The sequence below is a fragment of the Diceros bicornis genome, chromosome 7 (genome assembly GCF_020826845.1).
Source record: "Diceros bicornis minor isolate mBicDic1 chromosome 7, mDicBic1.mat.cur, whole genome shotgun sequence".
NCBI lineage: Eukaryota > Metazoa > Chordata > Mammalia > Perissodactyla > Rhinocerotidae > Diceros > Diceros bicornis.
Window position 1 is genome coordinate 2,113,997 of NC_080746.1, and position 288,358 is coordinate 2,402,354.

The 288,358-nt window shown below is 43.0% G+C and overlaps 5 protein-coding genes across 12 annotated transcripts; 2 read left to right on the plus strand and 3 right to left on the minus strand.

Moving 5' to 3' along the window:
* Positions 1 to 28,935: 28,935 nt before the first annotated feature.
* ACAD8 (acyl-CoA dehydrogenase family member 8) lies at positions 28,936 to 45,698 on the minus strand. Its single transcript, XM_058544772.1, has 11 exons — positions 45,371 to 45,698; positions 39,545 to 39,645; positions 38,932 to 39,101; positions 38,199 to 38,308; positions 37,693 to 37,769; positions 37,162 to 37,299; positions 33,169 to 33,304; positions 32,976 to 33,073; positions 32,456 to 32,608; positions 31,685 to 31,787; positions 28,936 to 29,771 (listed from the first exon to the last, which is right to left on the minus strand). The coding sequence occupies exons 1-11, from the start codon at positions 45,681 to 45,683 to the stop codon at positions 29,719 to 29,721; spliced, it is 1,452 nt and encodes a 483-aa protein (XP_058400755.1). The 5' UTR covers positions 45,684 to 45,698; the 3' UTR covers positions 28,936 to 29,718.
* Positions 45,671 to 51,586, plus strand: THYN1 (thymocyte nuclear protein 1). Of its 3 annotated transcripts, none has more exons than XM_058544779.1 (8): positions 45,671 to 45,733; positions 46,029 to 46,104; positions 48,001 to 48,179; positions 49,463 to 49,531; positions 49,892 to 49,984; positions 50,556 to 50,651; positions 50,902 to 51,052; positions 51,383 to 51,586. In XM_058544779.1, exons 2-8 carry the CDS (start codon positions 46,062 to 46,064, stop codon positions 51,427 to 51,429), a joined length of 678 nt encoding a protein of 225 aa, XP_058400762.1. In that variant the 5' UTR covers positions 45,671 to 45,733; positions 46,029 to 46,061; the 3' UTR covers positions 51,430 to 51,586. The 3 variants fall into 3 exon arrangements, with proteins under 3 accessions (XP_058400762.1, XP_058400763.1, XP_058400761.1); XM_058544778.1 differs by lacking the exon at positions 45,671 to 45,733 and adding an exon at positions 45,748 to 45,838; XM_058544780.1 differs by lacking the exons at positions 45,671 to 45,733; positions 50,556 to 50,651 and adding an exon at positions 45,747 to 45,838.
* Positions 51,587 to 52,015: 429 nt separating this feature from the next.
* Positions 52,016 to 74,257, minus strand: VPS26B (VPS26 retromer complex component B). Its single transcript, XM_058544777.1, has 6 exons — positions 73,858 to 74,257; positions 64,558 to 64,714; positions 59,489 to 59,653; positions 56,907 to 57,082; positions 54,830 to 54,972; positions 52,016 to 54,409 (listed from the first exon to the last, which is right to left on the minus strand). The coding sequence occupies exons 1-6, from the start codon at positions 74,078 to 74,080 to the stop codon at positions 54,263 to 54,265; spliced, it is 1,011 nt and encodes a 336-aa protein (XP_058400760.1). The 5' UTR covers positions 74,081 to 74,257; the 3' UTR covers positions 52,016 to 54,262.
* An 852-nt stretch (positions 74,258 to 75,109) lies between these two features.
* NCAPD3 (non-SMC condensin II complex subunit D3) lies at positions 75,110 to 142,704 on the plus strand. 3 transcript variants are annotated; one of them, XM_058544769.1, is made up of 35 exons: positions 75,110 to 75,231; positions 77,566 to 77,720; positions 83,154 to 83,316; positions 89,281 to 89,465; positions 90,129 to 90,296; positions 90,404 to 90,465; positions 90,658 to 90,745; positions 92,494 to 92,627; positions 94,056 to 94,128; positions 94,911 to 95,036; positions 95,169 to 95,421; positions 95,875 to 95,931; positions 96,183 to 96,272; positions 106,576 to 106,649; positions 107,456 to 107,590; positions 108,405 to 108,625; positions 115,029 to 115,220; positions 115,559 to 115,656; positions 115,754 to 115,869; positions 119,590 to 119,697; positions 122,112 to 122,226; positions 122,324 to 122,428; positions 123,586 to 123,824; positions 124,750 to 124,829; positions 130,056 to 130,193; positions 130,436 to 130,569; positions 130,821 to 131,020; positions 133,319 to 133,429; positions 135,361 to 135,543; positions 136,240 to 136,397; positions 136,617 to 136,756; positions 137,680 to 137,757; positions 141,771 to 141,845; positions 141,925 to 141,985; positions 142,077 to 142,704. In XM_058544769.1, the coding sequence occupies exons 1-35, from the start codon at positions 75,168 to 75,170 to the stop codon at positions 142,183 to 142,185; spliced, it is 4,488 nt and encodes a 1,495-aa protein (XP_058400752.1). In that variant the 5' UTR covers positions 75,110 to 75,167; the 3' UTR covers positions 142,186 to 142,704. The 3 variants fall into 3 exon arrangements, with proteins under 3 accessions (XP_058400752.1, XP_058400751.1, XP_058400754.1); XM_058544768.1 differs by having other exon boundaries at positions 75,111 to 75,231; positions 122,321 to 122,428; XM_058544771.1 differs by lacking the exons at positions 75,110 to 75,231; positions 77,566 to 77,720; positions 89,281 to 89,465 and having other exon boundaries at positions 83,158 to 83,316; positions 122,321 to 122,428.
* Positions 142,705 to 143,673: 969 nt separating this feature from the next.
* JAM3 (junctional adhesion molecule 3) lies at positions 143,674 to 219,214 on the minus strand. Of its 4 annotated transcripts, XM_058544773.1 has the most exons (10): positions 219,113 to 219,214; positions 218,289 to 218,372; positions 155,241 to 155,306; positions 154,620 to 154,733; positions 151,044 to 151,196; positions 150,347 to 150,549; positions 149,267 to 149,366; positions 146,854 to 146,983; positions 146,705 to 146,759; positions 143,674 to 146,349 (listed from the first exon to the last, which is right to left on the minus strand). In XM_058544773.1, the coding sequence occupies exons 1-10, from the start codon at positions 219,186 to 219,188 to the stop codon at positions 146,314 to 146,316; spliced, it is 1,017 nt and encodes a 338-aa protein (XP_058400756.1). In that variant the 5' UTR covers positions 219,189 to 219,214; the 3' UTR covers positions 143,674 to 146,313. The 4 variants fall into 4 exon arrangements, with proteins under 4 accessions (XP_058400756.1, XP_058400757.1, XP_058400758.1 ...); XM_058544774.1 differs by lacking the exon at positions 218,289 to 218,372; XM_058544775.1 differs by lacking the exons at positions 218,289 to 218,372; positions 219,113 to 219,214 and adding an exon at positions 214,638 to 214,677.
* Between the last annotated feature and the right edge of the window lie 69,144 nt (positions 219,215 to 288,358).

Here is a 288,358-nt window from a genome sequence, read left to right on the forward strand (position 1 = left end):
CAGGGATAAAAGGCAAGTGGGGTTGGCCCTGCTGTGGAGCACATGGAAGTGCTGAGGAGAGGGGGTCAGGGTCTGGGGCTCCTGCCTGACTCCTTCTGATGGTGACATCAGTCCTCCAGAGGGGTGTCTTTCTCCTAGCACACAGGCACTGTGTGACACTTGCCAACGGCAGCCTGAGTGTACAGCAGCATGTTGAATCTGAAAGGGGCTCATAAACCCACGAAGGAATGGTCTGATCTGAAAGAGTGGACAGAAAGATGGGAGTTGAAAGACACCAAGAGACAGAGACCAGGGGCCGGCCCGGTGGTGCAAGTGGTTAAGTGCGCGCGCTCGGCGGCGGCGGCCTGGGGTTCGCAGGTTCCGATCCTGGGCGCGCACCAACGCACCACTTGGTAAGCCACACTGCGGCGGCATCCCATATAAAGCAGAGGAAGATGGGCACGGATGTTAGCTCAGGCCCACTCTTTCTCAAAGAAAAAAAAGGGGAGGATTGGCATTGGATGTTAGCTCAGGCCTAGTCCTCCTCACAAAAAAAAAAAAAGAGAGAGAGACAGAGACCAGCCAGAAGGATTTCACTGTCCCTTAATTCCCTGTATTCCAGGTACGACCTGCACTTCTCCTCCCTCTGCCTAAAACCTGGGATTATTCAATTGTCTACATGGCCTAGCACCTCAGAGCTAGTTTAACATGTCAAACAATGTCACCCTTCAGCTGATCCTCTGTTAGCGCAACTGTGCAATCATTTGGAGGGAAGTGAGGAAAATGGAGAAACTTGCTTATTTCTTCGGGGCAGAAATTGTGGGCCAAATACAGTCACAATTCTTATATCACATTTCAGGCACTGTAGAACAAGTTTTTGCCTTTTAAAAAACACGCATAAAGCGGGCAAGCATGATTTCAAACAGGTGAGTTTTAAGCAGGGGCTTTACACTTGAAACATGCTAGTCCCTGTGCAGGTATGTAGCTCAGCTTCTGCTTAAGAATCCTAGTCACCATCTGTCCGTTCACTCTGCTCCCAATGAGAGGGAAAAGCTGTTACATAGTGTCAGGGTCTCAGGTCCTACAGCGAGCAGAATGGCCCCCAAGATGTGTACACCCTAGTCCCTGGAACCTGTGGATATGTTACATCATGTGGCAGTGGGGACTGTGCAGATGTGATTAAAGTTATGGACTTTACCAAGGGGAGATAATCCTGGGTTTCATGTAAGCCCAGTCTAATTCAATGGGTCTCTAAAAGTGGAGGCTTTCTCCAGGTGAAAGCAGAAGAGCTTTGGCAGAAGGTGAGTTGGGGAGATTTGAAGTGTGAGAGCAGGACAGACCAATGCTGCTTTGAAGACAGAGAGACAATGTGATCAGGAACGCAGGGGGCCTTAAGGAGCTGAGAGAGACTCCCAGCTGACAGCCAGCAAGGAAACGGGGACTTCAGTGCTACCCGAAAGGAACTGATGCCTGCCAACAACCTGAATGAAGGTAGAAGGGGCTCTTCCCCAGACCCTCCAGATAAGAGCCAGGCCCGTCAGCACCTTGATTTCTGCCTTGGGAGACCCTGTGCAGAGAACCAACTGAGCCCACCTGCCTGGATGTCTGACCCACACATGCTGCCAGATAATAAATGAGGGTTCTTTTAAGCCACTAAGTTTGTGATAATTCGTTACAGTAGCAATAGAACAATCATAAAATTTCCATGTAAGGAATTCTCTTAGCAAGCTCCCGGAACCACCATATTTGCTGAAGTAGGTTTATAGATAGCTTTTATTATTTTAAGAAATTTCTTCTATTCCTAACTTGCTAATTTTTATGGAATATTCTGGATCCATTGTGGTAATCATGTGGCTTCTCTTCTCTAGTCAGTGTTATGGGCTGAATTGTGTCCCCCCAAAATTCATATGCAGAAGCCCTAACCCTCAGTACCTCAGAATGTGAGTCTGGAAATAGGGCCTTTAATACGTGGTTAAGTTCAAATGGGGTTGTTAGGGTGGGCCCTCATGCAATCTAACTAGTGTCCTTATACAAAGACACCTGATAATAGGCTCCAGGGCTGCACACACACAGAGAAAAGGCCATGTGAGGGCACAGCAAGCCAAGGAGAGAGGACACCAATGCTGCGGACGCATGGATCGTGGACTTCCAGCCTCCAGAACTGTGAGAAGTAAAGTTCTGTTGTTTAAGGCACCCAGCCTGTGGTATTGCGTTATGGCAGCACTAGCAGGCTAATACAGTTAGTTAAGTGTTATAAATTGAATTAGATTTCTAAATTTGAACTACCCTTGTAAATTTGAACAAATGGACTACTTTGTCGTTATGTCTGTTTTTATTCACTGCCATATTCAACTTGATAATATTTTATAGAGGATTTTTGCCCCTATGTTTGTTAAATAAAATTGGCTTACAATTTTATTTTCCTTTGCTGAGTTTATTTTGTTTTGATGTCAAGGTTATAAAATGTCAAGTCACATAACATGAGTGGGGTACTCTCCCTTTTCATTATAATAGTTTATATAAGACAGTAATGTATTTCTTAAATGTTAACTACTACTAAGGCCTAAAATCTGGTGATCTTTCTGGAGGGCACCTTTATATTCTTTCATGTTATTTTATTTAATTTTCTCCTTATTCTTGGATCAATTTTATGTTTTGTTGAAATTTTTTCATTTTATTTAATTTTTATTTGTGAGTTTTATCTTTAATTTTAATAATTTTTACCTACTTCATTGGTCCTTTCAACCAAAAATTAAAATTTATATCTTAATCATCCCTTTGTTTCTTTCATAATGATTTTCTACTTTTATATTTATTATTTCTTTTCCTCAATTTCTTTGAATTTACAGTGCTTTTCTTATGCTAACTTGTTAATTTGAACACAACTTATTTCCAATCTTTTTTATTTTCTAATATATGCAATTACAGTTTTACATATCTTTCTTTTTTGTACTCCACTGGGCAGGGCAGTCACAGGGCCAGCCCACATCCAGGGGATGGGAGGGACATCCAAGGATCCGTGGCCATTTATGACCCATTGCATAGGTGAAGTACAGGACAGTGGGAAGTGGCAAGGCCAGGACACAGACCAGATCTGACCAATGATCGTTCCCTTTCTGCCATTCATTACCCTCAGGCCCTCAGGAACGCGTCTGTGTCCACGATGGAAGGGTGTCCTCCAAGATGACTTCTAAGTGTGTATTTTCAACCCCAGCCTCACTTCTTTTTTTTTTTAATTGAGACATAATTGACATATTACGTTATATTAGTTTCAGGTGTACAACATAGGATTCAATGTTTGTATACATTGTGAAATGATCACCACAATAAGTCTAGTTAACATTTGTCACGTACATAGGTACAAAATTTTTTTTCTTGTGATGAGAACTTTTAAGAGCTACTCTCTTCGCAACTTTCAAATATGCAGTATAGTATTATTAATTATAGTCACCATGCTGTACATTACATCCCCAAGACTTATTTATTTTATAACTGGAAGTTTGTATCTTTTGACCCCTTTCACACACTTTGTTCACCCCCTCCCCCCACCCCTGGTAATCATCAATCTGTTCAGTGTAGCTATAAGGTCTTTTTTTTTTTTTTTAAGATTCCATGTGTCAGTGAGATGATACAGTATTTGTCTTTCTCTGTCTGACTTACTTCACTTAGCATAATGCCCTCAAGGGCCATCCATGTTTTCGCAAATGGCACAATCTCCTGTTTTATGACTGAATACTATTCATTGTGGTCACATCTTCTTTATCCCTGCATCCATCGATGGACACTTGGGTTTTCCTGCATGTCTTGGCTATTGTAGATAATGCTGAATAAACATGTGGGTGCATTTATCTTTTCGAGTTAGTGTTTTTGTTTTCCTTGGATGAATACCCAGAGTGGCATTGCTGGATCATATGGTAGTTTTATTTTTAATTTTTTGAGGAATCTACATACTGTTTTCTATAGTGACTGCACTAATTTACATTCTGCCCAACAGTGCACAAGTGTTCCCTCTTCTCCACAGCCTTGCCAACATTTGTTGTTTCTTGTTTTGATAATAGCCATTCTAACAGGTGTGAGGTGATGTCTCATTGTAGTTTTGATTTGCATTTCCCTGATGATTAGTGATGTTGAACACCTTTTTATGTACCTATTGGCCATCTGTTTGTCTTCTTTGGAAAAATGTCTATTCAGATCCTCTGCCGTTTAAATCAATGTGTTTTTTTTTTTTTGCTATTGACTTATATGAGTTCTTTATATATTTGAATTTTAACCCCTTATCAGATTTATGATTTGCAAATATTTTCTCCCATTCCATAGTTTGTCTTTCCATTTTGTTGATGGTTTTCTTTGCCATGCAGAGGCTTTTTTTGATATAGTTCTACTTGTTTATATTTGCTTTTGTTGCCTTTGCTTTTGATGTCAAATCCAAAAGATCATCGCTGATGTCAAGGAGCTTATTGTCTATATTTTCTTCTAGGAGTTCTAGCGTTTCAGGTCTTATGTTCATCTTCAAACCATTTTGAGTTAATTTTTGTGTATGGTGTAAGATAGTGGTCCAGTTTCATTCTTTTGCATGTGGCTGTCCAGTTTTCCCAACAACATTTATTGAAGAGATTGTCCTTTCCTATTGTATATTCTTGGCTCCTTTGTCATAGAATAATTGACCACATGTGTGTGGGTTTATTTCTGGGCTCTCTATTCTATTCCATTGATCTGTGTGTCTGTTTTTATGCCAATACCATACTGTTTTGATTACTATAGCTTTGTAATATCGTTTGAAATCTGGAATTGTGATGTCTCCAGCTTTGTTCTTCTTTCTCAAGATTGCTTTGGCTATTTGGGGTCTTTTGCGGTTCCGTACAAATTTTAGGATTGTTTTTCTATTTCTGTGAAAAACACCATTGGAATTTTGGTGGGGGTTGCATTGAATCTGTAGATTGCTTTGGGTAGTATGGACATTTTAACAATATTAATTCTTCCAGTCCATGAGCATGGAACATCTTTCAATTTATTTGTGTCTTCTTTAATTTCTTTCATCAATGTCTCATAGTTTTCAGTGTACAGGTCTTTCACCTCCTCAGTTAAATTTATTCTTAGGTATTTTATTCTTTTTTGATTCAATTATCAAAGCTTTACATTTCTAGTTGCCTTTTTAGCTCATCATACAAATGTTGATATGTGATACTGCCATTCAGTTCTAAATGTTTTTCAAAATCTATTATGATTTTTCCTTGATGCATGAATTATTGATAAGTATGTGCATGTGTCTGTGTGTGTTTTCTCCAAATTGCTAATGCTATTGCACTATGAGCAGAGAGTCAAGAAATGAGGTTTATATGATGTTGACTTCTGAAATTTGTTAAATCCTCTCCCAAAGCTTACTGTTATGTGATCAATTTTTTTTTGTAGAAGTGGAATTATTGGTGAAAGGTATAAGCATGTTTAGACAACTGTTAACATATTGCCATGATGCTTTAGAAAGCTTCACACCCTCCAGCAGAGAATGATAACACTAGATTAAAGAAAATTGTCTGTCTGATATATTGCAATCTAGAATATCTTGGAATGAATAGAATTTTATTTGAATCTTAGTGAGACTGAACAAGATTTCATAAATTCGTTGAGTATTTGTGTCTCATATTTTGTTAATTCCCTGATTGTGACTATTACTAATTTTCCATTGGGTTTTAGTCTTTTATTGATTGATAAATATTCTACATAAGATTTTTAAGAAATAAACTTTTGGGGCCGGCCCAGTGGTGTAGTGGTTAAGTTCACATGCTCTGCTTTGGTGGCCCAGGATTCACAGGTTCAGATCCCAGGTGTGGACGTACACACAGCTCATAAAGCCATGTTGTAACAACATCTCATATACAAAGTAGAGGAAGATAGGCACAGATGTTAGCTCAGGGATAACTTTCCTCAGAAAAAGAGGAAGACTGGCAACAGATGTTAGCTCACGGCTGATCTTCCTCACCAAAAAAAATAAAATAAGTAAACTTTTGTCAAACGTGATCAATTTTTGTAAATATTTCAAAAGTATTTGCATTCTCTATTTGATGGATAATGGGTTCTATATATGTCCACCATGTCTAGCTTGTATAATTGTGTTGTTCGAATCTTCTATACTCTTCTATACTCTTAGTTTATTGTACTGGATCTATCAGTTTATGGGGGAAACATATTAAAAATCCCCACTATTATTGTGGATGTCAATTTCTACTTAAAATTTTGTTGATATTTGCTTTATATTTGAATCCATATTACTTTCCTAGTGAATTATTTTTTTATCATTTCATAGTAACTCCTTCTATCCCTGTTAATGTTTTTTAAGTTGAACTTTATATTCTGAGATAATTGTAGAGTCACATGCAGTTCTAAGAAATAATAGAGAGAGATTCATGGACCCTTTACGCATTTCCTCCAGTGGTAACATCTTGCAAAACTATAGTGCAACATCATGACCAAGATATTGACATCAAGACAGTCAAGATACAGAGCATTTCCATCACCAAAGGGATCCCCCATTGCACTTTTATAGCCACATTCACGCTCCTTCCTACCTTCCCTTAACCTCTGGCAACCACTAGTCTGTTCCCCATTTCTACAATTTTGTCGTTTCGAGACAGTTATATAAATGGAATCATACTATATGTAACCTTTTGGAGTTGGCTTTTCTCACTCAGCATAGTCCAGTTGTGGACTATTATGAGAAGATACTTGTGTACAGGTATTTGTGTGAACATAAGTCTTCATTTCTCTGGGATAAATGCGCAGGAGTGCAATTGCTGGGTCGTAGGGTAAGTCCATTTTCAGTTTTAAAAGAAACTGCCAAACTGTTTTCCATTGAAAATCCCACCAGCAATGTATGAGTAATCCAGTGTCTCCATACCTCATCAGCATTTGGTGTTGTCTCTACTTTTAGCACCATTTTGATAAGTGTGTAGTGATATGTCATTGTGGTTTTAATTTGCCTTTCCTAATAACTATGATGTTGAACATCTTGTCACGTGCATGTTTACAATGTGTATAGCTTCTTTTGTGAAGTGTCTCTTCTTGTCTTTTATCCATTTCTAATTGAATTTTTCTTATTTTGAGTTTGAGAGTTCATTATATATTCTAGATACTAAATTTTCGCTGGAAATGTTGTTTGCAAATACTTTCTCCTAATCTGTAGTCTATTATTGCATCAGCTTAACAGGGTCTTTCGCAGAGCAAAAGCTTGTCATTTTGACAAAGCCCAATTTATCAACTTTCATGGATCATGCTTTTGGTGTTAAGTCTAAGAACTCTTCGCCTAGCCCTAGGTCCTGAAGATTTTCTTCTATGTTTTTTTCTAAAAGCTTTATAGTTTTATGTTTTATGTTTAAGTCAGTGATCCATTTTGAGTCTGGATCCCTGCCCAAAGCCTAACCCAAGCTTTACATTGTCCCTGTTGTCCCAGGGCAGAAACTCAACTCAAACTGGATATTCTAGGGTTTGCATTTTGCAACATCTCTCTCCTAGTATTTATTTTTATATTATATTAATAATTAGTATTATAAGTACTAATTATTATATTAGAATTTACATTAGTATTACTAATTCTATTTTATTACTGAATATTATTTTGTATTAGCATTGTGACTACATTGTGAGATGAAAATATATTATTTCAAAGTCCAGAATATAGACAAATATTTACCAATTCTGACTTATCTGGTATCTCAATTGTCACACAGGAGAAGATTCAAGATTTCCAAAAATAAAATACTGTTCAAGAAATGACACCACAGAACACTATGAGGCTCAGTTATAAATAATACATATATTAATGTAAACACTGAACATTGATTTAACCAAAAATCATGATATAACTGTACTGGGAGGATAGGTAGAGAGAAAGACTAAGTGGCTGGATAGAAGAAATAAATTCTAATTTTTTCATATCAAAAAATAAATAGATCTAAAATTAAAAATCATAAATAGGAATTTAAGCATGTTATTTTGAAATCTGGAGATAATTACTAGAAGAAATAGAGGAAAGATTTGAAAATGACTCTTTCTGTAGGAGAGTGGCAAGAGATGGGAAAGAGGGTTACAGCTTTTCATTAAAAGTCTTACAAAACTATTTGACTTTTATAATTATTTACGTATGTAGCTTTGATAACATAAAAATTATTTTTTTAAAAAAGGAAACAAGTTGCCAAAGGCAGTTCTAAACCATGCCGTACAGTCTTCTGTCTTCGGAACATTGATATTAAGAACAATGGCTACTCAAGTTTTTTCTAAGGGAAATGGACTGGGAAATAAAAGTGGCCACCAGACCGAAGAAGACTGCGTGCTCCCATGCTTCAGTGAACCCGCCTGGAGGCACGTGTGTGCAGAAGGAAACTGCAGCTATCTTGTGGTGAGCTTTGGACATCAGACTTACTAGTTAGAGCCCACATGCCCAGGAAAGAATGGAATCTGATAACTAGAGCCCTCCACACACATGGGGTTGATGTCAAGTTTAGACGTGGTACCAAGGGTCCCACCAAAGAATTGGTGGCATTGGACAAGAACTGGCTAGGGGTGGACCTGATTTGTCCATAGATAAGCTACAGACCCTTAAGACAGCTTGCATCCACTTTTACGGGGCAAAGGACTCAGTCATCTCTGAGGTTGACATGCTGATACTTGAGACAGAATTTCTATTCCAAGGTGGAGAACGGGGTTCTGAGAGCTGTGGGCCCAGGGGCTGGGGTTGGGGGTTGTTCTGTTTTGGAAGTTAGCTCCCCTCAGAAAGGGCAAGAGCCCTGGATAGGCTGGAGAGGGTGAGGGAGAATGGGGGATGTCTCGGCTCTGGAGCCCGTGGCCCTCTCCCCTGCAAGCTCCCAGCAGAGCTCTCCTACCAAAGCAGCTCTGCATGAACTCAGGGCAGCCACTCTCACGGGGGCAGCACGTGGCACCCAGGACCTATTCCTGAGTGATGGCAAGTGAGGTGACAGAGTCTTCCATGGTGGGAACCAGATTTTAAGCACTTTTATGTCCCTACCCCAGCTTCTCTCCCCACGCCCTGACAAGTGCATACGTGTCCTTCGCACAGCACTCATTCAACAAATCAACAAACATTCGTTTCAACTGAAAATACAAGCCTTAGTCTCGCAGAACTCCACTTTGTATGTGACAGAAAACACTCTATTCGCAAACAACTTCCCCCATCCCGGGAAACGCATGCTTTTAATGAAGGAATTGTTAGGTCAGGAGGGTTCTACAGAAAAATCCTTGTCTTTTAATCAAAACTTCAAATTGAGTTCTATTAATTTCCCAAGTTACTAAATTTGCCAAATTCTTAAAAATAAAGAAATGGCCTTGGGCCGGCCCAGTGGCGTAGCGGTGAAGTGCGCGTGCTCTACTTCGGTGGCCCAGGGTTCGTGTGTTGGGATCCCAGGCACGGGCAGACACGCCACTTGTCAAGCCATGCTGTGGCGGAGTCCCATATAAAGTAGAGGAAGATGGGCACGGATGTTAGCTCAGGGCTAATCTTCCTCACAAAAATAAAATAGATAGATAGATAGATAGATAGATAGATAGATAGATAGATAGATAGATAGATAGATAAGGAAGAGGCCTGTTTTAAGAGTTCACATTTGTTAGGGGAAAATTTTTTAAGTTGTTTCCAGGAATTAGTCAAATCTAATGGAAAAATTAACACAAACGTCAAAGATTAATGTTTTAAAATGTTAAAATAAAAACCAACTTCTGGGACCAGATTCCTGGTCTAGATTAGTGCCCTGGATAGATTTTATTCAATGATATAGTGGTTACTATCTGAAAAGACTCAACAACTCAGGGGAAAAAAAAAAAATCTCAGATAAGAAAAGGAATTGTGAAAGCATTCATCACCTTAGAAATCCTTCAGTACCTTCCTTACTCCACGCTTTTTTTTTTTTTAAGACAATTTTTTCGGAGCAGTTTTAGGTTCACAGCAAAATTGAGAGGAAAGTAGAGATTTCCTATACACCACTGCCCTCTTCCACTGTCAACATCCCACCAGAGTGGGACATTTGTCACAGTTGATGAACCTACACTGACACATCATAACCACCCAAGGTCCCCAGGTGACCTTAGGGTCACCCTGTGTTGTACATTCTATTGGTTTAGACAAATGTATAATGACAGGTATCCACCATTACAGTATCATACAGAGTAGTTTCATTGCCGTAAAATCCCTCTGTGATCCACTTACTCATCCATCCCTCCCCCCAGCCCCTGGCAACCACTCATCTTTTTACTGTCTGCATAATTTTACCTTTTCCAGAATGTCATAGAGTTGGAAACATACTGCATGCAGCCTTTTCAGATTGGCGTCTTTCATGTAGTAACATGTATTTGTTTCTTCCATGTGTTTTCATGGCTTGCTAGCTCATTTCCATCTCATGCTTTCTCAAAGAAATATATATTAACCTATTCAATATGCAAACAAAATCTCATCCTCTTACTATCTGGACTATTCACTGTCTAATTCCAATTTAGGAACAAAATTTCATAAATATTTATTTTAGCTTAATATTCAGCAGAGTGTTACAAAGTAAGTTGGCAAGTACGAGAAATGTCATGCATCTATAGCTACAGCTCGGTAAAAGAAGAAAGAAGGAAGGGAGAAATAAAGAAAGAATGAGAGGGAGGCAGGGAGGAAAGCCAGAGGGCATTTTCTTGGTTTCAGCTTTCTCTTGTTGTCTAAAACACAAAATAGGAGAATCAAGTTCCCTTGAAGAAGTGAAATACCAAAATATAGGGAGATTAAGACTACTTTTATTCTTCGTTACCTTGATTCCTGCCTTCCTTCAGTCTATTCTCCACAAAACAGCGAGAACGATCTTAAAACATTGATTAAATCACCTCATTCTTTCCCCTGTATAAACCCCTCTGATGGTTTCTCAGAGCACTGAGAATAAAAATCCAAACGACTTATCTCCCCCAAAAGGCCCATAGCCCTGTCTCTGCAGGACTACCAAGAGCTGATTTGGGCCTAGGTTAAAAACAAAAAATTCTGGATGATTTATTTGATAGTCACCATAGTTAAGCTTGAGCTGCTTTCTGGATGACCAGACTCCAATAATCCATATAGACGGTGCCCCCTCACTCTCAGCCCCTGCCTATCTCTCCTGTGACTCTCCTCTAAGTACAGTCATGTGCCACATGACGTTTCGGTCAACAATGGACCGCATATACGACAGTGGTCCCATAAGATTATAATGGAGCTGAAAAATTCCTATTGCCTAGTGACATCACAGCCATTGTAATGTAGTGCAATGCATTACTCACATGTTTGTGGTGATGCTGTGCAAACAAACCTACTGTTCTGCCAGTCATATAAAAGTATAGCACATACAATTATGTACAGTACACAATACTTGATAATAAACGACTGTGTTATTCGTTTATGTATTTACTATATTATACTTTTCATCATTATTTTAGAGTAAAAAGTTATAGTAAGCTAAGGTTAATTTATTGTTGAAGAAAGAAAAACTTTTTTATAAATTTAGTGTAGCCTAAGTGTGCAGTGTTGATAAAGTCTACAGCAGTGTCCAGTGATGTCCTAGCCTTCACATTCACTCATCACTCATTCACTGACTCACCCAGAGCAACTTCCCATCCTGCAGGCTCCATTCCTGGTAAGTGCCCTGTACAGGTGTACCATTTTTTTTATCTTTTATACTGTATTTTTACTGTAACTTTTCAATGTTTAGATACACAAATACCATTGTGTTACAATTGCCTACAGTATCCAGTACAGTAAGATGCTGTGCAGGTTTGTAGCCTAAGAGCAATAGGCTATACCATACAGCCTAGGTGTGTAGTAGGCTATTCTATCTAGGTTTGTGTAAGTACACTCTAGGATGTTCGCACAATGATGAAAATGTCTAACGACATATTTTTCAGAATGTCTCCCTGTCATTAAGCGACACATGACTGTACCTCCCTCCAGCCATTCAAATCTGTTTTTGCTTGCTCACACACTTTAGTCTCTTTTATGATTTGGAGGTGCTACATATGCTACCTCCCAGATCTGGAATGTTCTCCCTCCCACCCTTCAAATGGCTAGCTCCTAGGGCCTCATCCCTACATTATTCTATTCCTAAACTAGCTCCCTCCCTGCCCCTCATTTTCTCTTTCCCAGTCCTTTGTTGTTTCTTTCATAGTACTTAAAATTTAAGTGATTTCCTTTGTCTATTTATTTTTTTCACATCTGTCCCTGACAACAAGGGCAGTATCCAGTCAGCTAGTACATCACCTGGTACGTTATAGGCTGTCAATAAATATTTGTTGAGTGAACACATAATTTAGGAAGCCACTTAATGAAAGTAGAGTCCTCCTGAATCAAGAAAAACAACATCAGTGATGAAGAGGAAGAAAGCACTTAAGAATGTCGGGAAAAGAAAGCACAGTTTGGGGATCAGTAAGTGGCCAGGGACTGTCTTTGATGACTTGAAAAAAGCAGTCATTTAGAAAAATAAACTTTCATCTTTGTGAAAAGATTCATCTTCCCTTAGTCTAGAGAAGCAGACATGCTTCCACAGGGCTGTGATGGAAAGTGCCTCAAGCCCTTCCACCAACTTCTGATACCGATGCTTTGCCCTGGAGGGTATCATGCATGCTAATGTCACTCATGAAAGGAGATAGTAATAAAAAGTTATCAGATTGTAAAGGACTGCATGCTTAGATGCTTCAGAAGACAGCCCTATGTACATATTGGTGACCCGTAGTTTTAGGAACTGAGGATCTAGAGACTAGAATTGACATAGTTGGATCCTCCGTGCATACAAATCATGATGATCACAACATCTGTAACTCAGATGAGGTTGAGTTTTAGTTTATGATAAGAGAATTGTCCAGGGAAACCCAAATCAAAGTGTTTATAGCTAAGAAAAAACTGATGGCAAGATAGATAGAATTCTTTCCTTTTTGCCCACAGATACCCCGTAAACACTATAAAAAGAGAAGCCTGTGGTTTTGTCCTGTCACAATGACTCTATTAATGATGTTTCCTGGTCAACAGCAGAGAATCTGTGGTGAAGCTCAAACATGATTCTAGCTTGGGACAGGTAGTTTGAGTCTAGAGAAGGACCAGAAACCCAGGTCAAGTTGAAGAAAAGGAGTGAACACAACTTCAGCTATGAAACACAACTTTCAGCTATGAAAATACTAAATATTTAGAAGTTCAATGACACACTAAAACACTACGGTGCCCCAAACCTCCCCAAATACTGCCGCCACTATCCTTACTGAAGAGGTGGCAGGTCCTCAGACAGCCAACACAAGATAGCTGGTATGGTGCTTGCCAAACAATCAAAGATGTCCCACAAATGCATAAGAGTGAGTAAGATCAATTACAGATGATTCTTGGGAAAAATAATTCTGGAACATAGCTCTTTCTCACAGGAAAAGATATGCTGGATTTTCCTCTCAAGGGGGAACCTGTAAGTCCAACCAGAGTGCCCTTTGAGTGAGCAACCACCTGGCATTGGATCCCAAGAGTTCTTCTGAGTAACAGATGGTCATGTGACACAGCGGGAAGAAGCAGAGAGTGGGGAAATTTTAGAGCATCAGATAAGTGCATCTGGACTTAAGCTTCCATTCCAAGGATATTGGTGGGTCAGATGAGAGAGATGAAGTCAAATGGGCATAAACTGGCAAGACACTGGAAGAGAATTTAGTGGGAGCAACAGATGGAGCAAAGGGCAGTGACTAAGGTCATTTCTACAAACAGAACCAGCCTTGAACGTCCTGGGGAGTCTGGCTGACAGGGTTGGGGTTAGCTGTCTTAACATTTTCTTTGGCCACCCTTAACTCCAACAATTCTAACTTAATTCCACAAAGTCTGAAAAAAAGAAAATTTCAACAGAGAAAATTCTTCTATTTTATTTACAATAACAGTAATCAAGCAATCCATCCAAAGTTCAGAACAATGATGATACTAGAGAAAGAATATGACACAGTATTAAGGGAGAATTAGCAAAACTTAGAAAACTAATTAAATTAAATAAAACTAAATTGATAGATTTCTACAAATAGTTAATTACTATCTAATTACAGGATTTGGTCAAGGCTCTCTAATGTACCAATGTAAATGAAACTCTGCAAGCAGTTCTCTTTGAAAATTAACTGGGTGGTTTAAAGAAAGAAAAAAAAGTCTTTAAAACAAGAAAGTCACAAGAATACACAAGTATTTAGTAAATCTGTTAATGATGTAAGTAATGTATTAAATGGTCATTAGAACTGTCAAAGTAATAAAGGGTAGCCAAGAAAAAATAAACAAAAAGGAAAGCCTACTGAACCTGGTGTCAGAAGTCCTAATTTCTAATACTGATTTCTCAGTCTGCTAATTGGATGACTTGAGGTAAGTCCCTTAATTTCTTTGGGAATTTTTTTTTCCTTGTAATTAAGCTTAGTTATGTCAGTCTATTCTATTTTTGATTGCCTACTATATGCCATGAACTTTTTAGGACAATGGGAAAGCACCAATGCATAAAACATAGCTGCATTCTATGAGTATGATAAGTTAAAACACTGCATTACATTGTGATATATACAGTGATGGAAATATATCCAAAACGAAAAGTCTGTTGTCATTTGCTATGGACTGAATGTTTGTGTCCCCCTAAAACTCATATGTTAAAACCCTAATCCCCAGTGTGATGATATTTAGAAGTGGAACGTTTGGGAGATAATTAGGTCATGAGAGTGGAGCCCTAACTAATGAGATTAGTGCCGTTATAAAAAGAGCCATGAAAGAGACAATCTCTCTCCTCCATGTGAGGATACAGCAAGAAGGCGGCCACCTGCAAAACAGGAAGTGGGTCCTCACCAGATCCTGAATTGACAGCACCTTGATCTTGGACTACCCAGCCTCCAGAACTGTGAGAAATAAATGTTTGTTTTTAAACCACCCAGTCTATGGTATTTGTTATAGCAGGCCAAGCAGACTAAAATAGTCATTCATACAATAGACGTTTTATGAACTCCTTCAGCCCATAGCATTGCACTAGTCTGATCTCTTGCCAACACTGCAACAAATGCTGGTTTTGAATATAGTAAGTCTTCAGCACTTTCCTGGTTGTAGCATCATATTAAATATACTGTCCAAGGAGATTAGTTAGAAGATGGCAGCATAGGAGGATCCTGAGCTCGCCTCCCCCCATGAACATAACAAACCTACAACTATGTGTGAAATAATTTCCTCTGAGAGAGATCTAGAAACTGGATGAAAACAACCTCCACAACAAGGAAAAATACAGAGAAAGGTGGAAGAGGCAGAAATACACACCCTAGGAAAAGAACCACACCCTAGCAGAGGTACTTCATGGGAGCATCTCAAAGGTATGGAGCTTTTCCCAGAGGAGTGGGAGACTCAACCTACACATTAGGCACTCCAGCCCTTAGCTCCAGCACAAGAGAGATGAGACCCCAAAATACCTGGATTGAAAACCAATGGGGAATATGCCCAGGAAAACTATAGAACTTCAGGAAAAGGAAAGCATGCTCTTAAAGGGACCACGCACAGACTCACTCAACCTGGAAACCAGAACAAAAACACCAGATAGAAAAGTGCATAGTCCACTGGTAAAAGAGACTCACTTACTAAGCTTGAAGCTCACCCTGGAGGGGAAAGTGGTGGCTGGGGCCCCTCCCACAGGGACTGAGACACTGGCGGCAGCTATTTTTGTGACCTAGTTCAGCCATGCTAACATAGATGCTGGCAGGTGCCATTTTGGAATCCTTCCTCTAGCCCGTTAGTGCAGGAGCCTGCCTTACCCACTAGATCACCTGAGGCAATCTGGCACAGCCAAGTAGCACAGGCAGCCCACAGGGACCTGCCCCACCTACCAGTGAGCCCACAGCAGACTTGCACCACTGGGCTGCACACCCAGCCACACTGGGGCACCTGCCCCACCCACCAGCACACCCCAGGCAGTTGTGCACCACCTCATTGCATAGCCAGCCTACACCAGAGGCCTGCCCTGCCCAAGAGTGAGCTAGGCTAGGCCACACACTCAGCCACAACGGGGTCCTGCCCCACCAACCAGCATGCTGAGGCAGTCATGCACTGCCAGGATTCACAGCCAGCCCTCACTAGATGCCTTCCCAGCCAAGAGTGAAACACCAACAGCTGTGCTGCCAGGTCGTACACCCAGCTGCACCAGGGGCCTGCCTCACCCACCAGAGAGCCAGCAACAGTCCCAGGCCACACAGCCAGCCACAACGGGGGCCTGCCCTGCCCACCAGTGTGCCCGAGGAAGTTGAGCGCTGCTGGGCCAGGCAGCCAGCACCATCAAGGGCCTGCAGCAGTTGCACACCCCTGGGCCTCATAACCAGCCACACCAGGGAGCCTGACCCGCTCACCAGGGAACCCACAGTAGTTGTGTGCCACCAGGCCTCACAGCAGGCTGCGCCAAGGGCCTGCCCTGCCCATTAGTGCACCTACAGCAGCTGCACATGGACAGACCTCGCAACCAGTCAGCCCAGGGGCCTGCCCTGCCTACCCGCACACCTGCAGCAATAGCGGCCCCGCCACAATAAAAGGGCACATGCAGCCCAAACAGGAGACACCTCTGAATCATTTGGCATGGGTGATGAGAAGGGAGCATGCTGCTGGGCCCCATAAGACATCTCCTACATAAGGCCGCATTTCCAAGATCTGGAGATGTAGCTGATTTACCTAATACATAGAAATAAGCACAGAGAGGTAGACAAAGTGAGGATACAAGGGAATATGTCCCAAATAAAAGAACAGGACAAATCCTCAGAAAAAGAACTAAATGAAACAGAGATAAATAATCAATCTGATAAAGAGTACAAAGTAATGGTCATAAGGATGCTCACTGAACTTGGGAGAAGAATAGATGAACACAGTGAGAACTTCAACAAAGAATTAGAAAATATAAAGAACCAATCAGAGCTGAAGAATACAATAATGGAAATAAAAAGTTCACTAAAGGGAATCAACAGCACAGTAGATGACGCAGAACAGATCAGCAATCTGGATGACAGAGTAGAGGAAATCACCCAAGTGGAACAGAAAAATGAAAAAAAGAATTAAAAAGAATGAGGACAGTTTAAGGGACCTCTGGGACAACATCAAGCATACTAACATCCATATTATAGGCATCCCAGAAGGAGGAGAGAGACAAAGGAGCAAATAACTTATTTGAAGAAATAATAGCTGAAAACTTCCCTAACCTGGGGAAGAAAAGAGATATCCAGGTACAGGACGCACAGAGAGTACCAAACAAGATGAATCCAAAGAGGCCCATACCAAGACACATTATAATTAAAATGTCAAGAATTAAAGATAAAGAGAGAATCTAAAAGCTGCAAGAGAAAAGCAACAAGTTACATGTAAGGGAAACCCAATAAGGCTATCAGCTGACTTTTCAGCGGAAAACTTACAAGCAAGAAAAGACTGGCATGATATATTCAAAGTGCTGAAAGGAAAAAACCTACAACCAAGAATACTCTATCTGGCAAGGTTATCATTCAGAATGGCAGGAGAGATAAAGAGTTTCCCAGACAAGCAAAAACTAAAAGAGTTCATCATCACTAAGCCGGTCTTACAATAAATGTTAAAGGGACTTCTTTAAGTGGAAAAGAAAAGGCCATGAATAGAAATAAGAAAATTATCAAAGAAAAAATATCACTGGTAAAGGCAAATATATAGTAAAGATAGTGGATCAACCACCTATAAAGCTAATATGAAGGTCAAAAGACAAAAGTACTAAAATCATCTATACCTACAATAAGAGCTTAAGGGATACACAAAATTAAAAGAGGTAAAATATGATGTCAAAAACATAAAATGTGGGAGGGAGAATGAAAATGTAGGGCTTTTAGTATGAGGTCAAACTTAAGAGACCATCAACTTAATACAGATTGCTATATACATAGGTTGTCATATATGAACCTCAGAGCAACCACAAACAAAAACCTTAGAATAAAAACACAAAAAATAAAGAGAAAGGAACCCAAACATAACACTAAAGAAAGTCATCAAATCACAAAGGAAGAGAGAAAGAGAAGAAGAAAGGAACAGAGAAGAACTACAAAAACATCTAGGAAAAAAGTAACAAAGGAGAAGAAGAAAGGAACAGAGAAGAACTACAAAAACATCTAGAAAAAAAGTAACAAAGAGGCAATAAGTACATACCTATCAATAATTACTTTAAGTGTAAATGGACTAAATGCTCCAATCAAAAAACAGCTGGACGGATAAAAAAAATAAGACCCATATATATGCTGCACACAAGAGACACACTTCAGATCTAAAGACACACACAGACTGAAAGTGAAGGGATGGAAAAAGATACTCCATGCAAATGGAAATAAAAAGAAAGCTGGAGTAGCGATACTTATATCAGACAAAATAGACTTTAAAACAAAAACTGTAGCAAGAGACAAGAGGGCATTACATAATGATAAAGGGAACAATCCAACAAGAGGATATAACATTTGTAAATATCTATGCGCCAAACATAGGAGCATCCAAATACATAAAGCAAATATTGACAGACATAAAAGGAGAAACAGTAATATAATAATAGTAGGGGAATTTAACCCACACTTACATCAATGGAGAGATCATCCAGATAGAAGATCAATAAAGAAATACTGGCCTTAAATGACAATTTGACCAGATGGACTTAATAGATATATACAGAACATTCCATCCCAAAACAGCAGAATACACATTCTTTTGGAATGCACATGGAACATTCTCTAGGATAGATCAAATGTTAGGTGACAAAACAAGTCTCAATAAATTTAAGATTGAAAAAATATCAAGCATCGTTTCTGACCACAATGGTATGAAACTAGAAATCAACTACAAGAAGAAAACTGGAAAAGTCACAAATATGTCAAGATTAAACAAAATGTTAAGGAACAACTATTGGGTCAAAGAAGAAATAAAAAAATACCTGGAGACAAATGAAAATGAAAATATGACATACTAAAATGAATGGGATATAGCAAAAGCAGTACTAAGGAGAAGTTGATAGCAATACAGGCCTACCTCAAAAAACAAGAAAAAAATCTCAAATAAACAATCTAACATTACACCTAAAGGAACTAGAAGAAGGAGAACAAACGAAGCCCAAAAGCAGTAAAAATCAGAGCCGAGATAAATAAAATAGGGCCTAAAAGACAATAGAAAAGATCAATGAAACTAAGCGTTGGTTCTTTGAAGAAATAAAAATTGACAACTTTGAAAAATAAAAATTGACAAACCTTTAGCTAGACTCACTAAGAAAAAAAGAGAGAAGGTGCAAATAAATAAAATCAGAAATGAAAGAGGAGCAATTACAACAAACACCACAGAAATACCAAGGATTATAAGAGAATACTATGAAAAGCTATTAGCCAACAAATTGGATAGAAGAAATGGATAAATTCTTAGGATCATACAACTGTCCAAAACTGAATCAAGAAGAAATAGAGAATCTGAATAGACTAATCACTAACAAAAAGATTGAAAGAGTTATCAAAAATATCCCCCAAAACAAAAGTCCAGGACCAGATGGCTTCTCTGGTGAATTCTACCAAACATTCAAAGATTTAGTACCTATCCTCAAACTCTTCCAAAAATTGAAGAGGAGGGGAAATTTCCTAACTCATTATATGAGGCCAACATTACCCTGATAATGAAAGCAGACAAGCACAACACACAAAAAAGATTACAGGCCAATATTGCTGATGAACATAGATGTAACAATCTTCAACAAAATATTAGCAAATTAAATACAACAATACATTAAAAGGATCATATACCACAATCAAGTGGGATTTATCCCAGGGATGCAAGGATGGTTCAACATCTGCAAATCAATCAACATGATACATCACATTAATAAAATGAAGAATAAAAATCACATGATCATCTCAATAGATGCAGAGAAATCATTTGACAAGATTTAGCATCCATTTCTGATAAAAACTCTGAATAAAATGGGTATAGAAGGAAAATACCTCAACATAATAAAGGCCATATATGACAAACCCACAGCTAGCATTATACTGAATGGTGAAAAACTGAAAGCTACCCCTCCAAGAACAGGAACAAGACAAGGACTCCCACTTTTGCCACTCTTATTCAACATAGTATTGGAAGTCCTAGCCAGAGCAATCAGGCAAGAAAAAGGAATAAAAGGGATCCAAGTTAGAAAGGAAAAAGTGAAATTGTCACTATTTGCAGATGACATGACTCTATAAATAGAAAACCCTGAAGAATCCACCAGAAAACTATTAGAAATAATAAACAAATATGTAAAGTTGCAGAGTACAAAATCAACATACAAAAATCAGCTGCATTTCTATACACTAACAACAAACTACCAGAAAGATAAACCAAGAAAACAATCCCATTACAATTGCAACAAAAAGAATAAAATATCTAGGAATAAATTTAACCAAGGAGGTGAAAAACCTGTACACTGAAAACTATAAAACATTGTTGAAAGAAATTGAAGAAGACACAAAGAAATGGAAAGATATTCTGTGTTCATGGATTGGAAGAATTAACATAGTTAAAATAGCCACATTACCTAAAGCAATCTACAGAGTCAATGCAATCTCTATCAAAGTCCCAATGACATTTTTCATGGAAATAGAACAAAGAATCCTAAAATTTATATGGAACAACAAAAGACCTCAAATAGCCAAAGCAATCCTGAGAAAAGAGAACAAAGCTGGAGGCATCACACTTTCTTGATTTCAAATAATACTACAAAGCTATAATAATCAAAACAGCATGGTACTGGCAGAAAAACAGACACAGATCAATGGAACAGAATTGAGAGCACAGAAATAAGCCCACATATTTACGGACAGCTAATTTTCAACAAAGGAACCAAGTACATACAGTGGAAAAAGGAAAGTCTCTTCAATAAATGGTGTTGGGAAAACTGGACAGCCGCATGCAAAAGAATGAAAGTAGACAATTATCTTACACAATACACAAAAATTAACTCATAATGGAAGACCTGAAGGCATAAAACTCCTAGAAGAAAACATAGGCAGTAGGCTCTTTGACACTGGTCTTGGCAGTGTGTTTTTGAATGTCTCCTCAAGGCAAGGGAAACAAAAGAAAAAATAAACAAATGAAACTACATCAATGTTTTGAGAGGTTTGGGGGATTCGATCAGAGATGTAAAAGAAACTTTCCACTCTAAACAAATGGACTATCCATGTTGTGGTGATGGGTTGTAATTAGTATTTTGGTGGTGAACATGATGTAATCTATGCAGAAATAGAAGTACAATGACGTACACCTGAAATTTTTACAATGTCATAAACCAATGTTACTTCAATAAACAAAAAATTAAAGATAAATAAATAAATAAATAAAACTGTTGAAAGTTAAAAAAAAAAACAAATGGACTGAAGGTATATTTTATTATATAGAGGCGAGTAACGGCGATAGTCTGCAAACAGATCCGAATAGGTCAAATAATAAGAGGGAAAAACACCAGCTGGATCGGAAAGGGAAACACCAGATCAACAGAGATAGCAGCAGATTCGAATAGGTCATATAATAAGAGGGAAAAACATCTGATCGATTGGAAAGGGAAACACCAAATCGACTGAAGGGAAATGACACAAATCAACTGGAAAGACAAACACCAGGTTGACCAAAAAGAGAACACATCAGATCGGTTACTCACAACATCCATGCCCCACTGCCGGGGAGAGTCCCTTCAATTGTCACAGCTGGGCGGGAATCAGATCATCAGAGGTCCTGGGCAGGGCATCCCCTCCACAGGTGAGACTCTCACCAGGCCTCAATTTCTAGCAGTTTATATAGCATCAGTAGTTTCCAGAGTAAACAGTTACAGAGCTTGCAGAGCAAGCATTCAGTGTTCCCACGCACAAATGGTTATCAGTGATGTACGTGCACTGAGCCTCTTGGCTATCATCCCAGCTCGGCAGTTGTGTATGTGTATCATTTTCCCTGGTTCTCATCCCAGCCTGGCACAGATGGCCAGTCTGCCCTGAGCTACGATGCCCAAGGAGCCTTGAAATGTTTGCAACTATCTCCGTGGGAGAAGGAACCGTTCCCAGGGAGAAGGACCCGTTCCCAGGGAAAAGGCCAGTTCCCACCACACAGAAAGCAGCTTTATATTTCTTTGTGTGCTGGTGGCTGTAGGTCAATGGAACGGCCAAACATGGCTGCACTCATGTCAAGACAATCAAACAAAAAAGCTTCTGCACAGCAAAGGAAACTATGAACAAAATGAAAAGACAACCCACCAACAGGGAGAAAATATTTGCAAATCATGTTTCTGACAAGGGGTTAATATCCAAAAGATACAAAGAACTCATACAACTTAACAACAAAAAAACAAACTTGATCAAAAAATGGGCAGAGGAACTGAACATTTTTCTGAAGCAGATATACAGATGGCCAACAGACACATGAAAAGATGTTCAACATCAATAATTATTGGGGAAATGCAAATCAAAACTACAATGAGATGTTACCTCACACCCATCAGAATGGCTATAATTAAAAAGACAAGAAATAACAAGTGTTGGAGAGAATGTGGAGAAAAGGGAGCCCTCGTACACTGCTGTTGGGAATGTAAATTGGTGCAGCCACTATAAAAAACAGTATGGGGATTCCTCAAAAAACTAAAAATAGAACTACCATATTATCCAGCTATTCCACTTCTGGATATATATCCAAAGAACACAAAAATACTAATTTGAAAAGACATATGCACCCCTACGTTCATTGCAGCATTATTCACAATAGCCAAGACTTGGAAACGACCTAAGTGCCTATCAATAAATGAATGGATAAAGAAGATGTGGCATATATATACAATGGGATACTATTCAGCCATACGAAAAGACAAAATCGTGCCATTTGCAACAACATGGAAAGAACTTGAGGTTATTATGTTAAGCGAAATAAGCCAGACAGAGAAAGACAAACATCATATGATTTCACCCATATGTGGAAGATAAACAACAAACAAACACATAGATACAGAGATTAGATCTGTGGTTACTAGAGGGAAGGGGGTTGGAGGGAGGGCTAAAGGGGCACAAGTGTATGGTGACAGATGGCAACCAGACTTTTGGTGGTGAACACAATGTAGTCTATACAGAAGTTGAAATATAGTGATGTACACCTGAAATTTATATAATGTTATAAACCAATGTAACTTCAATTTTAAAAAATAAGAAATAAATACACTGTTCAAAAAAATATCTAAGGGTTTATAGATACAGAAAATTCTTTTATTCATGAATAAGCCAGGTTGGTAAAGCATCAATGAACTGGGGAAACAGTGGCAAGTCTGTGAAGGAGGGCAAAGAGACCAGTTTTGAATCCTAGAAGACTGTAAACACACTCTGGAGCAATGACAACTGATTGGAAGTTCTGGTGGAAGTAACAGCATGTGGCCCTGGCAAAAAGCAGTGGCGTCTGACTCACTGCGTGCTTGAACAAATCTTGGCCCGGATCTTCCCTGAGGGCCACATCCATGTGTCCACCTGCTTATTCTACAGTTAATATGGATGTTTCACAGCGAGCATCGTCTCAGCCTGTTGAAGATTTAGTTTGCTATTCCTATCCTTAAACCCATTCTTCTTCTATTGTTTTCTCATTTCCTCAGTTTCCCCATTTCTCCAAACCCAGGAATCATCCCTAGTCCCATCCTCAATATCACCCCACATCTAATTTGTGACCAAGTCTTTTCAATTCTCTTTCTTAATGGATGCTTGCACTTACTCCCCACTTCCACTGCCACAGTGCAGGCCTCCATCATCTCTCTCCTGGCTGACTGCAACAATCAAACTGGTGTCCAACTTCATTCAATACACTCCCTGTACCTCTACTAGACAAGCCTTCTGAAAAGCAAATCTTTTAAGGTCCTGTCCATCTTTAAATCCATAAGTGCTCTTCATTACCACAGAATAAAATCCATCTCCTTGGCATACAAGAAAGACCCTTTACAGATTAATATTGCTTATGGGGTAGGGAGGGAGGACAATAACCTTCTCAGAGCTTTGGGCCTCTAAGGGTCTTTATCTCCCCTTGAGGAATGCTATGGAGCAGCAGGGGTGTCCTGAACTCTGCTCTCGGGGGCCTGAATTTCAGGCACAAACCCCCTGGCTTGAAAATTAAAGCACAGCCCAAACCACCTGGCCCACCGCTGCCCACCACTTATGTTCTCAGCTAAGCAAGCTCAATAAACTGCAGTGCAGAGAGTGGAGGCCATATGGGGGCTGCCACCTACAGCCAGGGTCGGGGAAGCCCAAGTTGGCAAAAGATAGGCTAGGTCTAGGAAGCAGTCTCACCAGCCAGTTGACTCTAAGGATTTTTGTATTTTGAAGTAATTACTGATTCACAGGAAATTGTAAAGAAAATGTACGTGGAGGTCCCGTGCACTCCTCACCCCTCCTCCCTCAACGTGAGAATCTTGCATAGTGTACAGTATCAGTAGCATGAAGTTGCCATTGGTGCAATCCACGGGGCTTATTCAGATTTCACCAGTTATATATGCACTCATTTGCTTGTGTCTGTGTGTACAGTTCTACGCAACTGTATCACATTTGTGGCTTCATGTGGCCACCACCACAATCCCGATGCAGAACTGTTCCCTCACCACAATCTCCTAATGCTACCCCTTTATAGACACTCTTCCCCTTCCCCAACATAATCCCTGGCAACCACTAACATTTTTTCATCTCTATAATGGCACTATTTCAAGAATACTGTGTAAATGGGATCACACAGTACACAACCTTCTGAGTTTGCCTTTTCACTCACAGTACTTCTTGGAGGCCCAGCCCAGTTCTTGTGTGTCTAGTCAGTTGACTTTCCATGACGTGTCCTGCCTGATCCTGCATGGGATTTGCCAGCAGCTACCATTAGTTTCACCAGTGGTGATGATGGCTTTTTCCCAGTCTTTCTCTATTTGTTCAATAAACATGGAGTTCCTACTATATGCCAGAAAGCACCAAGGATAAAGAGATGAATCAGATCTATTTCTGACTCTGACAACCTTAAAGTCTGGTGGAAGACTCTTACGCCCATTAAGCCCACAGACTGATTTATAGACAAAATGGAAAACAATGATACTTCCATATTTTCTGTGGAAAGGCCAGAATTGTGTGTGCGGCTCAGGGCCTTAATCCAGGTGAAGGTTGGGGAAGGTAACCAGTGGACTGTCTTGGAGTATTTTTTATATAGATCTTTACAAAAATTTGAGAAAACTGTAATGCCCATATTAAAGTTGGACCAGGGGAGAACCGAACCCTGAGTAGAATTGCACTGGAAATAAATCACAGGCCCCACTTTTCCAAAGCACAATGGCTCGAGATACCCTTGCTGCTCTGTTGGCATGAAGAGAACCGGCAACCCCTCATTCTGCTCTGTGAGGATTAAAAATGCCTCACCAGCGCTAGGATTCCTTTCTGTTTGTGGTGATGGGAGGTGAGCATTCCAATATTCCCACCAGATCCAGAATGTCCTGGGCTATGGATCAAGAGACTGGGTGAAAAGAGACAAGTAGCCAGGAGAAAAAAGTAAAAGGAACTGGGTGCACAAATAGCTTATCCCTGTTTGCAAAGAAATGAGACAGAGAAATCTGATTCAGCCTGGAGCGGGTGGAAGCAGCTTTTAGGGCCCTGCTAGTAGGGACGAATTTTGCTCCATTCTAAGCAATGAAAGAACAGTCTGTCTCTCCTGGTTCATTCTTTCCCTTTTCATCTACTACTTGCCACAGGTCACCAAGTGTCTGGGATCCAATTTTCAGTTGGAAAGACTTGTCAGTTGGGTCTCCCACTCTATTCCCTGGCCTTTTGGGTCCCCGTTCTTTTCCTTCCAGTGGGTTACTCTTTGAGAACTGCTGAAGTGGGGATGCAGGAACCCCTGCTGCTCTGGTCTGTTTATCATACCACTGCGGCATCAACCTTCCCGTCCACACTGACAGGGAGAGCATTCATTCACATGGTGTTTGGCTGATCATAATTTCCAGGAATAACAGGCCTTTCTAGTGCCAAAAAGAAAACAAATTTTGGGTAAGAAGAATGCATATGGAAATGTTCAGATAAAGCAAAGAGGATGGACAATGGGAAATTTACTGTGAAGCTAATGAAACTCAAGCTCTGGGCCCCTCCTAAGATCCTGGGAGAAACCTTAGCAATGTGTTTATGTGCTTCTATGTTTTTGTAAAGTTGGCAAAAGGGAAACACAATCCTGCCATTTACCTAGAAGAGAGGCAGATCAGAAACATTTGATATTCAGCACTAATTGACTACTAGTCATGATCTTAAATATTTTAAAGGTTCTCGGAAAAGATGTGTCTTAAAAGTTCAGGCTGCCACCCGTGTAAGTTTGAGCAAGGCACTTAATCTCTCTACAGTTCACTATGTGCATCTATAAAATGAGGTTAATAATACTAATTATTTGAGGGTGCTTAATGTACTCTGTTCTGAGCCCTTTATATGGAATCTTGCACCTGATTCACCAACTATCCTATGAGATAGGAACCTTTATTATCTCCAATTTACACATGAGGAAACAGGCAAAGAGTCTAAGTGATTTTGCTTACAGTCACAGTTAGTGGCAAAGCTGGCAGTCAAATCTGGATACAAGAGTCTGAATCCAGAGCCCAGTCTCAGTCTAACAGCAGGATTGATAGTTGTTGTTTTCACCAGGGTTGTTACTCAGTTCAACCCAAATCAATTTAACAACTATCTCTTGAGTGCCCAGTCATGCAAGGAATGAATAGGCACTTTGTGAAAATCCTTTGTGAAAATCAAGAGAGAGATATGAGATAATTTACAGGACAGTGCTTTGGAGAAGTCCTAGTGTTTTTAAAATAAAAGTATAACCAGAGAAGCCCTAAAACAAATAAGTAAATAAGGTATTTGTAATGTATCAAATCTATAAAGGATGAAGAGAGAATTTTAAAATAGATGACCTAAACATTCTTCTGTTTAAATATATATCTAATTAGAGCAATGAGATTTCCCCCTCCGCTGTAATAGTATTATAATGGGAGGTAGTTTAAAGAGATATTGAAGAGTTCAGCCAATTTGGAAATCCCATTTTGGCTGACGTCATCATGTTATGATCACCAGACTGCTCACTGCTTGTGCCCCAGAGCACTCTGTGTACATCTTTGTTCTCGCTACCACATACTGCAATCAAAATTTCCTAGTTCCTAGCCTGCTCAGCCTATAAGGTCCATCTAAATTGTATCTGATTATCTGTATACATCCTGCACCTAATATAGCACCAGGAACAGAGGTTTCCCTTAAGTCATGTCTATTCTGCTTCTTTTGGTTTCATTTATGGGACAGCCAAATGAACACTGACAGAGATCAGCTTCAAGTTCACTATGTTCTTGCTGCAGGGGTCAAATCCCTTGCCAGGCTGCTGGGAAACTGAACTCGCTGAATAGTAACGGAGGGTGATAGTGTGAAATGCCTTTTTAATAACTAGCATCTCATCAACCTCTTCTCTTACGAGGGGCACTAATAGTAAGACATCAACTTAACACTTCAGGTCAGAACAGGAGCCTCTCATAACTGGAATGCCAGACAGCAGCCCAATTCCTGGGAGGCCTTGCATGTTCCACGGCGGACATTGTAAGCATAGGTCTGTTTGCTCACGTCTACTCTTTCCTTTGATCTTCCAAGTTCAGCCTCAAATTGCCTCATGCCTCGACTGCTCCAAGAACCTACTGACTGGGCATGCCTTACCTTCTATCTTTCCTCACTCATATTCATCCTGCATACGCATTCCGAAATGTTCTTATGAATGGATTAATCTCATCACCTTCTTCATTAAATACCTTCAATGGCTCTCCATTGCTTATTAAATAAAACCCAAACCTTGGCTTTCATAAGTCTCCATCCAGATTCAACTTACATTTTCTTTCTGTCCCATGCCAACCCCAAAGCACAATTAAACAAAAGTGTAAACAGCTCCCACATAAATTCTGCACTTTTCCCGATCCTGGTTTTCTCTCTGAAACTTTCTTGGTTCTCTTTAAATATTATACATTTTCATAAAAGCCTAATTTGAATTCCTACCTTCTCCACGAATCTCTTCCTACTTTATCACTTTTGCCAGATCACTCTCATCTAAAGACCTATCATTACCTTGCACGATAGCAATAAATTAGGCCTTTGAAGGCAGAAACATAAACTTTGCAGTACACTCACACCCTGTCCCTCTGCAGTGCCCAGCACAGCACATCCAGTATGCATTCAAAAAAGAAAATATTTGTTGTAGCTAAAGATGCCTATTTTGGTCTTTCTAAATACTGGCTTGTAATTAACAAAATATCTTGGGGCCCGCCCCGTGGCTTAGCGGTTAAGTGCGCGCGCTCCGCTACTGGCGGCCCAGGTTCGGATCCTGGGCGCGCACCAACGCACCGCTTGTTCGGCCATGCTGAGGCCGTGTCCCCACAAACAGCAACTAGAAGGATGTGCAACTAAGACATACAACTACCCACTGGGGCTTTGGGGAAAAAAAAAGGAGGAGGATTGGCAATAGATGTTAGCTCAGAGCCAGTCTTCCTCAGCAAAAAGAGGAGGATTAGCATGGATGTTAGCTCAGGGCTGATCTTCCTCACAGGAAAATATATATATATATATCTCGGATATATTTTTCTACAGAGAAGAGGGGATGGAGTAATGTAATGATTATTTATTACAGGGTTTTCCAAAAAGTCTCCATCTTTGAATACTACTTTAAATCTATTTTTATAAATCATAAACAATGCTTAGTTTGCAAAGCTATTAGTAATTTAAGGGGCCTGTTTTTTAAAAGCCAATTTAATCAAGGAGAGATCTTTGAATATTATTCCAAAATCTAGTTATATGTTTAATTAAATATAGTAAAATTTAAAAAAATAGTGGTAAAGGCTTAGTTAGAAAGATAAAATAAAAACCAACTTTAGTAGAACTGGAGACAGTACAGAGAGAGGCAGATTTTATTTATCAATGTAGTGATTAAAAACATTCAAAAAAGAAAACAAAAACTCAGAAAAAAATACACTAAAAGTACTTATCAGGAAGGGTTATAGGAACTTTCAATAGCATTCCTAGATCACATGCTTGTAAAAAAGAAAATAACAACAAATATTCAAAGCTCCAAACAGTCTCAGCTTCTGATCTTCAGGCAGTCCAGAAGTGCAGACACACTCTAAATCACAGCTTAGGGGACGAGTTTCCCAAACACTCATTTTATCACGATTTACATCTAGAGGATTGTGACCCACAGAAACCTTCTGCATCTCTGGCTGAGGTTCAGAGGACAGAAAAAGACAAGAGGACATTTTCTCTCCAATTCTCCTTCCCCACACACCTTTGCTTTATAATAAGGAAAAACCCTCAATGCAAGTGCCCAGATCCCTGGAAGAGAAATGTGGTGAACCAGCAAAATGCTGGTAACAAATCAAGACAATGTGGATCCAAGAAAGGATTCTGGTTTGGTAGTGAATCTTCTTTGGTCACCTTTCTGCATTAGGAAAACAGGGTAGCACATCTTCTTGTGACATTCCCAACAAGGGCATCTCCTCTAGTTCTGCTGAGGACTCTGTTGGCAGCACACAGAGGGAACAAGTCACCTGGAAGAGGTCGGCCCTTCAATCTAATCTGTGACTCATCTGTAACTGAATAGTCCACAGGGAACCACTCAATACTGACTGGAGGTGCACATTAAACATCATCCCAGACCATCAAGTGTGGGTGCTACTCCTGAAGCAGGCTTCGAGAGATCAGCATCCTCATCACTTCATTGCTACCTGCAAGGGGGAGAAAGAATGAAGGGTTTAGTAGCAGCAAAGTCTGAGAGCTCGGTAAAGCTCTGACCAGGGTCCTCCATGCCTCGTCCAGGGCAGTCATGGATGTAAACTACCCCTGTTGCTTTTAGCCCTGCAAGGGACGGGATTATCACAGACTTCTCTCCAAGATACAGAAAAATGTCAGGAAGCGAGGAATAAATGCTCTTTTAAAAAAACCTCTCCTGATGGTAAAAATGCTTATATTAGGTAAAAAAGAAATAAAAAGGCAAAACATAAAACAGTATATATATTATACTTCTATTTTAAAAAGTAACTAAAAAACTACAGAAAAAGTCCAAAAGAAGATATTTTGAACTTAAATATAACAGAAGTCCAAAATATTAATTCTGGATATAGAAACATGAGTGTTTTTTTTTTTTAACTTTTCTTATATTTTATAAGTTTCAACAATAAATATACCAATTTCTTTGGTAATCAGAAATCTGAATTCTTTTAAAACAAAAACATTTTCCCTGAAAGGAGGGGTCAAGTGCTTGCTTCATTTTTACAGTGGCCTTTATGCAATAAGAAATATGTACGCCCGTGAGGAACGAGTAATCACACATCTCAAATAGAGCCAAATCTAAAATTTCAGATTTATCCAATAACAAAGTCCATGAGGAAACAAAGTGATAAAGACCAGTGCCCAAATTTTTCTGTAAGTGGATGACAGTGTGGCCTGAAATACACGTATCTGGCTTTTCCCATTTATTCTAACAAGGTTAACAGACAGAGTGAGAATGCAGGTGAAGCTTCCTGCACTCATAAAGGCTGGGTGAGGAAGTAATTGCAGGAGTAATAGAAGGAACAAGACTTGGGGAATTTAACTGGAGCCCAGTAATGGTGCTCATAAACACCCTTTAGGGCGTTTCTGCTGGTGTGCAGCAGAAAGCAGCCTCTAACCTTTAGAAGCCTGTGATCTGGACATAACACCAGAGCAATGGGCCTCAGAGTGTGGTTCTCAGACACGTAGCAGCAGCTTCACTTGAAAACTTGTCAGAGATGCAAATTCTCAGGCCTACCTGAGACCCGCTGAGTCAGAAACACTGGGGTAGGCCCAGTGATCTGTTTTCACAAGTCCTTCAGGTGATTCTGATACTACTCAGGTTTGAGAAGGATGCTCCCAGGTTTCTCCCACGCCCCGTGAGAGCACCCCCCATTACCTCACGGAAAGTCACTTAGACAAGCCCTGCCCCATCTGCTTTTCCTCCAGTGTAACAACTCCGGCTGCCTACACTGACCGGGACAAGAGCCGTGTATTTGAAGACTTATGCACTGGCATGGAGAGGAGAAGGCCTTGCTCTGAGCCTGACTCCAACAGCTTGCACATTTCCCAGCCTGAACGTCTGTGATTACCAAGAAGATATCCACATATTGATGATTTATTTTACTGAAAAATCCATTAGCAATACTGATAGAGATATCTTTTAGACTGTCTGGTTGATAATCAATTTACAGAGGCTGCTGGTGATCAAACGGGATCACACTTGCCCTGTAAATTACTGTACACAAGTTCTGGGATCCCTGAGGACCAAGTACTTTAAAAGAGCAAAGAAGGGTTTGTAGCTTTCAAAACGTTTTCTCATATATTATCTCAGTTTGAGCCTTCTCTAAAATTTACAAAGAAAAAGAGCAGAAACAGTGATTCTGTGACCTACCCACGGTGACAAAGCACAGCCTCCTGACTCCCAGGCTAGTGCTCTTTGTATGGCACCAAGAGGCACTTCCAGAGCAGGCTCAGGAGGAAGGAGGAAGCAGAAAGACAGACAGGGCCTGGTTGAACCCTGAGAACCAGTCAGCACGGAGACAGGCTGGGGAAAGTGGTGATCCTGTACCGTTCTGAAAGGAAGAGAATAACCTCTGGCAACTTCTACCTTCTAGGATTTGATGGACCCTGGAGTCCCGCACATACTGCTGAACAGCATAGTCCTTTAAGTAGCCATAGCCTCCATGCATCTGTAAAGCCTGGTTGCAGATCTGCAGGGAGACAGGGATTAGACATCCTCGATTTCAGGAAGACTGTGCAACAAAGAGACTGGCTTCTCTTTCCACTCCAGCCCCTCAAGTGGCAGCCTGCTGTAAACTAAAGCAAGGAAGAACAACCTACAGATAACCAGCCAAGCCCAAAGAGGGCTCCATAGTCTGTGTGGTCAGAGACAACAAGGGAGGTTCACCTCCTGACCCTGTCAGTTCCCACCAGACAGGCAACTCAGAGACCTCTGTCTTTCTTGCTATTATCTGTAAGGGAGAAGCTGCCTAGCCTTGTTGGGATTATATGAAGCTAAGGTGCCATCTGGTGGCAATGCAGTCTCCATGTGGAAATGGCTTTCCCTCTGACATTTGAAACACCGCAGAGTGCTACATTTGAGCAAGCAGCACTGGGCTGCTCTGAACCTTCTTTCAAAGGCAGCGTCTCATCTAGAGCACAGCCAAACAACAGTGAGAGATAAAGCATGCACAGCAGGGGGTGGGGAAAGGGCCATTGCCGACGGCTCCCGTGCAGGCGTCTCAGCAGTTACATTATGTCCTTAAGCCCCAAGGCAGTACCTGCAGCATCCAAGGAGTTGACTTAGGGCTGTCAACATCCCTGGACCTGGCAGCTGCTCCCTGTCCACCCAGGAGAACCAGAGGGCATCATCACTTACAGCAAAGCATTCGTCCGTAGCAAAGAGCTTGGCCATGGAGCACAGGGCCACTGCATCTTCCCTCTCCTCCTGCAGAGCCACTGCTGCACTGCGGATCATCAGGCGGGAGGCCACCAGCCTTGTTGCCATATCAGCCAGCTTGAATTGCAGGTACTGTCGCAACAGGGGAGAAGAGAGCCAGACAAGACAGACGGGCTTAGAGCAGCACCTGACCTGGGCCTCTACAAGACAGCTCTAATGAGGCTCCTTTTCTAAGTGACCCCAAGCTTCAAAGGCTCCTGCCTCTCCTACAGAGAAAATGTACTGCCTTATTAAGTTCCAAGCCCACATCACTTGCCCTGCACTTCCATATTATTACCTCCTTAAAAAGATTATTGATAGAACTAGAGCACAAGCCCTGGCTGGGATGGAGGCAGAAGTTCACATGGCACATCATGGCCTCCTTATCCTAGAGAATGTGGGCCACAGAGCAGGTCTCGTGCACAGTGGAAAGCAAATGCAGAGACACCAGGGCAGTTACCTGTTTACTGGCCAGAGGTTCTCCAAACTGCTTCCGAATGTTGAGGTGGTCTCGGGTGAGGAGGACTGAAGCATGAGCAGCCCCTAGAGAGCAGGACGCTGGAGAGGGAGAGTGCCAACACTCATCTGAGCCAGAAGGACAGTGCTGCCTACCCCAGCCCGCGACCTCCCTACCCATCCTTCTGTGTTCTCACCAACATTGATCCTCCCTCCGTTCAGTCCTTTCACAGCAATGAGGAAGCCCTGCCCCTCGTCCCCAATTCTGTTGGCCACGGGGACAGCACAGTCTTCAAAGATCACGGCTCGGGTTGGCTGTGAGTTCCACCCCACCTGGCAAAAATCAGGGACTATACGGCTGCCTGACAACTGACCACTCAGGTCAGCGTTCTCTGTTGACAAAAGCCTATGAAGTACAGCTTCCATTATCCTGGGACTTAGAGCCTTGAGAACTTAAAATGAGCTTAAATTAAAAGTTCAGACTTAAATACCTATCAACTCCCACAAATTTTTCCTCAGCCAAACATTTTTCAATATATTAAAAGCATCTACTTGTTAATGTCTACTCTACCAGACTAACCTATCCACAAACATTCCTCACAATTTCTTTTAGAATTGGGGCAGGACTATCCTCATTTTTAGTGCATCTATGAGTATATTCTTTTTAAAAAACATAGACAACATAAGGATTATTTGGATTATTTGTCCTTATATATAAAGACAACATAAAGATTATTATTAACAATAACCACTCTTCTCCTTTTAGAAGCTTAGTGTTCTCTAAGACGTTATCATTCATGAATAACATTCACTGTGCTGGCAACATCAAGTCAAGCATTTAGGTGCAGAGAGATCCAGTGATGTGCTGGTACCAGCTCACAAGAGCCAATTATGCACATCTTTTCTTAAGTGGTTTGAAATCAGCCACAGTGGGAGTATTTATCCTACAGAAATTGCCAAACACTACCTATGCGAGTTTTTGGTTTTTGTTTTTCCCAGAGAGCTGATTTAGCAGGACATCCTTGAATATGTCAGTCAGAAGCCCAGAGAAAATTCTGAATGCCTAAGATGTAGTCGGTGTCACGCAACTAACTAGCTGTATTCTGCATCTTTGGACAAATCACGTGGCTTCTTTGTGGGCTCAGTTTTCCCTTATATAAGGGAGTTGGACTAGAAAGCCAGCAGAGCCACTTTCTTCAAATAAAATCTTATTCAGATGTTTCATGTATAAATAGATTAAGGCCCTCACTACTTGATCCCCTTCATCTCTTCTTCCAGGTACGCCAAGGCTTCAAAGAACTTTAAGGCTTGGTGAGGCAGATTTTGAAAACCACAAGACTATATAAAATCTCCCAGTTCCCTTATAGCTCTGAAGACACTACGCCTTCACATCACCATCAGTTCCTTATATAAGAACATTAAATAGCTCCCTTTTGTTGGTAAGATAAATTTTATTCCTTAGCCTTTTATTCAAGGTCTTCTAAAATTTGGCCCAATCCTTCATTCCCAGCCTTCTCTTGTATCAGTCACCTCTAAGTATTCTCAACTCCAGTGAAACTGGTCTGCACACTGCAGCTGGGTTTGTTAAACCCATACTTTTGCTTATTCTGCTCCCTCCCATGGGAATACTCCTATCCCCAACCTCCATCAAATTCTAGCTTAAATGAAACCTCCTAAGGCCTTCCTGGTCACTTGAGCCAACTCTGGTCTTGTTCTCTTCTAAGTTCCCATAGTCTCTACCACAAGTCTGAAATCTTCCGAGAGATACTGGCCTGTATGGTGGTTACCTGTGACCTTGTCTCCCCAACAAGAACATAAACACCTGAAACCAAGAATGGACCACAAAGTTCTGACCTTAACAATATCTAATTATAAAAAACCAAATACAAATAGCTGCTACCTCTTACCTTCTAACTCCTTACTGTGAAAACATATACCTTCTTCCCCTACGCAGAGAATTCCTTTCCTAATCCTATCAGAGCCCCTGGGGAGCCGCAGCCAGTGAGAATAGGTGATCCCTCTCCCTTTCTGAAGGCCCTGCACCCCTGGACCTTCTATCAGTCTTATCTTCTGTTCCACATAATACCTTCACATTCCCTTCCAAGAGTCATCACTTCTACCCTTCCCTTGAAAAAACTCATTCTTCCATACAAAATCTTTTAACAATTAAATCCAAGCTGAAGAAAACACTCATTACTCTCCCATAAAGTCAATGCACAACTGGTGGTTTCAAGCTCTCAGCTATATAATGTGTTAAATATGCCAAGTCAAAGCACATGCTTGTTGGATAAATCACCATGTAGCAGGGAGAGAGAAAGGCCAGCTGCTCATGTTATCAGAACAGCCATATCAACCATAGGGGTCAGTTGGTGACTCCTCACCCCGGCCTACAAGGCCCTGCCTACCTCTCCCTACCTTCATCTCACACCATTCCCTTCTTTGCTCACCAACCTTGGGCCATACTCAACTTTTTTTGGTTCCTCAAATAGGCTAATCTTACTCCCATCTCAGGCCCTTGTATCTACTGTTATCTCTGCACAGAATGCTTCTCACAGTTGGCTCCTTCCAATACTTCAGATCTCATCTCATATGTCACGACCTCAGAGGTCCATCCCTGTCTAAACAAGCTCTCCTCAGTCAGTGTCCCATCACCCTGCTTTATTTCCTTCCCAGCACTGAGCAATAATGGAAGGTACCTTGTTTACACATATGTCTGTTGTCTGTTCCTGCTTACTAAAATGTCACTTTCACAAGGGCAGAGCATGTCTGTCCTGTTCACCACTCTACCCCTACTCCTCAGAAAAGTGCCTCCACACAGTGGGCACTTGCTAGCTGTGGAATGAATAAAGAGCTTTCTTTCCAAATTTCCCTTACATTAAGAAATATATAAAGCAGAATAATAAAAAAGAAAACAAATAAACAAAAAAAGAAATGAAAGGAAATATATATGCTTAAAAGCGAAAGAAGAGAAACAGAAAATGAAGTGAAAAAAAGATACACTTTTTTGTTTACGGAACTTATTTGCAATTTTTCCCCAAGCACTAAACTTGATAGCTTTGGTATTCTGTCAACAGATACCACAAATATTAAGGTGGATATTACGTGTGTTGAAACAATCATGACTATCTTTATAAGCACAAATACCTGAATCAGTATAACTTGATCCTGTAAAATTATGTGTCAGACTACATAAGTCAGTCTGTGTCTTATAACTCAAAACAGACATTCCTAGGATAAGAAATCCTATAGCTACACATCTTATATATCACATACATAGCTTATATATATTACACAGATAAGACAGCATATGTCTTTTAATCTCAAACAAGGCTAGGAGGAACTTTTGTATCCCACCCAAGGAGCTAGCATAGGCTTTGCACACAGTAGTTATCTAGTATACACCTGCTATGCTCTAAAGGAGAAGGGCACTAAAACTCGTAACTTCTTGGCAGTTATAAAGGATTAGGAAGCGTCATGAAGGGAAATATGGAAACCCTAGGAGCTATGAGAGGAGAAGCATATTCAGGGGTCATTTTGTTACCCGACTTCTCCCCAGAAGATCTGAATGTAACAGTCCATATGAAGGTTGATGCCTGTCCCAGTCATGTGGCCTCACAAATCTGCACGTGTCTGACCCTCATCACTAGCTGTAGTCACGTAAGCAGAGTTCTACTGTCCGTGGCCTGGCTATGGCATTTCTTAATCCTAGACATGTCTTCTCAAGGCACCTCTGGAAACACTCTCCCTCTTACTTTACTGAAAAACCCACAATCATCTCCAACAAGTTTTACTTTATTTTTATTTAAAGAAGAAAAGTGGTCCATATACTTTTCATTCCTGAGACTTCTAGTCAACACCAGATCTTCTATTCTTCCTGGGATAACAGACTGCACCAATACAAGAAGCCAGATAAGAAATACGGGCCAAAAGTGAAGGCAGAAAAGATGACAGAGAAATCTCTCACACTCAAACAACAGGGAGCTCATGGAACTTATTGGCAAACTGCCACTTTTGCCACTGGCCTAGTGTTTCTTTAACAATGGCCTATTCTATTCTATACGTTCCTGTCAAAATCCTAATAGAGAAACTGCCTCTACAGTAAGTTAGCAAGCATACGAACCTCTTTCCTGAAACAGCAGAGGCTGGTCTGGCAGATGGCCAGAATTGCTTCCTAGCCAACAGCCACTCACCTTTTTTTCCTTCTTGCCAAAGCTGAGGCCAGGGGTCCCCTTCTCAACAACTATGCACGAGATGCCTTTGGGGCCTGGCTGTCCTGTTCGGCACATGACTACATAGATGTCTGACTCACCAGCACCACTGATGAAGGCCTGTGGGGTTGAGAGGGGTGCACAGGGATCAGGGAGCATATGAGTCTCCACGCCTAACATTTGGCAAGACAACTGGGTCCTCCCAACAATAGGACACTCAGAGGTCTAATGGGACAGAGAAACTAAGGAGGGGTAAAAAGAACCTGCACTGACTGGGGAACCAGGGATCTAGCTCATGACACTGTGAAAAGGATAGACAAAAGTGAACGAATTGATCTGGAATCAGACGAGAAGAGAAACAGTGAAGGTGAACAAAGGGAAGTGGGTCAGAGGTTCCCTTCCCAACATGCACAAATCTGATGGGACATTAACTCGCAGACAACAAGGATCCAGGTGACGTCCACAGGACTGGGAACAATCTCTAAGTTGTTTTGGGAGGAGAACATGCTGTACCTTGGAGCCATTGAGGATGTAATGATCTCCTTGTCGTTTAGCTGAGGTCAAAAGGGAGGCAGCATCACTCCCACTTCCTAAGGCAGGGGTCAGAGAGGACGTGGAGAGTGAGGGAGAAAGTCAGTGAAGTTCAGGGAGCCCCAGGTGCCTTCTCCTAGTAAACCGTCCCTTATAACAAACAGCTCAGAGTTTGATACTTCAAAATCCAGACAGTCAAAGGAACTCTCTGTACTTGGTGAAAACTGCATACAGCGATGCCACCATTTTCCATCTCTTATCACACTAGCTTGTGGGAAGCCTCCTACAAGGAAGTCCGATCTGCAGCCTGGACTCTGCCTCTGGAAGCCTCTTAGTCTTGTGACATCAGGTCGTGGGAATCTGCTACTCTGTGACCAAACTTCTTGGTAAACATGTTTATATGTGCCAATGGGCTAAGAAGGAGTACTCAATGATTTCACTTGACTAACATCTCTTGCTACATCTCGCCTGCAGTATGGCAAACCCACCTGGCTCAGTGAGGCAGTAGGAAGCAAACTTCTCCATGGTACAGAGTGGTGGGCAAAATTTGTGCCTCTGTTCTTCATTTCCAAAGGTATCAATCATCCAGGCACACATGCTGACAGGTACACCAAGAAGAAAAGACAATGACAGAGATAAAGATGGAAAAGAAAAAGAAATTTGAGGGGGACGGGATGGGGAAAGAGAACAAAGGCAGCAAAGTAGAGTGAAGCAGAAGAGAGAGCAGGAGGGGAAAAGTCAGACGTGAGAAGATTCAACTTTAAAGGAAAGGCCTGGATTAAAACATATCCCTGGAACATGTACTATCCAGAGATAACAAGGGCCGAGATATTTCTCACTTGGGTGTTCATGTTATTTCTAGTTAGATTAACTGAGCTCCCTAAAAATCAAAAAATTACATGTACATTCCCAAACTCTTGGCAGTTTCATCTTTGGGTTGAGGAAAAGGGGAACAGGGCCCTGACCACTCTACTGGAGAAGTCTGTTTCGTACCAGCTCAGTCTAGGATTTGGGAGCAGGCTGGTGGATCTGATTCTCTAAGCAATGTACAAGATGACGGATTCAAGTCCGACGAGCAGCAGCAGACCCAGTGTGAGCTTTTAACAGTCTAGATCTTCAAGGGCAATCAACCCGAAAAGGTAAACCTTTTCCCTATTTATCTGAAATTTTCCAGTCAACCCATGTGAGCACTTCCTTGTGTTTTCAGACTTGGACACTCACTTGTGAATGCTTATATAGGCTGTGGTGCTGGTGCAGCCAGTAGCCAAGGCTTCAAAGATGACAGAGGCATCGAGCCGTGACAGTCCAGACCCACCTACGTCTGTTCGTATGTAGACACCCCCAAAGCCTAGCTGGGCTGCCTTCCGCATCATGTCCACTGGGAACAGCTCCTATGTACAAAAGGGAGCAGGGTTACCAGTAAGTGAGTCACAGATGAACTTTTCTTTAGAGGGCACATGAGGGATTAAGATGTTTGCATTTGGGAGAATTAGGAATTTTCTTAACTTAAAATGCCTATTTGTCATCTATCCAGTAGTATCAGCTAAAATGCATTCTATAGGGACTGGTTTTTCTGGCATTAAAGTTTCTTTTTATTATCACTAGAACTACCTTGGTTTTAGGAGTGTCCAAATCTTTGTGCAATTAAAAAAAAATGGTATCTACAAGAGGAGGAGGATAGACTCTAGGAAAGGAACTGCGTCATCATCAGTAATCTCGTTTGCAGTAGGAGTTGTTAAGTGGAGAGTAAGCACTCAGGATTATAAGGAGATGAAGATAAGGCTCACTGCAGGAGGCATTCGTTGGAACATCTAGCCACAAGGAAAACTCCTACCTTCTGGTCCCACTCTGCCATATTTGGAGCCATCTCCCGGGTGGCAAAGTCAAAGGCCACTTTCTGAAATTCTTTCTGCTCTTCATTTAGTCCCATGGAAGCTATGGGCAAGATTCATATATTCAGTTGCAGGACAGAAGTCAGGGAGAGTACCCCCAACAGCAAGCAGCACAAAGCCAGGACCTACTATAGCATTTCCCATACACAGTACACCTTTAACACCCAGAGAATGGCATCATTCATCATTAATCAGTTTCTCTGATATATCGTTACCTTTTTCCTTCCTCCTTTACTCCCAAGTGGATTTGCTGATGTCATTTACCTCCTATTTACTTATTCTTTCCATACTCTTCTTTATCTCTTCCTCTTTGTAAATCCACATTAAAAGAATAATAGACACACATTGACCCTCAAATTATGGTAAACATTTTTTCCCTTTAGGATGTCCTAACTTTTTTGTATTGGTATCCTGGAAAAACCTCTCCTATCTATGTATATCTGTCTACAGCTATCTATCAGCATCACCATATTCATTTTAAAAGATCAATTGAGGGGGCTGGCCCAGTGGCCTAGTGGTTAAGTTCAGCATGCTCCACTTCGGTGGCCCAGGTTCGGTTCCTGGGCATGGACCTACACCACTTGTTGGTGGCCATGCTGTGGCAGTGACCTACATACAAGACAGAGGAAGACTGCACAGATGTTAGCTCAGGGTGAATCTTCTTCATGCAAAAAAAAAAAAAGAGGAAGACTGGCAACAGATCTTCACTCAGAGCGAATCTTCCTCAGCAAACAACAACAAAAAAAACACAAGATCAATTGAGAAAGGAAGATATGTATACTTTGGCTTACTTTCCAAGTTAAGGAAAAGATCCTATAATAAGGCTGTGCATTTCCCAAGTCTCAGACATTCACTGATTAACACTGATGATGGAACAGAGTCTTAATTGTGAAAACACAATTAATGTCTTACTAAAACTGTTTTCACCCAATAACTCTGAATTCTTAGAACATTTTCTATCCTAACTATCAGCACTGTGACTTTGAGTAACTCCCTCAACTTCTAGGTCTAAGATACTTAAACTCTAAGGACAACGAATTGACTGATTTATACCAACAGGCAGGCAGTGTAGCTGCATTGGGAGAAGTTTCTCTAGAACCTTAAACATCTTGTACAAGACTATACTATAACAGTACTTTATTAGAGATGATACTCTTTAGGAGAAAGCAAGCTGCATCTACCAACATAAAACAGAGTGACTATTCAATTCACACTATCATTACTTTACAAATTTTCTTTAAATAGCTAGTTCCCCTAATGACATGAACACTATTTGTTTTTTACATATTTTTTCAAAAACTGCATAGAAATAGGACTGAATTGGAAAGAAGAGCTGTAAGTCAACTAGCTAGCCAAGTAAAAAAAAAAAATTTGTCATGTTTTGCAAGGTGATACAGACTTCCAGCTAGAGGCAGGCCAGAAGCTAAAAGTAAAGAACCTAGGCAAAGCTCCTGTGAAAAAGAACCACCTTTTGGGGCCAGTACAGAGAATTTAGAAAAGAGAGGACCACAAATCCTGGGAGCCAGCACACCACAGTAGGATCAGCAACCTGCACGTGGTGAATCAGACTTAAATTGTCCACATTTATTTCTCTTTTGTTGTCCCTTAATAACGCCATTTTAAAAGGACCACCTGCCTCAGGTGTGCTAAGAAAAAGTAAAGGAGTGTATGCCTCTACCTGGAGGCACAGGGAAGCCCTGAGGTACGGAGGGGATGTAAAAATGTAAGGGGGAAGGAGGAAGAGTGGGGCTCTCCAGTACCTTCTAAGGTTCATACTTCAGTGCTAAAAATCGGTCATTATGGGGTGATGCTAAAGAGCACTAAAGGGAGATTATGGAGCCACACTCAACAATAACTTATTTCAGTGCCTAATAGCAATGCACAGTCCTACCGACAGAGAACAAGTACAGGTGTCCGAGTCTGTTTCTCTGGGCTAGACCAGGGCATCAGTAACAGCCGGCCGTGTGAGCCAGGAGAAAGCATTCTCTCTGTATCAGGACTCGCATTAAAATGGGAAACTCAGAAATGAATAGTGGTGAAGATTCAAGATTAGGCTACCTTGAGAAGCCCAGAGCAGAAACCTATACTGGATGTTACTCTCAGAAGTACGGTTAGGGATAAGCAGTTCATGGTTCCCCAACTGGGAGTTAGGTGATTTATTTGCACAATCTTGCCTAAATGCTCCTGTACATCAGGGGTCAAAGATCATTCAGAAACAAATATTTATTGAATGTCTACTATGGAGCAGTGCTGGAATTACAAGGGTGAATATTCAGGTCCATTTACACAGAGGAGGACATAACTGGTAATAATAGAAAGATCTTACTGCATAAACAGAAATGCTACAGAACCTCAGTCCCAACAAGAGCTCCATAAATATTTACAATTAGCATTATTTGACAGAGTAAAGGGCTACTTTCTAAAACAAACAGTTCAAGGAACAAAAGGTTTAAAAAATAGATTTGAATTGCATCCTAAGTAAATAACAGGGAATAACTGAATGCAAATTATGTGTATAATGGAATACAACATAATTACACATATTTTAAAGATAGATAACAAATAGTCAATTTTAGAAAAGGAAATACAGGGGGGAGGGAGGAGGGTGAAAGGGATAATTCGGTACATGTGTGTGGTGATGAGTTGTAATTAGTATTTTGGTGGTGAACATGATGTAATCTATGCAAAAATAGAAGTATAATGATGTACACCTGAAATTTTTACAATGTTATAAACCAATGTTACTGCAATAAACAAAAAATTAAAAAAAAAAAAGAAAAGGAAATGCTAACAAAAGGACAGCGTGGCTTGGAGGAAAAAAGTGGAAAATGCAAGTTAAAAAGTAAATCATACACAAGGAAGTACAGTGACCAAGTCAAAATACCTAAGTTCCCAGAAAATATACACTATAAAAACCAAACCAAACCAAACCCGGGCCTCAGGAAGTTTGCTGGAGTTACTGGCAGAGTTCAAAAAGCCAACCCACACACACCAAACAGTAAAGCTAAATAGAAAAAGGGCCCAAATTAAATAAGGAAAGGCTTCACCGTAAAGCAACTCAACTGTAAGCAGGAGGCCAAAACAAATTCTAAATACTGTAAGACTCAGAATGAATCCTAAGTAGAAACCCAACTGGAATACCCACAGTTCCACTGGAGACTCGGAACTCCAGCCAAGGAGTTCCTTGACTGGAACTCCAGGAAGGTCAAGGAACGCTTGGGGAGCTGCAGCAAATCACAGCGGAGAGCCCTGGACAAGGAATCCAGTGACTGTGCTCTGGTTCTGAAACTGTGACCTGCACAAGTTTCAGTAAGTCAGGTCCCTCTCTAACCCTCTGTTTATTATGTCACTGTAAAATGAGGGGGCTGCACTAGGCACCAAGGAGATGTCCTCATCTGTAAAACTAGGAAAGTGTATACACTAAACACATGTAATATATAATAAATAAAATATAGTAAAACTCATAATTCAGTTGAAAGTTATCTGTCACATTAAAATATGCAATGAAACAAAAGAAATATTGTTGATTACTTCCATTAACTTGATATTCTAATATATATGACATTAAAAGGAGAATTTTCTTTCATTTTACAAATTAAAAGATAATAATTTCTTGGGGCCAGCCCGGTGGCATAGTGGTTAAGTTCGCACGCTCCACTTCAGTGGCCCAGGGTTTGCGGGTTCGGATCCCAGGCGTGGACCTATGCACTGCTCATCAAGCCATGCTGTGGCAGGTGTCCCACATATAAAGTAGAGGAAGATGGGCATGGATGTTAGCCCGGGGCCAATCTTCCTCAGCAAAAAGAGGAGGATTAGCAACAGATGTTAGCTCAGGGCTAATCTTCCTCACCAAAAAAAAGATGATAATTTCTTTTAAAAAGGTGAAAAAGCACCTCATTGGCTGAAGTTACACCACTAGCTGCTGGAAATACTCATATTTAACTTATTTGTTGCCAGAACAACTCCTTATCTACTTTGGTATCCATAAAGGAAGGGTGACCTTGCTGAGCAAATTCTAAGCGCTGGAACCGGGCAGCACCTTCTGAAGGGGTTTTAGGACACTGAGAAGTATTCTATACTTTGGTGTACTTTCTAAATCTCGGTGGCAATCTAAGCTATTTATAGATTATTCTGCTATAAAGTGTCATTTAAAGTAAACAAAAAAATTATTTCAGAAGAAAAAAATGGTTAGGTACTTGACAAAGTCAAAGAGTGGCTGGGTACTCCCTAGTCAGCCTAGCTCCCCACACTCCCTGTTACGCACATTTAAATCATGTGCCAGGTGCCTGACAAGAGTCAGGTCTGTAAACTCGGGTAGAGTTTCCTGTTTGCAATAACAGTTATTTTTTCTGCAAGAATTTCAACAGTAATAATGTTTTACAACTACAGGTGTTAAGTTATAAAATTTATATGTGAGCAGATCCTGTACTACCGGGAGCTCTTGTTCACCCATCGCTAGCAGCACCAGGTATTTACATTCTTACTACCTTTATGACCTATTGTTACGACTTAAAAAAAACACAAGCCATGCATGCCTGCATCTCTCTCAGTATCCACTCCTATCTGATAGCAGCGATAACAACAACATGTATCTTGGTTGTATGAATGTAAAAAACCTTTAGTTACTGTATTCGGAAGTAAACTTATGAAACGTGTGTGGACAGATTTTCAGGAGCCCCCCTCCCTGGTCTAACAGGTGAATCTAACAAGCAAACTGCATGGCTTTAAGTCAGTACAATAAAATCCCTGCTGTCCTGTGAAACAGCTGTGCAGGCCATCTTCAGCCTGGGTCAAAATGACCTTGCGACCCCTCGTCTCACAACTGAAGATGCCAGAGGGACAGATCCACACCAGGAAAAGCTAAAGGGTACCTTGCTCTCACATTTCCCAGCTGCATTTCTTAGAGACTGAGGGAACAAGTAATCACCCTGGATCTTGCGTCCCTCCACACATCACGTCAGCATCTCGGAACTTGTTTAACGTATAACCTAGAAATTCTTGTTTATGTGACCCTCCATGTAGAACTAGAGACAGGCCCAGATGTGCTCTATCCCTTTTTTTTGAAATCTGGGTCTGAGTTTTCTTCTTTCCCTCTTCCCTCCACATGTGCTGTTTTGCGCAAGAGACATAAGCTGCACTTAAACTCCCACACCTGGGAGCAGCTCCATCAGAGCGCTCTGTTGGTTTTCCCGGGGTTCGAATTCCTCACGCTGATTACTGAACAAACTCCTTCAGTAAGATCACCTAGACTCTTTGTTTCAGTCCACAGGTGATATCAAGAGGCTGATAATATAAACTACGTTTAAGGAAGATTTGAACAATTAACGAATATCATCAGCAACAAGTTAAGCTATATAACTGCGAAGTATTTTCACATCTCAACTTATCTTCAAAGGGTCCTGTGAGGCAGGAAAACACCGTTTTACACTAGAAACTCCAAGTTCTGCTGGAAGGGTGCGGTGGACAGAAGGGGGGACACGGCTTAAGAACTGGAGAGGCCTCAGGCACACGTTTCAGAAGCCTGGCTTCCCATCCACGCCGCGTAGCAGACGAGGTCCAGGGGCGCAACAGACGGAATGAGACCACACAGTGAGGGCAGCGGGGAAGCCAGTCAGATGGACAGCATGGGGTAACCGCCCAGGGGCAACGCGCCGGCGAGGGAGCCAACCGGGAAGGGGGAGGCGGGCCGGGGGTGACGGCGCGCTGCGGCGCGGAGACTTCGGCCCCGCCCGGGTCCTGAACGCCTGCACCCCCGCGGCGAGCCTTACGATCGATGCAGGACACCACGTTCCGGTGGCCGCTCTCGGCGGGGACCCCGAGACCACCGCGCAGCCCGCAAAGCCGCGCTCCGAGACGCCGACAGCCACTTCGCCACATAGCGGTCGCTCCTGCTCCAGCCCGGACTGGAGAGCACGTGACCTCGATTGCGCTCACACTAGCCGGGCGACACCCAAGACGCCTCCCTCCCAGACCCCGCCCCGCACTGCACCCTGGGAGAGGCGGCGCTCTGGAGCCAAGCGCGCCTGCGCAAGGACTACAACTCCCAGAGAGCCCCGCGCGCCCGGCACGAGACAGGCGCATCTGGACGCCGCTGCGGGGACGCAGTGGTCGGCCTTCCGGCGCCTTAGGAGGTGGGTTGGGGTGGTGTCTGCGGAGCGGTGGGGCCTGTGCAGACAGAAGATGGTGAATGAATGAGAGCAGGGTCAAGGAAAGAACAGAGGAGAGCTCGGGGGCAGGTTAGGCGAGATGGAAATGGGGGCAGAGATAACGGGAAGGATTTGAGGGTCCCAAGCCCAGTTGTTTCTGTTCTCTGAAGACCCTGTGGGCTGAGACCCTCTAAGCGTTCTCTCATCGTCCACGTCTTGCTCTGCGCGGGGGTCTCGGGCAGATACAGAATTGCCTCTTGTATCTCTCTGTTGATTCCAGAATCCTCCGCTCTTCAGCCCCTGCAGGGAGACCATGCCGAGACCTCAGAAGAGGCTGCCCGGGGCTGCTGGGCCAGGTGAGCTGCACCCGGGCTGCGAAAGGCAGCCCCGGAAAGAACGTTTCTCTGGAGTCTGGAATACTGTTCACTTTCTGCTCCCTGCTTGTGGGGAGACTCCTTTATGGATTAGTCTTCCTTACGTTATCTCTGATCGCCCTCTATCTTTTACTCTTCCCACCAAACTTATTGCGAGAGCCTCTTCTTGTCTGTTCATTCAAGCAATGGCTATTTGATAAGCACAAAAAACATTTACGATACACGGTGGCATGTACTAAGATCAAGACAGTCTTCTGCTCGGTATCAGCAGGGGCTTGGTTCCACGACTGTGTATACCAAAATCCCGGGTGCTCAAGTCCCTTATATAAAATGGCGTAGTATTTGCCTATAGCCTATGATATGCACATCCTTCCGTGTACTGAAATCATCTCTAGATTACTTATAATACCTAATACAATGTAATGGTATGTAAATTGTTGTTTTACCATATCATTTAGGGAATAATGACAAGAAAAACGGTCTGTACATGTTCAGTACAGATGCAACCATCATAGGTCTTTCCATCTGTAGGTTGGTTGAATCCGTGGATATGGAGAACCAATGGTATAGTAGTTTCTGCTTTCAGGGGAAATGCCAACAGACATTAAGTGAGAGCCCAGGAAACTGAATTGCTAGAGGTGTGAGAGCAGGGAGGAATCACAGGGAGTGTATTGAGTAGGAAGCGGAATTTGAGCCCAGCCTTAAAGAATGGGAAAGCTTTCCAGAGGCAAAGAAAATGAGATAGCATTTTTATATTCACAAGGATGAACAGCATTCTAAGTGGATGAAGAGCAGGAACAAAGCAATTAAAGGCAGAGAAAGTACTTCTTTTGAGAATGGCAAGGGTTCCAGATTAACTACAACATAGTGTGTTATTTAACACACACGGTCTTTGCAGCATGCCTGTTAACTCCAAAGGGACCACAAAGAAACTGGGCTAGGAAGGTTCAGAGTGTTAGACATCCATAAATGATATTTAATGATGACTGATTTAGGAGCTTGGACTTAATTCAGAGGCTGTGTAGTATAGTCATTAAGTGTAGATTCAGACAGACCAGAGTGACAAGGGCCTGATTTTACCATTTACTGGATATGTAATCTGGGACACATTTTCCAGGCAAACAGAACATCTCATAGATTATACAGATTAACTTAGTTAGGGTTAGGGTCACGCATAGAGCTTAGAGTCCATCATATAGTAAGAATTTAACAACTGTTAGCTATTGAGGGTCTACTGTGTTCCAGGCATATTTTCTCTAATTCTCTTAGGATAAAATCCACTCTTTACCATGTCTACAAAGTCCCAAATGAGCTGCTGTTTCCAACTTCTCTTGGCACCTTCAAGGAGCAGAAAGGAGGCAGGCCATAAAGCACAGTGAGCAAGAAGGAAAGAAGTATGAGATGTTAACAATGGCTAATATTTACTGAGCGTTTATTATAATGCCAGGCATTGTCTAAGCCCCTTGTTTGTATTATTTTATTTAATCTTCAAAACAAATCCATGGAGTAGGTGCTGAGTTTCCTCACAGGAGAGACTAGCCTCAGGAAAGACACAGGAGAGTGAGGGAAAGAAAACATTTATTGACATTAAATATATGTCACATACTCTGCTAGGACCTTTAATCCTCACCCACAGCCACGTAAGGTATTCTTATCCCACTGAATGGATAATCCAGAAGATATCCTGTAAGGTAGGCATTCTCGTCCCATTTTTATAGATAAGAAACTGAAGTTTAGCAGTTAAGCTGCTACTGCTAGTAACTGACAAATCCAGGATTTGAATCCAGGTCTGACTCCAAAGCATATGCTTTGCCCACAATGGAACATTTTCTCTCAGCAAGTATGACAGGTCTCTTCTTTTTGCTTCTCCTATTGCAGATGAGGGGCCAGCAGGAAAACATACCAAAACTAAGAACCCAGGTGAGGCATCAGCTAAAGTGAAGAACTCCAGCCCTCAGAAGACTTCAGCCTTTAAAAATTGTGAGAAGAATCTAAGCAGCTACTGGCTGATGAAGTCAGAGCCAGAAAGCCGACTAGAGAAAGGTGTAGATGTGAAGGTGAGACTATGTACCTGTCTCCAATCCCTTCAAGCGGTTTTTTTTTTTTTAAAGATTTTATTTATTTATTTTTTCCCTCCAAAGCCCTAGTAGATTGTTGTATGTCATAGCTGCACATCCTTCTAGTTGCTGCATGTGGGACGCGGCCTCAGCATGGCCGGAGAAGCGGTGCGTCCGTGCACACCCGGGATCCAAACCCGGGCCGCCAGCAGCGGAGCCCGCGCACTTAACCGCCAAGCCACGGGGCCGGCCCCCCTTCAAGCGGTTTTTTTAAATAAGAAGTGAATATTGTTCACCACAGGGTTCCATCACCAAGTAATCATTGAAAGGTAGGGAAAAGGTAATAAGGAATAAAATCAGCAGGATTTATTACTATCAATGATCTCTTTTGTGAATCCTCTAACTAGGGCAGAGGTTGGCAAACTTTTTCTGTAAAGGGCCAGATAGTAAACATTTGGGGCTTGCGGGTCTTACAGTTGCTGTTGTAACTCTGTTGTTGCAGGAGAGTGGCCATAGACAATATGTAAAATGGTATGGCTGAATTCCAATAAAAATCAGGCATGGGATTAGATTTGGCCTGAAGGTCGTAGTTTGCCAACCTCTGATCTAGGCAACATTTCAATCTTAGGTTGCATTTCTCTTGCCACCTGTCATGCTCCTAGGTATCTCCCTGCCAACAGTTGGTATATATTCAGGGAATGAATATAAGTAAATTTTAATATAGCTTAGAGGAAGTATTATTAGAAATATGTAATAATACTTTTTTTGGTGAAGAAGATTGGCCCTGTGCTAACATCTGTTGCCAATCTTCCTCTTTTTTGCTAAGGGAAGATTGGCTCTGAGCTAACATCTGTGCCCATCTTCCTCCATTTTGCATGTGGGACGCCGCCACAGCATGGCTTGATGAGCGGTGCACCAGTCCGTGCCTGGGATTCGAAACTGCAACCCCGGGCCGCTGAAGCAGAGTGTGTGAACCTAAGCACTATACCACTGGGCTGACCCAGAAATATGTAATATTAAGTGAAATACAGACAACCAGCAGGTTACACTATCACCTGAATTATCCATTCACTTAATCCTCTTAATTAGCAAGGATAACAAGGTAATACAAGGCTTACTTACATTCGCCCAATCTAAGTGGCTTTGTGGAGCTACTTCTCTGTAAACTATATACTTCCACTATAGCCGGTAGCACCCTTAGGGTAGGGAAGGAACTGTCTGCTTCCATATATTCTTACCAATTGGCCCAGGCTTGTTTAATGACTTTATTTCCTGTTGCCTAGTTCAGCATTGAGGATCTCAAAGCAGAGCCCAAGCAGACAGCATGCTGGGATGGTGTTCGCAACTACCAGGTAAGAGGGTAAGAGCAGGACCCCGAGACCCAGGGTGGATAAGTGCCTGCCTCCTTCTCATGACTTATTTGGTAGCAAAACCTCTTGGCCAAGGTTGCTTTATCCCAGAACCCAAACCTGAAAATGTATTCAAAAACACCTTACTCTGCCTGCCTGCAGTGTGCAAACAGCCAGTGTCCTAGCCAGTATCCTGATACGAGTTGGGGTATCTTGGCAAAGGCAAGAATGGAACTGAATTGAATTGGAGGAAGTTACAAGAAAGAAAAACTCATCTAATAAAAGCAGACTTGATTTCTGCTAATAGCTAGTGTTTTCCAGCCGGTGGGGAGGATAGTTCTTGTTTCTTCTCCCCTGGGACAGGCCCGGAACTTCCTTAGAGCCATGAAGCTGGAGGAAGAAGCCTTCTTCTACCATAGCAACTGCAAAGAGCCAGGCATTGCAGGACTTATGAAGGTGAGTTGTTCAGGCTTTGGTCTGAATCACTCTCCCTGCAGGAAAACTTACTCATGTAGATATAAATGGACACAGCTTAAATAGGTAACAAAAAAGCAGTACCCTCCTCCCCATCCCTGCTGTCACAGGAATATGGAAAAAACTGCCCTGGCCCCTTCCTGTGAGACAAGGACTATAACAAGGCAGGCCTCATTTCAGGTCTCACTGGCACAGACTTCCCTCCACTTCTACACCTTGGTCTTTCACTCAAAAACAGGCCTGATGGTAGCTCTTCCAAGCCAGGAGTTATCAGGATATAATTATTAACTGCAGCTGGAAAAACAGTGGTACCAATAATAACCTTTAATATTTGATTTTAGAACATACGTTTAAGATTTTTATCAAAAGAGGGTTGATTTCCTATGCTTGCCTTAGACTGTGTATTATTTCCAGATATCTGAGCCCTCACTGGCTCTACAGCAAGTATGGGTAAGAAAGTATAGGGTCAGAAATGAAAGCTGGACATGGATTAAAGATTGGCCATGGAGCTGACTGTACAGGCAAATGACTGGAGACTTGGTTTTGGTTTCAGATTGTGAAGGAGGCTTACCCAGACCACACACAGTTTGAGAAAAACAATCCCCATTATGATCCATCCAGCAAAGAAGACAACCCCAAATGGTCCATGGTAAAGACTACTATTTTTCCTATTTCATGAGAGAGAAAGAGTGGACAAAGAGGGACAGAGAAGGTCTGGAGTGTCTTTAGGTCAAGGTACAGAGCCTAGCCCTTACTCAGATGAGGTTACCCTGACTTGGGACATAATAACAGGACACTGGCAGCCCTGCCCATAGGAACCTCCTGCAAGTAGCTAGAACACACAGTGGACAGAGTCTAGCTGGACTTGTCTTTCTGTCCTCTACACTCTTGTCATGTAGGTGGACGTACAATTTGTTCGGATGATGAAGCGTTTCATTTCCCTGGCTGAGCTCAAAACCCATCACCAAGCTCACAAAGCCACTGGTGGCCCCTTAAAAAATATGGCTCTCTTCACTCGCCAGAGACTCTCAATTCAGCCTGTGACCCAAGGTAAGAGCAGTTCCTTTCCTTCATTACCCACACACCAGAATGACCCATGAATTCACAGGTACTAGCTGATTAAGCTTAGGCACAGTATTTAGCCTCTGTGAGTCTGTCTCCTCACCTGTAACATCCATGAGGGAGAAAATATGTTCTGAGTTACCCATCACTATGTACCTGGTACCCAACAATGCTTGGCACGTAGTAAAACACTCTGTAAATAGTTTTTGAATGGATGACTACCTACACCGGTAACATGTGAAACACCTAGCATAACTTCCCTGTTCAAGAGGAGACACAAGACCTAATTCTTCCCTTTCTTTTTCCCCTTTTTGGTAGAGGAGTTTGATTTTATTTTGAGCCTGGAGGAAGAAGAACCAAGTTAACTGAGACACTGTTGCTGGAATGAGCAAGACACTACTCCAAAGTAGTCGAGCTTTTATAAGACAACAGAAGGTGTGAAGAGCTTGCTTATTATGTGCACCTGGGGTTGTGTACATAGGTGGTTTCTGTGTACTTTTTTCAATAAACATTAATATCAAAGTTGGAAAACTTTTCTTTTAAAACAGCATTGGATGTAATAGAATACTCTACTGGCTCCTCTTGTGCCTTGTCAGGATGCAGGGCTGCTTCTACCATCTGCCTTTACTGTAGCAAATACCAGGGTGCAGGACTCAGTCTGTTAACACCCCCTGAAATGAACTTTTGTCTCTTGGTACCAGCCTTCCTCAGCTGGGCCCCACAGCGGTTTGAACCATCAGCAGTTTCAAGACAAGTTGCCAGGTAGCGGTGAAATCAGAGTTCCTTTCTCAGCCACGTGCTTGTCCAAAAGAGGTGTTAATAAAGTGCTCAGCATTGTTCCCCAGGAGCCACAGACACAGAGAGGGCAGGTGCTGTGTTGGATTGGGGGGGGGGGGTCTGTTTTCCCCTGTGTGTGAGGTGGGACACTAAGAGAGAAGAGACCACAGAACCTGGTGGACCATGGGCACAATGCCTCCAAGCCACCGGGGCTTCCTTTAATCAGAGAGACAACTGAACAAGTGTTCTTTTTTTAAAATACAGCCATTGAAAAGACGACACATTAAGAAACATGTAAACACTGCAGCTGCTTAATCACAAGTTGCACTGCTTGGTTTAGTACCTATGCACTCCCAGGTATGGGGACCTTGAAAGGAGGGGCCAGGAGCCTCCCCTTACTTCCCCAGTTGGACAGAGAAGTACAGAATGGGGCAGAGTAAGAGAAAACAGAAGACCTGGCTTGTGCACAGCTCCTGAGAGAATAAAAGCAAATTCTATCTTCTAGTTCTCCCAGAAGAAAGGTTTAAGATATTAGGAAAGTTGGAAAATGAATTTGTGTTGTCAGTTCAAGGGGCAGAGGAATTGGCAGATGCTTTCTAGTTAGAACACCGGCTATCATGGGAGGCATACCAGAGCCTAGTCTCATGCTCCCAAGGCAGGGAACACAGCCTTGCTTCCCCATAAACGTAAGCCCCAACCGTGACAATCCAGGGGCAGCTGGATGGGCGATGCTGTCCCCATGGGATTGTCTGTCGCACTGGAACTCAGGGTCCAGCATGAGGGAAACCATCTTATCTTCCTTGTTTCTTGAGGGGATCTTGAGGTCCCCCAGTCGACCTCAAGTGTCATCCCAAATGCCTTTCCCTCCAGTCTCAATTCTGATCCATGAGCCCTGCTCAGTCAAAGGCCCACGACTGCACTGATTTCTGAGGAAAAGGGGAGTTCCCATTTTCCACATTAACTGAAAGATGACACAGGAACCAACCCCTCTGCTTTCCAAATTACAGTCAGACTGGCAAATACTGTACTTATTGGCCAGTGGGGTCTGCTTGGTCTTTCTAGAAGGGAAGGGAGGCCAATTGGAGAGTAATTCCTGATCATTTCCAACTGAGGCAGAAAAGGATGTGAACACCTTTCCTACAATAGGCCCAAGCACAGCACAACAGAGGGAAGCTCCCCTCTCCTCTAGCGTAGTAAGAATATCCATGAGAGTTTTTGTATATGTTTTTAAACAAAAATACCAACAATCCTAAACTCAATGGTGAAGATGAAGACATAATTTGGCAAGCACAATTATTCTGAAGTTGTGCAGCAAAGTCTTCTGCTGAGGCCCTCATCTCCCTCCTTTAACTCGCAGGTAGGGAGTGAAGAGGCTTGAGCAATAGGAAGAACAGAACTTCCAAGTGTTTGAGACCAAGCCCCAATTCCCAGAAATTCAGTGGAAAGCAAGGAGTGATGAGGGTCCACTCTTAGGGAAGCAAAGCAATCAAGGCCCCCTCCCGGGATCTCTTCTTAAAGGAAACAGATGCCCTTGTTTAGGATGCTGGGCACTCAGAGCAATACCCTAAACCACCCAGCCCTCAGGCTGGCAAGGAGTCCCGTGGTGAAGGCAGACAGCTACCAGGCACAGTTACCATCCTTCTTCCTTAGTGGGCTTGGCCCGGCCTGTGTTCAGCTCTGCTGCCATCCATGCGTGACACTGACCCCCAGTGTCTCTGTGCCCAAATTTCTCACGGGTGAGGGCAAAGTCAGCCAAAGGCCCTTGTACAGGCTTCTGTTCCAGGACATTACTGACCAGAATCCGTAAAAGAGGGAGAAGGGCAATGCCTGAGTCCCACCAGTGACAGAAAGGCCAGAATGGAGGTGGCTTGTGGAAACTTCAAAGCACCACATCCAAGACTCCCAAAGAGGTGGCTTCCTGGTCTTGAGTCTCCCCCTGCCACTTAGGATGGGCCAGGCCCAACTCCTTGGCCACTACCTCAGGGACACTAGAGGGGAGGACAAGACATGACTACCCAGGGCCCCGCTGGCAGCTCGGAATCCTGGGACATGCTCAGATCCTCTATCAGGAAGCTCAGAGAGCCAGGAGCCAAGAATGCCTGCTCTCTGCTCTCCTATAAGACGCGAGGCAGCCCCACGTGGAAGGCCTCAACACAAGGCTCTTTTTCCCAGAGAGACTAGATTCCAGGATGCTGACTCTCCCCATCCTCACATCAGCTGCAGAATCCCAAGGATACTTGCGTCCCAACCCAAGCCCCTTAGGTTCTTCGGAAAAAAGAATTTAAGTCAAAAACAATTTGTTTTCAGGTTGCAAGTAACGGGTCAGCTGAGCATCACAACATCCTCCCCCTCCCGCCAGCCGCTGGTGTCTGGTAGACGGGGTGCTGGGGTGGAAGCCCAGCCGCTGCCTGCCCTGGGGGCCTACTGCCTACTGTTGTTGTCAGACAGCTGGCCGGGGGTCCGCACCTCACCCAGGGAGGCCGTGCCCTCGAAGCGCTGTGAGGCGATGGCTGCCTGGTGGGACATGCTCTTCCGCACGATGTCACCCTTCCGCCACAACACCACTTCCTGCAGAATTGGGACAGGGAGGCATGGGGTGGGTTTCCCGAGGCGCCAACCTTCTCCTCTGAGAGAATCTCAGGCAAAAGCCTCCTCTGTTTACCTCTCACCAAAGACAGCAGCTGTCCTACCCATCCCAGGGCTCCTTTTGATCACGTGGGCGGGAAGGGCAGCGTGGTTGCAGGGGTTGGGCTGGAGAAAGCAGACTCGCGGTATCAAGTGGGAACCTCACTCTTGCTGTGGGACTCTGGGCAATCCAGTGTTTCCACCCCTTGGTAAACCAGCAAGTGGCACAGAGACTAATAAGTTCTCTCCCCGGTATCGTTCTGCCCACCCTGTCAGAAATGGAGCCTGATCTTCACAGAGATGATGCTGTTCCTGTACTGTCTCTAGGGCAGCCAGGGTCTAGAGGAGGTGCCCGGGCCTCACCTGCTGTTTGAAGTAGCGCCGCTCCTCCTCGTCGATCAGCACCAGGTTGAGGTAATAGCGCACGGAGAACTTCTTATTGATGTCTCGCATGGTGGGCGTGAGCTCATAGCCCGCCAGGAAGAGCCGGATAGGGATGGACTCTCCTGTAGGGGCCAGGCAGGAATTAGAGTGAGGGGCAAAGTGACCCACTCTACCTTACACCAAGTCACTCTGACCACAGCGGGGGACAGATGCCACCTGAGCGTGACACGGAACACTCAAGCAAATGCTTCTGCCTTTTGGGAAGTTGCATTCTGCTGCCAAGTGATTTGCTGAAGTAAAAATCATGACTCTGCAATTCCATTCCAGGTCTGGTTGCATCATCCGAATGTCCTCTCACCATCCCAATCCAGAGACCAGGGAATATGAACAGCACAGGGACGTTACTGTGTCACATGGTGTTTTTTTTTTTTTTTTTTTTTGGTGAGGAAGATTCGCCCTGAGCTAACATCTGTTGCCAATCTTCCTCTTTTTGCTCAGGGAGATTGGCGCTGAGCTAACATCTGTGCCAGTTTTCCTCTGTTTTTGTATGTGGGATGCCGCCACAGCGTGGCCTGATGAGCAGTGTGTAGGTCTGCACCCAGGATCCAAACCTGTGAACCCCGAGCCGCCAAAGCGGAGTGTGCGAACCTAACCACTATGCCACTGGACCGGCCCCAGTTATGCATCTTTGGATGACATGTAATATGTCTAGTTGTTGGGTTTTCAAGAGCCAATTGTCAAAACCCAGCTAACTATCCTGTCACCCAGCTATTTTGATGTCATCTCCCTCCATCCTAACTGGTGTTTGCCTCCCAAAATACATCTCCACTCCAAGACGGACTGCAGGGTGGCAGAGTGGCCCGGAAAACAGAAAATCCTCATTCTAGTCCCAGTTCTCCATTAACCAGTTGTCTGACTTACAAGTCTGTTGCCTCCTCTGGACCTTAATTTTCTCATGTGGAAAATTATGGGATCAGACTATGTAATATTTTAGATCCCTTCCAACTGTAACATCATGCCTTTCCTAGTATAAGTGGAACAAAATTAGGGCAGTAATTCTACTGAGAAAGGCCAAACCTATAGTGTAGTCTCAAGCTAAATATAAATGAACTTTCAGGTATTTGCTGTTTTGGATCTTTTCTCAGTGCCCAATTTCATTTGTACAGGAACACTGGCTCTCCTTGCACAGTTGGTGAAAAAATGGAACATACAGAGTCAGGAGAGCTCAGTCCAATCCCCCCAAGGACCTGACATGGTGACATCCAAGAAGCTGCTGTCAGGGTCCCCAGTGTTTCAGGCTGCTAAATCTCTGACACTCCTCCTTCCACATGGAACAGACTATAGGAATAAACTGAATAAAACCTTGGCATCACCAAGCACTTCTAAATGAAAACACACATTCTTTATCATCAGTTGCTGCAGAGCCAATGAAGAACATAAATGATTGCTACTTCCAAATAATCACATAGATTCCCCAAATAACAAAGCTTTCAACTCTATCCATCTCAGATGTAGTGTTAGCTGGGTGGGGGTGGGAGAGGACCGCTTCCATCTGGGTCGGGTTCCAGTGCTGTCTGTAGCACCTGGTAATGATGCTCGAGTATCTATACTTGTAAATGAATTCAGAGAATGAATTAATTACCAGAGCTAGAACTAAGTAACACAAATGACTATTCCGCATTAATTTCTTGTTCCCTAGAAGCAAAGAATGTCAGAATGTCAATGGGAAAAATTAACAAAATGTTTAAACCATATCTGCTAAATCAGTACTTTTCACTTTGTTTTTTAACAGGTGTAACTCGGGAGACACCGTCTCTAGTGCAAGCTCAGTGTATAAGGCAATCCGGGGGGAGCTCTCCTGGCTGAAGGTGGGGTAAGAGCCTGCAGTTCCACAGACTCCACCCTCCATTTGCTCCCTTTTGGGACACACGGTGTACAACTGGAGACTGAGAAATTATGGGTTAATAGGAAATCTTATGTTAACAGCATATTCCCTCGAGCCCCTCCAAAATTTTGTGCACGGCCTGGGAGGAAAGGTGTGGCGGCTGCGGCTCACCTCTCACGGGTGCTCCATCCATGATCTCATACTTGGCTATCGTGTCATTCTCATGGTACACGTTGGGGCCTGTGCCCGTCGTTTCCCGCTTGATGATGTCTATCTCCATATGCTTGATTTTGATTCTTACCAGCAGGAAGTATATCTTCCCTACAATGACATCTTTCAAGTGGTATCTGGGGAAGAGAAAGTAAAGAAAATAAAAAGTGTGTACAGCAGCTAACCCTTTGCACATTTACAGGCCTTTGTGGATCCAGGAGCAGGCACACTGCCATGCATGTTGGCTAAAGATGGAGTTGCAGTGCACACACACCCACATTCCACCCACATTGCCACTGTAGAATGAACTCCCCAATATGTTCTTTACTTGAATCAAAGTAACTTCTGTCCCTTCCATTCTTCCACATACAACTCAAAGGACATTTTTCCTGCATGTTACATCAGCCAATCACGCTTGCTTGTCTGATCTCTCTCCTCAGTACTTTCACTTCTTTTATACCTTTCGTATTTGTGTACGTGTATCTTTTAGATATCCTAATGTGTGAGAGGCCAGTCTCACAAATGCAGGAACCAGGTCTCGCTCTTCTCTGAGCTCCACAAAATGTCTTTTGGGAACTGGGCCTCCATGGCCCACAGCAAACAGTTTGTCGGCTGTGGCCGTGACAGGCCAGGGAGAAGCAGTGGAGCAAGATGCACGCCTCATGCTCCATCAGCACCTTCTCTCTAGGCTCTGCTCACACGGCTTGTGCTGTGTGCGCTGTTATGAATTCGGCCATGTTGCCTAACGCCTTCTGACCCTTCAGGCTTTCCTCTGGGTCAGTCAGTAGTACTGGTGGTCTGTATGTGCACAGCCGTGTAGGAGGTATGGCAGGCAGAGAGCACAATCTTCAAACCTGAAGCTCAGAATCATGGCACATGAGTGTTGGCAGGGACTTTAGAATTTAACCTCTTTATATTACAGGTGAAGAAAAGGAAGTTTGAAGAAGATCCACAGTTTAACCAGGATCTGAGTAGGGGCAGACACAGGATGTAAACCTAGGTTGCTATTCCTAGGCTTGTATTCCCCCACTGTCTCATACCACCTTTCTGCTCACAGTCAAACTGGGAAGACTACAGACTCTAAGCAGATAACCTAAGAACACTTAGAAAGGCCACTCACAGCATTTTAGAATGAATGCTTAGAGGTCATAGATTCTAGGAGTTTTCAAACTTTTATAAATTGAACATTCCTTTATTCTCAATGAAATCTTACGCAGAAGCATTAATATGTAAGAAACATAAAAGAGCCGCTCTTGTGGAGGGCCTAGAGCCCCAGCCCAGCTCCTCTTTCACTTAATCCTTTCTTGCGTGTATGTTTGAAACCCACTAACCTAATCCAAGCCCCTCATTTTTCAGATCAGAAACCCGAGGTACAGAAATTTTAGTACCTGCCAGTCTGAGCCCAATCCCTTTGTGGCAGAATAGGACCTGATTCCAAGTGCTGGGCTCTTTCTGCTACGTCACACAGGTGGATCATCCTCTCCCACAGGGCAGGGCCAGAGCCCTGGGACTGTGAGGAGAAAGGCAACAAGCCTTGTCCCTGCAAGGCCCAGAGCAACCTGCCTCCCAGCTTGCTCCACCCTGTGCCATAAGTGGCGCGTTCCGGGTCACACCTGGTTCCAGGCCAGGGGGTAGGGGATAAAAAATACATCCTTCCCTCACCCCTGTTCTAGGAAGGATGTATGATTCCAGTTGAACACAATCCTGTTCTCAGCCCCTTCACAGCAGAGCCATCTGGCTGAGCCCCACCCCCTGGGCCTCTGGTGACAGCAGGTCTGAGGGGAGGGTCTCTCCACAGTGAGAACCCTCGTTACAGACTCTGTGGTTTTTTTAGCTCTCTGTGAACACAATACACTTTTACTTTTGCATATTTGATTTTCAAACTTTTCAGGAATGTGTTATATTGAAAAGAAAGGTGCTTGTGGTACGTGTTTGAACTGTCAGTAAGTTTTGTGATTTACAGACACTTAAATATTTTGATGTTCTAACAGTAAACACAGTTTAAAACATACATCGCTTCCCAACTTGTCAGTTAAAATAAAATTATTTAAAGACCTTTATAAAAAGGCATCTGGTACTCTTTGCTACAATTCATTTTAGTTCAGGGAGGAGGCAGCAAACTACAGCCGGTGTTTGGCTTCCTCACTTTATTTCTAAAGACATATCGTACGTAGCATACAAATAATAATGGAATGGTATTCTGAGATTCTTTTCATCAGTAGAAGGAAACAGCTGTACCTAGAATCCAAAACAAATAACCTTAAAGTTATTTAACCTTGATTTTGAAAGACAGCCTAGGATGTTTAACTTAAATTTACCGTCTTAATTTAATATAGTTTAGTTTAAGTAAAATGACGTTTTATTTCCGGGTCAGTCTCCCTTTAGCCAGCCCAGCACATATACTCACTGTACTGTTTCTGTGCTCTCCCCCAGCATGGCACCACGAACCGGCTGAGGCAAGAGGCTCCCTCACTTTGCGTTCCGACCATGCCGTCTTAAACTCCCTAAAGAGTTCTTGCACAGCTGTGGGCCCAGGCACTTACTTGGATTTATTGTACTCAAACTCAATGTGCAGACAGTCCTCGATCCCAACTTCCATCTTGATGGAGGAGTTCAGCTCTGGGTATGTGCTGAGTGTGTGAACCACAATGTCCATCTCTTTGACAACGTCATTGAGGCGGCGACTGATGGTGGCTCGAAGGAAATACCTATGGGAGATGGACACGTCGTGAAGGGACACTCCTTGTCTCCAGATGCTACCTCAGTTTACGCGCCGAATCGACCCACTGGAGAAAACCCCTTACAGTGGTTAACCTTTGGGGCTTTGTATTCCTTTGAGAATTTACCTCTGTAGACCCTCCTCCCAGAAAAAATGGACATATGCACTTATACACAAAATATTGCAATTATAATTCCAGGGAGTTCAAAGACACTTCCCTCCAACGCCTTTCTGAGAACACTACTCTAAGTAAAAGTGATTTCTTGCTCTGTACTCCAATAGTCTTTCATGGCCCTCACCACTATCTACCATGTATTTGTGAACAGGTTTTACTTCTTCAACTAAGTCCTAGCTCTTTGGGCACAGGGACCTGTCTTATACTCATATTTGCATGCCGCTTATTTAACAATATTCAATCCAGAAGCATTTTTCAAGTCCCTCACAGTTAAGAGAGGAAGAGGGGATGGAAAAGTTAAGTCAGCTGTTCATTCAGCAAATGTTTATTGCTAGGCACAGGATGATTAAGACATAGTCTCATGGGAAGCTCACAGTCCACTGAGGGGATGGGGAAACAGAAAAATTAGAACACATGGAAAGTGCTCATTCAGATACAGGAATCAAGTGCTATGGGGAGAGAGAGAAGGGCATTCAGCAAGAGCAAACCTTGTCAGTAAAGCAGCAGAGGTAGTAGAGGACTGCTGTGAACCCAGAAAGCCTCTGCTGAACCTAGGATCCTTGGGGAGGGGCTCCTGTGGTAGGTAGGGGGCAAGTTAGAAAGAAGGCAGAGACACAGCCCCTGGAGGGCTTAGCATGCCAAGCCTGACCTCTATGGCCAGCCACTTAAGCGTGGCCTTCCCAAGCACCCTTGTCCCCTGACTTAACGCTATGCTAATACCCAAGGAGGGAAGAAACACTCCTTTAATTACATTTTCCTCTAAATAAAACTCAGATAATGCCCATTGCCTGTCAAGCAATCCTGGAGAAAGCTGCTAACCAGATCAGCTACACGTTTAGGCTACTCTCCTCTGTGTAGCTCAAACTGCTTCTTGGCAATCTTTTTAATTCATCTCAGTAACTTCCCTCACATTCCCGAAGACATTTGTTCCTGACCTGTTTCTAACTGTTCAGGCTCTCAAGCCCTCCCTCCCCGTTTCTGTGGAAGACATTGCTTTTACTCTACAGAGACGAAGGCCTTCCAAGTCAAGACTGATGGCTCTCTCCCTTCTCTGCTCTGCTCGGGCCTACCTAGGGCCTAGGTATGTGTCTGTATCTTTGCCCATCCTTCCCTCCTTCAACAGCACCTCTCTCTCTCAAAACCTTTTCTCCTCCATCTGGCAGAACGACTCTCAATCTGGACGCACATTAGAATCACCTGCCAGGGAGGAGCTTTAAAAGTCCTGATGCCTGGGCACACCTCACATGTAATTGCTCCTGAGAGGGGCACAGGCATCAACATTTTTTAAAGCCTCCCAAGCGATTCTCATATGGGAGCCTTGGTAGAGAACTACTTACTGTCTAGCATCTTGATCCTTCCACTTTTCCAATTTTCTTAACAAATTCAATCTCTCTCCAGCTAAAGGTTTCTTCCTTTGAGTTTATAAAAAGTCCCCAACTCATCAAATCCCAAAACACTCTCCAGGCCTTACCCTCTTGACTTTTCTTCAGAGACAGCTGTCACTGAGGGGTCCTCTTCTAACTTCCCCCGTCACTACTCCTCACCCTTGCTTCTGTCTCCACCACCCAGTAGAAACTGCCCTCCTGAAGGTAACGCATGGCCTCCCACTCGCCAAATCCAGTGGACTTTTTTTGGCATCAGTTCTCCATTAAAGTGTAAAACACTTCCTCCCCCTTGGAACTCTTGCTGGTTCCACAGGAGGGCATTACCTGCTTCACTCTGCCTTCCTCCTCCTCCTATCCCCAATACTCCAACAGGTCCTGGGCTCCTCTCTCCCTGAGTTCTCCTCCTTCAACAACCTACCAGTTATTACCTCTGAGCAGCTGATTCCCAACAATGCCCTTCTCCGTCCTGAGTGCCGGGCTTGCATTTCCAACTGTCTAGCGAGCTTTACACCTCTCTGTTCTGCCAGTGCTTCAAACTTTAAAATTGGATGAATCATCTTATCTACAAATCATCTCTTCCTCCTGAGAGCCCTCTGTCTGCATCTCCACTCACTGGTAAATTCTGTTGATGTCTATTACATTCCTCGTTTTCTGCCTGTCCCCATTGTGTCCACTAAAGTAAAACTCTTGGCACCTCATACGAGCCTTCTGACAGTTCTGTCTCCACACTACCTATCCATCAAATACTACATATTGATTTTAAGTTAACCTTCCAAAAGAACCACTCCCCTGCCTAAAAAGAAAAGAGTACAAAACAATCTTTTCATGTTTTCCCTCTGCCTAATAAGATACAAGCTCTTAATCTGGAATTTACATCTTCTATAAACTACCCTTAACTAATTTCCTCTTCTTTACCTCCTCTCTTTCTCAATATGAATCCTAAAGTCTTCATCTCATTTGGACAGCAACACTTTTCTTTCATTTTTCTTTTCTCATTGTGGTAAAATATAGAAGGAGTTCAGAGTATGCCACCCCGGCATAAAGATTATATTGAGCTGAAAGCAACTGAGAAGAAGTAGACACAAGAAAAACTCTCTGCCCTCCTCCTCTCTCCTAGGAAGGGTAGGACCTTCTTAATCCCCACAGACTGCACCAGAGAAATATACCTTGCTAAAACAACCCTCATCTTCCACTGTTTCTCCCATGTATTTTCCTTCCCCTAATCTGTTGCCCCTAGAAGCTCAAAGTCCCTTTCCTTTTTCTTGGCACTTCTCTGTAAAGTTACCGTCCTCTGTCAAGATGCTCACATGAGCCTAAGTTCTAACCACCCCTTTGAGTTACCGATCACTGAGTTCCACGTGCATGCACAGTGCACATGTGAATAAACTTGTTTTTCTCTTGCTAATCTGTCTTTTGTCAGTCTAATTTGCAGGGTCCCAGCCAATGAACCTCAGATGGGTAGAGGAAAAAGTTTTTTTCCTCCCCTACAATATATATATAACATAAAATTTACCATTTTAATCATTTTTAAGTGTACAGTTCAGTGGCATTAAGTACATTCACATTGTTGTGTAACCATCACCATCCTTCATCTCCAGAACCTTTTCAGCTTTCCCAACTGAAACTCTGTCCCCGTTGAACACTAACTCTCCATCCCCGCTCCCCGCAGCCTCTGGTAACCACCATGCTAATTTCTCTCTCTATGGTTTTGACTACTCCCAGTGCCTCATATAAGAGGAGCCACACAGTATTTGTCTCTTTATGACTGGCTTTATTGCGCTTAGCATTATATTTTCAAGACTCATCAATGTTGTAGTATATGACAGGATTTCCTTCCTTTTCAAGGCTGAAGAACACTCCACTGCATGTACAGACCACATTTTTTTAATCCAGTCATCTGCTGATGGACACTCAGGTTGCGTCCACCTTTTAGCTACTGTGAATATGCTGCTAAGCATGTGGGTGCACACACCCTTCTTGCACTTCTTTTGGGTGCATATCCAGAAGTGGAATTGCCAGATCTTATGGTAATTCTATTTTCAATATTTTGAGGAATTGCCATACTGTTTTCAACACCTTTCTTTCTGACAAAAACATTTAAGAGAAATCCACCACAAAAATAAAATTAAATAACAATAAATCCCACAGCCAAGCTTCGGTGACGACTAGATAATCCTCACTGTTGCTGCCTTCTCTGAGTGCAGGTATGAAACGCTGTCCTTAGTGGGGGTTGTGTGAGTGTTCAGACCTCTCTCCAAAGACTGAAAAAGAAGAGCCTACAATCACTCCTCTGATGGAAGAGGGGAGACCAGGAAGAAGCGAGGGGAGGAAAGGTCTTGCTGTAGTCTGCACCACCCTACACCCAGGTCTTCAGGTGACGAAGACGAGCTGACCTTATGAGACAGCATCAAGACCTGGACCCCGGAGTCCAGAGTGAGGGAGGAAGTCTGCTTTATCCCAGTGACATCACGTCATCTCGCGTTACACCCAAGAGTCTGTAGCTGCTCTGGATTGTTTTTTACCCCAGCGGCCTTGGAATCAGTTCCTATCCTCAGTTTCTAAGACTGGAATAATAAACACAATCCCATGTACTTAAATCATGTTTATTAATTTTTTAACAACTTGTCACGCTGTGTCACGTTTTATTCTCTCATCACCCCAAAAGATGGAGAAGACAGATCTAGAATTAGAATCCAAATCTATTACCCACTTTTCAGGTGAGAAAGTTGAGCGACAGAGCGCAGGATCACACTGCTGTTGTGTGGCAGAGCTGGACTGAGGATCAGTATGTCCTGACGCCCAGCCAGTGGTGTGCTGGAGGTGGCTTCTTGAATTTTCAGAAATTTTATGAACTGGTTGTTAAACACAGCAATTATTTGTAACTAAATTATACAAACTTACAATTAAATGAATTATATTAAAAACAAAGGTAATACATACTAAAAACTCATTGCTTCCTAATTATTTTGCTAAATTTTACGCTTCTCTCTGCCCTTGGGGGAATTTACACCTCCTGTCTCTGTATGTTGGTAATGCTACACATAGGTGGCCACTGTACATCTCTTTCCAACTCTGCATTCAAGGATGTCAGGCTGGTAGCTTGAAATGGGCCACGGTGGAATATTTACACTACAGAAATTGACAAATGCTACAAACCAGGAGTTTTTCCTCCCAGAGAGCCTGTTGTCAAACATTTACCAGCACACCACTGCTCTCAGCACTCTTCCTTTTCAAGACCCATAAAAAGATCCTCAGAAATGTGGACAGCTTCAGGTCCTCATCCACACGGGGGAGCTTCTGGGGCAACATGATTAAACAGCAGGCACAACTTACCGTAGCTTCACGTTCTGCCCCGTGTAGGACTCATACGGCTTCTCCACGTGGGTGAATTCAAAGTCGAAGGCCTGTGACTGAGTAATTTCTCCGGGCCGAGCCAGGTCCTTCACCAGGGACACAAACTCATGGTGGTTCCCACGGTCATAGTAGAGCTCTGGGGAGAAAGCATCAGCCTCCTCTACCAGACCCCGAGCCACACGGGGCCTAGCAAGGGGAGCTAGGCTGCAGACACCCTGCTTCTGAAAGACCTCCCTCCAAGACAGACTTCGTCCAGCCTTGTTTCTGACTCCCCTCTTCTCCTACCCCGCTCGTTCCCTGCACTCCCCATAGACTGGTCTGTCTCCCTCCCCCTTTCCAAACACTCTCCTGTTTTATATAGCGAAATCCTGTGGCACAGTCAGAACCCAATGTAATCCTGCTCCAGGATCTCAGGGCAGTACCTTAGCAAGGGGCACATCAGGGGAACCGCGATCAAAAACACCATACTTCTCTAAACACATTTTTAAAAATATTTCTAACTTCTGAAAGCATATTCACAGTTATTTAATCATATCTTCCTTATAATAATCTTGTGAGATGGCTAGGATGGGCCTTATCACTCACTCAACAGATAGGGAAACTGAGGGATAGCATGCTTAAATGACTGGCGTAGAGCCACAGGGTTGGTCGCAGAGCTGAGCTGAGGGCAGGTCTCCTGCTGGACTGTGTCTATTTCTACGACCTGGTAAAACGGGGGTATGAACATAACCCACTTCATAAGGTTTTGTGAGGAAGAGAGGAGGTAATGCAGGGAAAGGACTTACAATAGCACCAGGCAGATAGCAAATGCTCAAAACATTAGCTGTTAGCTGCTACTCTCCCTCAAAAAAGCATCCATGTGGCCATTCCGACATAGAGGTTTAATGTCATTCCAAACTTCAGTGAGCATCAGAATCACCTGGAGGGTTTGTTAAAGCACAGATTGCTGGGCCCCATCCCAGTGTTTTTGATTTAGGGGGTCCAGGGCGGGGCCCAAGAATTTACATTTCTAACAAGCTCCCAGGGCATGCTGGTCCTGCTTCAAAGTCCACACTTTGAGGAGCACTGCTCTAAATTCATCCTCCTCTGGCAATAGTTCTAGTATTTCTTTATTATAAGTTGGTGCCACCATCTGTCCTATATTACTTTATGTCTGTTTGTGCTGTGCTATTTAAGTGTTAACTTCTGCTACATGCGTGGTCTTTAGAGAAGGCCTACAGGCCCAGCTTCCTGGCACCCCTAGTACCTGGCTATGTGGCAGGGACGCTTTATACTGACTGGGGCTATCCATGGCCACATCGGTTAAGGTACCCTGCCTTGGGCATTTCTGGGCTCCAGGCCTACGCTAGGCTGCACCCCGCAGTAAGGCAGACCAACTGGGAAAACGGAGCAGGCAGAGTGTACTAGTCGCTTCTGCTGTTGGCTGCTTGGGGACAAAGAGACAGGTCCACAGAAAGGAGTGTCTGGGACAACCGCCCACTAGGCCTGGTCCCGCATCGCCAGAGGACAGTAGGCTGATCTCTCTCAGGGATAACGTGAGTGTCAGGGGCAGTGGGGCAGAGCTGTACCTGCTCTGGGTCCACCCAGACAGCATAAGGTCTGAGCCCAATAAGGACCCAAGCCTTCTTGGGCCCAAGAAACCAGACCTCTTGCCTCCCCAGAGCCAACGCAGTGTCCAGCACTGCCCTGGGGAAGACCCATGCCCAAAAGGAGAAAATGGGGTCAGGCTGTGCTTTCAGTCTGGGTGCAAAATCAACCCCTTACTGCCCTAGAGCTGGCCCTGACAAACCTATTTCACAGGGAACATTCTTCCCCCAGACAGAGAGGCATTCTAAAGCCAAGTGGGCCCTGTCTTAAGATTTATCCAGCTGTGACAGTGGCAGTAGTGTGGTTAATCCAAACTAGTGCCGCCACCTCTGTACGAATGTACTCTGTATTTTGTGATTACAGCTTGTTGCTGATTTCCTATGTAGTTACACTTTGATCCACCTTATATTACAAACGGTCCACCTTCTCCTCAGCAGTGATTCCAATGGAATCAGCAGTGGGCAGCATTCTGGATAGCCAGTGATAATCCACAAAGCCACCAAATGGGGCACGACAGTTGCAAACTATGCAGGGAAATGATCGGGTAAGTTTTAAAACTGCTGGTTTTAAAATCCAATAACTGTGCCCCCCAATAAAAGTAAAGTAGTACAGTGACTGGGTAGGAACAGAGCCGCTCGCCAGCCTGTGCCTAGGGCTCCTCACTTAATCTTGCTGGTCCACTGCTGCATGAGCCCTTGTTGATGGTCCTGGCTCCTACGTGGGAAGTGATCCCTTAACGGGGGAACCTGGTGCCTCAGTTCCCAAGCACTGGATTCTGGCCATAGTTTCAGGAGACAAAAGCAGGCAGAGCAAGGCCCCAGTGTCCATTAACTTTAAGTGGGAAATCCCAGAGTCAAGAGAAAGACGGGAAGAGAAGTATGGAAAAATACACAAATATGATCACACAACCCAAAGGCAACATGAGAAACAAAACAGAGAAGGATCCGAGAGCGCTCTGAGAGCAGGCAGGCCAGCATCCGAGGATCCTAACCACGGTCCACCTGACCCAGGAGGGGAAGCTGGCTGCGGCCGGGACCTCCAGCAGGAGAGGTCCTCCCCTGTATAGCCTCACGTTCTCCTTAACGCTTTTCCTGCTGGACACATGTTAATATCAGCTCCTACATCAGATGTCATGGACAAGTAGCCAGCGTGTAGTCTGAGTGGGGCTGGACTGGGCTTTCCAATTTATAACTTACAAGTCATTTGTAATGCTTTTGCAAACACTGTTGGGCAAAGGGGCAGAAACAGTAGCCATACTTTGTTATTTGCCAGAAAGTGTGGTTTCCTCTCACATAAATTAAAACAGAAAATCCAAAGCTATTCTAGCAAGAGGTTTGGGCCCTAAAGAGACTGTAAACTGCCTCTACTCTATCCCAAAGACGCACACACAAGTCATCTCTAGTTCTCCCCAACCTCCAAAGCCCTCAGGGACCAGCCATTTCAAGCTAGAAGCAGGAACTGACCGACTGTTTTGTTAAGGTAACTTCCCTGTCTTGAGCCTCCTTCTCAGTCCACAGGAGGAAATGACTTTTGTAGTCAGATGTTTTCATGGTGAAACTTGCCACCCACGGTTGAGGAGTGAATTTGCCACTTTGGAATAAAACTGAGCCAGCCTGGCACCACAGGGTCATGCTGTGAAAGACGCCCTGCGATTTCCTGCTGGGCCAGGACCATGTTTGGTTCAGGCTTCATGCTGGTCTTGGAAGAAACTAAGTCAGTAAGAGCAAAAAGACCTCCAAAGAGCCGTCTCCTCATCTGGATTTTCCCATCCATTGTCTGCTGACTGGCAACCCAGCCAAGACTCGTGCTCACCACCTGCATGCGATCTCCTGGACCCTGAGAAGCCTGCTGAAGCAGTAACACCTCTGGGCTGCGGCACCCAGCAAGACGCAGCTCTGCCCCAAGCCCTGCAACAACTTATTAATCGGCCAGAATTAATCCATTTAATCTCAATGTGACTCTTACTAAGCATTTCATGGGTTAATGAATTAAAATACAGAAAGCCTGTGGAGTTTTTAGAAGTACAAACTTGATTGGTGCTGATAGATACATTCGGTGGCATTACTTTTAAAAACTTAAAAAATCCAGATATTATCTATTTGCCTTCAGAGGGCAGGGGTATTCATGTCTGCCTTCCTCTGTAAGTTTGACCTTCTAATTACCCTTGGTTTATTTAACCCCATTAGTTTCCAAGGTGGCCCAGCTCTGCCTTACATCCTCTGTTAGTGTTCCCCAAGTTATTCCAGCTGAAAAATGGTCTCTCCTTCTGCTGTTACAGAACTCCCCTCAATCTTCTCCTTCTTCTATTATAGAACTTCCCTTAATGCTCCTTACATACCACATTGCATTATTCTAAAAATGTGGGACATTAGCTGCTAGAGTGACATGGGAGATGCCCTCAACACACATTTGTTGGCACTGTTAGAACACAGACTAAGCCATAGGAAAAAGTACACTAGGTGCAGGAAGAGTCCCAACGTGGCTCAAAAATATTCAAGGATAACAGAAAAACAGATACAACACAGGTGAAGTAAGACATTATACTCTCAGGGGGCAAATTTAAACTGCAACATCTGAGCGTCAGTGCAGACCTGAATGGACCACAGGTCCGACAACTCTCATTTTCTTATATACAGGCAGAAATCAGCCTTAGCTTGGCATAAGAAAGTGTGATGAAAGAAAGATGCAAGAGCAAGTGAACTGGCACCAGCTTTACCGCTCGCTTCCTCACCCACGTTTCCCAGTGAAGACGCTGCACAAGCGAGTTCATGCTGGTCGGTGAGTCATCACGGTTCTCAGTGGCCTGGAGTAAGGCTGCACCTAGCTCGTCAATGCCTCTGCCCAAGCACGAGCAGGAAGCCCGGGCTCTTAGCAAGGCAAACCTGTACTCTCCCTCTCTTTCATTAAAATAACTCTGGTTTATCTAGGAGGAGATGAGGGAAAAATGCCAGAGAATAGCTTCTGTAAATTCCTAGAGCTGACCAGAGTATCCAGTTAGCAAATAGTCACTGAGGTCCTACTTGGTGCTAGCCACTGAGAAGAGAGATCAGCCACCAGACTGACAATGGATGGAGGCAGGCCCTGGCTTTCAGGAGCTCAAAACTTCATGAGGGAGACAGACAAATTAAAAAAAAAAAAAAAAAAAAAGTCACAAGCTTGTCATATCCTGCTTGAAAAGAGATACTAATGAGGCCTCTAGAAGAACAGGGGAAGAAGTGCTCAAGTCAGCCTGGGGAGGTCAGGGAAGGCTTTCTGCTGGAGGTCATGTCTGCTTGGTTTTAAGAATGAGTGAGAGCTTGCGTGGAAGGTCACGCCCTTCAGAAAGATGTTCACATGCAAAGGGAAGATGCCAAGATACTAGAAGGAACGTGATACCTTGAGGAAACTACAAGTGGTAAAAGCAAAGGGTTAGGGAGAGACGAGGGTGGAGAGAAACGCAGGGCCAGCTCAGAAAAGAGCTGGATTCACCTTTCCCTTTAATCAATAGGGAGTCGATGAGAAGAATTTTAAGAAGGGCACTAACAATGTTAGATCTGCCTTTTAGAAAGTTCACTCTCACAGAAGATGAACTGAAAGAAGAGGAAAATAAAGGCAGGACGACCAGTTAGGAGGCTGCTGCAAACAGAAATAATAAGGGCAGTAGCATTGAGAATGGAGAGGAGGCACAGACTTAAGTTATATTATAGAATTGTTGAAGAGGACCAAAATGTAGAAGTCAATTGTACGTGTGGGAGGAGGAATGAAGGGTCTCAGAGGACTCCCAAATTTCTGATGCTGAATGGCCCTCAGCCTCAGAATGGAGGAAATAGGAGGTGCAGCAGGCTGGAGCTGGAGCAAAAAAAGAAAGGGATTTGAGATGCATCTTTGAGGGACCTGTGGGGTATCCAGGTGGAGACATCTAGCAGGCAGCTGGAAACACAGACGTGGAACTCAGAAGACAGTTCAGGTCAAGATAATGAAACAGTTTGGGAGTCACGAGAATATAAGAAGACACTGACATTATGGGTACAGATGAGATTGCCAGAGCAAGTTAGAGTGAGAAGGGACAGGGGACAAAAGTTACCCCTCTTCCTGCCTACCTCCAAAACCAAGATCAAGATAGGAGCTTTTCTGAGCAGGCTCTGGGTCAGTATGAGGAATAGCGGTCCAAAGAAGTCCAGTGCAACAGATAACCAAACAACTGTCTGTGCAAGGACTCCGTAAGAGTCCCTTCCACAAAGGTTTCACTTGGGCTAGCATGCCTTCCAGGAGAAGGCAAAAGGAAGGCAATGTGGGGAGGCAGACAAGTAGACCAAAGGGAAAGCTAACCGGGTGCAAACATTTCCCATGGAGAGTCTGCACAGGAATCAGCAGTGACTGCAAGGTGACATGTTTTAAAGATCTAGCCCCTGGAAACTTCTTGATGGATCAAGCATAACAGGGAAAGAGAAAATGACAATGATCATCTTAACTCCCTTTTACTGAGTACCTACTACGTGTGCCAAGCCCTGCACTTCATGTATGTTATCTCTAGTCTTCACAAGACGCTAGCAAAGACTGTATTGTCATAGACTGAGCTTGATCTAATTTAAGTAACCCAGTCTGCTTGACCCTCAATCACATACCAGGCTGTCCCTCTAATGAATACACAGGTGGGACAAATACACTTTCATCAGGAAGAATAAGAAATTAATCACAAGGATAAAAAGGTTAATTACATAAACCACTTCATTTTCAAGCTGTGGAACTCTTCCCAGGCAGAACGGAATGAAAAACAAAAAACCTAATCCAAGAGACTATGGTTTACAAGAAGAAAAGTTTTGAGTTAAAACGGAAATCAGGGCCGGCCCCATGGCTTAGCGGTTAAGTACACATGCTCCACTACTGGCGGCCCGGGGTTCGGATCCAGACGCGCACCAACGCACCGCTTCTCCGCCCATGTCGAGGCCGCGTCCCACATACAGCAACTAGAAGGATGTGCAGCCATGACATACAACTATCTATTGGAGCTTTGGGGAAAAAAAAAGGAGGAGGATTGGCAATAGATGTTAGCTCAGAGCCGGTCTTCCTCAGCAAAAAGAGCAGGATTAGCACGGATGTTAGCTCAGGGCTGATCTCCCTCACAAAAAAAAAAAAACAGAAATCAATGAGGAAGGTGGACAGAGCACAAATGATATTAACTTTCTCACCCCCAATTCAGCAAGATCCATACTGTATGTCACCCAGACAGCCAAACCTCAGAACCTGACCGAAGTTCCACCCACTTCATACATAGTCAAAGAACGCGATGAAGGGGAAAACCACACGACCACAACTTCAACAAAGTTCCTCACTAGCCTCGCTCTGGTGCCCTGAGGTCAGTTCACAGACTGTCTTAGGTATATGACACAAATACATCATACTCTGCACAAAGCATGATCCCTTGACATCTCAACATTCTCACAAGGTGATTTTGTTATCCTTGCCTTACAGGTGAGAAAGCTGAGGCTCAGAGAGGGGCTCAGCCTCCCCAAAGTCACAGGGTCAACTCAGCCCACAGTACTCAGGGGCCCAGGAAGAGTTATTAACGGAAGCAATAAAAGGTTCTGAGAAAACTCAGCAGGTATGCTGTCCTGGGATTCAAGGGGTTGGACAAGAAACCAGGCAGGGCAGGTACAGAAAGCAGCCTCCTCAATTCCCTTTCATTTAGACTATAGGGAGGCCTGAACGCCATTGCCCCTGAACAGCTCATTTCACATTGCTAGGGCAGGGGACATTCTGGTTGTCTTTCACATACTTATGAGGTATCACCACCTGGAGTGATGGTATAGACGCAAACTAAACGCGCCTGTCTACAATCATATTACAAAGCCAAAGAATCCCTGCAATCACTTTGAAACTACTACTTGAAAATACTAATTCTAAGTAGGAAAGGCCTTTTCAACTATCTCATCTATTATGTTTAGCATAAAATGCTTTGGAGTCATCCAATCTACCCAGTGGTTCTTCACTAGGGGTGATTTACCCTCCATAGGACATAAGGCAATATCTCAAGATATTTTTGTGGTCACAACTTGGGAGTGCTCCTGGTATTTGGCGGATAGAGGCTGGGTACACTGCTAAACATCCTACGACAACAAAGAATTATCAGGCCCAAAATGTCAACAGCACTGCCGCTGAGAAACTGTATCTCAGCTAGAAGCAGGGGAGCAGAAGGGATGGAGTTCATTCATTAGCCTCCTTTCTGGTACATAAAAAGCCACTCATATTCTGAATTTAAACTAACAACAAAGAGGTTCCTATAGGATCTGCCAGTCTTTAACCTGATTTCATTGTCTTCAATACCAGAGGCAAATACTTCATGGTGAGCACTGGACTGCAGAGACAGGCTACACAGACTCCTTTTTCCAGGTCCCTCCTACCTGTGCCAGTGTTTTCTGCCTCTGTAAAAGGGGGAGGACAGATTCTTGGCTAACTCTCAGGATATGAGAGAAGGTGAAATGAGCTTTCCCAGGAAGTCCCTAAAAACAGGGTTATAACACGCAGTGTGTGGTTTAGGGTACAAATTCTCTGCCAGAGGTTTTTTCAGCCCACACGAGTATTTATTGTGAATCTACTCCTGGCCTAATGACAAAAACAATTTATTTCAGAAATACCTGAGCGTTTTAATTAATACACAGCTCCAAATAGTCTTAGAATTGGAGACAACCCCGACTTGACTGGTAGTTCCCCAAATCTTCTGTATTTACTGCTTTTAACTATCTAGGTCTAATTATTAATAACCATGTTTAAAAACCATTAGACCCCTGAGAAATTTTGATCACTTAATTTTGGTCTTAGGAGCACTTCTTTGTCTTTAAGGAGAAAATGAGTCAACTGAAAATTAGCATTTAATAAAGAAGTCTTAAAAATACTGGCTAGGGGCCGGCCTGGTGGCGCAAGCGGTTAAGTGCGCGCGCTCCGCTGAGGCGGCCCGGGGTTCGCTGGTTCGGATCCCGGGCGCGCACAGAAGTACTGCTTGGTAAGCCATGCTGTGGCGGCGTCCCATATAAAGTGGAGGAAGATGTTAGCTCAGGGCCGTCTTCCTCAGCAAAAAAAAAAAAGAGGAGGATTGGCGGATGTTAGCTCAGGGCTGATCTCCTCACAAAAAAAAAAAAAAAAAAAAAAAAAAAAAATACTGGCTAGGTAGACAACAAGCCTGAGGCTGAAGACTGCAGACTGCTTTCTCAACACATGTACAAGGACAGACAGTGCAGAGCTAAGGTGAGATATGAGACAATGGTGAGCTATCCCTCCCACATCACATCTAAAAGAAAAAGAGGCGGATGGGAGTGCAGCGAAGCGCGGCACCGAGGACCAGCTTAACTTGGGCCTGACAGCTGGATGTCCAGGCGACGGTAAAAGCAGTATTAGAAGAACAGTCTCCCCTAACAAACCTACCTGCAAGCTATGGCAGGACCATCTCACTCCGAAATCCTGAAGGCAGGAAGCAAAGCTGGGCGGCATGCTGAAGGGAAACAAGGGTCCCGGGGCAAGGTGCCCAGCACGACGCGCGCCGCAGGGCCGCTCCTCGTGCTCCCGTGCCCTCGGCGCCCCCTCCCCTCGCGGTCACGGTCCCTCGGGCAGGGAAGACGGCCACGCAGTGGACGCGGGTCCGGCCGGCCTCACCGCGCCCCCCGCGATCGGCGCCCTGGCGCGGCGCACGGCTGCGGAGGGAGGCCCGGGCCCACTCACCGATCTGCCCGATGAACTCGATCTTGATGCCCTGGTGCTCCAGCCGCTTGTTGGGGTTCTTGAGTGCAAGGCTCACCTTCCCGGAGACCGTCTCCCCGTCGTAGAAGAGGAAATACTTCTCCTTCTTCCCGTCCTCCGTCTTGTGCTCGGCCCGCTTCCTACTCTCCGCATCGCTGAGCAAGATTTCCACCTCCACGCTCTGCCCGAAGCCGAAGAAGCTCATCTCACCGCCGGGCCGGCCGGGCCGGTCTCGGGAGGACCGCTCCTCTCTCCGGGGCGGGGACCCTTCGGGAACGCCAGAGGGCTGGACGCGAGAGCCCGCCGCGCTGCAGGTGGGGGCGCCACGACCCCCGCGGCACCGGGAGGGAGCGGGCCGGCGGCGGCGCCCGCAGCCCCAGGCGAGCTCGAGCGGCCTGCGGCGGGCGGGGCGAGGGCGGGCGGTGCAATTCCGGGGCAGCGCAGAGGCCGGGCGCGCGTGGCCGAGGCCGCCCACCGTGGGGCGCGGCGAGGAGCAGCGGAGCGAGCCACCCGGCCTCGCCCTCCGCGGTGCAGCTCACCCAGGTGCTCGCGGCTGCGGGCGGGGCCGGACGCGGTGCGGTCGCCGCGCGCATGCGCACACCTCTGCCTCGGTCCCTTTTGCCGCCGGGCCGCCGGCAGGTGTGCTCACTGCGCATGTGCAGTGAAGGAAGGGCGGCTTGTCTTTCCCACAGTTGACATGGCAGTCACGGCCTCTTTCCGGAATTCAGGTCAGATGTCCCATAAAATGGAAAGAACTGCAAATGTTCTTTCTGAATGGTTTTATTTTTTCCTTTTCCTTTATTGTTTTAGTTCGATAAATGTTAGGCTACCATCCACATTGCGATGTGTGCAGCGTTCGATTGCTGTCTGACGAGGTAGTCCTTTGACACGCAGAAAATGTCGCTTGACAGGGGGCAGAGGTGACAATTACTACAGGAAGTGTACTGTCTCAAATTCTCTTTAAAGTGTCTTCCCATTTAATAAAAATAAGGCAAGACAGAAAAATAAAGCGCTATTACGCTTTAACTTAGTTCTTGACCCCAACTTGAAAGGCAAAGCTCAAAAACTACTCGGCGGAACCTAGACTCAGTCTACAGCCCTAGGCCCGCCCCGCTGGTGCGCATGCGGCAGATGGCCCTGCTGATTGGTTGATAGCTCGTAAAGGCTGGGCGCGATGATTGGTCGGTAGGAAATTCCGCATGTCGTGATTGGTCCGCAGGAACGTCGCGGGGCGCGCGCGGGAGCGAGCTTTGAAAGTTGACCACAGCGGAGGGGAGCGGTGCTCTGCGGTCATGGTGGCGCTGCCGGCTCTCGGGAGCGGACTGCAGCCGTGGTGCCCGCTGGATCTCAGCCCAGGTGAGGAGATGAGGCTGCGAGACTCGTGGAGGCAAGGGCCATGGTGCTTTGGGCCTGCGATGCCCTCACCCCGGGCCTGGCGTCGGGTGGGGGTGGGGCGCTCGGCTCTCAAGCCCTCAGCAAGGAAGGGGTCTCCAGGCCTGTGCACCCCCGGACGTTGGCGAGCCGTCTCTCGAAGAGGGGCCCAGCCAGTAAAGGGACGTTAGGAAAAGAGCCGTGTGGTCCGATCTCTTTAGTTCTTCTGCACCTGTTTTCTCGGCCTTCCCCTTGTTCTGCCAGTCTGCACGGACAACCTCGTCTACTCCTGTGGTTTTAAATAGCTAGTCTATTCTTCAGCCAGACTTATTTCTTGAACTTCGTGTTCATTGGTTCAGCGGGATGTCTCACAGGCACCTCAAACGTCACGTGAATGAAATTAGGGTTCCCAAAGCCAGCGAATGGCACCAGCCAGTCCACAAGCCTGAGTCATGGCATTCCTCCTGCATCTTCCCTGCTCACCACCACCGGTTGTTCTCCCCTCAGAGAGGTTATCCCTTCCCCTCTCTCAGGTCCTCTCTGCCCCGTTTCCTGAGGCTGCTGTCCAGGCTCAAGCCCTCGTTGTAGCCAACCTAGGCAGTTGGGGGGGTATGCCAGCTGCTTTCTGATGCTAGCTCTTCTAGCCCATCACCCACACCTCTACCTCGATCACGTTTGAAAACACAAATGTAACCCTGTCAGGTCTTTACACCTTTAATGTTTCCCCTTCGTTTCCTAAATAAATGACAAATCTTTGGCATGCCATTTAAGAGCCTGCATCATTCACAGCAGTCTTCTTTTCCAAGAGCTTAACCTTTGGAGTCAGAGCTACTGGGATTGGTCTCTTGGCTCTGCTGCTTAGCATATCCATATATCACTGGACAGATTGCTTCACCTTGCTAAGCCTTAGTTTCCTTGTATGTCAAATGAGGATTATAATATCTACCTCACAAGGGTTTTGCGAAGCTCAACTTAGTACCTGGCACATAGTAACTGCTGAATAAATACTAATAATGACTCTCACCCCTTGCACTCAAACTCAGTGCTGTACCTATTTTGTTCATTTCTAAACAAGTTATACTTTTTTTCCCTTTGTGCTTTGTTATGCAGTTCTCCCTGTCTAGGATGCAGTTGTCTGCATTTCGTTCCCTGGTAAACTCCCACGTTTAGGCCAATTGAAGAAGAATCATCCTTCCCACTTCTGTCATTCTTCCCACCTCTGTCCCTGCCCCTCCCCCATAATATTTTCAATTATTCTCTCTAGTGTTTTACATATCTATTACAGTTGTCCATCAGTATCCTCAGGGAATTGGTTCCAGGACCAACCTTGGATGACAAAATCTGCGGACGCTCAAGTCCCTTATACAAAATGGCATAGTATTTGCACATAACCTACACACATTCTCCTGTGTACTTTAAATCATCTCTAGATTACTTATAATACCTAATACAATGTAAGTAGTTGTTATATTGTATTACTTAGGGAACAATGACAAGAAAAATTCTGTACGTGTTCAGTACAGACACAAACATGGTAGGCCTTTCCATCCCTTGTTGGTTTAATCTGAGGATGCAGATACCCAGGGCCTACTGTACTGTTTTAACAGTCATCCATTGTAAAGATAATAGTAGCTACCATTTATTGAATTTATTGATTTCCTGACACCAGAAGTTTTCCTTTTTCTTTGAGGCTTGGTAGTTGTGATCCAGAAATGAGATCAGAAATACTGGTGTGCATTTAAAAATATGCATATAAAATAAATGGGAGAATGTATGAGACAAAAAAGGCAGGAAAAGATGCAAGAACATTTTTAGGTAGATGATTGTATTTGTTAGGAGAATGATTAGAAAAGAGTGAATGAATAATTAAAGGATGTTAAACAGTCAGTTGCCTCAGATGTTCCTTTGTGCTATACACTTTATTTGGGTTTATTAACTTAGTTAAAAGATTGTCACAAAGGGCCATCTGAGGCAGTCTTTTATTAACCTCTTTCCTCTCCAGATTGAATGTATGGGAAAGCCTGATCATTAAGTGTTTTGAAGTATCATTCCCCAAAACTGTTATATCTAAAAGGTGTTTTCCTTCTTGATATTTTTAGAAGATGACCATGCTAATAGCCAGCTGTCAATTATGATTTTAAAAAAAAGATTTTCTTAATCTTTTCTGCTTTCCTTTAATTATGCTACACCTGTATTGTACAGTTAAATGTGAGTTGTGACTAATAAACTTTTGTCTTCTTCGGTGTACCTAGATTCTAAATATTATTGGTGTTTTACTTGTTCTAGAAAATTATTGATTTAATTGCATTTTCCCACTAGAATGGGTGGATACAGTGTGGGAACTGGACTTCACAGAGACTGAACCTTTGGATCCCAGCATAGAAGCAGAGATCATAGAGACTGGATTGAATGCATTCACAAAACTCTATGAAAGTCTTTCCCCCTTTGCTACTGAAGAACATGGATCTACAGAGGTAAAAAAAAGAAAAAAACCAAGCTTGCCATCCTCTAGGTGTTAGAAGTAGATGAAAGTCATTATTATAATCTAAAGCTTAGGCTTTTTATTTTCTTATTGAGATAACATTAGTTTTTAACATTGTGGAAGTTTCAGGTACACAACTTTACACTTCAATGTCTGTGTACACTACAACATGATCACCACCAAAAGTCTAGTTTCCATCCATCACCATATCATTGACCCCTTCACTCATTTCACCCTCCCCACAGTCCCTCCCCTGTATCCACCAGTCTGTTCTCTGTATCTATGAGTTTGCTTTTGTTTTGTTTGTTCATTTGTTTTGTTTTTTTAATATTCCACATATGAGTGTGCAGTTCATAAGGAGTACGATAAGAGGAGCATAAAGAATGTGGTTCATTTGTTGGAATATCCTAATAGCTTTCCTCCAAAAGTTTCAGGGTATTAATCTGTGATTTTTTTCACCTCATGACCACTTTTTATAATAGCGTAGTAAGGAAAAAGAATAAAAGCCAAAACAAGGAAGAAAACCAGATGAACCAAATAATGAAAGAAGGCCAAGGACAATGCAATAACAATTCAGGCATGCCTTAACTTTAAGAAAATCTGAGTATTAAACTGAGAAGTGATTAGTTAAAGTACAAATAGAACAGAGTTCCTTTGAATATTGCGTCCTACCTAGTATATTTATTAATATTTAGATCATTAACTATTAACTGCTGTTCAAAAAACTGAAAGGCTATGGGCCAGCCCAGTGGTGCAAGCGGTTAAGTGCACGTGCTCCGCTGCAGCAGCCCAGGGTTCACCGGTTCGGATCCCAGGCACACACCAATGCACCACTTGTCAGGCCATGCTGTGGTGGCATCCCATATAAAGTGGAGGAAGATGGGCATGGATGTTAGCCCACGACCAGTCTTCCTCAGCAAAAAGAGAAGGATTGGCAGATGTTAGCTCAGGGCCAATCTTCCTCACAAAAAAAAAAAAAACTTAAGGGCTAGAAAGCAGAATAAAAAATGCTTAGATATTAACATCTCTGAAAAATTTAAATTAACAAAAATATTTCAGTTACAAGTTTCACATAGCTGATCAAAAATTAAATCACCTAGTTAAACATTCATTATGCATAATGCCAAGTACTGCATTAAGTACCTTAGAAGATGAAGTGATGATTAAGATACAGAGCCTCTCCCTACATCAAGGACGTTCCCAGTGAGGGAGGGTGGAGAATTAAGCACTGGCTCTTAGAGCTCCCACTCACATTTCACTGGCCAAAGCAAGCCCAGTGACCACATCCAACTGCAGGGTGCCACCATGAGTCTGGAGGGAGAGCTGGAAATATTTGCCATCCAAACTGCTCTAAGGGAGGAATCTGGAAGAGGTGACGTCAGCATCATGGCGGAGTGAGCTTTCCTGTGAATTCTTCCCCCACAAGATACAACAAAAGTAACAGCCACAGACCAACAACGGAATCCCAGACAGTGAAAAGCTAGAGCGGAGGGATCCACACTGCCGCACATCTGAGAGCGGAACGTGCTGGGCCCCCGGAGGAAGTGGGGAGAGGTAAGGAGAACTCCGCTCCCTCCCCATCAGATCAGCGATCCGGTCCGCGCGGCTCCCAGAGAGGGGGGAGGGGCGGCCCTCGGCGGGAAACTGTAGCTCTTTGGGCTCTCTCAGCCAGTGGGAAACTCCCGCACAGAGGGCTCAGAGGAGCCACAGGGCTACCATCAACATCTGAGCAACCCAGAGAGCGGATAAAGAGGGGCAAACGAGAAGCCTCCCACGTCAGGGACCCAAAGGGCAAAAGAGAGAGCTCCCCCCTCCCCGCAACCCGGAGTCTGCAGCTCGACCAGATCTAGCGGTCCGAGGCAGACCTGAATAAACTGGACTGGACCCGTGGATCGCAGTGGGGAAAAAAAACAAAACAAAACAAAACAAAACTGCGGATCGCAGCAGAAAAACTGGGGCAGAGCGCAGGGGGCTTAGACTACACAGCCCTTTACCACCAGACAGTGGCGGCAGGTGGAAATTGCAACCAGAGACTTCCAGGATGAGGAAAATCAAAACCAACACAGGAACCACAATGCAAAAATATATGAAATCACCAGACCAGAAACAAAATGACAAGCACCCAGAAATCAACCCCGAAGACACAGAAATCCATAAACTAAATGACAGAGATTTCAAAATAGCTATCATAAAAACACTCAACGAAATACGAGACAACACAGACAAACAATTCAATGAGATTAGGAGTTTCTTCACAAAAGAGATTGAAATCATAAAGAAAAACCTATCAGTGCTGATGGAGATGAAGAACACAATGGAGGAGATAAAGGAGAATCTGGAATCTTTAAAGAACAGAGCTGACAATATGGAGGAAAGAATTAGTACTTTAGAGGATAGGAATACAGATATACTCCAGATGGAAGAAGAGAGAGAACTAAGACTAAAAAGAAATGAAGAAAGACTCCGAGAAATATCGGACTCTATTAGAAAATGGAACATAAGAATTATAGGTATTCCTGAGGGAGAGGAGAGGGAAAGAGGAACAGAGAGCCTATTCAAGGAAATAATAGCTGAAAATTTCCCAAATCTGGGGAAGGAGCAGGAAATACCAGTAAGCGAAGCCAACAGGACGCCTATATATATTAACAGACAAAGGCCTTCACCACGACACCTAGTGGTAAGGCTAGCCAGGGTCAACGACAAAGAAACAATATTAAGGGCAGCTAGACAAAAACAAAAAATAACGTACAAAGGAACTCCCATCAGGCTCTCAGCGGATTTCTCAGCAGAAACTTTTCAGGCTAGAAGAGACTGGAATGATATATTCAAAATACTAAAAGACAAAAACTTTCAGCCAAGAATACTCTATCCAGCAAAAATATCCTTCAAATATGATGGAGAAATAGTAACTCTCCCAGATAAACAAAAGCTAAGGGAGTTCATGGCCACGAGACCGCCACTACAAGAAATACTCAAGAAGGCCCTCAGGCCTTAAAACAAGAAGAGAAAGGGAACACAAAGCTTGGAGTAAGGAGAAAAGTAGGTAAACAAAATCAGAGAAATAGTAGATCTTTACCGGAATAGGTTAGCAACCACTTAAATACTAAACTCAAAGATCAAAGGAAGAAATTCACCAAAAATAAATTTAACCTCATCACTGTAAACACACAGCCACAACACAAGATAGAATAAGGTATAACAAGAGCAACTTAGAAGGGGAAGAGGAAAGTGACTGAATTGACTTAGTATAAGGAAATAGGAGGCTATCAGATAATGGACTATCTCATACAGAAGATTTTCCGCCCAAACCTCAAGGTAACCACTAAACAAATAATCAAATTAAAACCACATATGATAAACAAAGAGAAAACTAGAAGAATCATAAGACAGAACAAACTGCTCTAAGGGAAGTTAGATACCATCTAATAGGGGTGTGAAAAAGGGAGCATGGTAAGATTGGGAAGGTTCCAGAAAGAAAGTAGCTGGAGACAAGTCTTCACAAATGGATAGAATGTTGACTAGCAGAAATTAAGGTCCTAGGGCATTCCTTGGGAAGGAACAGCACCATGGGACTACACAGAGAATGTTAGAGAGAGTTGTGAGTAGTGTAGTGCAGGTGGCATACAGGATTTTAAGAATGTGTGGTAGAATACAGGACAGCCAGACTGAGAATAGAGCATGGGTAGCTTTAATGGGGTTCTTTTGTCCTAACCACTAGCTCTAGGAGGAAGAGGTTCTGGTGAGCAAGAGACTAAGTAACATGAATAGATCTGTTTTAGGACAAATGTTCTTGACCATAGATGGACTGAAGTAGGAAGAAATTATACACAGGAGATCCCTTGGGAAATTATTTTGCTCATCTAGGTTTTATGAGTTGTGGCGTGGTCTGGAGTTATGGTTGTGGGAATTGGGAAGGAGGACTAAAAACCAGGGACATTTTTTGAGGTAGAATTAATAGGGCTTTGTGAACTTAGCGAGCCTTTATCAAATCTGTAAGATATGGTGTAAAGTGCTATATTGACCGCTGTTGAATAGGAGGTGAGAGAGGAAAGTGTCGAAGATCACCCGGATTTCAAAGCTAGGGGATGAGGATATTGTGAACCGAGGTGGGGAATAAGGAGAAAGAGCAAGGTCAAGTGGAAAATTATGAGTTCAGTTTTAGGCTTATGAAGATACTGTCAGAAGATCCTCAGGGAGCTGTAATCGGCACTTAGAAATGGGGATCGGAAGTCCAGGAGAGAAGTTCGGATTCAGCAACATAGACAGGAGAGCCCTCCAAGTCCAGGCGGTGGCTGGAGTGCAGCGATGAGATCAGGGAGGAGCGAAGACCACAGGACAGAGCTGAGAAAGCTGGCTGAAGGCGACCTGAGGAGGAGCAGCTGCAGTGTGGGGAGCACTGACCAGAGGCTAGGAAGTGGCCCAGGTGTCACATGAGGCAGAGGAGATGGGCAGGCGGAGTCCTGAGACAGGCAGTTGGAGCAGAGGTGGTTGAATTGCCCTTGGTGACCTCCAGGGCCACAGTTACAGGTGAGTGGAGTGGAGTCGAAGTGGCACTAGGAATGAGCATGTAACTGCTGTCAAGGTAGGAGATGGTTTCTTCCAGAAGTTTCTTGGTAAAGAAAAGGAGAATGCTGAAAGGATTTTAAGTGATCCTTTCAGTAAGGTGACACGTGCTGAGTGTGGCTAAGCCAAGGCATTACCTCTCACTTTCCCTGTCTTCAGGGAAGCAGAAAGTACAAGGTCTGATGTCTTGAAATTGTGTGGGCCTGTTTTTGAAGGTACTCCAAGGTAAACCATATTTAGTTCCTGCTGTGTTTGTTTATAGAAATAATCTATTTCCTCTTCATGTGTTTAATGGGAGAAAGTATGGAACAGTGATAAAATTAGTAAAATTGTGGTTTATATTCTAGGGTTTATTTCCTTTCTTGTCTAGGCTACTTCTGAAATCTATTGAGGGAGAGACTTGCAGGTATTTCCTTTCCTGCTCCCATTGCCCATAGAACGTTTAAATTTAAATAAATTGCTCAGATTTCCTCACTTAGTAATTAGAGTGATAAATGAATCTGGGTACATTTAACATAGATGGCAAGATAATTCGTCTGAGTAATCACAATATAGCGTGTCCCAAAAGTCTTAGTGTAGTTTTTAGCTCTAATAATTTCAGAAATATATATGCTTCAAACTTACCCAATAACTTTTTTTGAAAGTTTATTTAAATTTCTTGTATACTTATTTATATTTGTAATTGTGAATAATATTTAATTTTTTGTCTCAGTCCCTTTGACGATGGCAAACGTTTATAATTAGGAGCCAAGCTGATCTATTTCTTGTTTTTGTAAGGCACTAAGTACTTACAAAAATCAAAGAATAGGAGATTTTTCATTTTTCTAATTAATGGCTTTTACGACTTACCCCCTCCCCCCAGAGCATTTGGACCTTCTTCGTTGAGAACAATATTTCTCACAGTGCACTGGTGGCATTGTTCTATCACTTTGTTCAAACAGTCCATAAGAAAACCGTCAGTGTGCAGCATCGAGAATATGGCCTTCATGCCGCTGGGCTTTATTTTCTGCTGCTGGAAGTACCAGGTATGTATATTTGATATGATCGGACAGGTCTTTTGTCGTTTGTAGTTTTTCTCTGTTTTGAACTCTTATACTTTGTTTCCTCACTTATAAAATGGGGGCAGTGGTAGCCCATCTCCTCAAGTTGTTCTGAGGATGAAATGAGGGTAATTTCATGAAGCTTGTGGCATGTTGTAGGTGTTGAAGAAATGTCTTTCCCATGTTTCTTTAAATCTGTTTGTTTTCTGATATTATGCTGTGTCTAACCTAATGCAAATAATCTGGGAGGGGTAAGGCTGGAGGGGGAATGCTTCCAAGCTACAGGAGCTCTCCCTCACCCCCACCTAGCATAAAATTCTGATATTGCTCACTCTTCTCCTGACTCCCTGTCCAGAGTGAGAACTGCTATGGGGAGTCATTGTGTTATCTGTCTGCTGTGTGGGTGTGGAAAAGTGGGTAAAACCATTCTAATAAAGAAAGCATTCGAATAGCTAGTGATACTTGGTGGAGGAAAGGAGTCCATTTATGAGCACTATTCCACTTTGTTGTCAGAGCACTTAGGTGGCTGTTCCTCCTCTGAGCAGTGAAGGAGTCCCTTCTCCTCCCTCCCTTAAACCCAAGGCAAGATAGGATGGAACATGGAGGGAGACACAGCTGGAGAACCCAAAGTTCACAGGATTAGTCAGCTTTGCTGCTTGTCATTGTCTATATAAATGCGTTTGTGATAAATGGTAGGATTTATTCCATATGATTTGGGAATTGGTAGAAAGATAGATAAAGCCTTGAACATTGATTTGTATTATTGTTAATGCTCCCATAATAACATTTTTTTTTTTTTGTGAGGAAGATCAGCCCTGAGCTAACATCCATGCCAGTCCTCCTCTTTTTGCTGAGGAAGACCGGCCCTGAGCTAACATCTATTGCTAATCCTCCTCCTTTTTCTTCCCCTTTTCTCCCCAAAGCCCCAGTAGACAGTTGTACATCATGGTTGCACATCCCTCTAGTTGCTGTATGTGGGACGCCGCCTCAGCATGGCTGGACAAGCGGTGCGTCGGTGCACGCCCGGGATCTGAACCCAGGCTGCCAGTAGCAGAGCGCGCGCACTTAACCGCTAAGCCACAGGGCCGGCCCCCCCATAATGACTTTTGAAATAAGTTCCTAAAGAACTTAGTTGCTAAGCAGTATTTTAGTTATAACTGGGATCTCTCACAGAAAAGTGGTGGTTTTAGAAACGCAGTTTTACTCTTCTCTTTACTTGCTCAATGCGATTCCTCTGATTAAGGTTGAGATTCAGGCCAGGGGGAAGAAGTGGCTGTTATTAACGTATGGCCACTTGAGGGAAGAGGTGGCTGTTATTAACTGTATGGCCACTTGCAGCTTTCAAGCAAGTCATATCTCCCTACTGATATCCTTCAGTTCTGAAATGTTTCTGGGTTATGGTTGGGATGCTGTTGATACTTAATATTCAGTCATAGTATGTTCTTTTTCAAGATTGTTTTGGTTATTGTGGGTCCTTTGTGTTTCCATATGAATTTTAGGATTTGCATGTCAATTTCTGCAAAAAAAAAAGGCTGCTGGGATTTTGACAGGGATTACATTGAATCTGTAGATCAATTTGGGGAGTACTGCCATCTTAACAACATTGTCTTCCAATCCATGAACACAGGTTGTCTTTCCATTTACTTAGGTCTTCTTTAATTTGTTTCAATGCTATTTTGTAGTTTTCAGTGTGCAACTGTTACACTTCCTTGGTTAAATTTATTCTAAGTGTTTTATTCTTTTCTATGCTATTGCAGGTAGCTGTTGTTTTCTTTATTTCATTTTTGGATTGTTTACTGGGAGTGTATAGAACTACAATTGATTTTTGAATATTGATCTTGTACCCTGCAGCCTTGCTGAACTCATTTATTGGTTCTAGTAGGATTTTCTGTATATAAGATCATGTCATCTGTGAATAGACATAATTTTACTTCTTCCTTTCCAGTCTGCGTGCCTTTTATTTCTTTTTCTTGCCTAATTGCCCTGTTTAGGACCTCTAGTACAGTGCTGACTAGAAGTGGGGAGGTGGCATCTTGTCTTGTTCCTGATCTCAGGAGCAAAGCTGTCCGTCTTTCACCCTTAAGTGTGATGTTCACTGTGAGTGTTTTGAGGATGGCCTTTATCAAGTTATTATACCTAGTTTGTAGAATGTTTTGTTATGAAGGGTTACTGGATTTTTTGATTTGCTTTTCTGCATCTATGAGGTGATCAGGTGGGTTTTGTTCTATTTTCTAATAATACAGTATATGACATTGATTTTCATATGTTAAACAGTTTTGCATGACCCTGGTGATAGTGTATAATCCTTTTTATATGTTGCCAGAGTTAATATTTTATTGAAGATTTTAGAGTCTATATTCGTAAGGGATATTATTTTTTTGAGAAGTCTTTGTCTGGTTTGGGTTTCAGGGGGATACCAGTCTCATAGAATGAGTTGGGTAATAGTTTCACCTCTTCTATATTTTGGAAGTTTGTGAAGAACTGGCTGTTTTTCTTCCTTAAATTTTTGGTAGAATTCACTAGTGAAGCCATCTGGGCTTGGAGTTTTCTTTGAAAGAAGTTCTTTGTAGAATCTGTAGTGATTTGTAGACTCTTTCATGCCTGATATTGATAATTTATATATATTTCTTCTTCATCAGTCTAGATAGAGGTTTATTAACTGTGTTGATCATTTCAAAGAGCCTATTTTGATGTTACTGATTATACTTTGTCCATTTCTCATTTCAGTGATTCGGTCTTATCTCTGTTATTGCCTTCCTTCTTACTTTGGTTTAATTTGTTCTCATTCTGATTTCTTAAGGTAGATGCTTAGATCTTTGTTCTCACATACTTTTATTTGTTTCTAATATAAATAATGTTACCAATTTCCCTCTATGGACTGCTTTATCTGCATTCCATAAATTTTGATGATTTGTTTTCATTATCATTCAGGCCAAAGCAATTTTCTAATTTTTCTTGTGATTTCTTCTTATACCTCTGAGTTATTTAAGAGTGTATTTAATTTCCAAATATTTGAGGACTTTCCTGAAATCTTATTGTAATTGATTTCTATTTTAATTATGCTGAGATCGGAGCACATACTTTGTATGTTTATTATACTTTTAAATTACTGAGTTTTTGTTTTTGTTTAAATGGCCCAGCTTAGGGTCTGACTTGGTAAATCTTCTATTTGCACTTTAACAAACTGTGTATTCCGCCTTTGATGGATCTAGCATTCCATAAATATCAGTTAGGTCAAGGTGGTTGCTGGGGTTGTTCAAGTCTCTTATGTGATATTCTGTTTATTTGTTCTGTCAGTTACTGAGAGGGGAGTGTTGAAATCTCCCAAGTATAATTGTCAGTTTATCTACTTCTCCTTTCAGTTCTATCCATCTTAACTTGAGGTATTTTGAAAGTCTGCTAGATACAAACATACTTATGATTGCATGTCTTCCTGATTAAGTGACCCTTTTGGTATTACATTATGTCCCTCTGTGTTGTTGTGATTGTGTTCCTGGTCCTGAAATCTGCTTTAATATTAAGATAGTCATTCTAGTAATCTTATGATTTGTCCTTGGTTGGCATATCCTTTCCCATGCTTTTATTTTTAACTTCTCTGTGTGTTTATATGTAAAGGGTGTGTTGTAGACTTCCTGTCATTGGATCATGCTTTTCATTCGGTCTTCTTTGCCCTTTTATTAGAATGTTTAGATAGTTTAGATAATTACACTTAATATAATTACCAATATGATTGGGTTCCTGCCATCTGGCTATTTATTTTCTGTTTGTCCCATCTGTTTTTTTGTACCATTTTTCCCTCTTCCTCCCTTTTTTTGGATTGAGCGTTTTTTTAGTATCCTGTGTTAGCGCCTTTTTTGGCTTATTAACTATACTTCTTCACGTGTGTGTGTGTGTGTGTTTTAAGTGCTTGCTTTGGGTATACAACAAGTATACCCAGATAGGCTTTCAACAGTCTATCTTCAGATAATATTCTACTAATTTATAGATAGGATAAGAGCCTTAAAACAATATGCTTTCCTTTTTCCCCTCCGCTTTGTGTTATTGTAGTTATACATTTTATTTCTACATGTCATAAACCATACAATTCATTCTTAACATTTTTCTTTGAATTATCTTCTAAAGAATTTTTTGAAAAACAAAAAGAATGTCTTTTATATTTATAATATTTCATCTCATATAATGCTCCTTTCAGCCTAAAGAACTTTCTTTGACTTTTCTTGTGGTACAGGTCTATTGCCCATCAACTCTCTTGGATTTTGATTGTATGAAAATGTCTTCATGTTTTTGCTGAATAAAGAATTCTAGGTTGGCAGATTTTTTTCTTTCAATGCTCTTAAGGTGTTATTTCATTGTCTTCTGGCTTACATCATTTCTCATGAGAAGTCTGCATGATTCTTATTGTTGTTCCTCTATATGTTTTGTGTCTTTTTTTTTTCCTGGCAACTTTGAAGATGTTCTTTATTACTTTGTTTCAGCAGTTTCATTAAATTGTCTATCTTTGGTGTGATTTTCTTTGTGTTTATCATGGTTTGGTTTATTGAGCTTCTTGGGTCTGTGGATGTATAGTTTTTAACAACTTTGGAGATTTTTCAGTCAGTATTTCTTTAAATATTTCCTTCCCTCCTTTTTCTGTGACTCCAGTTACTCATATGTTAGACTACTTGATATTTTCTCACAGGTCACTGAGTCTTTATTAATTTTTTTGTTTCTGTGCTTCTGCTATTTCCTCGAGTTCATTTACCTTTGTTTCTGTAATGTCTAATCCACTGTTAATTAAGCTCATCCAGTGAATTTTTCTTTTTCAGATCAAGAAGTTCCATTTGATTCTTTAAAAATATTTTTCATCTCTGTCTTTGTTGCTATTGTTTTAATTCTTGAGCTTATTTGTAATACCTGCTTTAAGGGTCTTGTCTGCTAGTTCCATTATCCATCATTTCTTGGACTTTTTCTATTGACTGGTTGTTCTTCTCATCTTGGAGCATGTTTCCCTGCTTCTTAGCATGCCCAGTACTTTTTTACTGGGTGCTGGACATTTTTATGTCGAGTGACTTGATTTTGTTCTTTTTCTTTAAATAGTGTTCCAGTACGTTTTGATAGGCAGCTACTGGTAGGTTAACTTGACCCCTTAGGCTTGTTTTAAAGCTTTGTTAGGGCAGGTGTCAAGTAGCTTTTACAGAGCTAGTTTAGCCTGCTGTGAAGGCGTGTTTCTGTCTGAGGTCTCGACTGAATGTTCCGGGTGTTTAAAAGGTCTCTCCATGCTTGCTGACCAAACTCAAATTTGTCTCAGCCCTGTGTGAGCTCTGACAATTATTCATCTTCTAGATCCTTGGAAAGTGTTCCTCGCCCTCCTTCTTGGAGTTTTACCCCATGCGTGCACAGCTGTTGTTTAGCCCTCTGCAGATTCTGGAGCTCTTTTTCTGTGTAGCTTCCTCTCTCTAGTACTCTGCTCCATAAATTCCAGCCACCTCTGCCTTCCTGACCTGATTTCTGTATCCTCATCTTAGTAAGACCATCATCATGTGCTTGGGTTCACCATTTTTCTGCTGTTGCCCAGGAATTGCCTCAAAACACAAAACTGGGGCAATTTTAGAGTTTACCTCATTTGTTTCCCTTTTTTCAGGGATTGCTTTTCTATGCTGGCTGTTGTTCCATGTCTTAAAATGGTTATTTTATAAATTTTTGTCCAGTTTTATAGTTGTTTAGGACAGGAGGACAAGTGTAAGACCAGTTACTCCCTCATGGCCAGATACGGAAATGTTATTTATTTCTGATCAGCACTGTTGTTCATCTCCTAAGGCTGAAGTTGAATGGTACTTTTTTGCTAAAGGATCATTGTTATTCAAAGTTAACAAAATGCCTGTTTTTGCTTTTTAATTTTTCATCTCTTGTTAGAGACATATTTCAAGACAATCAAATCTAACCTGCTTACTCTTTATTCTTTATGAATAGGCAGTGTAGCCAATCAAATATTCCACCCAGTGATGTTTGACAAATGTGTACAGATTCTAAAGAAGAGCTGGCCTCAGGAACCTAACTTTAATCGGAAAAGAAAGAAAGAACAGCCTAAGAACTCTCAGGCTAATCCGAGAGGGAATAGAAAAAGAGGAAAACCACCCAGGAAAGAGGATATTGAGGTAGGAAGTAAGTGGAATAATAAAACATCTGTACCAACATATGATTTTGACTTAAGAATTAACTTTGTATTAAAATATGGTTTTAGGCATCATGATTGTAACAAAAAGGTCCTAAAGTCTCATCAGCTATCCAATCTGACTTTCAGTTGCCTCTTGGGCTCCATATACTACTGAAAGTACTGCGTTGTCATCTTTCCAACCTCCCCGTCACCTCTCCCCAGCCTGGTTCCCAGGTGTGGTTGACAACATGCTAACAGGTGTATTTGCCACATTATCATGTTGTCATGAGAGTGGGTGGTTGACATATCCTGAAAACTCACGTCCATAAGAGCATAATGGAATAACATTAATTCCAAATTCTTATGTGATGAGGTAGGATGGTAGAGGTTCTTAATTCTTAATGTGAAAACTAAGAAACACAAGAATTCTCATTGACACAAAAATATAGAGCTAGAAACTGTTGTAACAGTCATTTAGTCCAGTAATTTACCCTTGTGGCTGAGGAGACCTGGAGCAGTCACAGGACCTGGTCAGAGTCATGTCACCTCAGCACCTGAGCAACCACCTGGAGTGTCGCTGGACCTGGTTTGAGTAAATTGAAAACCATGGGACAAAGTGTTAGGCATTATTACACAGTCACCTATACATTTCTTCATAATCTAGATGGATGAAATTGTGGAAGAACAGGAAGATGAAGAGAATATTTGTTTTTCTGCCCGGGACCTTTGTCAAATTCGAAATGCCATCTTTCACCTTTTGAAGAATTTTTTAAGGCTTCTGCCCAAGTTTTCGCTAAAAGAAAAGCCACAGTGTGTACAAAATTGTATAGAGGTAAGTGAAAATTCCAAGAACCTTGGGGCAACCTCAAAGAGCATAGATGATGGCTAATACTTAATGAGTAGGGAAAATCAGGCCTTTTCTTGGTATCTGTTTTCCAGGTCTTTGTTGCATTAACTAATTTTGAACCAGTTCTTCATGAATTTCATGTTACACAAGCCAGGTGAGCCATTAAATCTTCTAATGCTAAAATCTAAATATAGTATAATAAATTTTGCTCCAGCAGAAGTATAAATGCCATTTTATCCTAATTGGCACACAGGTAGAATTTATTCATTTAAATAGGGCTTATAGGGTTAGGGACTATTCCAAGTAAACTTATATCCATTAACTAACTTTTGCCTTTTTTCTTTAGAAACCTTGACCAAGCAAAATACATACCAGAACTGGCCTATCATGGATTGTATTTGCTGTGCTCCCCAATTCATGGAGAAGGAAATACGGTAAAGGAGACAAAGATCTAATTTAGTTACTAGTTGAATAGAAAATGTGCAAATCATATAATGGAAAAACATTAGAAACATTTGATGTAATGCCATTTTAATTTACTAGGTCATTTTCATGACCTTATATCATTTGTGTAATAAGAAGCATCACCATTTGTATTTGTTGCCCACTCTTGGTAACCAAACTTATAACCAAATACTAGGTGGCCACAGCAAATTATTAGGTTTCAAACATATCCAGTGTGAATTAGGTAGGAAGAACAGATAAGCTACTGAACAGAGTGTTATTTTATAGAAATATTCCCCAAATTGTTCTAAAAAGAAGAATAGACAGTGATAGAATTTTCAAGTTTCCCTTGGCAAGTCATGTGTGCTTCAGTATTTCTATTAGTGTTTGTATTATTTTAGTCAATAATTCTACAGAGATATTACTGGTTCTCATTCCTGGTTAGCGTTCATATGTAGATTTTGCCTCTCAAGTTTTCTTAACAGCATCACTTTTCTAAACACTGGAGTTAGAGTTACTCAAGCATTACAGTGTTACTAAACTTAGATGTCATTAATAAAGCAAGATTTTCCAAAAAATGTGATCAACCATGGTCATGTGGCTTTTGGTGGCTATGATATACTTCATTTCCAGGGGCAGTACCATGGTGGGTAAGAACAAGGTTTGGGGTACTTGGGGTTCTGCACATCTGGGCTCAAATTCTGGCCACCAGTTACTAGCTATGTATCCTTGTGTGAGTGACTCAGCCTTTCGAAAGCCTCAGCTTTCTCATCTGGACAAAAAGGATAAAAGGCAAATCTTCTCATGGATTTGTCAGCAGTGTTAAATGAAAGAATGCCTGTCAAATGCTGAGCACAATGCCTGTTGTTTAGAAAACATTCCATATTTTATAATTTATTGTATCATTATCGTTTCTCTGTGCTTGAAATATGAATGTGATATAATTCACAGTAATGCTGTTAATTTCCAAGCCCTTTTTAACATTTTTAAAGATAAGATGGATAGGAAAATCTATCCTTTTTAGGTCCCCAGTGTCTCTAAAGACATAGTACTTTTTAATTGTGAAAGTATTGACTTGATGTTAAACAATGTTAGACCTTTAATTACTTGACTTTGGACAACTCGCCTTTGGAGTCTCTTTTATTATGTATAAAATGGAAATAATAATAATGTTATGTATAAAATGGAAAAGCCTTGCTTACCTCATGGAGTTGTGAGGTTTAAGATTAAATTTGGTAAAATCTAGTAATATATATGAACGTGCTTAATGCAATATTGCCATATATTTGGTTTTCAGTAAATATTTACTGGATGAGTGAATTACTTAGTTGAGTAACATGAGATGATATATTGAAAGATGCTCTGTAAACTTCACGTAAATACAAGTGTGAAGTATTCTTCTTCCCCTTTTTCTGTAAGGGATTATCAGTAGCATTCTTTGCCATTTATAAGTGACAATTAATTCTCTATTTCTCCTAATATCTGGACTACAGTATAAGAGAGTGGGGAGAGAAACTAGATGATAGTCCTATCATTATCTATAATCAGTGTTTTCACACTGTGTACATTGTGTATTTATTGAATACCTGGTAATACATTCCTAGTGTTCAGCCAAAAACTGTGTCAACCTGGCTTCTCTTCAGACAGCTTGAAATGGTTTACTGTGGTCTGCATCACTATCTTCAAGGTCCTTGGATTTTCTGTCATGCCATAAACTGCATTTTCTTTTCTCTTCTAGGTTATCGGTTGTGTTTTCCATCAAATGCTAAATGTGATATTAATGTTAGAAGTAGGCGAAGGATCGCATCGTGCCCCCCTCACTATTACTTCACCAGTCATCAACAGTAGAAACCAGGCAGTCCAGTTTATCAGGTGAAGCACACACAGCTTGGATTTTTACTCTCTTTGTCATTCTCCTTAGTCTTCTGGGCCTTGTACCAACCGAGATTTCTGACACCTATGGAAACTAACACGTTTCTGGCCTGTTTGTGGTTTTGGGGGTCATAGTAAAGCACCTCATCGCTCATCTGGTTCTTGTGGTCTGGGTCACTGTTGGTAGCCTCTGCACTGGGGCACTGTCGAGGGGGTAAGGAATCTGCAGTTCTTGGGCCAGCACCAGCCTCCAACTCAATTCCCGCCAGCCTGTAAGGTCACCCTCTGAGGAATGACAAGAGCTCCTCCTCTGTTTTATCATCGTCTGCTTCAGTGTTTACCAGTCCAACGAGTCTGCCTCCTCCTCTTTCCCTTTCTGTTGCTCTCATCTCTGAGTCTGTTTCCTTTTGTCCCTTGCCTCTTTTTCCTTGTGTCTTCTCACTTTTCTGTTCCCCTACCCCTACAGAAAATAATTACTAAAGGAAAGAATTAAGTTGATTTTTACTTCTTTAGCAATAATTGGTAGACTGATTTTCCTCTCATGAGTTGCTTAGCTTCACCTAAAAGTTCCGTGTCTCATCTTTATTGGGAAAGGTATATTTGCTGTGTCATTGGCTTTTCTTTCCCTCCTTTATTGAATATTTGGCATGCAGTGTGGTAGTGGAGAGACGTGGTAGGTATGTATATGAGAGTGTGTACGTACCTGGAAGTATACGCAGTATATAGTGTAGTCGGAGATGTGGGGTGTGGATGGTAGAATCCAAGTATAGGCTGTCATCTGATCATTGAGCAAATGTCTCTTGCTCAGGATTTTTTTAAACATTAAATAACTAAGATGTTTTAAATGGAAACACTTGCTTTGGTTCTTGCATGAGAGTTCATGATGTCGTCAATTGCAGTAATATTCATATAATGGTACAAATAAACGTAGCCCTAAAAATGGGTCAAATCTGGGCATTATAATAATTTCTTCTTGGGCTAAAGTTTGGAGAGGTACTGTTCCAAGTGCATTGAGGTAGTAGCATTTCACTGAGCTACCACAAGGTGGTACTGTGTCTTAGTCTATTATTTACCACAAAAGGATATATTTTAGAGTCTTACTATGAAATTCAGTAAGTAGTCAAGAGTCGTATGAAGATCACACATTTGCTCCTCCCTGACTGTAGGTATCTCCTCGGCAACAGCAACAGCTGTCTCAAACCACGCGTGGGAAGTGGTGAATGGTTTTCTGCTCTGACACTTTATATCTTTACTCTTTATTCACTGAAACACCGTTTGCAATATGGGGGTAAATTGTTGTTAATATTTAAAATTTCTGAAATATAGGAGTAGTGGTTTTTGAGGGCAGAGTCAAGGAAAATTACTATTTTATTATAATTATAGGTGTATTATAAACAGAAGATGTGTTTCTTTTTTTTTTTTAAATAGCTCACTTGTGGAAGAACTAAAGGAAAGTATATTCCCAGTCCTTCGTATCTTACTCCAGCACATCTGTGCCAAGGTACCGTTTGCATTAATAATAATAATAAAAGCATGTAATACATATGAAGGTAAATGTGTGTGTTTGTGTGTATATTTGTTCTTGGAAATAAGTCTGTATTGTCACTAAGAGTAGTTTTATTTAATATATTCACTAGATACTCCCCTAGACAGAGTGTTCTTTTGGGAAAAAAAAACCCTTTTTATTTTGGCAAATTTGAAACACACACAGAGATAGAATAGGGTGGTAAGCACCCACAACAGTTTTTGTATCATTTATACCCGATAAGGTGTAACTCCCCCAACCATATGCACACTGAATTTTTTTTTGAAGCAAATTCCATCATATCCTTTCATATGTAAATATTTCATATACATCTCTAAAGGGTAAGAACTCTTTAAAAACATAACGACAAAATACTAACACACCTAAAAAATTACGCACTAATGCCTTAGTATCATCAAATATCCAGTCAATGTTCAAATTTCCATGATTGTCTCTTAAATTTTTATAACAATTTGGACAGATGATTCTTAACTTGAACCCTAGAGGTCTATAAACTCTCTGAAATTATATGCTAAATTTGTATTTTTGAGGAGAGGGCTCATAGATTTCTTATAGGTTAGTTTTTAAAGGGGTCCAAAACCTAAATTTGTTATTCATTTCTATAATATTTAAAGGTCCACTGAACTAGTGACATTCCCTTCTCTGCCACTAGTGTGACAACATGGGTTGTCATGGGTTGTCGCAGTTGTCCTGCGAGTGGACGTTGGCTGGACAGCTTCTCAATGTTTGTGTTTCAGGTAATAGATAAATCAGAGTATCGGACCTATGCAGCCCAGTCCCTGGTCCAGCTGCTCGGCAAACTTCCTTGTGGGGAATATGCCACATTCATTGCCTGGCTTTACAGATATTCACGAAGTTCCAAGGTAAGAGATGCATCTGTATAAAGTCTTGGTTCCTGGCTCTGCAACCTTGTAATGACAGCCAGGTCTGAAGACATAGGGGTCCTTGGTTTTTATTCCTATCTGATGGAGATTCTTATGATTTTGCTTCACCAGATCCCACACAGGGTTTTCACTCTCGATGTTGCCTTAGCTCTGTTAGAACTGCCTGAAAGAGAGGTGGATAACACTCTCTCCTTGGAGCAGCACAAGTTCTTAAAGCATAAGTTCTTGGTGCAGGAAATTATGTTTGACCGTTGTTTAGACAAGGCACCAACTGTCCGCAGCAAGGCGTTGTCCAGTTTTGCCCATTGCCTGGAGTCGTCTGTTACCACTGCATCAGAGAGCATGCTGGAACTTCTGATTAACAGTAAGTGTGGTGACCGCTGTCAAACAGAACTAGTCTTGTGCTGGTCGAGAAGTTGGGCTGCAAGTGAATCATTCTTTGTTGTGGCAAAATTAGGTATGATATGATATACTTTTACCCTCATAAACCTATGTCAGTATATTTTATTGTTGAATAACTTTTTAAGTAGACAAGCCTGATCCATTTGAAAGGCCATTTTAAGTACTTCACATATGCATGTGTTAGAGGTGAGATTGTTGGCTGCCTCTGCTGTTAAATTTGCTTTGCTGAGTATTTGCTCTGTAGGCCTAATCTCCTTTCCAAATGCATACCCAAGGAGAATGGCGCTATTGTCAGCAGTTTAGGGTCTGCTTTGTCTTGAGGCCTAATTATCTTGATTTTGATTCTTCTGTGAGTATTTACTTAGGGTTTATGATACTATGACTTTTTTCCCTCTCATCTCTCTGCTATTTTTAGGTCCTACAATTTCAGGAACTGAGAGCCACCCTGGTACCTTACTGAGAAATTCATCAGGTAATGGGCCAATATATTTTCAAATAGGGAATAATTGTCTTTTTATTTAAAGGACTTGCTGGATATTTGAAATGTTTCTTCTATCTCCATATTTATATGTTTTAATATTGTACTTTTTTTCTTCATCATTGAAATTCATTTCAGTAATGATATAGTAACTTAAATGTATAATATGCCATGCTTATATTATTAAAAAGTGTAACAAATTTATACCTTAATGACTGAGTGTTTTTTTGTTTATTATTTTTAAGCTTTTTCCTGTCAGAGGCAGACACTTAACCCTTCCAGAGGCTCAGGGGTGATCAATATGGACAACAGTGGTGAAACAGTTGGATCTAGGGGTATGTCAGCTTTTATCATTATCAGATGAGTAATAACTACTGGATTTCAGACACTTGTAAGTAGAGTTTTAAAACCTTTTTTTATTTTTAATTCACCCTTAAGAATTGGAACATCTTTTTTTTCTTAAAAGTGGAGTAATTTCTATTTTATTTTATCTTTGTTGTCCTTGCACTACACTATATTTTAAGATAAAGAATAACTACAGTCTGCTTATCGTGTACTGAACTCTAGTATTTCTGTAACACATAAGAGAATATTAGCAAATATTCTATTTCCTTATAAAGACAATTGTTGTGAGCTCTTGGGATTGCTGACCAAAAAAGGACCAGTTACTAGCGAAAGTGCAGTAGAGATTAAATTTGTATTTGGAGAAAAGTCATCACAAAAAAGGGGAAAGGATGAAGAATACTATGGTACTCAATCTTGTTCCTGTTTTTGTTCCTCATTACTTTTTTCACCTGTGTTATCTTGACTCTGATTAAGCTATCCCAGAATCCACCTTTAATACATGGTAGGGAACTGTGAGTTCAAGCTTCCATTGAAAAAGGCAATGCAGCATTTAGATTATAATTTCTCTTCACCAACAGTATGAACCATTTTTTAATGGGGCATATGTATTGTATGGAATCGTTATGGAGTCCTCTCTTCCAAGGACTCCAGCACAGGATTCCGAACACAGTTGATGCCAGATCTCTTCCATTGACTTATTGAACCAGAATAATCTGGGATGGTTTAAGTGTCTGTGTGATTCAGGAGGGGAAAAACAAACCTGACTAGGTAGTGGACAGACCTGGACCTACTCTCAGAGCCTGTTTCTGTCTAGCTGTATGATCTTGAGAAAGACACTTTACTTCTAACATACTTCACTTGCTCCTTTTTCATCTATAATATGACATAGCATAAAATAGTGGGGGGAGCACTATATTAGAAATGAGAGGCATCCTGAGTTCTTTTACCAGTTCTCTTACTAAATAGCTGCATGACCTGAGACATGGAGGTCAACAAAACTATCTAATTGTCACTTTCTGATCCTAACACCTTCCCTGTCTTTCACAGAGGGCTGTTGTCAGAGTCTATGGAAATAATGTTTAGAGAAGTGATTTTAAAAGATAGATAGGTAGATAGGTAGGTAGATAGATAGAAGAGAGAAAAAGAATATGTGTGTAGAGGGTGAATTATATAGTTAGACTTATTAATATATTCTATAAATATTTATCTGATCTCTCCTAATCTGTGCTAGGCATTGTAGACACAGACTTTAATAAATCATAGTTCCATCTCTTAAGGAATAGTGAGAGAGACAGATATGTGTGTATATAAATTTTACATATATACATATTTATATCATATTTATATATATAAAATTATAATATTGTGAGATAGGTGCTGAGGTATATGTAAAGTGCCATGAGGATAATTACTTTTTATCGTTTCACCCTAAAAGATCAGCATAGAATCAGGTTTATATGACTAGATATTGGCATGTATTACTCAAATTGAATTCAGAGCAAGAACTCAACATACATAAACAGCTTCCCTAAAATATTGTAAAGGAATTTAAAGTTGTATTGATTTAATGATGCTTCCAAATTATGTAAATGTAAGTGGAAAGTAAAAACATATATTCATTTGTACCTAATTCTGAATGAAATATTAAATTGATATATCACCTTATGGATGGCAAATATTTAATATCTTGGAATCTCTGAACTACATTATATTTGTATTGTGCTTTGTATTTTATAAAGAACTTTTAAATTCACCAACCTGTATGATTGCTACCATAACTTTACTGTCAAGTAGACAAGACCATTTTGTAGATGTGTAAAGATGGGGCCCAGGGGGAGGTGACTTGCCCAGATCCCATCTGATGGCTGGCAGAACCAGGTGTAAAACTCCATTTTCCTGACTCAGTCCAGGTAGTTCTTTCCCAGGCCCATGACCTCAGCCATCCTCCATTCGTCACTGACTCTCATATCTGTGTCTTCAGTCCTCATCTTTCTCCTAAGATCCACATTTCTAATTACATTTGAAAGAATTCTACCTGCATATTCTGGCAATATACCAAACTCATTAGGACTCAAAGGGGGCTTTTGTCAGTCGATCCCATCACTTTTCTCCCAACTGCTGTTTCTATGTCCCGTTTAACGACTTTGCCATTTTCCTCATTTCTCATTTCTCCCTTTCATTCTCTTTTCTTAACTTATCACTGGCGAGGCCCTGTTGATTCAGTTTCAGCAGTGTCTCCCATGTCTCTCTTCTCTCTTCCATGCCGACTGTGATTTTCTCATACAGGCACAGTTGCAGTAATCTTTTCAGTGGTTTCCAGCCTTCAGCTTATTTTTTTATTGTTGAGGTAAAATTGACATCTAACATATTAGTTTGAGTTGTACAACATAATGATATGATATTTGTATATAATTTGTTTATCTTTTCAAAGAACCACCTTTTAGTTTCATTAATCTCTTTATTGTCTTTTTAGTCTCTATTTATTTCTGCTCTGATCTTTGTTATTTCCTTCGTCCTGCTAACTTTGGGCTTCATTTGTTCTTTTCTTGTTCCATCATGTGTAAAGTTAGTTTGTTTATTTGAGATTTTTCTTGTTTCTTGAGTTGGGCATTTATCACAATGAATTTCCCTTTTAGGACTGTTTTTACTGCATCCCATAAATTTTGGTATGTTGTATTTCCATTTTCGTTTGTCTCAAGGTATTTTTTTATTTCTTCATTGACCCATTGGTTGTTCAGTAGCATGTTGTTTAATCTCTACGTATTTGTGAACTTTCTAGTTTTCTTCTTATGGTTGATTTCTAGTTTCATATCATTGTGATTGGAAAAGATGTTTGAGATGATTTCAGTCTTCTTAAATTTAAGGCTTGTTTTGTGGCCTGACATATGATCTGTCCTGGAGAATGTTCCATGTGTGCTTGAGAAGAATTTGTATTCTGCTGCTTTTGGATGGGATGTTCTTTATGTATCTGTTAAGTCCCTCAGATCTAATGTGTCATTTAAGGCTGATGTTTTCTTATTGATTTTCTGTCTGGATGATCTATCTATTGATGTAAGTGGCATATTAAAGTCTCCTACTATTATTGTATTGCTGTCTTTAAGTTTGTTAATATTTGCTTTATATGTTTACATGCTCCTATGTTGGGTGCGTATTTACAAATGTTACATCCTCTTGTTGGATTGACCCCTTTATCATTGTATAATGCCTTTCTTTGTCTTTTATTACAGTGTTTGTTTTAAAATCTATTTTGCCTAATATAAGTATAGCTGCCCTAGCTTTCTTTGGTTTCCACTTGCGTTGAACATCTTTGTCCATCCCCTTACTTTCAGTCTGTGTGTGTCCTTACATCTGAAGTGAGTCTCTTTGCAGGCAGCATATAGATGAGTCTTGTTTTTTAATCCCTTCAGCCACCCTGTGTCTTTTGATTGGAGAATTTAGTCCATTTACATTTAAAGTAATTATTGATAGGTATCTGCTTATTGCCATCTTGTTAATTGTTTTCTGGCTGTTTTGTAATTCTTCTTCCTTTCTTCTTTTCTCTCTTTCTCTGTCATTTGATGATTTTTGGTAGTGGTAAGCTTAGATTTCTCTCTCTTTATCTTTTGTATATATACTATAGGTTTTTGCTTTGTGGTTACCATGAGGCTTATGTAACACAACTTATATTTATAATAGTCTATTTTAAGTTGATAACAACTAAAGTTGAATGCCTTCGAAAGCTCTACATTTTTACTCCCCGCTCCTCACATTTGATGTTTTTATGTCACGTTTGCATCCTTTTATCTTGTGTATCCCTTAAATAATTATTTTTACTGCTTTTGTTTTTTTGTTTTTTTGTTTTTTTTTGGTGAGGAAGATCAGCCCTGTGCGATCATCTGCCAATCCTCCTCTTTTTTTGCTGAGGAAGACTGGCCCTGGGCCAGCATCCATGCCCATCTTCCTCCACCACATATGGGACACCACCACAGCATGGCTCGACAAGCAGTGCATCGGTGCATGCCCAGGATCCAAACCAGTGAACCCCGGGCTGCCGCAGTGGAGCACGTGCACCCAACTGCTTGCGCCACCGGGCCGGCCCCCTGCTTTTCTCTTTTAACCTTCATACTAGCTTTGTAAATGATTAATCCACTACCTTTACTATTATATGTTTATCTTTACCAGTGAGAGTTATACTTTATATGTTTTCTTGTTACTAATTAGCATCCTTTCTTTTCAGCTTAAAGAAGTCTCTTTAGTGGTGATGATCTCCTTTAGCTTTTGCTTGTCTGGAAAACTCTTTATGGCTCCTTCAATTCTGAGTGATAACTTTGCTGGGTAGAGTGTTCTTGATGGGAAGTTTCTTCTTTCAGCACTTTGAATATGTCATACCATTCCCTTCTGGCCTGCAGAGTTTCTGCTGAAAAATTGCTGTTAGTCTTATAGCGTTTCTTTGTACATAACAAGTTGTTTTTTTCTTGCTGCTTTTATGGTTCTCTCTTTGTAACTTTTGACATTTAATTATAATGTGTCCTGGTGTGGGTCTTTTTGGATTCATCTTATTTGCAACTCTAACTTCCTGGATTTGGATCTCTGTTTCTTTCTCCACATTAGGAAAGTTTTTAGCCATTATTTCTTCAAATAAGTTTTCTGCCCCTTTCTCTCTTCTCCTTCTGGGACCCCTATAATGTGAATATTAGTCTACTTGATGTTGTCCCATAGGTACCTTAAGCTATCTTCACTTTTTTAAAATTCTTTTTTTTTGCAGCTCTGATTGGGTGAGTCCCACTGTCTTTGAATTCACTGATCTTTTCTTCTGCTTCATCTAGTCTGCTGTTGAACCCCTCTAGTTTATTTTTCAGTTAAGTTATTGTATTCTTTAGCTCTGTGCTTTCTATTTGGTACTTTCTTATATTTTCTGTCTCTTTGTTGAAGTTCTCACTGTGTTCATCCATTCATCTCCCAAGTTCAGTAAGCATCTTTATTACCATTACTTTGAACTGTTTATCAGGTAAATTACTTACTTCCATTTCATTAAGGTTTTTTTCTGAAGTTTTATCTTGTTCTTTCATTTGGAACATATTCCTCTGTTTCCTCATTTTGCTTCATACTCTGTTTCTATGTATTAGGTGAAACAGCCACCTCTCCTGGTCTTGAAGGAGTGGCCGCCTGTTGGAGGTGACCCTTATTGTTCAACCCTGCTGTAGCTCTTGGTTGTCTCTCAGACCTTTGTGATTGTCCAAGCAGCCTGTCTTATCTTTAATAGCTCCAGTAGTTGAGGGTGTGCCAAGATCTGTTAGGGGAGGAGCTCAGTCAGTACCGTGCTTCAGGCTGACTGGAAACCAGACCCTCGGGCAGCAGCTTTTAAAGTGTGCAGGTATATACCGTCCTGTGTAAGCCCCACTGCCCACCAGACCAGATGATCTGGAGGTGTCTCCTGGGCGGCAGTCACAAAAATTGGGGCTCCAGGCAAGTGTATAAGCTTCTTTCTAGGAGATACTGGCGAGCTGTAGTGAGGCAGAGGGAGAGCACAAACATGGCGACCCCAGCTTACGTTCCCTCAGAGCAGCTCCATAGGCCTCTAGGTGTGCGCCAAACCTGAAGCCTGCCCCTCAGGCCGAAGCTCCTGGACAAGCAAATCGGCCTCTTCCTCAGAAAGACTGGGGGTGTGTTTCAGCCTGCTGTCTGTGCCGTGTCCTGGGGGTGGTAACCTGCCCAGAGCTTTCTATCTGATTGTTAGTGGGACCCAGGAACGCAGGCCCTCTGGCCTCCAGAGCCAGGTGATCCAAGGGGCTTCTCTTAGGCTGCAGCCACAAAAAGCAGGACATGAGACTTAAAACTGGGGCACCAGACATAAGTTAAAGGTCTCCTCTGGGAGATACTGGTGCTGTGGAGCATGGGAGAGGGAAAGCATGAAGATGGTGCCTGCTGAGGGAAGAAAAACAAGAAAAAATGGCACCCGCTGGCTTTAGCAAGACGAGGAGAGCACAACAATGGTCCCCACCAGTGGCTCCTTCCCCAGAGAATGTACCAACAGGCCTCTGCCCCTCCGGCTGACACTTTAAGATTAGCAAATGCATCTCTTTCACATAAAGTCTGGGCGCTTTTCATACAACTGCTTCTGCACTGGTCCCTGGGGTGGGTGAGTGTGCACAAGCACTGTAAGAGCCATTTGTTTCCCAGTTAGCTACAGCCCTTGGGGCTCGTCTCACAGGTGCAGGTCTTAAAAGTTAGGGTGCCTGATGTGGGAGATGAACCCTTTGCTCCTCAGGGAGAAGCTCCAAGTTGGTAAGTTCCCTCCCAATTGTGGGTCACTGCCCCGGAGGTGGGGTTCATAGTGAGATTGCGTCTCAGCCTCTCCTCCCTGCCTCCATGTGGCCTTTTCCTCATTTGCTGATGTAAAGGAGTTGCTCGGCTAGTCTTCCGGTCTTTTGCAGAGGAAATTGTTCCATATATAGCTGTAGATTCTGTGTGTTCCTGGAGAGGTGCGTTCAGGATTTTCCTCCTTAGCTATCTTGAACCCTCTCCCCCCTTCCTTTGCCATTTTATTTAATGGGTTATTTGTCTTTTTGTTTTTGAGTTGGAAGAGCTCCTTATATATTCTGGAACCATATCAGATATATGATTTACAAATATCTTTTTCCCATTCTGTGGGTTGTCTGTTCACTTTCTTGATGGTATTCTTTGAGGTGTAAAACATTTTAGCTTGGATGAAGTCCAACTATCCACTTTTCCTTTTTTTGCTTGTGCTTTTGATGTTATAGCTAAGAAACCATTGCCTAATCCAAGGTCACAAAGATTTACTCCTGTGTTTTCTTTTTTAGCTCTTACATAATGGTCTTTGATAAATTTTGAGTTAATTTTTGCATATGGTGTGATATAGGGGTCCAAGTTTTGCATGTGACTGTCCAGTGGACATAGCCCTATTTGTTTAAAAGACTATTTTTTTGCTTTTGAATGCTCTTGGCACCCTTGTCAAAAATCATTTGACCATAGATATATGGGCTTTCTGTACTCTCAATTCTATACCATTGATATTCCATTGTCTGTCTTTATGCCAATACCACACTATGTTGATTACTGTTGCTTTATAGTAATTTTGAAGTCAGAAAGTATGGGTTCTTCATCCTTATTCTTGTTTTTCAAGATTTTTTTGGCTGTTCTGTGTCTCTCTTATTTCTATATGAATTTTGGGATTCGCTATCAATTCTTTGAAAAAACCAGTTTGGATTTTGATAGGGATTGATTTGTAGATCAATTTGGGGACTGTTACCATCTTAACAATATTAAGCCCTCTACTCCATGAACACAGGATGCCTTTGTATTTATTTAGTCGTCTTTAATTTATTTCAGTGATGTTTTGTAGTTTTCAGTGTACAGCTCTTGCTCTTTAAAATTGTTCCTGAGTATTTTATTCTTTTTGATGGTATTGTAAATGAAATTGCCTTCTGAATTTCATTTTTGAATTGTATATTGCTAGTTTTTACAACTGATTTTTGATGATTGAGCTTGTATCATGCAACCTTGTTAAATTTGTTACTAGCTCTAAAAGTTTTTTTGTGGATTCCTTAGGATTTTCTACATATAAGATCATGCCATCTGTGAACAGAGAGAGTTGTATTTCTTCCTTTCCAATCTGGATGCCTTTTATTTCTTTTTCTTGCCTTTTTTCCCTGGCTGACACCCCTAGTACAGTGTTGAAAAGAAGGAGAGCAGATATCCTTGTCCTCCTTCTATACTTTGAGGGAAAGCTTTGGTCCTTCACCATTGAGTGTGATGTTAGCTGTGAGTTTTTTCAAGATGGCCTTTGTCAGTGTGAGGAAGTTTCCTTCTATTCTGAGTTTGTTGGGTGTTTTTATCATGAAAGGGTGTTGGATTTTGGAAATGCTTTTTCTTTTTTTTTTCTTTTTTTTTTTTTATAATTTTATGTAAACTTTTATTTTACTTTTTTTTTTATTTGTTTTATTTTTTTCCCCCAAAGCCCCAGTAGATCGTTGTATGTCATAGTTGCACATCCTTCTTGTTGCTGTATGTGGGACGTGGCCTCGCATGGCTGGAGAAGCGGTGCATCGGTGCGCGCCCAGGCTCCGAACCCAGGCCGCCAGCAGCGGAGCGCGTGCACTTAACCGCTAAGCCACGGGGCCGGCCCTGGAAATGCTTTTTCTACAACTATGGAGACGATCGTGGTCTTTGTCCTTTATTCTATTACTATGGCATATTAATTGATTTTCATATGCTAAACCAACATTTCATTCCTGGGACAAATCCCAAGCATGGTGTATAATCATTTTTGTATCTTGCTGGATTTGATTTGCTAATATTTTGTTGAGGATTTTACATCTATATTCACAAGGGATTTTGGTCTCTTGTTTTCTTTTCTTGAGATGTTTTTGTCTTGTTTTGCTCTCAGTGTAATACTGGCTTAATATAATAAGGTAGAAAGTGTTTTCTGTTTTTGAAAGAGTTTATGAAGAATTGGTGTTAATTTTTGTTTTAACATTTGGTTTCTCCAATAAAGCCATCTGGTCCTGGGCTTTTGTGAACGTGTAGAAAGTTTTTTGATTACTAATTCAATCTCTTTACTTGTATAGGTGTATTCAGACTTTCTATTTCGTCTTGAGTCAGTTTCTATAGTTTGTATCTTTGTAGAAATGTGTCCATTTCATCTAGGTTACTTAATTTGTTAACATAAAATTATTCATAGTATTCCTTTGCAATCTTTTTTATTTCTGTAAGGTCAGTAGTAATGTTCCCTCTTTCATTCCTGATTTTATCAATTTGAATCTTCTCTTATTTTCCTAGTCAGTCTAGCTATGTTTGTCAATTTTGTTGATCTTTTTCAAGGAACCTATTTTGATTTCATTGATTTTCTCAATTTTTTTCATTCCCTATTTCATTTTTTATCATGCTTTCTTATACATCAGCAGTTCTCAATGTGTGGTTTGGGGTCCCTAAGCTTCCCTCAACGGGTCCTTGAAGTTAATATTGTTTTCATAATAAGATCAAGACATCATTTACCTTTTGCACTCTGATTTTGTCGCAAGTGTCAATCAGTGTTTTCCAGAGGTCCCATGACATTTGAAATTGTGACAGATCCCAGGGAGAAGCAGAGATGAGAATCCAGCTGTCTTTTATTAAGTCAGACATTAAAGAGTTTGCAAAAATGTAAAACAATACCATTCTTTTCACTAAAGTTTTCTTGTTTTGGAAAATATAGTTACTTTTCATTAAAAAATATAGTATTTATAGTGACATATCTTGCTAATTTAAAATGAATTATTAAATCTTTTATAATTCTCTGTTTAAATTTCTAATTCGGATTAAAAGATATAATCCACATAAAAAAAGGGACCAGCCCAGTGGAGTCCTGGTTAAGTTCACGTGCTCCGCTTCGGCGGCCCAGGCCAGGGTTCACAGGTTCGGATCCTGGGCACGGACCTACACACTGCTCATCAAGCCATGCTGTGGTGGCGTCCCACGTACAAAATAGAGGAAGATTGGCACAGATGTTAGGCTCACGGGCAGTCTTCCTCAGTGAAGATTGGCAACAGATGTTAGCACAGGGCCAACCTTCCTCACCAAAAAACAAGGGGAAAAAAAAGATATAATCCGCATAAAAAAAGGTCTTAGGAGTCTTCAGTAATTTTTAGTAGTGTAAAGGGTCACACGATTGAAAAGTTTTAAAGCTGCTGTTATGTATTATTTAGTCTTTTAAAAATCCTATGATTTAGATATTCCTATTTGTCGCTAAACAAAATAGAAGAGCTAAATAATTCATTCAAAATTTTAGATGTAGGAGCCAGGATTTAAAACTCAGTTTGTTTTGTTTTGTTTTGGTAAGGAAGATTGGCCCCGAGCTAACATCTGTTGCCAATCTTCCTCTTTTTGCTGAGGAAGATTGGCCCTGAGCTAACATCTGTGCCCATCCTCATCTATTTTGTATGTAGTTCGCCACCACAGCATGGCTTGATGAGTGGTGTAGGTCCATGCCTGAGATCCAAACTCTCAAACCCGAGCTGCTGAAGCAGAGTACACCGAACTTAACCACTACACCACGGGGCCAGTGCCTAAAACTGAATTTTTAATATTCCAGAATTTGTACCCTTTTAAAATTATACCACTCTGCCCTTTGTATTATTGTGAATAGCTGATTATTTGAATTTTTTCTTTTTCTACATCATTTCATATTCTAATTTCTTAGGATTTAAAACAAACTAATTAGTCTTTTAGAGTATTTTCTTGGTATTGTGTGGTGAGATGGTAGATACTGTATGGTCTTTCTCAAACTCTAGTGATTCTTTGGCATTTCCTCCACAGAAAGATGTGTCATGGAAATGCTAAAGAAGAGAATCCGGGATGAGAAGACCAACGTTAGGAAGTCTGCGCTCCAGGTGTGAGTTTTTTCTAGACATCATTTAATGTGCTCTCTTTTGAAGCAACAGAAACTTGGAATTCAAGAGAATATTTTAAAAACCCTCTGGGGGCTGGCCCAGTGGCGCAGCAGTTAAGTGCACGCACTCCACTTCAGTGGCCCGGGGTTCACAGGTTGAGATCAGTTCAGACCAATGCACCGCTTGTCAAGCCATGCTGTGGCAGCGTCCCAAATAAAGTAGAGGAAGATGGGCACGGATGTTAGCTCAGGGCCAGTCTTCCTCAGCAAAAAGAGGAGGATAGCAATAGATGTTAGCTCAGGGCAGATCTTTCTCACACACACACACATACACACACACAAAAACCTTCTGGCCATATTCAGTACTTAACTTGTTTTTCACTTAATGTTAGTTCACCTTGACCCTGTTATATATATGTTATGTGGATGAACTGAAGAATTATCTGTTGTTAAGGTTTCCTACTGGGTTGTTGGCTTTTTAAGAATCACCAATTTATATCTTTAATTTCTTTTTTTAGAAAAGGGGGTCTTAACCTGGAAACCATAGATAGATTTTGATAGGATTCATGAAGCCCCTGAAATTGTTTGCAGAAATATTTGTTTATATAAAATGTGTGTCACATTTTCTTCAGGGAGAGGCCTGAGCTTTCATGAGATTCTAGAAGGTAGGATGTTACCAAGAGGAGGAATGAATCTGTGACCTCAAAAAATGTTAAGAACCACAGATGTAAAGGAAGTATTTTTGTCTACAGTGTGTCTTTTCACTATGCATAAATCGTCACTTCCTGTTGCATATGCACCTTCCAGGTATTAGTGAGCATTCTGAAGCACTGGGGCGTCTCCAGCATGAAAGAAGAGCTGTTGATTCTGCAGGAGCAGTGTCGAGACCCTGCAGTGTCTGTCCGGAAGCAGGCCCTACAGTCTCTCACTGAACTTCTTATGGTGAGAGGCAAGGCATTATGTATATAATACATGGTATTTTATGTTAAGAATAGTTCAGCATAATAATTACCTGTTGCTAAATATTAAATTAAGTTTTAGAGACTCTACCAAGTCTGCTGTAAGACTATATAGTGTAAGAGAAAGGAAGAAGTATCTTTCAATTACATATGATAGATTACATTTCATATTAAATATAATTATGAACTAATGTTAGAGTATGCTAATGGTTAGCCTTTTCTTGACTTCAGTTAAATATCACATAAAAATATGAATTGTAAAATTAATTTTGTTAGGCCAAAGGCCTAGATTTATTTTTGTCCATTAAGACCTATTAGATGATATGCCAAAAGAGCAGATCCACTAATCCTATATATAATTTACTTCTGCCAAATAATTAGCTTTTGAAGAATTTTAAAAGAGTATTTATTTCTTTATTTCATGATAGAAGACATTACACAATGCATATTTTGACTTTCTCTGTCAGCATCTATTCTAATTGCTCCTTGGGATAAATATTTATTAGTCACTCTTGATCTTGAATTACAAAAAGTGCTTATTTACTACCAGTAATAAAATAATGACTTTATAAGTTTAAAATTTCAGTATACACTGGTTTACAGTAACTGGGAATTGAACTTTACACATGTATTTCAGATGGGTTTTTTTTTCACTTTTATGGTTTATTTGTGGTTGTGTGTGTGTGTGACTATTTTTTTAACATGTCTCAAAACACTGATCACAACGTCACTGATTTGTATTTAGGCTTCTAATGGTGTTAGACTTGTTTCTGACTTCATAATTCTTAACTCCTAAGGCCCATCCTAGATGTGTCCAGATACAGAAAGCATGGCTGATGGGGATCATCCCAGCTGTAATGGACTGTGAGAGCACTGTGCAGGAAAAGGCCCTGGAGTGCCTTGACCAGCTCCTGTTGCAGAACATTAAGCATTACAGTAAATTTCATAGTGGAGATGACAGCCAGGTGCTAGCTTGGGCACTGCTTGCTCTCCTCAGTACGGAAAGCCAGGAACTGAGGTATGTTAATTATATCACTTGTTTTCCTTATAGAAGGCGATAAGTGTTTTTATTATAAATTTACATATTGATCTTGGAAAATCAGCTTTCCAAATTACTTAGTATATATGGAGATTCAATTTTGGCCTTTTTTTCTTGACCTAATTCAAGTCTCTCAGCATTTTTTTGGTGACAGTTTTTTTGTGAAACCTTTTATCACTTCCTTTGCTTTTCCCTGAGTGTTCTCCAGTTTTAAATTGATATCTTGGGCCGGCTCCGTGGCTTAGCGGTTGAGTGCGCGCGCTCTGATGCTGGCGGCCCGGGTTCGGATCCCGGGCGCGCCCCAGGGCACCGCTTCTCCGTCCAACGCGAGGCCGGGTCCCACGTACAGCAACTGGAAGGATGTGAACCTATGACATGCGGCTGTCTACTGGGGCTTTGGGGGGAAAAAAATGAATAAATAAAATCTTTAAATTGATATCTTTGTACATAGTGGAAGGCACTGATGGATATGGTATATTAGTATTAACCCTCTACAATAATGATTATTATGAAAGATGACTTCCTAGTTCTTACAAGGTAAACTTTTTCCACGTTTTATTGGATTGGTTGACTTAACAACACTGAGTATTTTTTCCAATTGGTGACGTTTGTTGAGCACATACTGTTCAATGAGCGCTGTGGTGAGGGGTTAGCGCCTACGCTGCAGTCATCTTCCAGTGGTGAGCAGACACTGCGTGGTGAGCGCTGTGGAGAGGGGTTAGCGCCTGCGCTGCAGTCATCTTACAATTGTCTGTGTGTGTGCTGTCTGGACTACCTTTTCTTCTTCCTTTTTTATCATACAAAAAAACACTTTCCTACTTATTTACATGTGGTTTTGGAGGAATTATCATACAGTAGAAAGAATAATAGATTTAGTATCACAAAATATTATTCTGTGGCCCTGGCAAATCCCCTCATCTCTCTGGGCATCATTCTCCTCATTTGTAAGAACAGCCAGTGGATTACATGATCTATTAAGGTCCCTTTTGGTATTAAAACTCTATGACTGAAAATGCTCATGAAATACTTTTTTAGTACCAACTATATGCTTTGCTGAAATTCCTAGAAAGGAGAGGAATTTAGCCAGCAATAGAATCAACTGCTTTTTCACTTTTCTTAAGGCTATCTCACTATACACATCCAACATATTAAAGCTTCAGGGTGATGAAAGAGAGTAGCCATTCTTCTCAAAAAAGCAGGAGAGGCCTACTATAGCTCATAAGAAGCTGTCACGAGGTTTATTTCATTTATTTTTCTTTTTTTTTAAACTTTCATGTTGAAATATAACATGTATAGAAAAGTATACAAGCCATAAGGTCAATAAATATCAAAAAGAAAATATACCCATCTCACCCAGGTCAAGAAACAGAAATTACTAGGCCTAAGAAATACCCTCACACTCCCTTCCAATCATCCCTCCCTCGTCAAAGGTGGCCACTACTGTGATTTTAACACTCTCAGTTAGTTTTTTCTACTCTTCAACTTCATATCAGTGGAATTATATGATATGTACCCTTTGTGTCTGACTCCTTCTACTCAAAGTAATGCAAGACTCATTCAAGTTATTGTATGTAGCTACGTTCATTGCTCTGTGTGTGTGTGTATGTGTGTGTATGACATTTATGAGTAAACTACAATTTATCCATTCTACTGTTGATAGATAATTGGGTTGTTTCAATTTTTTGATTATTACATATAATGCTGCTATGAATATTCTTATACATATCTTTTGTACACACCTACATGCATTTCTTCTCGGTGTATACCTAGGAACAGTGTTGTTGAGTATGTTTTTATTCACCTTCGATAACTATTGCCAGGCAGTTTGGTTGTGGTTATACCAATTTACATTCACTCCAGCAGTATGAGAGTTCCAGTTGCTTCATATCTTGGCCAGCATTCGTATTGTCAGCCTTTTTCTTCTTAGCCATTTTGGTGGATGAATATTGGTATTTTGTTGAAGTTTTAATTTACAGTGCCATGTTGACTAGTGAGATGGAGCCTCTTTTCATCAGTGGATTAGCATTTAGATATTCACATTTGTGAATTACCTGCTCAGGGCTCTTGCCTTTTTTTTTTTTTTTTCTTAGGGTGTCACTCTTTTGCTTGTTCATTTGAAAGTGTTCATTATATATTCTATATACAAGCCATTGTTTTACATATTTTAAATATCTTTTTCCACCCCGTAATTTACATTTTTATTCTCTTAATGGTATCTTTTGATGAGTTCAGTTTGTCAGTGGTTTTCTTTATGGTTAATGTATTTTTAAAGAAATCTTTTCCTACTTCAGGGTCATATAGATATTCTCCCATATAGTAGAAATTTGATTTTTTTGTTTCTCCGTTTTATAGTTAGGTCTTTAACTTACCTGCAGTTAAGGTGTGTTGTAGCTTCCTTCACAGGCTTTGTTTTCATTTTAAGGTAGGGGAAACCGCCTGTGCATATTTGAAGTCAGAAGGAAAGGGACCCAGTAGATAGAAAATATTGAGGATGAATGAAGGGGATAGGTAATGAACTTTCTGAAAAAGAAGAGTATATGAAAGGATGCACTTTGTGAAGTAGGAGAACTTCAGAAATAAAACGGAACAGAGAGAATAGGGAGAGAGAAGTGCAGAACTGGAAATAATATGAACACTGGCACTTTCTAGCCTTTCTTTTCTCGGTAAGGTAATAATCAGAATATTTGCCCAGTATGATGATGTCGTAGCAGCATATGCACAATATCCAAAAGGTGGAAGCAACCCAGGTGTCCATTGACTGATGAATGGATTAAAAAATGTGGTATATACATACAATGGAATATTATCCAGCCTTAAAAAGTAACAAAATTCTGATACATGCGACAACATGGATGAACCTTGAAAACATGCTAACTGAAATAAGCCAGGCACAAAAAGACAGTTATTGTATGATTCCACTTATATGAGATACCTACAATAGTCAAATTCATAGAAACGGAAAGTAGAATGGTGTTTACCAGGGGCTGTGGAGAGGGCAGTGGGGAGTTATCGTTTAATGGGTGCAAAGTTTCAGTATGGAGTGATAAAAAAGTTCTGGAGATGGATAATTGCACAACAATGTAAATGTACTTAATGCCACTGAACTGTACACTTAAAAATGGTTAAAATGCTAAATTGTGTTATGTATGCTTTACCACAATTAAGAAAAAAAAATGTATTTGCCTAAAGTTAGGAAGGAGAGGGTAGAATTAGGGGCTTAAATGTATAGAAGTTTTGGAATTAGCCATTGTAGGAAGTGAGATAGGGCAGCAGTTCTCAAAGTGTGATGGATTCATGAGCTCAGACTGTTTTTATCATAATATTAATGTTATATGCCATTTTTCACTCTTATTCTTTCACAGTAGTACAGTAGAGTTTTCCAGAAGCCATATGATGATATTGAAACAAGTTAAATACAGAAGCAGATATGAGAATCCGCCTGTCTTCTGTTTAAGGCAGAACATAAAGAGGTTTACAGAAGTATAAGGCAATGCCACTGTTCTCACCAAGTTGATTTTGTTTTAAGCAAGAGTTATTTTTTTTGGTAAAACAATGCATTATTTATGTTAACATTGTAATGGGCGTATTGTTATTTTTAGAATTAATAGTTAAATATTTTTAAATTTCTCAGTTTTAATTTCTAGCATGGTAAATATTGATAGATATAACCCACATAAACAAAAGCTCTTCGAGGTGGTCGGTAATTTTTAAAAGTTTAAAAGGGCTCGAAGATGAAAGAGTTTGAGAGCCACTGAGCTAGGGAATCAATTTTCAAAGAGGATTATTGAGAACAGTAAGGGATGGTGGAATAGAGTTCTATAAACATTTGTAAACAAGATCTTGTGCTAAGTTCTTTAATAAACAGAAAGTAACTAGAATAACAAGAAATGTTCAGGAAGAGAGACTTCTCAGAACAGATGACCTTTGAGTTTGAATCTTGAAGATTAGCAAGGGGGCAAAAGGGCATTCCCATGGAAGAAACAGCCAGTGCAAAGCCATGGAAGTGTAAAGTAGTGTGTGCTGTTCAGGAGCCACGGGATTTCAGTGAGGCTGGGGTAGCAGTGCTCACTGGGCCGTGCATCAAATGAAACTAGAGAGTAAGCAGACTCAGGTGTGGAGAGCTGTAACAGCATGCTAGGAAGTCTGACTTGAGATTGAAACAGAGTGGGGGGACCGTGGATGAGTTTCAAGTGGGTGAGTGATACAGGATTTTATATTGTGAGAAGTAGAGCCAATGGATTTGTGTTCTGTGACCAAGAGACAGGACTCGAGTCAGCGAAAACAGGCTGCTGTTGAAATGATTTAATTTAAAGATGATGAGGGCCTGAATCAGGGTGAAGGCAGTGGAAATGGAGAGAATGGGTTGTCTTTAGAGCTGTTTCACAAGTGGAAGTGTAAATTTAGTGAAGATTTGGTTTGAGGATTGAAAGAAATCAGTGTACTTCCTCCACTCAGGTTGCTCGTAGTCTAGTGGAAAAAGACAGAATAAATACACACTTCTAGTAGAAAGTGAGGTATAGGAGCAAAGACAGAAGGCATGTACCGTTTGATGATTTTTTTTTTTTTTTTTTACTTTTTTTCTTTTTTCAGCGTAGGATGGCTTCCTAGAGATGGAGGCATGAGCTAAATCATTCCCAGAAGTGGAATGAGTAGAAAGTAACCAGGCAGCCAAAATGGTGAGGGTTTCAAGGCAGGAAATAGCAGTGCAAAGGCTTAGAGGCCGGAAGGTTCCAAGAATTCTAACTAAAATGACTAGTCAGTGGGATTACCATTGACTGAGGTACGGAAAGCAGAGGTAGGGCAGCTTGGGGAATGGAGTGAGGGCTGGAGATAGAAGTCCAATTTTAAATGTGTGCTTGCAATGCTTTGTCGCATGTCTGAGTGGAGAGCTCTTGGTAATGAACGAGGTCACCCAGAGTTAGGTTGTAGATAAGAAAAGAGGACTAAGAAGAGAGCTTTTCAAAATCAGCAATTAAAGTGATTGGAGGAAAAGAAATTAGTGAAGGGGAAAGAAAAGAGATCAAGCAGGTAGACCAGAGTTTAAGGGCATAAAGAGTAGTCAGTAATGTCTAGTAGAGGTCACATAAAATGGGGACTGAGGAGTGTCCTCTGGTTTTGATATTAGGCTAGAGGTCAATGGTGCTTTTCAAAAGAACCAGATTAGTGTTTGTTGAATCACATTCTGACTTGTTAGGGAATGGCTTGTGATCAACAGTAGGGCTAACTAGGGGGTAAGTTGGGAGGCCTTTTGGGAGCTGCTCAACTGATGTGGAAGGATGTGTGAATTGTCAGAGAGGAGCCAAATTTGAGATTTTAAAACTGGAAGTTTAGAGAATTTTTTCCCATTCTCTTGGCTTCCAACAGTAAACATCACTTAATATTTTGTGTGATTCTTGTTAATAAATCTTAAAATATTTCTTGATTGCATGTATCATTTTGGACAGTCATTACATATAAATTATGTTGGAGCTATCTGCAGTAAAACTCTAGATGTAGATGGATAGATTATTAATCAATAGCTAATTTATTAATAAGACCATTTATATGCGTATGTTTGTGTGTGGATGTGTTTATTTTGTTATAGTTGCCTTCCGCATGCTTTGAGAATTCCTTTTTTTTTTTTCATTTAATGAGAAAGTCTTGTTAATCCGTGTGTGTATGTGTGTGTGTGTTCTCCTAGCAATCTAAGAAAAATTAATTGGAGAAGTAGTGTTTTTTTCTCTTCACTTAAGTATATAATACTGCATTTGACTCATGAGTCATATGATCTCATTCAGTGCTGTGGGAAGAAATAAAATAAGAAATGATTTAAAAACAACAATGACATAACAAACACTTTAGATTAATACATCAGAAGCATTTTTTTGTTTTGTTTTAAAAAGGTTTGAAATATGTATTTCTGAGTGGTATTGGCAGGGCATAGCAAATTTTAGTTCATTTAATATTACCATATTTAAATGCTAGGATGTCATTTCTCTCCAATCCTTCCATTGAAAACAGGACAGTGTCTACATTTTTTGTCACTAAAACCCTATAAACTCTGGGTGCATTTGTTATTGGTAACCTATCCTGCATGTTTGTATATAAATTTTGGAGGGGATGAGGATGAGAAAGTTCTCAAATGAATTGTGAAATTTTATTTGCTTTAAAAATAAATTCTTTATGAGAGGAGAAATAAAAATATACCTTATTCTGTATAATAGAAATTTAAAAGATACCTAGTTTGGTATCAAATGTGCCACTAGCTAGGAACCTCTGCATGGATGTTTCAAGTGCCAGAGGAATCCTGGAGCAGCAGCAGTTGATACTCTTTCACTGAGGGGCTGATCTGAAAGTTTTGTTTATTTGTAGTTACAGCTCTGCTTTCCCATGTTTTTTCCAGCCGCTATTTAAATAAGGCTTTTCATATCTGGTCCAAGAAAGATAAATTCTCACCCACTTTTATAAACAACATGATATCCCACACTGGCACGGGACATTCTGCACCAGCCTGGATGCTGCTCTCCAAGATTGCTTGCTCATCACCCAAGCTGGACTACACCAAAATAATAGAGTCCTGGGAGAAAATCAGCAGGTTTGCATGCTTATAATTTAACCACTGATAGACACTAAAGATTCTGGGAAACAAAGCTCCAAGTAAGGAAGTGGGCTATTTCATATCTGTTTGTATACACAAATCTTTTCTTTAAATTCTGGCTTAAAAACAAACATGAAAAATAGAATCACTTTTAAGCCTTCAGTTTATGCTTTGTCCAAGTATATTAAGTGCCTTAATGCTCCTACAACTTGACTCCTAAACTATGCTGCCCTATTTCCTCCAGAACTTCCTCCTTCTAATCCAGAAGAAATGATTTTGTTGGCAGTAATGTTTACTTTGGTTCTATATTGATATTTCTTCTGTCCTTTTCCTAGTCAACAGAATCCCAATTCAAACACCTTAGGACATATTCTGTGTGTTATTGGGCATATTGCAAAGCATCTTCCTAAGAGCACCCGAGACAAGGTGACTGGTGAGTGTCTATTGGATAATCTTGAAAAGGCATTGCCACTCACTTTATTTGTGTTTTTTAAGCAGTTAAACTTCAAGGGTTTTGACTTTCTTTTTAGATGTCGTCAAGTGTAAGCTGAATGGATTCCAGTGGTCTCTAGAGTTGATCAGCTCAGCTGTTGATACTTTACAAAGACTCTGTAGAGCATCTACAGAGACCCCTGTGGAGGAACAGGTACCCTGCGACCTCCTCTGGATGTTTGTTATGTATTGATTGTACTCAGACTTATGGCTCTGTTTTGAAGTTTGAGGAGTTTTCTCTGTAGAGAAGCTCTAGGATGGGTTGTCCCCAAAAGCTGTTACTATATGTGACAAGCAATTAACATTCCCCAAGAAGATCTTGCCTGCTAAAGACATACGGTTCCTTGGTTCTCAGTATGAGTGCCTTCTAGGAATGCATGCTTCCTGGACATATACTTCCTGGTGAGGACTCTGGAAGGTAATCTGTTAGTAAGTGATAACCCAGGTACGTGTGACAGCTTTGTTTCTCCGCCTCCTTCACTTGCACCCTCGTTCCAAGAATGCTTAATAGATGGTCTTCCACCCAGTCAGGGGGCTCCCTCCAGACCAGGAGATTTCTGATCATTTAATAAATCAGTCCTGGAAAATGCCTATCCTGTTACCTGAGGCTCTGTTATTCCCATATCTCTTGCTGTATCATGTCCCCAAAGTGGCCCAGAGCCTACAGCTACTGTTTTATATAGATTCATAAACACAAATCCAAACTAGTGTTTTATGAGAGACAGAGGGTTACTTTGACTCCCTAAAAGGTATCTTTATCAGTATTTCTAATAAGTTATTTTATTACTATGTATTCTGTTTTTGTCATGAAATATACTCCTAGACAGTGCTAATCATAATGAAAAATTTTAGGACTGGGGATTATTAATAATGATTCTAGAAGTCAAAAAGTAATTTAAATGATTGCTGGAATATATTTGTTTCCCAGAATAAAAAAATTATTGCTTCACCTGAGGTACCTAGCTGCCTTCCTCTGCTTCCTTTTCTTGTGAAAGTTCCTTAAAGAAAGTCCTCCCTTGATAAGGTACATTTTCTATTTGTAGTAACAGATATAATAGAACAATATATTGTAACTTTTTTGGTTAAGACTTAAAACAGGCTGAAATTTACTTAACTAAAAATGCCCAGCTCTTTCCATAGAAATGGGGTCTGGTGGTTTGCTGGCACATGCCTTTTGGCACTTTTTGGTGAAAGGGATACTTGCTTTATTATTTGATTTTTCTAGCCGTTTATCTCTAGATCCAAGAATTGTATGAAGAACTTTTAAATAAGGAACATTACCTAAGTAGGGAGCATATTTGAATAGCAGAAAACAGATTTTTTTTTAAAAAGCTGGTAATAAGGAAAGAATGATGTAGGAAAAAAGTATATGGCAGATGTGGCCGACCCAGTGGCGTAGGGGTTAAGTTGGCGCATTCTGCTTCAGTGGCCTGGGGTTCGCCAGTTCGGATCCTGGGCACAGATCTACTCACCACTCATCAAGCCATGCTGAGGTAGTGGCCTACATAGAAGAACTAGAAGGACCTACAACTAGGAAGAACTAGAAGGACCTACAACTAGGATATACAACTATGTACTGGGGCTTTGGGGAGAAAAAAAGAAAAAGAGGAAGATTGACAATAGATGTTAGCTCAGGAACAATCTTCCTCAAAAAAAAAAAAATTATATGGCAGATTACGAAACTGTGATCTTGTAAGTTTCAGTGGCACACAGCTTATTAGTGGCAGAGGTGTGCCTAGAACTAGGGTCGCTGATTCCTTTCCCAATGTGTTATTCACCAGCACTGGCTGGAGGAAGGATGATCTGCACTGTGAGAGTCGGGGACATCAGAAGCCATTGGCTGCTTGGTAATGGTCCACAGTCGTTAGAACAGTGAGTTATATTGTTAGAGTCTGTGAGGAAGACCACGAGTTGTCTTCAAATTTAGAATTTGAGAACTGGAAGAGAGGTAGAACTTATCACTGTGTTAGAAAAAGGGCCAAGGTTTTAGCTCTGCCAACACTACCTCCTTGGTGGTAGATAATGGACTAAGGCCCTGAGATCTTCTAGAATCTTAGGATATTTTAAATCCATATGACTCAGATATTTCCCCTAAACATAACTTCTCTTTTTCTTTTCTCTGTAAATGAACATTCTGTATTTTACTGAGGAAAAGAAATTACCCAAAGAGTAGATGCCAGCAGTATATATGAAAAGATTTAGGTCTTTGGGCATTTTTGCTATCTATATGCTTGGTATGAGTGAACAGTGTTTTGTGGCTATCACTAAAAAAAAATCTATAAGATCCTGGACTGTATTAATAGAAATAGTGTCTAGAATAAGAGAGGTGATGGTCCTGCTCTTTGCTCTTTGCACTGACTAAATCTAAGTTGACGTGTTCTATAACTCAATTTAATGACAACTCTTCAGAGAAATGTTGATAAAACTGAATATATTCATAGAAGAGCAATTAGATGAGGGGATTACAAAACAGGATGTGTAAGGAGCAGCTGAAGGACCTGGGGTGTTTAGCTGGAGAAGGGGAGAATTATGTGGGATAGGCTGCCTAGCTCAATTCAGATATATGAAGGACTTTCAAATGGAAGAAGAACTGGATGTATGTGGCATTACAGAGGACCAGTCTGAACCAATGGGAGACAAATTCTGGCCAAGTGAAGAAACACTGTACTGAGGTCTGCCTAAAGTGGAGAGACTTGACCCAGAACACGTCCCTGGTCGTAATGGAGGTGTTCACGGAGAAGCTGGACAACAACTTGAGTCCCTTTGTGGAGGGAGTCCCAGCACTGCACGGCCCTGACGGCTCTCTCCATATTCCGTGATTCTGAAAGTTATCACTCAGACCACCCAGCCAAGCTCTAGGCTTCAGGGCTCAAACAAGTTAGCCTTTGTCCCTTTGTCTTCTCATCTGCATAGAGCATATGGATTTCAGAACCTCTCTTGGCCAATGTTGTAGTCCAGGTTGTGCAATCTATTAAAATCTTGAGTGTAGTAATTCTTTAAAAAATAATAAAAACAATAGTTTTGAAACATTTTAGGCCAAGTCAGACTGAAAAACATTTGGATCATAATAATGGTTTGCCAACAGTTTGGCAAACACAGTACCATTTTGTGGTAGTGCTGCTAGGCACTGGGATGATGGTTGAGACAGAGTCCCTTCCTGAGGCACCTAACAGCATAGTAGGGGAGACATGCACCTCAACAGATAATTTCAACATAATAATTCCTAAAATAGAAGTGTGCATAGGGTAACATGAAAGTATGGGGGTGGAGCCACTTAGCTCATCCTGGGTACTTTGGAATGGCCTCCTAGAGAAAATGATATCAAAGAGTTGTAGAATGTGATTGCACTCCCATGTGCAATGTAAGTGTAGTTAGATGTGTGGGCTGGAGGTGGTAACCCCTTGAGTTATTTTAACTAATAAGAGACACTGAAAACTTGTCTCTAATGAACAAGTTTCAGAAGAATAATATCTGTTCTTTTTTATTTTATGTCTTTTTAAAATACACTATTTATTATAGTAGTTAATTCACCATCTGCATATGCCAGAAGAATTGCAATGCTTTTCTCTATTATTGGAGGAGCGCTGCTATTATAGATCTCCTGTGAATTAAAGCACTACATCTTCCTCAGTATGTGCCTGTTGCTCTTATGGGGCAAATGTAGAAAGAAAGAAGATATTGTAAATTCCACTCAGCCAGTTCTCATTGCCAGATTGCTAAAAGAGCAAAAGTACAAAAACATGATGGCTAGGGTTTTTCACAGCTTCTGGCTTATACATTTGACGATCATAGAGTTTTTCTGAGAAAATTGCATTTCATGGGTTATCTGGTAGCTATGTGGGATCCTTCAGAGATGACGTTTGACTTGCCGTAGGAATTACTGAAGCAGGTGTGTGGGGATGTCCTCTCTACCTGTGTGCACTGCCTCTCCAACGTAGTTCTGAAGGAAGGTGGAGCCGACAATATGGATGAAGACCTGTTGGTAAGTGACTACTTTTGTTAACCATTCTTTTCTCTTCCTTTTATATCAGTTGAGGTTTTTTAAAGATGACATCGTAATGTGTGTTTCTAATACTATTAGCAAGAAAACGGTTTTCCTAGCCTTGAGTTTACTCTTTTTTAGAAGAATTTTTTTATTGATGACCTATTCATTTTTTTCTCACATACTTATTATCTGGGAGGAAAACTTGATGGTATACACTTATCCAGTTTAATCCTATGAGAACCTGATCCAACAGGGAAAACACAATGTGTATGGTAAGCTTGGTAGAGTCAAGCCTAGAGAGGTAATAAGGTGAGAAAATAATAAGGCGACTATACTCTTTGTTCTTTTGTTTGGTTCGTTTGATGTTTTTTAAAATTATAATGTGTCTGCTCAGCTGTTTGAATATCAGACTATAGAACTAGGGAATAGTGCTGAGCAGTTCTAAAGTCTAAAATAAAATGAGGTATTTGAAAATTGAAAAGACAAATGACCTTGGAGCAGCAAGATTGTATGACATGGTGTCCCTGCTTTGGAAACTGTGTCAGTGCAAGAGATTCCTCTGAGCCAGTAAATGTGGAGCCAGTCTTCTGATTCGAGTGGCTGACCATCAACAAAATATGTTGTGGTAATTCTGATTCCAACATCTGACACTGTCCGGGAAAGAAAATAATGCGCTGCTTTTTGATGCCCTTGGGTTTAGGCTATCGCTTACCCAGAATTGGCCATTTTCCTCATCTGTTTGAGGATTAGTAGAGCATCTCTCTCCTGTGTTCAGTTCCTGCTTTACCACCTTACACTGGTACCTAGTGATCGAAGACCATGTGTGGATTTGTTAGAAGAGAAGACCATTTGTGCCTGAGGTGTTAATACGCACATGGTTCAGTCTTAAGAATATCCTTATCAATCAGAGTCTGGACGTTTCAGGTCAGAGGGACACGATATGTGGAAAGGCCCTGACCTGGGATTCTGGGAGGTCTTGCTCTTCTGATTGATCTGGGCAGTCACTGCTCAGACTAAGACAAATGCTGATTATGACCAGTGAGTTTTCCCCCTAAGATTGTTTTTTCAACTGTTACATATGTCACCAAGATCTAGCCTTCAGTCAAGATGTATATATGGAGAAGTTTTGCCCTATATATATATTATTTACTTCACTCTTCTTTAAATATAATTTAAATATTCCTTTAACCCACTAAGATATAGTATGTTAAGGATTTTTTAAACACACATACACTTATTATTGGCTTTCTTACTCTAAAATAAGCCTTTATTTAATGTTTTACTATTTAGCATCACCCCTTCTTTTTTAAGATTAAAAAAAAAACAAAAGGGCCGGCCCGGTGGCGCAAGCAGTTAAGTGCACGCGCTCCACTTTGGAGGCCTGGGGATTGCCAGTTCGGATCCCGGGCGCGCACTGACGCACCACTTGTCAAGCCAGGCTGTGGTGGCATCCCATATAAAGTGGAGGAAGATGGGCACGGATGTTAGCCCAGGGCCAATCTTCCTCAGCATAAAGGGGAGGATTGGCAGATGTTAGCTCAGGGCTGATCTTCCTCACAAAAACAAAACAAAAAAAAGAGAACTACTTAACTATTAAGCTGAATGTCCTTAATAGACACACAGTAGTGGCAGCTGTGAGGGAGCAGGTACTCATAAGTTTTTGGTAGGAATCTAAATAGTAAACTAATCTAGGGGACAGTTTGGAGATATATTTTAAACTGTACAACAGTTTATAAACCCTTTAATGCTGATGTCACTTCTTACAGAAGTAAAACAGTATTCAGAGGTACAAAGGTGCCGTCAGAGCTGATGCAAATGATAGCAAAGGGTTAGGAACAATGTGAAATGTTCGTTAGTAGTGGAATAGGTTATGATTACATCCATAGTTTTTAACATCCTCATGTAGTCATTAAACATATTTATTGCATATATTGATGCTAAAGGATGCCTAATATTGAAAGTAATAATTGCAGCCTTCAAAATACTGTGATTAGTAAGTGTATAAGCAAAGCAAACATAAAGCCATGTGACTATGAAAATACTTAGAAAAGGAAGTTATACACAAAATCAATAATGATGTCTTTGGGTGGTGGGATTATAGGTAGGTGATTCTCTATGCCCGTTTACCCAGGACAATTGTGGTTTATGCCTGTTATCACAGCATAATTATTAATAGCACCCCCTTTTACTTGCAGAAGGATCTAGATTTAGATGATAAAATCATATGGTCACCCTAATTTTAGATGAATTTTATTAAGTAGTGATTGAATTTTTACAAAGGCCGTGTGTTTTTATGAAAAAAATAGTTCTTGAAATTTGGGGGACAAAGTACTCCATTGACATATCCTTAATCTAGCTAGAGTTAATTTTTCTTTTGCCTTATTTTACTACAAAACTAATTCTCTTTGCAGGTGAAGTACATTTTCACCTTGGGAGATATAGCCCAACTCTGTCCAGCCAGAGTGGAGAAGCGAGCCTTCCTTCTGATTCAGTCCATTCTAGCTTCCTCTGCTGATGCAGATCATTGTAAGGCACCTGAAGTTGTCCTCCGCACATGCTGTCTTAAGGCTGGGCCCCCCCCCTGCAGTGCTGTAATAAGCCCTTTTTCCTTTCCCTGTAGTAGCATCATCTCAAGGTAGCAGTGAAGCCCCCGCCTCTCAGCTGCTCTCTCAAGTCAGAGGCTCTGTCATGCCTTCTGGGATTAGAGCACATGCCATCATTACCTTAGGTAAGTAAGAATAACACGTAGAGAAAGTATTGCTTGTGCAATCCAGTTCTGTGTGTAGCTTTTCATCTCAGGTAAGCCAGCCTGAGTAAATGTGTTATATACTGCTGAGCTTATAGTTACTCTAGCTCTTGTGAGTTTTGGGGGTGATTCTGAGAGGAGGAGTGCTCAGCTCCATGGGCATACCAGAGGGCTGATAATGAGAGCTGTCCAAGATGATCAGACTCCAGATACTGGGGAGCTTTTGTTTTTTATGTTAATTTATTACAAAAAAATTCCTGTGATTTTGTCTTAATACTGATAGGGTAGCACCATGAAGTCTGCTCCTCAAGAGCTGTATGCCAGACACTGCACTGAGTTCTGGGAATGACAAAATACATTTACAGTTCAGTTCATAAAAGGAAATGGTTTATTTGATGCTTTCCAGAACTGGTAGATGAGCTATTAAACGTATTTCTCCATGAACTCACATTGTTGTTAATCTTGAAAACACTGACCTCTATGCTATAACTTGAATTTTTTTCTTTAGTGTGATAGAGTATTTTATGCTGGATGAGAGTTACGAATGTTTTTTGTAATAATGGTTATTTTTCAGAAATCTAAAGATTGTAAATAAGAGCAAAACATTCCCCAGGCCACACAGAAAAACCATATAAACAAACAAAACTCCATAGTAAGTTCCTTCTGCTAACTATGAACAAGAAATAAAAAAAATAAGATGATCATTCTTTCCTGCTTACCTAGCTCAGACTTCAAGTTCATTATTAACTTTTTAGCTTCTTTAGAGTATGTGTATAATCAAAAGTAAAATGTATCATCTGTTAGATTTTATTGGTCTTTTCAAGGTAAGTAGATAACTCCAAAATTCAAATGTTTACTTTAAAAGGAAGATAATTTTACTACAGTGAAGGAACATCTCCATCTCGTAGTATCTATCTCATGAAACCCTAGAGGATGAGGGAGGGGTGTTTTTCCTTAAGGTATTTTGAACTTCCTCGTATTTAGTATGGATCTGCCTACCTTTGTTTTTTGTTTGTGATTGTTGACGTGATGTTTTAACTTTGACTAAATAAAATCCATAGCAAGATATATCTGGAGAAAATTTAGGCATAGAATTAGAATAGAATAGAGTCAAGACGTTTTACTCTCTCCTGTGACAGGTAAGCTGTGCTTACAGCATGAAGATCTTGCAAAGAAGAGCATCCCAGCCCTTGTGCGCGAGCTTGAGGTGTGCGACGATGTGGCTGTTCGCAACAATGTTGTCATTGTTATGTGTGATCTCTGTATCCGGTACACTGTCATGGTGGACAAATACATTCCCAATATCTCCATGTGCTTGAAGGATTCAGATCCGTTCATCCGGAAACAAACGCTCATCTTGCTCACCAATCTCTTGCAGGTACATATGAGAATTAGGCCTGTCATTTATTTGCCCTTCACCGTTGCTTCTGGTTTAATGGAATATTTGAGTAGCATAGGAAATGTGCTGCTTTGTAGTAGAATCCAAAAATAATTAGCTTCATCTCTGGTTTAAAATGTCACTCTTCTAGTGTTCTGCACAGCCTTTATACATATCATTATTTCCTAATATTCATTTTGGGTGTTTGTTCAGATATCCTGTCAAGCAGTGTGAAGTTTTGTTTTTGCAGATAAAGAGCATGTAGAGAGAAAAGCACACTCAGTGGACAAGTCGTTCTGGTTCCAATTCCATCATTCTCCTTGGCTTTGAACAGTCAGTGTTTCTCAGACATAACTTCTTCATTTGTAAAATTAGGGTCATAGTATTTACCCTGGCCGTCTCACAGAGTTGCCCTGAGAGTCCATGAGTCATTTCAGTGTGTGAAAGAACTTAGTGAGCTGTAACTCTCTACAGAGCATTAGATATTTTTATTCACATTGAGAGCATAGGTTTAGCTTATGATGATGGGAAAATAATATTTGATCTTTAAAAAGAAGACATTTAACGAAGTTGTATATCTATTCTCATATGTTCTATATACTCATTTTTTCATACATTATATACCTGACAAAGGCACCAGTGGCACTCTCCCTTCAAAGCTATAAGCTTTGAGTCATTTTCCTAATAGAGTAGATCTGATGCTGTTCTACCCGCATATTCCTCCACTTCTCTGTGACTAACAAGTGGTGAGTGCCGTCAGGATGGTTGGGAAGTGAGTGCTGCACACTGCGCTAACATGCCCCAGATGGGCTGAGTGCTGACAGGCGTGATGGTAAACACAAGAACATTAACGGTTGAGTATATGACTGAATACATGTAAGGTATGAAAATTCATCCTTCAACATGCCGGTTTCTCTTTGTATAGGAGGAGTTTGTGAAATGGAAGGGCTCTCTGTTCTTTCGATTTGTCAGCACCTTGATAGATTCACACCCAGACGTCGCCAGGTAAATCTCCCTCACATGGCAGACAGCTGAATGATTTACCTAATTTCTGGTATACATGAGATCTCTTTTCTTTAAAGTTGGTTTAGAGTTGAGTTATTTAGGATTTAGTGAGCTTTTGGCAGTTGCCAGAAAATTAGCAGATTATTAAAATACTAAGCTATATAACAAAGCTTTATTTTGCATGTAAGTTAAAAAGAAACTCCTCATCCAGACTGGCCATTAAATAATCTCAGCATTGACTACATTTGCTGACACTGCTCGCTCTTCCTGAAGGAGTAACGGAGAGCAGTTTACGCCCCTGTCATAGTAAACTATGTGGAATAGTAGCCATGAACTGTGGACTTAACTGTGTTGATTTGTAGGCCAAAACAATGTTAGTTTTAATAAAGAGTTCAGACTTTCTTTGGTGCAGAAATTATAAGGAATTCTAAGAATTAAGACAGAATCGCACAGTGTGAAATAAGTATAAAAATTACAAGGCTTCTTGGAAATGGGTATTCCTTGAGAATTGGAAGGGAAGGGACTTGCTTTGCCACTTGTTAATTCCTATCCTTCTGTAATTTTTTTAAAGATTTATTTCCAAGGGATTGGGAAGTGATCTCAGAATTTTAGGTTATGTTGTATGAATAATTCTTCTTAAAGCAAGTCTGCAGTGGGAAAACAGAATGTTGAATGCTGTGGAAAAGCTACCACAATTGGGAAAGGTCTTCATAGAGTTCACCAGCTATAAATAGCTTATAATAATGGGTCCCTCTGGTTCTAAATATGGTCACCAGTGATTTGCTCTGTGTTCCATGGAAGAATTTCTGTTCGGTTTCCTTTGCGTATAATTTTCTGAAGAGGAACATTTTGCATAATAATCTAGTAGAAGGTTAACATTCTAATTAATACTGTCTAGAGTCAGAAGCAAAAACCTGAGGCTATTACTTTTTCTTTTTCTTTGTTTCTATAGTTGGGAAAGGGCCCTGAGAGCTGTGCAACGCCCCTTACCTTTACCCTGCTGCCCTGGGACTGTGCTCAGGGCTCATCACACGGTGCTGAGCCCAGGAGTGGGCGTGATTAGAAGTGCTTGGAAGTTCTGTTATTTAACCTGCGTTTCTGTGCTTTCCCACCATTGTCAGCTCCTATACATTTTCATTAAAAAGAGCATTGATCAGTGCGTAAAATATACGCAGAACCTGTCATACAGGGATCAGAGCATGAGTCAGAAAGAAACTAGGAGGAAGATAGAGATACTGTAGACTCAAGCGAGATCATCAGTGCCTCTGGTAGCTTTTTAATACTTCCCCCTTAAATCTTTCCGTTATATCTCTGCAATCTGGGTTTGTTTAAACCAGGGTTCAGGTGTGGACCATGATTTTCAGCTTTGAAAAGCTGATGACTGCCTTTGCTAACTATAATTTAAATTAGTCTGTTCCCCTAGTTTTAGCCAAAGGTCAGACTATCTGCTTACATTAAATACATTAATTTTTCTATTTGTATCTGCTAATACAGATTTCCTAAGGGTGTGTAGTATCAGTGCCTATTGAACTAGTTTTTGTTCCAGGTGGATTTCCTGATGATTCTGGCATGAGCAAATTTGCATGATAATTTTAATTGGTCATATAAACCCAAAATTTGGGGGCTACAAAATTGATATATTTTCAATATATATTTTCCTCTCTGCCCACTAGGTGGTGGCCTTGTAGTACAGTAGTCACAGAGTGATAGCCATCTAACAAGTGGATTGTTTCAGTTTAACTGGGCAAATGCTGCAGAAGTGCAAGAAGGCAGGACCAGAGAGGTTCAAGACAAGAAAGTGACTAAAATCATGGACCATTGAAACAAAAAAGGAAGTAAAGACAGATATGGCTTGGTTTGGGAGAAAAGGAAGTAATTGAGAATCTAGAGGGCTTAGTGAAGTTTAGAACCAGTGGAATGCGGAGGAGAGAGTCAGAAAGCTCGAAGGATAGGTGGGTGTGGTCATGAAGTAGATTATTTGACATCAGAAGTAGGGTATTCCAGGTATAGTGACATGGTCCAGGATGTGGCTGCAGAGAAGCAACACAGAGTATAGATGTGAGGGTCATGACTCAAGGAAGTCAGGAAAATAGAAAGTTAGGGGTTAAATGAGCTCATCTGTATGGACATTGAAGATGCCTTGAATTACTGTCTTAGTCCATTCAAGCAGCTATAACAAAATAACACAGACTGGATGGCTTATAAACAACAGAAATTTATTTCTCAGTTTGGAGGCTGGAAGTCTGAGATCAGGGTGCCAGCATGGTAGGGTTTTGGTGAAGGCCCTCTTCCAGATAGCAGGCTTCTCATTGTCTCTGCACAGGGCAGAAGGGGCGAGGAAGCTCTCTGAGGTCTCTTTTATAAGGGCATAATCCCATCATGAGGGCTTCACCCTCATGACCTAATCAACTCCCAAGGGCCCCACCTACTAATACCATCCCCTTGGGGGTGAGGTTTCAACATAGGACTTTGGAGGAACACAAACATACAGAGGAGTGATGTTAGGATTTGGAATGGAGAAAACTAGGAGGCAGTTACCAAGCAGTAGAGGGCAAAATAGACAGATAGAAGGAGCTTCCAAAGAAAAGACTAAGTACTGTTATGTGAAGCGGTAGAGGAGTCGTGATATTTTTAACCAGTAGCCAATCCTCCCTTCTCCCTTCCCTATCCCTCCCCCAACCACCATTTTCTTCAGAGCACTTTTGGCAACATGTCTTGTATTCTATGTGTGATGTCTGTTTGCCTACAAGAACACAAGAGTTTGTGTTTTTTTCTGCTCTATACCCTAGCACCTGAAAGAGAGTTAGAAACCAAGTAGACACTCAGGGAACAGCAGGTAAATGAATGAATGAAAATATCATAACAGGGAAAATGTGGGCCTCGTGCCCTGTCTGTGGGGTTTGAGAGAAGCAGCAGCCTCCCCTTGAGTGGGCTGTAAGGGAAATGGTGTCCTTGGAGGAAAGTCAGCTCCCACCAATGAACAGGAAGTATAGAGAAGGTAGTAGCTTGACGCATCATGGAACCTGGAATACAGAGAACACAATAGAAAGATTCCAGGCAGGGGGAAGGAGACATGGGAAGTGAGACCCAGAGAAAAGAAACAATATCGGGCTGTAATACTGACGAGGAGGGCCAGATAATGGGCTGGATTTGGGCTGGTAGCCAAGGATAACACATCCTTTCTATTTTCTATTTTTCTATTCCAGGTAACTGAAAAGTGCTGCATTCTGTCACTCTAAAGGGATGCACCAGGAAACATTACTTGCAATGTTAATTTCTTTTAACTCTTCAGCTGCCAAACAAAAAAATAGTCCCTTTTCCAGGGTTTATCAAGGTAGTGGGGTCTGAGTCTTAATCCAGTCAAGGCTGAAACTTGCTCTTTTAAGTCCCAGGAAATGCAGCAGCAAGATTAGTATTGGGTATTACACATTGACTGTGCTTTCTGGCTTCTCATGATGCATAGCTCTTTGACTCTGCTTTCAGCCCTGAGCGTTTAAATCCTTTGCATAATTTATGTTACTACTGAGTTTATTCGTAGAGTTGGTTAAGCCAGTTGTTCACTAGGGAGTAGACAGCGGTGTCTTGCGCATCACTTACCTCTACCTGTATATACTCTTGACCTCAGCTCTGAGTAGATGAGTATCTGATATCAAGTCGAAGCTCAGAGCAGCCCCTCCTCTCATCTTGCAGAAGAATTACTGGATTCTATCTGATTATACATTTTCATATAAATAATTTCAAATCTGAGGAGAAAATTCATGTAGCTGTAAAAACTGCTGTAATAAAATACCACAGAAGGGAAAGTCTTGTTGTTTCTTTTGGGGATGTTTTTTATTTCTGTAATGGTTTTCTCCATTCTTTGTCTCAGATCGTTTACCAGATCTGAGTTTAGGAAGAACTTCGTCTTGGCCTTCTCGCCTGGGTACTGGACCACACAGTTTGTGTAGAACAGACTGACACTCTGAGATTCAACAGGTGCTCCTGGCTGGCCTTATGTGAATTTCTCCTCAGGGAATTCCCTTTATTGCATAGAGTTTTATTTGTTTTGTTTTAATAATTATGTCAGGCTGCTCCTTTATTTCCTAGGTTAATAGTCAAAGTGTTGTCATTTGCAGTGGAATTTTTATCTAGGCTTACTTCAACATCATGATTTCTGAACTACCTTCTCTGACTTGTAATTGATGTGTGTGCTGTGAATACAAACTGGTTTTAATATTAGCCTAAGGAGAAGTGTTAGGGGGCGGTGAACCTCCTGCAGGTGCTAATGCATTCCAAAGCCGAGAATGAAACGTTTGGATGATCCGTGTCACTACTTCTCTCTGCTTGAGAGTTGACTGGTGCTCCTGTGTAGGTGGAACTTGCATTTAACTCTGAAATAAAATTAAAACATTGCTCTGGACAGTATGAATGGATCAAAGCCAGCTGTGCACCACCGCAGGTTGACCCCTGAGAAACTTGGCCTCTCCTCGCCTACTATCAGGATGAAACAGACACTCTCAGGGAGCCTGTAGTGAACAGTTGGCTTCTGTCCATGTGCATTTGGCTTTGGAAACCATTTAGCATTTTGCTCTTCACATTGGTGCGGTGCTGGTGGCATCTGTGTCCCACTGTGCTGCCTGGTGTGTGCACGTTGGATGCTTCTTCCAGGGTGGGGCACAGGAGAAAGGACCCAGCGCTTGCCAAAGAGACCGAAGCTCAGCGGGAGTCAGCTGCTGTCTGTGGGGGGACTTGCCCTGCTCACCCAACTGTGAAGCTCTTGTCATTAATCCCAGTTCTTGAAAGGTTCCTGTTACTAACATTGGTGTTTTTGATTATTGTGGGCAACAGACTTCAAGTTGGGGGGTGAAGGCCAAGTGTTCTTTTTCAAGTGGTCATTGTCATTGTGTCAGCCTTCAGGACCACTGGCCTCTGCTTGGAGAAGTGGGTATTTTCCCCCTTTGAAGTGCAGCTGGATGATAACATTATGCTAGAATTTTGAAAGGAAACCTGTTAGAAAAGCCTTCATGCTGACCTTGCATTCGAAAGGGAAGCTGTTGAGCAAGGACGGAGAAAAGAAGCTAAATTTGTGTCTTGCTTTTGATCTGAATGAAGCTGTTTCTGGGGTAGATTGAGTATCCCTTCCTCTGATCGCAGTCCCCGCGGGATTGCAGAGTTCTCGGTGTCATCGTAAAGGCTGTCCGTGCATGGCGAATGGGTCTTTTTCCTCTGTGTCCTCCGTGTTTGCAGTTTCGGGGAGTTCTGCCTAGCTCACCTGTTGCTGAAGAGGAACCCTGCCATGTTCTTCCAGCACTTCATTGAGTGTATCTTCCACTTCAACAGCTATGAGAAGCATGAGAAGTACAACAGATTCCTCCAGTCCGAGAGGTCGGTGATGCCCGCAGGGGAGCTGGGCGGGCGGGAGACGGCCAGCTGTCTGTGCGGGGGTTGGCACAGCCCAGCCCGAGTCTTCCTCGTTGGGTCCTACAGGGAGCACCTGTGAGGAGCACCATCATCTCACCAGTGCACTTGAGCCTTGGGCAGACAGCTCTTAGGATGCTGTGACATGCTGTTCAAGTCCTTTTCACCCTGGCCCACATGATGTATAAAATTGTGCTATTTTGCCGTAGAGAGATTCAGCTGTTTTCACTGAAGGGAAAGGCCAACAAGGAGAAACGAATGAAAATCTACAAGTTTCTTCTAGACCACTTCACAGATGAACAGCGATTCAATATCACCTCCAAAATCTGCCTTAGTATTTTGGGTAGGCCTGGTGTGTTTGGGATAAAATGTGTATTTAAAAGTGAAATGCTGTGTGGCTAATGGCCCAGCAGATCTGTGGCAAGTGGGACCCTGGTCGTACAGGAAGACCCCTTTCTGTCCGTCTTCAACAATAGCTGTCCCCGTGTAGACCCCCCTCAAAGCCCCAGACGGGCACTCCTCACTCTGTGAGATGTACTTCCCCTCTGGGGCCATACTGTTTCTCAGAAGCCCGTCTTTTGTGCTCTCTCTCAGCATGCTTTGCCGACGGCATCCTGCCCCTGGATTTGGAAGCCAGTGAGTTACTCTCAGATACATTTGAGGTCCTCAGCTCAAAGGAGATCAAGCTTTTGGCAATGAGATCTAAACCAGATAAGGACCTCATTATGGAAGAGGATGACATGGCCCTGGCCAATGTGGTCATGCAGGAAGCTCAGAAAAAGCTCATCTCCCAGGTGATTATGTTGCTGTCTAACGAGGCCTGGCAGACCCGTGCCCCCCATCCACCTCTGAATACTGGGGCTCCACCTCAGACCCCCATTCCATGCTCAAGTGGCCTTCACGTCACCCACGTGTGATCACTCTCCACCTGTTTCTAGCTCCAGCGTCTCTCATGAGCCTGAACCTGTTCCCCTTGCCTGCTTGGAGGTGCCAAGGGATCTCACAGTTACTCTGTGAAAACTGAACTACCCACCTCTGCCTCCTGGTCGTCTCTCCCCTTTCCACAGTCTCTGTTGTGGAGAAGGGAACCATTATCTACCAGGTTGTCCAAAGGGAACCCATTGCCACCCCACTGTGGAGTCTGGCATGCCACGCGTGTGTTGTGTTTAGCAGTGAGTGTGAAAACTGGGATTTGAGTGACTTTAGGGGACGGCTTGTTTGCCATGGTCTTCGCCAGGCCCAGGTTCTTACACCTTGCCTGGGTGGCTCATTGGTATTTCCCCCTGAGCCCTGAAGGCTCTTGAACCCAAAGAAATAGACTTTGGTCACATCCAGTGTGTCACCAGATCCTGTCCATTTCATCTCACAAATCCATCTCTCTCACGTTTCCACTGGTGCTGCATTTAATGAAGTCTGTGCCATTTCCAGCAGGTTCCTCAGCACCCTTTCTGTCTCTAGTTTCTTTCTGTTCCAGGCTGTGCGCCACCTTGCTGCCAGAGCAGTCTTTGTTCAGTACAGATTGGACTGTTTTACTCTCCCGCTTAAAGTAGCCTCGAGGCAGATTGACTGCAGACGGGCAGCAGGGAACTCTGGGGTGAAGGATTGTGGGTGATTATCTAGATTGTGGTGTCAGTTACTCAGTATATACTTTTGTCAAAACTAATTGAACTGTTCACTTAGCACAGGTAAATTTTATCATATATAGGTTATACCTCACTAAAGCTCTTTAATAAGTAGGTTGGTGGCTTCCTCTCTTCTTCTGAATAAAATCCTGATTCTTCTTCAAGGCAAATACAACTCTTACGTGTGCCATGCTACCCCACCCCAGCCCTTCTCTCTGTACTCCCCTCTCTGATCCCTCCATTCCAGATTTATGCTCATTCCTCCAATGGGAGATGTGCTGTCCTGCCTCTGTGCCTTCACACGCTGCTGCTTCTGTCTGCAGTGCCCTCTGCCACCCTGTCTTCCCTTTTCTGTCACCTAATTCCTGCACATCCTAAGTGTCACTTTTCAAAGGAGGCTTCTCTGACAAACATTCCTGTTTGCCCCTTCCTTCCTACACATCCCTCCTCTATAAATTCCTTAACACCCTGCCACTTGTCACATTGTGCCACACATCATTACACACAGTCTGTCCAGAAGTAACTGGAGGGCAAGAATCCCTGGCTTCACTTCTTTATCCCCAGAGGTTAGCTTGGTATCTGGTACAGAGAAGGTGTTGGATAATATGTGTTGAATTGAATGCATTTAAGCCACTTTATAAGACTATCCCTATACTTAGCATTTGCTCAGACTCTTATTTATTAAATTGTTTCTTTTTCTACCTATTGCCAGGAACTGTGATAAGACTTTTTAGAAATGAGTGGTTTACAAGCAAGGAACATGTACTAGCGACTTTAAATGAGAAGAAAAAGAATACTTTTCAGATTCAGAATAATAAATCTTGCATATAGGGGCTACTATAGTGAATTATTTTTAATTCTGAGAGATTTATTGCAAAACAGTTGTGGTTAGTGTCATTCATGGTAAAGAATATGAAGGCTTGGTCAAATCAGGTGCTGTATAAATACATAGCACTTTTCTGAATGTGTGCAGAGTTACACAAAAAGAGAGAGAGAGTTACAGAACTGACTCTCTTCATGCCCGCCATTTTCGACCATTGTCATTTCACCAACAGGAATACAAAATGTCTCTTCGGGTAGCCAGAATTGAACTCATTTTCATTCCAGAGGGAGGATGTTGAATAGAGGGACTGAATGTGAGCCAAGAATTCGTGATGGGTTTGTGTAGAGGTTGGGAGCTTTTCATCAAATTAGTCAACGTATTTCTAATTCCTTTTTCTTGTTTAGAAAATAAGAATAGTATTTATCTCCATCCTACTTTACAAAGCCTTCTGAGTATTTTGAGGTAATGCTTATAAAGTCTCCAGGACAAAGGTGGTGGGTCTTACACAACTCCCAGTATCATAATCAAAAATAAAAAATAAACTTACATAGTACACTAGATCGGCCATGGCAAAAGAACTAGGTGAAGGAAAAGTCTTTGTCTTTCAGAAGTTTATGCATCTAAAACATGCCTTTGTGTTACTACAGGTTCAGAAGAGGAATTTCATAGAAAATATTATTCCAATTATCATCTCCCTGAAGACTGTGCTAGAGAAAAATAAGATCCCAGCTTTGCGGGAACTCATGAACTATCTCAGGGTAAAAGATGACCTTGTGCTTTGTGGTGGTGTCTCCCCACCCCCAGTTCATTATGCAGGATCCTCTGGCAGTTATGATGCTGCAGTTACTCGGGGGGTGACTGGAACTCAGAAGGCTACAAAATCAGCTTTAAGGTTTTTGAGAACTGTACCAGTGACACAGGCCTTGACTGCTGGGGAGAAGACAGAGAGTTGGACCCTAGGGGTCACGGATGCTTGCCTTCTTCACGCAGTTGAGTCTGTGAAGAGCTGACTCACTGTGCTGAGCATGTGTGTCCTTGTTGCCAGTTAGATTCAATTCTGAAGACTTTCTCAACTGAGGTCAAGAACAAACTCCTCATCTTAGTTAATTCTGGTGAGGTATAAAGTGAAAATTAGTCATCATGTTTAATTTGGGGATGTTTACCTTTAACACTGTCTCCGATTTACAAGTCAGGAAATAAGTGCCCTGAGGCAGCAGGCCCTGGGGAATACCAGTTGGAGGCCAGGCTGCCATCACCCTCGGATCCGAGGCCGTGAAAAGTCTCAGTCTAAGCAGCCAGGATGTGCATACTTGCAGTGCAGACATAAATGAGACCTCAGACCTTTCTGGCAAAATCGTTCAATCAGAAATAAATGCAGCATTTTTTTCTTTCTCTGTTTACACTCTGCTCTTTTCTTCCTCAAAAGACACTAAGAATTTTTTTTTTTCAAAAAGGGCTACAACAAAATTACATTGAATATAATTTTTCAAACAGCTCTTTATCCTAAGGAAGGTAAGGTGAGAAAGACAGGCTCAGCATATGGGAAAAAATAAGAACTTCCAGTTATTCTTAAGTTTTTATTGCCCTGTTTTAAACCTCAGAAAGGAAAAACTAAAAGAGCTTGGATCCTAAATAGATTAATAAACACTTAAGACAGATTGGTCTGTCTCCTGTTTCTGAGCACAAGCCCATGGGACGGGCACTCAGCTGCCCTTTTTGATAGCACAGCCCTTCTCCACGGGGATCCTCTGTTAAAGCAGCTCCAGGACCCCCTCCTCTGACGTGGGGACCCCTCTTCTGGTGGCAGTTGAAAGAGGTGCTGGCTTTCCTTCCCTTTGTTGGGACTCCCCTTGCCTCATAGTTGGGGCTATGACATATCTTTGTTCTCCCTCTAATACTGTGAGGTGAAATGGTTTCTTTCTCTTAGCAAAGAGGCTTGGTCCCCCGCAGCCCTCCTTAAGACCTGAAAATGTTTTTACCCTGGTATGATAAAAGGTTTTCTGTCGTATCTTCAGAAGAGGATACAAAGATGGTATTAGAGCCATAGCTGCAATCGTCTGAGAAAGCTAGAATAGACAGGTGAGCAACTGTTAGACGGCACCTCTTCCTGTAACTTGCTCCAGAGGCCCTGTATGAGCCAGGACAATGCCGTGTATCACCTGCCCACCTAACCTCTGGCACGCATTCCTGAGAGGCCTGTCTCAGTGACACCACAAGATCCTTTGAACTGATGGTGACCCAGAGCCAAGCCAGACCACCCAGATACATCACTGTACCCTCCCAGCCTTCAGGAATGGAGAGGGGGCAGTTACTGTTGGTAGCTCCATGCCTTGTTATAAGTTCTGCTTTAGGCTAAGATGGTATGATGTCATGTCCTTTCTCCCAGCAGGAACATGGGGAAACACCTGTTAACTGGCAGACAGGCAGGAAGCTTCCTGAGAGATCAGAACTGTCAGTTAATACTCCCTCATGCTCATGGTCAGTGCAGGTGCTCGTGTGGTCAGGACGAGTACAGTAGGTGTTTCCTGGGAAAATACTATTATAACAATTAGCTTATTGGCTGATGTCATAGAAGTAGTCTGCGCTCAGCAAAATAAGTCTCACTGTTCCTATTATTTATCAAGTTGTGTTGGAGAGCTTATTTATTTATTCAAGAAAACATTAAAGGATGCCTCTGGGTCTGTTTTAGGAAGTGATGCAGGATTACCGAGATGAAGTCAAGGATTTCTTTGCAGTTGACAAACAGCTAGCGTCAGAGCTCGAGTACGACATGAAGAAGTACAGTGAACAGCTGGCCCAGGAGCAAGAGCTGGCACAGCAAGCCGACATGCACAGGGGGGCTGCAGGCGCTGACGGGGCACAGGCCGTGCAGGTAGATGCGCAGCCGCCCTCAGTGTGCCCCTTCTTTCCAGTCTGCTCTCTGCTATCTGCTTTCCCAGCCTTTCTCGAAATCCACATGTAAGCAGAGTCTGGTCTGAGTTAGACCTTTGGGACTGCTGCCTGTGGGCCGCTGTGTGTTCCTTTGTTGTGGGTGAGACACAGGTAGCTCGAGCAGAGGCTTCCCTTCTCTGGAGGCTGTGTCACGTGAGCTTGTCTGGAAGGGTGCTGTAACGATAGTTGGGGAAGTTTGCGAATGCCTGGGCAGCAGGCTGGCTATGGGGTCCTTGTGCTGTGATTGTAGTGATCCTAGCTAACAGGAGCTCCGAGGCGGTGGGTCTGTTGGCAGGCTTTGCCCCCGTGCCCCTCTCTAGAACATACGGGCATGGGAGGTGTTTCTAGGTGGCCTGCTGCTCATGTTCAGACGCTCCCTTCCCTGAGAAATCCAGGCACATCTGCTGCGTTACAAAACGATGGCGACAAACTGACTGCCCCGTTTTCTCTGTAGGCCACAACATCTGCATGTGGTAATCTGCCGATGGTTCTGTTTCTGAAGAGAAAGCTCTCCTTGTGCAGGGCTGACGTGGTTTTAAAATAGATTACTTATGAACTTGCTCATAGCATGTAAAAATTCCGTTTTTTTTAAACAAGTGATAGAAGGTAAATACTCCTTATTTATCTTCTCTAACAGGTTGCTCCAAGTCTGGAAATAACACCAGTCCTTGCTGGCCGGGAGCACGCCACTGCGCCCCCTGCCAAGAGCCAGCCCGCCACACCCAGGCCCCGTGCTGGCCAAGCACCCCCTTCACCTGAAACTGGGCCCTGGAGGAGGTTCATGCCCAAGGCCAGGTACGGAGCTGCTGACCCCTCTCGCCATGTGCCCAGGGGCGTCGGGGCCTTCCCCACAGGGCGTTTTCAGTGTGAGTGTTGCCACTGCCTCCTCAGCCCGGCCCTTCCCTGTCAGGGCTGGAGCACGTATGGGTGAGGGGAGCACTGGAGAGGACATGGGTGGTGGGCTCTGTGTCTCCACTCTCTTTCTGCCTGTCTCTGGCCTGTTCTCCTCCACAGGCCCATGTCCCTGAGCACCATTGCAATCCTGAATTCTGTCAAGAAAGCCGTGGAGTCGAGCAGCAGGCATCGGAGTCGGAGCGCAGGAGTGCTGCCTTTCACTTTAAATCCTGGCAGCCCAGACAGAACAGGGAGTCGCGGTAAGTCTGAAGGCCAGCAGATCTGCTCGAGTGTCCATCTCAGACAGAGTGTGCAGAGTAAAACCCAGAACAAGCCCCCTTCTCATCCTTTTAACACAGTTTCTATTTTCTTATCTTTAAAACAAATAACTTTGGCGACTTGGGATTATAAGTAATAAAACATTGCATGTTGTGATAAAAGATTTGGAAAAGAGAAATAGAAAATGCACTCATAGCAGAGAGGCAGTTATTCTTCCAGTCTTTCTACTCCTCACATGTGTGTTTGATTTTATCTATAAAATTGTGATCTTAGTGTGCATTCTGTTTTATAACCTGCTTCCCGACACACACCTAGAGTCATATATAGTGAAATTTCCTTTCAGAACTTTTCTCCCGGTGGCTTTGTAGCATTCTATCGTGTGGAAGTACCATAACTTATTATTACTGCCCTATTCTTGGAAATGGAGGTGCTTTTCAGTTTTGAGGAATAACCAATGACATGGTAAACCTCCTCGTACACATAGCCTTGTCTATACGTGATCTTCAGGACTAAGTCCCAGCACTCAGAGGCCATGACTATTCTAAAAACTTATGATAGTGTCAAACCACCCTCTGTAATTCACTCGACTACTGCCAACGGTGCTGGAGGGTCCATTTCCCTACTTGGAACACTGGTTTTATAATTTTTCATTTTCTTTGCTGAGCTTTATAGACCAGAAATGGTTATAGTTTTAATTTCCATTTCTTTGAATCCTAGTGAGAATGGACATTGTTTCTCGTGTTTATCATTTATTTGTATCTTTCTGAATTACCTCTTTAAAACACTTTATTGGGATATTAACCTTACTGTATATTTTGCAAATATTTTTTCTCATTTGTTCATCTTGCTCTTTGATATTGTTGTGGGTTTTTTGGAGAGATAAAACTTTCCCATTTTATCCTAGCATCTTCCTTCAGCTTGGAGCCAGAGTCTAGTGGAGCTGTTGGCCATCTAACTAAACGAGCAGTCAGCACTCCTGAGAGTAAGTGACTTGAATCTGCTGCCTTTCCAGACCCTTCCTGCAGTCACTGTGTCTGTGGCTGCAGGAACACTTGCTGTGGCGGGGAGCTCTGTGACTGGGTGGAGGCTCTCCTGAGGCTCAGCAGCACTGTAGTTTCCGAGTGTTAACTCAGTTAGACTCCCAACAACCCCGTGAGGGATCAATGGAGCGGATGCCCCGGTCCCTGAGTCACTTCTCCAGGCGGTGCCGTTCCAGCTGTTGCAGAACCCGCGCTCCGCGGCTCCTGCTGCCCCTTCAGGCTGCCCGAGTGCTCAGCTGGCCCTGCTCTGTGGCTCTCAGACGTCAGCACTGGCAGGTGCCTTGTGTGTCATCGGGGTCAACTCCGGAGCAAACTGAGACTTGACATTCAGTTCACTGCCAGCTGTGTGAGAGCCTGTCTTCTCACTCCCATCAGGGAGTTATTGCTAATGTCCTATTCTTTCCTTTTATTTCAAAATAGAGGTGACTTAGAAGTTTAGAGTATATTTTCCCATTACTTTGTCTTATAGCTTCTTATTGTCTCAAAACCCATAAAAATCATTACTTTGAGAAAATTATTATAGTATGAAGAAATTCTTACTGTCCAAAACCTGTAGTATAGTTTGCAAGGCCCTGCCTGGTGTGTTGCTACCTTCCCCCTCACTCTGCAGCCCAGCCGTGGGCAGTCTCTCCACGTGCCTGCACAAGCCTTGCTCTTCCCTGACTCAGCTTTCATGTGCCATGTCCTCATCCTAGGCATCCCCTACCCCGAGTTATCACCTCTTCACTCTGCAGAAGCAGCCCTCCCTGACCCTTCACACTCCATTAGGTGCCCCTCGCTGGCACTCTGACCTTGTCAGCAGGACTCACCTCACTTATGAATAATTCATTATCTGTCCTTGCTGTTAGTTTGTAAGCTGTTTTACTCTTCACTGTGTCTGCTGGGCTTCCCACGGTGCCTGGAACATGAGAGGTGTGAAATGGATGTTTGTTAGTGATTAGATGGATGGCAGAGCTGTGACTTGAACTCAGGTTTTCTGATTCCAGTTTCTGTGTTCCTTCTACAGCCCTGTTTCTCACAGTGCTAATCTTGGGCAATACTGTAAGAGGAGAATAGTGTTATGATGTTCTTCTTTATGATAACGGAGCACCAAAGTATCAAGCCATTCATTTAGTTGTGCATTCGGTCAATACATTTATTGGGCACCTACTGTGTTCTAGCTACTATGTGCAGTTCTGTTACCTGTGATGCTATGATCTCCCAGGATATTTACTGCATTATAGATAATTTTCATCCAAGCCCTTCTTTTAAAAAAAAGAGATTAATGGATGAGCAGAACTCCTACCCCACCTCTCCTTGGATGAGCAGAACTCCTACCCCACCTCTCCTCAGATGACAGCTGAACAGGACAGCTTTTGTCATTAAAAGCAGTGGGTAATTTTGGGTTCCTGTGTATAGGATGGGTGTTGTGTTATATATGTAAAAAATTCAACCTCCTTCATACAGAAAAGTTTTCTCTATGTTCTATGTTCCTAGCTCAGGAGCACCAAGTGCTTCTGTTTTGGCCGTTAGGTACCATCTGCTACAGAAACGGGGAGAATGCATCTCATTCGAGTTTTGCTTGTCCCCAGGTCCCTGATTTCAGTCTTCGGTTGGTTTCTTAGCATGTGTTTCTCAGCAGTGAAACCTGGCATGCTGCATTAATACTTGAATGCTTGAATTTGCGTGTGTGGAGCCATATTTGCACTGAAAATAAGACTCAGGTGTCTGCAGATCAATAGAGTACTTTTTCTCTCTAGGCTCTTGAATGTAAAATTCCAGGGAATCACTCCTTATTCTGAACTAGGAAGAGATGCTTGAAGAAGGGTCTCCTATTAACTTTCCTTCCTGGGAGAATTATTAGATAACTTAAAAACATTCAGTTCTATTTTCTCTGTAGTTTATAAATACAGATTCTGTTGACAGCTGTTAGATGGGGTAACCGTCAGGAAGTAGTCTGAGCTCTAGGGAGCCAGTAGGAAAATGCTACCCAGCTCCGCTCTTCTGGCACACAGTGGTATTCAGCCTGAGCAAAGTGGTTTTGCTCAATGGAAGCAAATAATTTTCAGAGCTAGTGTTTAACTGAAAACCTGTGGGGGGTTTAGCAATTCCCTCTTACTGCCGTAACTGGGGCAGCAAAGATGCTTCTGCCTTTGATTTTAAGTGCTTACAGAGTGCACGAGGATCTAAGAGCTACTGCATAGGCGCTTTTGTGAAGGTTAGAGACTTAGTACCTGGATGTGCCTAGGCTTCCAAACAGGAAAAGGAATGTGTATGTAGGGAGGGGAATTTCCATTGCAGCACAAGGAGACACCTCCCAGAAACAGGAGTGAGCAGAACCGAGCTCTCAGGAGGGCAGTGATGAAAACACAGTGCTCCATCACTGTCTGTTGACACAGCCGAGCAGCTCTCAGGCACATCGCACTATGGATGATGCCCTGACAGGCTTTCAGACGTAGACTAGAAAGATCTAATCAGTGCTCGTAAGAGGGTTACAGTGTGGGGAGAAGAAAAGTAAGAAGTACTCTTGCAGGAGGACGGCAGGCTCTGCAGGGCGGTCAGCACCCAGCTGTGGAGCCTGTTCTCCGTTCTGACAAGTGTGGTAACAGCAGCTCATGAAGAATGGTACAGGGCACAGAGGAGGGAGCAAGCCCCGGGGAGGGACGTCACCAACTGGTCTCAAAGAAGGGATGGTACGTTGTGGCGGGCCTTCCAGACGGAAGGAACTGTGTGTGCAGACCCCCGGTGTGTTAGAGCAGGGCCTGCTGAGCAAGCGATGAGGATCGGATACAGGGGCCTGCAGTGCCCATGCAGCAAGTGGTTGTCAAGATGCTTGGGGCTGGCATGCACAATGGCCATTATGCCCAGGTCAGACAGAGGCTGGGCTCTGGCCTCCTCTGAACACTGAGCTGTCAGGATGCTTGTGCAGGGCAGTATAGTAACCTTACCAGATCTTCAAACAAACTGAACTCTAGTGACACAGGGGGGATAATAGCTAATAAACTACAATAGTTGCTAATATTTCTTCAGCACTTACCTTGTACCAAGTACTGTGTTAAGGACTTAAATAATCTCATTTAATCCTGACAACTCCCCTGAGGTAGGTACCTACCATAGTCAGGAAACCATGGACATATGTCTCATTTTAGAGATGAAGAAACTTGAGGTTCTTAGAGTAGTTGAAACAACTAGTAAGACACCAAGCCAGCACTCAGACCCAGAGTCTGCTTCAGAGTCTGTCCCTGCACTCTGCTCTCTGTCTCCCAAGGGTGAACTAGAAGAAGGGGAGGCTGTAAGTAGGAGGCACTGTGATAGACCAAGGGTGAGGTGAGCTTGGGCCTTCAGAGTGAGGTCGGAGAGGGGGTAACCAAATGAGATAGGAGGAAGATAGAAGTGATGGGATCGGTTACTGGTTGGAGGTGGAGAAGTAGCTAATGATGCCTGGCATTTCCAGCTTGGAGAGACCATTGACTGGATAGGAATCTAGGAGCATGTTGAGGAGTAGAGGTCATGAGTTGGTGAAGCATCTCCAGGGAATCCAGGTGAGGGACAATAGGAAATGTAGGAGTAGGACTCAGGAGGGGGGTCTGAGCTGGAGTTGGGGGTCTCAGCATATAGGCAGTAATTGAAGACATGGGTGGGTGAGAAACCAGAGACAATGAGCAGTGAATGCTCAGGGGCCAGCAAAGCAGTCTAGGGAGGGGAGTGGTCAGAGAAAGAGGAAGGCAGGACCAGGGACGTGAAGAAGTGACGTTTCCAGGAGGACGGAGTCTTCAACACTGTCATGTCCTACAAAAAGTTCACCTATGTTGAGGCCTGACTGACAGGGCCGCTGGATTTGACCACGCTTGGGTCCTGCTGTAGAGACTGGCTGAACTCACAGCAGAGACGCCGTACCTGACCTCGCTTGGGTGACTTGGTTTGATGTTGTCTTGCACTGCTTTTCACCAACTCTGCTGTTTCCCCCTTTACCTAGAGACCATCAGTGATGTCACGTTTGGCGCAGGAGTCAGCTACATAGACACATCGCAGACTCCTTCCTCAGTCAAAGGCAAGTTCCCTCCTGTCAGTGCGGGAGCCGCTTTGGAGTCCTGGGAATCTGAATTTGTTTGTTTTTGACTCCCTTTCAGAGAAAATTGAAGCCAAGAGTCAAGGAAATGACATTTTATGTTTATCATTACCTGATAAACCGTAAGTTTACCAAGAGGTTCTTTTGAGGTAGATGTTTTGTCAGGGTTTTTTCTTTTAGTTCTAGAATAATGGTATCTTTTCTTTCCCTTAGGCCCCCACAGCCTCAGCAGTGGAATGTGAAGTCTCCAGCCAGAAGTAAAGACAACCCAGCCCCCAGTAGGAGGTCGCTCCGAAAGACCCCCCTGAAAACAGCCAACTGAACCAGTGCGTTCTGAGAAGGGAGTGCCAGGAAGGCAGGAGCTGTGAGGGAGCATCCTTGTTTCCGAGTGTGGAAAGGCAGGCGCATCACTTCCCTCACACCGGAGGACGCTTTCGTTATGTGAAGTCAGAGCTGCTACTCGTGGTTCCGGCACTCTCTTAATTGTTCACCTGGGGAGCTGGCCAGTCTTCTAAATTTCTCTTTATGAAATATGTGGTAAAAAATTGTAAAGTAATAGAGAAATGCCTTAGCTATTTAATATTATGACTTTCTCCATTTGCAAGAATCAAGTCCATTCTGATAAACTGTCTTCTGGTCCTTAAGGAACACAACTTAACGTGTCAGTTGTCTGTTATATAAATCAAGTCTCTCTTAGCTGGTTTGATTTCTTATTGTACCTAGTTTCCCATATCTAATAAGATTTTGATTGTAATATGTTTTCTCTTTTTTATAAATGGCAGATTTTTTCAACAGTGCACAGCTTTGTAAAATGGAATAATAAAGGTTAAGCATAAATATAGCCTCCTAGTATTCAAGATAATTTTTCTACTTTTAGAACAGGACTTTTATTGGTAGTCATTTTAATTTACATAAAGTCTTTAAGAATGATAAAACCAAATCTTTCCTGTTAGGGAAAAAATGACTCAGTTTGTCTTTAAGGTTCTAGTCATCTGTCCCCCTGCCTTTGTCCCCGATCAGAAGCTGTCTGCCTCCTCACAGCAGACACCCTTCTTAGTATGTAAACACGGCCCTGCTTATGAGGAAGCGGCCCTGTGTCCTTGCCCAGAGCAGCACTGATGCTGGTCTGTGTGAACAGTGTGCAGGGGAACGCTCCGTGAGGGCAAGGACTTGGGTCACTTCTGTTGGCACCATTAGGGAATCTTTAAACACATTATGTTTATGTTTTGTCCAAGAATGACCAGACAGGAATCCAGTTGGTTCACTTTTTAATCCCAGTACTAGAGAAGCAAAAGTACAGGGTTATTACTGTTTCAGTGTGTTTAATAGAAATGTGGTTATGGATTTGAGGGGTGGAATGTCACTGTGATCCACCCACAGCTCTCCCATATATGAACTGGGACACGTGTGGACACATCACTGGCAGAGGGAGTCACAGAGCCGCCTGAGTGAACGACTTATCTCCAATTCAGATAGATGATGATGGCAGTCTCTCTTTTTTTAAGATTTTATTTTTTGCTAAGGAAGATTCACCCTGAGCTAACATCCATGCCCATCTTCCTCTATTTTGTATGTGGGATGCCGCTGCAGCATGGCTTAATGAGCGGTGGTGCATAGGTCCATGCCCAGGATCTGAACCCCAGGCCACTGAAGCGGAGTGTGCAAACTTCACCACCACACCACCAGGCTGGCCCACAGTCTCTCTTTAAACATGGGACTGTGCCATTTTAAGTCCTTGCCTAACAAAAAAACTGCTAGGAAGAAGAGGTAAACCCAACATAAGAGCAAAAGAGCAAATGATAAACAAAGCTGAATTTTTTTAAGCTTTTATAAATGAGGTTTAACAAATACCAACTCATAGGTGTGTTAGTACAAGTCTGTAATATCTATGTACAGCAACAGCCACACCAAAGGCCACACCAGCCTTGTATAGCCCTCGAGTCTTTAGTCACATTTACATCTTAAAAACACATGAATGTTCCTTTTCTGTCTACATTTTTACAGTAATAGGCAACTACTTCCCAAACTCCACGCTCACTTCTCTCTGCTCCATCAGACCCAGTTCACATGGCACTAGGGTAGGAGGTTTTAGGGCTTAGGGATGGAGGCAATAAGGCTACCCCCACCCCATCACTATGACAACCAAGTTAGAGGCTAGAGTGTTGTCCCCCAACAATTAGAGGAGGGGGAGCTACCCCTTTCTACCAAGAGAAGGTGAAGATGAAGGGGCAGTCTCAAGTCAAAGCATTCAAGACACAAATGCAGAAGACAGGTACCATTAAACAATTACAAAGAGTTGCCCCCTGCTTCTGCCAAATACACCAGGGCAAAGTATTTCACATAACTTAGAAAAGTCAGTATCAGTCTCAAGTATTCAATAAAAAAAACTCAAAGTATAAAAAGTGAAGACACTGAAAGTTTAATCCCAAGATGACTATGTTGTCCTACATAAAACCCTTCTTTGAGCACACAGTGGGGCTGGAGGTGCTCCTCTGAGAGCCCCTCGCTTCTACCCGCTTCACATCCTGAGTTCAACACAGCAACGTGTCTGAGGCTGAGAACATCTGCTCTCAAAGAACAAAGGCTTCTGAGCGATGTCTCTAATGTCCCCCACAAAGTGAGCGGCAGTGTCTTGGGTAGATAAAAAGTTTAAAATCAGAATTAGAAAACTGCCTTTGATTCAGGCGTTTTACTTTCCTCCCTGCGAGGCTTTCTGCCCTGGCTGCACTGCCTAATGGTCATCAAAAGCCTGGCCTGGCTGCCGCCACATAATGGTTTATTGTGAATGAGACACAACCTGTGGCGTCCCGGCACTTTCTTCATGCCAAAGAGGAATAGTAGAATTCATTTTCTTTAAAAAGTATTATTGTAGTTGACAGATTTGATTTCAAAACTGTCTTTGGCCCTGGACAGTCTTATGAACTACACAACTCAGTAAAATGAATTTAAAAACCACATTGCAGTAGCTGCTTTGTTTCATGAGCCCTCCGACCAAAAGAGCTCTGTCACAGGACCCCAAAGGCTGGGCCGCCACCCACAGAAAACCCTCCTTTTCTGAAGTGTCCGCCTTAGACCTGCTGTGGGCTGAACCAAGTACATGTGGTACATGAACAACTCTGTTAAAGCTAACCAGCACACAAAGCCACAGTCGGGTTAAAGACAGCAGTGGTCATGCTGGCTGGCCTTCGAAGTTAGTAGCCAATACCAACTTAGAGTGGGGCATACCACTCAACCCCAGGAGTTGACCAACATGGCATGTCTAACCGCTCCTGGGTGGTCTTTGGGCATAAGTAGTTTTAGTAATCTAGGGAAAAGGCAGTTCAAAGCTAACCTAAGAGCTCCTTATGTTTCTTTTGGAGAGATGCAAACAAGTTTCAACATTACTCAACTGGAATTTTTTAAAGGTTTCCTAAACAATGGTCTGATGTATAGATGGCCTAAGTTTTCTTGTGAAAAAATGCTAAAACTTATGTGGAAAAAAGGAATGTTCCAGTAAGCCTCCTTGAGAGGATTCGTTGGGTTAAAATACTCTTAATTGATATTTTCGAATTTAACACTAGTAGCCTGGAACTCCTACCTTAAGTTGAACTTTTCTTAAAAAAATAGGTTATTTAACATTGTATGACAACATATTTACAGTTTAAATAGAAATTTTCTTTTCAGTAATCAAAATACATCTTTAGCAAAAATTTAGAATGTAAAATTTTATAAACACCCACAGAAAAGCAGAACATTATTTCAGTACCACTTCAGATTTAGCCTAAGATGAAGGTTTTCCCTAAATACTGAAACCCTCCATGGACAAGCAGGTAAGAAAATCCCTTCTTCCAACAAGCAATTTACCTTCCTGGTTTTGGCTGTTTTTATAAAATGCTGATCCAAAAAGATTCTCCAAGATGGACACGACAACACTGATCACAAAGCCTTTAAGAAGAAACGATGCGGCGCTGTGTGGGCCACTGGGAAGAGGTCACTGCACGAACAGCCTCTTTTCTGGATTCACTGACGCCAACTCTGCAGCTGCAGGATTTCATGCTGTGATTCCAGTTTCCAAGCCTTACAGTGCTGGTGCTGCACAGCGACCTCTTCAGCCTCACGTGAGGGCACCTGGCTGACAAGAGCGAGCGGCATATAAACGGGCTTCACAGGCCCACAGTGCCCAGCCAGCAGAGTCAACATGAGCAAGAGCTCCGATCACCTACACGTGTGGCATCAGCCTCAGTGAACTCATTCAGGGTGTCTTCCTTGTGATGACTCTGCCCATCTTGAGGAAAATTCTGTCTTTCATGTGGCTTGTTAAAAAGTAAGAAAGGAGTAGCGGTCAACGTTGGCCAAAACAAAAAGCTTTTGCGCGTGTCTAGCTCTGTCCCAGTGCACTTTGCTCCCAGGCGCTCTTGATAGGAGTTTCTAGCAGAGGTATTTGCATGTGCTCTCAGCCACACTGGCAGATTCAGATCACAAAGGATGACTTGTGCCTGAAGTCGCCCTGCAAGGCCAACACCCAGTTAGAACACAGCCATCCTCTACCACTCGGGCCCTGGTGGAACAGCGGTCAAATCGAATGCACCATTTCCCCGAAGAAGCAGCGTGGGGCAAAACCAATCAAATGAAATAATCCTTCTTGAAAAATAACATCTACTAGAGCTTCAAACTGCGGGTGCCATGATTGTGCACACATTATCGGGAAGGGCAAAAGAGCTCAGGGTCCGGAATATAATGCAGAAATCTTGTTTCGTCTGGGAGCCACTTGGTTTCCAAGAAGGAATGTCATTTTCCCTGCTGGGAACACCTCGATTTCTAGGTTTCCTAAAGGACGTCTGCTCTGTTCCCTCACTCCTTACCTCCTCCTCTGTCCTGATGTAGTTAGCTCCATCTGGCTGCCCTGGACTCTTGTAACTGTGAAATAGGAAAAGAAAGTACTTCAGTGACTACTGATTTATCATATTAATGCCAACTTGAACATCGTTTTCTTCACTTAAGACAGGCTTACCTTTCCCCATTCTGTTTATCGTTGATGAAGTAACCACGTCTATATGCACAGCAGATGCCCACTGTTATCAGGGCCAGGACAGCAAGGACAACCAGAACCCCCCCAATAATCCCGCCGATGTTCAGGTCATCTGGAGAAGAGGAGGTTTGAGGGAAGAGATGATACACACTGTCTGTTCTTAGAAAAGACCGCCATGATCCCACTGTGCCTCCTTCCCTCCTCTCTCCTTCCACTCCCCACTCTCCCCTCATGCCTACCCCAGCAGAAGAGCAAAGTGGGAACACTATACTCATTCTAGCCTGGAACATACAGGGCCCCATAACCCCTGGTCTCACTTTTGAAAGTGTTACCCCAGCCCCTGGCCCCATTAAGACATTAACCACAACCCTGCTTAGAACAAGCCTAACGTGTTGACTTTAGCTTACAGGAAACCACAATGACAAGGAGAGGAAAGAGGAGATAGCTGAGACATATAGTCAAAACCAGTTAAAACCAGTTGAAGGCAACATGGCAGCCTGAACTTGACCAGACATAGACCCTGTGGCTTATTATATGCTCATTGTAATACATTACCATGCTATATAACACGCCCACCGGCGCCATGACAGTTTACAACTGCCATTGGCAACAGCAGGATATAACTAAACAAGGAAAGAGGTGGCACCCTTGTTCCCCTGAAAAGCCGGCCAGTTCCCTGAATACCTATGACTGTTCCTCCCCTTCATTACTTTGACCCCTTATAACAGCTGCTTAATCACCCCAAGAGCTGAGAGGTTGATTTGTGAACATAGTTCCCACTTCTCCATTCTTTGGCCACTGAATAAAGCTTGCGCTGTTGAAAGCTCAGCTTCGGTTTGATTTCAAATCTGCAACACCGAACAGAAAACAACCCCCTGAGGAAAAAAAGGGCTGATTGTGGGTTCGAGGCCCACTGGCCCTGAGCTCTTCCTTGGGTCCCCTCTGATTGTGGGTTCAAGCCCCTCCAGAGAGAAGCAAAATTGGTAACAAAAGTACTGAAACCTCTACACTTCAAATGCTGTTATACTTAAATACTGTAGAGAAAGGGGCTCATCATTGTACAAAAGGCTTACAGATCCTCTGGCTAAATCCCTGAGAATATTATCAGTGGAGGAAATGGTGAAACTATAAAGACATTATTAGGGGCCAGGAGTCCTAAGGAATAAAAAATTACTAATTTCCACGGTTTCCCTTTGCTGTGGATTAATTGGGGGGAAGACAGCTAGTTTCAGGCAGTACTTAGAACTAAAAAATACGAGGTGAGACTGTCACTTTTCACTCCACCAGCTGCCTGGCCTCATATCCATAAGCCCTCTTAGAGGAAACCCCTTCACCCCTCTTGTCCTTTCTCTATACTGTGCAAAGGTACTCTGTCCCCTTTGGTGTCAGTGCACTGGGGGCTGTTTCCTTCATGCAAATAGAAATGCAGTGGAAAATACGCAGGGGATATATCAACAAAAGCCAACTAACTTGGAAGTTGTTAAAATAAAATTCTCCCTTATCCTAGTGCTGTGGTTCTCAAATTTGAGTATACATTTAAAAATCAACTTGAAATTCTGATTTTAAAATGTCAATTCCCAAGCTCCATCCCTAGAAAATCAGTAGGTCTGGGGCAAAGCCCAGGAAACTTCCTCCTGCCCTACAGCAGTTTCCCAAACTCAACAGACGAGAAGAATCACCTGGAATGCTGTTTTATACACAGACACTTCCAGACCTCCCCTGGAGACTAGTCCCGTACGTGTGAGGTGGGGTCCTGGGATCTGTACGGGAAACAGTGCTCCCCAGTGGCTCGTAGGATCAGGCAAGCCTGGTGAACACTGCTCTAGGGGTGGCTGCATGGAGGGAGAAAGGAGACTCAACAAGCTCCCCAAGAGACTCTGACATACCCCATCTGCCCCCATCCTGCCCTCAGCACCTCACCTTTAGAACCAGTACCCTAGAGACAGCATCATCACAGAACAGTAAAATTACTGGGGCTAAAACTCTGGGTTTCAGCTTACTGCAAAATGGTTATAACTGGATAAACTTCTGGAGACCATACACAACCTTATATTTTGATAATTCTATCAATACCAAAGAAATGGAGTTTATTAAACTCAGTTAAAAGTTACAGGATTAGCCATGTTTCCAACAGTAGAAGACTCTAGAAGGAGATAAACATATTGCAAGGACCCAATTATTAGTCATTTGGCTGTTACTCAGAACTTTCTCATCTTTCAATGTACCCAAGTAGATTTTGGTGGATCCAGTCATCTCTGGAAGAAATCTGACCCATGGCAGAAAACCTGTCTAAATTGATGGTCTCATATTAAATTTAAAATGTCCCATCTACTTGCCAATCTTTGGATGAAAAGACTTTGAAAAGATGAAATCTTTTTTTCAAAAAGTCACTCACAGACTTCCATCTCCTGCTCCTCACACTTGGCCAAGCCCGCGTCATTGGAGGCAATGCAGGAGTAGCGCCCGGAGTCTTCCTTGTGGACAGCGCTGAACACCTGGTTTCAGGAAATTACAGGTGAGCAATGAGACCCAGCAACAAAGCAGACCTCTAGGGATGCGAGAGCAGAGGTTGCCACCCCCGCCCCCCAACCTGCTAAGTCCGGAACATGCTAAAACATCTGCTCGTTTGCTCTTGGTTTCCCTTCGGCTTCTCGGTCACTGTCCAATTCCCTGACATTCTTTTCTGACTCTCTTGCCTAAGAGCTCCCAAACAATGAGATCCCCTTTGGTATTTGGAGATATCAAAGCCTAGCAATATCCAGAATGAGATGCTGACTTGACTTTTATTCAGGAAAAAGGACTCTGATAACAAGTGTTCCTGAGGCAACACTTTGGCAATACCAACACAGAGGATCCCACTGTAACCTGGCTCATTACCCAATGTGCTAGACACACCCCAAATCAGGAGACCTAGATGGACTAAGAGCCTGTGACGTGCTGCTGAGGGCAGTGTGTCCTCTGTGCAGGACCAATCTGGTTTCATCTCTTCCCCCACCACTTCCCACCACCACCACTGGGTTATTTTGAAGCAAATTCCCGACACACTGTATACATAAATACTTCAGTATGTATCTCTAGAAGATAAGAACTTTTTTAAAATCATAACTACAATACCATTATCGTGCCTAAAGCAATTAACAATTCCTTAATATCAAACATCCAGTAATCAAATTTCCCTGGTTTCTGATGATTTTCACAAGTGGTTACTCAAATTAGGACTCATTACATTTGTTTAATATCCCTCTTCAGTCACTTGTACTCTACAGGTTCCCTTCTTTTGTTTTACTGCTTTAGAGATGATTTGTTTATAAAAGGAGGGGATGGTCATTGTTCCTGTGGAATCTCCACCATAATGGATTCTTAGCTCCTGTCTTATAGAGCTTCACTGTCTCCCCTAATAACTGCCCTTTCCGAAATAGGCATCCCTTGCCCCAACAAAGAGGTTTGCATCCTCACCTCTTAGAAGAGATCTTACCAGAGTGCCTGTTTCAGAGTTTAGGAGAAAAGAGGAATTTCGAAATCTGGGGTGGGCTCTGGAATCTGTGGGCAGTGGCATGTTGTTGCGATACCAGCTGTAATGAGGCCGGGGGTAGCCCTCGCTCTCCTGGCAGTGCAGCACTGCTGACTTGCCTACCGGTACAGCCTTTGGTACTCTGCACACCGGAGTTACTGGCTTCACTGTAGCAGAAATACAGTTGGTATTTAAAATCAGCAACATGGCTCTATTCTTACCAAAGCCCGTAACAAAGAGGCTCCAAAAACAAGGAAGCCAAGCAAAGATTCTTGCACCACTGCCGTCCCCAGGGTCATGCCTGCAGACTGTGGTCTGGGGCCTGCACCCATCCCTGTGGTTCACCTCCCCATGTACAATCCCACCACGCGTTTCCAATGCCTCCACCTCCCTGAGGAGCACCCCCGACAGCTCGTGCACGAAAGTGGCAGAAGCTCCACTTCCCTTCTCACCTTCCACCCCTACTCAGGCAGTCTCAGCTCTCAAAAGCTCTCCCTCCCTAAGTCGTGTGACACCCTCAGGGATGCAGCTCCAGGAGAGGAAGTGAGAGCTGATCGTTTTATTCTGCCAACAGTCCTGAGGCCTGGGGATGTGTTGACTCCACACGGGTTCCTACCCTGCACAGACCATGAGGCTGGAGGGGACGTGTTGTAACTCCTACCTTGCACAGTCAACTCAATGACAATCTCATCAATTTCTTTGCGGTCATTTCGAGCAACCACCTCACAGCGATAAAGGGCCGAGTCTTTCCGGGTCACGTTCCAGATCTTTAGGGAGGTTTTCCCCAACAGTTCTGCACGACCTGCCAAGTCTCCTACAAAAAAGAAGACACAGGGCACTACAAGACTCTTTGAAGACATCTTCACCACTTGAAGAAGGGGGTTTCCAGGGCCAGTGTGTGATGCCTCAGTAAGAAGACTGCAGACTGGTTTCTATTTTATTCCCACAGAACAGAGGTGAATGCCCTGAGGACACCAAGCACCAAACAGCACCTGGTGTGTAAGGACACATTACAGGTGTCTCTGCTGTTAAAGCAAGGACCTCATTTCCTTTTCATCATTCCCAGCTGGGATTCCCCAGAAAAGAAAAAAATCAAACAAAGAAAACAAACAACATTAAAAAACAAACAGCATTCCACAAATGGTGCTGGGACAACTGGATACCGATGTGCAAAACAATGAAGCTGGACCCCTACCTCACACCATATACAACAAAAACCTTCCTCTAAGAGCTAAAAGCATGAAACTCTTAGGAAAAAAATAGACATAAATTGTCATGACCTTGCATTAGGCAAAAATTTCTTAGATATGACCCCAAAAGCACAAGAACAAAAACAAAAATAGTTATATCAGCCTTCATTGGACTTTCATAAAAAATTTAAAACTTTTATGCTTCAAAGGACATGAGCAAGTGAAAAGACAATCCACTCAATGGGAGAAAATATTTGCAAATCATATATGTGACAAAGGACTAGTATCCAGAATACAAAAAGAATTTGCAACTCAAATAAATAGACAAATAACCTAATTAAAAATGGACAAAGGACTTAAATAGACATTTCTCCAAAGAAGACAAACAGCCAAGAAGCAAAAGATACTCAACACCATTAGTCATCAGGAAATGCAAATCAAACCACAATAAGCTACCACATCACACCCACTAAGAGGGCTATAGTCAAAAAGATGGACAATTACAAGTGTTAGTGAGGATGTGAGGAAACACAGTGCTGAGGGAATGTAAAATGGTGCAGCCACTCTGGAAAACAGTTGGGCAGTTTCTTAGAAACAACTATACATTCAACTACCATATGACCCAGCAATTGTACTCTTGGTCATTTATCCCCAAGAAATGAAAACTTCTGTCCACACGAAAACCTGTACATGAAGGAATGTTCATAGCAACATTATTGATAACAGCCAAAAATTAGAAACAACCCAAATGTACATCAATTGATGAATGGATAAAACTGTGGCATATCTACAACGGAATATTATTCAACCAAATAAAAGGGCTATAAAAGGGAATGAAGTACTGACACATGCTACAACATGGATGAACCTTGAAAACGATATGCTAAGTGAAAGAAGTCAGTCATGAAGGACCACATATTATAGGATTCTATTTACGTGAAGTGTCCAGAACAGGCAAATCCACAGAGATGGAAAGAAGATTAGTGGTTGCCAGAGGCGGGGGTACAGGGAATGGAGAATGAATGATAATAGACATGGGGATTCTTTTTGGGCTGATGAAAATTTTCTGGCATTTGATAGTGGTGGTGGTTGTACATCTTTGTTGAATATACAATAACCACTGAAGTATATACTTTAAAAGAGTGAGTTTTATGCTATATGAATTATATCTCAATAAAAAAATTCAAAGTATAAAAAGACACAGCAACTCTTTCAAAGAAGCAGGAAGAACCTGGAGAATGACAAATAAGGGAAGGAGTTAGGAAAAAAAAGACACAAAAAAATAAAAACTATCACTAAACTTGTTGACTGGTGACAAGTATAGGAAGGATGTACCATAATATAATAAAAACAGCAAAATGCTGACGATAAGAGGATGAACATTTCCAAAGGCATTTCTAATAGGAAGGTTTGTTATCCAGCTGTCATTAGTAGAAGGATTAGAATTTCTACCATGTAACCATGTAAGAAAACAGTAAGTAGAAGTCTATCAGGGTACTTTTGATACAGTCCTGCATGGAGGCAAGAGAAGAGGCCAAGTAGATTACAGTTTCCCTCCAGCCCTCATATTCTGTGTGGTAAATACTCTCCCCAGTCCTCTGGCTAAGAGTTGTTGAATTCCCAGAAACAGAAAGTTCTTGAAAGAAAATTCCCACTTGGATTCTCTACTCATGAAAACTGCATGTACAGGGTTTATCGGGAGCAGCCTAAGTTGCCAGAGAAAACTGACTTGTTTTCTGAGAATAACATTTCCATCTCTTCAAAAATAAGAAGTGGGGGGAGGATATCGGTGGGAAACAAAACTACGTTGAAAAGCCTCTAACTCTTGATGATATTAGGACCCGAAGCAGAAAGACGGCTTTAGGTTGTGTCCACAAACTCGCTTTCCCTTCTCTGAAACCTCAGCTATCAACTGCTCAGAGAACTCTGAAGCCCCACTTCTAACTCAGCCACATTTGTACCTCAGGTGCGCTTCTTCCCTCCGTCAGAATGGAGGCGAGATGCTGCACTTCACGTCATCCGTGAGTCCTTCCTCTCCCTCCCTCGTCACAGCCAACTCTTACCACTCCTCCTCTTTAATGTCTCTCTACAGTGCCTCGGCCTTAGCTCCACCAGCAGCTCCCTCCTGGGTTCTGCAAAAAAATTCTAAATCGGTGCCCCTGCTCCGAGTTTTGCCCATCTCCAATCTCTTCTCTATGAAGCAGCCAATTTGGTCTTTCTAAAGCATAAACGTGATCACGTCACTTGTCCTTTAAAATCTTTCAGTGGACTCGCAAGACACTGCCCACTCTTGCCTGGCATCCAGCGCTTCTTGTCTGGCCCTGGCAGACCTCTCCTGCTTCATGTGGAGGCACTCCTCCCTCCAGCTCCCTCTCAAAGCCCCAGCTGTGCTGGAGAACTTGCACTTTCTCCAAGCTACCTTTTGCTTCTATGTCTCTATACACACCATTCTTTCTCGCCCAACACCTTTCTCCCCCACCCCAAACCATCTTGCCTGGCTAACCAGCCTTTCTTCCTACCTCTGCCTAAGATGTCACCTCTGGGAAGCCTTCCCTGATCATCCATCCTGCCCCTACTTCATGTAATCTGAGGGCACCCTGTGCTTCCCGCTGTTCTAGCACGGGGGTAATACCCTGCTAACTGGTCTAGCACATGCTTTCTCCACATGGTGTGCTTGGCACACAGGATGCTCAGTAACTGCCTGCTGTCTCCTCGCTGCTCCATATCAAACTGCTGATTAACTCACATCGCCAACATCATGGATCGTGATAAGAAGATGGCCTAGGAAAATGTTCACTCTGATACCTCAAAAAGATGGGTTGCAGATAAATTAAAACCCTAACTAATGAACTATTATTTGTTGAAGCTGGGTGACAGATACAGAGGGTTTAATATACTATTCTCATCACTTTTGCTATGCTTGAATTTTCCATAAGTAAAACAAAATAACCAATCCTGGCTACAGAGGCAGGAGCAGTCAGAGGAGTCTCTGGCCACAAGTGCATGCTTGGGCCTTGTGTCCAATGGAGAGGACCACAGGATCATACCCTGAATTTTGTTGTCAAAAAACACATATGTAGTTTGCTCATCTTGAATTTTCTTCCATTCAATCCTGGGGTCATTTGTCTGTGAATCCATTATGATACAAGACAGTTCCACACCTAATAAGCAAAGGAAAAAAAAGAATTCTCAGTGAATGTGGCACAATTTCAGGTTCACTTGTAAACCTAGACCCTGCAGGCTGTCTCTAGCTTGAGAGAGGTCTTCATGCAGATTAAAAATCTAGCTATCACCCGGCTCTAAGAGACTTTAAGAAAAGACGAATTTTGCCAGAAAAACAATAAAGATGATTAGCAAGGACTTTTACTAAACAGAGTACAGGCTCCCCCTTCATACTCTGCTTTTACATAAGAAATTTCTTTGTTGTGTAAGTATAAACCCAGGGCAGGAATCAGATTTTAGCCAATATAAAACCTGCAGAGTCCCCACTGGCCTGTGGAAGCAGTGCTTCACCGACACACGTGCCCATCAAGGCACTGCTGAGCAGCCACCCACCTGAACATCTCTTGGCACTATATGTATATGTATGTCTGTCCTGCGTTGGCTGCAAGACTACCAAATGTCCATTAGATGGTGCTCCTTCTCCTAATAGTCTCCCTTGTACTTACTTTCAAATTCCTGTACCACTGGGTTTCGGTTGCTGGATTTGAGATTCACAGCCCCTATCAAGCAGCCTAAAGGAAAAAAAGACAAGTAAAATCAGAGACAATGCAACTATAAAACAGCAGAGAACCCTCGGACTGAGGTCAGATTTTTCCCTTCTATGTAGACTACAACCACTAACCATAGAGGACAGAAAAATATATTCCAAAACAAAGTCTCTTAGATAAAGCAAGCTGACTACCTTCTCTCTCAGTTTGATCTTCACTGGGAAGAACCAAGAGAAAGAGCAGTCCTGAGAATTCACTCTCCTTCTCAGTCCCAGGACAAAGCCCCTAGAACTTGATCGACTTTTCCTCTGCAAATTTCCTTCTTGCTTACAGTCATTGTTAATCCTTTCAACACCCATCATCCAGACACACATGAGCCTTCTTCTTGTCATTCCTCCCTCCTACCTCTCCCCTCTCCTCTAGGCTTCAAATCCAGCAAAGGCACTCTCAGTGGATTTCATGCTGTCCAAACTCTTGGCCTGGTACTTTTCCTCTAGGATGGCATCAACACTCTCTGGGTATAGTTATCAACCGGGTAAGAGACCACCTCACGGTATTAGCCATGTATCTAACCCAGTGATTCCCATCCATGAAAAGTTTTCACCAGTCTTTGGTAAAATGAGAAAAATAATAACATAATTTTCATGAAGCTCAGTTGAATGAAGCTATGGATGGAATCAAGATATGCTATTTGCATGGTAATCCCTTTCAAAACTAGCATCTGACTACCCACGAGTTTCAACAAAGATCAGAAACTAGTTTATCATGGTCTCAAAATTTCTTAACTGATTTTCTGGGAGAGAAGATCAAGTCGGTACATTGACCACCTACAAAATGTCATTCTTCAGCTACTTGGCTCTAGGAAAATATGCCATCTCCAAAGAAGGCCTTCATACATAAAACCCTTATTAAGGTCTCTGGATGTTAGCTTACTATACCAGCTAAAGAAAACGTGCAGGAAGACTTGTACTCTAAGCTGCTTTATAACTCCTTGTACATGCGGGGGGCTGCAGGTCACAATAATCCATTCTTTTCCTTTTTTAAGTCTTATTTAATGATTCAGCTATATGTATACATTCCCAGTATACATTTTGATCCTTTCCTTCTTACTTAGTAAGACTTCATTAATTATAGCAAAAGCTTTAAAGAATCTAACAAAAGGGATGAAAATTAGAAGTATAACATACCTGAGTTGCTGTTAGTTTCTAAAATGCTCACTTGGACAAAAGGTTATAGAACCAGGACAAGTGAAAATAACTTTATTTTGTTTTAGTTAACCATGGGCTACTCCTTTCAGAGGCCATAAATACATCCCCTGCATGTGCAGCACTTCCTACTTTTCCTTCAATCTGAAAGGTCCCAATAACTCATTAACAGAGAATAATAGATGCTGCTCTGAATATCTACCAAGGCCACACAGGTTCCTTCTAAGGAAAATGACCACAGACAGTTCTTTCAGTATGATCACTATTAATTTAGATGACAAAACCCTGAAACACTGCTTACAAATGACTGTGACCAGGGATCAGCTTCGGGCCCAAAGGACATCCAAGAAGCCTTAGAGGTAATTCCTTAGAGTTGTGCCCAACTTGATGACTGGACAAGCCCGTTTGATCCTTTCTCTTAAGAAGCATGAGGCTAACAGAAATAAGAGGATGAATTAGAGAATTTATAAGTCACCAGAGAAATAGAGTTCAAGTAGAGCATAAGGAGAGAGGAGCTGACTCGTCAAAATGGTGGAAACACTAGAGCTGGTAACAGATGAACAAGAAGGCAAAAAAGATTAACACTAGAGTTACATTAGTGTCTGCAACAATGTCGAATTTTCATGAAGGCCAACTAAGATATATTCTTTGCAATAAACCTCTAAGGTAAACTAAGCCAATTTGTTTCCCACAACCTAAAAGAAGCTAAGGTAAGACAGCCCCAGATAATGGAAGTAATCACTTCTCTTCTCCCTCTACATTGCAGGAAAAGACGTAAATGCTCCACCCTTCTTAATGAAGGCTTGGCCTGACTTCTCTTGCCCAATTACCCTTGATAAGTTTCACCGGCAGCTGCTTGTGCCAACTCTAGAAGACTATGTCCCAAGAAGATTCAAGAATAGAAGAGCACTTCAAGCAAGTGAAGCTTTAGCTTAAGTGATTATTCACAACAGCTGGGCCCTAGGTCTAATAAGGTCCCAAACTGAGAGTCCTTCCTCAGAATTTTTGTCCTATTCCTAAACAATTCTTAAATTTATAAATATTTATAATCCCTTACTTTGCCCATCCCCAATGGCCCAGGATCCCACTGTAAGATACAGTAATAACTTGTGTAAAAGAATGGTGCTATGAGGATTGGAAAGCACAAACCTAACACTTGAAGACATCATAACTAACCCATCTGGAATACTATCCCATGCCTGGGGAGAAGATCCTAACACCCAGTTGGGAAATGGGTCTGGAAGCCAGCCTTGAAATGGCGGCTGCTGGAGTTTAGCTGCGCACACATTGAATCCCAGTGCTATCACAACACTCACATGGAGATGACATTGTTTAACGCTGAGCAAAGGGTTTTTTGGAAAGAGAACAAAGGGAAATCCGTTACAGCATCTTTCACATGTTTTGTTCCTATTTAATTTCATATCTATCTTGGCTTCTCTATCAGACTTGAAGCTCTTTGGGAGAATCCATTCATTCAGCAATTTGTATTCAGTGCCTAATATATGCTCGATACAGGCCTAAATTTAGGGACGATACATGCATGAGTAAAAATTTATGCTCTCGTGCTTACATTCTAGTATAAAAGAACAAGTATTATATTTATTCATCTTTATATCTTCCTTCTAGCACTGAATGATGTTTAGTAGGTACTCAAGAAGTGTTTTCTGAACAAATCAATATGCATTTTTTATATTCTAGATTAGATTTCCTTGAGTTTTCCAGAAAACCATTTAGTTGAATTCAGTTTGCTCACAGAACTATAATTTGGCCACTCTGTTCTTCATCCTGCTCAGGAATATATTACTGAATCTTGGACTTATACAGGATCTAAGATACATGTAGTTGTCTTGTCTCTATTCAAAACCTCTTAACCAAATTTAAGACTCCCCTCTAGAGCTAAGTGTGGTAAGTTCCAAGTATATTATGGTTCCAGTATGTGATCATTAAAATTCAGTACACCTGGGCCGGCCCCGTGGCTTAGCAGTTAAGTGCGGGCGCTCCGCTGCTGGCGGCCCGGGGTTCGGATCCTGGGCGTGCACCAAGGCACGGCTTCTCCGGCCATGCTGAGGCCGCATCCCACATACAGCAACTAGAAGGATGTGCAGCTATGACATATAACTATCTACTGGGGCTTTGGGGGGAAAAAAATAAATAAATAAAATCTTTAAAAAAAAAAAAAAAATTCAGTACACCTTTCACTCAGTTTCCCCCAATGGTCACATCTTACATAATTATGGCACAATAACAAAAACAGAAAATTGACATTTGTATTATATATGTGTTCTATATCATTTTATCACATGTGAACATTCCTGTAATCACCACTGCAATCAAGATACAGAACTATTCTATCACCACAAAGATCTCCCTCATGCTACCCCTTAGGGTCACATCCACCCCTACCCCATCCCTCCTCACCTCTGGCAACCACTAATCTGTTCTCCACTTCTATAGTTTTGTCATTTTTTAGCAACTGTTATGTAAGTGGAAATATACAGCAGGTGACTTTTTGAGATTGACTTTTTCATTCAGCTGGATGCCTTTTAGATCCATCCAACTTGTGTCTAACAGGAGTTCATTTCTCTCTATTGCTGAGTAGCATTCCATGGTGTGGATATATCACAGTCTGTGTAACCATTCACCCACTGAAAGACTCTGGGTTGTCTCCAGTTTGGGGCTATTATGAATAAAGCTGCTGTGAACATTTATGTACAGGTTTTTGTATGAACATGCTTCCATTTCTCTGGGATAAATGCCCGAGTACAAATGCTTGGTCATATGTTGTCTCATGGTTAGTCTTTTAAAGAACCTAACCAACTGTTTTCCAGAGTTGGGCTATACCAAAAATTCATTACAGGAAAGTTTTTTTCTAAATTCTTTTTTTCTTTTTTTTTAACTTAGAAGGGTATACTGGACCACTCTGTACTATCGTTGCAACTTCCTGTGAATCTATAATTATTTCAACATTAAAATGTAAAAATACTTGTCTTTTTCTAAAATGATGATGGTGAATATCAACTCACTATGGCATTTGGAATCCACTGGATACACTAAAAAAGGTGAAATAACAGTTTTATTTTCAAGTGTTAACATTTACAATATACCAGAAATTACATACTTAATAACTATTTAAACTTAAATAAAAAATTTATATAAGTTCTCCCAAATCCTTTTAATGAACACATAAGTAAAAAATCAACTGGCTAACTGCATTCATGATCAAAGTATACAACGAGAATACTTATGAGACCATGACTAATTTTGCAGTGGCCTATGTGCTCCTGGCACTTCACTGAACATTAACGTTTTCAGGTTTTGCTTTGGGGCTCTCTAAAAGACATCAGCAGCAGGTAGTGAGTCTGCTGTTCCACCCAACTGAAGGTTTGTGAATAGAGAAAATCAGAGTCAGGGTGACATAAAGAGTTTCTCCTTTACTAAACGTGGTACTCTTACCACGGTAAGACATCTACAATCGAATGTGAGAGACCCTGCTCCACCCCTGTATCCTTACAGCATTTTCTATGTATAAACTATACGAGTGATCCAGTTTTTCCACATCGTCAACATCATCACTAAAAATTTTTTTTATTCTGGTAAAATATACATAACATAAAATTTACCATTTTAACCACTTTTCTGTGTGTAATTCAGTGGCATTAAGTACATTCACAACATTGTACAACAATCATCACTATCCATTTCCACAACTTGTTCATCATCCCAAACAGAAACTCTGTCCCCATTAAACACTAACTCCCCATTTCCTCCAAACCCCAGCCCCTGGCAACCTCCATTCTACTTTCTGTCTCAATAAATTTGCCCATTCTAGGTACCTCAAAGAAGTGAAATCACACAATATTAGAGATGTCACAGTTCCAGGGGTGGAGAAGGGTGAAGATGATTCCAAGTCATTCCTTAGACCACTCTTCAAGACAGGGAGGACAAATGGTATTGTTTCCAATTTATGAATGAAGTGGCTAAGTGACTTGCCTCTAGTCCACAGATAAGTGATGAGGCTAGTCCTCAAGCTGTGTCTTCAGACTCCCAAGTCCAACGCTCTTTCCATTACACTGTATTGTCTACAATTCCCACTCTTCCCCGTGACTCCATAAAAGACATTAATTAAAATTTGATTTGTTTTACACGTGTGCACGCTTGACAAGAAATGTGGCAAGAGATGATAAAAAACAGTTTGAGGGCCAGCCCCAGTGGCCTAGTGGTTAAGTTTGGTGCGCTCCACTTCAGCAGCCTAGGTTTGGTTCCTGGGAGCAGACCTACACCACTCATCTGTCGGTGGCCATGCTGTGGCGGTGACTCACATACAAAAAGAGGAAGATTAGCAGCAGATGTTAGCTTAGGGCAAAAAAAAAAAAAAAAAGTTTGAGAATTCCTTCTCTACAGTCTAACCACTTATTTCCCAAAAGCTAAATGACATTAAGGTGGTCCAAAGGCAAGGCTATTCGATAATGTTATCAGGGTCAGGATATCTCCAATATATTGATGCTAACTGTATCACATTATTACAGAAAGAGAGAGAAGTTACTGATATCCTTAAGGCTCAACAGCTAGGTACTATCAGCAGGACCTGGGGAGGAAGAGACAAAACCAGGATTCAGAAAGGTTATACATGGGACAGATTTACTTCCAAACACATGCCCCATGCCATAAATAGTGGGGTCAGACACAGTTTTTTATATAGGAAGACCTGACCAAGAAACTGTGACTCTGCTGTCTGTCCTAGCTCTCTCACAGATATCCTGAACCATCTCCATCTGTACAGTCTCCAGACCAACCCAGCAAAGTGCCCTCCTCCACAGAGCTGTGTGCCCTTGTCTAAACTACATGAAGAAAGAGCCTGAGGAACAAGGCACTACTGGGGAGAGAAGTAACCCAGCTGGGAATCCAGCCCTGAGGATGCAGAAACAGAGACTGCCCTAAAATAAAGAGCACAGGCCCTTCCCAGTCAGGAGGTTCCCTCTCTGCTCCCAGAAACAGATGACAGAGACATGTACATAAACAAAACTGCAGGGCACTGCAGCACAGACACAGCAGAAAAAAACAAGAGAGAGATGACGGCAGGGATGGAGCACACTGTGGCCATTCATCTACATATGAGTCACAGCCTTTGACATCAGCCTTTGCCTCATTTTGGTTAGGGAGCCCGAGCACAGAAAATGCAGAGTAGAGAGCCAGAGAACCTTGGGGTCAACTCCTAAGTTCCAGTATCACTTGGTTAAGCAACTGGGCTCGAGAATGAGAAGCATCCCGCCCCTCTGGACATTGGTCTACAAGGAAAATACACCCTTTTCCTGAGAAGACAAGGATGGGCTGCAGAAGGGATGTCATATGGAGTATAAATTTTCACATACAAGGAGCCAATCAGCAGTGCTCAGAGAGAGAAAAGCAGACAGACATAGAGAAGTGAGACCTTTAAACTCACCAAGAGCATTATTTTGACATGTAACAAATGTGATGGTAAGCTGCTTCTTGTAGTTCAGTTCACTATTCTGCTAAAAAGGGAGGTGAACCCGTTAAGGTACTTTTCTCTGAAAAGGACTGTCAACCTAGCCTGCAGGATTAATGCCTAATGTAGAGAAAAGAACACAGCAGACACTGTCCTTCCTCCCACCATTTTGATAATTAACACAGCAGGAGGGAACTAAAGGGTGAGGAGACAGTGCTGCCGGGAATTTAATGAACAATGCTTTCTTCTGAGTATGGTTGTCTCACAGCACGCTCTGAACACTAGTTAAGCCTCCCAGCATTCCATCGAGGTAGGTAAGGATGACTACACTCTTCCCAGTCAGGGCCTCACGTCCTGGAGAGGTTCATGTTTAAAGCACAAAGTAAAAACCAGAAGCCAGGAGTTCTGACTTCTAGTCTCTACTTCCCTGGTCTATTTCATAATTTTTCTTATAAGAAGAACATTTTATTAAAATCTATCTAGAACTAAAAGAGACAAAAACAAAAAAGTGTAAAGAGGATGTGGAACTTTTAGTTCCACACGAATCAGAGAAACACGAATCAGACCGTGAAGCCTGAACTCATATCCCATTGTTCTACTGAAACCCTTTCTTGGATGAGTTTGCAAGGGAAGTGGCCTTAAAAAAGCCTCTGGAATGATATACAGATGGCACTGGCATCTTCACCACAGCCAGCTCTTCCTTCCAGGGAAGATGTGAAGTGAAGTTAAGGGGGGAGTGGAGTGAGCAGGCACATGGGAATGATAAGGCAGGAGAGGAAACTCTGACGTTCACAATGGCCTTCCGAGCTCACGCAGGCTCCTGGATTGTTCTCTGAAACTACTGTGTTCTTTGTTTCCCCTTCCCTTTCCTAATCTGGAACGATTTTAGCAGCTGTGGCTAACAACCGCAGTCACTTATTTCAAAAATTCTGCCAGGGTCTGAGGATCTGATGCCAGATCGCAGTGCTTATTTAAATACCATTTCCCACCCCACCTCCTCAGCCCCTAGAGCACACACACCTTGAATTCTAACTCAATGGACTGGGAAAGGCCTGGATCTGTATTTTCTCTAAGCCTCCCAGGTAATTCTCATGTACAGCCCCATGTGGGGAACCCTGCTAAGTTACTCATTATGTCAGGGCCCAACCCCAAATCTAGAGTTATGTTCACAGAAGTACAGCCCTATTGTTGGCACTGGATGATGCCTGCTTTCCTTTACTATTCTGAAGAATTATTGGTAATAAAATACTTCTAGATCCTCAGACAAAAGGAACTAATAACAACATAAAATATTATCATTAAAAATTACATTTAAACCGTAACAGATGTTGAGGTAACATTAGTGTCAGCCCACAACTCCCCAACTCAGTAGAGGCTGGCACACTTTGATTCACTCTTCTAAGAGCCTTAGCATACTGCGCAAGCATCCTGAAGCAGAGTGCGAGTCCACGAGAAACTAAATTCCAAAGGTGACCATTCAGCCCACATCCAGACAGACCAAGGTCTCACAATGCAAACTACCTGTCTGTTCCTCTTGTGGAAACAAAATCAATCAGAACAGCAAAACAAGCATGCTGGCTCACGAGGGGAATACTGGGAGATAAGAGGCTTCTTTCCAGGTTTAACAATGGCTATTATCATTTAACCACAGCCAATAGTAGCCTTAGCTCTCCATGAAAAATAAAATTAATTAAAAAAAATTATTTTGGGTTTATACTCATTACTATAAACCAAGAGGGAAAAGAAGTTTTTTTAGAAAATGTTTTCACCTTAAGTCAGATGTGTTGCTCGCTAAGAACTAGTTTATGTATGTCTGGCTCTCTAAAGAGTTATATTTAGACTTCTGGCATTCTGTCCAGTTTGTCTCCTGCTCAAAAGAAACTTTTCCCTGATCAAGACTGAAGCAGCGTGGGTGCACGTCAACATGCCTCACTGCGGGACCTCACTGGTCTACTGGGGTCAAGTCTAAGAATAATACGGCAGTGCAGGCTTTCCAGTGGAGAATATCTACATGTTTATTCTTCAAGACCACTTTTGTGTGCTTGCTTAGCAGAATCCATCTTAGAAAAGAAAATATCCCATAAAACAGCATCTTTTCAATGATGTCTCAGTTCCTTAACCAATTTTTTAAGGAATTTAATAGCAAAAGCAGGGAGAGAAAGTGCATGTTAATGACATTTTCCAGACCCATTCACCCATACACACAGCAAAGAATATATAGTAAATAAACCCAATATGGGTTCTGACAAGAGCATAGCCAGCCGAACCCCTGGTTAAAGCTTGCTCATTGTTACTTTGGCTAAACTAAATGATTATACAATCAAAGAGACCTTTAAAAATAAAGTATAAAGGGGCCAGCCTGGTGGCCTAGTGGTTAAGTTTGCGTGCTTCACTTCAGCAGCCTGGGGTTCGCAGGTTGGGATGCTGGGCGCAGACCTACACACCACTCATCGAGCCATGCTGTGGTGGCATTCCACATACAAAACAGAGGAAGATGAGCACACATGTTAGCTCAGGCCAGTCTTCCTCACCAAAAGAAATAAAGCATAAAAAAGAACCAACCAAATATGGAATTCCAAATAAATCTGGCTGTAATGGTTCATTTTATGTGTCAACTTGGAGGATATTTTTGGATGAGACTAACATTTAAACTGGTGAAATCTGAGTAAGCACATTGCCCTCCGTAATGTTAGTGGGCCTCATCCAATCAGTCGAAAGACATGAATAGACCAAAATGACCAGCCTCCCCAAGAACATACAATGGAGAAAGGGCAGTCTCTTCAATAAACAGTGTTGGGAAAACTAGACAGCCACATGCAAAAGAATGAAACTGGACTACTTTCTTACACCATCTACAAAAATAAATTCAAAATGGATTAAAGACTTAAATGTACGACCTGAAACCATAAACTCCTAGAAAAAAACATAGGCAGCTCTATGACATCAGTCTTAGCAATATTTTTTTGGATCTGTCTCCTCAAGCAAAGGCAACAAAAGCAAAAATAAACAAATGGGACTACATCAGACTAAAAATCTTCTGCACAGCAAAGGAAACCATCAACAAAATGAAAAGACAACCTACTGAATGGGAGAAGATATTTGCAAACAATATATCCGATAAGGGGTTAATATCCAAAAAATATAAAGAACTCATACAACTCCATATCAAAAAAACAAACAATTCAATTAAAAAATGGGCAGAGGATCTGAAGAGACATTTTTCCAAAGAAGACATACAGATGGCCAGCAGACATATGAAAGGTTGCTCCACATCACTAACATCATGGAAATGCAAATCAAAACCACAGTGAGAGATCACCTCACACCTGTCAGAATGACTGTTATCAAAAAGACAATAAATAACAAGTGTTGGCAAGGATGGAGAAAAGGGAACCCTCATACACTGTTGGTGGGAATGTAAATTGGTGTAGTCACTATGGAAAACAGTATGGAGGCTCTTCAAAAAATTAAAAATAGAACTACCATACAATCCAGCAATTCCACTTCTGGGTATTTATCTGAAGAAAATGAAAACACTAAATTCGAAAGGATATATGCACCCCTATGTTCACTGCAGCATTATACATACAGCCAAGATACGGAAGCAATCTAAGTGCCTATCAATAGATGAATGGATAAAGAAGATGTGATATAGATATACAATAAAATATTACTCAGCCATAAAAAAGAATAAAATCTTGTTATTTGCAACAACATGGATGGACCTAGAGGATATTATGCCAAGTGAAATAAGTCAGACAGAGAAAGAGAAATACCATAAGATTTCACTTATATATGGAATCTAAAAAACGAAACAAACAAAACAAACCAGAAACAAACTGTAATAGATACAGAGAACAAACTGGTGGTTGCCAGAGGGGAGGAAGGGAGGAAGATGAGCAAAATAGGTGAAGGGGATGAAGAGGTACAAACTTCCAGTTAAAAAATAAATGTCATGGGGATGTAACATACAGCATAGGGAATAGAGTCAATAATACTGTAATAACTTTGTATGGTGACAGATGGTTACTAGACTTGTCGTGATCATTTCATACTGTATATAAATGTCAAATCACTATGTTGTATACCTGAAACTAGTATAATATTGTATGTCAACTATACTTAAACTAAAAAAATTGGGGGGAAAAAAAAAAAGACCAGCCTCCCCAAGCAAGAGGGAATTTCTCCAGCAGACTGCCTTTGGACTTCATCTGCACCTTCAGCTCTCCTGGGTCTCCCGTCTGCTGGCCCACCCTGCAGATTTTTAACTCGCCAGCCTCCATAATCACATGATCCAATTCCTTATAATAAATCTCTTTCTATATCCATAAAATAAATAAATTCTATTCTATTCACACACACACACACACATCCTATTAGTTCTGTTTCTCTGGAGAACCCTAATACACTGGCTATGGTGCTTCTTGTTTTGAATCTCAAGTTCAGGAAAAAAATCTATGTAATTTTGCTGCACCTGCACATATGCTCCATGAAGAACTCTGGTGGTGGCAACTCTAAATGCAGTCAGAGCAATATCGTGCCACATTCCGATGTTAAGCTAGCAGGAAGACATCAGATGAGATGCCATTCATGTGAGTGCACTAACTTGTTGTTTCTATTTAATTCTAATTCCAAACCAAAGCCATCAAAGATTTCTTGACCACAAGTGTGACTAACCAAGTCAGATAACACCAGAGTGAAACTCCATCTAGTGGTCACCTTAGATGGAAGTGTTTGAAGAAATAACTACCCTGGAAAGAATTTTTCCCATCCCTCTTTCCATCTCTAATAGATAGTTTTATACAGTTTACGTAGAAAGTCTAGGATTACCATGTAGAAGAAATTACTGTCATGTTAATGGAAGCAATGGCGGAAGACCAAAAGGGGAAAAGGAGAAAGGCTAGGTCTTATATGCCCCTTCAGCATCAAGCCACCAAGTAAAAATATGGATAAAATATCCTACACTAGTGGCTGGGAAAAGGGTTTAGAAAGAGAAGGAAAGTGAGAGAGAAGAGAGAGAGGGGCGAGAGGAAAGGAGGGTGAAGGCGGGAGGCAAGCAGCAGAGAAGAGTGAGGTAAGGGGGACAGGCAGAGGGGAAAGCGGGGAGAAAAGAATAATCCAGAATAATGGCACCACTTCTATTGTTAGAGTGCAATGATTTCTCAATTTTTTCAGTGGTTCAGAAAAAGTCCATGCAGTATAAACAGAACGGTGTAGTGTTCCCCTTTACTCACCAGGAGCTTTGCTCTGCACTGAAATAAGTTAACTACAGTCATAAAATGCTTGGTGGAGAGGTGGTCGCCATCTTTACATGCAACTGGCACTGTCACCTTTTTTAACTGCAGACCAATCAGACCAATTGAAAAATATTCTTGGCTTTATAGCACAAACACATGAAATTCTCCATCTGTCGTGATGAGACCTATCTTAGGGGTACCGAGGCATGACAAATATGTATGACTAAATACAGAACATATGTCAGGCATATTCTGCTTCTGTAAAATACCTCATCTGGAAATAAATTATCCCTAACACTTGCTCTGAGCATAAGACCTTGGCATGAAGCTGGTCTCTGTGTGAACCCAGTCCTGTAACACAATGTCACATGTGATCACAGATTCTGGTATCAGAGCATTCTGAGAGGGAGAGTGTGTGCTCTCAAATGCTCCAGAAAATAACTCGAAGTTCCATCTGCATTCCAACCACAGACACTGCAGTAATCCATCCAGCATATCCTCTCGAGAGCTCCCTGCGTCTCTGTATCCTTCAGAGGTGCATGGAAATAGCCTCAGCTGTTAGAATGAAAGGCAGTGCATGCATACCACCCTCCTTCAGAATCTGAATGGGTGAGAAACCTCAGGGACTCCAGGCTTAAACATGGATGGTAATCTCACCTACCAAGAACCACTGTGTAAAAGACAGGGACCAGTTACTTGTATTTTTGTTTTTGTTTTATTCCACTAACACATCAACAAGAGGACACATTCCAGCTACAACACATGGGCTTAGGTTTAACATGTTTAAAAAACGCATGAAATATTCATTCTCATGGGGAATGAGATGTTGGAGGTTGGGGAAAGACGACGGCTTGGTCTTTACAAAAAAGTTAAATCCTCACATGTTCAGACCAGTTTCAGTGAAGTCCCACCTGAGACAGAAGAGCAGATCATAACTACCAAGTCTCTCTTCTCTAACAGAGGAGCAGGGAAGCATTTTCTCCTGATGACCATTGACTCACATACAGACTAAACAAGTCATATGAAAAGCAACTTAACTTGTTTCTTATCTCAATGAAGAATAAAATATTCAATATACTTATATATTAAATTAAGACTAGAATATATATTCAATGAATACCACTAATGCTAAAAAATAAGTATTTTAATTTTATATCAAAGCTAGCGGTAAGGAAACCAAAAAAACAGGCCAACATAAGAGCAAAATCTAGAGTTTAGTGACACATGCAGTTAACTGAATGAAAAAACACATAAATGAACACAGAAAAGAGAGAAAGTGCAAAAGTGTAAAAAAGAAGATAGAAAAGAAAATGGAATACAGACATAACAGTCAGCTAGGCCATGTCATTACAGTGCAAGAGATTTTTGAAATATTAATATTGGCAGAATTTGGACAGTTATCACTAACAAGTCACCTTTAATTTCCTTTTTAAACTGGTTAACTACCATTCACTGACCTTCAACTGCTCTACTATGGATAGGAAAATCAGAGATGCCTATTTTGAGAGGAAAGTATTCTCCGGGAAGCCACATCAAAGACTTTTTATCATTCTAGGACAAAAAAAGAAAACAAAGCAATGGTCTTCTTAGCTTGATTTCCCTAGTGCTGATTTCCACTTACCATAACAAAACTTAATGACTCCAGCCCCAGCTAATCTACACATTTTTTCATGTCAAAAGCGACTCCGAATAAATGATTTTAGCATTCTATGGCTTATTTTAATAACAAAATATACGATAAGGATCCATAAAATAATTTGTTTTAATAAATAACTTTATTTTTAAAAAGAGGTAAGAGCTTGGAGTTCACTGCAAAGGAGCTGCATAATGGAATTTTTAAGGTATGGTACTATGATGGTGAACACATGACTAAGCATACACCAAACTCTTTAGAACTGTACAGCAAAAAGAGTGAACTTTATTGTATGAAAACTTTAAAAAATACATCATCCAGGATGTCTGGGGAACCAGGATGGAATGCAGACTCTGACAAGTGAAACTGTATTACAAATAGTATAATCTGACTTGGGGGGTGGGGAAGAAAGGAGCTGACATAAATTACTTTGGAAAACAGTGTTTTGACGGGATATTATAAGGCTACCAATCCAAGAATTTTATACAAACACTGCACTCTAGTTGATAAATTTGTTTCTCACTGTGGTATGAGTTAGCAACTCTGAAAATACTTTACATATATAACAGGGTTGAATACATAAGAACTATAAATATGCCATAATGAGAGCCAAGTTTCTCACTGTCAAAGAAAGAAGCCTTGAACATGCAAGGGGGAAAGGCTAGAATTAACCCCGTAGTGCTGGATCAGTCAGAAGCACCAGTATAAACTAATGTTTATTCTACTATATAGACAAATAGAGAAATACACACATATGTATATACATGAGCTAGTATAAATACATATATCTTCTAGCCCTGTCTACTGAGAGAGCCTAGAAGTACTGACACCTCAGGAACAAACAGCATACTCAGTGCCCAGATCCTGGTTTCTAAACACCACTCTCCAGTAAAGGGAACTAGAGCTGCTTGGAGAAATGGCTGATTCTAGGACTAGGGCAGGGAAAATACACGATAAGCCTGGAGCATCTTGCAGTGCCAGAAAGCGAGGAAGTGTTTAAACAACAAACAACAAGAAAAATAGGACCAGGAGCTAAATTGAAAGAGCTTCAAGTGGCTAAAGCTAGAAAATTAGAGGAAAAAATAAATTATGGTAGCACTGGATTATAACACAAAGACTAAAATAAATATCCATGAGTCCACCATGGTATAAATAAACGAATGAATAAGCAAACAAATGGGAGAGATAGGATACATTTTCTTTCTGAAAGAATTCTAATCAATAAATGTTGAAAGAATGAGGGAAATAGAAAATCACTGTTAGAATACCAGAGTAATAACTGCCGCAGGCAAGATCCACTGATGGTTGCCAAAATTAGTGGAAAACTTTAAGGAGAAAAAGAATACTTGGATAGCTTCAGACTATCTGATCCTCTAAAATATTTATTAGTTATTGTCCTGGTGTTACCATATGTCCACATGTGGAAGAGTATTTGACACTCCTCCCTCCAGGAGGTAAAGCCTAATTCAACTCCCCTTAAGTGTAGGCTTCACTTGTAACAGGGAGAGTTCAAAAAGGGAAAAATAATAACTTTACAGTGGAGAAATCTGGAAGGCACCAACTAAACTTAGAGATCAAGGTAACATTATCAGTTAATACATCATGATGATATGCACCCTTTGATTTATACACAATGCAAAGAGTACTACACCTCTGTGGTATTCTCTCCTCACCCCTAAAATCTATAACCCAAGTCTAATCATGAGAAAACATCAGACAACCTCAAACTGAGGGACAATCTACAAAATAACCAACCACTACTCTTTAAATGTGTCAAGGTCATGAGTTATAGCTAATAAACTAACAAAGGAGATAAAATAGAATAAGAAACAATTTGAAATGAGGCAAAAAAAGAGGAAAAGAGGAACAAAGAACAGATGAGACAAACAGAAAACAAAAAGCAAGAGAACAGACTTAAACCTAACTATATAAATAATCACATTAAATGTAATTGGACTAAATACCCCATTTAAATGGTAGAGACTGTCAGATTAGATATTTTTTTTAAAAGCAAGACATCTTTATAAAGACATAAATAGGTTAGTAATAAAAGGATATACTATGCTAAAACTAGTCAAAAGAAAACTGAGGCATCTATATTAATATCAGACAAAGCAGACTTCAGAGCAAAGACTATTAGCAAGAATAAGAAAAGGTCTTTCAGGGCCAGCCCCGTGGCTTAGTGGTTAAGTGCATGCGCTCCGCTACTGGCGGCCCGGGTTCGGATCCCGGGCACGCACCGATGCACCACTTCTCCGGCCGTGCTGAGGCCACGTCCCACATACAGCAACTAGAAGGATGTGCAACTATGACATACAACTATCTACCGAGGCTTTGTGGGGGGCGGGGGTGGAAAGGAGGAGGATTGGCAATATATGTTAGCTCAGAGCCGGTCTTCCTCAGCAAAAAGAGGAGGATTAGCATGGATGTTAGCTCAGGGCTGATCTTCCTCACAAAAAAATAAATAAATAAATAAAATAATAATAATTAAAAAAAAAGAGAGAAAAGAAAAGGTCTTTCATAATGATGAAGGGGTCAATTCATCAGGAGGATGTAATAATCCTAAACAATTATACACCTAACAGCAAAGCTGCAAAATATATAATGCACAAATCTAGTTATTGCTGGAGATTTCAAAACACTTCTCTCAATAATAAACAGAACGAGTAAGACAGAAAATCAGTACAGATATAGAAGATTTTAAAAAGCACTATCAACCTGACTTGGTTGACATTTACAGAGCACTTCACCCGAAGAAAGCAAAATACACATTCTTCTCAAGTGCACATGAGAAGTGCACTTTTACAAAGTAGACCATATTCTGGGCCATAAAACAAATCACAAAAAAATTTAAAAGATTCAAATCACACAAAGACTGTTTTCTAACCACAATGAAACCAAACTAGAAATCAATAACAGAAAATTATCTGAAAAATCCCTAATATTTAGAAACTAAACACTAAACACTTTTCAATAACCCATAACTCAGAGAAGTCAAAAGGGAAATTAGAAAATATTTTGAACTGAATGAAAATAAAAACATAACATGTCAGAATTTGTGATAGACTGCTAAAGCAGTAATTAAAGTGAAATTTATAGCACTAAAGGCCTATATTAGAAAAGAAGACAGGTCTCAAATCAATAACCTCAGCTTCTACATTATGAAAGTAGAAAGAGAGGAACAAATTGTATCCAAAGTAGTAAGCAGAATAAAGGAAATAATAAAGATCAAAGCAGAAATCACAACATAGAAAACAGAGAAACAATAGAGAAAAAACAGTAAAACCAAAAGCTTGTTCTGTACAAAGATAGATTTTAGCAAAAAATTGATGAAAAGATTAATTGAAAATTAATAAACTTCTATCTAGACTGATCAAAAAAAATAGAGACAAGACACAAATTAACAATACCAGAAACGAGAAGTGACATCACTACAATTGTACGGATATTAAAAGAGTAATGAGGCAATATTATGAGCAAGTTCATGCTTATAAATTTTACAACTTAGAGGAAATAAATTCCTTGAAAGACACAAACTACCAAAGCTCACTCAAGAAGAAATGAATAACCTAAATACCTTTATGTTTATTAAAAAAAGAAGGAAAAAAAAAAAACTTGTAGGTAAAAGCCTCCCTGACAAGGAAAATTCCAAGCCCAGACAGCTTCACAGTGAATTCTACCAAACATTGAAAGAAAAAATAATACCAATTCTAAGACAAACTTTTCCAGAAAAGTGAAGAGAAGGAAATATTTCCCAACTTATTCATTCTATGAGGCCAGCCTTACCCTAATATCAAAACCAGCCAAAGACATTACAAGAAAATTACACACCAGTATACCTCATGAACATAGATGCAAAAATTCCAAATAAAATCTTAGCAAATCAAATCCAAAAATATATTTTAAAAAGATCAACTGAGGTTTATCCCAGAAATGCAAAATTGCCTTAACAGTTGAAAACTAATCCATGTAATTCACTATAATAACAAACTAAAAAAGAAAAACTATATGACATTCTCAATAAATTCAGAAAAATCATTTGACAAAATCTAACATACATTCCTGATAAAAATTTTTGGAATAGAAAGGAACTTCCTGAAATAAACAATAGAAAAAAAATGGAAAAAAATCAATAAACTAAAAGCTGGTTCAATTAAACCAAAAATTAGAAATAGAGGGAATTTTCTTCCTTTTTTTGGTGAGGAAGATCAGCCCTGAGCTAACATCCCATGCCAATCCTCCTCTTTTTTTGCTGAGGAAGATAGGCCCTGGGCCAACATCCGTGCCCATCCTCCTCCACTTACATATGGGACGCCGCTACAGCATGTCCTGACAAGCGGTGGTGTGTTGGGATCCACACCTGCCAACCCTGGGGCGCTGAAGCAGAGCGCCCGCACTTGCCTGCACTTAACCGCTGCTCCACTGAGCCGGCCCCTAGAGGGAATTTCTTAATCTTGATAAACAGTATCCACAACAAACCTATAGCTAAGATTATAACTATGAAAGACTGAATGCTTTTCCCCTAAGACCAGGAACAAGACAAGGACATCTGCTCTCACCATTTCTGGTCAACATTGTATTGGAGGTTCCAGCTAGTACAATCAGGCATGAAAAAGAAATTTTAAAAAACATGCAGATTGGAAAAGAAGTAAATTTGTTTTGATTTGCAGACGACACAATCATCTACATTAGGGGTCAGCAAACTATGATCCAAAGGCCATACACATCTGCTCTGTTGCTGCTGTTTGTTTTGGTAAGCAAAGTTTCACTGGAACACACCACACCCATTGGTTTACTTATTGCCTATGGTGCTTTCACTTGACAATGGCAGAGTTGAGTAATTGTGACAGAGATCTAATGGAAGGCAAATCAACACAACAAAAGAGATGCTCAACTCGTTAGCCATTAGTGAAATGCAAATTAAAACAATAAGAATCCACTACACATCTATTAGAACAGCTAAAATTAAACAGACTGACCATAACAAGCGTTGATGAGAATGTCAAAAACTGGATTTCTCATACACTGCAGAGGTGGGAATGTAAAATGGTACAACCACTTTGGAAAACAGTTTGGCAGTTTTTTAAAAATTTAAACATATACCAAACATTTGATTCAGCTGTTCTATTCCCAGATACTTACCAAAGAGGATGAAATCATATGTTCATACAAATACACAGACCAAATACACAGTACACAAATATTCACAGCAACTTTATTTGTAATAGCTAAAAATTGAAAACAACCAAATGAACAGTGAATAAACAAAATGTGGTATTTCCATACAATGAAATACTACTATTTACCAATAAAAAGAAATGAATTACTGATGCACGCTGCAACATGGATGAATCTCTATTTATTATGCCGAGGAAAGAAGCCAGACAAGAAAGAGTACAAATGGTATGATTCCATTTATATAAAATTCTAGAAAATCCAAACTAGCATGTAGTGACAGAAAACAGGTAAGTGATTGCCTGGGGACAGGGCAGGATGCGGTGGGTGGAGACCTAGGGCAGAAGGGAAGGATTACAAGGAGGCACTAGGAAACTTTCTGTAGCGATGGCTATGTGCAAGTCTTGATAGTGGTGGTAGTTTCAATAGTTTACTTATATGCCAAACATCAAACTGTACACTTAATATGTGTAGTTTATCGCCTATCAGTTACACGTCGATTGTGTTCTAAAACATCCAAAATTGAAAATCAGCTCTCCGATGTGTGCCCCTGTGGCACAGTGATCTGCTGAATAAGCATGCAATAGCCCAAACCAGAATTCCTCACTCCCGAAACTGGGCATAGATATGGAGGTATCCTAACCTTTTATTTCTGTGAGAAGCTTTAGAGTATAATAATACAGACTAACATGATGCCTTGAAAATGATTCTTTGTTCTTACTAAACGTTTCCTATCCCTATGCTACATGCCTGCACCTCACCACAAAACACATCCATCATTTAACTCAACTATGGAAAGACATAAATGAAAATTCAAGTAATTTCATTTCTGTCATTCTGTATAATCCTAAGGGGAAAAGGGGGAAAAACTATAGTGTTAAAAAGGAAAGAACTCTTAATTTTTCTCATACCATGTAATGACCCTCCCCAAACATCCCAGAATTAAGCTTTTGGCCCTGTTTTTGAACTTTAAAATGAGATCCTACAATGTACCAAGGAATAAGGAAGAGAATGGGAAAGTGGGGAAATGGTTAAAATCACACGTTAAAAGGAAATTGAAGCCTAAAAAAAAAAAAAAAAGTACCAGGGGGCCGGCCCCGTGGCTTAGCGGTTAAGTGCCACGCTCCGCTACTGGTGGCCCAGGTTTGGATTCCGGGCGCGCACCAACACACCGCTTGTCCGGCCATGCTGAGGCGGCGTCCCACATACAGCAACTAGAAGGATGTGCAACTATGACATACAACTATCTACTGGGGCTTTGGGGAGAAAAAGGGAAAAAAAGGAGGAGGATGGGCAATAGAGGTTAGCTCAGGGCCAGTCTTCCTCAGCAAAAATGAGGAGGATTGGCATGGGTGTTAGCCCAGGGCTGATCTTCCTCACCAAAAATAAAGTTCTATTCTCAGCCTAGATAAACAATAAAACAGGAATCTCCGTATTCTTTTTAGATAATTCCTCTCAATGGAGAAGGACTTCATTTTCAGCTTCTGTAGATCCATAAATTAATAGGATACCCACACACCAAATTTCACACAGTTACAATGGAAACCCAATGTGCTCACAGCACCCAAACAGCTCAGTGAGCTGGAGTCTGGCCTCTCCCTCCTACCATAACCTCCATAATTACCTGAATTACATTTTTAGAACCAAAGAAGACACTGGATCTCTAAAACTAGAAAAATAGCATGCATGTGAAAACTAACCATCTCATACGGGAAAATTTTTATTACAGGAAAGCAAATTACAGTTAATGCGTCACTTAACAATGGGGATACGTTCTGAGAAACGTGTCATTAGGCAATTTTGTTGCTGTGTCAACACCATAGAGTGTACTTACACAAACCTAGATGGTGTAGCCTACTACACACCTAGGCTGTGTGGTACTAATCTTATGGACCACTGTTGTATATGCAGTCCGTCGTTGACCCAAAAGTGGTTATGTGACATATGACTGTAAAATGAGCTATAAACTCAGGATCAGAAATAGAAGTACAGGTTTCAAGTCAAATTATAATCATAATCTAAACGAGAATACTATAAATGTGTGTATATGTACACTACCTCAATTACATATGCTCATATAGATAGACCTGACTGCATACCATTTTACACACACACACTAACATTTCTGGGAGTATTTCCTATGTGCCAAGCACAAGTTCCCGACAAGCACTGGACGTGCACATTACTCCCAACAATCCTGTGAGGTAGGGACGGTGATTATCCCATTACAGACGAGAAGAATGACACAGAGAGGTCACACAGCTACTGCGGTACTGGGCGAGATGAACCAGGCTGTGGCTCCAGATACGTGCTCTTACCTATCCTGCCATATTGCCTTGCTTGCCTACATATGGTATAAGAGGCTGCTAACAGAGACATCCTCCGACATGAAAGGGGAAGAGTGAACGCTGAAAAATCCTGTCATGTGTGAGGCCTGAAACCACAGACTAGTCTTAGAGTGTTTAATATGCTGCCTTCTGTGTAACGGGGTGGGGGCTGGAGCGGTCCCAGTTCCTGATTACATCTCCAGAAGAATATTAGGAACACACTCCAGTCCACTCCAGTGCACCCTCACAGACAGCTTATCTGAACCCAGTGCCTGCATCCTGGTTACCTCTGAACCCCCAGTGCCTAGCACAGTAAATGGCATATATTAGGGGCTCATAAATGTTTTGCTGAATGATTTTCAAAAAAGAAATGTTCCAATAACAGGCAGTGAGAGAGTGGTAATTGACAGTGAGGGTTCAGGCACTGGACGGTCTGGGTTGATACTAGCTCCATCACTTACTGTGCTACTTCTGCTACCACAGTGCCTCTGTTTTCTCATCTGTGAAATGGGGGTATCAGTGCCTACCTCACAAGGTAACTGAGGTAATTAAATGACTTATTGTACATAAAGGACTTACAACAATTCCTGGCACATAGCAAGCACTCAATAAAAATTGGAGTGAGGAAAAGAAAAAATGAAGAGAGTAATGTGATCAGATTTGCTTTTAAGAAGATAAAAGGCAATACTGGTGGTGAATGGAAAATTCTACGAAAAGAACACTATCATTATAAAGGCACAAAGAGGGTTACCATATTTTCTAGTGTAGTTAGGATACTACTGACATTAGAGCAAAGTATTTTTTTTCTCTTTTTATTTATTTATTTTTTCTGAGTACATTCATTTTATTTTAGTTTTTTTTTAATTTTTTGTTTATTGCAGTAACATTGGTTTATTAACATTGTATAAATTTCAGGTGTACAGCATTATACTTCTATTTTTGCAAAGATTACATCATGTTCACCACCCAAATACTAATTACAACCCATCACCACACATATGTGCCAAATTATCCCTTTCACCCTCCTCCCTCCCCTCTTCCCCTCTGGTAACCACCAATCCAATCTCTGTCTCTTTGTGTTTCTTTGTTGTTGTTATTATCTACTACTTAATGAGGGAAATCATACGGTATTTGACCTTCTCCCTCTGACTTATTTCACTTTGCATAATACCCTCAATACCCATCCATGTTGTCACAAATGGCTGGATTTCATCGTTTCTTATGGCTGAGTAGTATTCCATTGTGTATATATACCACAACTTCTTTATCCATTCGTCCCTTGATGGGCACTTAGGTTGCTTCCAAGTCTTGGCCATTGTGAATGCTGCTGCAATGAACACAGGGGTGCATGTATCTTTACGCATTGGTGTTTTCAAGTTCTTTGGATAAATACCCAGCAGTGGAATAGCTGGATCATATGGTAGTTCTATCCTTAAGTTTTTGAGGAATCTCCATCCTGTTTTCCATAGTGGCTGCACCAGTCTGCAGTCCCACAAGCAGTGTATGCGAGTTCCCTTGTCTCCACATCCTCTCCAACACATGTTGTTTCCTGTACTGTTAATCATAGCCATTCTGACGGGCTTGAGGTGATATCTCATTGTACTTTTGATTTGCATTTCCCTGATAGTTCATGATTTTGAACATCTTTTCATGTGTCTGTTGGCCATCTGTATATCTTCTTTGGAGAAATGTCTGTTCAGATCTTTTGCCCATTTTTTAATTGGGTTGTTAGTTTTTTTGTTGTTGAGATGCATGAGTTCTTTACATATTTTGGAGATTAACCCCTTATCAGATGTATGGTTGCAAATATCTTCTCCCAATTGTTAGGTTGTCTTTTCATTTTGTTGATGGTTTCCTTTGCTGTGCAGAAGCTTTTTAGTTTCATGTAGTCCCATTTATTTATTTTTTCTATTGTTTCTCTTGCCCTGTCAGACATGGTGCTTGAAAATATGTTGCTAAGACCGATGTCGAAGAGCGTACTGCCTATGTTTTCTTCTAGAAGTTTCATAGTTTCAGGTCTTACATTCAAGTCTTTAATCCATTTGGAGTTAATTTTTGTGTACGGTGTAAGGTAAGGGTCTACTTTCACTTTTTTTCATGTGGCTGTCCAGTTTTCCCAACATCATTTGTTGAAGAGACTTTCTTTTCTCCACTGTATGTTCTTGGCACCTTTGTCGAAGATTACCTGTCCATAGATGGTTTATTTCTGGGCTTTCGATTCTATTCCATTGATCTGTGTGTCTGTTTTTGTGCCAGTACCATGCTGTTTTGGTTACTATAGCTTTGCAGTATATTTTGAAATCAGGAAGTGTGATACCTCCAGCTTTGTTCTTTTTTCTCAGGATTCCTTTAGCTATTTGGGGTTTTTTGTTGTTCCATATAAATTTTAGGATTCTTTGTTCTATTTCTGTGAAAAATGTTGTTGAAACTTTGATAGGGATTGCATTGAATCTATAGATTGCTTTAGGCAGTATGGACATCTTAACTATGTTAATTCTTCCAATCCAAGAGCACGGAATATCTTTCCATTTCTTTGTTTCTTCTTCAATTTCTTTCACCAATGTTTTATAGTTTCGGTGTACAGATCTTTCACCTCTTTGGTTAAGTTTATTCCTAGGTATTTTATTCTTTTTGTTGCAATTGTAAATGCGATTGTATTCTTAATTTCTCTTTCTGCTACTTCGTTGTTAGTGTATAGAAATGCAACTGATTTTTGTATGTTGATTTTGTATCCTGCAACTTTACCGTATTCATCTATCACTTCTAAAAGTTTTTTGGTGGATTCTTTAGGGTTTTCTATATATAAAATCATGTCATCTGCAAATAGTGACAGTTTCAGTTCTTCCTTTCCAATTTGGATCCCTTTTATTTCTTTTTCTTGCCTGATTGCTCTGGCCAGGACTTCCAGTACTATGTTAAATAGGAGTGGTGAGAGTGAGCATCCTTGTCTGGTTCCTGTTCTTAGAGGGATAGCTTTCAGTCTTTCACCATTGAGGATGATATTAGCTGTGGGTTTGTCATATATGGCCTTTATTATGTTGAGGTACTTTCCTTCTCTACCCACTTTATTCAGAGTTTTTATCATAAATGGATGCTGTATCTTCTCAAATGCTTTCTCTGCATCTATTGAGATGATCATGTGATTTTTATTCTTCATTTTATTAATGTGGTGTATTACATTGATTGATTTGAGAATGTTGAACCATCCCTGCATACCTGGAATAAATCCCACTTGGTCATGGTGTATAATCTTTTTAATGTGTTGTTGTATGCGATTTGCTAGTATTTTGTTGAGAATTTTTGCATCGATGTTCATCAGTGACGTTGGCCTGTAATTTTCTTTTTTGTGTTGTTCTTGTCTGGTTTTGGTATCAGGGTAATGTCTGCTTCGTAGAATGAGTTAGTGAGCTTCCCCTCTCCTCAATTTTTTGGAAGAGCTTGAGAAGGACAGGTATTAAGTCTTCTTTGAATGTTTGGTAGACTTCACCAGGGAAGCTGTCTGGTCCTGGACTTGTATTTTTGGGGAGGTTTTTGATTACTGTTTTGCTCTCCTTACTGGTGATTGGTCTATTCAAATTCTCTATTTCTTCTTGACCCAGTTTTGGAAGGTTGTATGATTCTAAGAATTTATCCATTTCTTCCAGATTGTCGAATTGGTTGGCATATAGCTTTTCATAGTATTCTCTTATAATCTTTTCTATTTCTGAGGTGTCTGTTGTAATTTCTCCTCATACATGTATGATTTTACTTATTTGTGCCTTCTCTCTTTTTTTCTTGGTGAGTCTAGCTAAAGGTTAGTCAATTTTGTTTACCTTTTCAAAGAACCAGCTCTTTGCTCTATTAATTTTTTCTATTGTTTTTTCAGTCTCTATTTCATTTATTTCTGCTCTGATTTTTATTATTTCCCTTCTTCTACTGATTTGGGGCTTTGTTTGTTCTTCTTTTTCCAGTTCCTTTTGGTACATTGTTAGATTGTTTACTTGAGATTTTTCTTGTTTGTTGAGATAGGCCTGTATTGCTATAAACTTCCCTCTTAGAACCGCTTTTGCTGTATCCCATAAATTCTGGCACGTTGTATTTTCATTTGTCCCCAGGTATTTTTTGATTTCTCCTTTGATTTCTCCATTGACCCAATCGTTGTTCAGTAGCATTTTGTTTAATCTCCACGTATTTATGGCTTTTCTGATTGTCTTCCTATAGTTGATTCCTAGTTTCATACCGTTGTGGTCAGAAAAGATGGTTGGTACTATTTCAATCTTCTTTAATTTATGGAGACTTGTTTTGTGGCCTAATATGTGATCAATCCTGGACAATGTTCCACGTGCATTTGAAAAGAACGTGTATTCTTCGGTTTTGGGATGGAATGATCTGTATATATCTACTAGGTCTGTCTGTTCTAGTGTGTCATTTAAGGCCAATGTTTCCTTATTGATCTTCTGTTTGGATGATCTATCCGTTGGTGTAAGTGGAGTGTTAAAGTCCCCTACTATTATTGTGTAACTGTCTATTTCTCTTTTTATGTCTGTTAATAATTGCTTTATATATTTAGGTGCACCTACATTGGGTGCATAGATATTTACAAGTGTTATAGATATCCTCTTGTTGGATTGTTCCCTTGATCATTATGTAATGCCCTTGTCTCTTTTCACAATTTTTGTTTTAAAGTCTATTTTGTCTGATATGAGTATTGCTACCCCAGCTTTCTTTTCATTGCCATTTGCATGGAGTATCTTTTTCCATCCCTTCACTTTCAGTTTGTGAGTGTCTTTAGGTCTGAAGTGTGTCTCTTGTACACAGCATATATATGGGTCTTGTTTTTTTATCCAATCAGCTACCCTACGCCTTTTAATTGGAGCATTTAGTCCACTAACATTTAAAGTAGCTATTGATAAGTATGTACTTACTGCCATTTTTTAACTTTTGTTTTTCTCAGTGTTTTAGTAGTCCTTCTCTGTTCCTTTCTCCTTCTATACAGAATTGATGGTCTCTTTAGTTTGACCTCCATCTGAAAGCTCTACTCTTTAACTCCCCTCCTCCCTCATTTTATGTTTTTGATATCATATCTAACCTCTTTTTTGTGCATTTGTATCCATTACCCTCTTATCATGGAAATAGATAATTTTTCCTATTTGTGGTCTTCTCTTTTCCCCTTAAATCAGTCCCTTTAACATTTCTTGTAGCACTGGTTTCTTGGTGACAAACTCCTTTAATTTTTGCTTGTCTGGGAAATTTCTGATCTCTCCTTCCATTTTGAATGATAACTTTGCCGGGTAGAGTATGCTTGGCTGTAAGTTTTTTCCTTTTAGCACTTTAAACATATCATGCCACTCTCTTCTAGCCTGTAAGGCTTCTGCTGAGAAGTCAGCTAATAGCCTTATGGGGTTTCCTTTGTATGTAACTTGTCTTTCTCTTGCAGCTTTTAGGATTTTCTCTTTATCTTTAATTCTGGACATTTTGATTATGATGTGTCTTGGTGTGGGCCTCTTTGGGTTTATCTTGTTTGGTGCTCTCTGCGTTTCCTGTACCTGGATGTCTCTTTCCTTCCTTAGGTTAGGAAAGTTTTCATCTATTATTTCTTGAAATAGATTCTCTGCCCCTTTGTCTCACTCTTCTCCTTCCGGGACACCTATAACACAGATGTTACTGCGCTTGATGTTGCCCAGAGGTCCCTTAGACTGTCCTCACTCTTTTTAATTCTTTTCTCTTTTACCGGTTCAGCTTGTGTAATTTCTTCTAGTCTTTTGTCCAGCTTGCAGATCCGTTCTTCTGTATCCTCTACTCCGCTTTTGAGTCTCTCTAGTGAATTTTTCATTTCCAGTATTGTATTCTTCATTTCTGATTGGTTCTTTTTTATATCTTCCATTTCTTTGTTGATATTCTCACTGAGTTCATCTATTCTTCTCCCCAGATCAGTGAGCATCCTTAACACTCTTTGTTTGAACTCTCTGTCAGGTAGGTTGCTCATTTCTGTTTCACATAGTTCCTTTTCTGGGGTTTTGTCCTGTTCCCTTACTTGGAATGTATTCCTTTGCCTCCTCATTTTGCCTCTTTCCCTGTGTAGAGCAAAGTATTAACAGCAGGAATGTCTTAGCTAAACTCCATAGAAACTTAAAATAGAGCCAGGATTAAAACCTAGATATCCTGACTCACAGTCCAAAGTTCTCTCCACTAGGAAGCAGTATCCTTACGCAAGTCACTTCCCTGCTACCCCTCTCTGAACAAATATTCTGGTCTTATCTTCAGTAAATCAAATGGTTGTGCTTATAGTTAAATGGCTAACGCCCTTGAAAATACTCTGTGGTTCCCAGAGCATACTACTTACTACATATATAACTGAGATGAAAATCCAAGTTTTAATTTGTATTTAAATGACAGTGAATTCTATACATGATAACATTAACTTGTCATTACCATTAAGCAACATGTGTTAAGTTCAGAAGTCAAGTACCATTGTTAAATAGCTCCTGGTTGTTTTGTTTGAAGAAGGCGACAAAAACAGAAGCCATGTTCACGGTGTTTTCACTGTTATCTCATGTTAGGTGTTTATAACAGGGGCACTAACTCCTTGAATTTTGAGTAGCACCAAGCACAGCACCACACATCCTGGCTGACCACTTACACTAAGCACAGCTTATTCTAGGAAGACAAAACATCACTGTGTGATTTCAGAAAATTAATTTTAGGTTTCGTTCACTCATCCTTTAGCTCAACCAATATTTATTTAAAAACTAAGGAAGTAGTACTATTTAGTGGGCTAAGAGCTCATATTCTAGAATGTCTGGGTTTGGATTCTGTCTCCACTGCTTACCAGGTCTTCGCGACTTGAGTCTCATTCAACCTGTTTTCTCATCCATAAAATCGGGATAATTACAATACTTCCCTCTTAAGGTTGTTTGAATTAAATAACATAGCATATGTAAAGTGCTTAGTACAGTCTCTGACACACAGAAAGCATTCAACCGATGTCAGCCATTATTATTATTATTACATTAAAGAACCACTTTCTAGGGCTCTCAAGGAGCTCACTATCAATCAGGAAATGGGATTCAGACACATAAATAAAAAAGTGGGAACTCTAAAGTGGTCTTAAAGAGAATGGGAGTCTAATTATGAATTTTTAAATTCTGCTATTACCCGTTCAATTTTTAGCTCCCCAAGGGATTTTCCTCACTATCTGGGCCATCAATTAAAATAGGTTTGAAAAGCACTCATAATTTTCCTACATCACACCTCCTCCTCAGCAAGAAAGGCTCTGTGGATGGAAAGCAGCAAAGAACACTGGACGCTATGCAGAAAGCAATGGGCTTTCAGACGACACAAGGGCCCTACAAAATTACGAGTCACAGAAAGTTGTCTGGATCTGAAAAAAGTGACCATTTCATTGAAGATCCAGAGAAAGGAACTAAAAAAAAGGAGAAGAGGAGATTCACCTCAAAGTATTCTTCTAACCAGAAATGTAAGTTTGAGAACAGTTTATCAGTTACATTACAAATGACAAATACTGTCTCATCCTCTACCACCACCACCAGAGAAAGAACAAGAGAGTGAGAGAGAGAAGGATCTAAAGAGAATCATTATGTTCTTCTTGTTAGTGCCATCGATTCCGACTCCCAGTGACCCTGTGGACAGCAGAGCAAACCCTGCCCAGTCTTTCTGCGCCATCCTCTCACCTTCCGGCGCTCTATCAGACAATGCTCTGCTGCTATTTACAGGGTTGTCTTGGCCAATTTTTTCGGAAGTAGGTGGCCAAGTCCTTCTTTCTAGTCTGTCTTAGTCTGGAAGCTCTGCTGAAACTTGTCCACCCTGGATGACCCTGCTAGTGTTTGAAACACCAGTCGTGTAGCTTTCAGCATCACAGCAACACACAGCCGCCACAGTATGACAACAGATGGGTGGTGTGGTTCCCTGACCAGGACACGAACCAGAGCTGCAGAGGTGCAAGTGCCAGATCTTAACCACTAGATGACAAGGGCTGGCTAGACTTATTATGTATGCACCCTCAAATCCCCTTCTAAGTAGTGGAGAGTGTGTAAGAAAAAGAAAATCTAGAAAATGGAAACAGACTTTAATAACAGTGTCGATATAAGTCTGAAAGCTGTTCCTGGACCTGCCTTTCCCACACCAAGTGCCACTTGCATCTTACATTTATCTCATCTCATTCCTCTCTCATGCAGCACAGGTGCATTTAAGTGGAGATTTTGTGGAGATTCTGACTTAACCCAAAGGTATGTCTCCAATGATGAAATTATCAGTGGAAAAGATAGTGGGAGACAGAGCGTGCTTACCAAGCTATCCGTCACAGATATCAGCAGGCGGAGCTCCACCTGGTTAAGGCCAGAAAGCCGGCTCTGAATTCAGTTAGGAAGCTCAGTATACCATAAAAATCAGGCCCAGAAAAATACAAGATAAAATGTTGCTATCTGCCTGATTAACAGGTTAGTGCATTTTGACAATGCCCTTGGTACGATGCAACAAAGGATTCCTCTCTACCACTCAGCCATCTTGTTAGAGGAATCCTAACATGTAGGGAATACAGTTGACCCACTGCAGAGAGTACACACTTGTCTACTTGCCCCAACTGCGAGGAGGCATTTTGGCCTCAGGGACTACTGGAAAACTCCAGGTACACAGGAAAAGCAAAATCCTGCCCAAGAAGAAATAGTTTACTGTCCCTCCCAACTCATTAAAGCTAATTTTGCAAATCCCAAATATCACATATGAATATTCTAATGGGTTCTATCTGGTTTTGGTTATTGTGCTTTTTGTAGGAACTAGTTTCATTAACAGATCTCTTTCAAAATAGAAAATTTTAGTTAATTTGGAATTGCTCTTGGTTTTCCTCTCTGAAGTTGAACTTTGTGTGCCCACTCTCTCCTTAAAAAGCAGTCCGCTTGCAACTGAAGTTTCTGCATATGGATGATGAAATATGCATGCATGGTGTGGACACAAAACAAGGAATGCTGGCTGGGTCTTCTCCCCAACTATAGGACTTCTCCTGGAGGGCAGAGCCTTAGTCACGCTTTAGCACTACGCCCTATGTGTACAGCAGGCACTCAACAAATACTGACTAGACCCAGGGGAGGGATCTGATCCCGATTTCTTGGGAATTAAGTGGAAAAGGTCAAGGGAGATCTTCCTGTGTGTCCATTAGGTATGTAGGTTTATCACAGACTGAAAATGATTAGAAAAAACTAACATAGTCCTCACAATTGTGCAAGCACTAAATTTTCAAGAACTCAAGGACTACAGCCCTTAATAATGGCGTAAACTCAGTATCAACCTCATAGTGCGAAGAAAAGTACATACATGGAACAAGAAAATTAAGAATAGATATTCAAATTTTAAAAAAACCTGAAGATCACTAGTTAAAACTACTTTCCATGATTTTAGGAATTTATAAAGTGGCATCTTGTAATATGAAAAGAAATTAAGAAAACATTAAACTGAGGTAAACAGTATTTGGTCAGAAATATAGCAAACGTTATTTAAAGTAAAAGATAGTTTTAAATTGTTTTTAATTCTTTGCAATTCGGATTTTCCATTCTCGATAATGCCTCCCTTCTCCATTAGTAGAAAAAAATCTAGAGCTCACTATACAACCAAAGTCAGCCTGCTCCTCAAAGCCAGCACAGACTAAGTACTAATAAGATATAAGAAGAGATGTCTCTGCAAAAGACATTAAGTTTATCACTAATGCTCCAAAGAGGTTCATCAAAAGATTCGAGAAGTATTTGTTGAGAATTTCACTCAGTCTAAAATGAAGCTGTCACTGATGTACCCTGTTCCTGCGCGCATGATGCAGGGAGCAAATGACCAGCTAAGACTCACCCCAACATGCAAACATGTCCTGAAATGCAGAACATCAACCACAGATAGTACAAACTGTTTCCACCATTTGCCAACCTCCATAATACTTATTTAAGAAATTCCCTCTTAGAAATTGATTGGTAAAAAGTTCAAACTATTGGGAGAGGAGGGGATGGTAAGGGGGAATTACGATATATTCGCTATTTTTCATTCCTCTCTTTTTTATTTTTTATTTTATTTTTGTGTGTGTGTGAGGAAGATTAGCCCTGAGCTAACATCTGTTGCCAATCCTCCTCTTTTTGCTGAGGAAGATTGGCCCTGAGCTAACATCCGTGCCCATCTTCCTCTACTTTATATGGGACGCCTCCACAGCATGGCTTGACAAGCGGTGCATCGGTGCGCCCCCGGGATCCGAACCTGCGAACCCCGGGCCACCAAAGCAGAGCGTGTGCACTTAACCACTATGCCACTGGGCTGGCCACTCCATTCCTCTCTTAAGGTGTTCCCCTCACTCAAGTAGCTCTGTCTGAAGCAAGCACAGGGGTGTAGAGGGGACCATGAAGAAGGCTTTTCTAAATTGTACACTACAAATGGACCCCTCAAGGGCAAGGCTATATTCCAGCCTTCTTCCACAAACTCCAAGACACACAGATATACTTTGTTGGTAATCCCCAAACAGTTCTGGAAAGTACCAAGCACAATGTGAGCATTCAGCAAACATTTAATGACAATGATAAACCTAATTAAATACACTAAATTTGGTGAATTATGAGAAACCACAAACCGAGGAGTCCTTTATTGACTGGTACAGCAGAAGGAAAGAGTAATTCTGGCCAGGATCTACCAAAGGAAAGAAGAATCCAAATGTGTTCCCTCTGATAAAGTGAGACCACAACACACTCAAGAAGTCAGTTCATAGCACAGTGCAGCTAGAGGTCCAAACAGAGCCAGGCTTCACTGGAAGGAAGCAAGACGAGGGGCAGGTAAACGCAGAACTAACTTCTGGCTATGAGAACTCAGGCTCCAGAGAGCTGCCTTCCCTCTAGAGGAAGAGCAGGGGATGAGAGACCCAAGTCAACGTCCGCCCTAACACTGGTCCCTGGATTTGAGAAGAATCGTAAAACAGAGGAAATTCCCAAACCCTGCAGTATCCTTGCTGTGAAGGGTGAGTGCAACAAGGAGTGTGAAAGCACTCCGTGTTTGTCTCCACCTATGAAGCCACCGGACCAATCCACGGACCCAGAACTTCTGGGCAGAAGAGAAGAGCCCACAGAGACTAGAGAATACAGGCCCTTTCCTACGTACACTCAGAGCTCACGCAGTGACAGCAGCTCATCACAGAAACGGCTTCGAAAGGCCAGACGATGCCACTGGTTACATTTAAGTCCAGCAAACAAAAGATCATTCTTTTGCTGTGTATTAAATTTTAGATTTATGCTGAACAAACGCGACAGACAAAAAGTTCAATAGAAAACCAGAAAATAAACCTTGTTTTCCCATTTGCTAAAATTAGGTTTTGTAACAAAACAGTCTAAATATAAATGGGAAAATACACCTGTTTGGAATATCTTCTAACTATCTCTTTGCATATACAAATACAGAAAACTGTTTTTTCCATTGGTACAAGAAGACTATTTTAAAAATTTTATGCTAATACAAAATAAGGCAAACTGAATTAAATAATTAAATAGAAAAAAAAGTCTAGATTAAAACACTATAGAAGTACTGAATTGTGCTTGTGCTATTGACTTGCTACAGAACCAGGTACTACATAGGAGCTACTCTTTCACTACCTCAGGAAGAAACTCAGTACAGTCATGGGCCTCATAACTACGTTTCAGTCAACGACAGGCTGCATATACGATGGTGGTCCCATAAGACTAGTACCATATAGCCTAGATGTATAGTAGGCTGTACCATCTAGGTTTGTGTAAATATACTCTATGATGTTTGCACAACTACGGAATCGCCTAACAATGCATTTCTCAGAACTTATCCCTGCCGTTATGTGATGCATGACTGTATATCAAATTCCATGAATATCAGGGTCTAAGATAAAGACTCAAGTTTCCAAATGCTTGTGTCATTGACTTACGACCGCTCAGTCCATACATTCTACAGCAACGTAACCCAGCATGCCTCCAACATTAATATGCATGCACACTACCCAGCTTTGGTTAAATGAAGATTCTGATTCACTACTCTGGAGTTGAGCCTGAGATCATCCATTTCCATAAGCTGCTGGTCTAGAGACCACACTTTGAGTAGCAAGGCCCTAAACCACATTTCCAAATGATGAATCAGGGTGAAAACGTGGCAGTGCTCCTATCAGGTGCTGCTGTTGCTAGGGGTGGTATCTGCTGGAAAACATTTTGGCAGCAATGGTGCCCCTATTTACTCCTCTCCCAATTTAATGATAAAGTCAATCCCTTTGTGTTCAGGAGACCCTGTGGCCACTGTAACCTCATCCCACTACATCTTGTCCCTCTTCTATTGTCTTAGGAATTTAGTTGCAGGGAGTACCAGGTGAAGAGCCCCACCTGGATGATCAGGATTTTTCTGAGCGGGTGTCGGGGTGCCAACTGGTGGAAGCTCCACTCAGGTCCTGATGCTGTGGCACTTCACTCCTTCCTTCCCTCCAGGACGCTTCCAAGAGCATCCTGAAGCAGAAGTTTCAATATCATGGGTTGCCTGATCTTGGAACACAGACTAAAAAAGGATCAGAGGAGGGAGTGGTGAGCCTGTGGAAGAGAAGGTTCCTGACTCTACTTACCTAATTCTAAAGCAGTAAGGGGTAGTTGGTGAGTGCCATCCTTGGTGGTCACTTCCCATCCCTGATGCCTGACAAAGGTGAACCTGAACCCATCTGCCTTGGTCAAAAACAGCAGTGCCTCCAGGAAGCACACGTAGGGATCTTATATTTATTAGCTCCTAGAGAAAAGAATCCATTATTAGACTTTCAGATACTCACTATCAAGCATAATTTTTTTTTTTTTTTTTTGTGAGGAGATCAGCCCTGAGCTAACATCCGCCAATCCTCCTCCTTTTTTGCTGAGGAAGACGGCCCTGGGCTAACATCAGTGCCTATCTTCCTCCACTTTATATGGGACGCCGCCACAGCATGGCTTACCAAGCAGTGCGTCAGTGCGCGCCCGGGATCCAAACCAGCGAACCCCGGGCCGCCGCAGTGGAGCGCGCGCACTTAACCGCTTGCGCCACCGGGCCGGCCCCTCAAGCATATATTTTAACAGATGTGTTGTGTATGAAGGAAGGAGACTGCTGCCTGTAATACTAGTTCATTCATTCATTTATTCAACATATACTGAATGTTACTGAGCACCTACCATATATTGTCCTGGGTGCTAGAGATACAGTGAACAATTCCTATTTTCACGGACCTCGCATTCTAAATATACATACATAAACAGCATTCTAATTCTATACACATAATTAACTGCAATTCAATAAATGCTATAAAGAATAGGATAGGTGGCTATGATAGCATATAATAGGAAGTACTAACCTGATGGATTAGGAAAAGCTTCCCTAAGGAAGTGACATTTAGGATTGAATCTGATGGGTAAGTAGGTTCACCCTGCAAAAAGGTGGCCAAAGAACATATTACATGCACCAGGAAGCATCTGCAATACCTCTGAGCATGTGTGAGAAAATGAAAGAAAGCTGAGGACGCTGAACTACAGCGAGTCAAGAGGCAACTAACGAGAGAGAAAACCAGAGAGGTAAAAAGAAATGCAAAACTCTGGGCTTAATACTAAGAGCAATAGGAAGCCCCTAAGGAATGTTAAGTAAGGGCATGGAAAAAGCAGAATACAAAAGGATATTCAAAGTATAAACTCAATTATTTCTAAAAGTGTACAGAAAAATGACTAGAAGTAAATACATGAAAATGTTAAATTGTCACAATATTGTCCTGATAGAATTATGAGTAATTATTTTTCTTACCTATACTTTTTAAACTTACCAAATTTATACTGTGCATAACACCTTCTTACAGTAAAAAAAAAAAAAAATCCATGCCCCCAAACACAACATGGTACTGGCTCCCTTCTCCCCTTGCCTCACGCAACCTTTCCATCATTACACGCATTCATTTGAAGACACATCCTTGGCCTCAGACTTATTCTGCTATAAACCCTAGGTGACAACTCTTCTTTGCCCCTCTACTCTACTACCAAAGCCGTAACTCAAAGGACCACTTTTAACTGCCCTTTGGTACCAGGCCAATCCACAGTGTCTAGTTCCATCATCACATTTTCAGGGGAAAATGTCACTAAGGATACTGATGTCCAGTGAAAAGAACGAAACCTGTAAGCTTCTTACCTGGCTGATACTTTAGCTTAAGATAGTTTATAACATACTTAAGGGGGAGGAATGGAAAAACAGCAACTCAACACAACCATGGCAGATAATTACACTAAATGTCTAATGGCTCTTATTCTACAGTTTGTCTTAGTCTGCAAACCCCTGAGTTTGGGAATTCAAGCTCTTTCATATTATGAATTTATACATATTCAGAATCATATTATGCGACAACCCAATTATATATCTAAGTTCAAAGATTTCAACAGACAAAAAAGAGCACCTTCAAAGCTAAGCATTTCAGGTTTTCAACACTGCACTAGTTTGCAGTTTTCAAAAGATGTTACACAGCTGTCAGAGAAAAGATTCTGCTATGGAGACCACATGAAATCCAGAGGCATCCTCAGCACAGAGCTTGAGAGCACTCCAGAATCCAGATGTTCAGACGACTTACCCTGACTTTAAAGCAAAGTGTTTCTTACAGTTCTAACCTCTCCTGGTTGACACTGAGTTTCTTTTCTAACAGCTAATTACATCCAATTTTCTCTTTCTTATCTGGTTTTCCTTTTTTATATCTTCCCCTTCATGTCTCCAAGCCAAACCTGAATTTTTATATATTGAAAATCTAGGATATGATGATGAACTGAAACATCAGATATGGAATTAAACAACCAAATAAAACTTACTAAGTGCTATTATGTGTTCAGATTTTTCATTTATTAAAAACCATAAAACTGGGAAGTATATAAAGAAAGGAAGATACAAGAAGGATCAGCATAAGCCTAAGGTAACACATTGATTTTATTTAATATGTGGGCATTAGAGCCCAGAGAGCCCCTCTAGTACTCCTCACTAGCACAGAATTCACTCGCTTTCAATATCCCACACATCTTGTCCAACTTAAACTTACCTGTATGACTTATAATGCAAATTGAGACCTTCCAAACCATCCATTCCAATTGCTCTTAATAAATGTTGCTCAAGCATTTTTTAAGGGCCAAGGAAAGCAGAGATTCTTTAGGATGTATGGTAAAAGCTTTGGAGGCAGTGGGGTGGCAGTGAGTTGGCAGTATGCATCATTGGTAAATATAGAGTATTTGTCAATTTTTGTTTTGATATCAAAATTTTAAACATATACTACTGCTTTTGATATGGAAAGAAACTCTGAATTAATTTAAGGTGGAAACTGGGGAACTGGGTTGGGAGTGTATTAATAAAGTTGAGTTCTAGTTCCAGCTCCACTACTTAATATTTAAGTGATCAAAAGCTGGTTACTGAACTGTTCTAGGCCTCAGCTGCCTCCTCTTGAACAATCTTGTGCAGCAGTGGTTCTCAAATGGACCTTACATTCTAAATGCATTCTAACAATACATACACAAACAACTCTAATTCTACAACATAATTAATTGTAATTATTGCCACCCATAGGACATTTGGAAAGGTCTGGAATCACTTTTGGTTATCATAACCAAAGATGCTACTACTGGTATTTAGAGGCCAGGGAGGCTGCTAAACATCCTAAAATGCACAACATAGCCCGACATAACAAAGGATTATCCAGTCCAAAATGTGAACAGTACCAAGGTTGAGAAACCCTGTCTTCCAGTATCTTTCAGCTCTAAAATTCTATAACATATATGTCTGTGTGAGTTGAGAGGGGCAAATATTACCTTTATGAGTAGAAAACTTAACACAAAAGGATTAAAGGACTTGCTGAGATCATGTTGTAAATCGGTGGTAAAACTTGGGTCTCCTGATAACCAGCCCAGTTACTGAGAAATTAGAATTGGCCTATAAGACAGTTCCTTCTTCCAGAGAAGTCCAACATGAACAACCTTTAAAGGAAGAGGAAATTTTTTAAAAGTATCTTACCTAGCTAGGTCTGTAACAAGACAGATTCCAATACTTAGCTCTCCAAGGGGTACCTCTAACTTCTGAACAGTAATTAATCTTCCAGACTCTCAAGGCTTCAACTACCGCTTTGAAATGAATATGAATATAATCTGTGAGAGAGAGCTGGGTGGCCAGAATTTAATGCCATATTGCTCTGGTTTAATGCCTAACATATGGTTTGTGTCAGCATTTTTTAAAAATTATATAATCTTCAGGTCTTAAACCCAAAGGTTTTTTATTTTTTGAGCTACAGTTATCTTTCATTCCCCCCTACGTTTTCTTAAAATACAAAAGAAAAAAAATATGCCTTTCATCTGAAAGGCTCCTAACATTACAGAGCACACTGATCTCAGGACATGAAACTCTGTCGCTTCACTTCTCTAGGTGTTTGGAAAAGGCAATACTAAAACTCTCAGGTGGAAACAGCCCATGGAACGTGGAGGCCTATTTATTCATATGGCATTTTCGTGTCCTGAACTCATCCATTCTTTAATAGCTAGTTATCTAATAAGATGTTTACTTTTAATGTAAACTCACTCATTTATATTGGTAGCTCCTTTACTTAAAGATATGCTGGAATTTCCAATGAAACTTTCTATTATTCAAAGTTTGCTAGTTCAGGCATGAAAATTTCCCCCAGGCATAAGAGGTCTAATCCTTTCTACAAATATCATTGAACCACTTTTTTTTTTGGTGAGGAAGATTGGCCCTGAGCTAACATCTGTTGCCAATATTCCTCTTTTTGCTTGAAGAAGATGGTCCCTGAGCTAACATCTGTGCCAATCTTCCTCTATTTTGTATATGGGACGCCACCACAGCATGGCTTCATGAGCAGTGTCTAGGTCCACACCCAGGATGCACCTGCAAATCCCAGGCCGCCGAAGAGCAAGTGAACTTAACCAGTACGCCACCGGGCCAGCCCTGAACCACTTTTTAAATCCAAAGACGTCAAAGATAAATTTTTGTTCTTTACTCTTAAAACTTAAAACTAGATTTTTGGGGTTTTTTTTAAGAAAAGTTCAGGACAACAATCTGTACTTTAGATGAAATGTCTTTCCTACATAGAAAAAATAAACTTAAAAACTTGCCATTTCATCAAAATAAGCCATCAGGGAAGCTTTAATATGAGAAAGTTCCTCTAAATTATGATTGTAACCTAAAGTTTTGGAGAACCAAAGGAGTAGTGAAACTCTAGAAACCAGAGGGAATAAAGCAAAGAATGACAACAGTTTACATTTGTATAGCATTTTATAATTTACAGTACACTTTCACACACAATCCCATTTGATTCATATCACAATCCTATAAAGTAGGTATTATACTGTCCTCTCTGCAGATTAAGAGAATAGGGGATCAGATACGCTAGGAGACAATTACAACCTCAAAACTTCAAAGTATCAGAAGTCAAAGCGGAAACCAGGTCTTCTGACTCTAAATTATTTTAAAATAAAGATTAAGAAACATACAAATTAGACCATGGTTTCTCATCTGTCAAGGCTGCAATATGTTTGAACAGAAATACTTGTCAACCTCCTTCTAAAATAGCTAGTGAAGGCCTTGCCCCTTTCTCAAACCCAAAACTAAGGAGCAGATGCCTCCTTACGCTGCACTGTTCCCTTATCAACAAATAACTGTATGCCTATTTCAAACACTACACTAGGCATCAGACAAGGCTTCTATTCTCAAGCCACACACTACTTGAAGAATCAAGGCACACACATAGGAAAACTACATTGTCATTAATGATTTAAATTAGTAGGTCAATATAACGTCAATGGACATGATTCCAGAAAGACTACAATTGGGGTGAATCCAAGTTTGGTGGAGCCTGATGCTGATTCAGTTTTGAGTCCCTCATGAGGAAAAATACAAAATTATGAATACAAAATTAAGTACAAAGTAGATATTTATTAAAAATGAGAACAGAAATCACAAAAAATTATAAATGTAAAAAGCTGACAACACAAAATCACGAAATCTAGAAAAATAATATTTTTATAAACTCCTTCGTACTCTACAATCTTTCCTACATGTTTTAGGATTTCTGATCACTTTGTCATATGCCAATGACTTTATAATATTGTCCATGGAAATAACAGCATGCTAATTAAGACTTTCTTTTAGGATGGTTAATCAAAAAATTTAACATTAATATTAATACTTTAGAAAAGTTTCTTTCCACTTCATAATTCATTATTCACTATTGGTAACACAGAAAAATGAAATATTCATTATGGGAAAATCATGTAAAGTGTTAAGGACTGTTGTTAAATTTGGGAAAACCTCTACCTCAAGTTTCTTTCACATTTAAACCGTAAGATTTCAGGGCATTTCAAGTTTTCTTGTAGAATGACTAATCCTTAATACTCTTTGACATGAGAAAACTCACTGTCGGCTTTTTCAACCACAACCTCACTACAATAGCATGAAAGGGGCTCAAAAGTGGTCTTCACAGTGAACCCTACCACTTCATGTCACAATCCAGCAAGTCAAACACTATGGCAGAAGATTCCTGGAAGCCATTCCTCACTGAGATGGTCTGCAAGGACAACGGTACAGAGTAGTGACTGGACCACATAAACAATCCCCCAAGCCAGAGTCAGTGTGCTCCCAACTCCCCTCAGCTGAGAAAAATGCCTGCAGCCCACCATACAATGCAACCCATCATAAGGAGAAGTATGACAGGGGAAGGCAGAGTGGAAAAGAAGAACAGTCTTAACTGACTGGAGCTAAGGCATCTAATGTTTGCAAATTTGAGGACACCTTGCTAGGAAGAAATTCAGGGCCTCAGAAGGGGTCCCTTCGTAAGTGAGGAGTCCAAAAGCCTAAGTCTGATAAGCTTCACTTTAAATTTGCCTCTGAATAATTACAGATCAAATGAATTGTAGTAAAGTAGCAATAAGAGTAGTAGCAGCAGCAACCATTAGTAATAACAGTAAATCTCTACCACCTATTGACAAAAAATAAAACCCAACACTGAGAGCTTATTATTATGCCAGGCCCTCTGCTAAGCACTTGACATAAATTATATAATTAATTTCAACTTTGCTGTATTAATTAGTATTTTCGTTACCATTTATTTAGATACTTTCATAGGAGCTTTACATATAGTCACTGGTTTGCAAAACAATCCTATAAAGTTATACATTATTACTCTTCTTTTATAGGTGACAAGTCACACAGCAGAGCTGAGATTCAATCCTCGGTCTAGCTCATGCTGTTCCTGAGAAACAGGAATTCAGAAGAGGAAGAGATCACTCCAGGCTGAGATCTAAAAAAGGCTTTACAGAGAAGAACATTAAGCTGGGTATTAGGGAATCAGTAAGAATGAACAGGAAGAGGATGCTCTGCATTGGGGGTAGATGGACCATGATAACAAAGCAGAAGCGGCAATAAACAAGGGTTATTCAGAAGACAGTGATGAAATAATTCTACAGAGCCAAAGACCATGCTCCAAATCTTGTGATTCCCCAAAAAAAAGTGAATTAATTAAAGTTTTACGATCAATTTTCTCCTTATTACATAGTCATAATCTCGTAAAAGAAAAGAAAAAGCAATATTTCTCTAGACTCCAACTCCTCCATGGAAAGGGCAGATGTAGACATGCAAAGAAGTGACTTGTCTCTGTCATCCTGAAACCCAAATCCAGATTCCTCCCTTGAAGGCAAGGCAGCGGCTTCCACTGGAGACTAAGGGTTGACAACCAAGCATATCACATTGTTATTCCACTACAAATGAGGTCTAGAAAAGGGGAAGTCAGGAAGACTAAAACTGGAGCTTCTAAACCACAGTTACATTTTCTTCCTTAAGGTTTCATTAGACGTAGCTTTAAAACACATGAACTAAAAGGTGCTGTTCACACATAAGAACAGAAGCACCCAAACTTTTAACAGGTTTTATTTACTCTACACATAGGAAAGGTACGTGACAAGAAGAGCACAAAAAGTAAAATCTGTGAGTTGAAGCGAGAACAAAACACAAAAACATACTCCTCCTCAAAAAAGTTACCAGACTCTGAACTCACTGTAAGGAACAGTTTCTTGTAATTTGCAAACAGCAAACACACATGGGATTTTAGCTACAGGATAACAGTAGGAGAAAATATTTGTTCTGGCTGCAATGAAGTCCAAACCCCTCATCCAGTGTTATGAAACGTCCTCTTAGGCCTCTTCTCTCATCATTGTTGCCTAAGTCAGAGAAAGAGAGAGCGCCAGGGAGAAAAAAAGAGACAGAGCAAGACCCACTATAAACGGACACCAGAGGAAGGTGCAAGAGGAACTCCACCAATAATGTCACCTCAGCATTTCACTCTGTTTTTCATATGGCTTAACTCTGCACACCTCCTGGAGCCATACTAACAGATGATGCATTGTAAAAATCATAGAATTAAGCACCTCTAAAATTACACGTATACTTCGTTTTTCCATTGAAATCAGTCTTCACTCTCTGCTACCTAGAGAGTAATTTAAATTGGAAATGTATAGAGAAGATGACCAGATGTTTGACAATAACAGCCATCACCCACAAAATAGTCTAACAGAAAAGTCAGGCTATAACAGAATTAACGGAAAGAAAAAAACAACAGAATAATAAAATAACACTTTTGTATACCACTCCTGAACTCCACGTGCATTACCATTTACTTCTCAAGACATTCATTCTAAGGATGTGTCCCCCATAAGGATCCTGAGCCCTATAGCAGGCTTCTCAACCGGAAGTGCATAAATGATCTTTTGAGGGGTTGTAAACCCCCAAAAATAGTATACAAAAATTTTCACAGATGTATATAAAAGTACTTTTTGAAGGAAAGGGTCCATAGCTTTCATCATTTCCTGTAAGGTATCCCTAACATAAGCTACTTTACAGAGGTACCCTCAAGTTCTGAAACAGTACTTAAATATTTGTTCTTACTGAACAACTGCTCTAGAGATCCACAGCTAAGGTTCTACACCCATTCTTTATTACCAACGGACTTAAAAGCTAGACCAAATATGGTCAGAGTGAAAACTTCATACCTGATACTAGGAAATCAAATCGAATTAAGATACCAATCCAACCAAATAGCTATCCATTTCTTCTTCAAGGTAAACAAACACAGGAACTCTTAAAACACTACATCTAGTAAGTAAGGTTGTAGTAGATAAAAAAAAAAAAGTTCCGAAAGATGAACTTTCTTTTGCAACCTCTTAGAGTGGAAGAAGGTTTCTTGGTTTGAAACACTTGGCTCTAAAGTGCTCTAAAACACTTCTAAACTTTCACAAGAGGAAGGGATTTCTGTGAACGAGGTTTTCAAAACCTTCAAATGCACTTTTAATTAACAAATAAACTAATTCAACTAATCCGTTAAAAATTCTCTTTTTCCCATAAAATCACTTCTTTGGATCCGAAACTCATATAGCTAAACTGAGTTATCTAATAAGGGGAAAGAAATGTGGATGTTTGGGTGGTAGTGAGAGAGATGGTGTTTAAATCACTTTCAAGTGATCTGGATTAAAACCAATATTATTTCCCCAAGCTCCAAAAATGAATCACATGCAAAGCTGGGAAATAAACTCAGGAGGCCTAACACCCACAATGCTGTGCTCCCTCCTTCACCCAGAAAAGCATCTGAAAGGCTACAGACAATGGAGACTTCCTGAGATGCACGGGGCAGTTCTCCTCCTCACAGTACAAGGGCTGAGCCTTTCAGAGAACCAGCATTTCATCTTAGATTCAGATTTCAGCTGGAACGCTCAAAGTTACCTTTATACTTTGCCTCTAAAGGTCTGTTACTGGCAGAGTAAGTAGTTGCTGTTTCAGGGGCCTATCTAGTGTGGAACAGCTGTAATTCTACCAATTTTAAGTTGTTGTATCTCAAAGGATAGATGGTTGCTTCTCAGGTAAACTGATCTGAGGACAGAGATTATAGTTGCATGATTGGGTATATCTTTAAAATAGTGTAGCCCCATCCTTAAAAGCAGTGATGCTTAGCAAGAAACATCTGACCTCTCCCCCTAAGCATATAAGAACCTCCATGGGGCTATACGTGCTCTGAAAATAAACATAGCCAATATTTTAATTTTATTTTATAGTTGAAAAATGAGAACAAAAGCATTACCTTCATAATATGAACATTTAAAGAAAGGTGTGTACTATTATGTTAATCAAAAGGGGGAATAAGTAATTAAGTAAAGCTGAGATTCCTATCTCCAGCAGTGTGGTGGATGCAATAATCTGAAAGGCCTTTGCACCCCAACAACAAGATCCTATGTACACCATAGTTTTTACTACATCTCCGGGCTCACAGGAAGTGGGAGAATCTTTAAAAAGGCAAATAAAATAGCTGTGGGCTGAAACCAGAAAGAAATAACATGGTAGGGTGTGACCCTCAAGGCAAATGCTCATTTTTAATACTTCAGTGGGGAGAGTGTGCCCTTGGCCAGCAGAAAGGTAGAGAAGCTGAGCCTGAGATTTTCAAATAATGCCAGAGACCCTGAAAAGAGAAAAGCCACCCAGGTGCCACCCAGTGGAAGCACACTCTCTCACAGGAAGCATCCTCAGGCCAGGCCCAGATTTGCACAGATTGTGATCAACCAAATACCAGCTTCTGAGTAAAGAAAACCAAACCACGATAAGTAAGAGTCATAAGAAACAACAAACATTCGATTTAGATCCCAAAGAACTTCAGATATTTGAAGTGTCAGATACAGAATATAAAGCAGCTGTGCATGAAATGTTTAAAAAATAAAAAAGGAGTAAAAAAACGAGCAAGCAAAAGAGACCAGATTATTTTAAAAAACACAAGAGAAATTTTAGAAATGAACAATATAATTGGTAAAAAAAAGAAAACACACTAGGCATTGGCTAAAGAACAGATTAGTTACATCTGGAAAGAGAAACAGCTGTAAAGCAAAGCTAAATAAATAACCCAGAACAGCACAAAGAGGGAAGAATATGAAACTATGACAGAAAAGTTAACAGTCCAGGAAGATAGAATGACTGAATATATCTAATCAGAGTCCCAGAAGGAAAGAATTAAGAAAATAGAAGCTAGGAAGTATTTGAAGAGATAATACCTGAGAATTCTCAGGAAAGATATAAACTCATAGATACATAAGGTATAATAAATTAACAAGGAGAATAATTAAAAAGAAATCCACTCTAGACACAGTGTAACATTTCAGAATGCCAAAGACAAAGAGAAGATCTTTAAAGCAGCTGGAGGGAAGACAGGCAACCTAGAAAAGATTGAGGATATGACTGATGCAGACTTCACAACACTAACAATAGAAACCAGAAAGCATCAGCGTTATACAGTCCAGGCTCTAATACAAAATAACTGTCAACCTAATATTATGTATCTAGTAAATCTGTATGTCAAGAACAAGATTAAAACAAATATATTTTCAGACATAAATACAGTCATGTGCTGCATAAAGACGCTTCAGTCAACGACGGACCACATATACAACAGTGGCCCCTTAAGACTATAATTGACCTGAAAAATTCCTACTGCCTAGTGACATCTTAGCCATAGTAACACTGTAGCAAGAGAAAAGGAAACTGCAGGAGAAGAAAAAGAAGAATCCCCAAGAAAATTCACAGTGAAGGGTTTAGCAGAAGCTTCTGCTGTACACCTCAACAACCTCCTCAAAAAGTTTGCAAATATGTACTCAACACTGAAAGGTTTTCATTAATAGAGAGGAATGTTCAGGGTGCATTATCTGCTTACAAGCAAATCTATGATAAAAACAGAAACAAACCAAGCAAACCACCATGGACATATTTCTGAAAAGAGTGACACCTCCTCAAGAAGAGCCTCAGGCAGGTCCCTCAGGAGGTATTCCACAAGAAGGCATTGTTATCCTAGGAGATGACAGCTCCATGCATGTTATTGCCCCTGAAGACCTTCCTGTGAGACAAGATGAGGAGGTGGAGACAGGGATACTGATGATCCTGACTCTGTGTAGGCCTAGGCTAACACGTGGTTTGTGTCTTAGTTTTTAACAAAAAAGTTTAAAAAGTAAAAAAAATTTAAAATTTTAAAAATAGAAAAAAGCTTATAGAATAAGGATGTAAAAAAGGAAAACAGGGGCCAGCACCAGTGGTTAAGTTCAGCACACTCTGCTTTGGCAGCCTGGGTTCACAGGTTCAGATCCCAGACCTACACCACTCGTCAAGCCATGCTGTGGCAGCAACTCACATATAAAATAGAGGAAGAATGGCACAGATGTGAGCTCAGGGACAATCTTCCTCAAGCAAAAAAAGAGGAAGATTGGCAACAGATGTTAGCTCAGGGCAAATCTTCCTCAGCAAAAAAAAATATATATATTTTTGCTCAGCTGTACAATGTGTTTGTGTTTTAAGCTGTTATTACAGAAGAGTCAAAAAGTTAATAAAATTAAAAAGTTTATCAAGTAACAAAGTTACAGTAAGCTGTTAATTTATTATTGAAGAAAGAAAAACATTTTTTTATAAATTTAGTGCAGCCTAAGTGTCCAGTCTTTATAAAGTCTACAGTAGTGTACAGTGATGTCCTAGCCTTCACATTCAGTGACCACTCACTCACTGACTCACCCAGAGCAACTTCCAGTCCTGCAGGCTCCATTCATGGTAAGTGCCTTGTACAGGTGTACCATTTTTTATCTTTTATACCATATTTTTACTGTACCTTTTCTATGTTTAGGTATCTTTAGATACACAAATACTTACCATTGTGTTACAAATGCCTACAGTATTGAGACAGTCACATGCTGTACAGGCCTGTAGCCTAGAAGCAAGAGGCTACACCATACAGCCTAGGTATGTAGTAGGCTATACCATCTAGGTTTGTGTAAGCACACTCTGCAATGTTCATACAATGACAAAACTGCCTAATGACTCATGACTGTAAAAATGAATTCAACATCAAGAGACCTACCCTGAAGAAGTGACCTTGAACTATTCTAGTAGCTTCCTAACCAACCTTCCCTCTCCAATCTTCTTGAATATCAGATTAATACTTCTAAAATCATTTTGATCGTATCACTTCCCTGCTTCAAAATGCCACATAAATTTCTAGAACCTACACAATAAGGTCCAAATTTCTTAGCATGGCATTGAAAGCACTGTACAATCTAGTTGCTCTTGTGGGAGATCAAGATTTGGCCACCCTGAAATCTATCTCTTTACCTTGGTTGTTTTCTCTAGGGACATTTGACCTCCCCCACTAACTGCCTAAAGAATTTGACATGGTGGCTCCTTCCTGGAACAGATCTATCATGATGGCTATAAAGATAATGTAGGATAGAGGTTACAATAGAAAAGGCACCAACAAGCCCATCTTATCGGAAGTTCTGTCTCTCTGGCCATATGCTCTGGATGGCCCTGCGAGGAGTTACCAGACAATCATTTACAAGGGAAGTCTCCATTTGTAAAAGTATCTCCCTCTCTGTATTGGGAAGAGAGGGGATGACCTCATTTCTAGAGACTTATCAATGTGGAAGGTGAGGCCTTAAAACTGCATAATAAACCTTACTCTTGTTTACAGTGCTTTAGTGATAATCTCCTGTAACTGACACCCCCACCCCCAACATCCTCCTTGTCTTTGATTGGACATGGTATTTAAGACAAGAATTTCTGCTATTGAGAAACGCAGTGTCCCTGCTTTCTCCCATGTATACATGTTATTAAACTTGGTATTATTTTCTCCTGCTAACCTGTCTTGTTAATTTTTTGGCCAGCCATAAGAACCTTAAGGGAAAGGGCAGAGGGAGATTCTCCCTCGTCCCCCTGACAGTTTTGGCGTAGTCGGCAGGATCCACACTGGCTGGCAAGTTGCCTTCTCTGGCTGGAAGACCTGCCTTCTCCCTGGACTACTGCAGATGATGAGATACGGGAATGCCTGACGAAAGCCGGCAAAAGGTAAGGCTTCTTACCACGTCAGCCTCCCGGAATCTCCATCTGCGGAGTCCAATGGAAAGAAATGGTGAGAATTTTTTCTCTTTCTAAATTTAGATTGGCAGGAGGAAATATTTGGGAAACTGGTTTCTTCTGCTTTTAGTGACTCTTGGTTTAAATTTGCTAGAGTACTCTTGGTTTTGATCTTGATCCCTTTTCCTCCCAGAGTAGTCTCTGTCTTGTTCTGTGTTCTGAGATAACTTGGCTTTGTGACCAGTGAGAATCTTCTCCTTGGTCTCCACCATACGGAAGGTGCATTTACCGGAGTGCACCTTGGTGGCCAGTCAAGTAGACTGGGGTTCCGAACTGTCTCTTTGTCCGCCTGTGCCAAGCTCTCAGGGGAGTTGGTCATAAAAGGCCCAGTCCATAAGGGCTTTTGTCATCTTTATCTTCGTTGCTTGTTAGTGCTGGAAAAATCCCATTCCAGTATCGCCTGCCTGGTGTCACAGATTAGCGGGTCTGTGACTGGAGGCGTCCCACACTATTGTGGGAGACCGGAGACACCATCCTTACCGCCTGTGCAATGAAGGTCTTTACTTTCTCTGAATATCTTTGGGAGTGAATTCTGCGGATCACGGGGGCTATATCATCTGCGCCCTCACCAGGGACGCCTCTTGCGTCCATGGTAGATTTATTCTAAGCGTGGAAAGTTACCTCCGGGTCTTTCCTTAAAAAGGCTTATTGGTTCGAGTCACTATTGGAATAAATATACAAATGAAGATCCTACTCGTCAATGGTCAGACGACGGATCCTTTAAATTGGGAAAACTTCTAAATTGGGGGGAAAAAACGATTTGAGAGCTCTCACATAATTATTTATTTGGTACCTAAGAAAAGGCCAGAAAAGGAAGGGAAAAATTTGACTAGCTTAAGACCTTGACTCAGGTTACAACTGAATTGAGAACATGTAAAAGTGTAAGTGTTGATAAGATTATAAAGGTTGGAATGTTTGAACTAATTTTATATAGAGGTTACATTAATTTTGCCTGAGTATGTTTTAAAATGTCTGACTGGGAATGCTTCCCTTGTCCAAAATTAGAAGACCAAGACCTATTGATAAAAAGCTTAATGATAACTATGTTTAAATGTATAAGAGATGATGAAATTTACATGAAATTTTGTAGGAAAAAACTGATGCTATTTCTATTACAGAACTGGTTAACAAAAATAGTAATTTAAATGATGGCTAATTTTATCTAATGTCTTATGAAGTCTTGTAGGCAATCTAAATAATTATTGGGAACAAGTAACTAAATAGTTGCGAAAAAGATGAATGTTGGGTGAACTTTAAACAATAATTACGTGTTATGGTGGTTACAGCTTTCAAACTCTTTTTGGTGACTTAAAACTTTAGAGTTTTGCTAAATTTTATGATAAAAATTCAGTTGAGTAGATCATTTCCAAATAAGATAAGATATTAGACATTGATTGCTAAACTTACGTTTGTCTACATTTGGCTTTTCATTACAAGAAAACTAAAAGGTGTTTTGGGTCTATTGGTAAACATGTGTTTTATTAAAAGATTGTACTATAAAGTAACGTGTTTCCAGAAGTTATGAAGTGTTTATAAATTTTCCAAGCCACAAGATACTAATGTAAAAGAAAGTTTATAATTGATTACTTAGTTTTTACTTAGAAATTAAGGTTTCTAAGAGTTAAAATTTCTAATTAATATATGTGATTAAAGCTACTAAAAATTAAGAAAAATGTCTGTGTACAAGGAAAGTAAGATGTATAAAAAAGATACAAAGAATGAAAATATTTTGTTTGATTAAAAAAGATAAATTTGTCCTCAAGTACTAGGAGGGAAAAAAAAGACATGGGACAAATTCTAAATGTAAAAAGAAAGTTATAGGTTTGTGGAAGAGGAATTCTGGAAAAGGAGTTTTTGTATGGTCAAGTTGGCTAAGATTGAAATAAATTTAATTAAGTAAATGAGTTTTAATAGCAGAAGTAAGCTGGTGCAAAATTAAAATTTGGTCTTCTGTCTCTTAAAAGGATAATTTGCTTAAACTTGATAAAGAGGTTATAAAAGATTTTTCTTTACCTTTGAGTAAATCTACCTAAAAGACAGAAAATCTATGTTTTGTTAAAATAATTTCCTGTGTTCAAAACACTGAGGTCTCTCTACTAAGGCTTTTTGGACTGTTAATGCTCTGTTTGCTTTAACTTTTTATATTTTTGACAAGCTCCCCAAAATTCATATCTTAAATAAAGTCTTTTTTTTACTTTTTTTCTTTGGGAATTTTCAAAGGGCCCTGGAACTTCTCAAAGAAATTTGCTCTCTGCCTATAAAGAGCAAGATACTAAACTTATTAGGCTTATTCAGTATGTTAAACTACATGGAAAGCATTGTCAGACAAGTGATGATAAGCCTTCTCAGGTGGTATTATGTGGGCAAATGTTATTGACATAGGTGTTTTAAAATTATATAACATTACTGAAATTCTGATCTATCCTGGTTATCAGTCATAATTCTGGTTATTATTATTTTAAAGTGTTGTATGTCACAAAATTAACCAAATTTCTTTGTCAATTGCCATTTTGAGGTCTTGTTGTTTACAGACTTATTTCTTTGCTCTAATGCTTTTACAAAATGTTTCAACTTCGGAAAAATTCATGAAAAGGACTCTGACATTTACACTGAAGTACAGGCTTCTGATAAACTTTCTGATCATAAAACTGAACTGGGTAAGAAATTACAGAAATCTGATGGAGAGACTGATAACTTCATGGAGCTGCTAACAAAAAGATTGGGATCAAGAATGGATTACACAGGACTGAATGAACTGATAAGGTTGATTATAATTTTTATGATTTTTCATTTGAAGTATTGCTGAATTTTTAATGTTTTGTTTTTTGAGATTTAAGGAAAACTTTTTCTCTTTTCTCCTGAGCTAGCTATGACTTATAGCAATTTGGTAAATGATACTTTTGTAAGTAAAATGGAAATATTTATCTTTTTCTCTCTACCTGATCCCTCCAGGATTTGGAAACTCTTAGTAAGTGAGTATTGTTGTTTTCATGGCAATATAGTTATTTGCATAAGTTCAATAAGAATCTGTTCTCCTTATAACAGGACACAATTGGAAACACTGGTTATATTACCAAGGTTGTGACTGGAACATCATATTTGCGATATAACCATACAGCTTTTGAGGAATGAAGATTGGACTTTATGGAATAAAGCCACGTGGAAATATTGGCCTGGTACCTTATGTTCTAAGCAGCACTTACCAGGATAAGTAAAGAATGTCACTTATCTGGCAGGTACAAGGAACCTCGAAATATTTTGGGGAAACCTCGGAAGAGAGGAATTCACCCAAATCTGTAGGTATTACAGGCAAAGTCTGATGACAAAATCCTTGGCTTGGCTTTCCTGGCCTCGAGAGGCCTTTAAAGTTCAATCTGAGATTCCTTATAAAAAGTTCCAGCAAAGCAGATTTAAAAGAGCCTATGTGATCAATTGCTATTCTTGCTGTACTTATGTAAATAATTGGGCCAACTCTATTGGAACTAGACTTATTTTGCAAACTAGTTAGTTTTAATTTGGCTATCTTTGATAAAAATGAGGGTGATTTTAGAGAGAAAAATTATATTTCAGTAAAAACTATAGTATACATTTGTGGATATTAGATCCTAGTTTTGTTAATTGTCTTTTAAGGTTTTTGTTTTATATCTGTTGACTGGACTGGATCCTGATTTCTTCTAGTCTCCTGAAATATCTGGCTACAGATGTCCAAACTAACATTTTTGATTTTTTCCATCATTTTCATTTGAAATCACTGAAAACTGAACCTGCCCTTTTTCCTGAAGCCTCACAAACTGAAGCTGATGGACTTGATATAAACTTAAGAGATGACCTGACGACACCATCAGAGACATTTTAAACTGCAAAAGATACTTTGCCGCTGACATCTAAAAATCTTCTTAACTGGCTGTCCTCTTATCTCAAACTTGTTTCTAATTTGCTCCAACCATTAACCTTGTTTTTCTTTTTGTTTACATACAAATGCTTCCATTAAATACTTGATTGCTTGCTTCCATATGGCATAACCTTGAGAGCCCACCTGCATCACCACCTTCCAAAATGAACTTAACTGAACTGATCTATTATCAGGACTAAGAAATGTGTTCAGTGAGATGAAACAATCTACCAACTCAGCTTCTGGACTACGAAACTTCTTTAAGTTTCAAAAGGACTGTGAAACTTGTAGTTTCAAAGGCGGGACTGTGGGAGATCAAGATTTGGCCACCCTGAAATCTATCTCTTTACCTTGGTTGTTTTCTCTGAGGACATTTGACCTCCCCCACTAACTGCCTAAAGAATTTGACATGGTGGCTCCTTCCTGGAACAGACCTATCATGATGGATGTAAAGATAATGTAGGATAAATGTTACAACAGGAAAGGCACAAACAAGCCCATCTTATCGGAAGTTCTGTCTCTCTGGCCACATTCTCTGGATGGCCCTGCGAGGGGTTGCCAGACAATCATTTACATTTATAAGGGAAATCTCCATTTGTAAAGGTATCTCCCTCTCTGTTTTGAGAAGAGAGGGGGATGGCCTCATTTCTAGAGGCTTATCAATGTGGAAGTTGAGGCCTTAAAGCTGCATAATAACCTTACTCTTGTTTACTGTGCTTTAGTGGTAATCTCCTGTAACTGACTCCCCCCACCCCCAAAATCCTCCTTTGTCATTAGCTGAACATGGTATTTAAGACGAAAATTTCTGCTATTGTGTTGAGAAACGCAGTGTCCCTGCTTTCTCCCATGTATACATGTTATTAAACTTGGTATTATTTTCTCCTGCTAACCTGTCTTGTTAATTATTTGGCCAGCCATAAGAACCTTAAGGAAAAGGGCAGAGAGAGATTCCACCTCTTCCCCCACCACTCTCCGATGTTCTCTTTGATGAGCAATCTGGCTCCTCAATTTACCAGATGTGACCTTGGGCTGGGTAATTAACCCGCCTGAGCCTCAGATTCATCATCTGCAAAAGGAAACCTATAACAACTGGCTGCTATTATTCACAGTAGCCAAGAGGTGGAAGCAACCCAAGTGCCCATGGACTGATGACTGGATAAAGAAGATGTGGTATATATACAATGGAATACTACTACTCAGTCATAAAAAAAGACAAAATCATCCCATTTGCAACAACATGGAAGAACTTGAGAGTATGATGTTAAGTGAAATAAGCCAGACAAAGAAAGACAAACACCACATGATTTCACTCATATGTGGAAGATAAACAAACACATGGACAATGAGAACAGATTAGTGCTTATCAGAGGGGATGGGGGTGGGGTGGGGTGGGCAAAAGGGGCACATATATACGGTGACAGATAAAAATTAGACTATTGGTGTTGAGCACCATGCAGTCTACAAAGAAACTAATAAACAATAATGCACACCTGAAATTTAACAATGTTATGAACCATTATGACCTCAGTAAAATAATTTTTTTTTAAAAAACTGGCTCCTGATGTCACCTACTAGGTGCCTCTGGAAACTCAGAGGTGGGTTTGGAAGCAATTAACTGTTTTTCCAAGTTGTTTCTTTTCCTTTTGTGTGTTAAGATGTAACCACCAGCCATCCTGAAACTGACCAAGCAAGGCACTCAAGCTATGGCCATGACCTTTGCCTTGTTTTTAATGCAAAGATCTCTCCAAGAGGACCTCAGGCCTCATTAAGTGGAAGCATGTTCTCCAACTGAGCCTGGGCAAGCAAAATACCCCCCTCTCCCTTTTGAATATTCATTCCCCAACCAAATACAAGTTCCTGCTTTTCTTTGTTCCAGGACACCACCATGACTTTGGAAATGATTCCTCATGGCCTCCAATTTGCTGCAAATACACCTTACTTTGTGAGACAACTTCCACTGGTGTAGAGTCTTATTTAACTCACCAGGAGGCGAGCCCACTTGGTTAGGTATCACTGAGATCAATTAAGATAGCCCAGGTAAAGCCGTCAGCACTATACCTGGCACACAGTTTTCAAGAAATGGAAGCTGTTATTATTTATCATTATAATAACTCATTGGTCCCAAAACACAACATATGCTTTCCCAACTCCACACCTTTGCTCATATTATTTCCTCTACCTTCCTGGCTCTCAACACCTCCATTCCCCCAAATCTGCACTATGTAAATCAAAATTATCCCTAAAACTCCAGCTCCTTCTTGAAATTCTCCTCTACCAAGCCAACCCAGAGTAAGTGCTCTCACTTCTAGACACATAAACATTTACCAAAATGCTACTCAGTTAACAATCACAAATTGCATGTTCCTTCTGGTCTGGGGAGGCACTTACCTAGGATTCCCCTAGTTTACTCACGGACAGCTTTACTGCTGTGAAAACGAAGAGAGTCAAATAAACATGGATTGGCTGATTAAGTTCCAGCACCCTGACAGAGATACTTGACAGGAAAAACACGGCAAAAAAAAAAAGACACACACACAAAAACAGCCGTCTTAGGATGTGCTGCATTCTTCATAATCCTCCAGACAGCTGCACTTCATTCTGAAGACATTAAATATTTTCCTTTGAGAAAGACATCCAAAAAGGAAGTCTGTGGTGGGCAGGAAGAAGTGATAAGGATACACCGGCTGACAGCTCACTTCAGGAAACGTCTTTCAGAGTCTATTTCCCAAGGAAGTCAATTTGACCTGGTCTTCCTATCACCCAAGACAAAGAGAACGGGTCCTCGAGGAGCTGCCCGGCTGGCACGAGTAGGTGTTCAATAAATGTTGGCTGGCTCTGAACAAGCAAACCAAAGCAGCTACCCAGCTTATTTGTTTGTTCGAAAAAAGGGAAAGGCAGGTCCTCTCATCAGCTCTCTCTGTTTTCCAGTTAACCATTTGCAGAGAATGCCACAGTTGGCTCCCCCACCCAAAAGCCAATGACAGCAAACCTCTCAAATGAGTCACAAAGAATGCAAGATCAAACAACTGAACTTCAAGCCAGCCCCTCCTTCATCCACTGTGGCTGACACTAGGGAGCTGGAAAAACACACAATGTACATGCTATCACATTAAGCTACAGTTTTACCATTTTAAAAGAAAATCTTTACTAGCGTCAAACTTAAAATTCCACTATTTTATCTATTGGAAGCCAAATCAAATGCAATTTTCTTCTCATACTATAAAGAAAAATCCTCATTAAAGAAAACTTGGGAAAAAAGACAGAAGAATCAGCCAGGAAAACAGAGAAGACTAAAAAACAATCAGAGATAAAACCTAGCAATCAAAAACAGCACCTATCAACATTTTGGTTCCTTATCTTCCAGGGTTTTCCCCTAAGCATGAGATGTTTTGCATAATTGAAATCATATAGTCTATACCAATCATACCTGCGGCCTGTGTCATTTAAATTATATGATAAGCATTTCCCCCATGTTTTTCTTCTTCCTCAACTTGTATAACTGTGTGGGAGATCAAGATTTGGCCACCCTGAAATACATCTCTCTACCTTGATTGTTTTCTCTGAGGGACATTTGACCTCCCCCCTCCACTAACTGCCTAAAGAATTTGACATGGTGGCTCCTTGCTGGAAGAGATCTATCATGATGGCTGTAAAGATAACGTAGGATAGAGGTTACAATAGGAAAGGCACCAAGCCCCTTTTATCAAAAACTCTGTCTCTCCCTGACCACATTATCTATAGATGACCCTGAAAAGAACTCTCTTCCTGCCCTCTGAAGTCCCAGACCACTACCCACCCCCAACAGGGTCCTCGCCTTTAGCTGCAATACTTAAGCAAGCAGCTTAGACAGAGGGACGAGTTGCTCATCTCTGAGTTTCTCCCATGTATACATGTTATTAAACTTGGTATTATTTTCTCCTGCTAACCTGTCTTGTTAATTATTTGGCCAGCCATAAGAACCTTAAGGAAAAGGGCAGAGGGAGATTTTCCCTCTCTCCCGGCAGTTCTGGTGCCCAACGTGGGGCTCTAACTGGCTGGCAAGTTGCCTTCTCTGGCTGGAAGAACTGCCTTCTCCCTGGACTACTGCAGATGATGAGATACGGGAACGCCTGACAAAAGCCAGCAAAAGCTAAGACTTCTTACCACGTCAGCCTCCCGGAATCTCTATCTGCGGAGTCCGGTGGAAGGAAGTGGTAAGAATTTTTTTCTCTTTCTAAATTTAGATTGGCAGGAGGAAATATTTGGGAAACTAGTTTCTTCTGCTTTTAGTGACTCTGGTAAATTTGGTAGAGTACTCTTGGTTTTGATCTTGATCCCTTTTCCTCCCAGAGTAGTCTCTGTCTTGTTCTGTGTCCTGAGATCACTTGGCTTTGTGACCAGCGAGAATCTTCTCCTTGGTCTCCACCCTACGGAAGGTGCATTTACTGGGGTGCCCCTTGGTGGCCAGTCAAGTAGACTGGGGTTCCGACCTGTCTCTTTGTCCGGCTGTGCCAAGCTCTCAGGGGAGTTTGTCATAAAGGGCCCAGTCCATAAGGGCTTTTGTCATCTTAACTTTCGTTGCTTGTTAGTGCTGGAAAAATCCCATTCCAGTATCGCCTGCCCGGTGTCACAGATTAGCGGGTCTGTGACTGGAGGCATCCCACACTATTGTGGGAGACCGGAGACACTGTTTTCACTACATCCTCCTTACCGCCTGTGCAACGAAGGTCTTTACTTTCCCTGAATATCTTCGGGAGTGAATTCTGTGGATCACGGGGGCTACATCATCTGTGCCCTCACCAGGGACGCCTCTCGCGTCCACAGTAAAGATTTATTCTAAGCGTGGAAAGTCACCTCCAGGTCTTTCCTTAAAAAGGCTTATTGGTTCGAGTCACTATTGGAATAAATATACAAATGAAGATCCTACTCGTCAATGGCCAGACAACGGATCCTTTGAATTGGGAAAACTTCTAAATTGGGGGGAAAAAAATGTTTTGAGAGCTCTCACATAATTATTTACTTGGTACCTAAGAAAAGGCCAGAAAAGGAAGGGAAAAATTTGACTAGCCTTAAGACTTGACTCAGGTTACAACTGAATTGAGAACATGTAAAAGTGTAAGTGTTGATAAGATTATAAAGGTTGGAATGTTTGAGCTAATTTTATATAAAGAGGTTACATCAACTTTGCCTGAGTATGTTTTAAAATGGTCTGACTGGGAATGCTTCCCTTGTCCAAAATTAGAAGACCAAGACCTATTGATAAAAATCTTAATGATAACTAAGTTTAAATGTATAAGAGGTGATGAAATTTACATGAAATTTTGTAGGAAAAAACTGATGTTATTTCTATTACAGAACTGGTTAACAAAAATAGTAATTTAAATGATGGCTAATTTTATCTGAAGTCTTATGAAGTCTTGTAGGCAATCTAAATAATTATTGGGAATAAGTAACTAAATAGTCGTGAAAAAGATGAATGTTGGGTGAACTTTAAACAATAATTATGTGTTATGGTGGTTACAGCTTTCAAACTCTTTTTGGTGACTTAAAACTTTAGAGTTTTGCTAAATTTTATGATAAAAATTCACTATCATCATTTTCAAATAAGATAAGATATTAGACATTGATTGCTAAATGTACATTTGTCTACTTTTAGCTTTTCATTACAGGAAAACCAAAAGGCCTTTTGGGTCTATTGGTAAACATGTTTTATTAAAAGACTGTACTATAAAGTAACATATTTCTAGAAATTATGAAGTGTTTATAAATTTTCCAAGCCACAAGATACTAATGTAAAAGAAAGTTTATAATTGTTTACTTAGCCTTTACTTACAAATTAAGGTTTCTAAGGGTTAAAATTTCTAATTCGTATATGTGATTGAAAATTAAGAAAAATTAAGAAAAATATGTCTGTGTACAAGGAAAGTAAGATGTATAAAGAAGGAACAAAGAATGGAAATATTTTGTTTGGTTGATTAAGAAAGATAAATTTGTCCTCAAATTTATTTGAGGGAAAAGAAAGACATGGGACAAATTCTAAATGTAAAAAGAAAGTTATAGGTTTGTGGAAGAGGAATTCTGGAAAAGGAGTTTTTGCATGGTCAAGTTGGCTAAGATTGAAATGAATTTAATTAAGTAAATGAGTTTTAATAGCAGAAGTAAGCTGGTGCAAAATTAAAATTTGGTCTTCTGTCTCTTAAAAGGATAATTTGCTTAAACTTGATAAAAAGGTTACAAAAGATTTTTCTTTACCTTTGAGTAAGTCTACCTAAAAGACAGAAAATCTATGTTTTGTTAAAATAATTTCCTGTGTTCAAAACACTGAGGTCTCTCTATTAAGGCTTTTTGGACTGTTAATGCTCTGTTTGCTTTAACTTTTTATATTTTTGACAAGCTCCCCAAAATTCATATCTTAAATAAAGTCTTTCTTTTACTTTGTTTCTTTGAGAATTTTCAAAGGGCCCTGAAACTTCTCAAAGAAATTTCCTCTCTCCCTATAAGAGGAAAGACACTAAACTTACCAGGCTTATTCAGTATGTTAAATTACATGGAAAGCATTGTCAGACAAGTGATGATAAGCCTGCTTAGGTGGTATTATGTGGGTAAATGTTATTGATATAGGTGTTTTAAAATTGTATAACATTACTGAAATTCTGATCTGTCCTGGTTATCAGTCATAATTCTGGTTATTATTATTTTAAAGTGTTGTATGTCACAAAATTAACCAAATTTCTTTGTCAATTGTCATTTTGAGGTCTTGTTGTTTACAGACTTATTTCTTTGCTCTAATGCTTTTACAAAATGTTTCAACTTCAGAAAAATTCATGGAAAGGACTCTGACATTTACACTGAAGTACAGGCTTCTGATAAACTTTCTGAACATAAAACTGAACTGGGTAAGAAATTACAGAAATCTGATGGAGAAACTGATAACTTCATGAAGCTGCTAACAAAAAGATTGGGATCAAGAATGGATTACACAGGACTCAATGAACTGATAAGGATAATTATAATTTTTATGATTTTTCATTTGAAGTATTGCTGAATTTTTAATGTTTTGTTTTTTCAGAGTTAAGGAAGACTTTTTCTCTTTTCTCCTGAGCTAGCTATGACTTATAGCAATTTGGTAAATGATACTTTTGTAAGTAAAATGGAAATATTTATCTTTTTCTCTCTACCTGATCCCTCGAATTTGGAAACTCTTAGTGAGTATTGTCGTTTTCATGGCAATATAGTTATTTGCATAAGTTCAATAAGAATCTGTTCTCCTTATAACAGGACACAATTGGAAACACTGGTTATATTACCAAGGCTGACTGGAACATCATATTTGCGATATAACCATACAGCTTTTGAGGAATGAAGATTGGACTTTATGGAATAAAGCCACGTGGAAATATTGGCCTGGTACCTTATGTTCCAAGCAACACTTACCAGGATAAGTAAAGAATGTCACTTATCTGGCAGGTACAAGGAACCTTGAAATATTTTGGGGGAACCTCAGAAGAGAGGAATTCACCCAAATCTGTAGGTATTACAGGCAAAGTCTGATGACAAAATCCTTGGCTTGGCTTTCCTGGCCTCGAGAGGCCTATGAAGTTCAATCTGAGATTCCTTATAAAAAGTTCCAGCAAAGCAGATTTAAAAGAGCCTATGTGATCAATTGCTATTCTTGCTGTACTTATGTAAATAATTGGGCCAACTCTATTGGAACTAGACTTATTTTGCAAACTAGTTTTAATTTGGCTATCTTAATAAAAATGAGGGTGATTTTAGAGAGAAAAATTATATTTCAGTAAAAACTATAGTATACATTTGCGGATATTAGATCCTAGTTTTGTTAATTGTCTTTTGAGGTTTTTGTTTTATAACTGTTGACTGGACTGGATCCTGATTTCTTCTAGTCTCCTGAAATATCTGGCTACAGATGTCCAAACTAACGTTTTTGATTTTTTCCATCATTTTCATTTGGAATCACTGAAAACTGAACCTGCCCTTTTTCCTGAAGCCTTACAAACTGAAGCTGATGGACTTGATATAAACTTAAGAGATTACCCGATGACATCATCAGAGACATTTTAAACTGCAAAAGATGCTTTGACGCTGACATCTAAAAATCTTCTTAACTGGCTGTCCTCTAACTCAGAAACTGCTTTACAACTTGCTCCAACCATTAACCTTGTTTTTCTTTTGTTTACATAGAAATGCTTCTATTAAATACTTGATTGCTTGCTTCCATAATATAGGCATAACCTTGAGAGCCCACCTGCATCACCACCTTCCAAAGGGAACTTAATTAAACTGATCTATTATCAGGACTAAGAAATGTGTTCAGTGAGATGAAACAATCTACCAACTCTGCTTCTGGACTATGAAACTTCTTTAAGTTTCAAAAGGACTGTGAAACTTTTAGTTTCAAAGGCGGGACTGTGGGAGATCAAGATTTGGCCACCCTGAAATACATCTCTTTACCTTGGTTGTTTTCTCTGAGGGACATTTGACCTCCCCCACTAACTGCCTAAAGAATTGGACATGGTGGCTCCTTCCTGGAACAGATCTTCTATCGTGATGGCTGTAAAGATAATGCAGGATAGAGGTTACAGATAGGAAAGGCACCAAGCCCCTTTTATCAAAAACTCTGTCTCTCCCTGACCACATTATCTATAGATGACCCTGAAAAGAATTGTCTTCCTGTTCTCTGAAGTCCCAGACCACTACCCACCCCCAACACACTCCTCGCCTTTAGCTGCAATACTTAAGCAAGCAGCTTAGACAGAGGGACGAGTTGCTCATTTCTGAGTTTCTCCCACGTATACATGTTATTAAACTTGGTATTATTTTCTCCTGCTAACCTGTCTTGTTAATTATTTGGCCAGCCATAAGAACCTTAAGGAAAAGGGCAGAGGGAGATTCTCCCTCTCTCCCAACAACTGCATAGAGCAGACGGTAGAAAGATTTTTAAGTTAAACCAAGTCAAGAAATACTTACCATTCTCTTTCTTCCACAGAAACTACTGTAGTAAAAACTGAGAATTTCCAAAAGTTCCTGGAACTAAGATACATAGAAAATGCCTAGACAAACAGGAAGTGTTTAAGAAATGTTAACTGACTTTCAAGTGACAAAGAAAATATTTACTACAGTCATCTCTGAAAAAATAGAAAGGAAATTAAGTTCAGTCTCTGTTCCCAATGACTTTTTAATATCATTGAGAAGATAACACACACTATACCCAGCAACTGAAGCCCAACCTAACTCAGCACACAACCTCCCTGGCTCTTCACAGGCTGCGGAGGCTTTGCTCACTGTGTGCCCCCAGCACGAAGCAAGCCCCCGGCATATGACAGATACTCAGCGAACGTCTGCTGTACTGAACTGCACTACAGACCAAGAGCTATGCTTATTCAGAGACAGGAAGGATCACTGCGAGCTGAGGTTAAGTTAGGCAAAGCAGACAGCAGGACTATGGCAGAATTTGATTCTGGCAATAATCTGCAGAAAGAAGCCTGAACCACAGAAGCCTTGGGATACTCTGAAAAGGAAAGATGACGTAGGAAAAATGTTTGTATAGTCCTAATTTATTAAAAAGTTTGACGTTTCTACACAACCAGCATTAAAACTCCTGCTGTACATACTAACTATTCATGGGAAATATGATATATAACATATAATAGATACTACTTAAAAACAAAACACCAACACAATATACTACAGCATTCCTTGACATCAGAAACAAGGGCTAATTCTCAGGAAGCTTTCTGTGTGTCATGCATGACAATTGCAGAAAGGCAGTAAATTGAGGCTTTCGATCTCCATATACTATAGTGGATACTGTCCTTGCTCAACTAGGTGTAAAAAAATGTGCTTACAAAAACTTTCTTTCAGGATCTCTTTATACTCCAGTAAAGCTATTTGCATATACTGTTAGCACTCAGCGGATACAGAAAATCTGAAACCTGCATTCAGCCCTAACAGCATCACATTCACACCACCTGATCATAATCATATCTTAAAAAAGAGAACCCAGCTTCATGACTAGGGTGCCACTCAGCAGACTCCATACAGCCTAACTTCATTCACACACATATTTTCCTTTCTTTTGCCTCACTTGTGCTTTGAAAAAATTCAAAGAATTTATGGAGATGGAATTTGCCAATATCACATCTCCAACAGCTGCTAGTTGTACTAAATCCATAGCTTCTTCAGTTTATTATGGGCCATCTCAGAAAGTGTGCTTAACACAAATCTGGTTTCTCTCAAAAGAAACAATCTAAGCCAAGCCTGTTGGACTACCTCAAGAGCAAGTTACACAGAGCTTAGGGGTCAGGGGTATGATAATTCTGTCTGGATGTAATACTACAATTACTTATGATCAAGCATCTCTAATAGCTATCCATTCAATCTCCCTCGCCTGAAGCTCTCAAGAACAAATGCCTATCAACAAGTCACGTGGGAACGAACAGCTGATTGAAGCACTGCATACTTCAGGGCAGGTGCTCCTTGTTTTCTGAACACACGTGCACATACATACACATCTGTTAATGATTATATCTGTCAAATAATTAAACAGAATTAAAACATAAACTAGGTCATTCTAAAACATGTCTCAGGAGTCCAAACAAACGAAAATGGAAAATTTAGAATTTTTTTCAAATATTTCCTGGAAATTTTGATTTTCAGATTTTACTAATTAAGCTTCAGCATACAAAACTGTCTTATCCCAAGAATACAAACTGCTACCATTCTAATTCTAAATGAAAGACTTCTCTCCAGGACATCAAAGGATCTGGAAACCTAACACTAATTACTACATAATCATTCAAAAGAGACATGTGGCATAACATTTGTAAAGTTGAATTGCACCTGTCACCAATTCAACAAAAGAATATTTTATATACAGAGCTTTGAACATTTGATAATTTGGTTACACTGATCCATAACAAGAACTCCACCGTCAAATGGAATAATACAAGTAACCAAAAACTGGACTACCACAAATGGTTGAAGATTTCCAAATTTAACATGCATGGGATATCATCCTGAGCAAGTTAATGAGTCTCCCCGTACTTCTGTTTCTTCATCCACAAAACGGACAAAATAATAGTAACAACCTCTTAGAGTTATCAATATCAAATTAATTAATACATATTAAATTCTTATAATAAAGCCTGGCAAAGAGAACTAATAAAGAATATTTATATCAGGAACCAAAATTTTTTAAATGAGAATGCTGAAAAATAATAACAATTGAAAAGAGTAATCATAAAAATAAAGACACAGCTGTCATGACCTGTGGAAGAATAAAATTTTCAAGTTATTACAGTATGTTTAGAGTATAAACAAAATAATGGAAAAAGAGCTGCCTACTAAAAAAGATAGTTACATCCCTCCAAAGTGGATTAATACATCCTGCCACTTTGACTCTTTGTCATTAGTCCTATTTTGCAAAATCTGATTTTTTCTCCTATGTCTGCAGGTAAATTCCAGCCCTTAATATCAAGGAAGCCACAAAAGGAGCCCCTCCAGGAGAGCAAAATAAGAAGTAAATGCTATGTGAAGTCCTTAGCATCTTCTAGTTTTATTAACAAACCGCCAAGTCGAAACTCATTCCCGAACTAAACATTCCCGAACTAAACTGCCAAATGTTTCTGCAATAAAAACTGCAAACTTTCATGTGAACAGAACTTTCCAACAATAGGGAGTTGTTCTAGTCTGTGAACAGGGCGGTGTCAGTGTGACCAACAAAGCCAGGAGCTGGACATTCCTGACACCCTTGTTCCCGGCTAGCCTCTGATCCTTTCCATCTCCCAACCACATACGTTTTTGGAACCCACTCGCAGGCAAAGTATACGAACAACATCTATACCCTGAAACTTATCCTTCACCACAGACCCTGTTTCCACAGCTTCTGTCTCAGACCCTCACTTTTTACCACCACCATTATGAACCACCCGCAGCAATGAGCACCAAACAGAGGAGTGCTTTGTTCTCTCAGTCCGTCCACCCCCACTCCCAGTCACTTCGTGTTTTCATTTGTATATTGTGGAAAACATCATGAGATGACAATGGCAACTAAGCCAAACAAAAAAATGACTTGAGAGCTGAGAAAAGACCTGGCTTGGTTACCTGCGGACGGCCACCAGGGGAGAAGTGTGGCGCAGGGCTTTAGGTAAACACGCGTTTGAGTCTTCTCTACTCTTACCAGGAATGCTGCCTTGGAGAAGAGACGACGTAGGTCTTAGTTTTCTCATCTGAAAACTGGTTAACAAAACCTCACGAGGTTGTCGTAAGGACTAAATGAGATAACGATTTCAAAGTGCCTAGTATATAATATACGCTCACTAAAGAGAAGCTATTTTAGCCCTTCTGTCCAACTGTCCTGAGACAAAGGAATCTAATGAGAATTATAGACAGTGGACAAGACAGACCGAAACTCTCAAGTTCATCAGCGTGTCCTGCTCAAAATGGCCCAGATGCTGTTTCAGGGTAAGGGTCTGCGGGGTCTAGGCCGGGCTGGAGACAGCTAAGGTTGCGCTATGTGCCTTTTCATTTCCACGAAAGGCAAGTCGGGTTTGGCCCATTCAGTTCCTTTGTTTACGGCAAGAGAAGATGAACAGCACAGCCCCAAGGGGCTGTGACCGCGCAGCCAGCCGGGCCTCGGAGCCGAGCCGGCCGGGACTTCGGCAGGGCGCCCCGCGGGGTCTTCTCGCCGGCCCCCGAGCCCCGCCCAGGCGGCCGCGGTCTTCGCGGGAGGCGGCGCCCACCGCCCGGAGCGAGCGAGCCGGGCCCCCAGGGCCCTCCGACCCGCGCCCACCCCGGGCCAGGCCCGGATCCGACCCTGTCCGCCGGGCCCCGAGCCCCGAGCCGGACCGGCTCCAGCTCCTTCGGCCCGCTCTGCTCCCATCGCCCCCAGACCCTGCTCTCCCAAGGGCGGACACATGCAGACTCACCCCTGCAAAGCAGCAGCAGGAAGAAGTCGGGCAGCCAGGCGCGGAGTCGAAGTCCCGGCCGCCGCCTCAGCGCCATGTCGAGGGGAGCTGAGGGGCCGCGGCGCGGCGCGGCTGGACTTCCCGGCGCGCATGCGCCCAGCCTGGCGGGACCCTGCCGGCCGCCCCTAGTTACCATAGCGACCACCTGGTCCCCCGCAGAGCCGTCACCATGGTGACAAAGCAAGCTGAAGTCTGGTTGCTATGGATGCAGGGATGCTCTGGACCTGGGCCCATAAGGTCTCCTTCAATGAATTTAGTGGGGGGAAGTGAAGAAGCATGTTCAAGAGTGGGGCGGGGTAAATTTCCGTAGCTATAAAATGAATCCATCACTACAGATCGGAGAAGGAACACTCAAAATTTGGGATATGAAGTGTTTCTTATTTTACAAGTGAGGATGCAGCCCAGTTATCTTGGAAGCATTATTGCCTGCACCTTTTTTGAGACCCCGATTCCAAATGCGATGGAATGTAAAACCGCTGAAATCTATTCAAAACATAAGCAAGATGTACATTATACAGCACATAAAAGAGATGTCTTCCTAAAATAAACAAAATGCATAGTTTCTGTTGTAGATCAAATGCATGATGGTATACCCAATAGTTCATCCGGCAGAAAAGCAGGCTAATTCTTTGCTCTGCTTTCTCAATATTGGGAAATAGTAAGGCTGGGAAAGAAAAATGGAGCAGAATCTTATGAGGACAAGCAGACAAGATGAAGAGAAGGATAAAATGTACTCGAAATTGGACCAAAGGATGCAGGAGGTTTTGAGTGTCATTTAATACTGTGCAAAATTCTTGAAATAGCTTGTATTGTATCTAATATAGAAAGTACACCCCTAATGCTCCAGGAAACAACAGAGTAAAAACAGAATTCTGAGTACAGTCATTAGTAAAACATGCCAGAGTTTCCAACAACTAATATTTTTTAATGTTTAACTTAGGACTTCATTTTTCATTCAGTTACCCTACATATTTTTAGTATATTTAGTTTTTACAAAGTAGAACAGTGTGTATAATTTATACTAAATTATGAATGCCAAGAAACATGAAATAGATTGAGGTTGTTGCCAAGGATACACCTCAACTGCCATCACTATATGATCGTCTCTATAAGTTTTTATAACTGCTCAAACCTTTGTGAGCAGTTATAAAAGTGTGAATTAATTACATTCCCAAAAATCTCATAAAGACAGAATAAAAATAACTCAATCATCTGCTATGATTCTATTGTCTTTCTTTTCCTAAACCTTCTTTATGTTCCAATTCACCATGTTCCAAATCACAAGTAAAAGTAGGTGAAAGTTATTTTACAGGAGTGGCCTCTCTCCCTTCATCAAACACAAAATAGAGAAATTAAAAACAGAAAAATTCTTTTTAGACTCACTGACGTTTTTCCCCTTTGCTCTCTTTTCTCTATTGTTCCCTTTAGCTCCTGGCTATATGGCCAGGCATATTTGCCTAACTGAAGGAACCATTTTGGTTACCTGAGAAATGTGAGATAGCGTCTGACTGTGGACAGAGTAGAGTTTTCACAAACTGGTGCCTCTTTTCTCCTACTGGATTGCCTACGGTTGCATTGTGAAATGGTTCTGTCTGTTAAATGGTCTTCTCTGCTAGGCAATCTTTTGAAACTCAGAACAAGATCACAAAGAAAGGCTCCGTGAATGTTCTATATGGAGCAGAGGTTCCTACGAGAGTGGATGCAGGTGCTTTATTGTAAAACATTGATTTTCCTCTACAGATGGAGTCTGCATGTCATGACTGGTGGCAGAGACACCATCCTGGAATGGAGCCTAACTAGTGATGCACGGACAGGATAGGACATATTTGGCTGTCAAGTGATCTGCTCCTCCTTATGATTTCGTTGTTCCCTGGAGAGCTCTGGCCCCTTTAGAAGCGAATCAGAGCTTTGGAAGCATTCAGTGAGTGCGGTTGTGGAGTCCGTGCTTCTATTACCACATTATCCAACTGAATATGCTTATTTCTAATGTGTGGCTTGCTAAGGAGAGATACATTTCTTAAAAGAACTCAGGGAACTACATATGCTTGCGCTAAACTTGAACAAAAGCATCTGCAATACTTTTCAATACCAACACAGAATGCAAATCAAGTAGCAAACAGTGGGGTTTTCCTGTGAGACTCCCCCGAACAGACTGGATAGGTCGTGGGAGCAGCAGTTACAGGAAGGCAGATGTGGGCACTGGGGGCTGATGGACAATGATTCAAATTCTTGGTTTTTGAAAGCTGCTTAACTTCTTTAAACCTTGGATCCCTTGTCTATTAAAGAGGGATAACAAAGCCCACCTCAGACGGTCACTGTGAAGAGCACGTGAGATAGGATCTGGAACATACTAGGTGCTCAATGAATGCTTGTTGCCCGTGCCCCTTCCCTTTTCTACTATTTTGGTTCAGATCAGGCAAAATGGTTACAATATTCCTGGAGAGTCTTCATAAAGAAAAGGACCTTTAGCCTGCACATAATCGGAGAGAATGAGAAGCAAAGAGGGAGTTTTACATCAATGTGTGTTTATTCTCTTGATGGGAGTAGATTCTTAAACAGTAACATGACTGTGGCTTCTGTTCCTTCCCTGTGCTGTTATACACCTGAACCACCACCTGAAGTTGCACTCAGCAAGAGAGAAGAGACCCCATGCCAAAGGGGAGTCTCTGACCCCAGAGTCATCCATTGCAGCATCCCACTCCAAGGTTTCTCCAAGACTCTGTCACTCCATTTCCCCTCCCTTCAAGTCCCACCTTCCTTGCGATATTTCCAACTCCATATTCTCACATTTTATCCCAACTATCATCCTCTGCTCTTTCTCTTCCAAGCATTTCTTTAATTTTACTTAAATAGGAGGACACATTCCTCCAATCTAAGGAAAAGTGGCAGACAAAACCTCCATCCCCTCTAACAAGACATGCTGCTTATGCTGTAGAACAAAGGAAAGTTCTTCTGCAGTGCCATTTATTTGCATGTTCTTCTCCTTTGTTGTGATTCAGTTGGAAAAGGTCATATTAATGCCCAAGTTTTGGCTTAAAGTGGTTTCCTGGAGAGAGATCTTTATAAGAAGCCATTTAGCAGGCCTTTCATGTTTCACCAAAAGGCGGCTGGGTGTTCGTGTGCTAGAAAGTGTGCGTGTGTGTGTGTGTGTGTGTGTGTGTGTGTGTGAAGTAAACATATCATCCATGCCATGGGTGAAAGAGTCACTCACCTCTGCCAGGGAAGGAGTGAGAGTGTCCTGGTTGTGTTACTATCAGCCAGGGTCTCCTCACTCACTAGTGCACATGAAAACACAACACAAACAACCAATAGTGAACGGACAATGACATGCCCACTATAAAGGCCTGACACAGGACTTGCTTCTCCAAGGCTGAGGGCCCTAAGAATTACGAATCTTGAGTTCCCCTGTCCGGGTGTCTGCCTCAATTCCTTCTCTGAGGAAGTAGGGAAGCAGGGCTTGGCTGAATGCCCCCTACAGGCACCAGCGGAAAGGGTCAGGGATAGCGTGTAAAGGACACTCCAACTCCGACACTCTGCAGACCGCCTGTGAGAAGGACACCTGTGGGGAAATAAAACAGACAGCTCTTTTTTTTCCTCCACTTGAGCTGATGGATATTTCCACTTGCCTCGGGACAAGGCGAGAAACTTTACCCACTCTGTGCTTCAGGGCCGGGAACACGATGAGCAGGAGCATTAAGGACGCGCGCGTGCTCTCTGATTTGTCTTGGAGCGGAGTGGCGGAGCGCCTGCTGCTCCGTGAGGCCGTGGGCGCGAAGGCTCGGGGGCAGACGCTGCGCTACCTGCGGCGCTGTGCTGCTCCGCTTGTGCGCCTCCAGGAAGCGCCAGCTGCTCTGTTTACAGATTGGAGATGTTTTTATCCCAAGCTTCCAATTAGAGGTAATTTTCTCTTCACACAAATTGTACCGTCCAGTGTTTACTTTCTGGCAGCTCCAGAGAGAGACAGGGTCTCCACCGTGACCCACCCCTCTGCTGCAGGGAAACTTGACCTCCCTCAGGTCCCTGCCAGGGGCAACTCCCTATTTCAGGGTTTGGGGAAGGAGAAAGTTCTTCCTGGGGCCTATGGGCCCAGGAGTGTGGCCTGGTAGCTTGTACTGCGTAGTCTTTTCCAAGAATGGAAGCATATTTTTTGTGGTTGCCATTGCAGGGATTCTGGACCTTTCCCAGGACTAGAAAGAGTGGGGATTTGATTCCATTTCCCAGATCTTTAACTTGATGAGGATTATGCCACAAGAAGCCTTTTTTCCCCACAGAGATTATTCAACACCCTGTCTCTTAAGCAAGTGGATAAGGGCTCTGGATAAAACTCTCAAGTTTCTCTTTAATCCCATGGAATTGTATTCTCACAAAATTTAGGATTGGGAAGAGTGGATGTGTTTAGTCTTCTCAGGTGATGTCAGATCCTTAAAGCACTCAAGAGCACAGCAGAAACTTACTACAGTTGGGATGGCCACTCTTCGCCCTACAAAACACAGAGGTCTTGAATCACCTGTCCCCTAAGGACACCTTCGTTTCTGCACCCTTTGTACCCTGAGGTCTAGCCTTATTCCATTCATTCTTTCCAGGCAATATTTTGTTTTCTGGCCAGGCATTGTGCCCTAGAATTGCACTGTCCAGTGCACCCCAGGCGTTGCACTGCTCCTGCACGGGACAGACCACAGAAGGGATAGGGAGCTCTGCTAAGCATGAAGATACTCCTCGCACACCCACAGGGATGGCTGCCCACTGCCACCAGCCTAGTGTAAGCTTCATCATTTTTTCATCTGGATTGTTAAAATGATCTCTAGGCACCTGCATATAACTTCCGTCTATAGATCTTTCTTTTCAAAATTATAGGTAGTACAGGGCCTAGAACAATAGTAGGTGCTTAGTAAATATCTGTGGAGTGAATGAATGTAAGAATGTAACGTGTCGTGCAGAACCAACATCAGCTCATGTTGTTCTGCTTAAAATTCTTAAGTGGCTCCTCATTACTTTCAGAATCTAGTTAAAATCTCTTATGTAACTGAAGAAGTCATGGCTGAAAAAAACAAGTCCTTTGGTCACGAGCATCACAACTTATCTCCTATTCCACCCTCATCTATACCCTTGACTCTAGTTGCAGTGACTTATTTGAACTTCTTAAAACTTGTCATGATCTCTCAAGTTACCTATGTGATCCCTTTTGCTTGTATTGCCCTCCCCTTCAGCCTAGTCGGTTTTCTAACTCCAGTGTGTCCTCCAGAAACAGCTTCAATCATCATGTCCTCATGGAAGAATTTCCTGATCCCACTGCTCCCTCCGAGAGGATTTAGGTGGCCCTCCTCTGTGCATGCATCTGTTTTACACTTTATCACCTTGCGTTGCAATGCTGTATTTTCTCTGTAGATCTTTCCAGACTTCTAGAGTTTAATATTGTTTCACCCTTCCTTCTTTTCTAACATATGCCTTTGAGACTATAATTCCTTTCTAAGTACTGCATTGGCTGCATCCCACAAGTTGTAACACATGTTGTCTTCATTGGCACTCAGTGCCAAGTATTTTTGAATTTCCTTTATTATTTCTACTTGACCATCATTTGGAAGCCTGCTTTATTAATTTCCCAAAATACGGGGGCTGGGGCTATGTTGCCATTATTGACTTCTAGTTTTATTGCATTGTGGTCTGAGAACAAGGTCTGTATGAAACCAATGCTTCATATTTGTTGAGACTGATTTCTAGCTTCGTAAGGGTTAATTATTTTAAATGCTTTATGCATGCTTAAAAAAATAAAGTTTATTCTCTAATGGTTGGGTATAGGATTCTAAATATATATCCATATCCACTGGGTTAAATTTATTTATTTTGCTTCTCAAAACTTCAATCTTTGTTTTGTTTTGTTTTTACTTTAACTATCAATTTCTGGAAAAGTTTTGTTAAATATCATACTGTGATTATGGATTTCTCATCATTTCATTATAATTCTGTCAAAATGCCTTTTATTTTTAACTGCATGGCATACAGGTGCAGGGGTCTTGTACCATTCTAGTGACATCATGAAGCACGCACGTGGCTTCTACCCTCTCATTGCCTCCACTTTTCTTCCTCTCTCTCTCTCCCTCTGGATCAAGGAGAAAAATGCTACCCTTGCATGCCTCAGAGCAGCTTCTCCCATTCTCAAGTTCCCTGGAGCCATAGCTGTTCTCCCAAATAGGCCTAGGAACATTTTCTTCCAAACAAACACAGTCCTCTCCACGAATGAAACCATGGCAAACACACCGTTCTCTATTGCATTACGTGATAGTCATGCTTTCCACATCTCACCCTCCAACTGGAGGACCAGGAGCTCAGTGCGGCCTTGTGTCATGCATCTGTATATCTCTACATTTGTTCTCCTAAGGGCCTACTACATTTTGGCTTGCTCAGTAAACATGTTAGAATGTTAAGAAAACACACTTACATAGGTGTCATAATGACATATGTTACAGAATCTCCTATAAAGATTTCTCAGAATAAAAGAATATCTTTGTGCTTAGAATGGTTGAGGAAGTCTTCTTCCTGAGATGTAGAAATAACTGTATAACCTTTGATAATCACCTTCCATCACTTAATTATCCATCCAGCAAACATTATATTGTGTTTGTGCCCAGTATTGAGCTAGGGACCTGAGATAATGAGGGCACAGTTTTTTTCTTCAAGGAGTCCACAATCCAGTGGGAGAGACAGGAGGAAAAATAATTCTGCCTTGGGGGTCAAGTAACTCACAGAATGAGCTAATGTGGCTATCCACTGCTCCACCGCATCACACAGGGAAATTCTGGATAAAATATTAACAGAAAAATTAAAATGCATATTGAGCTTGAAGTAAAGAAAGAAATCCCCTAGTGACAGAAACAAGGAAGAAATTTAAAGGCAAAACAGTAAGCTTGTGAACCAGAGCCATGGTAATGTGAAGAGGAGGAGGAGGGAGCCTAGAACCAGGGAGCAGGCGAACACCCATGTGGGTGAGTGGACAGGCCCTGGGACCCAGTTGAAGCCGGACTTTGGAACTGAAATCCCTGCTCCCTCAGGGGAAGATGCCTAAGAAAAATCTCCATCCATCAGTCTCTGCTCTAGGCTCTGGGTAAGAAAAACGTTTCCTGTAAGCAGCTCCAATTTCCAGGCCTGAGTCACGTTCAGGTGTGGGATGTGAACTTGTACTATCTCGCATGGTATGGAAGCCCCCAAACCCCCACTTAATGTAAACCCTGTGCTCACACTGGAGAAACCTCTGGGGCAACCAGTAGAAGCAAATGCACAGCTCTTCCTAGCACGTCTTGAAAACATAAAGGGCTCCCACAGAATAAAAAAGTTCCCGATGAAGACAAGCTGACAGTAAGTTTACAAGCCCCAGGAGGAAACAACTTGCCACAAGGCAGAGTCGGCGTACATAACAAGAGGAGAACCAGCACCCCCACGTCTTGAGATAATGAAACAATCCAAAAGAGACAATAAAATAAGTACAGACCAGAAAACAGAGAAATAAAGGACACTGAAAAAGAATAGGCAGATGAGAAAAAGAGCCACATAGAACTTCTAGGAATGGAACATGTGGAGGAAAAAAGAAAAACAACTTCAGTGGATGAATTAAAAGTCAACTGAAAGAAAATTAGTGAAACAAAAGATAGATCTTAGGAAATTACTCAGGATGAGACACAGAGAGGTAAAGATATGAAAATGTTAAAAGAGGTGCAATATAGAATAAGAGTTGTAGAGGAATAAAAGAAGAACAAGGAAAAGGCAACAATGGAAGAGGTAAGGGCTCAGAACTGATGAAAGACATGAATCCTTAATTTGAGGAAGCTATCCCAAACATGATATCCCAAGATAAAGCAAAATCTTGTTTTGTTTACCCCTAGCCACATGGGCCATTCCTGGGCATAAAGAGTGAAATGTTAGAACCAAAACTAAAAGGGAACCCTCAAAGTTAGCTACGTTGAAAACATAGGCTATTTGCAAGAGAACTATAGTACTAGCAGAGGCTGGAACAAAATGGAAAAATTGCTTCTAAGTGCTGAGGGAAAAAGTAGTCAGTCTGGGGTTCTCTACCCAGCTAAATCATAGCTCAAGAGGAAGGGCAACAATGTGACAGAGTCTATTACCTGTCTGTTTATTGAAAGAAATACTAAAGGATGCTTCAAAAGAAAATCGTCAAAAGAAAAGGAGAAAACTGTATCCAGAAGGAAGCAATGAGGTGAAAGAAGCAATGATGAGCAAAAAATTTGGTAAGCTGGTGGGCATATTTAAGTAAGCATTGACTCCAAAAACTGATAATTATAATAATAATAACCTATTCTGTGAGGTTTAAAAAACAAAACTAAAATACTATACAATAATAACATAAAAAACTCGGATTGGAAGAAATTTAGAGCATGAGAAGAATAATAAAGGTTTAAATTAAATTTAGACTTTTAAAATTAAAGCATAAAGTTTAAACATTTAGGGGTAATCTTTAAGAGGAAACAAATGAAATATACAACTTCCAAATCAGTAGAGTAGGTGAATGGGTGTCTTGCAAAGGGCTTTGAATTCTAGGTTGTTGTTTGTAATGCATTCCATAGGAGATGAGAATTATTGAAGGCTTTCTAACAGGGCAGTGACCAGATCAAAGCTAACTCCACTTTAACCGCCCCTGACCCACCTTGGGGAGAATTAATCACTTACTCTGGGTTCCAAAACATTTTGAAGGTATCTCTGAAAGAGCATCTATCATATTATTCTGTACGTACATATGTGTGTGGCATGCAAATGTCTTTCTTCTGGTCTGTGAATTTCTAAATTAAAGAAACATTTTAGGAATCTAAGTTAATGACCTTTCAGTGGAGTGGTAAAGTCTGACACCAGTGAGCTTTCTGTCTGTAGCGGACACTGGGCCTCGTCCCTACCCCAGCTTCGGTTTCCTTCCTTTTAGTGGCCTGTACCCCGCTGCTCTCTACTGGGCCTGGCTGGGGCTACTGGAATGCCTGGGGCTTGACATCCCCAGGGTCCTGTTGCTGAAGAATGAAAGTCCAGCTCCCTTGCTTCCAGCTGGGACAAACTCTGAGGAGTCATTCTCTCTCCAGACTCCCCTAAGGTTGGGCTGAGGCTGGGACTTTGCCTGAAAATGAACTTGTTTGGCTTCACTCCCTTCCTTCCCCGACCTGCTCCCCGCATGCCTCTGCTGTTGTCCCCTGAGAGTCCTCCGCAAGAATCCTCATCTCCGGCTCTCCTTGCACCTCACCGAAGACAAAGCCACAAGTCACCAATCACAAAGCCCTCATTCAGGGCCCCACGTGTACCTGGCTCTTCCTGACCACTGTCAGAAAGTCATCTCTTCCCTCTTCTCTCTTTGTCTCCCCTCTCTCCCTCCTCCTCCCACCCCCCTCCTCTCTTTTCCTTTCTTTTTTCATTACCCTAGCCATGGAGCAAATCAGCCACCATCTTCCCCATACTAGGCTGTGCTGGGCGCAAGGACACCCAAACACAGCTGTTGAGTAGTTCCTGGTTAAATCCTTTCAATTCTCTTGCATTTGTTTTCCTAATGTTTTCATGGGAATTATATATTCTCTTGTCCCTCACAGATTTTCTGTGATGATTTAAATGAAACAACAGACACAAACGCATTTTGGAAGAAGAAAAAGCAAATGGCACACATGCAGAGGGTCGGTATTCTCTTCAAGGAGGAAGAGAAAATTTCCAGCCCCTTCATCCTTCCCTTCTCTTCTTGGCTGGATAATCTCGCATCAGAGCCCTTCCTGCAGCCGATGTAGATGGCAGAGCCAGGCCATGGGGGCCTGACATGCCAAAGCCTCCTGACTGAATAAGGAGGCTGCCTGGTTCCCTGCCAGGGAACCAGGGAAAAGTATGAATAACTGTGGCGGGAAGATGAGCCATATGCTGCTTACCTCCTGCTAACCAGGACCAAGGGGAGCTTGTGCTTGTAGGTACCAGCTGAGCCGGCGCCACCTGAGGCCCTGCTGGGCTGGTGCACAGGCCAGGGCGCAGGCTGGGCTCTCCGGCCCCAGTGAGCCCACTCCTGCCCTCCCTCGCTTCCGTTGTCTTCAGGTTCCCCGTTCTTGTCCTCTTTCTTCCTGCTCACTTCTCAGATTCAATTCCCTTTCCTCTTGTTTTATCTTATTATTCCTACTCTTCTGCTTCTAGGATTCTAACCTTCCTTGTTAACATTCTTTGCTTCTGTTTTCTCTGACTTGCTCTCCTGTCTGTACCCTTTCTCAGTTGCTTACTTCCACCTCTGTGTTTTTGTCCTTTTCTCCTCCCTGCCTTGCTCCCTCTTTTTTTTTTTTACACACACACCACCAGTGCACATGTAACTCCTCTTTCTTGTATCAACAAACACCCTGACCCTTGGTTGACCTGCAAAGGCCAAGTTCAGAGTTCTGAAGCAACCCTTCCTGGCTCCCACTGAGACCCAGTGTGTTTATCCCACACTTTGCTGACCTCACAGAAAACTCCAAGTCAAAGGGGCCCTCTCCTTATGTATTTTTTGCACTCACAGCTGAGAAGGAGAGGTTGCAGTCAGCCTCTGACAAGCTTTCCTGTTTCTCTTCCTCTATCGCCACCTCTCCCAGCTGAGCTCAGACCCAGTATGTGCAACACGCAAACACGCTTCCCACTGCAAGGTCAAATGGTCTTTGGCCCCCGCTGCGTGGGGGTTGTTATCCCTGTCTCTGCATCACCCTGTACCTGCCGTCTTGGTCTGTGTGTTTGTATGTGCGTGTGTGTACAGGTGTACAGCTATCTTTCTGTGTGGAGAAAGGCATATGAGATAAATAAGCACGTGACTCTGCACAGGGTCCTCGCGGGAGGAAATGCGGGGACGGTGGAGTGGCGCTGCGTGGAGTGCGGGGCTGGGATGAGAATGGACATGTGTGCCTCTGGAGTGCATACATGTGTTTCTGAGCAGTCTCTTGCAGAAAGCTATTGAGGGGTGTCTGGAAAATAACATTTGTAGAAATGCATATTTAACAACACATATGAACTGAAGTGAGAAATTTTTGATTTGTGTGGTCTTTGTATAGGATGAGTTTTGGATGAAAAACAGAAAGGAAGCTCTCTTGTACTTAGAAGCATCCAAAACCTCTCTTACCATAGCCCCTTAAAATGTCCAGTTCGAGGGCAGCAACCAATATCCAGGGTATGGCTTCCCTCCAAGAACTGGCTTTGTTTCCAAGAAGGTCGTTAGACTAAGAAAAAAGCATCTTGACCCCGCCCACCAGTCTCTCAAACCTTGAGACACACACACACACACACAGACAGACGCACACACACACACACGCGCGCGCGCGCGCCCGCGCGTTTCCTCCTGTCTGGGCAGAGCCTCCCCGCTCTTCATCTGGCACACCAGGGCTGCTCCCCCTCCCATCTGAGGGGTGGTTTCCCTCAGGTGCCCCTGTCCTGCTCCCGGTCACGGATGGCTGATACGTAAAAGGAGAGGAGGAGAGCAAAGAGCAAACCTGCTTCTCTGAGGCTTGCCCACATGCCTCCCCACTGCCGAACCCCACCGCGGCCCTCTTAGGCGAGAGCTGTCCAGCCTGAGACCCCGCCTCGCTGAGGCGGGAATGGGAGTCGCCGCTTCCAGCCTGGACAAGCCCTTCCACCAGCCTCAGGCGCCACCGTGTGGCCGGCTCTTACTATTACAATTCCTTACCCGCCACCAGCCCAGCCCTTTAATGCCAAATGCTGGCTTTAAATGCTTAGTTGATTGTGCTGTGCTTGACTGTTCAAAGGGAGTTCTGTGTACAGTGTCCCAGTATTTTAAAAGCTTGCAGGCGTACACAGAGACGCCCACGTGGACGCGAGCACAGAACGGGCACGTACATAAAACAGTAAGGGGTTCAGGCCAGTGTGTCTGGGGTGGGGGTGGGTTGCAGGGGGGCGCGAGGAAGAAGAAAGGAGACTGGCTATAGGAATTCCAGATATTTCAAACTGGGCTGAGCAAGGGCCAAGGTGAGACCCTAACCCAGTCTGTTAGGATGATTTTTCTACCCTCTTTAAGAGTATTTATGTATATTCATATAAAAAATGCAGGATTGGGAGTACAGTAGCCTGGATTGGTAGCCTGGGGTCTACTTGCTTTGCAGTGAGAGGTCCCTCTGGGGGGGAGGGGGCGGAAGGTCCAGCCACAGTGCTCCTCCCTCAGGGAGGGGCAGGCAGGGCCCAGGGAGACCCCCTGGGGGGTGGTCCCTGTGGAAGGAGCACTGAAGCTGCATTCAGAAGATCTGCTTTTTGACTAACTCACTCTGTGACCTTGAGAAAATTGCTTAGCCTCTTTGGGCCTCTCTGGGCCTTGCTTTAAATTTAAAAACCATCTATGATGAGGCCTCAAGCTATGTTCAAGCTGTATCTACCATCACTTCCTCTTCGCGCATTAGTCAAACTGGTATATTCTCCTTCCCCTAAACAGACATCACTGGTTCTTAAACTTTGCTGGTATCATTACTTTTGCTTGGAATGCCCTTCCCACCCCATCTGTGCCTCTAAATTCTGTCTGTCTGCAAGGTGAACACAAATTCCACCTCTGTCCTGAAGCTTTTTCTGATCTTCCAAACTGGATGTTTCCCCTCATGCTCTCTTATACCCGCCCTAGGATTCCACGGATCCTCCTCTTGGGTGTGCTTCATAGTATGTTCTAGTCATTTGTACCTTTGTTTTATGTCCCTCACCAGGTGACAAACTCCACTGTGGACACCATCTCCACGCAGCACGCCTAACACTGTGCTCTGGCTGTATTGCATATTGAACAGACACCTTATTGAATGAAATGGAATTTCCTTCTTTTTCATATCTCAACTTAGATACAATTTCTTTCAGTAAGTCTCCATGAACACCTCCACCCCCACCCCAAGTTGGGTGATGTACACTCTTGGTGCTTCTAGAACATGCATTCTTCCTGTCATGGTATATGGCACTACATGACATCTGCCTTTCTCACCTACGGGATGATAAGCTCCTCGAGGAAGGCCATGCCTGTTGGTCCCCATTGCCTGGACTGTACATGGCAAATTGTAGAAACCAATAACTGTTTGATGACTGAATAGACAGACAAATGCAGGAATGAGTAGATGCGTGGAAACAGGGAAGGAGAGAAGGGGTTAGAATGATCTTTAAGATTGCTTTAAGCTCTAAAATTTTATGATTGAAGAACTTTGAGCTCTTTTTGAGGGAAAGTCGTCCAAGCTATTTGAGACACAATACAGTGATCATGCTGGGGTCGGGTGGTGACTTTCCTTTGAAGGGACATTGTTTGCTTCTGTGGGGGATCTGGCCTCCCCATTCTGTGGGGAGTTTCATGTTCCCTGGGCTCAGCCTGCCCAGAACTTGGCACGATCTCTGGGGTGTTCACTGTTATCATCCAGCCCGGGTAGGAGGGTGGACGGGTAGGAGGGGAACCATTTTGGGAAAGAGTGTTGGGGAGTGTTTGTGTGTGTGATGAGTCAGGGCCGTGGAGCCAGGAGCCTTCATCTCTGCCCCCTCGTTGTGGGGTAGTTCTCACCAGTTGGCAAGGGGGGAGGACCACCAACTGTCTTTGGAAAGTTTTCTTAGTCACAGCTTATACCAAGTCAGCTGGAACTTTATGTAATGAGGCTTCATTCTGCAGATGAGCAGCAGACCATGGGGTGACAATGGCTGCTCCTCTTCCGCAGCAGCACTTACCTGTTCCAGCCCCTCCCACCTGCCAGGGCCAGGTGACGGGCCCGCCTTAGGAAGTAGCACTTTGAGGGCTAAAGGCCGTAGACATTTATTCCCACTGGAAAAAGGTTTAGGTTATCTTTATGAACCCCCTGGGAAAGCCTCAACGCTCATGGGGGTGTTCCATTTCCTCATAGTCCAACATCAGACAGGGGTGGTGAGGATGAAGTGGGCCCCCCCTCTAGACTCCTGCGTCTGTGTGAACCCCAGCAGCAGGGCACCTTCAGGGTGCTGGCTGCAGTTTCTCTCCAGTGCTGCTGTCAGATGGAACCCTGTCTCTGCTCTCATCGCCTGGCTCTCCAGGCAGAGAGAGGTGCGGCACTGGGTGTCTTGTCTCTGACACTGGAGCCAGTTTGCCTATCACAACATGAGTTCTGTTAGAGACAGCTCCAGATAAGGCCTGAAGTGATTGTGTGTATGCGCCCGTGTAGACGGGAGAGACACATAAAAGGAGAAGGAGGGAAGGGAGAGGAGAGGCTCAGATGCTGGTGTGACTGGCTTGGCTGAGATGACCTGGCCACTGGGGCTGCTGAGAAGAAAAAGCAGAGCTCAAGGGTCTGTGGAGAGTTGCAGGGCCTCCCATAGAGCTTCTTCAAGGTAGCCAAAGGTTCCTGGAAAAGCCCAGGTTTGTCCTCCTTTGCTACTTGCTGGAAGGAAAGCGCTCTTTCTTGTGCCTCAGGTCTAAGGAGCTGGGCTGTAAGCTTTGGAAAAGGTAAGATGGCAGAACTGTTTTGGCTGGGGGCGGGGCGCTAAGGCACAGCATCATTGCAGGGTCAGACCCTGCTGCTCCCCAGAACGGGAAGGAATGGGTGCGTTGGAGAAATTAAGCTGGGAAATGAAGACGAATTTCCTGTCAGTGAGGATGGCCACTCTGGTCCAGTGGCCTGGGAAGGAGGAAAGTTCTAGAAAGAGAGTTAGGAACTCAGGCCTGTAGTCAATGAGCATATCCTAGACAACAAGAGTGAGAACTAAGCGGAGAAGGCAGTGGGGCAGAAGAAACTGGTGTTTGCGGAGGCCTCCAGCCCACCGCTACAGCTCTGCCCCTTTCTCAATGCTGGGATGTCCCTGATGGCCACACGCCTCCCTGAAGCCACATGGAAAAGCCAGAAGGAAGGACCTCAAGGAGGTCCTGAGATTGAGGGAGACCAGTTAAGACAGACAGCCAGGCTCAGGGGGCAGAGAGGGGGTTCCCAGGCTGGATTCACACTGATCCCAGATTTCTGAGCCCTGCCTGCACGGCACAGTGCTGTCGGTGGGCGGGGAGGAGTGGACCAGTGGTAAGGAAGAAGGAGACAGAGCCTCCTCCTCTGCTTGGGGCCTGGAGGTGGGACGTGCACACCAGGGCCTTTCTAGGTCCCACTGAACTGACTGTCCCAGCTGGGGAGAGGCTGAGGTTGCCCCTGAGCCCAGAGGAGAAGGTTAGAAGGAGAGAGCCCGAGGAAAAGAAGGAGAGGGACGGAGGGTCCCCAGCGCAGCACTGGGCGCCGGGCGGGGGCAGCATGGAGCTGGCAGCAGGCTGCAGCCTGGGTGAAGGCAGGGCTGCGCTAGGTCTCGGAATGAGGCCTTCTGTTTCGGAGCTTGTGTAAGAGCCGGGTGAGATCTGCTGCTACCCTCATCGGCTGAGCCCCAAATCCCTGGAATGTCATGTGCTCCTGCCATATCTGCAGTTTTTGGGACACAATCAGTAGATTATTTAGGGCTTGGGCAAAGTCCAGGAGGCCTGACCCATGGCACTCGACACTTACTGTGATCTGTGTCCACGCTGCCTTGGTCTTGGCTTGGATTTGTGCGTGGGATCCATCTCCCAGGGCAAGGCCGTCCTTCTCAGGGCACAGCTGTTCCTGCCCTCTTTCTGGACCTCAGAGAATCAGCCCTGATGTCTCAACTGCATCGTTGGGTTCCCTCACTGCTTTAAGAGGAGGGGGCAACAGAGCAGAGGAGTTACACCTGCAAACGTTAGGACCACATTGCCTGGGCTGAAAACCCAACTCTGCTACCAACTAGCTGTGTGACCCTGAGCAAGTCACTTCATGTCTCTGATTGTGGTTCGACTTTTATAAGAGAAAGCTAGTACAGGACTTACCTTGAGGTTGTGTTGTGAGGACTGAAAGAGCTAATGCGTGGAAAGTCATCTTTGTCCCGTGGCTTACCACACAGTCAGCTCCCAATCAATGTTAGCTCTTGTTTTCATATGTGACCGCCTCACACATCTAACCTCATCTGCCCCAGACAAAGACAGTACCTTCCTGCGAGGCTGGCCTCCTCCTTCTGGTACCAGGAGCAGCCCATGCTCAGCCCCCTTGTCAGGCACATGAATATCCTCCCACCTCCTACAGCTCCCCACACTCCCCCACTCCAAGGCCCAGCTCAAGTGCCGCCTGCTTCTCAGAGTCTTCCCTGATGATCCGAACCCACACACATCTCTTCCTCCTCTGACTAATTGTGCTTCCAGCCAGTGCCTTGAAATTCAACATTTAAGTCATAGAATTATGGAATTTGAGAGCTGGAGTCCTTACAAACGACCCCAGGCAGTTGTTCTTCATCAGGAATGAATAATAATAGCAATGATAGTGCCACAGCAGCCTTTAGCATTCATCATAGGACCCCTAATTCACCACAGCACTTCTGCTGAACCTAAATGCTGCCTCAGAATCCTTCTCAACACAGTGCTCCAGGCAGGCAGTACCAATCCATCAGGAGTGCTACTGCCATCCATCATCCAGACAATCAGAAGTAATCTATATGGATGAGGTAGCCGGAGCTTTTCAAGGTGCAGGGACCCGCTTCAGGCCCCAGGGCACTGAGATAAAACTCTGGTCTAATTCTTATCCGGTGCTCCTTATACTACACCAGGCTTCTTCAGTTGCCTGTTGGTTGTTCTCTGCCTGTTCGTCCTGCCCTCTGGAACAGACTGTAGTATTCAGGAGGGCAAGAAGCACGGCTTAGACTGTCCGGTATTTTCCTCAGCACTGGGCACAGGTCAGGACACACCACATGCTCAGCTGCTGAGGGACTGAAGCATTTCTCCCCAGTTCCTCCCACTTGTCTTCAGAGCTCCTTCGAAGGGGCAGGGTGGGGATTGGGGTTGTAAGGAGGCTCAGTCTCTGTGCTGATCAAGTCTGCCTGGGCTTGCAGAGTCCCTCCCTTCTGCTCACAGCGGCCATAGGAACTCTGATCACTCCGATGGGTGCTGGACATCAGGAACCCAGCATGCTCATCTTCCTTCTGTGGCTTGTCTGCCTTGGGGCCTCGGAGGGTCCTTCCTTCTTTCAGGGCCTCTGTCTCCATCCATTTGGGGGCGGGAGACTGTAAGGGAAAAGGAGAGAGAAACAGCACAGCTGGATGCCCACCTCTCCCGGGCCCCTAAGGGCTAGGTGAGGGGATTCTTGAAGGGTCCTTTGCCCACGGGGGGAAGAGTGGGAGCAGATGGCATGGATGGGACGCGGCTGCCCCATGTCTAGCTTGTTGGGGTGCTTTCACCCTCAGCTAGGACTCCTGGAAGGCCAAATGGAGTCTTCTCTTCAGAAGCTACTGAGAGGCGGCATCACCACCCGCCCAGTCCCACAGGCTGAAAACTTCATCATCCCCCGGGCCCCCAGTGCCTGCTCCTCCCTCTTGCCCGTTCTCTCAAGTCTCTCCTTCCCAGGCCCCTTGAACGTGCGCCCTCCTCCGCGGCTCCTGGCCACGCCAAGTCTCTTCTCGTGGTGTCTTATCTGCAGACCAGCAGTGGCCTCCTCAATGAGCTCTCTAGTCATGTCATAACTTTGCTGGAATTTTCTTTCTAATACTTAGATTTCATTATGTTGTTCTCTGCTTAAAAATCATTATCATCACATTGTCTTCAGGAGAAAGACAAACTCCTTAGCCCAAGGTTTCTCAGCCTCTGCACTATTGATGTTTTGGATCCCACAGTCGTCGTTGCGGGCCACCCTGTGCACTGCGGGATGTTTAGCAGCACCCCGGTCTCTGTCAGCTAGAGGCCAGTGGCATTCCAGGCTCCTCGCCCCAGGTTTTAACAACAAAAATGTATCCAGACATTGACAAATGTCCTCTGGGGGGCAAAATTGAAGCCATTGAGAACCGCTATTGTAGCCATAAAACAAGCTAATAAGTTAGGACATACTTCCTTAGCTCTGTGCCGACAGCGGCCCATGGGTCCTGTCCTTTAATGTTCATGTCGCGGGATGGCAGGCCCTATTGGTGTCCCCATTTTATAGATGCTCGAAGGTACCCGCTTAGAGGGTATCCAGATCTTTCAAGAAAGGCAAAGACTTTCTCCTTTCATGTGGGTAAGAAGAGAGGGAGATAATTCAAAATCTCTTCTCCTTGAGGCCGGGCCACAGAGACAGAGACTAGTCAAGGAAGGATTTGGACCCAGGCCACCTGCTGCCAGGATCTGATTTCTCCCCACATGCCCTGCCCAGCCTCTCCTTTCCTGCCGCTCACGTGTGGTACCTTCCCCGTCACTGTCTACACTCGCCAACCCCACACTTCCCCGTGGGCCAGTTCCCTACCTAGACCCCTCCTCCACCTGTTGAAATCCATCCATCGCTCAAGGCCCAGGCAAAGCCCTGCCCTCTTCTCTGTGAAGGCCCCAGGCCCCAACAGGAAGAAACGACGACTCCCTCCCATGCAGCTCACATGCAGACACAGCCTCGGCGGCACATTCTGTCAGGTAGGCTCATTGTGCAGGCATCTGTCTTCCCTGCTGGACTATGAATAATCTGGGTGCTCTGGTTAGCCCCGCTTTGTAATGACAACCTGTACAGAGCACACGCTCCCCAAATGCTTGTCGAACAGGATGAAGTAGGTGGGTGGACGGATGGCTGGCTCCTCCATGAGCTGACACCCAGTGCCTCTGGGCTGCTGCGGCCCCGCAGCAGAGTACACAGCTTGAGGAGCCACATGTGGCTGGATTTTGGCCCCTTTGGCTGGGGGCCTTTGAGTCTTGCATAAACTGCAATCTTAGGAAGTAGTGGAGCTCTGGGTGCCCACCATAGTGGACTTGCCACATTAGCTCTCCTGTGGTCCACTAGGAGTGGGCCTGCAAGTGTGTGCCCACTGTGGGTGCATGTGTCAACATGCATGTCTGTGTGGGAAGATAGGCAGGGGGGCCCATGCTCGTGTGTAGTGACATTGCGAGCATCTGTCACACACTGTGCAAGTTTCTGTCAGCATATGTGCACTTCTGTACTGTGATACTAGGACACGTGTGCACACATATGGTCATATCAACATAAAATCTAGGTCAAGGGACATGCAGCCATTCTAGAACCCTACAGAATGCAGTCTGCTCCCTGCCCTGCTCCTTGTGTGGCATGGAGGGAGAGAGAGACTTTCAAGTGCCTGCGTGGGCCTCTCTTTGCACGTGTGGCTCCTGAGGCAGAATAATCAGAGAGCTCCCTCTCCTCCTCTCCCTCTTTCTGGGCCAGAGCAATGGAGCTTGTGGCAGAAGTGCAGTTCTCGGGCCCTGCCCCACCTCTCCAAGCGGTTGCCAAGCCCCACAAGCCCAGGTGCAAGCTGGGCCCTGGTAGCTGGATGACTGCTGGGTTGGGGGTGGTCCCAGGGCTAAAGGTGCTGGGTGAGTGGGGTGAGTCACAGGATAGGCCTAGCGTAGCGGCGGGCATTTCTTCTTCCCTGTTGGTGGAGCAGAGGAAAGCCCTTCTGATAAGATGTCAATATTTTGGGGTAAGGATGGCTGAGCAGAGAAAAGAGAAGATGCAGGGGCCAGGGCCACTCCCCAAGACAGGGGCCCAGGACTGTGAGGTGCGCGTGGGGCCATGTGTTCATGTGAGTGTGCCCAGTTGGGTCAGGGTGAGGTGAGCAGGGGGCTGTATGTTCACATGAGTGTGCCCAACTGGGTCAGTGTAAGGTGGGCAGGGGGCTGTGTGTTCACATGAGTGTGCCCAACTGGGTCAGTGTAAGGTGGGCAGGGGGCTGTGTGTTCACATGAGTGTGCTCACTTGGGTCAGTGTGAGGTGGGTGGGGTGCTGTGTGTTCACATGAGTGTACCACCTGGGTGGTGTGAGGTGGGCGGGGGGCTGTGTGTTCACATGAGTGTGCCTACCTGGGTAGTGTGAGGTGGGCGGGGGGCTGTGTGTTCCTATGAGTGTGCCCACCAGGGTGGTGTAAGGTGGGCGGGGGACTGTGTGTTCACATGAGTGTACTCACCTGGGTAGTGTGAGGTGGGTGGGGGGCTGTGTGTTCATATGAGTGTGCCCACCTGGGTGGTGTGAGGTGGGCAGGGGGCTGTATGTTCCTATGAGTGTGCCCACTTCGGTGGTGTAAGGTGGGTGGGGGGCTGTGTGTTCACATGAGTGTGCCCACCTGGGTCAGTGTGAGGTGGGCAGGGGGCTGTGTGTTCATATGCGTGTGCCCACCTGGGTGATGTAAGATGGGCAGAGGACTGTGTGTTCACATGAGTGTGCCCATCTGGGTGGTGTAAGGTGGGCGGGGGGCTGTGTGTTCACATGAGTGTGCCCACCTGGGTGGTGTAATGTAGGTGGGGGGCTGTGTGTTCACGAGTGTGCCCACTTCGGTGGTGTAAGGTGGATGGGGGGCTGTGTGTTCACATGAGTGTGCCAACCTGGGTCAGTGTGAGGTGGGCGGGTGGCTGTGTGTTCACATGAGTGTGCCCACCTGGGTGGTGTAATGTAGGTGGGGGGCTGTGTGTTCACGAGTGTGCCCACTTCGGTGGTGTAAGGTGGGTGGGGGGCTGTGTGTTCACATGAGTGTGCCAACCTGGGTCAGTGTGAGGTGGGCGGGCGGCTGTGTGTTCACATGAGTGTGCCCACCTGGGTGCTGTAATGTAGGTGGGGGACTGTGTGTTCACATGAGTATACCCACCTGGGTCAGTGTGTGGTGGGTGGGGGGCTGTGTGTTCATATGAGTGTGCCCATCTGGGTGGTGTGAGGTGGGTAGGGGGCTGTGTGTTCACATGAGTGTGCCCACCTGGGTTGGTGTGTGGTGGGCGTGGGCTGGGGGGCAGTAGTCGATGTGAACAGGTAGAGCTATACACCAGCCCCATCAAGGGTTCAGTCAGGTGGTGCGGAAACATCCGGGGACCTTTCTGGCCTCCCTCACACTTGCTTGCACACCTGCACATGGACGTACCAGAGTGGGATCTTCTGTGAATCAATGTGTCCCTGCCTACACCCATAGACCCCATACATGCATTTATCTCCTCACTTCCAGGGGGTTCCCTCTCGGCCCAAGCTTAAAATCACACAGGCACACACAACATTCACAGCCCACAAATTCCTCTACATTTGAAAAAGACAAGTAGAAAAAAGGGCCAAGAGACAACAGGAGATAAAAATAGCCAAAAATAAGCTCTTCAGATCAGAAAGCTCCCTTTTAGTGAGTCACCAGTTTTCCAGACTAAGCACACACACACACACACACACATACACACACTCTCCCCACAAAACACAAACACCCCATCATGCTGCCAAGTCACGCACCATCCTCACAGAGATGCCCTGGCCTCATACATGCTCATGCTCTTTCCTCCTGAGGTAAAATTACCCTCCAAAGGGGGACTCTGTGGGCCTTTGGGGAGTGCTCTCATTTGTTGCTGGAAGGCGCGAACGCCCTCCCCAGTCACTGGCAAACACGTATTCACAACCACCAGCCCCTTCCCAGCTTCTTCTGACTTCTCTGTATTTCCTGGTCTCGCCCTTGTAATGGGGCTCACACAGGCAGGGGGCGTCCTGCTGTCCAGCTAAGGGTTACACCGCTTTCTTCAGGAGGCTCTGAGTGTGGAGCCCTCAGACAGCTCTCTGCATAGGATCTCAACCCGGTTCGCTTGGGAGAGGGGAGACAGCTCCGGACACCATGCAAGATTTATGGCTGTGTTTTGTTAGTCGCACTAGTGGCTCTGCGGGAGGATGTCTTGTGCTTGGGCCTTAAACAAGGCAAGTCCAGCAGAGGCATCGTAGAGGAGGCAGGCCTGGAGCAGTGTTTACGGGCCAGTGCCATCCTGGGGCCACCATGCCCCCCATTTCCCCATCCTTTTGCCAACACAAGACCTTTCTCTTCACTGCTGTCTTCAGGCTCGGTGGGACCAGCCTTCCCCCCTAGGATCCTCTAGTGTTGCGAGAGCGCAGCTTGGCAGTCCATCTTCCAGAACCCACTTCCTCTCTCATTCTCTCTCTCTCCCCTCTCTTGCCCCTTCCTCTCCCTCTTTCTCCCTCTTCCTCTTCTTCCTTTCCTTTCTCTCTCTTTCCCTTCACATCCTTCCCTCCATCCTCTCTCCACCTTCACCCCTGTCTGTGAAACCCAAATCTGCTTTATTCTGGCATTTAAATAACTCAGGCTTGAAAGGTCCTTAGCTGTCCCCTCCCACCCGCTGCCAGGAGCATGATCCCCTGGCTGTGGTTTCGTTCCTCTGAGTCTGGGGTCCCTACTCCCGGGAGTTAGCTGAGCATCATGCTCCTGTGCCTTTTGAGAAAATGGGGAAGTGGCAGCATGCAAGGGTGAATGGGACAACTAGAGAAGATTTACCTAAAACTTCGAAGCAAATCTGAGGCAATGACTACTGGGCAGTGGACCCAGGAACGTGTCATGTGTCCGGGGTTATAGTGAGCTCTCTAGAAGGTGGTGCTCAGGCTACCATGCCCCTGCACTTGGGGCACCCTCCTGTGCGGCAGCTCTGGGACTTGGCTTCCTCTTCTTCCTTTTGTGCCCTGTGTGGGCTAGCACGTCTGCCTTGGCTGTGGTTGGGGGTGTGGGCTCTGCTCTTGGGCTGCCGAAGGTAGAATCTGGCCCCCACTTTCTGGCTTTGTGAGTTTGGTGAGTTCATGTCTCTGGGCCCTCACTTTTTCAACCGTCAAAGGGAACAAGAATAACAGTCCTCCATCATAGGGTCCTTTTATGTCTATGGTGCTTAAAACAGGGAAAACAGGCACCTGGTAAGTACTTCACAAACATCAGGTATTAGGACAGGACCCAGGTCGGCTTGCCTGGCCTTTCTAGGCCTCATTTCCCTCAGAAGCACAGGGATGAGAAACCGTATCGCTCCCCCAGGGAAGTTTCTGGGGTGACAGAGAAGACCAGAGTCGAGACGAAAGACCCCAGGCAGTACCCTCCCTGTCCCTGTCTCCCCTGGTCTCTGCCCATTGTGGGAGCACTTGTGTCTTGCCCCACCTTCTGTTGCCTCCTGCCTGTGAGTCCTTTTCACAGCTCTGGCCCAGCCCTGAGCTGGACATGGGCAGAAAGGAGGCTATTTTTAGTCACAGATAGAAGCAGCAGCTGTACAGCCACCTCTCAGAGCTCATCTCTCCAAAGGAGGGTCCAGCCTACATGGGCGAGCCTGAGGAAGGGGAGGAATGCTGGCCCAGTGGGGCCCTGAGAACCCCAGCTCCTCTCCCTCCTCAGAAAGCAGCCCTGCCCCAGGATGAGCTTCTCTCCCGTTTCCCTCCCCCACCCCGCAACTTCTTAATCCCCAGTGGGTTTACCAGTTGAGCTGTAGAGGCTGCGATGTGCGAAGTGCGACAAGGAAGGAGGATCAGAGAGCAGGTCGAGAGGCTGAGGAGTAGAGCCCGTGTCCCAAGGCCGGGGTCCACCCGCTCCTGTTGGATTTAGAGCTCTTCTCTTTTTACAGCTGAGAGCTCAGACTCCTGAGGTCCAGGGTCTGAGACAGGCTGAGACATCTGCGCCTGCTTCCAGGAGCTCTCCCTTTCTGTCTAAAGGAGCGAGCTTTCCCCAAGGTTCTTGGGCACTTGTGGAACACAACACAAAATGAGTCAGGAGATCTGGATTCAGGGTTTGGGTGGACTGCCTTGATTTCCCCAAGGTGATCAGTCTTCAACAGTAGACAAAGGTCCTGAAACTCAACACTGGATTATAAAATAATGTTTGCAATGCTTGCGTGAGGGCTTCCCTGTTACTGTAATTCTTGTCATCACTGGAGAACAAGTAGCAGTGGGCATGGGAAGACAAGTACTGCACAAATTAACAAATTAATCAAATTTTTATTTGCTCCAGGCCCTGACTCAGGCTCTAAGGATACCTCAGATAGGTGAACAAATAGACAAGAATGTTTCCCTTGAGGCTCTTTCATATTGCAAAATATATACTCATCAACCTGGGTAACAATAGTCAACCCTGCTATGTCTGGGAATGCTGCTAAGGTGCCTAGCAACTGATTGCTAAGATCTGATTTCTCTGGAGCCTGGATTCCTGCTGCTTTAAGGCAGTGATTCTCAACCTTTGCTACGTCATGCATCTCTTTGTAAATCGATTAAAGCCGTGAACTTCTCTCCAGGAAAATGTCCAGAGCATACACACTCAAAAATCTGCCTACAGTTTGAGGGGCTGATGAGCCCAGGAAGCTGACGCATGGACCGTGGGTTCAGAGCCCCTGTTTTAAGAGTGGGAGGCAGCGGCTTGGCCTGCCCTGATGGAGAGCTCACTGCGTTTCCCAGCAGGAGGTATGCAGCTGCATTTTAATCACAGTATCTTACCCATGTGGATCAGGGGGAGCTGGCTGCTTGGCCCAGGCTATCTAGCCTTCTGAAAAATTTCTAAGTTCTACCAAACTATGGAAAAACTCACCTGCAAAAATCCTAATAAGTTATAACCTTGGTGCGGCTGCAAGGAGCTCTGTGACCTTGCCCAAGTCCTTTCTTTTCTTTGGGGTCCCAGCTTTCTTGTTTGTGAAATGAAGATGGGCTGGGACACTGAAGTAGAGCTGAGGTTCCTTCCAGCTCTGCTGTGCCCTGATTCTCTGTCATGTTGCCATACAGGTGTGTCTTCCCTGGAGGGGAGGTGGGGAAGAGCCTCCGGGTGATGCACCCCAGCAGGGCTGGGCCCTGAGCTCTAGAGAGGAAAATGCCTGGCTGCTGGTCTGAGCTGTGCTCCTGGCCACCCCCAGACCTTGGGCCTCCTCCTCTGCACCACTCTGCTCTCCCTGCGGCTGACTGCCAGGCCTGGGGCTGCAGCGGCTGCCTCGGGAGTTAGGATTTAGCAACCCCTTCCGTGATTCAAGCCAAAGCTGCCTGGTTGGCAGAGGTTACAGCCCTTATAAATCACACTTCCATGGGGGAGGGCTCAGCGCAGCCCAAACACTCGGAGATGCAGGGGAAGTGGGCTTCTCTGTGGTGACCGTGGGGGCCTCCTGGGCAGCTGGGCCCGTGTGTGCGCGAGCAAAGGCTCTCTGCTCCTGTGGACTCATCGCACACATCTGGGAAGGGGCGCCCTGCACAAAGGAGGTCCACCCCTGCCAGTTCTCTGCTTAGGGTACCTGCTTGGAGGGTAGAAGAGGGTGGAGGAAGGTAGAAGATTGCAGCCTCTCTGCTCTGGGGTGCGGTGGGCTGCGGCTCTGTGCTATTCCCGGGTGGGGGATGGGGAATGGAAGCGGGTGGTTCCTGGTGTTACCCTCGGCCTTGAAGCTTCCGGAAGGCTCAGCCATGGCTTCAGCACAAATTAGGGGGCTCAGGGTCTGGCTCTGGGACTGGACGCTTCGGCGCCCAGGGATCAGATCTGCCAACTCCAAGTCCTCCTTTGCAGTCCGCGCCACCTTTTCCTTCCTCTCTCCTAGGGCCTCCTCAGCACCCCAGGCCAGAATGTAAATGTTCTTAGCTATAATTGATCCACGGGGTCCTCAGTGAATCGGGAGGGGAGGGGAGGCCACAGGTGCTGTCGGGTAGCACAGCGTCGCAGGGCTGCCGCTGGCTCTGCGCTCATCCTTTTGTCCCGGGAGGAACATCCTCCAAGAATCCCTGGGAAAAGAGAACAGAGAAGCACTGACTCAGCATCTCAGCGGGAGCTGCAGGAAAGGCCCTCCTGCAGTTGGTGCTAGTTTTCTTCACACACTTCCTCACCCATGCCTGTACACACTTGCACACCCCGTACACCAGGCTCATGCTCACAGACACATTCGTGAAGCTGTCTGTACAATTTCTTTCGTCCTGTCAGACTGCGCACACCTCCACATGAACACATCCTCCTCTTCCTTCTCCCCCTCTTCCTGGACGTGCGCCTGCCGTCGGCGTCTGTACCAGTGTGCACGACTGTGAGTTACTCCAGCTCAGGCACCTGCCCTTTCCTCACTCACCTTATAAAACAGCCACGTGTGCACACGCCTAGAGACAGGGCTGCGCATCTCCCAAGCACACGTGCCAGGTCACAATCCCCTCCATCACAGGGTCGCCCCACATTCCTTTCTTCACTCCTTCCTCAAGCACCATCCTGTGGGTGGAAGCGTCTCCCCTGGTGCAGTCTTCCTCTGGAGCTGAGTCTGAGAAGCAGTGTCACGTAGGAGAAGGAGTCTGGCACCAGGAGTCGGGGAGACTGGGCTCTCAGCTCAGCCAGGTTCATAAGAAGTTATTTTGCTCATTTATCTTTGCATAACCTCATATGCCTTGTGAGACCTTCAATAAGTAGATACTTAAATCTGGCCTCAGTTTCCTCATCCATAAAATGGATTAAAATATCACCTGCTTTATCTCCATCATGACAATGTTATGGGAATCAAACCTGATATATAAGAAAGCAGCCTGAAAAGTGTAATAAATACGCATGATAACGTGGGTTATTAGGGCAAATCATTTCATGAGTGTAGTCCAAGAGCTGGCAAAGGTGGGGGTAGCACCTTCCAGGTGTGAGCTGGTCGAGTGCTGGTCTTGCTAAGAGCCCCTGGTCTAGGGCTCAATGAATCAAAGTAGAAATTTCACACCCAGTCCCTCCTTTCTTCCTGCTAGTTTCACCTCCCCTCACTTCTTCCTTTCCCAGGCACATTGTGGCTACAGAGCCCGGGGCTTAGTAAGGCCAAGAGGGCCATGGCTTTGAGCCAAGCATCTGCTCTGGGCACATGGGCACACGGGGGCCTGGCTCCCAGGCTCCCAAGGGCTTGCACCTGGGAACGCTCCTTTCTGCTCCTGGGCCTTGAGGCTGTGCCAAACAGCTGAGTCCAGAACAAGAGGCCCTGTGGTGTGGTGAGTTTCACAGACCAGGCTGGGGCTGGTTCTTGCATCTGTGCTACCCTGGCTAGGTATGTGGCTATCCATGGTGACCCCCAATAGCACCTAGACATCTAAGATGGGCAGGCTGGATTTTTGCCTAGCCCAGAGTCCTCAATGCTTCAGGCCACAGTGGCTGGTACAAGCTAGGGTAGCCCTGGAGGAGGAGAGGCAGGATGCTGGGGCCAATGCCAGCTTTAGAAAGAGGCCAGCAACTGGCATCAAGCTGGTTTACGTCCAGCCTGAGCATGTGAGAGGTGAAGGGACCATTCTGCAGGAGCATTGTCTGGCTTTGGGGCTTAGAACAGTCTCAGATTCAACTCAGAGCCTTTATTTTTTAGCTCAGCAGTAACAAACCCAAGGCATTGCTTGTCTCAGTTACTTCTCCCTGGAGCAGTATTCAGAGAATAAATTCCAGTGGGACACCTAGTGCTTTGCAGAGCAGATGAGCATTTCTGGATGTGCTAGGGGGAAATGGGGGCTGAGGTTGGGGTACCAGGAAACTGGGCTCCAGCCAGTCAGCTAAGGGGCCTTGGAAGCTCAGGGCTTCCCCAAGTGAATGTGGGAACAACAGTGGTGGTGGATGAGGGCCCCACGTAAGCCCATCCCCTGCCCAGGCGCCGCTTTTTGCAGGGGGTAACTCTGCATGACCCTCCTCCCTCCCTCCTCCAGCTCTGCAGCAGCGCCAGGTTTCCAGCAGGCTTGCTGGGAAGCCAAAGCCAGGAGGGAGCTGGGCAGACAGGGCCCAGAAGCAGCGCCGGTCTGAGCGTGGAGCCTGCAAACTCTGCAAAGCTCCAGCCTGGCTCCACCCCTTCCCTGCCTGGAGCTCAAAGGGATGACATCACCTAGGCTGAGGGCTCCAGCCGGGCTGGGCCCCTGTTAGCAGAGAAGCCGGCACGCACAGGGCTCAAGGACTTCCCACGTTTGCCATGCGGTGGGTCCCTGCGCCTCTCCTGAGTCCTGGTTAGCTCTAGGGGTCTCTGGTTTGAGGTCTGGCAGAGGGTCTGAAGGCTATTCAGACTTCAAGTCTGGGACACTAGTTCTTCCACCAGAGACCAATCCCGTGAGTAACCTGTCAAGGCACACCTCACCCCACCCCGTACCAAATATGTCTTTTCCTTGCCAGCACTGGCTGCAGCTCCATTTTTCTGAGGCTCTGTGGAGAAGGATCAGGTCCCTAGATCTGACCAGGCAGCACTGAGCCCACAGCAAACCCCGTGTCCCCCTCCCTGTGGGTCCATGGCCCCTCCCCCACACCAAACCCTACTGGGCGCTTGTGTTGCCGGCTTGCGGAACATATGCTTGGCTGCTTGCTTGGTGTCTGCTGTTTATCCGACTCTTCCTACTTAACTTCTGTTTCTGCTTGGCCCATCTGGCTCCTGTGGTACCTGCCTTTCTCCCGCGTTGCGCCTCCACTGGGACGCTGCGCCGCCCTCCCTCTACCACTTCCCTCCCAGAGCTTGGCTCTTGTCCACTCTGGGGCCACTGGCAGGAGCCCTTGACCTTGAGTGTAGGAGCAGTGAGGGACTCCTCCAGCCTATGGGACTGCCCCAGGCACAGCTGGGGACCCTGACATCGGGGTCACTGCAGTGTTCTGAGGATGCCTGTGGGGTGGGGGGTTGAGGTGGGTGGTGGAGGACAGGTTGGGAGTGGCCTTTGGACTGGGGAGAAGGTTAGGTCCTGGTGGAAACCCTCCTCTCCCCAAGTCCTTCTGAGCTTCCTTCCTATCAGAGGTCATTCTTGGGGTGGCGGGTCACCTAAATCAGAGTCTTGTAGATACTGCTCTCTGTCCACAGCAGTGATGGGAAAGTGACCCGTGAGTAGCAGCGGGAGACAATAAGGCCAGGGAAGCCCCACGGTTCTTCGGACGCAGAACCCCAGGGCACACCCAGCTCCTGCCTGCTGAGAAGAGGCTGTGGCAGTCTGACTGCTTGGGCAAAAGAGAAAATGGCGGCAGCAAGAAGCTGCAGGACACTCACAGCGGGCACAGAGGGGAGAGAGAATGGCCCTCCCCTTCGCCAGCAGTGCTCTGCTGGGGTCAATCCCACCCCACACCTCCCACTAGGCTCCACACTACCGGAGTCATTGCTCTCCCTCCTGTGCCCCTCCCACCAGCTTGTACAGCCATGCACACTTTCACACCCATGCCATGGCTCACACTCACCCCTCCAATGCAGCCCACTTCCTTCCGGGTGTGATGTGGCAGCTTATGGCTTCCCTGGGACTCATGCCGGTGGTGGAGCCTGAAGGAGGATGGAAGAGAAGAAACGGAGACCCACAGGGGCAGGGCTGTCGTTCACCTCCCTCTCTAGACCTGGGTTGCTGCTCAGGCTAAGGTTGGCTGCAGAGAAGGCAGAGCTGGCCTGGAGTCAACAAGGATCCACGTTCTCGGGGACCATAGGCTGCTGCTCCCTGTAAGCATCTGCTTCCCGCGGAAACCCGCAGGGCTTGGCTGCCAGGCCTCACTGCGTGCCCACTCCTCTGCGGCTCTGCTCTCAGTCTCTGTTGTTCCATCTGCGCGCTCCACCAGCTCCTGGCTCAGCTCTCTCGGCCTTGTTATTTCTCTCCCAGAACCTTCTTCCTGCTCCTCATTTCTTCCTATCCTTTCTCCCTGTCTCTGTCTAACCACGTTCATGCCACAGTCCCCGAGGTCTTCATTCCTCCTTTGCCTTTATCCATCATTTTTCCTCTTGCATCTCTGCTGTTTTTCTCTATATTCATATTCTCTCTCTCTCATACATATTCAGTGGCTCCTTAAAAATCCACCTAGATTATTCAACATGCTAGAAGCCTAGATCTGATTCAGGAATAAACTTAGACTCTAACTCTAGGTCCCTGTCTCAGACCCTAGACTGGGCTAATTGCCTAGAAAATGTTGGTAAACCCACGTACCCTTCCACCCAAGCAGGCTTGTTCTTTGCAATGCCTCCTCTTCTGGTCTGGAACACGGCTGCTGTGAGGTGTGCAGAAGCCAGACAGACAAGCCACAGCACCTTGGTCAGGCGACATGGCACGGGGCACGGAGCATCTGGGGTGAGTCTCTCCTTAAAGGGATTTGAGGAGTTCAGTCCTGGGAATAAACTTAGGACCCAACGTGTCTGATCTCGGTGCTTTTACAACGCTTTTACATCCGCTCTATTATCCCCTTACAGCTCTCATGGGAGGTGCGTAAGTGAGGAAACTGTGGTGTTTGGACTAGAAGTGACTCCACCAGTGCTCCCTGGCACTTGAGGAACAGAGGTAGAGTCAGTCTTGGCTTCAGGATTTTCAGCCCTTGGCTGTGGCAGGTGAATGAACAGAAGGAACCGGAAAATGACAGTTAAAGGACAAGGGGGTGAGAAGCTGAGCACAGCCTCACAGGGGAGCAGAGATGATAGAGGCAGAAAAGGGTGGGGGGCAGGCGGCCGAGTGTGCAGATGGCAGTTGTCTGTCATCTCCTGGTGCCAGTGGCAGGTGGTGGGGACAGGAGCACGGGGTCCTCTTGTCCTCACATGGTAACGAGTCACTCCCAGCCCTGCTTGTTCTCCATTTCCTCTCTCTGCCTATTTATCCTCGGGCCTCAGGATTCCTTCTCTGCTTTATTCCTCTTTCTGCGTCCCACCTTCAGGTCACCTGCCGGTCTTTCCCCTACATCCTTGGGGTCTGGCCCTTTCCTCCTCCATCTTTCTCGTTCCTTTGCCTTGCTTTGCTCCCTGACTGCCTTCATCTCAGCTCAATTCCCCGGCATCTGTCTCATTGACCAAGTAGCCAGGTGCCCAGGAAGTGGCTCAGGAGAAGGTTCCATGTGGGAATGGACAGGAACTGGTCTGTCACATTCCTCCCCCATAGCCCCAAACCCTCAGGGCGCTCCCCGTGCACCTCCTTCCTTTGTGAACACCATGGGGCCTGTCAGCTCGGCCCCACCCTATGTCCACCTGGGACAGGTTTGCTCCCCTGCAGCCCAGACTCACCTTGAGGCCCCATTGTGGGACCCCTCAGCAGCAGTGGTGTAGACAGACCTCCTCTTCTCCAGGGAAAGCTCCTGACATCCTGTCTCCCGCCCACACACACCAACTTCAATTAGCCAAAGAGAACAGTTTGACCTTGAGACTCCTACCTCTGTCTCCCTGGCCTGGCTTGGCTTTTCTTCCACACCCAGGTACTTTCTTGTTTTTACTCCTGGCCCAATGTCCTAATTTTTCCTTAATTTTTAAAAAAAATTTCTGTCCAAAGGGAAACAAAAGAAAAAATAAACAAGTGGGACTTCATCAGACTAAAGAGCTTCTGCAAGACAAAGGAAACTAGGATCAAAACAAAAAGACAACCCACCAACTGGGGGAAAATATTTGCAAATCATATACCTGACAAGGGATTAATCTCCGTAATATATAAAGAACGCATACAACTGAACAACAAAAAAGCAAACAACCTGATCAAAAAATGGGCAGAGGATCTGAACAGACATTTTTCCAAAGAGGATATATAGATGGCCAACAGGCACATGAAAAGATCTTCAACATCACTAATCACCAGGGAAATGCAAATCAAAACTACATTAAGATATCACCTTACACCCATTAGAATCGCTATAATCACCAAGACAAAAAATAACAAATGTTGGAGAGGATGTGGAGAAAAGGGAACCTTCATACACTGCTGGTGGGAGTGCAAACTGGTGCAGCCACTATGGAAAACAGTATGGAGATTTCTCAAAAAGTTAAAAATAGAAATACCATACGACCCAGCTATCCCACTACTGGGTATTTATCCAAAGAACTTGAAATCAACAATTCAAAGAGACTTATGCACCCCTATGTTCATTGCAGCATTATTCACTATAGCCAAGAAGTGGAAGCAACCCAAGTGCCCATTGACTAATCATTGGATAAAGAAGATGTGGTATATATATACAATTGAATACTACTCAGCCATAAAAAAAAGACAAAATCGTCCCGTTCGCAACAACATGGATGGACCTTGAGGGTATTATGTTAAGTGAAATAAGCCAGACAGAGAAAGACAAACACCATATGATTTCACTCATATGTGGAAGATAAACTAACACAGGGACCAAGAGAACAGATCAGTGGTTACCAGAGGGGGGTGGGGTGGGTGGGCGGGCACAAGGGGCGAAGGGGCACATTTATATGGTGACTGACAAATAATAATGTACAACTGAAATTTCACAATGTTATAAACAATTTTGAGCGCAATCAAAAAACAAAAACAAAACAAAAATTTTCTGTCCAGAAAAAACCAAACCGAAACTAACAAACCCTTCAAAACCCACTCTATGTTTTTAACACTCTAACCCACCAAAGAGATTCCATCAGTCTGGGCCTCAGGTGGGGAGTGGGCACCAGTGTGCCCCTTGGCTCTCTTTCATCTGTTCTCCCTCTTCTCCCTTCTCTGCTGAGCCCCTGTCTCTCGTGTCTTGAGCTCTGGGCTCTCATGCAGCATAAGGAGATGGGGTGAAAGCTTGAGACTGGAGTCTCCAGGCTACTTGCCCTGGTGCCGCAGGGTGCTGTGACGTCTTAGGAGGGTGTGAACTCACGGAACGCAGTTTCTCCCTCTGATTTCATGTGGAAGACCATGAGGGAGCGTCTAGTGCCAGAAGAGCTCAGGCAAAGTCCCAGCTCAGCTTAGCTGGGTCCAGCTATGAGGTCTGGGGCCACTTACTAAGTCTCTCTGAGCCTTAGGTTCTTATCTGTAAAGAAGGAGCAATAATAATCCTATCTCACAGCATTGTTGAGAAGATTAAATGAGAAAATAGAAGTGCGAGCACTCTGTAAATTATAAAGAGCTCTCGAGAAGCTATTATTCATGGAGCAGATGTGGAGTGTTGAGGCGTCAGGACTAAAGAAAGAGAGGGAGGTAGCAAGCAGCACTTACCCTTTAAGAGGCTTAGTGAGGGAATTCTGAGATAGCTCTCGGGAGCACAGAGATACCTGGAGCCCCAGGACCTCAGGAGAGGAAGAGGGCAGATCCCCACCACCTCCACAACGTCCACGTGCAGCCTCACCATTTGCTTAGGCAGACATGGCTGGCACGTCCAGCCTTCACACCTTTGCCTTTGGGTTGCAGAGATACAGGAACTAGGTCAACACATCCAGGTACGAAGGTGAGGCCCGCAGGAGAGGGGATGGATATCTCAGAGCAGCTTGATTTCCTCCATAGATGAGGAGGCACAAGGCAGAATCATGGCTTGAAGACAGGCCCCCAAAACATGATATCCCTATAAAATTAACTAACGTGGGTAAAGGAAACATTAAAGGCACTGAGAAATCCTTTGTCTTCCGCACTGCGTGAGGACAGCAGGCTGCCTTTAATGCTCCTGTCTGTATTGTATCCTCATGGAATTGTAACTTCCTCCTGGACAAGGACCTTGTCATTTTGGATTACATTTCTGCGCCGTGCCTTGCAGACACATCCACTTAATACATATTATTTGACTGAGTGACTGGAAAAGAGCAGGAACAAAGAGAGAGGGAAATGAGAGGTGAGCTGTTTTTATGTAATCTACTGCGTAGAAGACCTGAGCATCCCAGCTTTTGTACTGATTAGGGCACAATTTAAATTCCACTTCCTGCCTGAAAAGAAATCATAACATCGACAAACCAACTGCCCTGCACTCTTTATATTTAGGCAGGGTCTGGATAGGATAGGAACATCTGACTGTTGGGGGTGGAAGGCGTTGTTGGGTAGCTCTTCCCATGACTACAAACTACCTCCTAAGAAATGAGTCCAAAGAGAGACATGACACCAAAAACAGACTGAGCTTCTGGCATGGAGGGGGAGGCCAGATGGAGGCTGAGAGAGTCCGTCCCAGAGATGAGTGGTAAACTGAGGGTGCTCGCTTTCCTGCTCCCACTTCCCTCCAGATGTGGGAGCTTCCCAAGGAAGCAGAGATGAGAGAGTAACATTTGCAGAGGGCACAGCCTGCATCAGGGCCAGACTGAGGCCTGAGACCCTGTCTACGAGCTTCTCTGATGACCCCTCCTTTGCACTCAGTCTTGGTGAGGACCCCAGTCTTCCCCTCTGTCTGCAGTTGGGGAAAGAGATAGGGCAAGAGCCTTGCTCTGGCTTCTGGCTTATTGGCTATGACTCCTGGTCTCCTGCTTGGATGGAGCCAAGAGGGGAAGACGAATGAGAAAAGATAAGTAAAAATAACTGGAGGATGAAAGATGGCCATCTGCTGTGTTGGTGAGGGAGCCTTGAGGAAGAAGAAGACTACTGGGACTCCCAGCTAAGAGGCTGAACCGGGGACTCCTGGCTTCCACAGACCGTGAGGAGCAGTCAAGACCTGTGGGAGGGCAGAGAATAGAATGGAAACCACACAGGTTTTGGAGCCAGTTAAACTTGGGCTGAAGTCTTGTTTGCCCTGGGTCAAATTACCTGACCTCTGTGAGCTCTGTTTCTCACTCAGAGAGCTCACTTCATATGGGACGATAAGTATCAACCTTATCCAGTCATTGTGAGGATTAATCAAATAAATGTAATAGAATTCCTAGAACATAGTAGGGCTTCTAAATGTTAGTTCTCTTCCTTTCCATCCCAGGTGGGCACAGCCACCTCTCTTTGCTCTCCAAGCTTCTGAGAGCAGAGAAGACCAGGCAATCTCCTCTAAATGCTCCACTATTTTGACAGTGGAGGGTCCAGTGATTCCTGCTGAGGGTCCTCTTCCTACGGAAGCTTCCTGGGTGTCACCACCCGAAAACTAGAGCCCTGGGTCACAGATGAGATCCCTCTACGTTAAAAACAATGATGCAAAGTGATCACCACAGTAGATCCTGGGGTTCAAAGGAAATCGAACTGCTGCTGCAAAACCACCTGTTGTGGGATGCACGGAGGCGGGGGCACTTTTGGCCATGATGGCCCTGAACCCTGAAGCCCCACACTGAGGTGCTTATTCTTGTCTCGAGAGGTGAATAGGTTACGTCCACGTGGCCTCGGGTCCCTCTGCTGTCTGCTGGCACATCAGTAAGAGATGGGACTTGTAGGCAGATAGACGCAAGTTCACGTCTCAGCTTAACCACTTTCTGGCTGCGTGACCTGGCAAGTGGTTTGACCTCTCCAAGTCTCAGGTTCCTCATCTGTAAAAAGAGGACAATACCTTTCTCAGAAGGATGCTTCAAAGATGAAGTTAAGTAGGCATACCATTTAATCACCACCCAATACATGGTAACAAGGACAGTGCCTTTAGACGGTGATAATGTTAAATAGCACCTACAACCACAGCAGTGAATTGATGGTCTTGACACTGTGGCAAGGCTTTAACCAGCTTCATTAGTCTTTGAACTCATGTGTCCCTTAGCCTCATTTAAATTAGATCCAGTGACCATCTATTCCCAATTTCTCAACCCCTCGCCATCAGCCTGACCCTCCACAGTCACTGCGTCTTCTGGATGGCTCCACTGGAAGTGACCAGATTCCACCTGCCTGCTGGTTCACCTGGAACATAGTCAGTAGGTCTCCTTCCCGGGATGACTCCTTGGGCAAGGAGAGAGGGCAGGAGGAGAGGCTGAGGTCCCCGGAAGAGGGATGGTCATCTTTGCGTTTTGGGGCTGCCTCCCCAGCAGTTGGGCTCTCTGCTTGGGAGTTGGCTCAGACCCACTCCTGGCCTCTCAGCCCCCTGGGGAGCCTGCTCTGTGCAGGACATGTGACCAGCCCTTTGCCCTTTTTTGCCTCTTGCCCACTCACAGCAGACCCTTTCACACCTCAATTAGCCACTTAGGGAGAAGAAAGAGTGAAAGCAAGCTGGGGAAATCTGTCCAAACCATGATGAATAGATTCCCAAGCCTGCCGTTGCCATGGCAGCCAGCTGGGAACACCATTTCCAGGGCCTGAGGCACTCAGACATGCATGGGGGGGCTGCCCTGCTGGGCCGCTGCCCACTCGCCTTCCCCCACCCTGGCCTCCTAGCTCCCTTAGCAACAGCCATCACCATTGCCATCGCAACAACCACTGCAGCTCTGCACTGGCTGGGAGCAGTGTCCAAGGAACTCTGGGGGGAAGGTAGGGAGTGTGTATCTGTGTGCGTGTGCGTGTGTGTGTGTGTGTGTGTCTGTCAGAGCCAAGGTATGAAGTTGGAAAGGAAAAGACTTGACAAGCTTAGCCATGATAATTATAAGGATGCTTCCATGATTATACTATAGAAAAGAGGCTCATAAACTTGGGGCCAAATGGATCCCTTGGTGATCTGATGATCACCCCTGAACTTCTAAGAACAAGTTTGTGTATCTGGGTGTGTGTGAATTTTTCTGGAGAAAGTGTTTATAGTTTTTATCAGATTCTCAAAGACGTCTATGGTCTCGAGTAGGTAAGAACTTTAATTACAGAGACTTTTGCTTTTCAGAATCAGAGTTATCTTAGAGACTGGTTGGTCAGGCAGGCTTGAGAGTTAGAAAAGGAGTGAGTACAAAGGCACACCACCTGCTCTCTACCCACAGAGTCCCCCAGATCTACCGTTTGCCCCGCTGTGGACCTCTGGGAACAGGAGCTGGGAGTCTTCCTCCTGAGGCCATCCTAAACATTCTGCCCCTCTTGCCCTCAGTCTGGCAGCTTTGCTGGGGGTTAACTGTGCTAATCACTGGTGTTACCAGTGTCTCCGGCCCTGAGCTCGGTGCTTTATATGCACTATGCACCTCATCCCGTCTAACTTATATGCACTATGCACCTCATCCCGTCTAACACTCACACAACACCAGGAGGAAGGTTTTCCTACTGCTGCCGTTGAGAAGGTGAGAAGATTGGAACAACAAAAAGACCTCAGTGATTTGCCCAGGTTGTACAGGCAGAGGGGGCAGCTGAGCAGAGGGGCTAAGGGCAGGCCCTGGACCAGAGGGCCCAAGCCCGGTCCCAGTGGTACCCCTTATGCTGGCCTGGCCTCTGCTCTCGCAGCCACAAATTGAGGATGCTGATAATGCCGACCCAAAGGACGGTTTTGGGAGTTAGAGTCGACACTGTATTGAGCAGCGCTTAGGACAGTATCTATTACCAAATAAAATGGAGTTAGACAGAGTAGGACCCACCCACGGGTCTGCCTGGTCCTAGAGCGCACGTTCCACACCCGGGAGGTTGTCAGGGACACCTCACGATCCCGATGCTGGGGCTGGATGTGGTGTAATGGAGACACACGAGCCCCAGACTTGGTGCGGCCACTTGCCGGGTGTGGGTGAGTTGTACAGGCTTTTGGAGCCTCAGTTGCCCCATATCTAAAGAACAGGGGTAATGATGCCATCATATTTTCTCAGGGGATAGGGTGCGTAATAGTCACTATTGATACATGGAGATCAAAGGAAACAGGAGCCCTTCTGCAGAAGTGCTCTCATGCCCTGTGCTGAGTTCCCGCCCGTGCCCTGGGGCTTTGTGTGCAGCCGTTGCAGGCGCTCAGGCAGAGAGCCCAGCGTAATTCCCCCTGAGGCAGGCAGATGGCATGGTGCCTTTGGGTACCCATGTGCCTGGGTCAGCAGCCAAAGGGAGGATGCTTAGGAATTCCACAGAGGGAGCAGGAAGGCAGCAGGGCCCAGCTGCCCCAGGCTTTGCTGGCAGGTGGAAGGGAGGCAGGTGTTGGTGTGAGGCCAGACAGGAAGTGAGGGGGAGGGTGTGGGGTGAGCCGTGGAACGCCCTCCAGGGCCATGCAGGCTGTGTGGCATCCTTCTGTGTGAGGAGAGTGTAATTAGTGGAAATGAGAAAAAGCTTTATTAGTCATTGCTGAGGAGAAACACAACAAGTTATTATCCAATCAGCTAATGGAGGGTTCGCAGTCATCCATAGGCTCCTGAGGGGAGCAATTTCATATCCCCTTCTCTTTTTGCCCCCAGAAGTCTCATGGTGCTGAGAGCAGATGGTGAGGGGGAAGAGGGTGGGTCCTTATTCTTGAGTCACTTGGCTGCCGGGGTACCTTTTTGGGGTGCTGGGAAGTGTAGCACACAGCCAGCATCTTGGACAAATAAGCAGCCTGATGGCAGGGAGGAGAGGGTCAGACAAAGGAGGTGACGCTGTGAATGACGCGCGGCCCAGTCAGAAGCCATAATTGGAGGTGATTAATCTGTGGAGGAGAAGCTGCTGGGAGTCATCACTGACTCAAGGCTGAAGCTGGCTCATTGCTGCTGCATTCTCCCACCTCACTGCCCCACTCGCAGCCTGGAGGGGGAGGCTGTTGAAAAGGTGAGTGATTCAGAGGCAGTTAAAAAAGCAGTGTTTCTTAAGGTGAGGAGCTTCTGAGACTGAATGAAATATTTTTTCTTCAATCTTTTACTTTTCCAGTGATAATGTGAGGAAGTTGGGGGACCTTTTCTGAGAACCAGGGGCAGGAACCCAGCTTGGACACTGCCAGGGCCCTGTACAGGCAAAGCAGTGACGTGCCCATATCAGAAGAAGCGGGGGAATTGGGGAGCTTCTTTGCTGTGAGATGCCAAGCCAAGGCTATAGAGTTCAACAGACCTGGATCTGAGTACTCACCAGCTCTGCCAGGTAACTCAGCCTCTCCGAGTGTCAGGTTCCTCAACTACAAAAAGATGACGGGAGTTCTACTCACAGGGCATTGTGGGGACTAAATGAGAGGGCATACGTGAAGTGTTCAGCAGAGCTGGGACTAGACCTGGGATGGGAGCAGCGAATTCCCTATCCCAGGCAGAGGCAACACCATGCATGTGCCTTACAGGAAGAAGCGTTAACTTTTCTTCCATTTGTCTCTTTTCTATTCCAAAGAGAAATAAGAAAACCCGACGGGTTGAACCAGGCTTAGAGTATGCATTGTTGTCACAATGGGAGAGTGAGATGGGTGACACGAAGATGCAAATCACCACAAAAATAAAGTAAATATTTAATAAAAGAGGCTGTTTTATTATTGGCAGACATCTTTGGAGAAGGTACCAAAAGTGCACATAACTTGAAAATGTCCAGTTGGCTTTTGAGGAGACCTAGACGGTGCAGCTTTCTGTTTTGGCTTCAGAGTCTTAGAAATTAGAAATCAGAAGACTGTGAGCATACAGAAGAGCTATGTACAGAATCATCAAAATGCTTTAGTCCAGCTGCTTTCATGTTGTTGCTTGGGGGCGTTGAGCAGACTGTCTCATGGGGCTGGGGCTGGATCTTGGATGGGTTCATCAAAGGCTCCATCTCAGGCTGGGACAACACCAAACATATGCCTTAAAAGAAGGTATAATTCTTTTTCAACTTTTCTTTATCCCAAAGGAGAAGAAAACTTGACCAGTAAGAAGAACGAGGATTAGATTTTGCATGGTTGCCAGAATACAAAGACGGGGTGATTGACACGAGATGCAAACAGACAAAGTTAGGGGTGTCATTTCTTTAACCTCAAGGACACAATAAGCCAAAGACCACAGTGAGCTCCCAGACAGAGCACAGCTCTCCAGGTGACCCAGAGCTCTTGTGTGGATCCATAGCTGAGGGTGACCCACCCAAGAGGGTTAGGATTCTGCCAGGGCTCACCCTGCGATGCTCTCTCTCCATTCCTGTGTTTTTGTTTGTTCCCTCCTGCCCTAATACCGCCCCTGACTGCCTGACTGTTCTAGGGACTCTTGCCAGGAGGGGCCCTGCTCAGCAGGTGCAAACAATTTATGCAGAGCTTTCCTCCCATTTCCCAGTGTTTATTATGAAATCAAGAAGAGCAAAGGTCATTTTTTCAGGAGTGTCCCTTGGCAGGTCTGGGCTTCAGGCCCCTCTGAATTGTGGATGCAAACTGCATCCAGAACATTCTGTTAGCCATAGAGCTCTGGCAATCAGGATGATTTAACTATAGGATTGGGTAGCCAAGTAACCAAGATCTTTACCCCTAGAGACCATTAGAAATAAGATCCCAATTCTTACCCCTACCTAGAGGTACGCCTCTCCCTGGTGGGTGAGGCCTGCTGGTGTAGGAAGCATCCTTCTGTGCTCCCAGGAGTCCAGTTCTTCTCCCAAAGTCCTGCTCCTCACACATGCTTCAGCCTCTACCAGCCGCAGAGCAATCAACAACTCCCTCCTGTGAAGCTTCCTCCCCACTTCACATTCGTGGGCTGCAGCCTCCTGCCATTTAATGCAAGGGCAACAACCATCAGCAGATAGATTGAGCTGCGAATATAAAAGCAAAGAGAAAAAGGAGAAGAGAATGTTATAGGCCAAGTTGGCCTCTTCAAGGGAGAAGAGAGCTTCTCAGAGGAAGGTTGATCAGCTACCTCTGCCTTTGCAAAGGGGATGGGGAAGAGTTTTAATAGGTTTGATCACAATGGCCCCTGCCACACACACGCAGGAACAGAAAGGAAGGTGGGGGGAGGGTGGGGGACCTAAGCTGGGCCCAGGCTGCTGGCCTTGTTCTGTTTCCTCCCTCCATCTGTCAGTCAGCAAGCCATCATCAGAACATGTCCTCCTTGCTGAGAGGATTCCCGCTATACATCCTTTATTTGAGATTTTGGGTCTTGGTCCTCCTCAAACACACCTACTCTGAATTTCTGCCACAACCAGATCTTTGCTGAGTCTTGTCACTATAAAGCATTTAAGATGCAGTGCTAGTCTCCCAGGTGTGCAACACAGGATCACACTTGGGGTGGGGATCTTGAGGGGCATAGATTTAGAATATACATTTGGGATTCCTGATGCCTCATGAGATGAAATGCTTTGCCAAAGATCTTGCTTGCTGGTAGAAGAGCAAGAATAAAACTCAGGTCATCTAACTCCTGGCACTTCCTTTTGCTGACAGAGCCTTCTCTAGGCAGGGAGCTCTGCGGACGATATGGCCGCGCAGCTCTGGTAGCTGAGCAGCAGCCCTGCCAAGCATTTGTTACCTCAAACCCTTTGCAGACATCCTGTGCCTGGCACCAAGGGTCATGCGCTGTCTGAACTCTGCTCTGGCCTCACAGCGTCTGGAGGGAAACACAAGGAGGGCATTACACTTTGGGCATTAAGCCTGGATAAGCATCCCAGACTTTGCAAAAGTCAAAGCTCTGAATGAAGTCACAAACGTCTTCTGCTCTTTGACCCACCTAGTTTTGTTGCTTGAGCTCCAGATCCTCTTCCACTCAGTCTCCTTAATTTCTCCTGCACCCAGGGTAGCTCATGATTTTCCCAGTGATTGCTGTCATTTCCTTACACTTAGACTTGTCATCATCACTACTCCCACAGCTGATTTTCAGAGTGCTTCCTTCCCCCGTCTCTACCTCCATGGTGCCTCCTCCACTCTACATGTTGCTCCTTTCAGTGCTCTGCACAGCTGCTCTGTCCCCATCCGATGACTCTCTTCTGCCTAGGCTGGAGGAGTGCACAGGAAGGCTCGCTAGTGCCCAGAGGTAGGGCAGACATCGCCCAGCAGACCAGACACCTGCAGTCAATGTGAGCAATTCTGTATACATGGAACAGACTTTTATTGCGTACTTGCTACGTGCCAGGTGCTATGCCAGATGCTGCGGGTGCACTGTCACCTAAAATAGGGTCCCTACCCTTAGAGGAGTGCTCAGTTGAATGAGGAATCGGTCAAGTAAATCAATGGCTTCACTACAATATAATGGACCTATGCAAAAGGAATTTTAAAAACAAAATGGAGGGACAGTCAAGTCCCTGGGGAGCAGGAAGCTCTCAGAGAAGGTGATTGCTTGGCTGGAGCATTGGAGGTTGAATAGGGGTTAACTAGGCAAATAAGGCTGAGAGGAAGGGCACGAGGGAAGGCTACTCCTGTTCCTACTTGGAAAAATGCAAAGGGGTAGATCACTGGGCAAGTGTTCAGTTGCCTTGAATTCAATGGAAATCTCTCCACCCGGTAGACGGCTGGGCTCCTAGTGAGCAATCTTCTCTCCTGGGAGAGGATGTTATGGTGGAAAAAGCCCTCCAATAAGGAAAGTCAAAAGACACAGGTGTGGACCTTGGGTCTGCCGTGAACTAGCTACGGTAGGTCACTGAACCTTACCGGATGAAAAATGAGAGTATTGGACAAGATGACATCTAAAATCCTTTCCAGCTCTAGAACTATTCTCTTCCTCTAACACATTTAAGAAAACCAAACAAAAACAAATGAGGTTAGTATACACTAGGACTTCCTCCTAGGAAGTCAGATTAGGGGTCATTAAACATGGTGGTGAGAGAAGCTGCCTCTTCCTGGTGGGTAGATTGGGCTGCAGAGGAAAAGAGAAGCTCCTTCCCCTTTGTCGGGTTGGGATTCCCTCTGTCTGTGAGCAAGAAGATATTGGGGCAAAAAACCCCACAATTGATTGAGATGCCAGCGGGAACTCTTCCTGTCATGCTGTTTCACTCCAGCGCCTTCATTTCTATTATTATACCAAGTGATTTATTCCAAAAACGTAAACCGAGCAGCAAAAGAGTAACTGGCTTCCTAGAGAGAGGTCTCTTCCTCTTCCTTTTCCCCTGCAAGCTATCTCCCCATCAAAGTGCCTGCCTCATGCTCAGCCTAAGCCCATTCTCTATGGGAAGAGCCACTGGGTGGTTAGGGAGAGGGGAACTCAAGGTGTCATCTTTGAGTCTGCCCAGAGTACTTGGCCTTCATGGTTCTAACCAAGCAGTACTCTCTACAAGTTTCTGCTCTAATGTATTTGAAACCTGGGTAAACGTCATTCTCTACTTTGTGCTGTAGTTTTCTCATCTCTGAAATGGGGAGAAAAATTCTTGACAGTTTTCCCTTACAAGACCAGGGAGTTGCTAAGACTTGGGTTCTGGCCAGATGATTGGTTACATCAAACCCATGCCCTCTCTCCTCTGTTTGCTGGTGTTCCCATCCCAAAAAGATGAACACAGCTGTGAGCAGTGCCCCTTCTCCCACAGGGCCATCCTGGGGATGCCCGTTATCACTACTCCCGAAACCGGGGGGCTAACAAGGGAAATGCTTTCATGGAAGGCCTGAGGGCCGCCTGCTAAATCTTTGAAAACTAAAAACTTAGTTTTTTAATCCTCCCAATAATTCATTTTGCTTGGCTTCTTCTGACTGACATGGAAATTGGCTAAGGTCAGGTGGAGCCCTGAGTCTTGTGGGGGATGGGATGGGCGGAGCACGTTACTATGGAATTCTGGGTGATCACTTCCTCCTCAGAATCCAGGAGGATGTTTTGCTTGTACAATTCCATCAGTTGTCACTCAGCATATGCTATCTTATATTTTAGTGATTTAAAAAGAATATAGCCCATGTATATTTTAAGCCTTTCAAAGGAAAGAGTAGAGTCGTACACAGTAAGTTTTCAATAAATGATTGGTTTTGTAATTGCTGATGATTATAATCCTAGCTTCGGGATTTAAGAATCTATGAAAGAAATATAATTGTGAACTGTTAGACCATAAAGGGTCTTAAAGTCCCAGGCCAACTTCCTTGCAGACTTGCATGGCATAAGTTATAGTATTTTGTCTTTAAAATCCTTAAAGATGTGTATATGAATGGAAGATCTACATCTTTCATCATTTGATTCTCATTTTGCAATGTGCCCATGGTCACACAGTTAGTAGCAACAGAGCTTGGATTAGAACACAGTCTCATTCAAGCCTCATTTTCTTTCTAACACATCATGATTCCTCTTGGTGAATCGGCAAAAGCAGTGATTTCCCGACAGTTCTGTGAACTCTGTTATGGATCAGGAGACTGAGGCTACGGAGGAGAAGGGAACTGCTCACAGTGACCCAGCAAGTAAGGGGCTGAGCCTGGCATGGAACTCCAGTCTTCTGATTGCCAGGCAAGTATCGTCATTCATGCCAGGCAGCCTACATACCCTCCAGCTTTATGACGTTCAAATGTGCTGAGAAGAATATGCACAAGTATGCAAACACTATGCACATGTTCTAACAACAAGAGGCAGTCAAGGCTCTCTGGGTTCTAGAGCACGGACTGGAGCATCCAAACTCCCGTGGCTGCCATGTCTCCTTCCACCAGGGGAGGAACAATGGTCACAGCCGTGCCTATGTTGGCAATAAAGACGCACCGGACAACTTCTTGGTGGGGGTGGTGGGGGTGGGTGGGGTGGGTGGGGGCGGGCTTGTGTTGTATGCATTGAGTGGGGAAGGAGTGGGATTCAAATATGCTTTCTTTTCTCTTGCTGAAGGGAACTCCCTGCAAAGCAATAAAACGGCAATGAGCTTTGAAGAGGGCTTTCTAACCACCAAGAAGCCAGTTCTGGATTTCGATGCTATGTCACTTAGCATAGTTCCTTTCCCACCAACTGTCTGCTGTGACACCATGGAGCTAAATAGCAGAGCTGCTGAAATAACAGTCAAGGGAGAGGGAAATTAAGACACATCAGCAAGGGAAAAAAGATTTTTTTAAGCAAGGAAGGGAATAAGACAGCAACCAATGAAACAGACAGAAGCAAGATGTCTGTTCCGGGTGTGAGAGGCAGAGAAGTCTTTTGTGTGGCAGCTGAATCTAAGATGACAGAGGTGCACTCAACAGAGCGGGCAGTGACAACAGCCTGTGTTAACATGGAGCTTGTGATACACATTCACTTATTTGATCACGTTACCGCTCTATGAGAAGAGGCACATAGTAACTTTTGTTTGACTCCAGGGGCTAAGCACACGGCTTACGAGCTTGGAAGTTCTGACTCTTTAACATCGACAGAGAAGGCTAGACCAGAGGAGAAGAGAAAAGGCCAAAGGGAGAGCAAATTTGCCTATTTGATACCTATCATTTCACATATGAGAAAGAGTGGTGAGTTCTCATAAGGAAGGGCAGGTACGTGCTTATACACCATCACAATGCTTTTTGACCAGGCTGTGCTGCTCAAGCCAATGTATTTGATTGAAGGACACAGCAATGAGTTTTCCAGGTGAAGGAGGGCGATGCCGAGCAGGTGCTTGGCATGAATGTTTAAATAGGGAACAGTTGTAATAAGACCCTGCCATGCTTTCAACCCGAGTGACTGCTGCTTTGCAGCAGGAACATCTATCACTGTCAGGGAGCAATGTGTCTACCTTCCTGTCACCTGCCTCATGTCTAAAAGAGACACTAAAGATCTGGCCATGAGTATTATGACGGGGTCCGTGTCTCCTGGCTCACCTTGTTATCTGTCTAGGAGCATGATAAATATGCACTTGTTTCCTCTGACATGATCTTTTCTCCTCCTTGGACAGGCGTCTACACAGGTCCCCACCCCCCCCCCCCCCGCCACCCAAGTCCTCAGGTGAAGGAACGTTCTCAAAAGAAAGTCTTTGTTCTTCTGCCATACTTTCTTATCTCTGTCTTTCCTCTGTCTTCCCGAACCACCACCCTCTCCAGTAACCCTCACAGAGCGAAGATCTCTATATCAGTCCCATAGCCACTATTAACAGAGGTATTCTGTGAGCCTGCATGCTGCCTGGCCATGATCTTTCTTCTTTGTGGTATAAGAGGAGTCCAAGACTCCACCACAAGTAATTGAGAAAATTGACTTGCCAGTTACTAGTGGCGTAACCTTACAAACCCCAGGATTCACCGTTTAGAATCAAATTCTTCTCAAGCTGGATGAGACCTCCAGAATTATACAATGTTAGAGTTTAAAATGTTCTTAAAGATTTTCACCTAAACTCCTTCTTTAATGAAGAGGAACCTGAAGTGTAGAGATGTGAAAGGACTTGTCACTTAAATTCACTCCTTCTTCAATGTTCCTCCCACTACTCCAACTCACCTTTACTTTGCCCTACCCTCACTTTTAGGTATAGTTGCTTTTAAGCCATCTCTCCTCTTCCTAAAACTCTTATAAGGGAAAGTGGTTTTAAGTTTGGTATGTAGAAGATGATCAGAGTGTCTCTCAATCTCTCAAGACAGGATGTGTTACCCTAACATCAGGAAAGTCTTTCCATCTAACTTTTATTTGTTTTGCTGCCATATTTCCTAAACTTTTTCAGTAAATAGAGAGGAAAGGAATCCCACCTTTATGTATTTTTTCTATAGGTGTCAAAGGCAAATTTGCCCTCCCTGTGGTCTTGTCTCCCCAACTCAGGTCTAGCCTTCTCTTTTGAAGTTAACAAATCAGAACTTCCACACTCCTAAGCCATATGCTTAGCTTCCTAAAGTCAAATAAAGGTTAGCCCATTGGAGAACTGACTCTTTGTCCAATGACAAAAAAGTAATATCTTTAAAAGCTCTCTCTTTTATTTCATGCCAAAGTTCAGGTTGATTTATAGGCTAGACCCAGCCTGGCTTCTGGTACCCAAGCATGTCAGAGAGGAAAATTGGGACAGAGAACAAAATAGAGAGACTCATAGGTGGAAGCTGTAGAATAAAGTTGCAGTAGGCAGGTTTCAGGAGAGCTCCTCAATTTTGTACTCTGCAGTTCTCGATGTGTGCCCATAAGCATCTTGAAAAGCATTTGAGAAACTGCCAAGAAGCCAAGCTAAAAATACCCATGGAACAGCGTGATTAAGAAGAAATGCAGAGATGGGTGAGAGCTTTTCATGGAAGGTGTGAGACTCAGAGCATGGGAGCCAGACTGCAGCGTACATCTCAGGCACTTGATCTAGGGGACTGAACCATGAGTCAGTCTGACATAGTGGGGAGGAATGGATGCATCTGTTAAGACTCTGTTTTATTTTTGAATCAGTCCAGTCCAGTAGTGTAGCAAGTGTGTCTAATGAGCACCTATCGTGTGCCCTAGAATTAAAAGTGTAAGAATACACCCACTCCTTTGGAAAGTTTGCATGAATTTTTGAAACCTTCTGATGGCTCCCTATCGCCCTTTGTAACAATTATAACTTGGCTTTAATGGCTTCCCAGTTCTCTGACTACCCAGTTTTAGGATCCTACTTCTTCTAACACTTAATCATGTGTCTCTGACAAATATTTTCGCTAGTCTGCTTTTTCCAGTTATGAACCTTCTGTTCCCAATTATTGGGAACCTTTTACCAACAGCACATTCCCTCCCTCTCTTCCAGGACTTCCACTAGCAATTTAAAAATACTCAGGCTCTTGCTCTCTGGGAAGTAGGATCCCACTTCCTTTAACCTTTCTACCCAAGATGTTTCCAAATTTCATAAGCCTTCCCTCAAGTCTCTCTTAACTTGAGGAGCAAAGAATGGGCTAGAAGAGGGATGGTGAATAGGGGATAGTCTTGCTTTCTTTCTGAGGGTACACCCAGGACCATGTTCTCCATGTTGAAAAACATGTAGAATCATGTACTTGTTCATATTTTCAAATAAAAATTGTTATTTGAGACAAAGATGTCTTTGAAAAATCAATAGTCTAAAGACAGATGTCATGATATGGGCAACCATCCACAGGACACAAAGAATAAAGTTTAAAAAAGTAACATGAGGCATTAAGCATTTATATCGTGCATAGATCAAGGTAAGTGTCTTTGTCATCCTGATATAATTTGATTAATCTGTCCCTGGCTGTGCTCTCAGGAAACTCTCCCTCCATTGTACCCTAAATTATTTTCAAAGTCTATTCCTTTTAGAGGACAGAGGTACAGATCCAGGTGACTTTCTGATTGTAGAGTCTTGCTGTTGATTTGTGAGAGATGTTGATTTGATGCTGATTTGGGAAAAATGGATTGAGCTAGGGGTCATAAAGTGACTCAAGAGTACCGAGTGTTATTGATGAATTTTTGGGCAGTTTTTCAAAAATGTATAATACCTGTTTTCATTTGTTCAGCTTTGACTCATTTGTATAAATCTCATTTTGTGTGCTATTTGGAAATACCCTGTGTATACAGTATATGTAATCATTACTTAAAAAGTTGACACTCAAGCTTACTTTGGGGGTAGTTAGGCTTGGCTTTATCTAGGAACTCTGAAGTGCTCCACATTTTATGGATGGAGAAATGGTAAGTTCCTTGGTGGCTAGAATCCAGAGAAGCTGAAGCAGCTCTACTCTTCCCAGAGCCAAGATCCCTTTGTGACCCCTAGTATCCCATTCTCCTCAGAGGTGAGAGCCGGAGACCCCCTGGAACAAGAGCTCTGAGCTCAACGACATCCTCCACCTTCAGAAAGCTGGGCTGTCTCCTAGTTCACAGGACCTTTTAGATGGGCTGCCTCTGACTGAGCTGGGCAGTTTACAAAGCCCCAGTAGGAGAGGCATTCAATACCCATCTGCAAGGCTGCTGACGTTTCTTAATGGGAATTAAGGAATTAAGTGGATCTTAAATCCCTGAGAGAGAGAAGTTATCGTCTCTGGATCCCATATTCTCTTGGCCCTCTTTCCTGGGGTTGCTGGTCAGAGGTGGTACAGGTCCCCTCTGACCACTGTACCCCATCCAACTCTGTTGTCGATGTTTTCTACAAGTTCAGGACAGGTCTGTGCCCCTCAGGCTATCTGAATTCCTGCCACTGTACTCCCTAACCTCATCTCACACTCAGCCAAGCCATCCCTGTGCTCTACCCACCATGGCAGTAACCGCAAACTCTTAGGGGCCTTTATCAGAGCAAACCTTGTTCTCTGCAATGCCCCATCTGGGCCATTTGGGTGGGCTATATCTTCTCCTGGAGTTCTTTTCTAAGGCAGGAGCTGGAAGAGACCCCTTTGGGAGGCAATGAAGACTCCCACTATAAAAATAAATGCCAGGAGAGGAGAGGTTTTTGTTTGTTTTGTGCATAGTAGATGTTTAATAAATATCTATTACATGAGTGAACATGAATGAATGAATGAATATGGTGGAGAGGGGAGAAGGCAGAGGATAAGAGATCCTTGACACAAAGCAGATACAGACAAGGAGGTGAACAGATGAAGGACATGACTTGCTCCTACCAAGGATCCCAACTCCTTTCCCAGTGTTGTGTTCTTTGGGAAATTCCTGTAAGTACCAGAATGGCTTGTACTTGAGTTGGATTGAGAGCAGAGCCCAACAAAATGCCAGCATGAAGTCACTGCGCCAAAACAGCCACAGTGAGAAAACAAAGCGTTAGAGAAAATACAGAAGAGTTAGAGACATGGAGAGTCATGGGTCTGCTGTGGAGAGAGCAGGTTGGGCAACTGAACCTGCCTATCTAAACTGTGAGTTGGTAGAGTGGGGCTGGGAAGGTGTGAGTTCCTGGGGTCAGGGAAAACAGGGTGTGGGGCAGGGAGGCGCTGAGGAGGAGAAGAGGCAAGATGGAGCGTGATGCCTGGGAGTGGAATCACCACGTTATCCTTGACCTGGAGTTTATGCTTCTTGGCCTCTTCCTGGCTGAAGAGGACGGTTTGATTGAGTTGTTTATTTGAGCCACAGAGAAGTGCTTCCTTGTCCACCTTCTCTGAGACTCACATTCTCTTTCTCCTGAAAACTAAAACAACCCCAAATACCAAATACCCGTGCACTGCTGGACTCTGTGCTCAGTGCTTCCATAAACACTTTCTCACTTAATTTTCTCAGTCCTTTCGTTAAGGAGGTCCCCTCTTTCTTTTCTTTACAGATGAGGAAACTGCATCTCAGAGAATAAACAACTTATCCCACATCCATCAAAAAGAAGCAGAAATAGGAGTTGAACTCAGGACCATCTGACTCCAATTCAAGTGCTTATCCCACTGTGACATGGGTGCTTGGTTCCATTCTCCCCAGAAGCAGTCATATGGCATAGATCCCAGGAAAGTGATGAGATCCATAGGAAACATGTGGAGGTCTAAGTAAGTTGGGAGTGACACAATTAGAGTCCACGATCATGGAATTGGCTACAATTCTGGGTGGAAACAGTATTAAAAGTTAACATTCATTGAGCGTGTTTACCATGGACCACACACTCCTTCCAATATGACCAAGGAAGGTAATACTGTTATTATCTCCAGTTTACAAATGAGGAATCTAAGAGACAGAGATGTTAAGTAACTTCTAAATGATACGAAGCAATAAGTGGTAGAGTCAGAATTTGAACCCAGATAGCATTTTTAATCATTATGCAAGGCCGCCTATAATATTAGAGGGGAGGTTTCCAGAAGTCACATGCAATCTTAGTGTTCCCAGTACATATGGCAGTTTTAAAAGATGACTGCAAATTCTGTGTCCCCATTCCTTGAATAAGGGCAGGTTTGTGACTGCTTTGGCCAACAGATTCTGGGGTGCGTGACACTAGATAACCTCCAAGGCCAGGTCATGAAAAGCAATGAGGCTTCTGCCTTCTGACACTAAGCCATTCCCTTTTGGAGCGTTGGGGTCACCAAATTTTGAGAAAACCCGGACCAAATGGGGAGGTCACACGCAGGTGTTCAATCGGAGTTTCTGCCTCTGACTGAGCTCTCGACCAAAAACAAGCATTGACTGCCAGCAAGCAAGGAGGCCTCTTTCATGTCCAGCCAAGTAGAGCCTTCAAATGACGGCAGCTTCAGGTGACATCGAAATGTAAGCACAGGAGAGACCCCAAGTGAGAACTGCCCAGCTGGCCTCTGCCTTCCCTCCCTTCTCTGACCCACAGAATTGTAAGTAAGAGAAAATTGTTGTTTCCATCTTCTAAGTCATAGGTGATATGAATGTTCTGTAGCAATAGATAACGAGAACAGCAGCTCAGTCTTCTGGGTCAGTCTCCCTTCCTCAATCCTCCTTCCAACAGCACCTCACTGAGGGGTCGTCCCAAGTGAAAAACAAAACCCAAAAAACTGCTAGAAAAACAAACTTGGAGTTCCACTGTGTGCCAGACATGTTTACGTTAGTTCACTTAATCTTTATAAGAGCCACCTGAGGTAGGTATTATTCATCCCATTTTAAAGATATGGCAACTGAATCTTGAAGAAGACGAATAGCTTTCTCAACTTAACTCCAGATTTTACACTATCTCCTAGCTTAGGCGGAAGAGATCAAGGTGACCTTAAGGCGGAGCAGAAGCAACAGCGGCTGCCGCCTTGACTGCTCTTGCCTACCATTTACTGAACACCTCCCACGTTCTAGCACTGTGCTGGGCTCTTAACATGTTCAAGGACATTTAAATCTTTCCTCAACCCTATTTATTGATCTTTATCATCCCCATCATGTAGAAAAGAAAACTGAGGCTTACAGAAGTTAAGTAACTTGCCAAGGTCACATAGTGGGTAAGATGGGAGTCACATAGTGGGTAAGACGGGAACCATGATTTAATCTATGGGGGCCTGAGCCTGCCTGTGCCTTTAACCCACCTCCTACAGGGGGCACATGGGGCTGGGAGGGATAACTTTTTTTTTACCTATTGTTTTTATTGTTAAACATACACATAAACAGAACAACATACAGAACAAAAATGCACAGCCCAATGAATTATCAAAAACCAAACATCACAAACCAAATGTCCACCACCCCAAGTCAAGAAAAGGGAAAATTGCCAATAGCCCACTAGCCTCCCTCTTCATGTCCCCTCCCAATCACCACCTCTCCCACTGCCCCAAAGGTAATCATGAGCATTCTCTTATGAAAACCACCTAAACTTTCATTCCTACAGACTAGTAGTAGCTTTGCCCATTTATAAATTTCACATATAAATGAAATCACACAGTACATATTTTTTTGCATTTACTTTCTTTTATTAATGGTTATGTTCTGGGATTCATCTAAGTTGTTTTTGTAGATGTAGTTTGTTAATTTTCGTTGGTGAATAGTATTCCTTTATATGAATATAACACAATTTATTCGTTTCATTGGTGATGGACCTTTGGCTTCTTTTTAGGCCTTTTTAAAAATTGTGCTGCTGCTATGGCATTCTAATATATGTCTTTGGAGGACATGTGCACACATTTCTGTTGAGCATAGATCTTGCAGTAAGGTTGCTAAGTCACAAGGATGCCTATGTTCAATTTTAGTAGATACTGCCAAACAGTTTTCCATAGTGGCTATACCAATTTGAACTACTGCCAGCAGCATATGAGAATTCCTGTTGTTCTGTATCCTGGTAAAAACTTTATATCATCATTCCTTTTAATTTGAACTACTCTGATGGGTGTGTAGTGGTATCTCTTTTTGGTTTTAATTTTCATTTCCTTGATCACTACTGAAGCAGAGATATTTTCATATATTTGATGGCCATTTGGATAGTCTCTTCTGTGAATTGCCTGTTAGTTTCTTGTCCATTTTCCTTTTGGAGTGTCTGCTTTTTAAAATATTCTTTAAATATATCTTTTCTAATATGTGATTTTCTTAGAAGATGAGTGTGTATGTACGGATGTGTTTCTACATCTCTTCAAGCCTTTTGCCAGGGAAGGGATGCCTGTGCCAGGCCATTAGGTGAGGGATTCAGGCCTCAGATAGCCTTCCCCTCTTCTTGAAGGGGAAATATGCAGATTCCCCTCTTTGGGGGCATTGTGCTGGGAGAAACAAAGAACGCATATTATAGACAAGACGGTTCTGAAACAGGGTGATGTTTGAACCCAGGTATGATACAATCTATGCAAAACAACTAGAGTGGAGCTTGGCTCCTTCTTACAGCTCTCAGGGAAAGTGAGATGACTCTGAATTTGCCCTAGGTGTAGAGGTTATGTAGAAATGGAAGGCCTCAGAAGCTCAGACCCTCCTCGTGAATCTACCATAACTGTGGGGTAGTGGGGCAGAGGCAGAGGAGTTGAGAAGGGCTTGAGGGGCTTCTAAGGCAACTAAGAAGCTCCCCAACTGACTGGTATGGAAGGTGAACTGTCTTTCTGCTGAGCCAAGGGCTTAGGGAAACGCTGTTGTCTCTGCCCTCGGTATTTGCATCTCAACTCATCCTCTGGCAGGTCTACAGTTTGCATAATGTGTTTTTGGCCAGATTTGCTGCATCCTGGCAGAGGTCCTGACCCCTACCTTGGGCCCTGAAGGGTGTGGGAGCCGGTAGAGAAGCTTTCCTCCGGGAGGTCCGAGGTCAGAGATCTGTGCAGATTTCTCCCGTCAGATGACGTCATTTTCATGGGTGACAAGGTCCCAGCTGTCCTTCCATCTCATGGTCAGCATGTCTCTGCCCTGTGTTCTCCCTCCAGGGAGGAAGCCAGGTGGTTCTGAGCAGATCGGCCCTGATTCTATTGTTCACCAGGGTAAACAGTGTTAGTACAACCCAACAATCTCTGAGATCAGACTCAGATCCCACAGAGCTAGGGGCCCCCGGGGACCTCACCAGCTCTCTGCTGTCAGCCTGAAGGAGAGTAATGCTCTGATGGACAGTTTTTCCTCTCCTTCCTTCCATTTGGGATCTTCAGGCCAGGACAGGGAAGGGAGAGAAGAGGCCAGCTTCGTTACTCATCAGCCTCTCACAGGGGCAGCTGAGACATAATCATCTCTGCTCGTGGAGCTGAGTGACGCCTAAATGTGACTTCCCTCCAGGGCAGAGGCCATAGGGTGCTACCCAGCATTAGCAAAGAGCTTGGGTAGTCCTGTGACAGCTTTCCGGACCTGGTCCTAAGGGCCACGCGGCCCTCCCTCAAGGAGCCTGAGGAAACCACATGTATCTGCTTAATGGAAAACAGAGAGCATTGGAATGATGCCTTACAGGATAACACTTTTCAACGTAACTTATTGTAATTTTTCAATTACACTACTGACTGGGTATATTACCCAAGGGAAATAGAATCCCAGCCAGACCTAGTTTTAGCATCCAAAGTGATGCGCCACATGGAGGCTGATGTCCAGGTAAAACTTCCTAATTAAAGGTCTTCATAAATGTTTCTTTCTTGGGATTGTCTTAAGATCACATGAGGAAAGAAAACTTTTGGGGCTTGGAATGAGGAACAAGGAAAGGAAGATGGGAGTCCCAGCCTGGGGGTGGACTACATGCAAGAGTTGGACTATTTCCTTCGATGAAAAGAAAACCACAGGCTGAGAGTCCAGGAGGACGGCATACGTCCAGCCCCAGACCCTCCCATCCTCTTTGTGTCCCAGGACTTTGGAGCAGGAAGCTGCTGTGGAGATGACTGCGTTGCTCATTCTCTCCCTCAGGACCCTCTTCTCTCTGCTCACTGCCCTCCCAGAGAGGCAGCACTGGCTCCCCCAGGACCCACTGTCTCTGACCCCTTCACAGTCTCCTTCCTGTCTTCACTTCCTGTGGCAGGGGTTAGGCTTCTGGTGGCCAGACCCACTGCCTACCTTCTTAAAAGGGGTGAAACTTACTGGATGGTTTCTACTTCTTCTCTGCTTTTCATCTCAGTGGACAGCTTTGTTCCTTCCTCTTTTTGTCTCTGGTGGGAATTGCTGCCCCATTGTCCTCCTCCATGGCCTAACGTCAGAATTCTCTTTCTGCCCAATAATCTGCATGGTGGCCAGCCTCCAATATGGCCCCGAATGATCCTCACTTCTGGTATTCACATCCTTTGTAGTCCCCTCCCACACTGACTAGGCTTGGCCTGTGTGACCAGTAGGAAACTGCATAAGTAACAGAATGTGACCTCCAAGACTAGGCCATGAAAGGCAGGGTAGCTCACACCCTGCTCTCTCTTAGATTGCTCTCTCTGGGGGAAGCCAGCTGCCATGTTATGAGGATACATGAGTAGCCTCATAGAGGGGTCCACTAGGGGACAAACTCCTGCCAGAAACAAGACTAACTTTCCAGGCATGTGATTGAGCCACCCTGGAGGTGGGTCCACCAGCCCCAGCCAAGCCTCTGGATGACAGCAGCGCAGACTGACATCTGACTGTGGTCTCATGAGGCTCCCCCAGCCAGCTCCGTCTAGCGAAACTGCTCTTGGATTCCTTCTGCATTCTACAAACTGTGTGAAATAATAAATGTTTATTGTTTTAAGCCACTAAGTTTTGGAGTAATTTGTTCAATGTCAATCGATAACTAATACAATGTGTTTCTCTAGGACTAGGTTTCTTTCACTGTGTCCTTCCAAATAATGTCTTTTAATGTAGCCAAGGCTGTTGATAAAGCAGAGTTCCTTTATCCTATCAAACCAAAGGAATTTTCCTCTCATTAATTTTGAGTGCTTAGCATAGTGCCTGGAAAATATTATGTCTCAGTATTAAAAAACATGGAGCAAATGCTAGTGTAATCAGCTGAATTAATAAATTAAGTCAATGAATTTCAGTGTATGTGTCAAATAAGGGGGAATAGTGTTACTGATAAAGTTAAAACAAAATGAAACTCATTTTTGGATATCTTTATGTTATTTATGGGAGGGGGTAAGTCAGGTAGTAAAGTTCACCCTTTATTGCTGGATTGATATTAAAAATAACTGCTATTCACTAAATACACACCACCTGATGATGGTAGGGCATCAGAAGTTCAATTGGCATCAAAGGATGGCCAATTATAAGTAAAAAAGTGCCATGGGTAGAGGTCTTTCAATTAAATGACTGGTTCCATGTATGACTGAATCTGAATCTAGACCTTCAGAAGTTATCTCACTTGGCTAAAATGCAGTACTGATGAGGTGAATGTGGCAGGTATCCCAGCCACAAACTTGTTCATCTCACCTAGTTGTATTCTGTGGCTTCCACCACAAAGGAAAAAAATATATAAGAAACAGAATAAAACCAGAATTTACTCTATGCCAAATGCTTTCCTCACATAATTGCATTTAAACTTGGAGTAACCTTGTGAGATAGGAGCTATTATTATCCCTGTTTTACAGCCAGGAAACTGGGGCCCCATGCTGTTAAGCAACTTGCCCGAGTTCACAAACTAGTAAATAATGAAATCGTCATTTAAACTTGGGTCTGTCTGATTCGAATCTTTCTACTGCAACCTTCATAGAATCCAAGATCTGGAAAGCGACTTTGAAATCATCTAAACTAACCCCACTAACGTGCATGAGGCGGTAGAGACTCTGCGATCTTAACTGGCTGATCAAAATAGCTCAGCTATTAACGGTGTGACCCAGATTGATTTTGGACTTCTGGTTTGTTTTTCTTTTCACTTCACCATCTGAGGGAGTAAGACTGACTTTGCTCATTCCCTCACAGCTCCTGGAAAATCGACTCAAAGTTTTAGAGGACTCTGATGACTGTTTGACAGAATTTTAATCTACATATTTAAAGACATCCCATTTTTTAAAAATAAACATGAATATTGCACTACCAAAAATGGGATAAAGGCAGTGTTCTGACTTTGTACCAACAGGTGCTTTGGGTCATGCTGAAAATGAGTGTGCACCCTGGGGCTTCAAATACAGCTACACTGTCACCAGTAGGTGCTGAAGGCTGGTAACATGTCTGGTAGCTTCAGCAGTAACAAGAGACCTCTGTGGTGGATCACGGCAAATTCTGTGCTCTTCTCTGATAATAGCACCAGTTTAATTATAATCCAGAAGTGTAAATTCCGGTTTGCTTACATCTCTAGTATGTTTCATTTCAAATGTGACTTTCCAGCTCCTTCTCTCTTTTTTTCTCTTCGTGCCATAAAATATTTGCATATTTGAATGTCAAATTTTCCAAGTGCTGGAAGCAACAGGCTCTGGTATGTTCTTGAGTTATTTTGTATAGCAGCATCTGTCTTGTTTCAGCAGCCACCAGAGCTGAGAAGTGACCCAGGAGCAGCCTGGCAGAAAGAAAGAATGTGGGATCCAAGAGGGGCTCCTTATGACACAGAGCTCAGCAAGGCCTGGGGGGGCCCTTCAGTCCCAGGAAGCTTCACAAAAGATGTTTTTCCCCAGTTGATTTTTATTTTTATTTTTTTTAGAAAGGCAGATTACTACAGGAAACAAATACTGAATGATGACTAGGAGAATGTATCTTTGGAACTTGCTAGACTAATTACTGAGGCTCCAAAATCACTTTAAAAGCAACATATTTTGTTTTGCAATATACATTCTTGTTGCCAATTTTCTTTTTTTATAATTTCAATCAGAATCCACCTCAGACTGGATAGTTGTGGTAGAAGTGGAGTTCGGAGGGAATACTCTCATTAGGACAGCACATTTCAAGGAATATCCTGACTTTTTCTGTGCATAGAATGATGTCAGGAAAATTTTCCTACAATATATTCTCAGAGCTTTAAACAGCTTCCTTCTGAAATGCTGCCTTCTGTTTAAACAATTATAGTGATAGCTGCTTACTATGTGCCAGGTAATATCTAGTTTAACCCTCATGACTCCCCTGGGTGGTAGGCATTCTTATTACTCACATTTAAAGACGAGTGCACTGAGGCTCAGGGAAGATACTTTTCCAAAGGCCGCATGATGGAAAATGGGGGAGATTGGATTGGGTGGGTTATTTGTGTTTATTGTGTGCATTGTATTATTGTTATTTGTAAAGACACGATGGTAGCAGGATCTACTGATTCAATATCCTGATGTTTGAATGCTCAGGCCCTGAATTTTCCAGGGAGCTTCTTGATAATTTCTAGAGAATATAGTTTTCTGGTTAATGTTTGATCAAGGAAATAGGATCCTGGCTTAAGCACAGAAATGTGACTGCTTTGAAACCACACCTGCTAAAATATTTATTCATTTCACAAAAATGTATGAAGTACCTACCGTGTGTCAAGGCCTGTGGTCATCACTGGGAGGCAATTGTGAGCAGGCAGAGCAAGTCTCTGCTCTTTCTATTGTGGTGGCAGCAGCTATTTTAGGAATTCAGAATATGATGTTGAGCACTATGAGTAGTTTCAGATCTCCTGGTTGGGGCCCTTTTGTAAGTCTCATCAGAGGTATTCTTTTACCTAATCAGGGATGCTCTCAGAGTCCAGACAGGTGACCTAGGTAATATAGGCATATATTGCGTTTCATTAACTAATTAATTAATTAATTCAATCATTCATGTAATTCATATTTATTTAGCACCTAGTCTGTGTCAGGACAGTTATACATCAGGCACAGTTCCTGCTGTCATTGAGTCTAGATGGGGATGACAAATATGGACAAATAAACACACATAAATATACCATCATGACTTAGCAAGCACTGGGGGTCAGCGAGCCCCTCTGAGGAATATTTGAGCTGCTCCGCACGGTTGTGCAGATTGTGGGGGGCAGTGGGGTCCAGCCCACACAGGTTCTCTCGGCTGAGTGCCTGCACGTAAGCACCACCCAAAGTGGATGCCTTTTCCCCATTTGCACAGTCGTCTGTGGGCTGGTGGCCTCCGAGGAGGTGCCAGCTGGGTGTGTAGCAGGGCGATATGTGCTCGGGGAAGAGGGAACAGGATGTATGAAGACACTGAGAAAGGAAAGATCTGGAACATGTGCAGAGGCCAGTGAAGGCCGGCGTGTGATGGCTTGGAGCAGGGCCTTGCGGGCCATGCCAGCCTCAGGACAGTGGTCTCAGTGCCACGAGGAGCCATGGAAGGCTTCAAGAAGGATTTGTATTTGTAAAACAATCTCCATCTTTGGCCCTCTAGCACTGCCTTCACCCCGGATCTCCCCACAACCTCTCTGAGCCTCTATTTCCTCATCTCTAAAACAGGGATTAATACCATCTAATAAAGAATTAGACAAAGTGACACATGGAAATTCCTATGAGAGCCTCTCCATGCTCTCTGTGCACAGTAATAATCAAGATTGATGAGACACTTTCTCTGAGCCAGCACTCTTCTAAGAGGTTGATTTGTTTTCACTCATCTAATCTTTAAGACAAGTCTGTTACCACCCATGGGCATCCTGAGATTCCCATTTCACAAATGAGGAACCTGAGGCACACAGAAGTTGAGTGTCCAATGCCACCCAGCTTGTAAGAGGAGGAACTGGGGTCCTATTCAGTTGGTCTGAATCTAGCCCCTGGCTCTGGACGGTGATGCTCGGCAGGCGTGGATTGAGTCCCAGGGACCAGACTCTCCCGTTTGCCATTGAGGCTCGCGTTTCCTGTTTGGAATAAGAATTGTTCTGACACGGTGGTTTGCAGGTCGCGGGAACTGATGGGAGAGCGCCGACCCTTGCATTGCCTTGCTAACTTCTGTCTCTCCGTGCGTGCTGGTGTCTTGCAGGACGCACCGTGGGAAACACCGTATTTCCATCCATCCTCAACATTGTTGTGTATGTATGGTCTTTCCACCCCTCTCACTTGGCAGGAAATCACCCAGAAGATCTCATGTTGCTGAAGGCTTTTTTAACTTGGAGAAACTATAGAAAATGCAGCTTTAAAAGAGCTGCCACTCTGTTACATTTTGGTCTCTGCCGGAACGAGTGCCACGTTTAGAGACCTACTGAGCTCTTGCTGGCAGCTCTGCAGGTACAATCTGTCTTGAAAGGGACTTCCTCCAGCTTCCGCCAGGCTGAGCTGGCTATAGTGGGGCTCCCGGAGGCGGGGACATCTGGGCCATGTCTCAGGTCATCAGTACCTGTGGCTTGGTGCTCATCAGAATGTGGCTGTGACACTTTCCTTTGCCTGGACTGCCCAGAGCCTGCAGGCCTTGTTTGATGATGCTGTTCATGAACGAAGCACAAGAGGCCGGAAGGGAGAGCAAACAGACGGGGTCTGCACCTCAATGGCTCTGCTGCATAACCTTGAGAGGTCACTCAGGCTCCAAGAGCTCACAGGGCTGTGTGAAGGTACAGGGATGACATACTCAAGGTGTACAATGTGATGATTTGACTTACACAATGTTATGTCAATTATAACTCAATAGAGCTGGAAAAATAAATAAATAAAACTCTTCTCCTAAAAAAAAAAAAAAGAGATGACTTATGGATGATAGCACATAGGCCTAAAATGCTCTAAAAGTAGAAAACATCGTGAGTCCTCGGACACAGCTTCTGGCCAGGGCAGCTAAGCCTGATCCCGGCCCTAAGCTCCCTTGGGGAGGGAGCGGGGGAGACCTCACTGGGGGAAGGTCCGTCCTCTGGACACGGGCCCAGGAAGGAGGCGACAGCCTTGCTGCCGCGTCTATGTTATACGTGTATCTGTCAAGGCTGCCAGCAGGAAACGACTCAAGCGCGGCGAGGAAGTAGGAGCACGCAGATCCCCACGGGGGCGATCCTGGGGGGTGGGCCCAGCTTTGTCATAAAAGGGGGTGGTATTTTATTAATAAAATGGCTCAGGGTCTTCTTCTGGTTTCTCACTCACCGCTGGATTTTGCCTTCATCTCTTATCCCAGCTCCGCTTCTAGAAAGACTAGCGCTGCCCTGAAACTGCCCTTCCTCGTGCACAGACAGGCACAAACCTTCCCCCGCTCTTTATTTCCTGGGCTGGAGGAGGCACGGCCAGCGCAGGAACCGAGGGGGGCACAGGGGCTGTCGGGTTTCGCGGAGCGGAGGGATTTGAGAGAGAAGGCTTGTTTAGAGCAACAAGGCTGCCGGTCCTGTCACTAAGAGCGTGCTCGCTGGGGTGGGGAAGGATATGGTGACCAGCTTCTCCTGGTGTGCCCAGGTCTGTCCCAGTTTTAGCACTGAAAGTCCTGTGAGCTGGGAACCCCTCAGTCCCTGGCAAGCCGAGATGGTTGGTTATCCCAGAGGATTCTAATGATACTTACAACAGGTCTCCAACCAGCACACCAGCTTCGTCTCAAAGCCTTTTCTGGTAGATATGTTATATCCCTCTGTGATTTTCTGGGTTCCAGAACAAGAGGACAAATGAAGTCCAACCTCATCATCACCATGGACCTCACCATCAGTGTTGCCCATGGCACCCTCAGCCCCCTGCTGCCATCCGGTCCTCAGCACAGCTTCTGCTCGCCAAGCAAACAAATATGCAGACCTGAAAAAAATCCTGAGAACCCCTGGCCGCCCCCTCATCCGGCTCGACTCTGCCTCAGGGACTCGCCGGCTCCCTGTACTGCCCCTCCACAGAGGACAGGTCTCTCTGGCCTGGGCCAGGCAGCCAGCCAGCTTCCTGGGCTGCCCCGAGGACTCTCATTTGCATCAGATCATGGGCTAAGGGTAAAAATCTCGGGTGGAGATGCAGGGACAGAGCTGGGGGATGGACATTCACCCCTTTCCTGGTCAAGTAGGCAGACTGTCCTCCACCAGGTCACCGTGGGCACAGCTCAGCTAGGTGAGGGGGAGGGCGAAGGGAAGCACAGGTCACTCCCAACAGTGCCACCCTGTTCTCAGCCTTTGTGTGGGGCATCTCCCGTGCTCCCCTCAAGCCTCAGGAATGTGTCATCATCCCCCTCACAGATGAAAACGTGAGCTCCCAAGAGGTGAAATGGTTTGCTCAAGGCACACAGTTAGTGGCAGAGCTAAACCTAGAAGCAGGTCTTCTAACTTGGGCCCAGGGCTCATCCTCTTTTCCCTGTGCCTCTCTGAAGCTGGCTGTGCTTTGGCGACACCCCGCTGCTGCGGGAGTCTAGAGGTGGACTGTGGTCCGCCTCTGTCCCGTCCAGCCTCCCGTCCCTGTCGCTGGGGTCCTGGCTCTGCAATTCCTGCTCTGGGCTCTCAGCCCCACTGGCTGTGATGAGGGGCTGCCACTGCGCCGTCGCTGAGGCTGGTCCTGTGGCCCTGCGGCCGACATCACACGGATTGATTCTCTATTTCGGAAGAGCCTTCCCTTCAGTGTTTAGAGATCACCCTGTCGGCGGTGAATGATTTAGAAAATCTGTAATTACACCTTCTCAGAGCTCAGAGGGCAGTCTTACCCTCTTTCCCTGTTTAAAGCTCCCGTGTAAAGACTTCTATCAAGTGTCCTTGGAGGCAGGCAGTGGAAGGAGGGTGTGGAGAGAGATGACCAGGCCACATCAAAGGCCAGCTCTGTGACTCTGAACCGTGGTCCCGGCATGGAGAGTAGAGCTTTCGGCTTCATCTCAATCCCAGGGTCCCCAAGAGCAGTGGTGGTCCCTTCCTCCGCCCCACCCCACTCGTGGAGGTTGGCAATATTTCATTCTTCTTTCTTTTAAAACATATATAATAAGCTCCTACTATGTGCCAGGCACTTTTAATTTGGAAATGTTACTCGTGAAGCCACTGTCTTTTTTTTTAATCATTTCCTAGGAAGCCTCTTTCCTCTGGAAAAGGAAGTAAAATCCCCCTCCTTACCCTTCTCACCGCAGCCTCTTCCTACTACAGGGTAATGAGGAATGCAGCGGGGAGATGGTGCTGTGGGGAAGATGGGGCAGGTATTTTCCTGGAAGAAAGTCCCAGAAAGAACCAGAGAATGGGGTGAGTGGGCATCTCTGTCCACCTTAAAGGGAAAGAAGACTTCTAGGCAGCCCGCACTGCCCGTTAGGGACCTGACGTCTGGAGGCTGAGAGTGGCGAGAGCCTTTCCTGCTTTGCTCCTGGAGACAGACCTTCTCCTGACGTTTGGTTTCTGTCCTGCCCAGGAGGGATCTGCAATACCCAGTGGACCCCAGCTCTGAAGGAGGCCTGAGTCGCCCTTTGGAAGATCCCAGTGCAGCGTGTGGAGGGGGAGCGGCACGGCTGGGAGAGGAGGGAGGGACTGAAGGTGGGCTGGACCTGCAGTTTGGAATCCTTGCACCCTCTCATCCTCCCCATCCTCTTCACAAGTTCATTCATTCCTTCATTCAGCAGCAATTTTTTGTGTCCCTAATAAGTGCTGGGTACTGCTGTGGGCATTGGAGATACAGTAGAAGGGAAGAGAGTTCCTACCCTTGTGGAGCTCAGTTGCTAGTGGGGAAGATAAATCAACTGCCAAGTGGTGATAAGGGAAACAAGGGGGAGATGGCAGGGTGAGGGGCTGAGAGATGGTGTGTGTGTGTGGTGTAGGGTGTGAGTGTGTGTGAGATTCCATTTAGAGTGATTAGGGAAGGCTTCCCTAGGGAAGTTTATTCTTTATTTTTTTAGCAGACACCTGAATAAAGTGAGGGAGCAAGCCACATGGAATCCGAGGGAAGAGAATTCCAAGTGAATGAACAGCGAGCATAGAGGTCCTGAGATGGGACCCATGGTTGGCATGCTTATGGAAGGACAAGGTGCCTCAGTTGGCTCGGATATCCTGAGGGAAGGGGAGAACGAGGAAGCTAGGTCTGAGAGATCGTCTTGCTAGAGCCAAATCACGGAGGGCCTTATAGACTAGAGTATTCAGTTGATTTGATTTTCATTTGATTCAGTGGGTTGTGGCAAGTCATTGGAGGGGTGAAGAGCTGGGCTGTGGTATCACCTGATGTACATTTAAAGGGATCATTCGAGCTGCTGCGTGCTCTCCTCCTACTGGAGGCAATTATTGTAGGGTGGACACTGTCAGGAGATAAGACTTGGATACATGCTTCTTAAATTGGAGATGCTTTACAAGGCACGTTACCATGCCCCCTCTCTGGAGACAGTTGTGTGGCATGGTAGAAAGATTAGGGCACATGGAGACAGAGCTGGACCCAGCTCTGTGACCTTGGGCAAGTTAACATTTCTGAGCCCGAGTTATTTGTAAAAAAGGGGTTATAATGTATTCCCATGACAGGGTTGTTGTGGTGATCAAACAGGAGGATGGGGGTGAAGTTGCTTTGATAATGTAAGGCACCATATCCGTGTCAGATCTGTGAGCTTTAAGAATTGTCAAGGGGTACTGCTTGCTTTGTGTGTATTCCCACCCTCCCTTCACCCTGCTTTCACCTCTACGAGTAACCCCTTCATTACAATCTCCTCACTTGAACAAGCGAGGTGAATTTGTTTTTTCCACCAGGATTCTGACTGGTGAAGACTCAGGAATATGGATCCCTTCTCATGGTTTGGGAATCTACTGATGATTCCCATTCTAAATCTCAGTTGTTTCTCTTCCTTAAGATCCAGAGTGGTGTTGGAGTCAGTTCCACATGGGTCTCACGTTTCTGCACGTCTTTGAGCAGAGGCACTGACTCACCTTTTCTGGATGATCTTTCCAAGGATGTTTGTGGGGCAGATTGGAATATTGAGGTAGGGTCTCTCTTCAGAGTAAAGGACAGGCTTGCTCACTGTCCAGCACAATAAGATAATGTCTCCCCCAGGGAGGTAGGCTTACAGCCCACTAGAAAGAATTTGAGTTTCCGAAGCTGAGGTTTCCTCTCCTGGAACACACTGCCCTGCTTTGCAGGCGTCACCTGGTCCTTTTCATGTTGTTCTGTGGGAATTCCCCCATACCAGGGGCAGTGGTATGGGTACTGATATTCTGGCTGTTGCTATTGCTGTGAGTGGTGCAGTCCTTTGTCTCTGGCCTGGGAGTCTCAGGTCCTCGGCCAGCATCCTTGAGGCTGTGGCAGGCTGCCTCGCTAGCTTGCAAGTGGAGTAAAACCTCAGACCCTTCACAGTTCTGAACAACTGGAACCTTTCACTTTTTATGGGAATGTTCTTTTAAATACCTTGCTGCCACCTTAAACTCAAAATGTTCAGAACTGAAACTGACCCTTATTCCTACTGCTCCTCCCAACCAGCCCAACATTCCTGCCTTTGCCAATGGTACTTTCCCATGTTTGAGGAAGCTGTGCCCTTTTCTCTCTCTCCCCTTACCACGTCTAATTCCTCATCAAGTTCAGGGGTGACTTCTTTAAAATGTCACTCACATCCACTCCTGCCCCATTCCGTGGCCACTGTACTCATCTGGGGCCCCATCATCTGAGCCATTACTGTGCTGTCCTGCCCCGCCTCACCCACCCAGACTCTGGGTTGCCCCTTCTCCACTCAGCTCCATTTATGGCCTCCAGACCATGGACATTGTTTTCATTCTTACAGCACTTGACAATTTCAAAACACACTCATATACATTCAGTCAAATATGTGAGTGAATGCGACCCTGTGTGTAGTGTAATCAATGCACTACTGCCTTGTAGTGTATTGGTTCACTTTAGGTGTCAACTTGGCTAGGTAATGGTGCCCAGATATGTAGTCAAACATAATTCTGGAGAGTGTCTGGTTATTCTGTGAGTGTTTTTTTGGATGAGATTAACATTTACATTGGTGGATTTTGAGTAAAGCAGGTTGCCCTCCATGATGTGGGTGGGCCTCATCTAATCAGATGAAGGCTTCAATGGAACAAAAGCCTAACTTCCCCTGAGCAAGAAGGACTTCTGCCAGCAGACAGACTTCAGACTTGAACTGCAACATTGGCTCTTCCCTGGGTCCCCAGCCTGCCAACCCACCCTGCAGATTTTGGACTTGCCAGCCTCCACAATCACATGAGCCAATTCCTTAAGATAAATCTCTCTGTCTCTCTCTATACACTCCTATTGGTCTGCCTCTGTGAAGAACCCTGACTAATACAGGTGAGTATTATCCCATTTTACAGACAAAGAAATTGAGACTCAGAAATGTTAAGTCACTTATTCATAACTAGTTAAGAGGATTCAAATTCAGCTCTTCTAGGCTTTAAATCTTCCAGGCTTTCTTTATGTTGGTTTTTTTTTTTTTTTTTGTGAGGAGATCAGCCCTGAGCTAACATCTGACAATCCTCCTCTTTTTTGCTGAGGAAGACTGGCCCTGGGCTAACATCCGTGCCCATCTTCCTCCATTTTATATGGGACGCCGCCACAGCATGGCCTGACAAGCGGTGTGTGGGTGTGCACCCGGGATCCGAACCGGCGAACCCTGGGCCTCCGCAGCGGAGTGCGCGCTTAACCGCTTGCGCCACCGGGCTGGCCCCTTCCAGGCTTTCTTTAAACGCCTGCTACCTTTGTCACTTTTTGGCTCTGAAATTTTCAATAATTTTTCACTTCTTAAGGCATCACATCTGAATTTCTTCTCCTTGATATCAAGGTTCTTCAGAATACCACTTTACTTTCTCCTGTCCAGTCAGGCAGTTTTCCTCAGCCTCCCAGGCACTCATGAGGGAGAGCTCATAAACTAAACTGAAGAGAAACAGATCATTCAGTAGGTTAAAGGGATAATTAAAAGTTAAAGATATAAATCTACTTTGCAAATATGATGAAAGCAAGGCATCTCTTAGACAAGTAGGGATTTAAATGTAAGATCCAGTGTAAGTGTTCTTGTAACCTAAAGGGAATGACGGGCAGGCCACTGACACGAGCCAAACAGTGCCGGGATCATGGTGGTGGCCACGAGGCCACATGGTCATTACCTAGAGCTGTGCTAATATGGTAGCCGCTAGCCACATCTGGCTCTTTAAATTTAAGTTAATTACGATTCAATAGAATTAAAAACTCCCTTGGGGCCTGCCCGGTGGTGCAAGCAGTTAAATGCGCGGCGCTCTGCTGTGGTGGTCTGGGGTTTGCCGGTTCGGATCCCGGGCGTGCACCCACGCACCGCTTGTTAAGCCATGCTGTGGTGGCGTCCCATATAAAATAGAGGAAGATGGGCACGGATGTTAGCCCAGGGCCATTCTTCCTCAGCAAAAAAAAGAGGAGGGTTGGCATCGGATGTTAGCTCAGGGCTGGTCTTCCTCACACACGCGCGCACACACACACACACACACACACACACACACACACACAAAACAAAAAACACTCCATCCTCAGTTGCATTGGCCACATTTTAAGTCCTCAAAAGCCATATGTGGCTGGCGAGTGGTTACCACATTGAACATCTCCATCACTGCAGAAAGTTCTATTGGACAGCACTGAAGTAGAGAGACTAGTTCCAAATCTCACTGAGCCCTTAACAACAGTTGGTTAGTGACAGAGAAGAGTGTGACAGAGAAAAGGCTGAGATGAGAGGAGGCTTCTGGGGCTGAAAGTCATAGACCCTTCCAGAGGAAGGAAAGAGGAAGAATCGTCATGGTTAAAGTTCCTGGACCAAAACATCTGCGGGCCACAGGGAGTAATCCCTCCCTCGCTGCGGCGTGTAGACCAGGGCACAGTGATAGCAGCCTGGGCTGCAGGCAGAAGTACAGCTTTGTCTACACTAGACACCCGGGGAGCCCCACCCTAGAAAGACTCAGCCAGAAGCTACCTCAGGTTTGAGGTCCAGGTGGGGCCTCTGTTCCTAGCTGCTAGCTGGTTTCAACAAATATATTAGATATGCTTGATAACAATTTACATACCAATGAAAACACTTGATATTAGAAAGGTTGACTAAAATCTGTATTGCAATTTATATTATTTGAGTGCACTACTGTTGTGCAAATAAGTTATAACATAATAAAACTTAGTTTGGGGCCGGCCCCGTGGCTTAGCGGTTAAGTGCACGCGCTCCGCTACTGGCGGCCCGGGGTTCGGATCCCGGGTGCGCACAGATGCACCGCTTCTCTGGCCATGCTGAGGCCGCGTCCCACATACAGCAACTAGAAGGATGTGCAACTATGACATACAACTATCTACTGGGGTTTTGGGGGATAAAAAGGAGGAGGATTGGCAATAGATGTTAGCTCAGAGCCGGTCTTCCCCGGCAAAAAGAGGAGGATTAGCACGGATGTTAGCTCAGGGCTGATCTCCCTCACATAAAAAAGAAAAAAAATAAGTAAATAAAACTTAGTTTGAAGAAAAATAGGGTATTTATAGATCTGATATTATTTTTAATGAACAGAAATCTCAAATCCTGAGGACACCTGGGAATGCTATCAGTAGGCAAGTTTGTTTCCACCTGTGGAAAGAGATGCGTTGTGTTGGGAGAAAACAGTTGTCTGCATTTTCTGACTTCTCATTTTGCTTTTCTCATCTTACATTTCAAGAATTCCCTTTGAATAATTTCAACCTTGTATCAACTAATCTAAGACAAAAGATAATTGCTCGCACTGCAGAGAGAGTTCAGCGATCAGATCAGTGTCCCTAAAGGGGAGAGAGGGACAGCAGTGGCTGTTCCCCTCAGAGCAGGCGCAGCTGCGGCGGACTGTGAGGTGAGCTGGATGACATCTGGTGATCCCTGCCTGCCTGGGTGTTCCGTTCCGGAGAGAACATCACAAGTGACCTGAGCGAAATTCTGAAACAAAAATCTTTGTCTGCAATTCTTGGCCCCCCTTCCTTTTCTCTATTCCCTGTTCTGGTTCCCTTCTCCTTGGGTATTTGATCTGTTAGTATGATAAAATGATAGTGTGGTAGTATGGATGTTCTACTCCTCCCAGTTTGCATTTTTAAAAATTTTTATTTCTTTATTTTTTTGGTGAGGAAGGTTAGCCCTGAGCTAACATCTGTTGCCAATCTTCCTCTTCTTGCTGAGGAAGATTGGCGCTGAGCTAACATCTGTGCCCATCTTCCTCTATTTCTTACGTGGGATGCTGCCACAACATGGCTTGATGAGCGGTGCATAAGTCCGCGCCCAGGATTCGAACCTGCGAACCCCGGGCTGACGAAGCAGAGCACGTGAACTTAACCACTACGCCACGGGGCCAGCCCCCACACACCCAGTTTGCATATTAATAATAACATTTACAGTTTTAACAAAATACTTCTGGAGAGAGTGCCGGAATTAAAGGTGGGGAGCAGATACCTCAAGTCACAGCAAGGGGGTGTCACCTGTGGAGCTAGGGGGCAGGTCACTGGCACGTCTGAGGTCTCTTTTCATAGCCTTTTTTTTGTTTAAGCCCACTGCAGACAGTCCTAGAACTGGTTTCCAGATGTACCATCGATAAGAGATTTACCTGTGAGCCCCTGAGACTGCTGAAGTGCCATGGGGCCAGTGAGGAGAAACAGATCTTCCTCGACTTAGGATGGAGTTACCCCCCGATAAGCCCATCGTAAGTTGAAAATATCACGTCGAAAATGCATTTAATACACCTAACCCAGTGAACATCCTAGCTTAGCCAGACCTACCCTACACATGCTCAGAACACTGACATTAGCCAGCAGTTGGGCAAAATCATCTCACACAGAGCCTATTATAGGAAAGTGTTGACCATCTCATGTAATTGATTGAAGACTGTACTAAAGTGAAAAACAGAGTGATTGTGTACACACAGAATGGCTGTAAGCTTGTCGGCTCTTCACCCTCGTGATCGCAGGGCTAACTGGGAGCTGTGGCTACTGCCGCTGCCCAGCATCATGAGAGAGGATCATACCACATATCACTAGCCAGGGAAAAGATCAAAATTCAAAATTCAAAGTACAGTTTCTACTGAATGCGTATTGCTTTCGCACCATCATAAAGTCAAAAAATTGTCAGTCAAACCACTTTAAGTTGGGGACCGTCTGTATTTGGGGCCAAGTTAAAGATCAGTTGGTATTCAAACACTCTCCTTAAGACCAAATCCTGGGGCAAGGTGGGTGTGTTGGTCTGAACCTAAGTGAGTTTGTGTACAAGGCCACTGGGATTCTGGAAATCTGATTTGGAGGAGAACTGTGAGAGATCAGGGCTAGACAGAGAAGGGGCTGCAGGAAATGTGCCTAGGTTCCATGGCTGTGTCCTGTATTGACAGCAGGCACTTGATGAAGTATTCGGAGAGGCAGGCAGACTCAAGCCAGCTGTGGGCTGACAGATGTGATGAGGGCCACTTGGGCAGGTGGGGCCCAGCAGGAGACCGGCTGCAGAGCCCACGTGGGTCATCAGCACACTAGGATTCAGACTTCTGGAGATAGTCCGGGTGTGGAGCACCCTGGGGGAGGGAGCTGGTAAGAGCAAGAGGAGGAAGAGGGTGGTCAGGGGTTATGCCGGCTGGCAGTGCAGAGGGGACACAGCACTCCTGGGGCTGAGCCTGAATCTGCTCATACAACACCTTGGTGAGGATGTAGGTGCCTTGGGCTTTCAACAGGAATGCCAGGGGCCAGGATTGCTTTTGCCAAAGGAATTCCAGAGCCTGCCCCTCCCCTGTAGTTGGGCAGAGCTGATTCTACTTTCAGTGCCCAGCACAGTGTCTGGCTCTTTAAAAGTTCCCAATGTAGGTTTAGCAAATATTTACAGAGCTCCTACTACTATCTTGGGAACACAGGGGTGAATGACACGCAGTTCCTGTCCTCGTGGGAGCAGACAGACAATAGTGAAGCAAGGCAGCAAGTGGACCCAATCATTTCACAGGGCACTGGGTGCTCTGGGGAGGTAGAGCAGAGGATTAAAGAGTGTCACAGGTGGAGGGACCACCTTGGATTGGGGGTCAGGAAAGGCCTCTCTCAGGTGGTGATATGGGACCTGAGGATGAGAAAGAACCAGTC

What these genes read in the sequence shown, in the direction of transcription:
- NCAPD3 (XM_058544768.1), top strand. Translation starts at nt 75,168, where the DNA reads ATGGTGGCGCTGCCGGCTCTCGGGAGCGGACTGCAGCCGTGGTGCCCG. An exon ending in CCCGCTGGATCTCAGCCCAG is followed by an intron (nt 75,232 to 77,565) that starts GTGAGGAGATGA and finishes TTTTCCCACTAG; the next exon opens with AATGGGTGGATACAGTGTGG. An exon ending in TTTCATGTTACACAAGCCAG is followed by an intron (nt 90,466 to 90,657) that starts GTGAGCCATTAA and finishes TTTTTTCTTTAG; the next exon opens with AAACCTTGACCAAGCAAAAT.
- THYN1 (XM_058544778.1), top strand. Translation starts at nt 45,794, where the DNA reads ATGAGAGCAGGGTCAAGGAAAGAACAGAGGAGAGCTCGGGGGCAG. An exon ending in ATGGTGTTCGCAACTACCAG is followed by an intron (nt 49,532 to 49,891) that starts GTAAGAGGGTAA and finishes CCCCTGGGACAG; the next exon opens with GCCCGGAACTTCCTTAGAGC. An exon ending in GCATTGCAGGACTTATGAAG is followed by an intron (nt 49,985 to 50,555) that starts GTGAGTTGTTCA and finishes TTTTGGTTTCAG; the next exon opens with ATTGTGAAGGAGGCTTACCC.
- JAM3 (XM_058544773.1), bottom strand. Translation starts at nt 219,188, where the DNA reads ATGGCGCTGAGGCGGCGGCCGGGACTTCGACTCCGCGCCTGGCTGCCC. An exon ending in TTTTGACAACAAAATTCAGG is followed by an intron (nt 151,197 to 154,619) that starts GTATGATCCTGT and finishes TCTTTTTTGTAG; the next exon opens with GAGACTTGGCAGGTCGTGCA. An exon ending in GATAAACAGAATGGGGAAAG is followed by an intron (nt 146,760 to 146,853) that starts GTAAGCCTGTCT and finishes CCTATTTCACAG; the next exon opens with TTACAAGAGTCCAGGGCAGC.
- VPS26B (XM_058544777.1), bottom strand. Translation starts at nt 74,080, where the DNA reads ATGAGCTTCTTCGGCTTCGGGCAGAGCGTGGAGGTGGAAATCTTGCTC. An exon ending in GGATGGAGCACCCGTGAGAG is followed by an intron (nt 54,973 to 56,906) that starts GTGAGCCGCAGC and finishes TGGCCCCTACAG; the next exon opens with GAGAGTCCATCCCTATCCGG. An exon ending in GGCGCTACTTCAAACAGCAG is followed by an intron (nt 54,410 to 54,829) that starts GTGAGGCCCGGG and finishes CCAATTCTGCAG; the next exon opens with GAAGTGGTGTTGTGGCGGAA.
- ACAD8 (XM_058544772.1), bottom strand. Translation starts at nt 45,683, where the DNA reads ATGCGCCTGTCTCGTGCCGGGCGCGCGGGGCTCTCTGGGAGTTGTAGT. An exon ending in TTGGCAAGAAGGAAAAAAAG is followed by an intron (nt 33,305 to 37,161) that starts GTGAGTGGCTGT and finishes GATTTTTGCCAG; the next exon opens with GTGGGGTGGAACTCACAGCC. An exon ending in CTACGGACGAATGCTTTGCT is followed by an intron (nt 31,788 to 32,455) that starts GTAAGTGATGAT and finishes GTCTCCCTGCAG; the next exon opens with ATCTGCAACCAGGCTTTACA.